This window comes from Abramis brama (genome assembly GCF_963993115.1).
Source record: "Abramis brama genome assembly, chromosome: 22".
In the NCBI taxonomy this organism is placed as follows: domain Eukaryota; kingdom Metazoa; phylum Chordata; class Actinopteri; order Cypriniformes; family Leuciscidae; genus Abramis; species Abramis brama.
In genome coordinates, this window is record NC_139984.1 from 24,015,357 (window position 1) to 24,303,714 (window position 288,358).

The 288,358-nt window shown below is 38.5% G+C and overlaps 1 protein-coding gene across 1 annotated transcript; it reads right to left on the reverse strand.

Moving 5' to 3' along the window:
* Positions 1-4,456: 4,456 nt before the first annotated feature.
* On the reverse strand, positions 4,457-205,386 carry plxna2 (plexin A2). Its single transcript, XM_084099294.1, has 32 exons — positions 205,001-205,386; positions 171,435-172,751; positions 165,976-166,158; positions 119,204-119,338; positions 87,776-87,876; positions 79,337-79,460; positions 77,405-77,558; positions 75,608-75,704; positions 71,587-71,701; positions 70,425-70,625; positions 69,709-69,805; positions 69,142-69,341; positions 60,423-60,574; positions 57,176-57,293; positions 53,808-53,944; positions 52,574-52,741; positions 50,092-50,185; positions 43,792-44,031; positions 43,514-43,654; positions 42,128-42,362; positions 39,401-39,543; positions 38,787-39,055; positions 29,608-29,674; positions 27,629-27,775; positions 27,190-27,349; positions 25,423-25,526; positions 17,485-17,584; positions 14,416-14,606; positions 13,852-14,021; positions 13,511-13,723; positions 13,196-13,346; positions 4,457-8,613 (listed from the first exon to the last, which is right to left on the reverse strand). Exons 2-32 carry the CDS (start codon positions 172,635-172,637, stop codon positions 8,518-8,520), a joined length of 5,706 nt encoding a protein of 1,901 aa, XP_083955420.1. The 5' UTR covers positions 172,638-172,751; positions 205,001-205,386; the 3' UTR covers positions 4,457-8,517.
* Positions 205,387-288,358: the final 82,972 nt, after the last annotated feature.

A 288,358-nucleotide genomic window follows, 5' to 3' on the forward strand; every position in this document is an offset into this window, starting at 1 on the left:
CAATCACCATTCCCTGAACACTCACAAGCTGAGTCGGCTGATAATGGAGGAACAGGATCAGTTCCTCTTGTCTCTCAGAGTGACCCAGAAATGTCTGAGGACCAGACAGGAGACCAGTCCATAGCCTCTGACTCTACACCTGTGATTAGCACTGACGTTAGTACAGCTGTTGCCAGCAACATGGATGGACAGACTGTCGTAACACAGACAGACAAAGCTAATGACATGAACAATGCTGACACAGTAGCTTCTGTTTCACAGTCTGAAAATCCTAGTACGTTCACACAGGTGAGGTCTAGATTTGGTCGCATTCTCAAGCCAGTTGACAGACTAATTCAAACTATGTCAAGGCAAGATATTGTTCACACACATCCGTCTATGCAGGCTATCTGCAGGTCAGTGTTTCAGGTTTTTCATGATCAGACTTAGAGTTGAGGTCATACACACGTTTGGTAACATTGGTTATATGGTCCAAGCTTTTCTGATGAGCTTTATGGAATTTTTTTTTTTTTTTTTTTTTTTTCTCTTTTCCTAGAGGCTTTAGTACGCAGTATAAATGGGTCTTGTGGGGTGTATAAGGCACCCTACTGCCAGTGGTTGGTTGGAGAGTTTGCGCACCTCTTCTTCCACTTCATCCTTATTGGATACCTTTGGGTTGGCTGTCCTGTAATTGGTGACCTTCTGTCTAGTGTTAGAAAGTAGTGTACTTTTTGCCTTTGGAAGTACTGTGTGGTTGCTGCTCAAATTTGGTGAAATTCAGGGGAGGTGGATGTAACAGAGTTAGAAATGTAAGTTAGTGTTAGTATGTGATTTTCACCGTGATTAAGCAGCTGTATTGAGTTTGGTGTTTTGGAGCCCCCCTTTGGAGAAATGGTGTACTGCAGCTCTGCTGTGTTTTGTCCTTGTGTAGTTGCCGTACCTGATCAGAAGCGGTATGCTTTACATCGGGTAGGTTGACTGTATAAAGCACTTCCCACTTTGTTTTAATGTTGTAACTGTAAAATGTTGTTTAAGTTGAAAACTTCGACATATCACCTGTGTTATATTACTTTACATGTATTGTTAAGATTTGGGTGCAATTCTAGCAACTTAGAGAAAGTTTATTAATGGTTTCATTATGACCACGAGTTCATACACACTGAGTCGTACGTGACTAGCTGCAAACTCTGCTAGCAACTTTCCATGTATTCAGTGCAATTCTTTTATTTTGTATGTGCAGATGCTGTTTAATGTACTCCAGTGCCTGAAGGCATGTTTTGTGTTCTGATTTTCCAAAGGTATGTTGCTCCATATGTTAAATGTGAATTAGTTACAGAATGAGGAAATATTTTCCTGTGTATTTTTCTTATGTTTATTTTATCCCTGTCTAGTATGCTAAAGGTTTATCCTTCTGTATGAATGTTTCTATTTGTAATAATTTACAACAGAAAATCAGAAGCGGTATGCTTTACATCGGATGCTGTTTAATGTACTCCAGTGCCTGAAGGCATGTTTTGTGTTCTGATTTTCCAAAGGAATAAATGTGAGAAAAGCCAGTTTTGGTCTCAGTCCCTTCACCGCCTGACCACCGTTACACTAGCTGCTGCAGCCCTGCAGGTAATGAAAAACAGAGCCAAACCACAGATCCCAATGTTCTCCAGCAACCCGTGTGAAGTCCCTGCTGAAAAACACTGCATAGATGCTAACCAGCATATGTTGTGTGGAGGTTGCTAGTTTTTTAGTATTTTATTTAGCATGGGCTGCTATGCTGCTGGGCTCCCCACCAGGCTTCTTAAAGGGACAGTTCACCCAGTTCCGTCATCAGGTGGATTACAGGTAATAATGTTGTAAATAATGTTTCGTTTCTTGCACAGAACGATCATTTTGTCACGGGTATTAATTTAGTTTTTTCCTGTATATGTTTTTTTGAATCTCAAAAGTTGGATGGCCTGAGGGTGAGTAAATTAACAGCAAATTTTTTTTTTTGGGTGAACTATCCCTTTAAGCGGACACTGCAACGGTCATGATATGACGTCACGCTCTGCAACATCCTTTTAATAAACATGAATTCAGCATATAACAAATAGTAATACATTCAAAATGTAAAAATCAACAATTTACTTACAGAGATATTTCACCGCTGGAAAGATGAATGTGTTTTTAAATTGGGTTATTTATGTAGTAGAAATGTGAAATTATTTCAGAAGTTGGTGCCTTCTAGACCAGTGGTTCCCAATTCCAGTCCTCGTGACCCACTGCTCTGCACATTTTGTATGTCTCCCTTATTTAACACACCTGAACCAGATCATCAGCTCATTAGGAGAGACTCCATGAACTGAACTGAGTGTGTCAGATAAGAGAGACATACAAAATGTGCAGAGCAGTGGGTCACGAGGACTGGAATTGGGAACCACTGTTCTAGACTGAGAAAAGCCAGAAAATGTATTTTTGGCTCATGTGGATGAAAGACAACAACTCCCAGAATGCACTTGCTTCGCTGCCCTACGAGGCCACTCCCAAGCCACGCCTACCGGTTACAGAGGGCAGTATCGGAAGAAATGATACAACTAGGCTACTAGTTGACTTGAAACTGAAAAGACGCCGTTTTATCGTGAGATCCCCCTATGGGCGGGTTGAAAACATGTGGAACTAGCTCCCACTACTGGCTGTAGTCTCTCGCTTCTGGCCAAAAAAGCATGACGATTTTTGCGTCATCTGAGGTTTTTTTCCAGACACACAATACAGAAATCTCTCGTCTCACGGGGACTTGAGGGAGGGAAGCACGGTCATTCGAAAATACTACGGGGTTTCTACTGATCAAAGCTTAATGCGAATCGTGAAGTATCCCTTTAACTTTACTGCAAAAAATATCATTATTTGAATTCAGCCAAGATTTTACATCGTGACATAGGCCTATACAATTTCTACTGGCGTTCACCTGGTCAGAGTTCACCAAACTTGAACTTTGGATGCAGTGAAATTCAAAACTTTTCGCATGAGATTGCCTTTTCGTTCTGACGCATTTTTCATGCGTATCAATGCAAGTCAATGGAACGAAAAGTGTAGTGTGACCTCACCTTTACCATTGTGTCATTCTAAATCAGTGTTGTTATTATTAACTATAGAACTATTAAAAATAGTTTTCGGTAATTGAAATAAAGCTGAAATTTAATAATATATAAATATTAGATGAAATTTTATTTTTGCTTATTTTAGTTAGTTGCCAAGACAAGTTTTTTTTTAACGTTTTGATTTAAATTTCTAAAACTGAATACCGAAATTTCTGAATACTAAAAATGACAAATACTGACATAGAAATGTATTCAAGCTATATAGAAATAAACAAAAACAAAAAATGACAAAAGCACAAAATTAGGTAAACTTAAACTAAAATTATAACTGAAAATTTAAAAATATAAAAACTAATTAAAAATATGAATAAATTCTATAATAGTATATAAGTTATACTAAAATAACACTGTTCCAAATACATGATTATCATTCTTCAATGGAACACACACATTTTTTTTTTTGCATACAATGGAAGCCCCAAAAATGATGCAAAAATACCATAAAGTATTAGAAAGTGGTGCTAAAAAGAAATTGGAGTGCTGTTTTTTTTGGTGTAATTAATGTATTTACTGTAGTGATATATAATAATAATAATATAATTTTTTTTTTTTTTTGACTTGTCAATTTAGATTTAGAAGTACATGTTTTTATGTTGATAAGCCACAGTTGCACACTTGTTTTTTGAATATCCTGCTTGAGCTTTATACGTTTTACCGGTGAACACCTAAACCAGTACTAACCAGGCATTTCACAATGGTGTTGTCAGCATCCCGATAGCACAAATACATTTCCCAGACATGTATTTGCAAAACATAATATATTTTCATTCCAGTGAATTTTGAACCACAATATGCCACTAAATCACTACATGTCAGATGTTACGATAACATTCAGCTGATGTTTATAATATGTCTTAAGGCACAGGGGTCACACCTCAGTGGTCAACAGTGCACTTATTTGGTGTTTAAAAACTGTGAATCAAGGTTACGGTGAATAAAGTAACAAAACACATTGCCTTAGGCTGTTTTTCGTGGTTTTCTTGCCCGAACTAGACATCTGTATTGATTAAAAACAGGCACATCTACCTCAGTCCCACTGGGGGCATTTTACACAGCCATCCAATCAGAAACCACCGGCCCATTACCATTGTAATGTCATTTGTCTGAGAGAAATGTCCAGCTAGGGATAATGGCTATGTGGAAAGACAAACTGCAGCGCCAGGCTGTTTAAGCTCCATTGGTTACCTTGTTACGCAGCGAGTCTGAGCGTGAGTGTTCATTGATGGCAGGGTTTAAATTGCATCCCTACATTAACCCCAACTAAGTGGGATGAATGTGAGGCTATTTTTCCCCTCGGGACTGACAGAAGTCATTCAGTTTGCTCAATGAGTTGAGTAGAACCACCATTTTTAACCAGTAAATTTTATTTATATATAACAACAGTACAAAGTGAATCCTTGGCTTGCAAAATAGGTGTGCTTCATATTTACAATAGGTACACAGTAATATAATATAACAAAACAAAAGCAATTAAAAAAACAAGACCGATTTTTTTCTTTTTAAATACTTTAACTCTCTTACAATTTTCACAACACTTAAAAACAACAAGAACAGACAACCATAAGTGTTATTATTATCATCATCATCATCATCATCATCATCGAGGTCATTATTATTTCTATGTACTATGTTACAGAACTCCAGTGTCTACAAAGAGAGATTCGTTTATAATTTTGCGTGACTGAAAATGGAAGGATGTTCACCTCTGAGGTGATCAAACTGACTACAAAAGCCTTTTTCGCACTCGTTTTTGTTTATGATCGGTAATATGAAGAGAATATGAACATTTCACTTGTTTGTAGCATGCTATTCCATCACAGAGCAAAACATGAGCTAAAAACAATAAAAGTGCACAAAATTGATTCCAAGACTGTCCATTCGTGCCGAATATAAAATGAACAGCAGTTGTGACCGCCACAGATGACTGCTAATATTTCAGAAAGCTGCCCAGTGCTGTCAAATTTTATTCTGCTCTGCAGAATAGCGCAATAAAATTATAATTAACATTTTTTTTTCAAGGGATCAAATGTCTTCTAATAAACATTAATAAGCGTTGAGGTACAGAAATCTCTCTCAACAAAGTGCAATTTCCTGTGCCACATCATTTCGAACAAAACCTTATGACCAGAATACATTTTGTTCTCTGCATTTTTTGCACAACCAGGAGAGTCGTCCCTCCTCAACTAACGTGGCAGCAAAACCAGAAGGTTCACAATAAAACTGAGCCGGATCCGCAAGGGCAGTGTGGCCGACGGAAGGTCTCTTGCCCTTATAGAGCTGGGATGGGCTCTGATGAACAGAAAACAGGGAAGACCGTGGATAACCAAAAGTAGGAAGCTTTGTCACTGACATGGCTTGCAAACTCACATATGTTGACTATACAGTGTGTGTTTGTTAGAGGAATGTGTGGTTGTTCAGGAAGAGTAGAATTATGCCATAACTTCAAGTAATATTCCACGTCTAAATGGAAAATCTGTCATAATTTAATGATATGACATTCATTCTTCCAGGGAACACATCAGGAGAGACTGTTAAAATCTAAACATTCTTAAATCAATTAATATTTACTTGAGAAGCAAAATAATGAGAAGTCTTCAAAAAACTTTTTTAATATTAAGTTAATGCTTAAAAATAGCTGCCAATGGGAAAAGACAAATAAACTTTTCTTTTTTAACTAAGAATTTGTGTATATATATATAAAATGTCTCAATTTAAGAATGTTTAGATGTTTGTTCTGGAAAACAAAGACACCGAAAAACACTTTCTGCGGTAAAGACTCTCCAAAATCATATAAAGCTTTCAAATTTCACAAAGGACACAAAAGCACTTTAAAAAGTTCATAAGATATGTCTTATGAAGTTATACAACAATTTTGTGTGAGAATTTTCTTTTCAGATCTTTTCAATGAATTAGTTGATTCAGTTCCCAAATCACACTTTCTCTTTAAAGACTGGTCTATTTCTTAACCACAGTCGTCTGACTTTAGAAGTCTAGCACACAAGACATACCGTATGGACCACTTGCATGATGCTTTTGTATCCTTCATAAAGCTTGCAAGAATCAATCACCATACGCAGCAAACGTACGTCAAAGATCAACCAAAATCTGCTTCAGAATTTCTCCTTTCGAGTTTTATGGAAGAAGGAAAGTCAAATAAGTTTTGAATGGACATGAAGGTGAGTAAACGTTGATAGAATCTGGGCGAACTATTCCTTTAACAGATTAATTCAATGTCTTTCATGCAGCTCTTCATTTGTAATCTCCTGCGCTGGATCCTATTTTTGATGTGTATTTTTTTTTATCTCCTGATCACACTGTGCACACGACTAGTTGAGATCAAAGGCGAGCTTCAAAGCAGCAGGAGGAATCTGAAGCTAAAGGGGTCTGTCTCTCTCTCCTTCTCATTCCTATGCTTCTCAAACACTCCGGCAGACACCACCCGGCAGCCGTCTGAGAGAGGGCATGCCTCTTCATCCCTTCTTCATCGTCGCAATGCCTCTCTTTATCTGATCGGTCTCAAACACAGCTAACAAAGACGTGGAGAACAATGACACGTCGCTGATTAAATCAACTAGAAACAACAGATTAAATGTTCTAAGGCCACAGGGGGAAAACAACAAGCGCCATTTCAGCCTATGTCTTCACATCCGATACTGCATTTTTACCGTATAAACCGAGCTGAGGAGAGGTTAGTTCTCTCCCTGATGCCTCCGTGAACCTAAGATGCCTCTGACCTGAACGACCTTGTCTGTTTTGGTTCGGATGATCTTCAAAAACAGCTCTACCTGCCATCATGCATTATAAATGAAAGCCATGTTGTCTTTTGTTCATGCGTTCTGTTGACATATTTTATGTCAGACGGAGGGATTAAAAGACCTAAAAAACAAAAGAGATTGGAAAGAACCCACTCCAGCTATCAAGATCCCAAAGTATTTTACAAATACTTCTTATATTTACAAATACCGTTCCAAGCTCATGGTCGTTTTCGTACCTGAATTTGCGAGTGGTGAGAATGAAACTTCTAAACCGGAGGGTTTTTTTTCTTTTTCTTTACAGTATACAGGGTCCGTTCCCTTAATAAAGCATCAACCGACAAGTGCGTAAATAAGTGATCTTTTGGCACTTAATCCCGACGGGTGTGTACAGAAAGGAAGTGACATGGTATATTACATCAACGGCGTTCATCTGAGTCATCCACAACTCACGTGACCTCTTGGCACTTGAACATAGGAGTAAATGGGAAAGGAGACGTTATTTTTTTTAATATGAGGTACTGTATAATGCATGCAGACTACACACACATTGGACCATACATAATAATTAATACTCTCTGGTAAGATTATCTCAAGCGAGTCCATTCGTTTGAAAGGGAAGGTGGGGTTTCTCCACGCGTGATTTGAGCTGAAGGTGCTACTCATCGCCGCTTTCGTATCTGAATCTATTATGGAGAAGGAGGTTCAGTTTATTAGGACGTCGTGCCGGAGAGATCAGCTCAACTGACTCCCTGTTTTAGAAAAGCAACAAAAATGCGAAGACAAAATAGAGTAACGTTTGTACATTCACATACGCTTACGTGTAGAAAACAGAACATATGCACACAGAGAGACCGCAGAGTGGAGTTCGTCCAGTTTGATACTGGGTTTGTTGTGGTCCTTTATCGTCAGTTGAAGAGAGTTAGGGACATGCTGGTTGAAATTTGGCCCCCTTTTTTGTTTCATTAGCTCCCAAACAATGCAGATGCCTCATGGTCTCTTAGGTCAGAGGGACTCAAAAGTTTGTACTAGCGTGTCGACATGCACACGTGTTGTTGGTAGCAGCCGCTGCTTTCCAAGGACAGAAAGACGCTTGAACTTTCGCCACACCAAGATGAGGAATTATACTAGCCGACTCAATGAAACAAACTCAAAAAGCACTCATGTATAAAAATAAAATTTGGAAGTAAAAGCCATCAACTGGAGGGTAATGGCGAGGCAGTAGATGTCCGTTTTCGGTCGAATCCTCCTCAAATGGTTTTTAGCAAGCACATCTTTTGAGAAAGAATCAGCGTCTCTTCAGATCCGACAAGTCTTGCATCTGTGCTAGGCACATCGAACCAGATGAACTGAAACAAAGCAAAGAAACAAAGCAACACCCCAGGAACTGCTCGTTCCACAAAAAAAACCTAAAAACAGAACTCCATAATTTCCACACCTGATGCCATCCTGAAGATGAAAGCCATGTGACTTGCTTTCATCAAATAGATGTCCATTGGTCTTAAAAGATGACCTCTTCACAAAATTGTAGAAAAAAAAGCACAAGCTATTGTTGATGTCGTGTCTCTAGCCAGAGTTGCTCTCTTTTGTGTGGAGAGGCTTTAGATGATGGTTTGACTGAGTCTTTCGTCCTTCGTTCCAGCTTTGTCATTCTCTCAGCTCTCCAGCGACATGGCGGCGATGAGCTGCTCCACTTTGTAGGCCAGTCGCTGTTTCTTTGCCGTCTCGTCCTGTTCCAGTGCAACAGTGATCTACCAAAAGAACAGAGGAAGGTGTTAATCACTCTGGGATTACGAAAGATGTCAGGTGAGCGGTCAGAGCTCTAAGGAACACATTTCAACGTAATGAAGGATGGAAAAATCGAAAAGTTTATAAAGCATGAATGTGATCCGAGGACAGAGGGGGAACGTGGCCACAAAACTGAATTCAGCATTTCATAAAAATAAAAATAAAAAAAATATATATATATATTATATATATATAATTTTTTTTTTTTTTTTTAAATATACAAATTATAAAAAAAAATGATATAATATTAAAAATGAATCTTATTTCAGAATATTTATATATTTTCACGAGTTCACATGTTAATGAAATCTGATGTAATATTAAAATGTGTATTTGGCTTGCTGTCCGGGGGGAGGGCTCCGAGCTCGGAATTCAGCCCAACCCCAGAGTACTCCCCACTATGAATGTATAGATCATAGGTATCTATGAGCAGACCCAGCCGAATGTGAGGTGATGGGGTGGTGGCGAGATGCTGAGAAATTTGTCATGAGACAGGAGGTAAGGGAAGGCTTTATTTATACTGGCTTCTTCTTGTGCTGATTGGATGATTACCTGAACATGCTCCTCCCGAACTTTGTTACATAAAACTTAATTTTTATATAATACAACACAATATAAAAATATATCTTATTTAATGTTTAGATATTAGGAGAGTCTCTTGGCAGATATAGGCTACACTGTCTAAACAAAGAGATTGACTATCAACACTTGCAAATTGACAGTGCGGACAGTCAAAGATACGGTTTGAAAAACAAATCAGAATTGGGTTTAATGTGAACAAAGCTTCCGTTCGCATCCATCCGCAACTAGAACATTAACCTGATCCAGGCAACCATTAAACACCAGACACTTTCTTCAGACGGAATACTCTGTATCTGCTCACTGTGAGATTCACTTGGAGAAATATTCAGTCTCTGAGAGAAGAATTGCCAGAGACTTAATTTCATGAATATTTCATTAAAAAGGAAAGTATAACTTGAGTCTGACCCAATCTGCAGAGTGCCATCTCTCATTTTCCATCTGTGTGTGTTTTTTGAAAACAGAGCAGTCAAAAACGTCGAGTCATGTTGAGAGGGGGCGGGCAGACGGGATCGACCCCTCTCTGTGCTCATGTCATAGTCTCTGACTGTGGTGTCAGAGGAACACGGCGGGAAATGGCACTGTGGCTGCAGTCTGCCACTCATTTGCACATCAAACAGTGAAAATAATGGGAAATTATATTGATATGGGCACTTCCAGCTAGCCAAGATGGGGCTTCATTAATGATATCTTTCAGATGCCTAAAATGGTGGACGTGAGCTCGCTGGAGGGTGCGTGAATGTGGGAATCTCCTCCTGTAGCTGCGAATGAATGATTGATTGTAAACAAAGTCTCTGAAACTCACATCAATCTACTAATGTCACGTAACTGACATGTTTATACTTAATTTTATTTCACTTTCACTTAAGGACTTAAACACTTAAAAAGTGTTTTAATTAATGATAACAGCCCTGCTGTCAAGGACAAAAAAGCACCATAAAAATGGTCTATACGACTTGCACTGAGGAACGGCTCAAAATCTTTAGCTGTAATCGAATAAAATATTCAAAATTGATATTTAGCAATATATAATAAAGCTCTTTAGAATGCCACCCATGCATATTCTCATTAAAATAATTTTTAAAGAAACTGTCCCCTGACTTCCCTAATAAGGTCCCCCGTGAATTTCCACCTAGTTTGATTATACAGAAGCATATTGGTTGTATTTAAAAGAGCAGCGCAAACATTCTGCAAAATGTATTTTGTATTCCACAGTTTGAAGTCATGCAGGTCGGGAACGACATGAGAGTGAATAAATAACGACGGAATTTTCATTTTTGTGTGAACTATCCCTTTAAATGCCTTGCTCAAAGGCACAATGTCACGAATCGCAAACAAATCTACAACCTTTTGGTTAAACTTTAGGATTTTTAATATACCACCTCATACAACATCCAAACTAAATTTGGTCCACCCTTGCTTGGATTTAGATTTCATCCCACCTTCAATAAGGAATTACATTAGTATCACTTCACCACACTGCGGCAAACAAACTTAGAAGAATTCATGCATGAAAGTCAAATTTTGAAGCCACCAACTAGATGTCCGTTTCATCTTCCATCAGCATCCAGTATTCCCAGGACACCTGCCATTGGAGCCAAGTTGGGCCCACACCTGCTCGGTTTGTCTCAGCGGCTGTGGCTACGGGACAGGTCAACACTTCTACAGGCGCTCCGAGCTTCCGTTCGAGGTGCACAGCGTGAGCATGTATTCGACGAGGAGCGCGTGCACTGAATTTTTCATGTATTTCAGCACAGCTGCAGGAGCACTCTCCACATCATTGTGTCTGATTCAGTCGCCTTCATTTTAAGGAGAGCGCATATCTCTCCCTCTCTCTGTCTAGCGCTCTCTTTCCCTCTCTCATCAGGTTAAGTGCTCCGGAGCGCTGACAGAGGTAATTATTTTCAGTTGTCCTATTCGCATTGTATAATGAATCTGAATTACTGCATGCAGGTACGGATTGTCCCGCCACACACATTTGGCTGGGTGAACAAAAGGATGTTCTCCTCTTAGCTTTGTGCTTGCTTTTTTCCTTTTCTTCATGGTTTACACTTGTCTCTCAACATGTTTTCCTTTACTTTTCAACTTCTATTATACAGGATATTGAATACAGTCTTTCTATCTTCATTCTATGCAAGTTAGTAAAGGCTTTAAATGGCCTCTGAAGACTTCTGCATTGATTTCATGTTTAACAGATAGCTAGACACTCAGGAGTCCCTAGTTAAAGGGTTAGTTCACCCAAAAATGAAACTTCTGTCATCATTTACTCACCCTCAAGTTGTTCCAAACCTGTATGACACAGTTGATGGGACCCATTGACTTCCATTATAGTATTTTCAGTCAATGGGGCCCATCAACAGTTTATTTAACCATATTCTTCAAAATATCTTCTGTTGTGTTCAGCAAAAGAAAAAAAAAAATCATAAAAATCATTAGTAAATGATGACAGATGTTTTTGGGTGAACTATCCCTTTAAAGAAAAAAAGATGAGACATGCAAAGAGCTGTATCAGAAAGAACTTAAAATAGAAGACAAGTAACTTGAATGGCAGAAAATAATAATAATAATGATATTATATATATATTAACATCTACAAGATAGATAATACAATATTTTAAAAGCAACAATTTATGTTCATGTATTTTATTAAATCATTTTATACTATACTGTATATAATAAATAGTATCTTATTATAATATTTAATCATATATAAACTTTAAATATATTTACTAAATATTACTTGTATATATTACTGTATATTTATTTATATAAATAGCTGTATATAAGCAGCATAATGTACAATCAGCCATCATTGTCATTCACACAAGTAGCTAAACCCAAAACTGACAGATATTGTTTTCTGCCCTTAAAAAAGCCAATAAAAAAAAAAAAGTATACCAATCAATCAAATCTAAATAATGTCAATCTTGACACCACTAAAATCTGTTACAGTTATTAAACTTAAATCCACTTTTAATCTACAAAGCAAACTCAAACTCTTCTAAGTACCGCCTATAATCTGCTCAAGAACCCTTGATGTACACGTATGCCTGGTTGGGAATCGCTGCTCTATTTGTAGAAAGACAGACCAAGTACATAAAAGAATGAAAAGGATACGCAAAAAAAAAAGAGACTACGGAGGAATGTGAGGACAAGAGAAAACAGACCTGCAACCAAAGAGCGATATTTACATGAGAGCGAGAGGAGAGGCTGTGTCTCCGGGCTCTTGGCGCTGTCCTAAATGCGGTGTAAAGTAAAGGTCAGACTAATGGGTCCCCTGAGTGGAGCTGCCATTACGGTTGGAACATCTCCATCGTGGGCCCTACTCTAGTGCTCTTTGTGTCAGAGTGGCTGTCAGTGATCTAGCTGTGTGTAATCTTCCTCATCAGAAGCCTATTCATTCTCGTTCCCTGTCTGTCCCCACACTGTGCATAAGTGTGTGTGTGTGAGACTCTGAAGCTTGCTGCCGCTGGCTTTAGAGACTGTTTAAAGATGACATCATTCTGTGAAACTTTTCCCCGAGCACCTCTTGTTCCAATGCATGTTATTCTATAAACAAGGCTGTATTGATCTGGAGGAAGTATTTATGGCTGACGAACTACACCAGTATAATATATATTAAGGTACAGACCTCAAATGATTATCTTTTGGCAACTAAATCGAGGTCTACTAACCAATCAATTGTATGCCACACTTTAGTAAAACACTGTAACTTGCTCCACTGAAACTTCGGACTGCTACGTCAAGAACCAGCGATCATCAAACAAAATAAATATTTTATAATTCACTTTTGTAGCTCTGTTCAGGCACTTTAGACAGTAGAGCAGTCGGTTTCAATACAGAGCAGATAGAATGAGTCAAGAAGTCAGTCTACATTGATATAAGGCAAGAAATCATTGAGGATGTTTTGAAAATGATGTTTGTTGGCATGTTTTAAGATGAATCCTGATGGCAGTTTCGCCTCACCTCTTCGCTGTACTTGCTAATGTAGGAGTAAATCTCGTTGAGGGCACTGAGCATGTTAAACTCATTGGAGTGAAGTCGTGCCTGTTCTGCCAAATACGCATTCATGTCCTGATCGGAGATGGCTGGCAGCCTGCTGATGTCAGCGTAGTACCTGTGGAGACAGCCAGGGGGCGATAGTCAATATCAAATCAATGTTGAGTGGGAACTTGTTTGTACTATTGAATTAACATTATATGAAGACAATGAGAATAATGGGGTCTAGTTTGTTACAAAAGTAATATGAAAAAGATAAGAACTGGAACTTTAATTTTTTACCTTTCTACCCAGTTCTTGTAATTGGGGATATCTTTAGCATAAAGCAGCTTATTAGAGGGCGAGTCTTTGCCCAATCTGTGTTCAGATGTGGAACACGAGTCCATGAAGGTTTGAGCCACCACAGACAGACACGCATCCGTGATGCTGCTCTTATGGATGTCAAAAACAAACTGGGGATTCTTGATCACATTCACCCAGAAGCGCAGAGGAAGGCTGTGAAGATAAACAAACAAAAATAGAAAGAGAATGTTACATTGCTTTGCCTTGCAGATACTGGGAAAAAACAACTTTCGTTTTTAGTTCTGAAGGTTAGGTTGTGTGTATGAGGGTTTTCCTCTCACCAGTTGCTTTTCCAGGTGTGGCGAACATCAGTGTCATGGATGCTGTGCTTGTCCGCTTGTTCATCCAGGAAGTCGAACATGTATTTGATAGCTAAAGGAAGTGCGCTGCCTCTGTGCACTGTACTGAAAAGAGTCTCGAACAGGTCATCCACGAATTTCTGCAGCGTACCCTAAAAGACAAAAGCAAGTGATCATTGAATATTAAAGGAGAGAGACCCAAGAGGAACCATATTGTACACTTTTGTAGAAATATACTTGTTTTGAACTTGAAGTCCACTTATACTGTCAGCATCAAAATCAGTTGTAATTTAGTTCTTCATGACCATTTGGCCTGGTAGATCATATATATACATATATAGATATATCATCAATCAGACACAGAGATGAAGTCATAATCGAGTATCATCATAGTGATTAAACTGACTTGAAACTACCTGTGCATTAAGCGGTTTTATTGCACACCTTCCAGCCAATCAGAATCAAGCATTCAGACAGATCATGGTTGATTTTGGCTGGTTGCTGGGAGTTAATTTAAAAAAAAATCACCACAAAATGTGAGGTTACCTTAGTAGCCAGCAGGCGGGTGAGGTAGATCTCAGATACCATCTTGCTGCCGCGGTCGCCCTCCTTTTGGTCTCCATGCTCATGGTTCTTCACCAGGTGCCACACTTTGACTCCGCTCTCTAGGTCCGGGGTGATCATAGGAGCACGAGAACGCAGGCTGTCCGGACTTCCGGTGTACCGGAATGTTGAGTCTGCGGTAACAGAGAGAGAGAGAGAGAGAGAGAGAGAGAGAGAGAGAGAGAGAGAGAGAGAGAGAGAGAGAGAGAGAGAGAGAGATAGAAAGAGGATTATGATCTTCTTACACCACCATTCCTCCACATTGTCATTCTTTGAATGAATAGAAAGAGCGTGGCCCTCTCACATTTCATGTACTCTGTCTAACCCTGTGTATCTCTTTCCTCCTCACTTTCTCTCTGTAGAAGATTCATCTCTGTATTCATTCAAGACCGAGAGAGATGAGTCGACGCTCTCTGGCCTCTTCAAAGGCTTCATAATTGGCTGGTCCTGATTCATTGTGCTGCACACACGCTTTAAACGTCTGCATCGCAGGACCTAATCAATGCATCTAAAGATTTCTAATGAGTTAAGCTCCCCGCTCATCCATCTCATCTCCTTTTCTTTTCCATCCTTGCGTGTTAAATAATCAGTCTCTTACTCACTTCTCCAATTAGATGTGTGGCTTTTTTTTCTTTTTTTTTTTCTTCAGTGGTTGAGTGCTCTCTTGGGAGGTCGGATCGGCTTCTCACAATGGTGGTATATTCTTTTGTGTCCTTTCAAAGTCTCTCTCTCTCTCTGTCCTCATCACCTGGCTTCAAAGGGCATGTGAAACAGCGAAGGAAGGCAAATAGCCTTGGCTATTTCGAGACAGAAGTGGAATTTTGAGCAGACCGGCGTCACAAGGGAGAATTCAGGAGAAATGGTGGTGTTAGCAGCAGGGGTGTACAGGAAGAAGAGGATTGTGGGTTCAATCCACCTAAAGCTACTGCAAACTTACAGTCCTTTTGGCTGTTGCCACAGTATTGACATTGAGAGATTACTACTAGATTATGTGAGTGTATACACTACTGAAAACTGGACTATCTTGACTTTAACAGCACTTTTAGTGTAGTCTGATTCACAAACAAATGATTCTTGTGATTTGGTTCTTTGAAAAAAAAAAGTGTGGAAGCCCATTTCACCATCATGCTTTGGTAAATCATAATTATGACATAAAAAGTTATGCAAAATGTCACAATTTTGAGCTACAAAGACATAATTATGAGATGGTAGTCATAAGTATGATGTCAAAATGAGATTAGAAAGTAATAATTGTGACAAAAAGTAAAAATTTTGTCATAGTTGTGACATTTTGTAAATTTCGACTTTAATTTTATAATTATATTTTTATGTCATAATTTCAACTTCTTGTGTAACATTTATTTCTTTATCTTATAATTGTGATAATGTGTAAATATACATAGTCACAAAATAGTTTTTTTAATGATAAAATAATATATATATATATATATATATATATATATAGTATGGTATTTATTGACCAGTTATTAACAAGTTTGAATTAATCAGAGGGATTAGTGAATTATGGGATGGATGCTTATATGATAAAATAAGTATATATATATATATATATATATATATATATATATACACACACATATACACACACACATATACATACACACATATACATACACACACATATCATGCAGTAAAAAACAAATATGGGAAGGGTGCTTGATCACATTCTAACATAAACTGTTGTGTGCATTATGTTGCATGTTTTTGATTTTTGCTACTCTCTTCCGCCAGTCAGAGGTGTGTGAGCAGTGTGTTGTTTTGGGCCAGGGTTGCTGGCATGCTAAATTGAGCCGAGCTGCTAAGTGTTGAGCATTAAATTGATATGAATCAATCAGCAGGTGCCTGTGCACAGCTGTGCCCGCTGTGCCATGGTGTGATTGATGGGCACCAGGCCTCCGTCAGAAGAGATAGCTGCTTTTTATGCACCACACACAAGAGAAGGTTGTAAAAACAGCCAAAAACTGTGCTGTGTTGTGCCATCTCATTCCCACTCGATGAGTTTCCTAAAATATACAACAAGCTTTTTGCAATGAAATATATCAAAGCGCCAAACGTAACCCTAAAAACTCTTAACTACCTAATTCAGGGGGAGGATACAAAAAGATTGAGGTTTGTTGGTTACCGGAGAGCATGGCTGAGAAATAAAGATAGCTTTATAGAATATTTCTCAGGTTGCTTGTTGCGTCTTTGGACGTTTGAAGTGTTCCCTGAACTTTAAATGTCATTATGTTTACAAGTGATAAGAGAAGATAATTACGCTCTTTCATTAAACTGCACAGATGCGAGAAACATCCTCAAGCTTTGATTAACAGAATTGTGTAATACGCTGATACAGGTCGTGTTTCATGTGGATCTAGTGAATTGAAGCCAGGTGAGATGTTTGTGTGCGCAGTTTGGCAGGGTTGCTAGGTGACAATGCACAAGGGGCTCCATTTCATCGCTGGCCCTGGTATTTGGCTGCGTGTCATTTGAGTTTTTTCGCCCGTGTGAAGTATCATCGGCGGTGCATAATTAGCAATCAGAGAGTGGCCTGCAGCTCAGTGTGATGGAAAATGAGAACGGGCCAGATGGGGAGCCCTGTGGCACTCCCTCAAAGCAACGCTATGGGGAAGGAGCTAATGTGTCCATTACGGGCGGCATCCAAACTCAGCGGAGAAATCAGCATTACTGAGCTTCATGTTAACTGCTAACACCTCTCTCTCTGACTTCCTCTTACCCTCCCTGGCATGCTCTCTCACTCTCATTCTCTGGTGCCCCGAAGGCTCCCTTGTGCATCCTGTGGGCTGCAAAGCAAAATGACTGCACGTGGCTCGTGCGCACAATAATCAGAGGCTTCATTTAAAGCCAGTCTTTAACCATGTATTTACCTCTATATTGTGAAACAGTGAATAAACTTCAAACTTCTAATTAGCTAAACTGATAATTACAGGCCTTTTCTCAATCACAGTGAATTGTGCAGCAGCATCATCATCATGAGACAAACATACTCACCATATCTACTGATAGAAGTCCGAGAGATGCTAGTTGTGGGAGGAATGTTGTAGGAGGACGTCTGCTTGGGCACCAAAGCAACCACACAACGGTCTGATACCTGTACAAGAAACACAACGTCCATGTCAAGCCTCTTTCCTTTTCCCTTAATTCTTATTTCACAGTGTTTGGTTTCACAGCCTTTTATTATCAAGTAATGTTCAAGATAGTGGAGCACAACTAATGCCGTTTTATTCTGCTTTTGAGGAGTTGATATTACTTCTGCAAAAATATATTTAATTCCGAAAAGATTCTCAGTACATGTTTATTGCTTTTCAAAAACGGTGTGAAATTGTTCAGTTTCTCTCCAGTGCTGAAATAAAGCGACGTTAAAGCGCTTCAAAAAGATCTGTTCTACTTATAAATATATAAGGGGTGTTCATGCTGTGTTCTCTGATCAAATGCGCATTAAAGCCTTTCTCAGGTAAAAGCAGAGTTTCGCCTCTTGTGCTTTGCTCAGAAAAAGGACTAGATTGATTAGACAAGAAACTAGGGCTGTCAAAATGGCTGAAAAGCTAAATTCAATTTTTTTTACTAGTATTTGAATTACATTCAAATTTAAAGGCATCATTTCAGCTAGCAGAAAAAAAGCGTAATATAAAAATAATAATAAAAAACTAAAATAACCTACACCATAAGTAACATGGCTTCAGAGGGATACATTCACACAGATGGAGAGAGAGACAGAGATAAACTAAAATGTAGAATGGAGGGTAATGATAAAAATAGAAACACAAAGACAGGTCAAAAGGAAGAGTTTGACAGGCTAGGGAATGTAGTGACTGAGTCATTTGGAGACGGGAAAGTAGAAAGGATGAGGAAAGATGAGGTCCGGGACTTTTATATATTGGGGTGAAACTCTTCATTTCTCTCTGTCTGCTCTGTGAGTGCTCGAGTTCCATCAGATCTTCTGTATTAATCTGAACTGTCAAGAGCTGCAGAGGAAATGAGGTCTACCCTCACATAGACAACTGACTCAACCTCAATTCAGCACAAGAAAGCAACTTCCTGAAAGCAAGCTGGCAAAATCCTGTCCGAATCTCACACTATCAGCTTTTGAGGTGCTTATCTTGGTCTCTACAGTACAAAACAACATTTTATTTAGTATATTTTTCTCACAAATGTGACTTTTTATCTCCTAATTGTGTGTTATAAAGTCAGAATTGTGAGATTTAAATGGTCTTTTTCCCTCCCTCAGAATTGGACTGTAGATTGTTTATATCTCACAATTCTGAGGGAAAAAAAGTCAGAATTGCAAGATGTAAACTCGCAATTGAGAGAAAAAAGTCAGAAAAAGTCATTAAAAAATTGCAATTATCTTTTAAATTGTTTTATTCTGTGGCGGACACAAGCTTCCAGTGGATTGCATTCGTTTAACAAAAGCTACTGAAAATAGGTCAACAACCTCCTCCATAAACCAAAGAAGGTCTTTCAGATACTACTGAACTAGGTCAAGATCCCCCGTCAACATAAAACATCAAATTTCGAGTCCATTTCATTTCAAAATCAACCTCTCTGTGCACCATAATGGAGACTTTAAGGACCTCCTGAGCTCCGCTGAAGGCTGAGGGTAGTTAGTCTTCACTCACCTCCCTACACTCTCACAGCTGATGATGGTGTTACTTTAGCCCCCCATACGCCCCCATAAGCTCCAGCCCTATTAGTGCGGGTTTGTCCTTGGCCAACCCTTACTGCAGAGCGGGCTAATAGCCTGACTGGAGAGACACTTGAAAGAGTCCAGGACTGTGGACGAATCACCTCAGAGAGGTGGCCGAGTAGGTTGACACTCACAGATGTCTTTTTCATGGCTCAATTTCTCCCTCCAGAGTTTCTGTTCTCCTGACCAGGAGTTGTGCAACTGGTATGGCTAGTAAGCATCAAATAATAGTCATTGTATATAAAAAAGAAATTATAAACACTATTTCAGGCATTTGGATTTGTAACATATTTTTGGCTCCACACCACCTAACCTCATGCACAATCTACTCTTCTTCTCTCACAGCGGGTCTCTGCGGTGTATGTGGTGGCCGTACGGAGCCTGAATGATGGAGGGGAGAAGCATTCGCCCTTGAGGGATAATCCTCAGCCAGGCAGGCGGGCCGCCGGTGGGTGTGAGAGTGATAAGGAGTGAGCTTTCCTCATGATAACGTTTGCATCAAGCAGACAGCTGACCCCTTTCCCTCATGTATCTCTGATCCCCCTGCCTTGCGCTCTATCTGATGGCGATCGGCAAGCTAACGCGCCTTTAACTCAGACGCTGCATCCAGGCGGTGGGGAAGGATGCGATGATGTGTCTGCCATTCTGACTCTTCTTTGAAATACGGCAGGCTCGGTCATGCTAGCACAAAGAGCATGAAACACCTTTGCCACATGATAAACACAGCAGAATGATGGGCGTTTAATAGGTGAAATGGATGAAAGCATCATAATACACATGATGAATGCATTGAGGGACATATAGGCATAGCATAAAGGAAAATCCAAGGGAATTTAACTCTAACAGTTAATATACACTATAATGTACATCTTCATTTTAGTCTAAAATAAAAGTGACGAGTGGTTATATAAACAGGGTTGTATGTCAGACTGTAAGTCCTTGAGCTTTGTCAGCACTCGAAAAGACAGCTTAACCCCCGGCAGTGATCTACGCCAAGCGCCTTATACAATAATATACAGAGATGTTTATCTATATTCTTTTAGAGCCAACAAAGCTTACTTACACTTATGAGCATCACAGGCTTGTGCTAAACGCACACACACAGAGCTGGCTTCAGTGACAGTGCAAAAAAATCTTATGCAATCCAGATTTTTAACATACAAATTATAACATTTTAAAATAAGGCAACAGTTATTCCTGAATCATTTCTGAAAGTCAATGAATCATTTAGTCAATAGATTTCAAAGCACCAATTCATTCACAAACAAAATATGTGACTGTCTTTATAAGTGAGTCATTGAATTATTCACTCAATTGATTTTTTTTTGTTGTTGAAAGAAATGAATACTTTTACTCAGAAAGGGTACATAACATTGATCAAAAGTGACAGTCAAGACATTTAAATTGTCTTGATTTAAAGGGGTGTAATAATGCCCTTTTCACAAGATGTAAAATAAGTCTTTGATGTCCCCAGAGTGTGTGTGTGAAGTTTTAGCTCAAAATACCCCAAAGATATTTTTATATAGCATGTTAAAATTGTCACTTTTTGAGGGTGAGCAAAAACGCACCGTTTTTGTGTCTGTTCCTTTAAATGCAAATGAGCTGCTGCTCCCGGCACAGAAGGCGGAGCTTCAAGAGCTTGTGTCCTTTTACCTCACACAGACATGCACTGGAAATTTCAACAACTTTTAGCATTTTATGTTCAAACTGAAGTCAGAAAGATGGAGAGACTCAAGAAGAAGTGACATGTCGACAACATTTCTGAATGGTTAGTTGGTGAACTTATGTAGCTTATGTGTCGTTATCTTCTAGTCATTGATTAGCATATTCCGTCTTGATAATCTATAAATCGTGTTCAGGGGGCGGGGTTTATGTAAATTCTAGGGTTGGTGATGTCACTAACCCTGGAGGAATGTCGTGTAGTCCTTACCAGCCGTTTGTTGTAGTCCTTAAATGATTTCTTTAAAAGAAAATATCTCCCTTTGCTTTGAACTTTGAGCGTTGTAACTTTGCAGATGTTGTTTATGCTCAAACAGCAACATTACACACTAACTAAAGTTAGAAAAGTGAAAGCATATTCAACCACCCCTTTAAACTTCAAATAAATTCTGTTTTTTTTAAACTATTTATCAAAGAATTCTGGATTTGTTTTTAAATAATTTATATTTTATTACTGTTTTAACAGCATCAATAAATGCTGATCAAATAAAAGCAGCCTTGGTGCTTGTGTGACGTTTCAGCTCAAAACACAGATCATTTGTTATACCATGCTGTAAATGATCCTTTTTGATTGGAAGCAAAAACATGATGTTTTCGTGTGTGTATCTTTAAATGCAAATGAGCTGCTGCTTCCTGCCCCCTGAATAGGGCTGTGTCTTTACAGCTCATGCTTCAGATAGATAAACATGGCAGACTGTGTACAGCTCACTCAGGGGTGGAGCTAAGCTAATAGGGCAGATTGCGTCACCAGTTGTGGGCGGGGCCTGTTTCACTGTGACGTCACAATAGATGCATTTCTGAATGGCTCGTTTTGAGACATAACATTTCTGATTTATGGGGAAAATAACAGAGTGGATCGATTTTTTACCATAATAGAGCGGATGTGTTCACACGCTGCAGACTCAAAATTAAGTGAATTTTGCACAATAGACCACCTTTAAGACCACTAATCCAGTTGAGACCGATGTAAACAGTTTTTTCAGCTGGGTTCCCTAAGAACAACTAGTTTAGTTTTTACACACACTCCTAGTCAAACGCCTCATTGCAATTATTGCTCTACCACTGTGACATTCCTGTGAGATACAGGTGATAATAATGCACATATTAACAGAGGCCTCTGCTTATTTGAATTATTAATGCCAATGTCTCTCATGCTGCTCCAACTATTTAAATTGGAAATTTGAAGAGTACAGTGGCCCGTCAGGGACACGCTGCCAGTCTCCTGTAATGTCATTCAGCCTACACAAGGTCAAGACACTCACTGATTTCAAGTAAAAGTGGATGAGTGAGAAAAAGAAGAAAGAGAGCGAGAGTGGGAGAAGAAGCAGAGCCTAAAGAAATACGTCAACGCTAGCATTCAGACTGATGGAAACTTTTTCATGGCTAGTGCTCTAATCAACCCTGTGCAATCAAAATGAGCAATCAGAAAAGAACATGGTGACCACAGGTTTATGAAGCCACAGCACCAAACGTTAGAAGGACACAGCTGCTGATTATACTGTCTGCTCTCTTAAAATATGCCCTTACTATTGAGGAACTCAACGAATGGCTGAGATTAGCATATCCGTAGTATTTCAGGAGAGGTGAAGGTGCCTGTGTGGAAAGCGTAGGAGTCCTGTATTTTAATGTGGTATTCTTTAAAGCTCCCTGCCTTCTGTTTTCTCTTCTCTTTCTCTAAACTCTCTATTTCATTGGTCCCTGTGGAAACAGTAAGAGTTAATATAGCAAATAGTTAGTATACAGCTCCCTAAGCAAAACATCTTGTGATTTACTTACACACTGGCACACAAAGTGATATAAATTGAATTGCTCAGATGTTGCTCTTTCATAGAGACTTATTAAAAGGTCTACATATGGTCACCATCTCATTACTGTGGTGAAATGGGAGATTTGCATCATAGATGTGCAGCTGACAAATCTGCAGCAACTGCATGATGCTGTCATGTCAATATGGACCAAAATCTCTGAGGAATGTTTCCAGTACTTTATTGAATTTATGCCACAAAGAAATAGGGCAGTTCCGAGGGTCATAGCAAGGTGAACCTAATAAAGCTAGTGATTATACTGTCTCCTCTCTTACAGTGCTATGCATAAGTTTAGACACCCATGCTAAAGTTGACTAAAAAGAGGAATAAAAAATCATCTTTTGGAAATTGAACTTAATTAGGAAAAATCCAACCTTTAAGGACACCAATTTTCTTTGTGAATGAATAATGTCGTAAATAAATAAATGTTCTTCCTTAAAATACAGGGTGCATAAGTCTGGACACCCCTATGTTAAATTCCCATAGAGGCAGGCAGATTTTTATTTTTAAAGGCCAGTTACTTCATGGATCCAGGATACTATGCATCCTGATAAAGTTCCCTTGGCCTTTGGAATTAAAATAGCCCCACATCATCACATAGCCTTCACCATACCTAGAGATTGGCATGATTTTATTTCAGTTAGCTGGTTTGATTTGCATTGCGAGATGATCTTATGGAAAGTACTCCATGCCAATCTCTAGGTATGGTGAAGGCTATGTGATGATGTGGGGCTATTTTAATTTTTATCAGGATACATAGTATCCTGGATACTAGCATGGGTGTCTAAACTTATGCATAGCACTGTAAAATAGACCTTACTCCACTCTATAGTGCAATACTTTACATTACTCTATATTACTCTACATATGTATAAATGATAATATGAGATCTTTCTAAAATTTTTAAAAAACAAAACAAAAATTGTTTCACTGTATTAAGAATAAAATATGGTTACCATGGTAAACTTTAAACTAAGGCAGTGTGGAACACTCTAGAAATGACACTTCCTTTTTTTCTGTTCTCTCTTAATTTCTACCTCATCATCCTCATATCTCACATTGTAACAGCACATATGATGAGCTTTTTCAGAAGTAATTATGAGAATATGTGTGCACTTGCCCTGTGGCAAGGACTCTGGACACTCTCTCTCTCTTTCTCTCTCTCTCTCTCTCTCTCTAACACTGTTATCAGGTACCTGCTCTGACGTGTGCTGTCTCTGTGGTGTCTGAAGTAAAGACAAGGTAAAGGCTGTAATTAATCCACTGAAGGTAAAGGACAACCTCTCTCTCTCTCTCTCTCTCTCTCTCTCTCTCTCTCTCACACACTCAAGCACTTTCACAGCCGCCACACTTAAAATTTTCAGTCGCAGAGCTCAATAATTGTCCTCTATTATACTGTCCTGTGTAGTGTGATTCAGAGAGAGATCAGCCGTCTGCCTCCCTGGAGCCGAACACTCACAGCGAGACATTTTGGAGCACTGGGAGATAAAGGAAATGTTTGTTTGCTTCAGCTTAATTGTTTCATGTCTGAGGAGTTAAATGGATATACAGAGGATTACTTTTGTAGCGCATTGTCCTTGTTGATACGTTTCTCTTAAATGTGCTCTAAGCGATGTTGGGTGACGTCACTAGACGTTCGAAGTATTGTCAAACAAAACGGAGGCTGGCTCGACCCTCCCTCCTCATCCTGTCCCCTCCTCCTCATCCCGTCCACTCCCCCTCCCTTCCGTGCTTCCTTCTAACAATATACTTCTTTGCTATTTGTTCACCGGAACGTCGTCTCTTTGGTCGTGTGTCGGCCATATCAAAATTCAAGAGAATATAATTCTAACGTTAGTCGTTGTCGTTGTCTAGGACATCTCTCCTCTAGCACGCGCACTAACCCCCCAACCCCCACCCCCAAATCATTCTTGTCGGTTATTGGCTGGAACACTGTTTGTTATGTTTCGTGGTCCAGGCTGGGCCAGTTTGTTTTTCTTGCCGTTTGTGGAGCCTGGGCTGTCTACAGAGACCGCGTTTTTTTTACAGTGTGTTCAGGGGACTGGCAACTAGCGCATAGTGAGGAGATGTTTGCTGTATGTGACAAAAAATGTTTCGGCCTAAAAAACGCGCAACATCGTTTAGAGCACCTTTAAATATTCCTGATGCTTTCAAGGTGCCATAATTTACCTCTATCATGATTAACCACTTTGCATATGAAATGAGTAACAATGACCTCACCAAGTTGTTTAACACTGATTAATGTATAAACATAAGCAGGAATATGCTACTATGCTCACCATTGTGACACCAACACCATGGCAATTGAAGGACCTGTTTATTTTGCAGTTTAGTTTCAATAAATTCAACTCCAAAAAGTGAGTGTTTTTATCTCACTTTCCAGTTAAAACTATCTGAACATCCATAAAACCAAATAAAATGAACTGAGAAAAATTCCAGACTATATATATATATATATATATTTTTTTTTTTTTTTTTGAAAACAGGTCGGAATATATCTTATGAAATTGGCTGATTAAAAATATTTTGCTCTTTTTACACTGGGGAGGGAGCTTTGTATCGAGAACGGATGAATATGTCTACATATTTTTACATCAAATTGTTTTTTTTATCAATAGAGCAAAGAAAGTCCATGATACGTTCCCTTTAATGTCTACTCACATAGACAGAAGAGGGCACCATGAGATTATATATGAGCGTGTGTGTCCTCTTTTGTACCTGATAGTGCATGAGAGTGTTGAGTCTCTTCCAATCATTTTCAATCTTAGTGGTGATGTCTTCATCCTGCAGGACCACTCGGGCCATTCGTCCCTGACGCCACTCTGAAAAATCAAACATTTGAAATTAAAACAGACACAGTGAACCTCCTCCAGCTCAAAGCAGATTGATTTGATTCAATGCATTGAATGTGTCTTTTCACATGGGTTAGAAATGTGTGTGTGCACACGCAGAGGGTATAATTAAATGCTAAAGAGAGAGCTGATAGGATATAGAGAGGCTCAGAGCGAGAGTGATCATTGATTTTCTCCTCTGTTGAATGGGGTTTATTAGTTTACGTGGTTGCCAAATGCACAGATGATGCCACACACACACACACACACACATACACACGCACACACGCACACACACACACACACACACACACGCACGCGCAAACGCACACACACACACACACACACACACACACACACACACACAAAAAAGCAATGCCAGTTCTGCAGCTACAGAGACAGAACATCATCATGGAGGAGATTGCTCTGGCCAAGGTGCTGGAAGGATGATTTGCACCGCTGACAGGGGGCTTTTGTGTGGCGTGTGTGTGTGAGATGGCCGTTTGTGTGCCAGAAATAAAATGTGGAGTCAGTCTGTCAATGCCGTCTGTCAGCTTTTACCTGGGTCACACATGCACCTGCTTGTGTATGTGCACAAATATTGTACATTTCCATCACTGTTTATACATTATAGCCAACATTAAATCAAAATTAGTTTACATTTCTGAAAAAATGTGAGGTCATTCTGTATTGAAATGTATCAACTACAGAAAAGTTCATTAATTCCTACCCTCGAATCTGAATGGCCAAGATCACTGATATTCAGTCCAAAGTGCTGAGAATTTTCAGTGACTCTTTCTGCAGGTACTGTTACACTAGCAATAGGTGATATGTGACTTTTACTGTCACATATCGTCATTGAATCATTCATTCAAATTATTCTTTCAAAAGCATAAATTTACTTAGGAACAAAACAAGTGATCGTCCTCATAATGCAAGTAGGTCATTATTTAAATCATTCACTCAAACAATTTTTTCAAAAGCACTGGTTCATTCAGGAATTAAAAAAGTGACTCTTTCTGAGTGAGTATCTGAATCGTTTAGCCAACTGATTCATTAAAAAACGCTGACACTGTTAGAGATAGTGTGGACTTAGTGTGTAAGTGTACTGCACTTTGGCATTTTTCAGACCTGGGACAGTCTTGCGCACTTCCTGTTGGGTCCACACACTCTCAAGTGGCCAAGACCCGAGGTGTGGGTAAATTAAATTATTCACTCAAACGATTTCTTCAAAAGCACCAATTCATTAAAGAATGTATCAGGTGACAGTCTTTATGAATGAATCATTCACTTAAAATATTAGTTCAAAAACACAGATTGCTTCAGGAATGAAGTAAGTGACTCTTTATGACTGAGTAATCATCCAGTCAACTCATTCCTTCAAAACACGGATAAATGAAGGAAAACAAGTGACAGTTTTTATGACAGTCTATGAAACAACGTATTCATTCACTCAACAATTCATTCAAAAACACAGATTTTTTTCAGCTGTGGTTTCACTCGGAAGTGTATTTTTGGTGCAACAAAAATAGACAAAGTGACTCAAAATATTTACTTAAAATAATATCTAAATGTAAGTTACTTTAAATTAAAATCTTAAATATGGAACTGTTGTATAAAAGCAAAATCAAACTCGCGAGGCAGTTTAACTCACCCAGGTCCATGTCCACAGCTTTGGGTCTCTGTGAATACGGCATGTTCTTATACACGGCATCCAGAATTTTTTCTTTGACCTGCGTGATGGTGTCGCAGTTCAGAACCTTGACCGGGATCTCTGGGCTGTTCTCATTCTCTGGGTTGACGCAGTTTAAGATCTGGAGGGGGAAAAAAGAGGATGAGGATGATAAGATGTTGGGCAGTGGTCGGTGAAACCGTAGGTGCAGAGCGGGGCTCTGGAAAAGGCCATTTCCTGGCCCGAGAAATCTAATTTCACACCCTCTGCAGGACCCCAATCTCAGCCTTAGCAGGGTATGAGAGACTAATGAACACTACCCTCCCTAGGCCAGACTGCCTGCTTTCATACACACATACAGTAACAGCACTGACCTTCATAAGAGTTTATTAGATACTATTTTTATTAGTGTGATGCTGACCAGCGTCTTGTAGTCGATCTGTTGCCGGATGAGTTTGTCTTCGCTGAGGGAGTATCGGGCCTCTCCGGTGATGGCGTCTATGGGACCTTTTTCCATCTGCTGTTTTATAGCACAGTACAGCATGAAGAGAGGCTCGCCTGCACACTCCTGTAGACACAGACACCAAACACACATTATTATTATTATTTATCACTACTGGAATCACACTGACTTGTCTAAGGTTTGTACTATGTCTGTAGTATATAGTATGTACACTACCGTTCAAAAGTTTGGTGTTTGTTTAAAAAAAAAAGATTTTAACACTTATATTCAGCAAATATGCACTACATTGATCAAAAGTGACAGCAAATACATTTACAGTGTTACAAAAGATTTATATTACAAATAAATTCTGTATGTTTTAAAAAACAATCCGCTTTTATTACTGTGATAACAATGACATTGAGCAATTTAGTTCATCCAAAAAATTCTAATTCTGTCATAATTTACTCACCTTCATTTTGTTCCTAACCTGTAAAATTTTCGGTCATCTTCGGAACACAAGTGAAGATATTTTTAATGAAATCTGAGAGATTTCTGTCCCTCCATTGACAGCTACGCAACTACCACTTTGACGCTTCAAAAAGTTCATAAAGAGATCGTAAAACGAATCCATATGAATCAAACGGTTTAGTCCAAATTTTCTGAAGACACTTGATCGCTTTATATGATGAACAAACTGAACTTAGGCTTTTATTCACATATAAACATTGATCAGCAAACATAAACAGAAGCCCAACCGTACTTGCTTGATGCACAAGAACAAACCTTTTGCAGAAGCTCAAACGTGCTGCGTAACACATGAGAAAGAACCTCATTGGTTCTTACAGAAGCTCAAATGTGCTGCGTAACACGAGAATGAACCTCATTGGTTCTTGCATGTCAAGCAAGCATGCTTGTACTTCCATTTACCACAACTGATGTGTGAGTTGATGAATGTTTATATGTGAATAAAAGCCTAAATTAAATCTGTTCATCATATAAAGCGATCGTGTCCCATCAGAAAAATTGGACTAACCACTCACTTTATATGGATTAGTTTTATGATCTCTATGAACTTTAATTCAAAGTGGTAGTTGCGTAGACTGTCAATGGAAAGACAGAAATTTCTCAGATTTCATAAAAAAAATATCTTCATTTGTGTTCTGAAGATGAACAAAAGACTTACGGGTTTGGAACGACATGAAGGTGAGTAAACGATGACAGAATTTACATTTTTGGGTGGTCTAACCCTTTAAGACATTTTACACACAATTAAAAAAGAGCTAAAAATAACTACATTATTATTGAAATTATATAATTTACAGAATTTTATATTTACATAATGAGGACATGTGGCCAATCTAATAAGGCCTTGTCACAACAATGTAGCAGACTGCTATTTTAAGTGTTTATTATTGCATAATGTTTACAGTTAGTATGCAGTATGTAGTGTATACTGCACAGTCACTTTTATCTATTTTGGACCAAAAAAGAAAAAAAAGAAAAGTCAAAAGCTTTCTTACAATCTGATTGGTTTTATGCAATTTCCAATTGACTTTATGTGAAGCAAATTTGTGTTTACATGTTCCCAGGTTACTAAAATAAGCCTTACTACTGCCTAACTACTCACTGGATTTTCCCCATTCATGGAAAGATATAAAAAGATATTTTAGTTCAAGGCACTTAGCAGCAGCAAGTAAACAGGATATCCTGAAGCACAACTGAATGCTAAACCTCTGAACAGTCTGACCATAAAGTGTACACACATTAATGTCTTTGATATTTCTCTTGACTGTTTGTAGAGACTCCAATTATTTGAATGATCTCCAACAAACATACAAACTCTAGTTGATCATGAGCCCGAATAAGCTGCAGAGTGAACCAGACCTCACGCTGAGAGTCAAAAGTCTGTCTCCATGAGACTAGTACTTATAGAGGAAGTCAAAGAGGCTAGTTACCTTCAGGAACTTATGAAGCAGGAAAGCAAACCAGTTGGTTAGCATCTTCTCAGCGACAGACTCCGTCCTGAAACACAAAAGTTGACACTTATCTCAAAGAATACCAGCACGTTTTCATTTTTCCTTTAATAACGGCTGCGTTTTGATAAGAGGAAAACAGAAAGTGAGAAAAACATTGCTAGCTTCCTTCCCTGTCAATCACTCCAGACTCTTTTTGGCCGTATATCAGTTTTTTTTTCTTCTTCTGACCACCCCCTGTCTCTTTCTTTCTTTTTTGTTGTTGCTTTGAGGCAGGAGACAGACACAAACCCACAAACGACAAACACACGACTCAAACGGGATTCTCTAGAGTTGTGGGCAATAATTTGGGAAGAGACAAAAAGGAAGAGCCGAGGGTTTGTTGAATACAGAGCAGGTGGAAAACTGAAGAGAGAGAGAGAGAGAGAGAGAGAGAGAGGGAAAGATAAGGCAGACAGAGGAAGAGAGAACAAACAGCACCCCGACGGGAGTGGTTAACGAGCATGAAAAATACATGAAAGGGTTATTCCCTCGTTCTGACGGCTGAGCGCGTCTGTGGAATACCAATATCTCTCTTTGCCTGCAAAACATTTCTTCTTTCACCCCAGAAAATACTTTCTGTCTCTATCTGGCTCGGGTGTTTGTGGCAGCGAGTATTATGTTCACTTATGGACATTACAAACACTCATAAGCATCACCGGACGATGTAATATCAGCTGCGTAATTGTGGCGGCGATGTCTGCGACGTTATGCGCTCACACTCCGTTGTGCCGCTGTGGAGCACACCGGCAATTTACTCAACAGCAGCGCCAGAAAATGACTCTCTTAATGCATGTGGAAATAACTATGATTACACCGCTGAGACAGCCCGCGAACACAGAGTGTGGGAGAGTGTATGTGTGTTAGGGCGTACGCACGTGTGTGCATTCTGTTCGAGGGGGGTCACGCTTCAGGGTCACACGTGAGAGCGAGCACTGATCAGTGAGACAAGATGACGGTGATAAACTGTAATCGCTGCATATTCATGTGACCAGATGACTTTAGACAGTGTTTGAAAGAAGTCTCTTATGCTCAGCTGCCTGTATTTGATCAAAAATAGCTAAAACAGTAATATTGTGAAATATTATTAATTGTTTATTTCATATATTTTCTCATTTATTTCCTGTGATGGCAAAGCTAAATTTTCAGCATCATTACTCCAGTCTACAGTGTCACATGATCCTTCAGAAATCATACTCAAGAAAGATACCTTTTGATGTTGAAAATAGTTGTAATAGTTTTTTGAAACCGTGATACATTTCTTTCAGGATACTTTGAACAAAGTAAAAAAAATAATAATAAAAAAACTTTTTGAAATAGAAATCTTTTGTAAAATTATAAATGTCACTTTTGATGAATAAGATGAATAAGCATTAATTAAAATTAAAATGTACTTACTAATGGCAAACTTTTGAACACTTGTGTATGATGTTACAAAAAAGGGAGTGATTAGTGTACCAGAGACAGTATAAAGAGGAAAAAATAAACCCCGCCCTCCTATTAAAAGAGCCAATCAGCTTACTGGTCTTTTTTCCTCTAGAATGCACATAAGAATTTGCTGGACATTTTTATTGCTCATTTATTGCTCTTTTGCAACTCAAAAGACTTTCTTATTTAAGTACTAAGTTTGTCTTGTATGTTTTCCCTAAAGTTCTTCAGAAGAAATAAAAGTAGAAATATATTAGACAATTGATGACATACTGTATGAGTGTATGCTATAAAGTTCCTGAGGAATCTGATGAGAAAAGCTCAAGTTCATATTGAGATTGATTTTTGATTACAGACTTTGCTATCTTGAAAAATCTGAGCACAGTGTGAGCTGTTATTGATATTTCTGAAACTGTAGCAGAAATACAAGAGTTTATGGGGTCTCCATTTGCTCTCTATGTAATGTCATTGCTTTATGAGATATTAATGAGACGCCACTTGCGATTCGTCTTCACCATGGGAAATGACAAAACTCTGCTGAAAAATCCAACTAAACTAGTTTAAAGACACATTCTTGTGTTAAAAAATATCTAGATGTATCGCAAAAGAAAGAAACTAAACTTGAAACATTGCCTTTAAAAAAAGCAAATACCACAAAACAATAGCAGCACATGACCATGAAAAATCTTATCTACATTTATCTAAATCATATGCACATAAACTAACCAACCATTTTAAAACAGTGCAGACGAAATGCAAACACGCATACTGCGTTTTCCCTAAAGATGGTCGCTGAGATAAACTACTGGTTGGTGGGGACCAATTTTGTCATTCTGTTAGCGTAACAGACAGATTTGGAGATTTTACACATTCAAGTGGACAGAAGCTACTAGAAAACAGTCATGATGGCCACTGAGTGGATGGACTGCTTTAAAAAAACAAGTTATTAGTGCACTGAGGGGTTTCGAGTTTGTATATTCAGAAGTTAAGAGTCCATTAACATAAAGATGATGTGATTTGCATTATTCTGCATTTGTTTTTTTTGTATTCACTCATCTAGGTTAATGCATTAGTGGATGATAAATGCTAATTTTACTGAAAGAACACATGGCTGTCGAATAACGAGGCCGCCAAATTATACTCATTTAATAATGGTGCATTTTAGTGAATAAGGTTTAGTGAATAAATCAATGGCAGTCTCATATACAGATGAAATGAGAGAGAATAGAGATGGGCAAGAAGGAGTGATGCAAGATGGAGTGAAATGAAGGAAAGTCGTCATGTTTGAGACGACTTGAGCGCCTGTCCGTGTGATTCTTCTAAAGGACGGAGCGTATTTGTGTGTTTTATTCAGCAGCGTGTGTGGCGGTCTATACAAAACACGGTTATGTTTATATATTCTCTTTTAAGCCTGTCAACTTGCCTTTGTATTCTACCTGTTTTTCTCTGGGTATGTGAGCTGAGGGACTTTGGATGCAGGAGCAAGAGGAACCTGTGTGTATTTGTGCATTGATGAGTGCATTCATATAATATGTGACACTCATTCAGTGAGTGTGTGTGTGTGTGTCAGTATGAGTGAGTTATGCGATCTGACACACACATACACTACAATGACAGTGCATTTGATGCTGGTTGCATCAGGTCTTGCAAGAATGTTTCCTGTCTTTTTCCTGTCTCAGTCAATCATGGATCAATGATAGATGATGAGGGAGTGGGAAAAACCCTACAAATACATCCTAAATAACCAGTTACTGAACTAAATTTACCCTTTCAAATTGCAGTATCCTTGTGAAACTAGTTTATTAGAGTCATTCGGTTTTGTGCTTCTCATAAACTTGTTTCACAAATGGCTGGAAATTGAGTTCTAACAAGCAAAATGAACGGGAAATTGGCCCGACATTTTCAAATGCACACAGGAATTGGGCACTCTCCTGGTGCACCGACATATTTCACATTGCAGGGGCTCAGAGTCAATATCTGGCTTCAAATATTTATTTCAGACCCCCATCATTGACAATTTGATGCTTTAAAGGAAATCTTTTGATACCAAATCACTATTTTCTTTCACCAGGAAGCACAAACTGGCTGCCTCCGACTGAGAGAATGAATAAACTGTTAATAGTAGCTATTTGAGCACCTAAATGAGTTTTTGCATTCTCTAAAACTTCATCACACCAGGCTTTTTTTTGTAATTCTGCCTCTGTCTGCTCATAAAAATGTACTTTCCCTCTTTCTTCAGCATTTTTTGATTTCTTTTTGCTTGCTTTCTTTTTTAACAGTTGCATTAATGAACATGAGGGTTTTATTAGCTATTAGTGTGTTTATGAGTTGTGTGTGTGTGTGTGTGTGTGTGTGTGTCTCAAGGGGGGTAAAGGAATGCTTCATTAAAGGGGTGACACAACACAATGTGTCTCACTAATAGTCCATTCCGAGTGGTTCTGGGTGCCTGCAAATCTCATTAGGTGAAAACATGTACACACACACAAACAGCAGCAAGAGAGAGCTGGAGGCGATGGAGCTGTTCCATTTTTAGCCACAGTCCTCCACAGAAATTAACATGAGGGAGAGAAAGACAAAAAAGAAAACTCAAAAGTTCAGTGAAGTACAGTAAGAGCTGTGGCCTAGTGTTTAGCACCGATCAACTGAGCCATGATGCTCATGTGGGTGACACAAAAATATACACTAACTCTGTAACACACCACAAACAGCTTCTGAACATTATATTAAAAACAAACAGGACACTTCAGACAAAGATCAAGGAAGAACTGAGGAATCATATTTAGAAAACAAAATGAAACAAAACAAAGTAAAACAAGACGAAACAAAATGAGACAAGACAGAACAAACAAACAAACAAACAAAACACAATGAGACAAAACAAAGTAAAACAAGGCGAAACAAAATGAGACAAGACAGAACAAACAAACGAAACACAATGAGATAAAACAAAACAGAACAGAGCTAAAAAACAAAACAACACAAAACAAAACCATGGACTCGAATCCCACATATCTTCTCTTTCTCCAATGCAATTTTCTGTCCTTTCTCTAATGTCTCTGTCAATGAAGAGTAGCAAAAAGCCAACAAAAATCTTTTTACACACTGCGCGACAGAGATTTGATTTATTGTGGCTTTCCCACTGAAATGATGAATCAGTCAGTGCTGAAAACAATCACATTCCCTGCTGATCCTCATGGAAACAGAAGCCCAGAACAAGCCCGAGTCTTGTAAGTGTCTCCATATCTTCCATAATCAAATAAAGATAAAAAATAATAATAATAGACAAGCAAATATTACTGCCATCTATGCTTTAGGCTATTTAAAATGAAACGTTCAGCCACTCTGATGACAGCAGAGACCAGACAGGCCCTTGTTATTTTTCACAGTCGGTTATCATTAAATGCAAGTGGGTCACTTTATGAAAATAAATTAGTCTCTCTGTTGATATTGTCTAATTCTTAAAAGATGTCTCATTTGCAAGCAACTGCCCTACAGGCATCTTTGACATTCATTATTTTCCTTAACACACATGAATATCCTTTGTTCCTACATCAAGAAAATTGCACACATAAAAGTAGTTCACTCGTTATGATTGTCAGCTCGAAGTCGACTACTTGTGGATCTTTGTTCTTTATTAAACCAGCAAAAGGGAGCGGGAGCTGTGGCCTAGCGGTTTGTGTTGTATGATACGTTGAGCCTTGGTGCCCATGTGGATGGAAAAAGCTTGTTATATATGCAGTACATATATATATATATGTATATCTACACACTGTACATATATAAGTATATGGAATTATGGGTAAAGATCAAAGGTCACAAATCATGTAAAAAGTGTTGAAACCCGTTGCCTTAAATTTATTAAGTAAATAAACTTACTGCTTAATTGAAAAAAATAAGTTATGTGAACTTGAGAATTCCACATTACTTAAATTTTTGGATTAAGCATGAAGTTTATTTACCTAATAATTTAAAGGCAACGGGTTTCCAAATTTTTTTGAAAAAAGTCAAATGATCACTTTTTACAGTGCATGGTCATCACATCCTGACTGGCAAAAAACGGCTTTTAAAAGACAAATTGGGCCATAATTATTCACTAAATTTATCTGTACAACATGAAATAAGACCGTCTGCTCTTCAGACGAACACCAGCGAACGCATCGCTCACTGAGGTGGGACAAGCTCCAGATGTATTCCATTATCTGAGAAATGTTAAGATGAGGAGCAGACACAGAAAGAGGTCACAAGAAGGGCAGGGTTTGTCCACACGGATCAATTGAAATCAAAATGCTTGAGATGGAGAGAAAATGAGAACGAGAGAGAGAGAGAGAGAGAGAGAGAGAGAGAGAGAGAGAGAGAGAGAGAAAGATGCCTTTTATTAAAGGAACAGAGAAGAAAATTAGTGAGATGGAGCCCAATCGATGTGGAGGGAGTGGAGGCCAGCAGTAGTCGAAGAAACAGCAGTGTTCGTTTAACCATAACACTGACAGGAGAGTGCGTGGCCAAAAGCGATAGTGGAAAAGGAAGGAAACAGTAAATAAATGAAAACACAAAAGAAAGAGACGGATTTGTAGGGTTTCTATAACAGCCTTCTTGTTTTCTAAATGCTTTGTGTAAAAGTGAAGACAAGAAGCTGCGAACGAGACCGAGAGGAGCATGATGAATCAATAATCTCCTAAATTCCAATAGAAAAAAAAAGGAAAAAGTGTCATCTAAAACCACGGGCCCCTGATCCCCATGGCCCAGCCTTGCCAGCGCGGCGGGATTAGTGTTTTGTGTTCCTAACGACAGCAGATAATGAGAGAGACGCGCCGTCTGTCACGTTAAATAACGGCGTAATCCACATTCCCCCCGCATCTATTTACTGTGACTATTAATGAGCTGAGTCACGTAACGAAACACCGAAAATCATTCAATACGAGCGAGAGAGCGCGAACGAGGAACGGCTGCGGTGTTTGTTTGGCCTGTCTGCTTTGAATATTCAAAGTGTGATGTATAGCTGATATAACGCCGCAGTCAGCAGGAACAAATCACCTCCAGCTACACTAAAACACACTCGGCCTCCATCAAGTGGAGCGTAATGAAATCAGCCGCGGACTGTGCTGTGTGTTAGCCCTCGGGCAACTCTTTGTTTAATCATTATTAGTCTAAATCTTCTAGTTGATACGCTGCTTTGGAAAGACTTTGAAAAACCTATACGAATTTAGAGGGAAAGCATAAAGGACAGCCGAGAGCGCGAGAGAGGAAAAAACAAGTGGATTTGAGCTGCTCATGAATGTTTTATGAGTACGCGGCACACAAATGAAAAGTGACACTGACAGTTGGGTCGTACTGAGAGACTGGAGGGAAGCAGACTAATGGATCATGAGTCAATATAGCTATAATGCTAGACTAAGATACCAGCGCAACACTTTCAGATCAGTTAGTAATTTACTTATTTACAGGTTTATGGGGTCTGAATATGTTGACATGATTTAAAGGGGCTCTATGTAACTTTTTAACCTTAACTGAACAGCTTCGGAGTCAGTGGAATGGTTATATTCCTTATTTCGGGTTGAATGGTGGTGGTTTCGCACCCCCCTGGTGCCTGAGAGCGGAAAAAACTCACTTGCAACTTTGGGCCGGCGGGTCGGCGTCAGGAAGTACCGCGTGATATCAGGTCTCGTGATGTAACGAATTGCTTGACGGCACTGCACACGTACACGCCCCCATTCAAGCACCGGCGGGCTAGCTATAAGCAAAGGGCAACGATAGATTGAGTTATGGCTGAGCCTGTAAAATAGAAGCAGAAAGCTAGGAAATCTTTGTCGGAGGACCAACGAAAGAGGAAACGGGAGACTAACCGAGCAAGAAGTCAGACTCGAGTAAATATCGGACCGGCTTTTTCAGAATGGTGAGAACTGAGAGAAACAGAAGCCTGCAAAACGGATGCTGACCTGGCTGCTGTTGCAAGTATCTTTGGAATAAACTGTGTTTAATATTTAAATTTCAAGTAATTGTGACCTCAGGATGTTTGCTATTGTCTGTAAAGGTTTTTATTATGATCGCTGTCTGTTACGGGCTTACAAGTACGCTAGATACTATAACTTTGATGTTAGCATTGTCATTAGCAAACACGTTTGATTTCTGTAGTTGTTTGTCCATTCCTCTGTCGGTTTTATTTGTGTAACTTACACTTTTATTTTATGTCACTAAGTCAACGCGTCTGATAATAGGCAATAAACATGGTGCACAATCATGATCGAGCCAGAATGTTTTCTTTGACAAGCAAAGGTAAACCGTCAATCTACCAGATGAACTTATAGACCTTGCTAATATAACTTTAGACAAATATTAGCCTCCGATGTATTTTTTTTTTTATGCTCATGCACATTTTTCCAAAAACAAACAAACACGAAAGCAGTAGTTCGCCTCGTTCATATCGTTCGTTCCCGGTAAAAATACTAGTATGCATGACAACACCATAAAAAAAAAATCGCCATCAGTTGGAAAGAAAATATTGCTTTACTTGCCTCGGTAGACATAACTGGGTTTGAAATAGCCTGTTCCTCTGCTCAGCTGGGTTGACAGCTGATCAGCTGGGTTGCTACTAGTGGCGAGGGGGGAGGGACAACAGTTCGTTTTTACGACAGAGTGTATGAAAGCATTTACTACCACTCAGACTTGCCTAGTGTGGCTTTAATGTAAAAAAAAAAAAAAAGTCTTATAATTTATATTGTTTTAGTTTTGGTTTCTTTAAAACCCACCTTCTAGAAAGCACAATCTGCTCTGATTGGTCAGCTGGCCTCAAGTCTGTTGTGATTGGTCTACCACTTAGACATGTGTCGGAAACGAAACGAATATATTTTTATTTATGTGATGTTATAACTGTGTCATTTCTCCATCAAAACACCGACCTGCATCGAACTGCATGATTCAGAAACCAGTTGCTAGAAAAATGGTGATAACACAAGAAAAGGTTGTGTTTTTACTGCTGAGAAATTGTTAAACATTTTTTTTTTTTAAATAGTGTTAAAAAAAGTCCATGTAATGATGTTTTGCTCTCACAGTGAAAAAAACTGCATTTCCTCAACATGGTGATAAACTCTTTCTGGTGTAACTGGTCCTACTCGGGGTCTCCGGCGTGGGAGGAGGGCACTCTAACAAGGACACTAAAGACCGTAGCCACTAGCATGTGTCTCTTGAGGCCAAGGGAATGAGGTTTACACACTCAGCTCTTACTAGCCTATGCCTGTTACACTAACCCCCCTAAACCTCACTCCCATTTGGGTCACAGCACCAAATGTAACCCATTCTACTCGACCCGCTTCGTGCGGGATTTGAACCTGGGTCTCCGGTGTGGACTGAAGCCGCTAGCGTCAGTCGCTAGCACACCTCTTGAGGCCAGGAGAGTGAGGTTTACACACGCTTACTGGCCTACGTCTGTTACACTGACCAATGTTTAAAAGCGAGCCAAACTAGCCAGCAGGTGGGCATTATGCAAAGTTTACATGGTGACATATACATGCCACAGAAAAAAATGTCAGGACTACAAACGAGGTGTTCAAAGCAGGTGTTTTTTGCTGGAGAGATTCACTCCCCTTGGGGTGGACTTTGATTGTTTACATGCACAAACAGCTATGACACAGGTAAAATCAAAAACTACAAAGTAATTGAAAAACTAACACTAAAAACAAAAAATGAAGTAAACAGCAAACCTCCTGAGTAGTAGTTTGGGGTGGTTCTTGCTCTCCAGGTTCTTGTCGATGAGGTCGGAGAGCAGGTGTTTGAGCACATCTGTGGCGTATTCCAGTCGACCTTGGAGAGCCGTCATTATGAGCGACGCCACATTGCCGCGGTCGCGCATGGAGAAGGAGCGCTGCATTTCCAGCGTACGGATGAATGTCAACAAAAACACCTTATTGTTTATCAGCTGGCCAAACAGCTTCAGAGCTTTTTCAACACATAGCTGTCCATTACCAGAGACCTGCAACACACAACAACATCTTTGTCAATGAACTAGACTGTCAATCAACTAAATTCCTTAAATACATCATTTATATAAAAAGATCACATGTAAACTACACCATGTCCTGATCAGAAATGACATTTTGACGGTGGATTGGTATGGACTTGAGCTTGGTACCCCCGCTCAAAGTGAAATCTCACTGGTCCAAAATACTGCCCCATATAACTGTTTATTAAACATCCAGTAAGATTGGCTATGATTGTGTCACATGGTACCGAAGCGTGCACCCATGTTGCACCTGGTTACATCTTGGACAACTTGTTAGAGAAAAGTGTTCATTAAATAAAGTAAACCGCAGCCCACCTCCAGCTCTCTGAGCACAGGATGGTCCTCGATGCCAGGGAATAGCACTCTCATGGCATATGTGCGGTAATCCAGATAGGGAATACCAGCCCGGTCCAGATCACTCGTCAACTCATTGATATCGGTCTGCAGTTCTGCAAAAGCTGAAAAACACACAGTAATTCACAGTTCAATGTCTAGGTCATTTTTAGCCACAAAATCTATTGAAACAAAATTTTATTTTGCTTAATGAAAATTAAGCCTATTTTTGGGATTGGGACATTTTTGTCATTATTAACATTCTTATCAACTTATTTTTACTGTAATACAAAAAAGTAAATGTAAAGTACATCATGGTAGTATTTGTTGTTATCTATGCTTTAATTTAATATGATAAGAACATTAAAATGTATGAACAATATATTTATTTATTTACAAATTACTATTATATGAAAATCACCACTAACATTAATTGGTTTATTAATTAATAAATATTATTATTATTAATACTAAAACATTATTAATATTATCACATACTATTTTACCCTCAAAATAAAAAGATCAGTAAGCATTACACAGTAATGAGAATTGAGCAAGGAAATTGTGGAAACACTTTACAATAAGGTTCTTTAGTTAACACTAGTTAATGTATTAACTAACATGAACTAACAATGAGCAATACATTTACAGTACAGTATTTAGTTTATAAAAATACAGCTGTTCAATGTTTGTTCATGTTAGTTGACAGTGCATTAACTAATGTTAACAAATACAACCTTTGATTTTAATAACGTATTAGTAAATGTTGAAGTTAATATTAACTAAGATTAATAAATGCTGGAGAAGTATTGATCATTCTTAGTTTATGTTAACTAAGGTAGTTAACTAATGAACCTTGTTGTAAGGGGTTACCAAAATTGTTTATAATTCGTAACAAAAAAAAAAAAATATATTTTTTAATTTTCTTAATGCAAAATATAATTTCTTATTTCTTCCTTTAAAAATTTTGGGTGACTTATGAACATTCCTTGAGTTTTGATTTTGAAGTCACACGCCACATAAAAGGTCCAAACGCATGCTGAAACCTGAACTTCTGTTCTAATCAACATCTCTGAAGACTTTGTTTTGTCCAGTTTGAGGTTTTTATGAAGTTCCTGAAGGTTGTTGCAGGCAGACGAAGAGAGCAAACCAAAATAACCTCTCAGCTTCTCTGTATTTATGGTGTTCACACTCACACAAACACACACACACGCACAGGGTAAATTGCAGGCTGCTGAAGTGCTTGTCCCCTGCTGGTGGAGACTGGAGGTGGGATGTCTTTAATTGGGTCTATTCTGACAGAACCTGGGGCAGCACTCTTCCCTGAGGGAGTTATCTATCTCTCTTTCTCTCTCCCCACACGTTTCCTTATTTCTCCTTTCTGGAACGTTCTTTCTGATTCACTCTATCGTATCCTCTCACCTGTCCTCCCTCTCTTCATCTTGGTCCGGCGTTCTCTCTCTATGCCTTTCTCTCCTTTTAAACTCACTCTTTTGCAGGCGTTCGTGGAGTGCAGGGCTCAATCTCCCTCTTTAATACTTCTGCATCTTATATTCCTTGCGACTCTAGAGTCAGTCAACACAAACTGCATCCTCTCAGCCCCGCTAACCATGGGTCAGGGACACTCTTTTGTCTGAATTGTGTGTAAGAAACTGTTTTATCTGTCATCCTCCTGGAACCCTCAGATGATGATGTGTTTTGCATCATTCTATGACTAAAGGTTTAATTGATGCTATCTGATTAATAAGAATATGACATGATTAATAAGAATATGACATGATGAAAAATCAAACACAAATGTCATGTGCTGTATTTCTTGAGTGTATATATTATATATATATACATATATATACATATATATATACATACATACATACATACACACATATACATACATTATATATATATATATATACACCTGTACACCTGGTATTAAGATGCATTTTGGTCAATCCGATCACAAGTGGACAGCACTAAATACAGGCGTAAACAGGGTCTGAAATGTTTTGAGCTTGTCCACTTTTGACCACTTCCAGTGGTAGTCGAAAACGCTCATGTGGTTAAATGTGTTCAAAGAACCACAAAAGACCGCCTACTCTCCTCCTACTGATCTAACATTGAGGGAAGTGCGCTATCCAGACAAGATTTAAAATGTGTCGGCTGAAGACCTAAGTTTGGTTTGAAGATGTAAAACTTACTAAGCAAAAGTTATCTCGCCAACACTGATTTCTAACACACACTCTGGGCTTGTGGCTATTAGAGAAGAAACGAAAGCTGATGCTTTCCATAAGTTTTTCCGTCATCTCCTTTAACGTTCATACTGTATGTAAATTGTGCAAACTTATTTCATCCATGAGATCGAAATATCTGAATAAAGCCCATACATTTACCCGCCCATAGACCTTCCCCTCGAAGAAATCAGGACAGAAGTGGTTGAAAGTGGACAAAAGAGACGGATTAAAACACCAGGTGTAAACGTCTACTTGTGATCCGATTGACCAAAACGCATCTTAATACCAGGTGTAAACAGGCCGTAAAAACATAAACAAGTGTCAGAAACTAATTGAAAAATTCAAATTACCTGACTCGCTAAATTATGTTTTATCCAGGACATGACAGTCCTGTTTTGGGGTCATAATGAAACAAAATCGGTTTCTCCCAAATAAACCCCAAAAATCAATAAAGCAACATAGTGAAAATCTTTCTCACCTTCTTTACACTCCAGCGCGACCCTGGACTCCAGGTTGTCCATTTGCATCTGGAGTCGCTTGAGTGTGAGGTCGTTCTCGCGGGATTTACGCTTGTAGGCAATAAGCACGAGGATGACGATGATGAGAAGCAGTCCGCCACCGGCAGCGATGCTGACAATGGCAGGAAGAGTCAGGAGGCTGTCAGAAAGAATGTTTACTGAACCGGGGGACACATGCAGACCACCGACCTGCACCTGAGAGAACAAACACACATATATACACATGAGAATCAGTTAAGAATAATCGCACACACAGATACACATATAAAGATGTGCACGCAGAGAGACAGAGTGTAAAAATATACCTTACCCACTCAACCCACAAAAATAGAGAAAAAACATACACATTGCTTTGAGTAAGTTTTGGGCAGCACTAACAGTAATTGGTTTTCTGTTCCTAGGGAACCTGGTGACAGCAACAAGACTGTGGCATTGCTGAAGGTCTGGCCTGCGTCTCCACCAGCGGTACAACAATAGTAAATAATGAGCATGAGGGCATTTAACACCCACCTCAACAGCACAGGTCTCAAATCTAGTAAACACGTGCTAAAGGGCTTTTCAAGCATGTTAAACACATGAAAACACATCAGGAATGGTTCACAGAAATCCAAATATATTTATTTATTTCAATCTGATCATAACTGCTGACTTGTTTTCTTTAACAAAAAAGGATCAGAAATTTGACATTATGGAAATAGAGATGGAAAAACTACTCACTATCTTCAAATATTTGGGTTGGATTTCAAATGTTTTTGAAAGAAGTCTCTTATGCTCACCAAGGCTGCATTTATTTGATCAAAAATAAAGTCAAAACTGTAATAGTGTGAAATATTATTATGATTCAAAATAACAGTTTTCTATTTTAATCTAGAATATTTTATAATGTAATTTATTCCTGTGATGGCCAAGCTGAATTTTCAGCATCGTTACTCCAGTCTTCAGTGTCACATGATCCTTCAATATGATGATTTGGTGCTCAAGAAACATTTCTTATTATGATCAATGTTGAAAAAACTAGTGTTGCTTTATGTGGAAACTGATGCATTTTATCTTGGATTATTTGATGAATAGAAAGTTCAAAATGACAGCATTTATTTGAAATAGAAATTGTTTGTAACATTATAAATGTATTTACTGTCTCTTTTAATCATTTTAATGCTTCTTCACTGAATAAAAGTACTTTTTATTTTGAATGATAGTGTAATTCACTATATGGGAAAGGTACTGAGACGTTTCCATTCATCAGAAATCAGATTTCAGGTTTCGATCTGGACTGAAAAACATTTCAGAAAAAAATAATAAAAAGATTTGAGCAGGATGTGTCCAACATACAGATGCATATTTACCATGATTTTGTACTGGCCGGTGAGATTAGGTGGCTCGCACAGCAGTTGAGACTCAGATACGGTGACAGAACATGGAGTCTCTCCTATCAGAACGGTGTAATTAAGCTTCACTCCAGAGGCCAAGGGAACCAGATTCTTACCCTGGTACACACACACACAGCACATGTGAAAGGTTAGTTACGTTTGAAAAGCTTACACTACTGAATATTTAAGTGTATATACACATATACTTTCAGTATACATTGCATACGCTTGGGTAGTGACAGTCTGATCTGTACCTTTAAAATGATAGGTGAGCCAGGTTTCTGTTCCAGTATGCCATTGGTGCTGAGAGGCTCAAAGTAAGGGTTGGGGTAGTACATGAAGTTAGTGTTGTTGTACACTAAAAGAGCCTGCACATTATTGAAGATGAAACCAAACTCGTCTGCGTGCTTGACTGAGTCCAAACCCGGCCTGTACTCGGCTGTCAGCGAGGGAGCGAAACAGCTCATAGTCGTGGTGTTCAGAATCTTACAGACCTGGAAATGAGAGAGAGACAGAGATAAATATGCTTTATTTTCATCACCAGTTTTTGAGAGTAATTGTTATTCATTGTTTCATCTCACTTCAGTTCTTTCCCATTAAGATCCCTTTGATACCATCTGTTTTCAAGTGTTTTACTGAACTGAAAAGACTGCAGATGCATTTCCTTTTGTTAGACAACAACGGAGCTGGAGAACAAAGGAAAGACTACCTTTTAAATTCAAAAATCAGAAACAAACTCAGAGAGAAAACATTAAAAGTGTAAATTACACTCTTTTGACCGAATCTCGCCACATCATGCGAGTGTTTGAACTTCATGAAAGAAATGAGCTGGCGTATCTACATGTCCAGGTCGCTCGAAAGACAAAGTTCTCATATTTTTGCTTAAAGAAAAAGCAGCATGTCTTAGAACCATTTGGATTTGTTGCATTGTGAAATGATTATTTTACAATTTTCCCATTATTATTAAAACTGCAAAGTACATCATAGTGATATTTGTTTTTAATTAACATTAATTTATGCTATTATGAAAAAAAAGTTTAAAAAATACTGTACAACAATTATGAGAATCTGAGAATCTAAAAATGAGTACAAGTAATAATAACAACAAAGTAATGAAAAATTGGAGGGAAATGTCATTTATTGGATGAAAATATTTAAATAATGCAACAAAAAAAAAGGTCCTTAAAAGGCTTAGTGTTCTGTAATTTCTTTTTGTATTATTTATTATGCTCTGCAAAATATTCTTTGGGGGACGTTTAAGGGACGTTTTTTGTCAGAAGTTTCACATTTCATGAGTTCGGAACTTGCAACACAAAGCAGCGCAGCTCAATGTATCGCTAACCGCGAGGCCTCAGATTCAATGTAATTTCATTGTTGAGCTGAAATGATGCAAACTGTAGCACTCTCATACCTCAAGTATGCAACAACCGTGATCTGTACTGCATAAACATCAGCAGTCACACTTGACGGACGCACTCTCAGACGCCGAGCCGTTCCCTCGGAGTAGCAGAGAGCAGCAATGACGCTCCAACAACAAAATTGATTGCTGTGAAACTCTGACTGTGCCGGGAGGTTTTCATCTCATTTCTTTCTTCTCTCCGACTCTCAGGGGAGAAACTTAATTAGAGCTAAATATCTTCAAAGCACGGCAGGACCGGCGAGCACTACATCTCCTCCTCGCATCTCGCCTCCTCGCAGCCAGAGCCGCAATCCATACTAACTCATTTTGACCACACAAACTTGATTTTCGTGAGATTGAGGGTGCATCTCATTCCATAGCTTTTGGTTCCTCATTCCTTTGCTCTTCCTCTTCACTCGGCCCTCGAGGAGTGTATAATAAGTGATATTTGTCAATTCTGAGATTGAAATGGTTTTCTTGTCAGTGATTATTGCTCTCTAGGCCAGTGCCATTACTAGTAAACACTATTACGAAAAAAGGCAGAATTCTCAGAACGAATTGACAGTCTGAGTAAAAAAAATAAGCTGCAAAATATAGCCTCTGGTTTTGGACATGAGGATTTCAGGATGGTTTGTCCCTCTGAAAGTGTATTTACATTTAAAATCTTTCTGAAACTCGAACCAGGGCTCGAACCTGCAACCTTCTGGTTCTAGTTTTCCTCAAATACAGCAAAATATCCAGCATCTATAAGGACTGACTTACTATGCTTACTTAAAGTCAGGGAAACTTGAAAAGAAAACATGCTTCCAAAATTACAACTTTCACAGCAGCTGACTGAACAGCGTGTAGGTTTGAACAACATTTGACGTCGCCTCCGTGAGCACGGGTCTCTTCTGTAGGCACTTCACATTACGCACCGTGTTTGCATGATAACAGAAGCTCTCTTGCAGCTCAGAGGGGCTGGATCTGGTTAAAAATGAATGGGATTCAATAACTCTAAAGTCACACTGTCATCAAAACCTGTAATCCCATTACACACTCCACAGCACCACACGTGAGGTAACCGAGAGGGCGCGCTGGAAATGCAGATCTAGTCAAACTGTTGAAAAACTGATTCTTACTGAGCTAAAGAGCAAGAGGCGAGAGTAGATGTATGTACAGTAGACTGAATGTAGATAAATGACAAAACACCTCTTCTAATATAAACATTATAAAATACTTTTTGATTAATTTTTTTTTTTTTATATTAAATATTATATTAATTATTATTAAATATTAATTATGTACAAAATGTATATATTATATGGGATGATATGGTTGAAGTTTGCAGGTTTGAGCCGCACAAGATCCATAACTATCATCATTGTGCCCTTGAGCAAGACACTTAAACCAGATTGCTTCAGGGATATTGTCGCTGTAGTAAGTGTTCTGTTACTCAGGATTAAAGTGAGCGCTAAATTATTACTTACTCCAGTGATGACAGCAGAGGACTGTTCCAGCAGTTCTCCAGTTCATACACCACTCCTACTAAACACTGAACCTGCAACCTTTGTGTTATTGAATTGAAAAGCCATTCTGAAGGTTGCTGCCCAGCTAAGCAGGACAAGATAAGGGTCTAATGCGATTGAACCGCGTGTGTGTGTGTGTGTGTGTGTTTCTCTGTCCTTCCGTGGCAGTGCCATGTCAGAGACAGATGCTGTGGGCACCACCAGACTGGCACAGCCTGGAAGAGCCTTTCACAGCCTCTGGACGCCATCTGTTTCAAACTGGCTTGACACACACTGGCTGTTGTCACATTTTGTCTTGCTGTACCAGTTTGTTTCTTCACTTCCGCCCACATCAAGATACCGGTTTTCCAACAGTGGGGGGGGTGTAGCTTTCCACATGGATGGATTTAATTAGCAGATTTTAATTGTATTTTAAATAACACCTGCTGTAAGCAGAAGGAAATGCAGATATTGAGTGGGTCAAAAGCAAATGTGTTTTTAGCTGTACTTCAGGACATGCACCAGACTAATAACATTTGAGTTGCTCTTCTGTCCTTCTATGACCAGGCTGCAGTAGCTGCAGGTATTTGGCTGTGGAAATAATTGGGATCCTTTTCTGTCTCACTGAAATAATTGGTTTCAGGTTCTTCCAAGAACTGACACATGACTCAGCACAAAGCACAGTTCTACCCGCCTAAACTAATGAATCCAAACATCTCTCTCCACTCATCTCTCTGTCTCTGGGACAAAGAGTTGCATAGAGATGGTGCTCCCTGGCTAAAATCTGTCTCGAGTTACTCGGGTCAGTGAAAACGGGTACTAATGCCTTAAAGGGATAGTTCAGCCAAAAACGAAAAGTCTGTCATCATTTACTCATCCTGATGTTGTTTCGAACCTCTCCGAGTTTCTTTTCCTCCGTGGAACATGAAAAAGATATCGTCAACTGTTTTTGTCCATACAATAAAAGTCATCGGAGTCCAAAAACAACTTCCATTGTATTCCACATTTTCATGTTGCACAGAAGAAAGTCGTACAGGTTTTGAACGATTGCTAAATAGAATATATATATGAAGAGTTCAGATGCAACAGCCTCTAAGTGCCATCTGAAATTTTCTTATAGAATGATAATTTTTATCAAGCTTGTATATTTAAGTTCAGTAATTTCACCTAAATGACAATTAATAGGTCATTTGCATTGCCATTTAAGTGAAATTACTGCATTTAAATATATGAGCTTGATAAAAATGATCATTCTAGAAGAAAATTTCAGATGGCACTTAGAGGCTTTTGCATCTGAACTCTTCATATATATATGAATATGAATTCATATATATATGAATATCTAATCCTTTAAACATTAACATTTCTTGCTCGATTGGAACACAAAAAGTGATGTACAGTATGAACAGCAAGATATCTTCTGAACCAGACACAGCGAACTGACATAGGAGAATAAAAAGTTTTATGGTAATGACTGCCCACCATTTCTGAATTATGCCCTTTGTTGTTTTAAGTACATGCGCATGTAACTATATAACGAAAAGAGAAAAAAATGAGATAGATGGAAATTAGAACAACTATAAGGATCTGCACGATTGTAGACAAACGCCCGTGGCTCTGTTAAATGCTAAGATGCTTTTATCATCCATAGTTCATGTTCTTCATGTTGGTTTTTTTGAGAGCGCGCTCTTATCCGAGGTATCTGGGGAGGTCTTTGACACTGATTGGTGGGAGCGTCTGATCGCTTAGTTTTAGAAGAAAAAAAACTGAAGTGCCTTTGTGATCGGCTCAGATAGCGGCGTGCAACGCTTTAGGAATCCGTCTCCAGACTTCATTACCGAATCTCTTCGCTGCTGCATGTGTCAAGCGATTTTTTTTTCTTCTACTCATCCTCGAGAGAAGACAAAGGTAGAAAAACTCATCTTTTAGCTATAATCAGGAAAATGATTAATGTCTCAATTGCGGGTTGGTGACAGGTACAGCAGGATGCACAAAGGCAATTGTCTGCCATTCGCTCGGCTTCTGAGAACCCCACCAGGTAACGGGAGGGGAGGAGAGGAGGAAGAGAAGCAATTTGGGGAGGAGGCAGATGACAGTTTGAAGGCTGCCTTGACGGGCGCTAGGCTTTGATTGCCAGACTCCGCGGCTGTTTTGTTCCCCATCTCCCTCTCCAAAAATACAGAGGAAAAAGGGGGATGAAGAAATACATAATCGTAAGCTCAACGGTTAATACAAATGCAGGGAATCAAAGCCAGGTTGGGTCTTTGGTGATGATGCCTGAAAGAAGGAAGCCAACCTTTCTCTGTCTACCTCTCTTTTTCTTGCTCTGTTGTAAAGAGTAAGAAAGAGAAAGAAAGAGAAAGACAGCACTAGCACCTGACAGATCAGACAGCGCCCACACAACATATTTCATGAGTCCCTTTAAGAACTCTTAGAGCTCTGGGCTCTGTGAAGCGTGGAGGAACGCAAGCTTCTGTCACTCCTCATTGCGCAGTCGGTGTCTCTTTTACTAAAAGTGACTTTCAGGAGAACTACCCGCACACGGGTACATCTGTACAGCTGGGGACTGAAGCGCAGTTATGCTGTTGGAAACAGGGGAAGGATGGCTATGGCAGTTTTGCTTTCACCTCACTGAAGTAAGAAATAATGTGTGATTAGTGCTGTTCTAAACACCTCCGCACTTGGAAAGATGCGTTTTACATAATCATCACATTGCTCATAGACATGCAAATGGGCAAAGACCAACATTGTATATATATAAAGTAAATAGGAAGTAATTGTTGATCTATCATATAGTACTGTACACTTAAAAAATAAATAAAAAGTCAAAGTCAAATAATACAATAGAAGATATGAGACGCCACTGGCTATCCCATCCTCATGTCTGACCAGGCTGAAAAATCCTATTATGTAAATTAAACTTGGACCCCCTGCAGTATAGAGCAAATTGAATTTGTACCAACTCCTTAGCCCTTGGGTCTTATTATTTTTGGGATATCTTTATGCTGACCAAGCCGATGGGTTTGCAGTTTATCTTTCTTTGAAACCCATTAAGCAATACAACCCTTTTTAACAGGCCACTATCCACCAATACTGCATTGGATGGTTTTATGCAGGACTCTACAAATAATGGCCAACAAAACCCAGTTCGACAAAGGTGGTATGAGCAGAGTAAAATGCTCAAATTAAATGCCTCATCCGTACCACTTTGCGCAGACTGAATAATTCAGCAGGGTACTTAGTCGAAATTACAGATACACAGCTTGAAAAAGAGGTCACGCAGAGGCTTGTGGGTAGGAGATATATGAGATTTCTGAAGCTGTGGCAGTGAGTCACGACGGATCTCGCCTCCGTGGGTCAACAGAAAAGACAGAAATTAGTCTAATGCATCACAAAAAAAGGCAGCGTGCAGATTGTGCGATCCTCTCTCCACTGAAAGTCACCGATAATTAACTCAAACCTGCAGACAAAGCATCCCACTTCCCAAGGTCACGCATCTCGGAGGTCGAACTGATCCGATTCGGTTTCATCGTGTCGGCCCTAGTGAGATATCAGCTCACAAGAGAGAGCCATTCTCCCACAAGCTCCTGAGCTCAGGTAACTAAGGTCATTTTAAAAGTGAGGGTGGATAATTGACGAACGACGATAACGCACACGAAGCTACTCACATTTACGGATTCCCGCCCGCCATACTTGATCCGAATCCTTGGCTCCTGTATGACATCCAAGTTCGTCCCGGTCACCACCAGAGGCGTGTGTCCGCTGAAAAACATACAAGAAGTCGTGATCGTGAATGGGGTGAAAACTTTGAAGTTCCATTTGATTTAAAACTTGTTTCTTTGTAATGTGGTGCTTAGAAGATAATAAGCTTTTGAGAAGGTTCTGATTAAAGATGCTTTTAACTGGCTTCAGTAGATTTAATCAAACGTACTAGACGTGTCTTTGAAAACACTAAAAGAACAGAAGCAGCAGTGATCCTGCTTAGCATTATGGGAATGTCCATAGCTTGATAAAGCACAACAAAAGAACTGAGCATCTGGGAGTGGAATGGGTGAGGAGCTCTTGCTCTAGGTGTTTCTGTTGTTTACTCTTGAGCACTTTATTAGCCAGGAGTCGCTCGTACGCTGTTCTGTTCACTGTGGGCGATGCCATGGAATGGGACACTCACCCACAGGCAAATCACATGAGAGATCCATTCAATATCTCAATTGTTTCTCCTATATAGCAATAGGATCAAATAAGAGAGACAGCAACAGTCAGAGATCTCATCAAATTATACCGGACCAAAAGATCGGAGCTATGCTAAATGCATTCATAACTCAGAAATTAAAATGATGTCATTATTTACACACATTTGTTGTTCCAAACCTGTCTTACTTGCCTTAAATGCCTTACTTTACTGAATTCTGTGGAACACAGGGGATATTTTGTAAAAATAAAAATCTTCTTTTTTTTGTACATACAATGGAAGTCATTGGGCTCCAATTTGGTTTGGTGCCCAACGTTCTTCAAAATATCTTCTGTGTAAATATCTATTGTGTACCACAGAAAAAGAAAAAGTCATACATGTTTAGAACGACATGAGGGTGAGTAAAGGAGGACATTTTTGGTTTACCTACCCCTTTAAGTCTCCTAAGCCATGAAAGAGCAACCTTTGAGCAATACAATGTTCCTATTTGTAGGCATGATTCTAAATGCTTATGTATCTGTGAGTTGGGTCTTGTGAGAGAGAGGCATTTTTTTTTTGCATTTCTAACTCCAGCTTGTAGTGAACCTGTATCTCAGCATCACTTATGTAGCACATTTGTGCTACTGTATATAATCATGTGCAGCACTTTGATATGAATATATTGAGGCTCTGTATAATCAGGCCAGTTGTGTACAGTGAAACACACAAAAATCACTTAAAGGGATAGTTCACCCAAAAAATTTAAATTCTGTCGTATTTTGAGAAATGCCTCAGTGTTTCTTTTGTCCATACAATGGAAGTTAGTGGGGTCATGTTTGGTTCCCAAAATTATTCAAAATATATTATATGTTCCGCGGATGAAAGAAAGTCATACAGTAGGTTTGGACACGACGGTGAGTAAATGATGACAGAATATTCATATTTGGATTAACTATCACTTTAAGATATAGTCATAATAACCACGCACTTTGCCTGAACTAAATTATAGCATGTTGTAAAAGCAAATCTGAGGGGTATGATATCACATTGAAAATCTGGGATTCAAAATGTAATTTAATTCTTGAAATAAACAAAGTTTTAGAACTTTGAGCATTTTAAACACAAAGAAGATTTGTGATTCATTTGTTTTAAAATGAAAAATAAATATTTTAGATTTTGCATTATTTCTAGGTCATTAAAGGGATAGTTCGCCCAAAAAAAAAGAAGATATTTTGAAAAATGTCGGTAACCAAACAGTTGATGGACCCCATTGACTTCCATAGTAGGAAAGAAAAATCAACTGTTTGGTTACCGACATTTTTCAAAATATCTTCTTTTGTGTTCAGCAGAAAAAAGAAATTCATACAGGTTTGAAACAACTTGAGGGTGAGTAAATGATGACAGAATTTTCATTTTTGGGCGAACTATCCCTTTAATCAAATAAGATCATGTGAACTTTTCACTCAATTGTTATGCTAATAATATAGTTCCTATTTAATTTAAATTAGAAAATATCAACAGACTTTTGGACCCCACTGTATTATATGCTGTTATTTAAAGTTATAGTCAGACATAAGATGCAAAGACAGACTGTGCAAAGATTTCGTGACTTCAGCAGCAGCAGCAGTAGCAGCATATTTATAGATCTCAGACGTGACTTAAAGCTTTACTTTTATAAAACTATCTTCATGATCACCCTGTCATGGTGTAAATATTATGAAAAAGATGAAAGGATCTATCTGGATGCAAGTCAGCCATTTATTCATTTTCATAACAAAGCAACAAGGCCTTGAACAAAGCTGCAGAACTGCATTCAGTGAATCAGATCAATTTCTTTCAGGAATGTGTCTGACATCCATTCAAAGAGTCTAAGAATCATCAGCCTCAAAAAGTCAAAAGTGTTTGCAAACAATGTTTGAAGGCCACACTATCCAATCTGAATAATCCAATACTTAAACAATGCATCATATATGTACTGTTACCTGGCAATGCTCCATTCCGGTTCAACGCGTTGAACGGTGGGGTCGTCTATATACTCAAAAGTCAGGCTCCCTGGGACCTGGGCGCGATCCAAACTCACGCTGATCTGAACCGGCCCTACTCCCGTCAGAGAAGGGGCGGAGTAACACACAATCTCCGTCATAGATCTTCTGTGGGCAAGAAAATACAAGCCAATCAGATTCTGACGAGATACTAAGAACAACACAAAGTCTTTACTTAATAACAGATGGCTAGACTTATTGTTCAGACACACTATATATGAATGGCTAGTGGGCGGCTCTCTGCTCTTTTTCAGTTGCAGTCTTTTCTTACAGCTCTCACTGAAAGTGCTACCTATGGAAAGTGAGCATTAGTCATTCTCTGCAGCGTATAAGAGAATGCTATGTTTTTACTTATGGCACCCTCGCACACAATCAGGAACACGTCATCCTTCCACAGGAACACAGAGGAAAATAGAAATCTGCAATTAGCCGCTATCGCATTAAAGTCGTCACTCTCATGCATCTTAAAGCACTACAATCAGTCTCATCTTTAAATTGAGATCCTGGAGTGAGACGAAAAGGAGGAGATATAGGAAGAAGTCTAGCGGGGGGTACGATATTTACATACAGAAGTATGCTAGCAAAATTAGAGCAACAGGAAGAGGAAAGGCAGATGAAAAAGAGGAAATCTAGAGGAACTTTAAGCATTTAATTGAATGAAGTTTGAGCAGGAAGTAATCCGAAACGCTCTCTGATGGATGTAAAAAGTTTGTAGAAAGTTAGGATCAGCAACTTTCTTCTGACATCAGTGTCCATGTTCACACTACTATATATACAGTTTTGGTCAAAAGTTTGGAAACATTACTTATTTTAATGTTTTAAAAGAAGTCTCTAATGCTCACCAAGGCTGCATTTATTTGATAAAAAAAAACACAGAAAAAAACAGTAATAATATGAAATATTATTACAATTTAAAATAATAGTTTTCTATTTTAATTTACTTTAAAATACAATGTATTTCTGTGATGCAAAGCAGAATTTACATCAGTCATTAGTCTTCAGTCACATGATCCTTCAGAAATCATTCTATAAGTTAGTTCATTTTTGTAATCGATTGACAGCACTAATATATGTACGTTATTTTATTTAATATATGTATTACTATATAATATAATTTTTTTATACTATGCATAACAGGATAAAAAAATAAAATAAAAATAAAATAAAATCATACTCATAAAACTCGCAGGTCTGGTTCCCAAAAAGCACAGTGACGCTGCTGCCTGCCCCCAGGTTCTCCCCCATTATGGTCACTTTAGTTCCCCCAGACTCGGGACCTCGACTGGGCGACAAACCCGTGACTGATGGCATCTGCAGACAGAAAGAGAAGACAGGTAGGAAACAAGGAAACAAGCTAGAGATAACAAGCTGTTACACATCTTACATGTACTTACTATAGTAATAACAGTAAATTATGCATAATTATAAGCAAGTGATCTTAAACCAAACCTAATCCTAACTGTAATTATATAGTGAGTACTTTTTGTTATCACTCAGTACTTATTTGTATAATTACACTGTAAGCACCTTAACATAAAGTGTAACCTTTCATTTCAATGTCTCTTATGCTCACCATGTTTGCACCTATTTGTTCAAAAATACAGTAAACACTGTAATATTGTGAAATATTATTGCCATTTAATATCATTACAAGTATTAACTTATTTCGAAGAAAAACTATAAATAAATACATAAAATGTACCGGCCATAAGTATTTTTTTACCTGCCATGAAACTGGCAGTAATGACACCAAAATTTTAGATACCAGTGAAAATTCACAATTCTCCATTGCCAATTTTGATACCACAGCTAAAACTACAAGCCTAATATAAATTGAAAACAGTATTGAAGACACTGCACACTTCACTGTATATATTAAATATCCTTATTAATTAATCCTTATTAAAGTTACAAACTTAATTCAGTCAAAGCAGTGAGTGGTTTTTTCATCATCCTTTGTTGTTTGATTAACATTAAAACAGACAGCAGGAGGAATTAGGCTGCTGTCACTTTAGGAGTGAATGCACAGATCTAATTTAGCTTACTGATACTGTACACATGCATTTACTTTCCCAATGTTTACTAGGATAATCGCAATTTTTTTGACAATTTTGTGTGAATTTGTCCGCTCAAGTGCAAGAAGACGTGAAACATAGCTCAGTATAGTATTTTTGTGGTGTCTGATGCGGGCTTTGGATGTGTGCGCACGCTAAACTTTTCACAAGGCGTGCGAGTGACGAAACGAGCTCCCTTTCAAGTCTTCTTGTCAAGGCTTAAACTTTAGTGAAGATGAAGCGCTGACCCGTCAACTGTCCCGAGCGTCGTTCACGTTTGTTCACATTTGTTCACGTTCATGCATTGCTAGAATTCATAAAAATGTTACTGGCCAACTTGCGAGTGACACGTTTATATAGTCGTCAATGCCGATTTTTACTCGCATGCATGCATGCAAACATACATAAATCTATTTAGTGCCGTTAGTGGTAAAGAAATGACACAGCCTAGTTTTCTGTATCAGCTGAACACAAGCATGTTTTGAATCTGAAACTGCATAGATGTGGGTGGCAGTTCCACAAAAGAGAGCTACGTTTGTAAATAACAACTGTCCTTCATGAGTCTCATTCGCCTCATTCGCTGCTGAGCTCACAAATAAAGAGCGACCGCTACAAAGAAATGTCATTTCCAGTCTTGTCTGAGCGATGCGAGCTCATGAAAAGCATGTCTGAGGATAAATAAAAGGCTTTTAAAATGTTGTACATAAACTCTCTAGTTCCCAGTTCTCTTCCTTTATTGTGCACAGGGACTGAACATAGCAGATGGAGAATCACAGAAACAGACAGCTCTGTGTCTTAAGAAAGCACATGAAATGGCTGGTGGCCGACTTCACACGTGCACGGACTAAGAAATGAATTAACACCAATTTCGGTCTCGCCTCTCATTGTTCTACAACCGGTGGGCCGCTCGGGGACTCCATGTTGTCCGACAACATTTGTCGGAGCGGTTGAGATAACACGCTGCTTTTATATTTGACTGCGATATGAAAGGCGTGCAAGAAAATCACACGCACACACACAAACAGGCATAAACACATACAGGAAGTGGCTGAAGCGCATATTGTAATATAAACAGCTCCCCTAATTAGCAGAGGCCGTTAATTGTGGCGGTATGGATAATTGTTTGCCTTGGTGTGCGTGTGAATGCTGCCGTTGATTATCTATTAACCCCAGGCCGGCGGTTGGGTGTTTGAGACAGGTGCGCAGGAGTTCCCACAGGTGCTCCACTGCGACGAGACAACATGGCAACCATCCTTCCTTTGATTCGCTTAATGGCTTTTATTGTCTCCACGTTCAATGTGCGCTCCCCGTGGTGTTTCGTGTTCATAATCACTCAATATTTTAATAACCGAAAACAAGTTCTATTATGCCGACGAGAGCTGCGCTTCTAAACGGAGGAAGCAGGGCTGCTATTTCACCAAATAATAATGACACACACAGCAGCAATCTGTAAATTAGCTAGTTTTTACAGCATATCTCAAGTCTTTTGTGCTTGATGAGTGCATTAGTTCAATAAACACGCTTTTCTTTTAATGTCTTGGCAAATACATGTGTAAATGATGTTATTATCCACTAATCCACAACATAATTTCAGAATCTACTGAAGATGCACAAAAATACTACTTTAAAAAGGACCAAATAGCACAATAAGCCAATAAAAATGCCATGCAAGCCATAAAAAGGTTAATTTATTGACCTTGTGGCTTTTAATGACTCTAAATTTGCATGGAGAGACAGTTCCAACACATTAATGGAGTGATTTCCTAGATAACTGCCTGGACAGATAGAAATATATAAATATAACATGCAAATATACTGCTTTTGTGCCAAAAACGTAGCAAACTAATAGACTTTTAGGACATGTTCTATTATAGTACCATGGTATTCTTCAAAGGAGTTTTGAAACTGGTGGTTGCGAGAGGGTGCATACAATTTAGGAACTTAAAAAACAAAGTAATTATGTGTAGTGCAATATTGTTTAACACATTTACTGAGTATTTGGCAATATTACCACTTCATTTTTTATTCTGCTTAAAAAAAGTAGAACTATGAGATTTATTGCAATTAAATCTATTGCAATGCTTTGTGAGGAAGAATATTAAGTATTATGAAAGCAAAATAAATGTTGTAAGATCAGAAACCAGCATATTTACTTCAAATGGAGGACTAATCAGAGATATAGATTTTTGTAAGGCCTCATGAATATGTGCAGAAGAAAGTCTTTGTTCCAAAAGCGTAGCTATTTGAACAGCTGAAGTACAGAATGTTGAGCTCTGAGTCACTTCCTCTGATTTGACATTTTCGCTGAATCGCTTCTGAGAACAAAGCAACCTCAGCAAGGTTCACCTGTCCAGATGCATAAAATCATGTGACCCATGAGTTCTCTTCAATGGACCAACTAACGCTCAGTTTAATAAAACCAAAACAAAGGCCGGTTTCACCACTACCTCACTGCATTATTTAGATGTAGCAGAGCTCAAGGTCTTACCACAAAGGAATAGAGCTGAGAAGAGCGGGTCTGGAGCTCCGGCTTACACTCCCCTACGCACAAATGGACTGGGCCGGGCTTACTGTCCGCAGGAGCTTCATCCATCTCACATACAATCCTGAGAAAGAACAAATATACAACGTTACATTACATTTTAATCTTGACTTGAATGAAAGCCACCTAAATGGATGGATATCACATATCACCCCCTCATAGCTTCTGTGCAAACGAATCCAGGTCCATCCAGTCCCTATGATTACAAAGCTTTAACGCTTCTGGACTTCATCCAGACTAAGGAACCAAAGCATTGGAAGTCATCTCCAGTCCTGCTGAGTGATCAGTATGCGACTCTCTCTCTCCCTCTCTCTCCATTGATTTCCTCTTGATCGCAATGTAATTTTTGCTTTGATTGCTTTAGCGCACACATTCCATTAGCCAAATTGACAAGACCGCTCTACGGGAGTGCCAATGCCAAGAACACACAACGCTTTTGTAGCATTAAAACCATAAGTTCCTGTAGTTTCTGCACTGCATTTGGGTGTTTCTGCTACTATTGGCACTTTTGGGAAATAAACTCTTAAAATACACTTTTCACAGTGAATTATTTCATTTATCCACTAACATAGTTGTCCACTAGTGGATATACATACATCACAGGAGAATTCTCACATTGTTGTACTTTTTTTTTTCTTCTGAAAGTGTCACAGTTCTACCACATCTTAAATTATATATTGTGTTTAATGGCACTCTGTGATAGAAATGATGGTCCCGGAGAGAACATTTTAAATTTTCTTAGGATAAAATGGCAGACTTGCAACTGTAAGACTAATTACATAGCTAGAATTTCATGTACATTAATAAACGTTTTTCACACGTTTTGCATAATTAGACAAAACCACAGCTTGGAAATGCCAAATATAAATTAAGAAGACATGTTTTAATAAAAAATATCAACCCCTGACATATAGAAGTGCCTGAAGTTGAAGAAACGCCTATATACGGCCTCCACATTGCAAGCCAGTGACGCACAGCACAAATCAATACAGCGTTATCATGCACTCTGATCAGGGAGCAGGTCGATGTTGCTACATCATACGTGCTGATCAGGTATCAGCTTTACGGACGGGTGGCAGGATCAAATGACAAAATAAAAACACACAGCCCATTGACTGGCCCTCAAATGAAGTAAATATGAAACCGACATGAGAATTCAAATCTGAGTTGAAAGTGCAGGGGCGCTGCAATCGATGTTTGGCTGATATCGAGTGTTCGCATCATTAGGGATGACTGTGGGAATGCATGCGGCGCAGGCTGCGTGATTGTGGGTGTGATGTGGCATCCTGCGGTGAGTCTGACAGGCTCGGCAGACAGCGTTCACAGCTGTTCACAGCACACATTATGTCCTCTCAATCACAACGAGCGGAGGACTTGCACTTCTAAGGCAATTAAAGTTTGGAAGCAAGTTTGGGTGCTCAATCATTGCTTCTGCGTAGAGCAAGTTTAGCTGTTGAGCTTCGGAAATTAGCTGATACATGCTGTAACTAAACCATATTGTGGACGAAAAAGCACCTTTGATAGCTATTCAAAATACGTACGCATGAGATAAAGCCATTATAGTCATTTGAGGCTCAGATGATATCCTGATCTCCCTACTATTTCCTATCCTCTTTTAATATCAAATGGCAAAAGATCTTAATGTTTACAACTTCAGTACAAAACATGACCAGAGAGAACTGTTGAATCAGATACGCGGCTTCTCGTTTCCGTCTGCGGGCTTGATTGGGTCCAGTGGCGCATTCTCCATTTCCTCATGACACCCCTTCGCCGCGCCATACAAATGAATCCACTCCCACTCGGCTCGGCTTCGTCCCGCTCGGATTAAACTGCTGTCAGAAGAGAGAAGGGCTGACAAATCTCCCTCCTACAGCCGGCAGCACGCCGTGCATTTCAATTACCACACGTTCCCCTCTCGCTCTGCCCGTCCTCGCCTCAGCGGCAGAGAGAGGCGCTGTGGACACACACTCCACCTGAGCGCAGACGCTGTGCGCTATTTATATCCCCTTACAATATGACGGCATACATGTTTGAAAGCCAAACGTTCAGAATTCCTGTCTACACTAAGGTCAGGGTGAGTTTTAATGCAACGTCGAATTGCATATTGTAAGCCGCTCATCCCAAATAAGGGGAGGGGCAACGTTAATAGCATACACAATGTTTTCCTCATGTTGTGCTGGGGAAGAGATAAACACCTGTGTTGCATTGGCAAACAGGGATCAAATCTATAAAGGTATGATGTTTTTTCTTGTTTATGGTGGGTTTGTTCTGCTGAGTTCCTTGCTGAGGCTGCCGTGCCGGGACATGGGCTGGATATTGTTACATGACGCGGGCAAATAGATTGGGATGGATAATTTGAAGTGTTGTGGTTTTACGAACTAAGTTTGGGAGCAGCCGTTGATTTCCAGAAACGCTGTATCCCACATCTGGTAGCGGGTAAGGAAGCCAGCAGTGATGCTAGTGGGTAGATATTACACATTTCACCATTTAACCCAATGTTGTTGTTTTTTTAATCAAATGGTTGACAAAAAAAGCTGAGTACAGACATTTTCTGCATGTCCTAGCAAAAACTACTGCTACAAATCATCACATTTTAGCACTTCTAGCCCATTCCCCCAGGAGGTATGATATTAGTGATACAATCCTGGATATTTACAGATAGGGTTAATGACAATCACAAGGGAAAACAACACAAACAGATGCTGAAGAATGGGACCTACTCCAGGCAGAGACCAAGCCAGGTCTGTTTGGACTCTAGTTACGGCCTGTTTCTGCTTCACAAGAAAATATAAATGTTTCAGATAGAAATGTTTTTCGTGTTGTTGTTAAAATGTTTCTGTCAGATAAGACAAACTCAATAGAGCATAAAAGAAATGGTCGTGACCATTGCCATGCCTTTCATACTTAGCCCTGATTGGTCGCTTAATGCTTGTGACATCAAAGCCATGTTCACTGGATCCTGTGTGTGTGTTTAATGGACTCATCCCGCTGTGCTTTAAAGTAAACTGGATGAAAACCCAAGGAGTTTTTCCCCCTCATGAAACAGCTTCTCGGTATGTGTAATGTAGGACATTATCTTTTCCAACTCCTGCTATTTTGAGAAAGATTAAAGATAAGCTAAAGCAGTTTTTTTCCCATTCTAATCTTTCACAGCATGAATTCATTGGAGTTTTACAGCTCCATCGTCACTCACTGTTCAGCGATGATGTAGCCGTTCTCCTGCGGGGTGCATTGGACTCCTGCTACTTGCACGTTGTTGACCATGTCTGGGAAGGACAGGCCCAGGTTCACACCACGGATGGTCACTCTGGTGCCCCCTTCTGGTGGTCCTGCCACTGGGGTTACCTGAAACAAGAGAGGTAGTAATTGATTCATTCAGTGAATGAATCAGTAAATCTAAAACTTTATTTATTTATACATATATTATACACTACCATTCAAAAATGTAGGATCGGTAAGATTTTTTAATGTTTTTGAAAATGCTCACCAAGCCTGCATTTATTGGATCAAAAGTACAGTAAAAACAGTAATATGGTAAAATATTATAATTTAAAATAACTGTTTTCTATTTATTGTATTTTAAAGTGTAATTTATTTCTGTGATGGCAAAGCTGAATTACACCAGTCTTCAGCATCACATGATCCTTCAGGAATCATTCTAATTAGCTTATTTGGTACACACAAAAAAACTTTCTTTTTATTATCAATGTTAAAAACAGTTTAAAAGAACAGAAATTGAAATCCTTTGTAACATTATAGATGTATTTACTGTCATTTTTATCAATTTAATGTGTTTATTTAAAATTTTTGGGTGAACTATTTAACTTATGTTAAAAATGTAACATTTGAAAAGTCTGACGACAGAAACATTGTCACATTATATATATATATATATATATAACACAGAGACATAAGAAAGTTAATACGGAACCAGCCTAAACTAGTTAAATGTCTCCAAATGAACCTTTTAAAAGGATTCCTTTTAATGATAATTGGTTCCTTTCATTGTGTTTCACTTTAATAGCACCGAATTAGATATCAGTAAAACTTCATTGTGGCAAATTCCTAACCTATTAATGTTGCATAGTACATTAAAAATTTCCAGTCAAGACTGCAGCAGATCTGCATGCTGTTGCCACAGGCAATAAATCTAACACAAGGCCATTTTAGCCCTCGGAGCAGCCCACCCTCTCATAAAATACAATATGGCCACTCAGCGTGACCTTGGCTCTGGGTGCCAAAAAGCCTTCTGTGCTGTTAAAGCCCAAGAGAAGCTCAGTCCTGGACCCTCTCCAGATCCAAATATCACTGAGAGAGAGAGGGAGAGGGCGACAGACAGACCAGAAAGCCACACGCACAGTAAAGCCACTGCATACACAATCAATAAACCATTTGTGTGCAGTCATGTGGAAGTAAAACTAACATGATCAAAGTAAGAGCATCTTCTAAGTGTGCCTGTTTACTGATCTGAGACCAGTGCGGTGCGGGGAGTGGACTAGATCCTGCAGTCGCTCTATGGGAGCAGTTTAGCTGGGAGTTTAGTGGACATTAATTGGTTAGGATGTAAATAAGTGTCACTAGTGAACCTAAAGCCCAGGACACACCAAGCCGACGTTCGGCAGTTTTTGTGCGTCGGCCGACTAAGTTAGTGTGTTCCGCACCGTCGGCTAAAATTGGTCCTTGTCTGCTTTTTTCCGGTCAATTTGATATGTTGAATCGGCGTCGGGCCGTCGGTGAAAGAGGGAACTCTGATTGGCTGTTCAGTTTAGTGAATGAGTCAGTGCACGAGAATAATAGCAAAACAGCGAGCAAAGAAGTCAAAACGGTACAGATAGAAGGCTGTTCTAATGTTACGTCATCTTACCCGAGTGTTCCTTGGTGAATATTTCAATATTAACATGAGTGGAATACAGAAAGTGTTTAGCAGGATTGATATTCAAAATGGTAAGCACACACTGCTTTGTTTATGGTTTGTGTATCTGCAGCCTCCAGGGTCGGTCTCCCTTTTTGAATGACGAATATAGATGAAAATAGAGAGTTGTCTCATTTACACGCAGGCGCAGAACGCGCATTCTAGCTGACAGTCGCCTGTAGTTCTCTCGGTGTGTTTAAGTGCAGCTTTTTCCCCCGACACAGGCGACGCGAGGCGACAACACAGTCGGCTTTCATCAGCGCTAGTTCTTTGCCGTCGGTTTGGTGTGTCCCGGGCTTTAGGGTGGAAGTATATGAATCTTTTATTGCTTCTTAGGAACACAGGACTGGAACAGACGGAAACATCCGTATACAAGGGCGGAATAAAAGAAAGAATGGAATGCTAAATATATTCATATCGGTCCGAGTCAGCATCAGACTGACTATCTAAGACAAACTAACAACAGAAAACTGTCTAAACTGTTGAAATAATGCATGAAATAGCATAACACATACTTTAAAAAAAGTCATTTGTACAGTATTTATGCACTGCAAAATATGACCATTTTCTTTATGCATGAAATATACAATGCAGCAAAGTTTGTACTCCATTCTAGTTAGTTTTTTTAATGTTTCAAATATAATGAAAACTAAAAATGAAGGTCGATATCACTTCTATTGTAGGCTATACTGCACATTTGGACAAACAGAAGCTTGAGTTTTCAAAATGCAAAAATAAAATATGTTAAAATAAAATACATGTGTATAATAAGGCGGCCATTTTGTGTTTATATTCATTATAAAATTATAATTTCATAATATTTTATAAAATGAATGAAATCATAGTAATGTAGTTGTATTAGGCCACTTTATTAGGTACACCTGTTCAACTGCTTGTTAACGCAAATATATAATTAGCCAATCACAGTGGCGTAGGTTTGATTTTGAAATTGGTGGGGACATCAATATAAATATATTTTAAGTTTTGATCGAAATTATTGCTAAGGATATATCAGTGTCACTGGATATTGGTAGGGACACGTCCCTAGCGTCCCTACTAAATTCTACGCCCCTGGCCAATCACATGGCAGCAACTGAGCATCAGAATGGGGAAGAAAGGTGATTTTAGTGACTTTGAACGTGGTATGGTTGTTGGTGCCAGACGGGCTGGTCTGAGTACTTCAGAAACTGCTGATATACTGGGATTTTCACACACAACCTTCTCTAGGGTTTACAAAGAATTGTCCAAAAAAAAAAAACAAGAAAATATCCAGAGAGCAGCAGTTCTGTGGGTGAAAATGCCTGGTTGATGAGGAGAATGACCAGACTGGTTTGAGCTGATAGAAAGGCAGCAGTTATTCAAATAACCTCTTATAACCGAGGTCTGGAAAAGCTTTGCCTGGTCTGATGTGTCTCGATATCTGCCACGACATTCAGATGGTAGACATGGTAAACAACATGAAAGCATGGCTCCATCCTGCCTTGTATCAAGGGTTCAGGCTGCTGCTGGTGTAATGGTGTGGGGAATATTTTCTTGGCACACTTTGGGCCCCTTAATACCAACTGAGCATCATTTAAACTCCACAGCCAACCTGAGTATTGTTGCTGACCATATCCATTGCTTTATGACCACAGTGTACCCATCTTCTGATGGCTAGGGATCCTGCTTCTAGCAGGATAACACTATCCTACAAATCTCAAATCATCACAAACTGGTTTCTTGAACATGACAATGAGTTCACTATACTCAAATGGCCTAAATCCAATAGAGCACCCTTGGGATGTGGTGAAATGGGAGATTCGCATCATGGATGCGCAGATGACAAATCTGCAGCAACTGTGTGATTGTATAATGTATATATGGACCAAAATCTCAGAGGAATGTTTCCAGCACCTTGATAAATCTATGCCACAAAGAATTAAGGCAGTTTCTGAAGGCAAAAGGAGGTCCAATTAACATTCACGTATTCTTTACGGATTATATAGATATATTCTTACAGAATCCACTTTCATCTGTAGATTAAATCTCATGTGATAATAGTCTGGGTGTCAGCTTCCAGCTTCACTCTGAGCGTGGTGCTGTTCTGACTGGCCATTACAGACATCAAATGGGCTTTAATGGGCATAAATATCTCTCGCATTGACTCACTACTTCAAAGTCTCGTCGGCCCACTCTGAGGTGAAAGCACTGCCTTGTTTGACCCAGCAGAAGGGGCTCCTATAAGAGATCCAGAGATACAATTTGCATCCAACTGCATTTTCACCCCCATCACAAGAGTGACTGTAAGATTTCCAGCCTCAGAATGAGAATATGGACCTTTTGAGAAGATCTTCAGAGTTCTCAGGAGTTGTTTGGCTTTGAGTTATACGGACACATGCACACAGATACACTCCCAGCCACGGGCCAGTGTCATGTCTTGAGAGTGTCTCGGGGACAAACAGGGAGTCTCTTCATTCTTAATGCATGCTTTTTAAAGCAGAAGCCCTGCCTGGATGCCCCTTACCCAACATGTCGTGATCTCCTCGCAGGTAAATATTGTGTGCTGCAGATGGTTTAGAATGGGTATTTCGCTAAGTAATGAAGAAATGCTAATGCTTAACACCAGCACGTTCAAGTCTAACCGGGAACGAATTTCCTGTCCTCGGAGGGTTTTCACGCACTCAATTGCTGCGTATAATTAGGAAGCTGTAATGAAAGTGTGCAGCAGGAGGACGAAAGGTGTGATTTGTTACCGGGATTGGAGTCTTTTCAGCTGATTCAAGCACGTCCCCAATTCACACTGAGATGCAATTTATGGGCTTGATAAAACTCAGCTTATGACTTGTTTCTTGCTGCATAAACTGCACACTAAACACTTTATTTGCTCTTAAATGTCCCGTGGTTGGCTGCGATAAAGACTGAAAGGGGGGAAAAAAGAAAAAAGGGCCTTGGTTTTGAACTTAGGCCAAGCAAGCGAGTGTTTAAGTATGGAAAGAAAGAAACAAGGGACTTGAAAGTGGTGCATCCAGTTTAAAATTGGAGTTTGTGGTTGAGTGATTCGAGCTGAATGCTCTTCTGTAAATAGACATGTGACTTTGTGAAAAAGGATGTGTCGTACTAGACAAGCGTTGTAGCTCTGATGGGAGAGAAGGTTCTATCAGGCTCAGTATAATTTATTCATGACGATTTTCACCGTGAACGGTCTCTCTCACTGTCAGTGTCGGGGTGTGTGTACCAGTGTGTATGTGTATTTAGGCCATTATTTCCTGAGGCTTTGGACCATGTTTTGAAACAAATTCATGGCTGGTTTCAACTGCATTTCTGAGTGCCCAGAGACTGACCAGGAGATCTTGAATACAAGTTTGTCTGTACAAAACCAACCAACCAAACAAACAAATAAACAAATAATTAAATTGTATAAAATTGTAAATAAACAATGTAAATATATATATATTATATATATAAAAAATACTAAAATTAAAATAATTTTAATGTAGTCTAATTTAAAATCTACACTGCCATACATTTATTTTACATTTATTTTACATCACAACATTTAAGAGGTGCATCAATTTTTGCTCAAGATCTTGTATTGACAATGCAAATGATTGATTATTATAAGATTTGTTTTATATATATATATATATATATATATATATATACACACAGACCCTTTCCAAAAAATTAGAATATCATGGAAAAGTTTATTTATTTCCATAATTCCATTCAAAACGTTAAACTTCCATAGATTATAGATTCAGGGCCCACAACTTAAACGATTTCAAGTATTTAGTTGTTTATTTGTACATAATTTGGGCTTCCAGCTCATAAAACCCACGAAAACAGGATTTCAAATTTTTTTAATATTACATGAAATTACACAGTAATTACACAGTGATACCATGGTCATTGAACCAGGTTTTGGTTCTTTTGGCAGTGTGGCAAAATGTCCTGGTAGACGGCTGCGTTGAGTGGACAGCACAGTGGACCAACACCAGCCGATGGACTTCAAGCATCATGGATTGTGTGCCTCTCCATTCTTCCTCCAGACTCTGGGACCTTGGTTTCCAAATGAGATGCAAAATTTGCTCTCATCAGAAAAGAGGACTTTGGTCCACTGTGCTTTATTAAATCCAGAGTCAACGCAGCCGTCTACCAGGACATTTTCAGAGCACTTCATGCTTCCTTCATTTTACAGCAGGATTTGCGCCGTCTAATAATCAATCAAAAGAACCAAAACCTGGTTAAATGACCACGGTATCACTGTGTAATTACTGTGTGATTTCATGTAATATTCTAATTTTTTGAAATCCTGTTTTCGTGGGTTTTATGAGCTGGAAGCCCAAATTATGTACAAATAAACAACTAAATACTTGAAATCGTTTAAGTTGTGGGCCCTGAATCTATAATCTATGGAAGTTTAACATTTTGAATGGAATTATGGAAATAAATAAACTTTTCCATGATATTCACATTTTTTGGAAAGGGTCTGTATATATATATATATATAACACATCTTATAATAATCAATCATTTGAAAACAAAACAGCAATACTGAAATAAAACTGCATTTAAAGCCCATAGTTCAACAAGTTTTTCATGGCTGATCCAAGATCAGTTCTGTGAAGCACGAACTGACACCAGTCTTTCCGTGACTGAGCTACTAAGCAGAAGCTCAGAGACCATCTGAAGCAAAGAGCAACGTCAAGACCAGCTTCAAGAGCCTGACTTTCCTCCACATTCATTTGATGCTGAACCCTCAGCTTTCACTGAGGACTTAAGCCTCATTAATATTAATAAGTCTTTAGAGGAGGGATAGAGTGCTGCTTAATAGAAGTGTTAATCATTTATGACTGTCATTTTCGTGTAGGCAGATCTCGCTAATGTCTATGTATTTGCACAAATCAGCTTACAAATGTCTACATTCAGACAAAAACAGGAAAAATAAGAACTAAATTAAGAACAAAAGACATTCACGGAAACGACTGATCTAGAGGACTTTTTTACATTTATGTGTTAGTGAGACTGAGAGAGGAGAAAATGGAAATGAACAACTTGGAGAGAACAGATTAAAAATGGATGAATTAAAAATATTCATACTAATTTGCTTTGAAGGAACTGCTCCACTGCATTGTAATGTGGTCTTGGCAAATGCATATGTTTAAAACACAAAATGCAGTGCTCTTTTTCCATTTGGGGTTTTCAACCTTTAATCAGGGATACTATGGTACATATTGTATAAAAGTGAATGCTGTATTATAAGCCTGGTCTGTATGAACACGCACATAGTACCATATTATTGTCTTCACATACTTTGTTATGATAGTTGCCTGGTCTGTATGAACACGCACATAGTACCATATTAATGTCTTCACATACTTTGTTATGATAGTTACATTGCAAAGCCATTAAAATAATCAATATGGATGTAGACAGTCATATAATTGTAGTACTAGTGCATTTTAATTATACTAGTAAATTATGAAGGAACAGCAATTAAACATTCATTCGATTAAACAAAAGCAGTGCTATTTAGCAAAAATAGATAAATTACCATGCTATCATTAATTAAATTACACGTCTTTTACTTAAAAGTATAACTTAAATTGTGCGACAAACCAAATACACACTGACATATTCATATTCACACCTCCATGAACAGAAACAAAGGCTACACTTACAATGCTATTTTATTAACACTTTCCATCAACAAAAACAGAGGCAATCCATCACATAGCTCTTAACCCTAATTTGCCCATTCATCCTAAATGAAAACAGACAACGGGAAGTCATAACCCTTACTTTTTAATTGGTTTGTGTGCACATGGGGCAACAGCTTGAGATATGCAGACTGCAAACAGCCACATGAATCAGTGAGTTCCATGAATCAGGTACTTTAAACACAGGGCACTGGTGCGTTACCTAAACTAATTAAACACCATGTCTTCCCTCAGTCTCCCAGCACACACACACACACACACACACACATCTCACAGTATGCCATCAACATTCTAACATTGTGTTAATTACAAGAAAACGTGAGATATTGGCAGCTAGAGTGAGTATGACTGACGATGAGAGTGACAGAGAAGCTGAGAGAGAGAGAGAGAGAGAGAGAGAGAGAGATATTACTCACGATACACACAGCTCACCTTTCTCTGAGAGTCTATGAATAGCAGCATCAATAAAGAGCTCAGTCAGACTACAGAGTAGAAATATGAGCTGACCGAGAATCTTCCACACAACTCTCTCTCTCTCTGTGTGTGTGTGTGTGTTGATTTTTCCAAGTTATGAATCATGCTGAAAACATATTTAAGATGTATACTTTCAGCTGAAAAGCATCCCCATTTAAAAAAAAGGTATAAATAAAATGTATATATTGACTACCATTCAAAAGTTTGGGGTCTGCAATATTTTTTTATGTTTTTGAAAGCTGTGCTCACCAAGGCTGCATTTATTTGATCAAAAATAGAGTAGAAAACAGTAATATTGTAAAATATGATTACAATTTAACAGCTTCTAATTTAATGCATTTATATATGATTATATCATTATTACTAATCAATGCTGATTTGCTGCCCAAGAAACATTTCGCACTATTATCAATATTGAAAACATTTGTGCTGCTAAATAGTTTGGTAAAAACAGTGATTCGTTGATGAATAGAAAGCTTAAAAGAACAGCATTTTTTTGTAATACAAATCTTTTGTAACATTATAAATGTCTTTACCAGCCCTTTTAATGCATCCTTGCTGAATAACAGAATCGTATTGACCACAAACCTTTCAACTGTAGTTTACAAATAGATGGTTATACCTCCCATTTCACAGTATTAAGCTTGAAAAACATAAATAGAGATCTGTGTGCATCATATATGTTAAGAAAAATATATGTAATTATGCTGTTCTTGTATGTCTGAGACACTTACGTATGGGATTTCTGCCATATGAGACTCAAATCAGATCATGTATGACAGAAAAACCGATTGTCCTTGACTCAAGTGAGTGTATATTTGACCCACCTCAGTGATTCGAGGGTTGGTGCACTTCACGTTGGTGCTGGCGAGGTGTAGCCAGCGGCTGGTGTAGGGGTTGGACATGGGACAGTGCTGGCGAAGGGTACAGCGGCCCTCCATGCTGCACCAGCCACACTGGAACTTTCTCTCAGCCTTCAAACACACGCCACAGCTGTCCCTCTGAGCGCCACACTTATACAGATTCACTGTGGGACAAGTGGAAATTAGTTTTTGAACGAACGCTGCACTATTCTACAATACACAACAATATGAGATTTAATTATAAGTTTTTATAAAGTTTTCAGGAGGGTTAGGTTGACCTATCTGACAGTTTAAGAGAGCTATCGATCATAAACATTTCAAGCTCAGCATAACCATATTGCTGAGCATGAGAAAAGTAGCTTCAGACTCTAATTTTTCCATAAACATGAAATGAATAATAATGAGTATGATCAATAACCTCAAACACTATTTAAGGCAGAACTATTCTGGCAGAATCAGACAGGTTACAGCATACTTACATGGAGTTTTGGCGCAAAAACGCATTCTTTTCATGGGTTATTTATGCATTACCTTTGATGTTCTCAGGATTGTCAATGATGAAATTTCCATTCCACACCACTGAGAAATCCACCGGCAGTTCGCTAATTCTCATCCCTTCATACAGATACTGCAGAGATGGAGAGATAGAAAGAAGTTACAACATTTTCCTGGCAGCGCAAACGCTGAGATAATGTAAAGTTTATGATTTTTTTAATCGGATTTTGTCTTTGCTGTGTCAATTATTGATTACAACATAGAGCCAAAAAGTGAACAAAAAACTGGCAGAGCGTGCAAGAGAGTCAAGCAAATAACATGAGAGAGAAAGAGAAAAAGAGAGATGGTTTGACTGTATTAGCGCTCTTATTGAGTTACTCCAGACTTGCATCATCAATCTGAGGAATAAGGAAGACTTTCAACACTCCTATTTTCTACAGCTTGGACAATGAGCTCCAACTGCCTTCATCTCTACTTATAGTGTGTGCGTGTTCATTTGAAAGAGAATGACAAAAAGTGTGAGAAAGGATGAGGTAAAAGGGTAAAATATACCTTGGCCACGTCTAATTCATGATCATGTTCGTTATAACATCACGAAGCAGGTAACCAGTGCTTAACCAGCTATAAACTGTGCTTTTCTGGATCTCAATCTAGCTTTATTTATAGCTCGGATGATATTAGTTACGTTTCATCATCATTGTGAGATATCTCATTGTGATTTTTCTTTCCCATGAGTACACATGCACACATACCGAGCTGTTCTGGCACTGTACGCTGGAGCTGTTGAATCTGAGCGCTGTGACTCTGTGACTGACTCCTTGTATGTGTAACACACACTCGTAGCCGCGCTGACCCGACTGGGGTTGGGGAAGGTTCCGGGCTTTCAGGGTGATGGGCTTCACCTCCCCTGCCGGGATCAGGATCTCCTCAGAGCGGACCAGTTGAGGACAGTCCTAAAGGAGTGAAGGGAACGAGAGGTGAACGGGTAGTCAAAACAAACTCATAAAATCCTAACCTAAGTGTACTCAGTAGAGAACAGATGAAGTGAAAGAGCCTTACAAAAAAAGTACAGTGCACATAGAAATTGTTACAATGTACACAACCCACACATGCTCCCCATGCTCACACACACACAGCCAAACCTCAGGTGCTCTTTAAAAGCTCTTTGAAGTGTTACTGTCTAAAAGCTGTGTGTGGAGATGCCATCCACTAGTATGTCAGCCAATGAGAGGTGTCCCTAGAGTCTCACAGGTGTCCCTAATACACACACACACACACACACACACACAGGGAAATGGGGACTTCTACTGTTTCGTAATAAAGCTAAACATAATTGTTGTGAAACCAGAAAAGGCCTGAAATATACTATATACTATAGCAGGGTAACTTCTAGGACAGTAATGTTCTCCCTAAAGTATAAGGTTAAAAACACACACAAAGATGCACAAATACATATGTACACAAACATACACTTACACACATGCAAGCCTGAACACACAAAAATGCAACACATACACACACCATGATTGATCATGCACCTTAAGGAGGTTTTGCCTGCGTGAGTGTGTGTTTATTTTGTGCATATGGCTGTGTGTGAATAAGTGGGAAGCCTGAGAGTGTGCTTTGAGAGAGAATATTCCGGATATCGACCGCTAATTGCTCGCTGTGAGAGGGTGAGCAAGTGTGTTTACCACCTGACAGGGTGTAATGTAGCACATTGATCAGCTGAACACCTGCAAATGCGTGCGCACACACACACACACAAGCACAGAGTCTCTAGCGAGGCGACCGTCGACTTCACACACACTTTTCAGCAGCTATTATTGGAGGCTCTTCCCCAGAGTTTTGTGATCCTGTAGATTTGCTACCGAGAGACTCTAACCTCATACACACAGTGTGTGTTAGTGAGCGTACCTCTGAGGCGTTGACGCGTCCCTCCTGGAAGGAGCAGCTGGAGGGATCGTGGGTGCAGAGGTTTCTGTACTTGCACCAGTGGCATCGGAAGGAACTGGTTACACAGGAAAGACACCTAAACAGATGGAAAGAGAGAGAGAGAGAGAATAAAGTATTATTACAACTCACTGATATCTCTGATTTATGATCCAAAGCCATTTTTTGAGGGCACTGTGGAAGTAGTCAGCATAAAATGTAGCTCTGGGTTTTAGATTAGCAATGGGGAGCAGGTTGTGCCTTTGAGACCAGAACTGCTGTGTCCTTGACCTTTGCGGCTTAATGCTGAATAAATTAAAAGTGTGCTGCGGAAATTTGCATGTGCCATTGGACAGCGTTGTGCCACTGAATCTCACATGTCCCACTGAATCTCACAGATGTAATGCAGCTCTGCAAAGGTTAGACTTCCGACATACAATTATCACTCTGGTACTGAGACATACAGACTTTATTAAGACATATAGTCGTACCGTGACGCATGATTTGCATTAGGACTGTATTGTCTGTGAGTGAGAAAGCGGACTGCCTGACTGAATGTAGAATGAGGTATCGTAAAGAAAAAGAGACAAAATTAATTCTAATTGCAATGCAATTATGCTGCTATACTAAGCATTGTAATAGTAATTGTGACAGTTTTCTTAAAATAGAAAATGAAACCTAGTCTAGAGGTTAAATGGACATTCAGAAGAGTACACATACAAGAAAATGGCTGTTTACACAAAGTTCAATGCGCCTAAACAAATGAACAGGATATCCATATGATATAGTGTTAACTGTAGCATAAAAGGCCAATTCATTTAAGGCCAAAATTGAGATAAACCAGGTTTGAGATCCCAGCATGACCTCAGCTCCTGTACGGCATCTCTATTTAGTTGTATAATCAGTATTACAACATGCAGCAGGCAAACCATGTGAGAATAGAGTCATACATTTCAAGCATGTGTGCATATGCATGTATCTGTGTGCGTCCCTGCAGCGGTTATATATTTATATGCAGATGAGCAAAGCTTAAAAGAAAAAAGAGAATCTATAGTACCAGCACGTTCCAATAAAACACTTACATCAGTCCCTCTAATTCAGAAGCAAAGCCCTTCTAGGGCGAGCGAGCCTTTTTTAGTCTATTTGCAATGGAACATGTCATGTATTTGATGTTGAGGAAACTTGGAGACGCTTCTAGGGTTATAAACCTCTACATCATTTTGGCGTCCAAGAGTTTGTTTTCTGCGTGCCAATTAAATTATGCAGAAGAGTGTATGCTACAATATTCATCAGAGCCGGCTCTTCATTGGGCTCAAGCGGGCCCACCCGATTGGACGTTGAGATTTTTATAGAAATCGAGAGCTAAAACCAATGTACCACGCTGTACTTAATCACTGTGTTGGGAACTCATGATAAATTAGAGCATTTTACAACATTTGAAGTGAAAGGAAGAGTGGGAGGAAATTTACAAAGGCTGAACGCATCAAACACTGAGCCAGGTTGAACACACAAGGAGGGGTCTGACTCTTTCTGTCTCAGACTACCCATAATCCCCTGTGCATTGGCACAGAGGACCAACGGCGCTCCGTGTGAGGTCTGCGTGTTCAGAGGGATTGGATACAGGGAGTTTGTTTGATTAGTTCCAGATCTGTCAGATGCTTGGGCGACATGGCTGTGAGAGAGCAAGGAAGTGAAGGGAACGGGGAGGGGGCGAGTCTTTCGCAGCCAGCCAATCAGCGCCCTCGGAAGCTACCTCTTCCTGAGCCTTTTAGAAAGCTTCCAGCAAACTGGGGGGCTCTGTGATCTCCTGCATCGAGCAGCATCTGTTCTCTGCAGAAGGCACGCTTATGAGATGTGGTTTAGAATACACACAAGAGGCTACGAGTAAACGCTAAAACACACATAAACATGCACGCGAGTGAAGTTCGGGAGCGTGGCGTGTACAAAGACACAAAGCGCGCTCAGACACAAGCGGTTGTTTATCAGCCAGCCTCCTGGAGAGACGAGATGCAGTCCAACTCTCTCCTCTCTGATCAGCCATCATAGCAGATGAAGTGGAATTGAACTGTGACAGACAGCGATGCCCCCAGCCGGAGCGTCAAACCCACAGCACACTTAGATTCAGCAATTCAGACATCTCAGCCTCGACACTTGAGAAATGTCAAGCAATCAGCCGGCATTTGCCATAATGGATGCTTTTTATAGCTGCACAATCCTCGCCAGTCACGGGAAAGTGCAGCCTGGGAGGGATGCGATGCTAGTGGCCTGCAAAAAGCGAATCGGAGAGTTTCGGACACACTGCGAGAATCTGGTGTCTTGATAAACTTTGAATATTATCAAAACGTCCCGTGGGCCTGAAACATTCACAGTTTTTCCATGTTGCATAACACTTTTGAAACATTCACAGCGTGCGTAGTGAGCTGGCTGAGCGCCATGACACAACGCTGATACTCTTCGACACAGGAAGTGAGAGAAATATCAGCAGGGCTGCGTATGTGGGTCGAATGCATCATGAAGATAAATATCACAGAAACCGGAGAGATGGATAGATGGAATGACACATCATATATCTCATGATGTATCTGGAAAAGAATTCAGATTGAGTCGTAACGCTGAGCAACATCCGCTAACCACTAGTTATGCAATCAAAAATATTAAAAGCCAATTCATTTAAAAAAAATAAATAAATAAAATAATAATTTTCAATAAAAAATGTAACTGTAACGCTGAGCAACATCCGCTAACCACTAGTTATGCAATCAAAAATATTAAAAGCCAATTCATTTAAAAAAAATAAAATAATCAAAATTAATTTTCAATAAAAAATGTAACTGGCTCTTCATCTGAAACAACTTTCCTTTTCTGCTGTTATCACTGACTGTGTGGGCTATAAGATAATGTTAACCATTAGCCAAATAGCTATTTAGGCACAGTTTTAACACACTTGAATTTCATGTTTTGTTTAAATATCAATCCTAAAATTCCTGAGTTTAAGTTAAGTTTAATTGAAAAACAACTACAGTATAAAACCGTTGAAACATGTGGTGTCAGTAAGATTCTTTTTATACTTTTACTCAGCAGGGATGCATTAAATTGATCAAAAGTCACAGTAAAGACGTTTATAAAGATTTTGATTTCCAATAAATTATGTTCTATCCATCAAAGAATCATAAACAAATGGTTTCCACCAAAATATTAAGCAGCACAGCTGTTGTGTCATTGACAATAATGTGAAATGTTTCTTTAGCAGCAAATCAGCATATTAGAATGAATTCTGAAGGATCATGTGACACTGAAGTAATGGCTGCTGAAAATTCAGCTTTGACATCACAGAATATATTACATTTTAAAATATATTCAAATAGAAAACAGTTATTTTAAATGGAATAATATTTCACAATATTACAGTTAGAAAATAATACTGTTTTTGATCAAATATCAAGCATAAGAGACAAAAAAAAACATTTCAAAGAACAAACTTTTGAATGGAAGTGTATAAAAAAAGAGCTATGAAATTAAAGGGATACTCCACTTTAAAATGAAAATTCTGCTCACAACCAGACAATTTTTGGTACCATTGACTTCCATAGTATATATTTTTCCTACTATGGAAGTCAATGGTACCAAAAACTGTCTGGTTACTGACATTCTTCTAAATATCTTCCTTTCTATTCAGCAGAAGAAAGAAATTCATACAGGTTTGAAACAACATTAGGGTGAGTATATGATGACAGAATTTTCATTTTAAAGTGGAGAATCCCTTTAAGAAATCATGAGAAATGTTTGAGGTCACATTGAGTTCTAAGACTACGAGATCTGTGCTTTTAGTAGAGACACGTGCAAGATTCCTGGTGTATTCATTTTCTTCAAAAGAAAAATCTCTGAAGAAGGATATTTGAGCCATTTTTGCTCCATTTAATCTATCCAGGAAAAACAATTAATGAGTACTCCAATGCAATTTTTCTTTTCTATGGAAATTAGTCAAATGAAGTGTGTGTATACTCACAGCTGGTGCACGCTGCAGTTGTAGAACTTCACCTCTGTGCTAATTAGCATCTGACCCGTTTCCTTCGAGTTCAGCCTGAGCTCGACACCGGACCAGTCTGAAAAGAGAGCAAGAGATGAGAACATTTCTGTCGCATTGCATTCTGTTGTGTTTGGTTTGCCACCCTTTTTTCAGCTTGCTTCATGCTCAAGCTGTCTTCTGATTAATACTTGGCATACCTCGCATGGTATTCTCACAGTCAAGCGGAGCCTCGAGCAGCTCTGCAGTGCGTGGCATCCAAGCCGATATGAGCATATTTGGCGTTTTTTTGTTTTTTTTGTGAAGACACGCTATTGTCATACCGAACACAGCTGAGCCCTGCTGTTAATGTGAAACAGGCCCGCGGGCGGCATCGTCGATGTAATGGAGGAGGAACGGCTGGCATCGCCACAGAACACCAGCCAGGCCAATCCTGTTTGGCAGGGTGGTGGCGTGGAGAATGCCGATCGGCGTGCACACCAAACGCTCGCGCTCGATAAGCGGCTAGCTCTTCATACTCAAATAAGCACAAGCTCCGTCCCAAACAGGCAGCAATTCAGATAGCACACAGCGTGGGGAAGTCAGCTGTGACCCGAAAGCACTCCTCTTCCCTCCTTCACACCTGTTTCCACGCTTCGTAACACGAATGAATGGACTGAAGGGTAAAAAGTTGGCATTTTGAAACATTTTTAGACTGTTTCCGGCGCATATGCCAACGGCAGTAACTGGCACGCAATTCCCAAATGCCTGACTGTCTTGTGCCTTGTAGCTATTGGAAATAAACTAGGAATTGAATTGGTCACACCCACGACTCTATGAGCAGGTATTTCCACACATGATCGATGCTCATAAGCTCCTATCGAGCCGGAATCAGTCAAGAGAAAGCAGCAAATGTGAGGCATCGGGGGATTAGATGACATTTACCTGAGGGAGCCCACTGATTGGATAACGCTCCCCCCAATAAGAGCATGGGGGTTGTGGGTAAACAAAGCTGTCATTTACTGTGGGCTGGGAGGAGATTATTGTGATTCAGATAATCACAACCAACTTCTGCCGCATATATGGCCATCTGCTTCTCAACAGAGGTTAGAATGGAAGCGCATGTAGGAATTTGTCCGTGGACAAATGTAAGTTTTAAAAGCAAACAAACAGAGTAATCTTGCTGTATAAGCGTTACTAACAAACTGAACACTTATCCGATACGTCTGTAGTGACATACAGTTACATCATGCAGTTTTCAGTGAAACTGGATCCTCTGATTTTGGTTTCCCACATTGCAAACTGATCCCTGATTATACTGCTAACCACAGATGACTCTAAACCCAATTGTTGAAAAGCGTTGGAGAAGAACTCCATCCCTGGAGCTATTATGGGTAGGGAGAGGGCAGAGGGCTCGTCACCTGTAATGGGTGTAAGTGTATCTGAGAGCACGCATGAAGCCCTGGGGCCGACCTGAGGTCGTTGTAGGCTCATTAGAGCCGCGGTTGCACGTGGCTAGTGGGGATCGATGGGGTGGCTTGAGTGTGAGAGCTGACGGCACCGCTGAAAGAAGCCCTCATTAGGAAGCAAGGCTGTTGGTACGCTAGAGAGGGTCTATTAATAGAGCATCTATACAAGAGAATAGAGATCACCTCTCTGAGGGGAACAGGTAGACGGATGGATAACGAAAAAACAGAAGAGATGTCAATTGGTAGGGAAGGTTGAGTGCATGGAGATGAGAGCAGGAGAAATCTATGGGGTATAAAATTTTAGTTTAAATAGTCTAGTTTGAATAAATACCTTGATCTGTGGGGATGATGGGAACATCTTTAGCAGCGGGAGATGTGCAGAGAATCTGATTCCCATCCACTCTGCCCTCAACCTCCGTCAGGTTCCCGAAGGAGCAGGTGATTCCAGCAGAAAGATCCGGAACATCTGTCACTTTCACCAGCAGCTAGACAGAGGAAAGAGATCATTTAGATTAGATCAGGAGTTTTCAAGCTGGAAAATAAAATAAAATAAAATAAAATAAAATAAAATAAAATAAAATAAAATAAAATAAAATAAAATAAAATAAAATAAAATAAAATAAAATAAAATAAAATAAAATAAAATAAAATAAAATAAATGTATTGCACTTATATAACTATTATTTTATATTTAAATAATAAATTACATAATTCATTATATAAACCGACTACATGTCTGAGCCAAGCCACAGCTCAACAGAAGAGATTCATTTCGGATCAAATAACCTCAGTCTCCTCATACGGGCAAAGTTCATTCTACGGCAGATGGTCTCACACAGCATAAACTCCAACCATCACCAGACTTAACCTTATAAAGACTCCTGCTCAAAGAGGGTTGAAACTGGGCATTTAACAATCCATCTATTATTCCTCTATCTTTGAACTAGATCTCCTGTATTTCACACGAATGCTCTTGCACATCTTCTCAAAGCACACATGGTCCTCTGAAGTCATTCTCTGGGGGACCGGTGACACATAGGATGAAGCTCACAGACTATAAATACACACATTTCACATGCCAGGAGGGAAGTGCAGGCTGGTCTTCTCACCACTGAAGAAGAGGACAATTATTACTGTGACATTTGTTAGGACTGCTCGGCTAACTTTTTGTTTTTACCATGCCGTTTTCAACAGTTCTAGCCGTCTTGCGGCTCTTTTGAGAGTATTGACGTTCGGCCCATCTCATTGCCTTCCTTCACCCTCTCTTTTAAAATTTCCCATCTCCAAATGGCATCCAATTACTTTTACTTTCCTTTCCTTTCACTCTTTAAGCCACAGCTACAGAATTGCTAATTAGTCATCTTGTTATTCGTTGCAGATACACAGACTGCACTCAAACATCGAGACAAAACATTGTTTGCGGTAAGCATGATCTGACCTTAACAACATTGACGAGGCGTGATTGGAGTCTCTATGTTTTGCCTTTGCTCCTTTCATTGCAGGTTAGCTTTTTGTCATTTCTCTTCGTGGCTGCTGATGTGCAGGGAGGGCTAATTGTTGCTAGTATTTCTAATAAAGGTAATTTGATTGTTTTTGTTGCTTTTCATGCTCCTCTAGCGCCCGTGCGGATGGGTTTGTTGTCATGGTGATGGTTTCCCTTCATTGTGCGACGCGCAGAGCAGCGGTGACCCTGTTGTCATGTTGTCGAGCGCTACGGCACGACAGAAACATCTAATTTAGAGCCGGACACCTCATTATCTTAATCAGGTAGCTGTGATACAGGGACTCTATCAATTATCTGGACATCACAATGTTTTTCCCTGGCTTCCTAGGAAAGTTTAACCAAGGTGAATACCTTCATACTTGCTTGTATGCCTGAGATGCCTGTACTTTTTTTGCGTGAATAAAAAGGTATCCATGAGGGTATAAAATAATGACAAAAAGCCCTGAATAGATATCTTTGTCTCCTTGAACGCAACTCCTACTCCGGCCCACATGCTTATTTGGCATCTCACCCACGCATATACCTTTCCCAAAGGCCTCTGTTCCCAGATATCTCACTCTCCGAGCCCTCCCACACAGACCACGCTTTCCAAACCCAAAACTGTTTATCTAGACATCGCACTAAAAATTAATTCATGCAAATTTTTCTCGCTAGAAGGAATGCATGCTCCTGTATTTCAGTCAATATCACCTCTAGGTTGTTAAGGTGTATATGTGTTCTCGTGAGTAAAGGTTATAAATGGTTTGTGAGGTGTCTCACCGGTACGCTGGGTTCAGACACAGCGATGCTGTCCGGGTACACGGTGGCTTTCACACACTGACTTAGTGTGGCGGCGAAACGGTACGGCTCGTTTGCCCGCTCACAACGATCCCTTTGAGAACACCTACATGAGAGAGAGAGAGAGAGAGAGAGAGAGAGAGAGAGAGAGAGAGAGAGAGAGAGAGAGAGAGAGCAGTAGTAAGTTGGGAATATTTTGACAAGCAAAAATATTTACATTTATAAATCTGCCAGACACTACAGTGCATTCAGAACAAGCATATTCATCAGCATGTGTGTTCCCAGAGAATCACTGAAAGCACCATACACATACCATACAAAATAAAGTTTTTTTATTGCCCTATATTGAATGCAAAGATCCCATCCATGGGATCTTTGCAATCTGTAAAAGGTTCTTTATAGTGGAAAAAGTGGTTATTTATAGTGGTTATAAATAGTGGTTATTTATATTATTAAAATGTTCATCATACTAAGAAAAACGTGGTTCTTTTAAGAAATGTTCACTGAAAAATTATTTGGGGAACAAAATATGGTTCTCCAATTGCATCATTGCGAAAATACCCTTTTGGAACTTTTTTTTTTTTTTAAGTAGGAAGATAACTCTTCTCTATCCACATTAAGTTCTGAGTAACACAAACAATAAACAACAAAAATATATATGTTTAAGGAATATCCAGTTGACAACTGAAATTCTGTTATCATTTACTCTCCTTCATGCCAAATAAAGACATGTTTATTTCTAGTACATTTACATGTACATGTACAAAGCACATTTAAAAAGAGCTGTACAATTACATAAAACAAACAGCTACAACTAATAATCACTCTGTCACTTTTTTTGTTTCATTTTCAAAGTAGCCTTTGGCTATATTCCAAGTCTTTTGAAGCTGAACAGTAAACAATGTGTAAAAAAAGGCAGAAATTGAAGTAATTTTTTGCTGAAAGGCTTCTCCTCTGCCAAAGTTCTCAAATCTCATTCAATTCAAGAATGATGACAAGAGAACTAATGACATTTGATACAATGAAGTTAAATCTGGTACAACGACATAGATGAGATTTCAGAACTATAAAGGAAAAAAAGATAATTCAAAAATATATATATTTTTTGCAGTTCGACAGTCCCAATTATGAAAAAGAGCACTCTGGACATTCTCCAATGTCTTCTTTTGTGTTCCTTTGGAATGACATGAGGTTGAGTAAAAGATCTGTAACTTCCATAACTTTCTTCTCAAATTTTCATTTCCAGGTAAACTACTTCTTTACAGTTCAAAAGCTTTGCTTTTAATGCTTTTGAAATAAGTCTCTTATGCTTACCAAGGTTGCAAGTAATATTGTGATTTTTATTTTATTTAAAATAACAATAAATAAAATAATAATTTATTCCTGTAAAAGCTGAATTTTCAGCACTTAACACTCGTCTTTAGCTTCACATGATCCTTCATAAATCATTCTAATATGCTAATTTGCTGCTCAAGAAACATTTCTGATTATCATTGATAATGCCATATAATGTTAAATTATCATCAATGTAGATAATGTTAAATAATGTTAAATTATTATCAATGCTGATAATGAGAAAACCGTAATACTTTTTTAAAGGATTATTTGATACTAAAATATATGGAAAGTTCAAATGAACAGCTTTCATTACTATCAATTTTGATCAATTTAATGCACCCTTGCCGCAAACCCCCCGGCTACATTCCACACAGGCTACATGAGCATCTGCTGCCTTCAGCTGCTGTCCTTGGTGCTGAACACTTCCATACCATCACTTTCCCTTGAAAGAGCAATCAGTAACATCCAATTCCAGATGTGTAAAGCTGTCTTTTTACTTGACCAAAGGCACTGATGGACAAGAAAATGCATTTTTTCTGCTAAATGACCATTTTGTTCATTTTTGTTGCATTTACACATACACTGGCTCACAAAAAGAAACTACTACAGTTGATTCATCCTACTGATATAAATCTTTTGCGAATCTGAAGGTTGTTATTTTTACTTTTCACACTGTATTCATTCAGCCTGTCACTTGCTTTTGACTCAGCCTCCGTCTCTCTTTGCTCCTCTATCTCTGACAAAGAGCGTGTAGGCTTGCAATTTGCCGTGTCTTTTTTAACATGCCTAATGCTCCGGGGGGGGGGGGGATGACACTTAATGTGCTTTCAGATGTCCGGGGCGGCTTGTGCATTCTTCGCTGTCTGAAAATGTGGGTGTGTGTTTGTCTGCACGAATGTGTGCATCTTTCAGAGCCGCCAAATCCAGGAGCCGGGTTTGATTTTGGAGGAGGAGGTAGGTGTACTCAGGATGCTGCGTTGCCATGGCACCAGGAGACGGCCATTATAATGTGTGTGTACAAGTAAGTGTGTATACTTAGTGGGCAAGCTCTTCTCTCTCTTTCATTAAATGAAGTGTGTGTCCCCTGTACATCTCTCTCTCTCTCCTCTCTCTCTCTCACACACATGCACATACAGTATGATTGTCAAGGTTTCTTGCACCAAAGGTTCATATTTATTTTTGCTTGTCCATTTTCCACCTTCTGCCTGTCCCTTAGAATTAAAGTTTTTTTTGCTACTGTACCTTTAATATGCAAATGAGCTCTGCTATGATTTGCTAAACTCTGCATGAGAAAACTACTGACATACTGCTGTTAATTATGAATAAACGTTGATATTTAAATGTAGCAGTGCTATGTGCGTGACAAGCTTTTGGATTTATGAATGACCTGTTTTCAGTGTGTGTAAGAGAGAGAGAGAGAGAGAGAGAGACAAAGGAAGGTAATGGTAGTGGTGGGTTAACCTTTGGGTTTTTCTCTACCGCCTGCTTTTAGCCCTGTGCACCAGACAGGCAATTACAGCGTCTTTTCTCCTCCTTACACACTCAACACACACACTCAGCCTTGACGAGAGAAGACAGGCGACAGGAGAAGATTTTCCCTTGTTTCTTTCCTGTCTTCTTACCAGCGTCTCCAAAACATCCCGCGAGGTGTGTGGCGAGACACCCGATTGAGCAAACCCTCTGAGGGAGGAGAAGAGGAGACGTTTTACAGAGGAATAAAAATCCCTCTTTTAAAATAAAGCTGAGAACAACGCTGTTGGAGTGACGTGAACTTCTCCCTGGGAAGACTTAGATGAGACAAAATGAGACAGAAGAAGAGAAGAGACAAGAAGAGATAAAGAAACGAGGCAAGAAGAGAAGAGAAGAGACAAAAGAAGAAGAGAAAAGACAAGAGAAAATTTGAGGCAAAAAGAAAAGTGTTAAGATGAGTAAATAAGACGAGACGTGAGAAGATAAGGAAAAGGATAAGAGACAAGAAGAGGAGATGAAGAAACAAGATTAAAAAAATGAATGAGTAGATTAGAAGAAAGGGAGATTTAAAAGATTCTAGACAAAAGTTGAGAAAAAAGGGTTGAGATCAGTAAAGATGAGAAGTGAAGAGAAGACAAAAAAAGAGAACAGTTGAAATGAGATGAGTATTGATGAGTAAAGAAGAGACATCACGAGCAGAGAAGAGACGAGACGAGAAAAGATGACACAATACAAGAGAAAAGATGAAAAAAGGGTTGAGATGAGTAAAGACAAGAAGTGACAAGACAAGACAAGACAAAAAGAGAACAGTTATAGATGAGTAAAGAAGAGACATCAAGAGAAGAGAAGACGCAAAGAGAAGAGAAGAGAAGAGAAGAGAAGAGAAGAGAAGAGAAGAGAAGAGAAGAGAAGAGAAGAGAAGAGAAGAGAAGAGAAGGAATGAGGCAAGACGAGTAGAGAGGCGAGATGAGACGAGAAGAGCCCTAAACCCAACATCAATTAAAACCAACCTCTCATCTCCATATTGCCCCAGTGCGTGTCCAACAGGTGAAATAATTCACTCATAAACAGCCGGTGAGTGTGAATCTGCTTCCATCCCTCCAGATCAATATGTAATTAGGAATTCATTTAGCTGAGCATCAATCCCATATAACCCAAACATACACCAACACCATCTCCAAGTCACCAAGTTCAATACTGAGAGCGAGGAGTAAACGTCTTGGCTCTGTAATGAGCAGCGTATGATTGCCATAACCATAATAACGCTGCTTGAATGTGCATTAAACCAACTATACGGCAGGGCACGCAATCCTTCTGAACGTGTGCAGATGTCGATGACGATTAATGGAGCCAGTGTTGTTGTAATGAGATGAGTTGTGTTATTGCTGATGGCCAAAGGATTTTCATGGACTGTGTTGTGACCGTTCTCCTCTATCTCAGTCTAAAGGTGAGACGGTGAAAGGTTAATTTGATTAATTCCATGACTTTTCCAGACATTTCTTCAGGTTCATTCGTCACATGGAAGGTCAGGTCACATGCACTGCATCGTGGGATACAACATCTCACACATTGTGCTCTGTGCTTTCAATGCATACAGAAAATTGACATACTGTGCACAGTATACAGTACATACAGCAGAAATAGTATAGTATGCTAGTCCAGCATATCAAGGATGGCCGTGCGTGTACATCAGAGAGAGAGAGAGAGAGAGAGAGAGAGAGAGAGAGAGAATGTTTCCCCACAGCACGGATCAAACGCTGACCCCTGCTGTGAAGATCGTCTCTCTCCTGGAACGCCAGCCACAGCCATGCAAACAAGACCCAAGCCGAGAGCTCACATATACACACTCATGTATTGCATAATGTTAAATACGCTTACATTCTGCCCTTAAACATTGATCAGTGCTAGGATTCCCCAGCTCCCTCTTTCTCCCTATAATGAGTTAAATCCTAAAAGCGATTATGGATCCGTAGGAATGATCTCCGCTGAGCAACTGTTGGATCACTGATATTAAAACAGCCTTTGACCTCAAAGGAGTTCAGCCAATCAGATCATCTCCAGGATTAGTGTTCTCCATGGTTCTCCAGATTAGTCCTCCTAAATGTGACTCTCGCTCCTCCTCTTTTTGGTCCCCTCCCAGTTTCAGGGTCCTGTACGCAGTCTAACTGGGCCATGAGAGACGCCTCTAAGTCTTAATGCCATTGCCAGATAAACCGATATCAGACAGATGCTGTTTGCCTTCATAGTCTAAACACCAGCAGAATTAGTGATTCCTCATATGCTCAAAAACTATTTTGCTTTCATTTTTTTCTCTTTTCAATCACATGGCGCACAGCAGCTGCTGATAATAGAGGGACTTGCACTAATTGCACTATTCTGAACTAAGGTATGAATACAGACCATCTCTCCTACTAGGAGAATAATGCTACTCTACAAAAATAGACTTTTTTACAGTAAAAAATGAAACATTCTTGAAACAATATTGAATGTACACAAGCAGCACAATAAACAAACAAACAACCGTTCAAAAGCTTGGGGATGAATATTTTCTCAGCAAAGATGCAGTAAACTGATCAAAAGTGACAGTAAAGACATTGATAATGTCACATAATATTCTTAAAAAAATGCTGCTCTTTTGAACTTTCTATTCATCAAAGAATCCTAAAAACAACAAAGACTGTTTCAACAAAGACTATTAAGCAGCACAACTGTTTTCAACATTGATAATAATAAGAAATATTTCTTGAGCAGCAAATCAGTATATGTGACCCTGGACCACAAAACCAGTCACATGGGTACATTTTTTGAAATTGAGATTTATACATAATCTGAAAACAAATAAATAAGCTCTCCATTGATGTATGGTTTGCTAGGATAGGACAATATTTGGCCGAGATATAACTATTTGAAAATCTGGAATCTGAGGGTGCAAAAAAATCGAAACATTGAGAAAATCACCTTTAAAGTTGTCCATTTATGTTCGCGATTTTGCTGCATCCACTCACAAAAAGAAATGTTTTATATATTTACGGTAGGAAATTTACAAAATATCTTCATGGAACATGATCTTTGCTTAATAACCGAATGATTTTTAGCATAAAAGAAAAATCGATAATTTTGACCCATACAATGTATTGTTGGCTATTGCCACAAATATACCCGTGTGACTTGTGACTGGTTTTGTGATCCAAGGTCACATATCAGAATGATTTCTGAAGGATCATGTGACACTGAAGACTGGAGTAATGATGCTGAAAATTCAGCTTTGCCATCACAGGATTAAATTACATTTTATATAAGATATACACAAATATATTCAAATAGTAAACCGTTATTTTACATATAATCTGCTCTGGTGCTTTAATAAACCCCGAAGCCAATGTGTTGATCCGTAGAAACTTAGATGTCCCATCAAGATTTCTTATCTAATCTCCAAAGACCCATATCGCACCTTTAAGAATCCCCCACACACACAAAAAATGCTTCTTGATTTAAAAAGGCATCTAATGATGAACCTGCGCTGCAGATAACTATTTGAAAACCTTTATTATAAAGTATGTGCAAAGGAGGAGAAAAACAGTGCAGTGGAGGAGAGGCTAAAAGACTAATGAAAGCATGGTAGTAGGTGTCAGCAATCTCTCTCTCTCTCTCTCTCTCTCTCTCTCTCTCTCTCTCTCTCTCTCTGTCTGCCGCTTTATCAGATGTGGAAGGACGGACTCCATAGGGGCTGTGAGGAGTGAGAAATGAGCAAATATGTGTGTGGAGCTGGAATTATAGCGAGCAGGAGAGAGAGATGTTAATTTCATTAAGAGAACACTGACTGTGAAAAAGCACTCGCTGTAGGGGAATACTGGCACATATGAAGAGAGAAAACGAGAGAATCGGAAATATACCGTGGTACTGAATGATTACCATACCAATACACCAAATTTGTTTCTCAACAAAAAAAAGCAACAAAAAATAGCAATCAAAGTATCCTATTTAAAATCTATTTATAATTATATATATATATATAAGTATAAGTATAAATATATATGAAAAACTATATTTAAATATTTTTATAATATTTATTTTAAAATATGTAATAAAATAACATGCTAAAAAAATAAAAAATAATAATATTTTAAATAATTTTAAAATAAATATTACAATTTTTTTAAGCATGGCATCATGACATGGGATATTTTAAAGGTTGATGACAATCAAATTTGCAAATGTTTTGACATATAAAAGCTCTTTGTACATACATTTGGATATGCCTGCCTCCAGAGCAAGACATCGACGAATAGTTTTACATCATCGCACAACAGGCAATATCGCAAAAAGAACCCATTATAATCACTGACGCTGTGTACACTGGATACAGTATATAGATGCGTGTTCAGTTTCTGACATACTCCACACATTTGATTCTGTCGATAACCGGACAAATAGAAGACGGAAAAGAACGTTCGCTTTGGTGCGTCCCGTTTAAACAGCTCATATGCTCATTTCTCTAGAGACTTCAGAAGGATACAAGCATCAGGAATAAGTGGATGGTTTATTTTTAAAGGCGTCATGGGTCGCGTCCGAGGATTGTATGTTTGTTTGGAGAATTTGACTGCAGATTGTTTTGTAAATGAGGCACAGTGTAATAGAGAGTTCGCAAAGAAATCTTTGTTGACAGATGGAGCAGCCGACTCTATTGGATCTGATAGCATCGCAAATCGTAAGTAAATTTTTTCATGTGTGTATATGACGGTTTTATATTTATAATGTTTTCAAAACACTCACATGCAACAGCGAGTGGGCATTGATACTGTTTCCTATGCAATGATGTTAGCCAATCGTAACAGTGGCCATGCCTTAAAGGAGTCGCCCCTTAAAAACTGATCATTTCAGACAGAGTTTTTTCCCCCCACATTTCTATTTTGTTTTAAAATCCAGGTCATGACCCCTTTAAAAGTAGTTAATTTCAAATAATACCAAGGTACAGTAGTGGCATGATACTTTCAGTAGTTTTTGCAAGTGAATTAATAAATACATAAGCTTGTCTGCACAACACAGCACGGTATGTTTGAGATTCGAATGGCGTCTGTATGACATGCAGCAGAAAGCCCCAGAGGACTGATGGAGGAATGTAATCCTGCCGTGCTGACGACACGCTGCGACGGAAAAAAAAACAGCCCCATGCTGAACGGAGAGGCACAAATACCGCTCGCTTCGCCAATTATTTGTCCCTGTCCTGTCGGGAGTCATGTAAATTACTTTAAGTGCACTTTCCCAAGGGAGGTACGCCCGCCATTACAGTAATGATGGCGGCGGAGGGTTTACACAACAGCACAAAACCACTAAAAGATGACAAACTCTGTGCTGTGCTGCAACATTCAATACAATATTTTAAAGCACGAATGCATCTGAGGATTCAGCATCGAGAGATATACACATCTGGATGCAGTTGCACTAGTCCACCACCAGAGGGCAAACAACCTCTGTGCCATATGAGAATGATCCCTGTGATCTTTCTTAGACTTTTCATTATATATTTCAAGAGTTATGGAGATTTTAGTCTTCAAATACACAAAAAGCATTGCTTTACCACTAACTGTGTGTCAATATAAAGAGGGAACTTACATGTTATGCAGCACACACCAGCCACAGTGAGGATCTCCTGAGCTCAGACACTCTCCACACGTGCCGTACTGCTCACACGACTCGATCGGCACCCGTGTGACCTAAACAACAAAGCAAATAAGGTTTTGAATGAAAGAATAAACAGAGCATATTCATTCAATTCAAGCTCTATCAGTCTGTTCGATGGATATATGATATTGAAGTAACATTTGAAGTCATCGATTCTCAACCCATTTTATTTTGAGACTATGATGGACATGGAAGAGGAAAGAAAAGTGAGGCAGGAAAGAGAAGAATCCAGATAAACGTGAACAGCAGGACACCATCACCACATTTACTCCCAGAGGAACATTTGGTTGCTCAGATGTTCATACCTCAGAAGACGCACTAGAGGTCTTAGTTACACAATTATGTATTAACATCTCTCAGATGTTTCTTCTATAAGTCTTTAGGAGCAATACAAATAGGCAAGTTCAATTATGTTGCCCAGATAATACGATCCTGGAAGAAAATGAGAAATATTCCAGTTCTTAAACAGATTAACAATCTTTGATTGCAGATTTTGCTATCATAGCAAATGTGAGAACATTTTAACCACAAGGTCTATTTCTTCCAAGCAGAAGACTTAAAATTGAGATATTAGTTCATTACTTCCTCAGGGTTTCTATTTGATCTCCATTTCATCTCCCTGCGATTGCGTTAGTTGGTAAAACCTGTACTGTGTGTGTGTGTGTGTGTTTATGCTAACAGAAACGGACAGAACAGAGGAAACAGGAAACAAACAGCTGTGCTACTGCCACTAAGAGGAATAACATCGACACACTGCTCTTCTGTGTCGCTATATGAACTATCAACTATATGAACACGAACACACAAATTCGTTTTTTTATATCTTTACGTAGACTTTCCATAGACAAAATGGTTTTTAGACTGTACAAACTGTATATTCTACCCCCTTACACTAACCCTATCCTAAACCTACCCATCACAGAAAACTTTCTGCATTTTTCAAAAAACATCACTTGGTATGATTTATAAGCTGTTTTCCTTGAAATTTTATACAAATTTTCTCATTTTACTATCTTTGTGGGGGCATTTGGCCTCTCAATATAAGTTAAACAAGAACACACACACACACACACACCTGCTCAAACATAAAGGAGGAAATATGTACATTAAGATCTATATACATAATGTTCAGTGTAACTGTGTAAACTGCTTGTAATTGATACATTTCACAACACAAATGTATTAACAGTAGCTATCTAAATGAGGATATTTATAGACTCTGTCTTTAAATAGAACTAATTATAATTACTATAGACTAACTCATACCCATACTGTTACGGGTGTGTGCAGTCAAGAAGTGTAAAAATGAAGATTCCGACACAAAGTTTACTTAATATATTATCCAACATGTAGTGATCCAAACAGGCAAGTTCATCAAGTACATCAAATATACACAGATGTAGGCATAACGGTCACGGGACAGGGAACTCAGGATACAACGTGACATATATACTTAAGATAACAAGGTGATAAACTAGACACAGCTGAACCAACTAATGACAGTAACCATAGAAACTAACGAGTGGCGGGAAATCTGAACAAAGTATGAAAACAAACTGAAAGTCCATGGAAACGATACTAAACTGAACTGAATGGTGACACATACCAAAATGCTAACCATAACAGAAATATTTCTGCACTTGCACAATAATAATAATATACCACTATGACAAAAAAATTATAATAATTAAAACAAACAAAAAAATTATTATTATGAATTGTTTTAAAAATAAAACATTAAAATCTAAAAACATTCCTTGAAACATTAAAAATAAAACAAACGTTTCACTCCTCAAAACCCAACAAGCAGCGTGTCTCTGACAAACATTTGCTCTCATACACACACGCCTAGACAATCAAACACATCCGCATTACCTCAGAGATGAGTGCTAACCAGATACACACTCACACATGTCCACTACAACAGACTCGAGCTTTGCTTTGCTTTGCCTGCTGACCCACAATGCCCCTCTCCACTCCACTCACACAGCCTTCTGCTGCCCACTTGGCATGCTGGGATAGCGTCGCTGTGATGACCGGGCCACAACTCTGTGATTTGTGCCTGTGCCTGTAATATCTCTTTTATCTATTGATGTATTTTCAGGGATTTGCTTTCATTGCCAGCGCAGTCTGTGATGTCCTCCCTTGTCACTGAGGGGATTTTTTTAGAGTGCACCTGCATCCTATTAACACACACAAACAGGACAGGAGAGTGTGAAATCATTGAGGATTTTGGGACGAACAGCATTTTTTCTTTCCATTTTGCTTAGCAACATATCTGACTGAAATGAATGGATGGTTTTATGTGGTCAGGTGTGGTGCAGAGGAATAACCAAACCAAAGCCTCATTTTATTTCACATTTTATTTAGACAAATGTAATACAAGAACAAAATTTGTTTGACGAATATGCCGGTTAATGTTCAGAATTTGGGCAGAGCATCAAGTTTTTTGACGGTTAGTCCTTGTGTTTTCTTTATTCTGACATTCGTGATGGGGTCAAAGGGTAGGATGAAGTGAGAGACAGTTTTAAGATGGATGAGTGGGCACACAGTGTGTGTTTAGTGAGAGGGGTGGAGAAACACGCAGGGTTCCCGCTGTGTGTGTGTGTGCGTGCTGTATGGCCGTGTTAAATGTCATTAATGTGTGAGCGGCGGGGTCTGAAGGGGGTGGCCATCCACCTGTCCCTGCGACACACAGCTCCACAACAAAGACACTCATTCAACCTCCCGCTACCAGCGTTGTTTTCACCGACACATGGCTGTGATCGCACACACACATGCACAGTTGTGTTTATACGTACATACGGTGTGACTTCATGGCAAAAACCGAGAGGTGTCCCACAAGGATCCGTCCTGTTCCCTTTTTCATTTTCACCCAGCTCCCCCTCCCTCATTTCTCTTTATTTTTCACTCACTCGTTGCCCCAGGACAAACAGGTGGTCAAAAGTAATGAGTCCAGCACATCAGCGCTGCCGCCCAGCCTGATGACAAACAAGCCCACCAGGGGCCCCGCTCACAAAGCAACAACGGCCATACAACGCTGGTTCAACATGGGCAATAAGTCTCAATGTTACACAACACTGACTTAGAGCTAGACCAACAATCCAACAACATTAGACTCACAGATACCAGATGATGCTGGCTTGATTTCAATGGTCACCAAATGCCTTTTCTTGAGTAACACTGAGATAGAAATTTTTTTTGTATTGTATGAAGAAAATGTCAGAAGTACAAACCCTCCACAATGCGATAGTGTTTTGAATAGCTGCCAGGGCAATGCTATGCAGTTGCTAAGGTGCTCTGAGTGGTTGCTAGGACATTTGGGGCTGGCAAAACCAGCAATGCAAGTTTGAGAGGTGGCACCCCGACAAATCTCGCGAGAATCATGACTTGCTTTACGGCACAACGTCACATACATCAACAACATATGAAGCAGCCTCTATGGAGACACTAGCACGCATTTCAGACGTGAATCATGGCAGAGTCAACGAAGAAAACGAAGAAAGCACGGTCGGAAGAGTGCAGAGACGGCTCTGCGTGAGTGGTATTTACGACAGTAACGTTAAATACAAGTACTCCACAGCGACTCTAGGGGTCGCTGTTTGAGAAAAACGGAAACTGCATATGTGCCTTTAACGTTATACCCCATTTAAACCCATACCCTAGAAATGGCATATCCAAACTAAAATAGATACAATTCATGAAGCCTCTGGACTGCAAGCGTAACTGTGGTCTCATTTGAATGAAGACACTAGGCAGTTTTTTTTATCAAGTCAGAAAAATTAAGAAAAATTATTATATAGGCTTACATGTGTTGTAAAGTTTTTTTTAGATAATAATTCATGAAACATTTTTTGCACAATTGAATGTATTATTTCTGTCTGTAGCACAAACAGACAAACAGACAAGAATGACAAGAATCCCAGCCCCAAATAAAAAATGTTTTGAATGTATAGACTAAAAAATAGATAATAAAAAAAAGAGAAATATACCTTTTTCAAAATATCTTCTTTTGTGTTCCACAGAAAAAAGAACAACATGTTTGGAACAACATGAGTAAATTATGACAGGATTTTCATTTTGTGAGCGAACTATCCCTGTAACCCTAGTATGAACAATAGTACTAGTGATGCTAACCACGTAAGGAAGATCTGCTGATGGAGGGATCAGAGAGGGGACAGCTGAACTGCAGGGTGACACAGCTGCCGCAGGTGTGCGTCCTCGCCTGCACACTTGGCAGGACCATGTCAAAGGAGAAGATGGAGACAGCGAGACTTTCAGACAGAAAGAGTGAGAGGGATAAAGGTGTTATGGGGGTTGCGGGCAGGCAACTGGAGCAGCTGTTGACCAGCACATGCTTTAGTCAGTCAACACAGCGGGAAGCACAATGAAGCCTGTTCTCCCACTGAGAGGAGCTTGTGATTGTGTGTGAATGTTTTCTCATTAAAACTCGAGTTTAACCACAGAACATAAAAACGTGGTTTACATTTGGATAGATTTTCACTTTGATTAGTTTGCAATAGAACAAAATATAAAGTAGTAAGCAAGATCATACGTTACAGTGAATTCACCACAGTAAAGGGATGTTGGTAGGCATGATGCAAGCATTGGCAACAACAAACTGATAAAAGGCAGCAATGTTCAAAAAATGATTACATTTATTAATATTAATAACTATTTTACTGTGGTGTTAAATAGTCTTTTAGCAAATCAGCTGTTTACAGCTATCAAGCAACATAAAGATCATTCTATTAAAGGTACTTATCGACATTAACTATTCAAGCTGCCTTTTCTTTCTTAGATTATTTTTTGGATGACTAAAAGGCGAGCAAGTTGACCTCTAACATGTGGTGGTGTTCGATTTATGCTTCAGTTTCTGGGTGTTTACTTGCAATTGACTTGTTGGCAAAATGCCTCAATGTAAATATTTGCAAACATTTGTACACAGTTTCTTTTGCAAACATTTGTACACTTAAAATTGCAAAATATTATGAAAATAATTATATATATGAGAAAATATGATGAGTTTATACAGCATTTAACTGATGTTTGTATCTGCACGTGTTGTAATTGTATTTTTTACTGATTAAATGTTAATATACGATGTTCAGACAGTATGCATTATAGAAGTTAAGATATGTAATGTAACCCTAATAAAGCTGTTGATGTGAAAAACAAAACTTTGTTTAATGATTTATAATTTTAATAATAAGTAAACAACAAAATATAAACTGGCAAGTTTGAGTTTATTCCATTTGCCTTTTAAGTTATCTTGACTTAAACATTTAAGTTAATTCAATGAGAAGACCACATTAGGTCAACTCAATGAATTGAGTTTAAATTTTCCCATTACTCAAATAAATTTACGCAACCACTTTCCTCAAATTATTTGAGTAGTCTCAGATTATTAGGGTTTACAGTGTATATTTGTTATTTTACCTCCAAAGTGGCACATGCAATCCAAAAAATGATGCCAAATGATGAGAACATTCTAAAAAATAAATAAAACTTTCAATGAAGTGGTCTTACAACCTTAAAACAAAATCCTCGAAAAAACATTCGAATGCACCACAAACGCCATTAATCTCCACTTGCACTTGTGAACTTAGAGTATTAATAACAGCCAATTGGCTTAAAAGACAACTGTAGTTAGATTAGTGAGGAATTCTGGGTTCAGCCCAAACTCATGGTAGGACAGGGTCCGCGCCAACTCCTAATTTCCTCTTGAGCTCGGTAATTCTTCCACAGCTTAAAATGCTTCCAGGATGCTATCTGCTAATCTATATCTGGCTAGAATACGATATTTTCCACTCGCTCTGAAGCTGGCCAAGAATCGCCTGGAGACAAGACATTTAGAAGAAAAGAAGACAGTTGGCACCGAATTCTCGTCTTATTCAAAAACAACACTCTTCCAAGTCAAGCTTGTAACCTCTAAAGAACCTCAGCTGCCGTAATCCAGACCCCAGACGTTATGATTACAACCCAATGGCTGATCTTAGACCTGTGTTTGGGATCTACAGTATGAGCTATTAGTTCATTAGTTCTCTTTTCCATAGTCCTCAGAACACCCTCAATGTCACATGCACCTGTCTGACGAATGGAGAGAGTGATGTAGAATGAAAAAGAGATGAAGGGTCTGAGGTAAATGATTAAGAGTAGAAACATGGAGAGAATAATGTAGAGAGGGGTTAGAAGCAGACTGAAAGTATATGAGGGTAAACTGAGGGTAAAGGAAATCCTGTTCTTGTGTAGCTAGACTTGATTATCAGCATACAGAACAGTCTGATCAACATTACAGCTTGTTCTGGCCGAGAACTGCTGATGGGCAGGAAAAAACTGTCGGAACAATATGCATAGTGACTTTTTTTTTTTTTTTTTGGCATGATGTTATAAGTTCCAGTGGATTTTGGATTAAAGACAGATCAAAAATGTCTTGCAACTTATATACAAAAGAGAAAGTGTTTAATGCTGTCGGGGCACGTCTGAAAAAATAAATATAATGGAAATCTATTTTACTGTATTTTTCACAAACGTAGCCTTGGTGAGCATAAGATAACATAAAAACATCTTACCAACCCCAAACTTTTAAACTGTAGTGTAAACATCTAATGACTAAAATGAAACTCTTGAATATCTCTCAATACAAAAGCCTCATTCCTGCAGCCTAGGATATGACTTAATCAAAATAAACACAGACTGATTAAAACCTATACACACTGACGACTCTTTTTTTTGTATCTCATAATTTTGTGTGCAGGACAGAACAGAAGGTCCATGAAGGGTGGCCTTTCCATCTGAGCTGAAACTAAGGAAATCCAGAAGCCTCTCATGTACAAATACTGTATCCAGATGTTCCCGTACAAACACATGCACACTCAAAAGGTTCATGAAATCCACATCTCGGTTGCCATAGAGACCAGTCCAGGCATTGACCCCCTACCCCTCTCCTGGAGTGAGCCGTAAACAGCTGGTACCTCTGGGACACGCTGCCACCTACACACATACACACATACACACACTCACACATTCATTTTTAATGTGAGATACTGAGCACTGCACCCACAGCAATGAGATCCATCGATCATGTCCCCTCTGACACACACACACAGTGAAATAAGCTCACTGACACATAAATCCATCGGCGCTCATGGAAAATCAGAGAAAACCAGCATGTTCATGTGTTTATGTGTGATTCATTATCCACCTACGCGCATAAATCATACATATTCCTTAAATACGCACAGGAAATTAACATAAACACTTTCATAATTAATTAAAGACCATGAAAAGCTTCAACGACGTTTTATTTTTGAAACAGGATATTTGAGCGAGACATATCATATCTGATTTGACAAAATTCTGTGGAGCAGGATGACATCATCAATGTTTTTCTCTGTATTATTAGAGGACTTGGAATGTGTAAATGTTTATTTTAAAAATACAATTCTGCGGGCAGAACCATTTTTTTAAATGAATTACAAAGATGCATTAAATTGATCAAAAGTGAGAGTAAAGACAATTAAAATGTTACAAAATATTTTTACTGCAAAATAAATGCTGCTATTTTGAAATTTCTATTCATCAAAGATTCCTGAAAAAAAATAAAATAAAAAATTCTGCAAACAAATAAATAATAATAGTAATAATAGTAGCACTGTTTTCAACATTGATAATAAATGTTTCTTGAGCAGTTTTTGTACTGTATTTTGGACCATACAAGACTTCTTTCAAAAACATAAAAAAGTCTTACATATGCTAAAAGAGAATTATATTAATTTTTATCAACATTTAGCGTTGCACTAGTATATAGCAAATGTAAAAGCTAACCAACATGTAATAAAAGCTATTAACTCAAATTCGGGGTCTTTTTACATTTAGACACTCAATTTACACAAAGTCAAGTCAAACACACACCTCAGTCTTAAGCACAAATTCTCTGGTGATGAATTCATGCTTGGCTAAGCTGAGGGCACCAACTGACTGACTCTTATCCGTCCTGCGCAATGTCTCTGTGGAGTCGAGCGGCCTAATCTGACCCTCTAATCCCAGGAGAGATACCAACCAACACACACATCTGCACAGATAAACACACAAATCAATGAAGAAAGATGGTTTTTACAGCCACATTGAGTACATGGAGGCTAACAGGGTCGTGCTAACCAGCCAAACCTGCCAGACACACAACGGCAGTCGCTTTCAGAAAGCCATACTGTATTATATATTCAGCAAACCCACTCGAACTGCAGCGCAATAAAACATTCACACGTGTGAAGTATAAGTTACTACACACACACATGCACAATTGCTTTGTTTGCACAACTCTTTCAGCCCTTTTCACTGACATCTCACTAACACTCACAAACGCATGTGTGTGTGTGTGTGTGTGTGGGTTGAAAACTCAATCAAAGCATTCTTGATTGCGCGAAGAGGCCTCTCAGCAAGACTCCAACGTTCTGTAGGAGAAAGATGGCATGATAGAGTGAGCGAGCGAGAGAGAGTAGATAAGTTCATCAAAGTACACGAAGACAATGGCTAAAGCAAGCATCACTAGTACCACTGCTCATTTTTAGTGTTGATGAATGAGAATGATACTGTACCTTAACTTGTATGGTTTATCAAAGAGATGTGTAGGCTACTATTACTTTTCTAAGTGATTGGACTTACAATTTTTAACCTGGCACACAATAAAACTGACAAAGAATTTTGAGAAAAGACTTGAGAACTGAACCCATAATGTTCGCATTGCTAGCAGTATACTCTACTAGCTAAGCTAATATACCAGCTAACTTTGTTAATAGAGGAATCTAAGTCATATCTAGGTACCAGAGCTTTTCTAAATAGAGTCCCATAGCGCCCACCCAGTTTTTCAGCAATCTTGGTTTCACAAGTTTTTTTTTCCCATATGGATTTTAAAGACTTTAAGTGTTAGAGTTAATTGAAAATCATACAAAAAGACAAGTACAAGACTGTGTATTTGATGGTAAATAATTACAATACCATGAAGCACTGCGAGTGACAATCTAATTAAAAACAATGGATAAATATAAAGCTAATAATTTTTAAAGATAAATATATTATATTTTTTTTTGGTGTGATTTGCTTGACGCAATTCTCATGATTAGTGGAGATTTTTTTGCATAATCATGGGTTATGTATTTTTTCATCAGGAATTCTGCTGTTGAACATGATTATTTTAAAAAAAATAAGTGAAAATAATGCAGGCTGATGGCTTCAACAATATTACAGTGAGGAAAATAAGTATTTGAACACCCTGCTATTTTGCAAGTTCTCCCACTTGGAAATCATGGAGGGGTCTGAAATTGTCATCGTAGGTTCATGTCCACTGTGAGAGACATAATCTAAAAAAAAAAATCCCGAAATCACAATATATGATTTTTTAACTACTTATTTGTATGATACAGCTGCAAATAAGTATTTGAACACCTGTCTATCAGATAGAATTCTGACCCTCAAAGACCTGTTAGTCTGCCTTTAAAATGTCCACCTCCACTCCATTTATTATCCTAAATTAGATGCACCTGTTTGAGGTCGTTAGCTGCATAAAGACACCTGTCCACCCCATACAATCAGTAAGAATCCAACTACTAACATGGCCAAGACCAAAGAGCTGTCCAAAGACACTAGAGACAAAATTGTAAACCTCCACAAGGCTGGAAAGGGCTACGGGGAAATTGCCAAGCAGCTTGGTGAAAAAAGGTCCACTGTTGGAGCAATCATTAGAAAATGGAAGAAGCTAAACATGACCGTCAATCTCCCTCGGACTGGGGCTCCATGCAAGATCTCACCTCGTGAGGTCTCAATGATCCTAAGAAAGGTGAGAAATCAGCCCAGAACTACACGGGAGGAGCTGGTCAATGACCTGAAAAGAGCTGGGACCACCGTTTCCAAGGTTACTGTTGGTAATACACTAAGACGTCATGGTTTGAAATCATGCATGGCACGGAAGGTTCCCCTGCTTAAACCAGCACATGTCAAGGCCCGTCTTAAGTTTGCCAATGACCATTTGGATGATCCAGAGGAGTCATGGGAGAAAGTCATGTGGTCAGATGAGACCAAAATAGAACTTTTTGGTCATAATTCCACTAAACGTGTTTGGAGGAAGAAGAATGATGAGTACCATCCCAAGAACACCATCCCTACTGTGAAGCATGGGGGTGGTAGCATCATGCTTTGGGGGTGTTTTTCTGCACATGGGACAGGGCGACTGCACTGTATTAAGGAGAGGATGACCGGGGCCATGTATTGCGAGATTTTGGGGAACAACCTCCTTCCCTCAGTTAGAGCATTGAAGATGGGTCGAGGCTGGGTCTTCCAACATGACAATGACCCGAAGCACACAGCCAGGATAACCAAGGAGTGGCTCTGTAAGAAGCATATCAAGGTTCTGGTGTGGCCTAGCCAGTCTCCAGACCTAAACCCAATAGAGAATCTTTGGAGGGAGCTCAAACTCCGTGTTTCTCAGCGACAGCCCAGAAACCTGACTGATCTAGAGAAGATCTGTGTGGAGGAGTGGGCCAAAATCCCTCCTGCAGTGTGTGCAAACCTGGTGAAAAACTACAGGAAACGTTTGACCTCTATAATTGCAAACAAAGGCTACTGTACCAAATATTAACATTGATTTTCTCAGGTGTTCAAATACTTATTTGCAGCTGTATCATACAAATAAATAGTTACAAAAATCATACATTGTGATTTCTGGATTTTTTTTTTAGATTATGTCTCTTACAGTGGACATGCACCTATGATGACAATTTCAGACCCCTCCATGATTTCTAAGTGGGAGAACTTGCAAAATAGCAGGGTGTTCAAATACTTATTTTCCTCACTGTATATACCATCAATTATCAACCTCACAGTGGGTCTGTCTTTAAAGATTTAGAAGTTATCGTTTAAAATCAAGCCTTCCATGGAGACAATGAATGGGATTTTTACTTTTAGAACCCGACTGTTGCACTCTATAGTGCTCTACCACCTAGCAATCACTCATAATGCCCTTAGCAGCATGCTAAGAATCCTTCAGATTAGCATAGCAATGCGCTAACAAGCAGCCAAAGCAATCTAGCATCATGGCTGCGAGTTCTGCGTGGACAGGCACTAACATTTTCATCAGAAAATGTAAGAAACATGTTTTATGGTTAAAATATAGACACAGCAGAATAGCACAACTGATTAGGAACTATATTAAAGGCAAAAGCGCAGCATGTGTGCTCATGAGTTGACCTTTGAAATCCCTCTCCACTCCGAACTTAAATGTCATATGGACTTTTTACTGTACGACAGAATAATACACATAAATCAAAATGAGATAACCTCACAGCTAGCTAGCTAACAATATTACAATGCAACAGTATTAGTCAGGGTTGCCAACCGTTCCGTATAATACGGAATCATCCCGTATTTGACACATAAAAGCCTTGTTCCGTATTGAACTGATACGGAACGTATTTTTGAGAATCAATTCAGTGCAAATCCATGACAGACACATGTCAGACTATTAACGAAGACATTTGTAGGCTATGATAAGAAAAAAACCCAGACGGTGCGGTAGATATTAATTTCTCCCCCTGTTTGTCTATGATCAGCGTAGCGTTTTCAGCATCTTGGAACATCATCAGAGAATGCCCTTTTAATTGGTCGTTTCAGTCATTGTGAGTCACGTAACGTAGCAACGATGACGACAAGTGACAACAGCGGGAAATGTAAAAATGACTACCTCCGAGCAGCCGGCGAAAAAGAAAAGAGCACAAAAATATACATACACGTGTTGTATTGCTTGAATGCAGTATTTGAGTGAAATATTTTATATTTTCTTTATTAGCTGTTTTTTATGTATTATTGTTTTGCACTGGAAAGAAAGTTAACTATAATGGAAGTGAAAAGAACATTCTAGAAGTCTAATTCTATTGAATATGTTCGCACAAGGCTACAGAAAACTGTTGTGTTTATTTTTCTTCAAATGCAGTCTAAGCCGATGAGTTTTGAATGTTATATGTTGTATTTGTTTAAGTTAAAAATAAAACGTATTATAAACTAAACAAATCCATGGTTCATTGTTGGCAAAATGATCATGATAGCCTTTATATTTCACATTTATGTGGTTCAGTCTTGTGCGTTATATTGATTAGGCCTACTTTGCTATTCTATAAAAATATAGGCCTAATAAGTTGTATTATAATGCTATAATGTATGAAATATATTTATCTAAATGTATCAATTAGTTTCCACAATATTCACCAGAAGTCATCATTTCAGGGGTTATTTTTCATAATTTTCTTCCATGGGGGCATGCCACCCAATCCCCCCCCACTCACTGTTCCTTATTTCCATTTCAGAAAGTTGGCAACCCTAGTATTAGTATTAGCTTAGCTTTAGACTATTTCCGGAGCACAGCGGATTTCAAAAAGCATTAGAGAGTTGTTAGCCAAAAATCAATGGTTATTTCTGAGTGATGCATCCTGTCTGATTGTGTTTTAGATGAAATGTGAAGGCTCTTAACCTCCGTGTTTGAACAGAGCTTTGAGCCTCCTCAGCGAACCGTTTCTTTCCCATCAGAGCTATTTGTGTAACGGATTTGGCCTGAACGTGTAGATTTAGCTCGACTGAAGCATCTCGACACTTTAGCACCATGGGGCTATGCAAGACTGCTAAAAAAAGCTTCTGCAAGCCTCTACCATGTTAAATCTCATTCAATGTACAGACACAACTTCTGTGAGGGACGTGTTCCTACTGTAAATGCACATCGGAAAGCTGACAGCGGGTCTCAGGGTGTAAAAATGCTAAAGGTTTAGCTGGTTAGCATTTAGCTTACTTCAGTCACAACTTGCAATTTACACAAAACAATTTATAAAAGACAAAACACTTTTATTAAACGGATAGTTCATCCAAAAATTAACATTCAGTCATAATTTATCCAACCATATGTTGTTGAAAACCTGTATGACTTCTGTCACAGTTTTTGTTTACGCAGTGAAAGTCAATGGGGTCAAAAACAACACTTTCATTGTATGAAAAAAAGAAGACACTTTTCAAACAACATCTTTTCATCCCACAGAAGAAAGTCACAGGTTTTTACAACATAAGAATGAGTAAATGATGACAATTTCATTTTGGGTTGAATTATCCCATTTGATGCATTTCATATTTTGTTAACAGCAGTTGTAAAAATTCAGATAGCACACAAAAAATTTACGCACTTTCAGTGAACTGGGGTAGAGTTTACGGGAAATGCATGCGGGCTTTAAAAGGGTTAGCGAGACAGACAGCGAGAGAGACAAAGGAGGAGTGAAATAATAGAGAGGTAGACTGGACCTGAGATACGGAGCTGGAAACTGCAGCCAGTCGATAGAGAGTGAGTACATCAATAATGTATGACTGAAATCCTCTCACCGGGGCTGGTGAGGAGAGGGGCCGCATGTGTGTGTGTGTGTGTGTGTTTGCCACATTATTCCTCCATGACTCGCACAGGCATATGTACAAAATCTCTGTCAGAGCTGACAAAATAGTGATCCACACCACCTCACCTGACAACAGTAGTATCCACATACTGTGACACTAATGAGAGGAAGGTGCACAGGCGGCCTACGTTTGCCTTTTCGTGGAGCGCAGCGCCCGGGCGCAGCTGTCGGGAGGGCCTGGAGCCCCCTCTGGGAGACGCCGGTAAAGCCCTGTAACCTGTCTGTCCGTCAGCCTGTCAATTAGCCCCTGACACCTCCTCTACAATGTGCCAGGCAGGAACAGGTCTTGAACTTTCTCTATGTAGGGGGCATAAGCTCATGGTCCTGGTCAAAACCCAACTGTCAGATAAGCTAACTGATGAGAGCTACAAATGTGATTACCCTACTCCATCTGCAACACCACATTCAGACACAGAACAATACTTTAGGAATCAAACACGTTATCTAATGTAGTCACCAGTAATTTCATTGATGTGATTCCCATTGATTGTGTAGAACAAAGATGGAGAGGTATTAATAAAACACAATAGTGGCTAGTATTAAATCCAGATCCCAGAGCAGCAGTACGGTGGTCTCTAAACTGATAATTCAGTTCGAACTGACAGCAGGCAGAAGCTGAGCTACTGTCTGAGGAGTGAATAATTCAGCTGTCAAAGCTCAGAGCAACAGGCTGAGGACCGTCTCCCTCTCACACACACACACACACACACACACACACACACGTTCAAGCAGTGGTGTATAGCAGCAGGGGAGATGATAGGGGACTTATTGATTTCAAGAAAGCAGCCAGACAGTGGGTCGCTCTGACCCGGGGCTGCATAATAATCCAGGTTTGATTATGTGAAATTAGAGAGTGTCATAGTGTGACTGCATGAGGGCTTCTTTTGTTAGCCGAAGACAAAAGACATCAAAATTCCACACTTGATTTCAGCACAAACTGTGTGTTGTGGTTTAAACCCCTTTCCATGGCTCTTTGTCTGCCAATCGCCCCCCCTCCGCATTTGTGGAACTCTCTAGCGTGTGTGTTTGTGTGTTGCATGCGTGTGTATATACAGATGGTGGGTTTGGATGCACCCCACTGCTCTCTTGGCTGCTCTGCAGGCGTATGCTCAGCGTGATCGGCTGGCCAGGTTTGGGGAGAAGGGGGGAAACACCATGATGGCTCAGGTGGCCCAGTCTGGTACCAGTCATATCATAAACAAGATTCTTCCATTCAGCCGCAAGCCCACTGCGGACCTGTGAAAAACCAATTTTGCAGACGCAACTGATGCCCCATGTTCCTATTCCCTTAACAGATCATGAGACGGTTATATGATAGAGACATGTCCCGATTTCTTTCCCTCCTCCAGAGGAGGTAGATGAGCTCTAGCAAAGGAACCCTAAAACACCACCGCAAGAAATAATGGGCCCTCACTTTGTAGAAAAACGTGAAAGAAAACACATGCGGTTCAATTCGCCTCATTTAATCCAGCCGCTCTGACAGTACCCTTCTGCGACGATGTCGAAGAGAAAGTCATGAAAATATTCCGGTAATGAGCCTTGGCTGTCTTTGGGTCTCATTTTGTACATCCAGCCAGCACAGTGAGAGGCAAATGTGGCTCATTTTTATTTGACTGGATGGATCTGCACCAATCACCTTAAGCTTCTGGCTTATAGCTAATACAAAACGTATTTCTTTACCTTATGGTTTTAGAACACGGTTTCCTTGTATTAGTTGCCTGCCATTTGCTATGCCTGTTCCATCAAAACAAACTTTAGAGACAAATTTCATTCAATTGTTTTGGGGCCCATCAAAAATGCCACTGAATATTCAAGATTTGGGGGAACCAAATGTAAAAATTATGTAAAAATGTTAATTAAAAAGCCCCAAATCACTTCATCTTTACTCAGTCCCTATTTTTACTATTACTATTTACAATTTTTTTATTCTTACTTTTCTCCAATAAATAATTAAATCACAAAAATTTTATAAGTAAAATAGTGCAAGATTTACTAACAGCTTGCGGCTGACCTTATTGCATATATATTTGTAGGAGTTTCCATTTCAGACGCGAAATGTATGCATATATGAATAAATCAATCAATTGAAATGTAACATTTTAATAATAAATAAAGGGTGTCCTTGTAATACTATACCTGCTGTAAACCAGCCGTGTGTCTGGTGCACACCAGCCACAAAAGTAATACTTCAATAACCTCAAAAATCCTTACAGGTCCAGGGCAATCTTCATTCAATCCTTTATGAAATTTCCTTCCCAACATTCATCACTGTCTCTGGCATCTATTGCCCACCAGTGTGCCTCTCGCTCCCCGTTGAGTTCTGTCAGCATTGTGCCAGCGCACCACTCGAGACTGACATCCATCACCCACTCGGCGTACGCTCGCTGCATTAGTATTATCACCCTGATGGTAATTCACGGTGCATCACACGCTCTGAACGGATATAATTGAAGACAGTGCTTCTGTCAATAACTTACACATCTATCTCTAGAGAGCAGGTCATGTAGCGGAGATGGGAAACCTGACGATGCGAAACCCGGCCTTATTAAGTGAGTCCAAGACCATATGAGTATTATTAACATATCAAAGGTTTGTACTGACATTAGAGTCTCAGAGTGTGTCCCTCAAGAGTAAATGACACAAACATGAAGCGTGCAAGATGCATCCATCAGTACGGCTACTAGTGCTGACAGCTCTCGCAAAATGATCTTCACAGGAGGACAGATGCGGAGCTGCTAGATTGATTCTTTTCACTGTTGGCCGGCAACGCGTTAGGACAGACATCAGAGCCGCTCTTCCGACACATGCTGTACCCCGAAAAGGCAGAACTTGCCACTACCGCTGAGTAACCCAGAAAAAACAATCACCTCACGCCGTGCAGGGTGTTTACAATTGCATCTGAGCCATTAGCAACCCAGACAAAGAGCATATGCAGCTCTGGCAGCGCCCGTGTTGGTGGGATGGCAAGCAGGGGTGGGCTTCACCCCGGTCTCGGCCAGGACCGGCAGCTAAACCTGCAGAGGTGCTCAGGAGGGGAAGCGCTCGATCTACAGGGGGTTTCATTAACAGCCTCTCGCCACAAAGCAAGAGGAGGAGTGCTGGGCCCACTGTGACATTCAGCAGGGATACATTGACAGGATCTGTCTGGAAGCACGCAGACACATTATGGGCTGGCACAGCCTGAGACTCCACTCAAATTTGGGCAGATGTAATCGATAAAAGAAGGACAGGGGTTTTGTTATTCCAGTATCTCCGAAGCCAAGGCTTTAAAAAGCTTGGACTCGATTAATGAGAAGTATCTCGGAATCGCTGCCAGACACCAGATCAAGCCAAATAAGGACGGAAATACAAAGAACCTGTTTTGAAAGACACATGGAAATGGTGAAGTCAATAGCCTCTGCAACATAACAAGTCCATTATTAGTTAGCCAAAATATTAACAAAGGTATTATCCTGATAGCCAACACATTTATTATCCTCACAAAGAGAAATTTAGCTACTTAGCAAAACAAAGAGGGATATATAGAAATCAGTCATAAATATATCTACCATCTTCTAAAATAATGTTGTTGTTGTAATTGATTGTAAGACAACAATTAGGGGCTGGTAATGTATTTGGTTTCATATTTTTGTCACAACATTGTAATATTATTTGGTTATGTCTTGGTTTAATTCAATCTGTAAATTAAGAAAGAAATTATAGAAAACTGAATATGTCATAAAGGGCGATTTTTGACCACTTCATAAGTTTGTTGGTAGTATTTCGTTTCGTATAATTGCTATCTTAATTTCAATCTATGTTTTGTTGATCACTTATTTTGGATTTAAATAAATAAGAAGAAAAACAAACAACGCCTGGTGGAATGAAGTGTGTAACCAAACACAAGCCTACTACCATGCTTCAGTGGCCTTGAGAAAAAGCCGAAACAAGTACATCTAACAACAAAATTTACTCTAAAAGCATTAACCAATGTTGTTGTGCCTTCAGGTTCCTTTACATTCCTCAAGACAAAGAAGCCCTGAAATACTGTATATAGAGAAAGATACGGTTGTTGTTTTCCACAACACCGACAGGGAACAAAGTAATTTCTTAGACATTTCTGCACGCTACAATCTGACAGAGAGAGAAAAAGACAGAGCGAGTCACACGGCACTGCCTTCGTCAATTAGACAGCTAGCGCTAATGATAATATGCTAGCAGAGTTTCTTGACAGAACCGAGCCTGATTACTTGAACTGGAAGTCACTTCTCCATGAGACTCCTTTTTTGTTTAATTAGGCTTGTAAATAATTATTACAATTAAAGCCTGCAATTAGGAGACTGAAGCGGCATTATTAGTGATGTGACGGATGTCAGGGAGACCTCTTGGTGTGGTGGGGCACGCACAAAAGCTACGGCATTATGCAGTCATGTGCTGACAGCTCGAATGACTGTTGATATGCTAGAACATTTTAATTGCAGATGTTATTATCTTGCTATCCTCACGACTGATCCCTGCGACAACAGCGCAGTTGCTTGAAAGTGTTCATTTCAGTGACTCTAGGAAAAATATCAAGTCAGATATTTCTCCTAAAAATCCTTTAGAGAAACAAACAGAACCAAATGATAGTATACATGATGTACTTCTGGGATATGATGAGTACAAAATTGAGAATTTGGTTTTAGAAGCATGGGAGATCTCTTTCTTGTCTTGCTTTAATTTCTAGGAAAATGTTATTGCTGAGAAGTTGCTATTTCAAAGATCTGGAGACTTGATTGTTCTTCTCAGAAATGCTTCATTTAAGTATCAGCTGTGTCTCAGACGCTTCTAAAACTTTGAAAAAATAGACACAAATGAGAAATGAGATTATTCTGAGATATAGATAGTTAAAACTGAGAATTTAGAGTGAGATGTGTCTCTTGCTTTAATCTCTGGGAAAATGCTCAAAAGTTAAAGCTCTGGAGATTACAATTCTCATAATTTAAGTATCAACTTTGCCTCAGATTATCATAAATGTCCTTAAGGGAAATAAAGATCAGATACAAATGAGAAATGAGATGATTCTGAGAAACAAGGAGTTAAAACTGAGAATTTAGTGTGACAACCATGCAATCTCTTTCTTGTCTTGCTTTAATCTCTAGGAAGAGTTTTTGCTCTGAAGTTTCAGAGCTCTGGAGACTTGAATTGTGATTCTAAGAAATGTTTCACTACTCTTTAGGTGTTTTAGGAGAAATATCTGAAACCAAGTTGATCCATTAACGTAACGTTTCTGAGAATCACAAAGTTTCCAGAGCTTTGATAGAAACACATCTGAGCGATGTAAGCATATATGTAGACACTTGATACTTCAATGAAACATTGCTAAGAAGAATCTGAGTAAGATAGGGATTTCCGATGCTTGTCAAAAACAAATTTCTCAGTTTTGACTTATAATACCTTAGAATGTCTTATGTTTCATTTGAGTCAGTTTTACTTCTCCTGAGGAGGTTTATCTGAGCCAAAGTTGATACATGAAACATATCTGAGAATGACAATTAAGTCTTGAACTGTGAAAGAGAAACCTCTGAGCAACAGAATGTTCCTATAGAGATAAAGAAGTATCTTATGTCTCATTATCTTCTGCCTCAGATGTTTCTCTTAACACACTTAAAACTGATACATTTGTTGCTTTAATCTCATTCGATCGATGAGGTTGCTCTTTCATAGATCATTTGAACTTTTCCAGCACTCTTTTTGGACGTTTTTCACAAAACAGCAGGGAACGTGTTTAGCCACTCATCACCGCTAATGCTTGTCAAGTCGTTTTACGCTATCGACATCTCTCATTGGGTGGTCCGACTCGAGATTGATGCACAACAGAAAAATTGCAAAGCCGAATGCACCCTCTTACCTCTGCCGCTCTCAACCACGGTTCTGCTTACTAGCTGCGCTATGCTGCGCCCCCACAGAGCCACCGCTCTCTTAACAAGGCATCCAACGGCCCCAAAACAAGCCACGCAAGCAGATCTCAAATATCCACCACCTCATTTGAGACTATTAAATCAACACCGCACTGAAAGCCCCTTAGAGGCTTGTGAGACAGCATCAAGCATTCAGCAGGTACAGACAGTGCCGATAGCGTCTGTCTCCACTCTTAACAACAACCAGCATGACACTGGCTTGTCTTCGTTCGCTGTACTAAATCTAGGACTAGCCTGATGGGTCAGAGGGCGACATGGGGTACAACCGGGCTGTTTACTAACAAAAACAAAGACATTTCACCTCAAGGTCCAAATTCTCAGCTGAACAAGAGCTAGTTCGCCGAGCAGCAGAGCAAATTATTTATTGACAGCGCAGCTTCCATTGAGGGTGGAAACACGGAGGGACGGAGGGCAAGAGAAAGCACCTTGAAGCCGATGCGTATTTTAATTAAACACTCGATTGGGGTCGACAAGAGTTTTGCTATCAAATAATGAGGTTAGGACTGGCCAATGGTTCTTGTGCACCAAACCTGATTAGTGCAAATCCTTGCTTAAGTCAATTAGCAATGCATGAATGCAAGAGGAGAGATGCATTTCATGTGATGGAGACTGCTCCACATTGAGGGTTCATTCTAGTCTTGAAGGAGTATCTGTAAGGGTGAATAGCAATGGTGACCATATACAATTGACCTTTAGGGTGACCCTGGCAGTTTGATACACAACACGGGGTCAGGCGCTGACCCGAAGACCGCAATATACGCGGCGTTCAGGCATAAAGCCACCTGGTGTCTGGAGAGAGTGTGAGATTGGAAACGGCTTTCACAGAATGAGTCGGCTAAATAGCTTCATCAATAACGCTGGACGCGGGACGTATCGACAGGGGCATTTATCCTGATCTGTCCCTCTGTCAATAGCAAGTGAAGCAGTCACGTTGACACTTAAACGTGCACCTTATCATTGGAATTGATTCCCCTACCTGTGCTTTCTATCGTGCAGTGACCCCCTAAAAATTATAACAGACAATATTATATCAATCAGTCCTGCCATTGTGTTAGCAAGATAGTATACTAGCAAGATTGAATTGCTAATCAAAAAGAATGATTGACAATAGCAAAATGCACATCACTGTTCATTTTATGGCCTGCAGATGTCAAGCAGTCCTAAAGCCCTCTGTGTGGCATCAATGATCTTTTACTATCATGCGTCACAGACTAGCATTGTCCAAGCCCTGGCGTTCATAAAAACACAAGCATGGTTTTCATGGCATGGATATTGCATCTGACCCCAAACCAAACAATATATATTACATTTGAACTAATATCTATATATCTATATATATTTATTTATATCTAAATAATCTGGTTTGCATTAGATATCGTGAGCTAACAATAAACAAAAGGATTTTTAAATAATTTTATTTCCAGTAATTTCATAAACTAGTGGTTTAGTAACAAGCAACAAAAAGGTTTAATTTGTTAGCATTAGCTAATGCATGAGATATCGTGAACTAACAATAAACAACAGGATTTTTACACCATTTATTAAGCTTGGCTAATGTTAATTTATAAATATAGTAGGCCAGGTTTATTTATATAGCAAATTTCATACACAATGGTTATTCAATTTTTGAAGTGAACAGTGAAATAATTTAATAAAAAATACAAAATAATCAAATAATCTATTTTTGTGCTGTTGTTTGTTGTTAATTCATATTTGTTAATGCATTAACATTTATTTATATAACTTGGCGATGTTATAATGTTTTAGTATGTTACATTTACCATTACTAAAACATGTTAATTTAAATAAATAATACAATTAATACCATTCTGATCAGAATAATAAATAATGTAAAAGTGCTGTTCATGATAGCTGTTGCCTTAACCTACTGTGATGTAAACAGATATATGCAATAATGGATACGCTGGACTGGTCCAATTTCTCATGAATACAATGGATCTCATTTCTCATTCTTTATGCTTAAAAAAAGAACATTTTCATTCTTCCCCGTCAATTACCATGGCAGCTACAGTTAATCTAAGTCTTTGTCCAGGGCAGCATGAATGACAGTGATTGGTGGATAGAGGGGAGAAAAGAGGTCGCTGGTCAAGACACACTCCTTGTTCCTATTTTTTAGCAAGAGCAGCTGCACTTTCACAGGGTGACCAGGGGTCAAGGCAATGCTAGGGGGCATCTGAGGCTGAGAAGGCACTTTTTTATTGGCAAATATGCTTGAACTTTGGGCACAATTCCTCAGTTTAGCTCATTGTTAGCTGAGCTAGTCAATAACGGAAAACGGCAAAACAGAATTCCAGGCACTGGGTCTTTTCCTGCGCATTGTGTATAAGAATCAGGAGCTGTGCGCACACACTTCTGTTAAGTGAATATTAATGCTGCTTTGTTCTCATTAATCACATCCTCTGCTCTGTTGATTTCCTGTTAGCCCTTTCATCATATATACCCCCATCCCCCTAACCATGCTACAGTCACCCAAACGCTGACATCCAGACACATGCGCACACATTTACAGAACGCCACACACACAGACACAGAGAAACCAGTGGCTGTCGGCCAACTCAATCTGCATGCAGGATGAGGGCCAGTTCAAACCAAACAAAGGCAAACAAGAGACTCCAAAGGCACCAGGCGTAAATCACAGGCTAGATATGGTTTCTTGAGGGCACTATCTGCGCAGACAGGATTTCACTTAGTTGACATTGGAATATTTGCATAAATGTAGGCTTTACAGCTATAGAAATGTTAATAAAATTGGGCGATACCTTTTTATATGCATGTATGTATGTATGTGTAGTTCAGTCATGAAACTCTAGAGGGCGCAGGCTGAGAGGTCCTTTACATGCAATCTACAAGCAATTACATCATTACCGCATGACACAAGCTGATTGGCCTCTGTTGATCCTGCAGCCAATGAGATTGCTCACTCAACATTCAAATAGTCTGGTTCATTGTTTGCTGTAAGCAAGTCATGCAGCTTGTTATTAGAGTTCCCCTGAAACCCTCTACCTCCCACAGCTCCACCTGTCTAGATTTACTACGGGATGTATCTATCTATTTATGCAGCAGCAGCATATCTTACATCTCACAGCAGCATGTCTGTGTATCTAGTAGCACTATACTAAGTTCATACTGCTGTCAGGGGCTGGGCTGTTCAAACCTATGGCCTCAGCATTATAAAATACATTATATATAAAAAATAATAATTGTGAGTCGTTTGCCACTAATGAGTTGTTAAAAGTTTTATTGTATGACTGATTAAACGGTAAAACGACAATCGGGCAACAAAACACTGACAATCTGACACTTATTTTATCCTAAAAAACTTAGAAGTTGGTGAAATACAGTACATTAAATTAAATTCTAAATAACTAAAATGTCACTAATGTATACAGTGGATTTTTTTTCACTGTATACACACTGTTTTTTCACTATATTCAAGCTACTTATAAATGTTACAAATTACACTATCCCTATTTGGAGAAATGTTACATTCAATCACAAATGCCTCCAATTGCAATGGCTCTAAATTTGGCTAGGTCAGCGCTGAACGTGGAGACAATCTTCAGCTAGATAATGGAAGAAGAGTGTTATTTTAGGAGCTGGATGGAAATGGACTGTAGAAGAGAGGAGAGTGCCTCTAAACAATCTTACTCCGGGTGAAAAATCCCATTTCCCTGCGTTTGATAACCACACAGTTCATTTCCTACACATTTCCCAGACAAAGGTAGTGCAGGCCCAGAGTGTCTCTCTGTGCGTGTGTGTGAGTGAGAGATCAAAACGGTAAATACATGCATATGACTCGAAGTACAGTATGTGTGTGCGCCAAAGGAGGTTAACGCTACGCAAAGACATAGAGCAAATAATCGGGTTCTTCAAGACGGGGAAAAAGGGAAGCCATGCATGGATTTTAAATTTCACAGCTGAGCACTTGGGAGAGAAATTGCCAGGGTGGAAATACGGAGGCTCCTTTATTTGGTTGATGATCTCGGTTACGTCGCTTTTATGAGCTGAGGGGGGGGAGGCGAGAGAAGGGTCCGAGGATAAGGAGAGCAGATCTTGGATTCCCAAGTTCAGCCTGAACGTTTTACGGCTATATGAATGACAGCAACATATGCAGAGAATCTGGTTTGGTTGTGAAAGTCAACACTTCATTCACAAGCTTCTCCACGTTAGTCACGGCATTGGAAATGTCACGCCACTCTTAATAGTGGGCGTGGGATGGACAACGTCAGATCAATCTCAAGTCGGGTTTCTAAGGCCAACTCACAAAATCAAACTACTGTGCAAAGCTTCAGAGGACGACACTGATGACTCATAATGCATGTTTAGAAAAGAGGCATTTGCCAACAGACATGTTCACATCTTATTACGTGCTTTTGAAGCTATGCTTTCATTGCTCTAAATGGATGCTTGGTGGGTTTTGACCTATGGCCCCAGCAATTAAATGAATAAATGATTCATTGTGAATCGTTCGCCACTAATGCGGTGGGAGTTAATAACAATTTTATTGTGCGACTGATTAAACGACCAATCAAAATAGTGACAATCTATTCTCAAGCCCTCTCCTGCCTGATTGAAAAATAATTGTCACACTGTTGTGCCATTTCAGTTATCTGCATCAGGTCTTTCAATTAAAGTTAGAGATAATGTGCTATATTCATAGATTTATAGTGAATAGAAATAGAAAATAGAAAGTGTTGTACAATCTCACCATATAAAAATCGTCCTCTTGGAATTATAAGGTTCTATCTGCGTTCTGAGCAGTTTTGAGATATTGAGCTTTAAAGTTTTTGCATTCCATTCGACTGTGTAGAAAGAAGCTTTTTATTTTCTAAATAAAAAGTTCCAAAATGTACACAACTTAAAAAACAACATCACATAATGTAAAGAAGTGGTCGCAGAATAAGAATATGTGAATAACTACATTTTGACAAAAATGTCAGATAGAACCTTATAATTCCAAGGGGACGAAATGTCTCTGTTTTTTGAGTTTTGTGTGCTGATATGCAAAAAGGCTAGTCAGACAAACCTGCAAGGGAATATTTCTTTCCTCCTCGCAGTTTGCATAAGGGATTGGTTTACACGCTTCGATGAGAGCGAGACCAGGGCCGTAGCGTTTGCTGGAGTTGGTTACATGTGTTGGATTTGCATATGGCAGCAGGTGTGGCTTTGCTTGTGCACAGGCCTCATTTGATTGTGAGGTCGTACAGATGACACATAAGCACTGTTCCAAAAACCAGAGAGCTCAGCTCAAACGTTCATCCAACACATCATATTTAAAAAAAATATGAATAAAAGGTAACATTTTTCCCAATATGTGTGTATATACTATATGCACATGGAATATTTATAGACATTTCAGATAGAATACATCCAATACACTATAATATAAAGTCCAGTCTATCTATCTATCTATCTATCTATCTATCTATCTATCTATCTATCTATCTATCTATCTATCTATCTATCTATCTATCTATCTATCTATCTATCTGTGTGTGTGTTTCTGTCTGTCTGTCTGTCTGTCTATCTATCTATCTATCTATCTATCTATCTATCTATGTGTGTTTGTGTGTGTGCGCTGTAGTGCGTGTAGATTAATTACAAATTGTAGTTTACTGATTCCAAATTACAAGACAAAAATCTTAGTTAGTAATGTAGTCCATTACACATTTAAGGTAACATAATCGGACTACTTTTTGATGACTTTTGACCTAACTCGTTTATCATATTGATTTGAATAGGATAATCTTGTACCATACTGATATAAAAATACAAAGAGAAAGAAAATATATTAGTAACCATAAAAATAAAAGTAAAATATAAAAGTAACTAATCTGATTATGAATATTTCAAAATGTAATGTAATCTCGATTAAGTAATCAGATTCTAAAAATTAAGTACTTTAATTAAATGATATGTAATCAGTTACTACCCAGCGTTTGTGTATGTGTGTAAATCCAATAATAACAATTACATACTGTACATACATATACACATATACTGTATATATATATATAAATAATTTTTTTGCCTATGTAGAGTGTACCAATTCTGTCACTATTCAGATTCAGGATGCCGTCTATGCAGCACACTAGGTTTTCAAACAGAGACTCCCACACACATGGCAGCAGTTTGCCAAAGAGGTGACAAATAAAGACTGTTTACAGTCAGTTAGAATGTAAAACCTAGATGAGATATTTTTGAAACAGTCTTTGACACACATTTAGCAAATGTGCATGACATCGCTAAGTCTCCATGTCTCTTTCAACGACTGCCTTTTTGTTTCCCTCGCTCGCCACTCTCTCCCCTCTGTCTCTGTAAAGCTGTTATCAGCTGAAACAGCTCTGACCTTTCATAGCTGTTAGCCTCTGGCTCTCTTCCCCAGCCAAACAGCCACAGCACTTTATCACAAGACTATGAATTACCACAGAAAGGACACCATCTCACCGCCTGCGTGATCTAAGACTGTAGCCCTTCATAGACACCGCCTGCTTCCAAGTCCTTCATAGACATTCTGTAAACACGTTTGACATAACCTGTATTTTTTGACTGCTCTGGTTGTGGACACAACCTGTCTGGAGCTCATTTGTCTTTCAGTTCCAATAACTACGGACCATTAACATGGTATTCGTACATATACACTGAGACAATGAGTCCTAAAGTCTATGCATGTGTGTATATACACACACATGTGGTGTGTGTTTGTGTGTGTGTGTATTTATTTTTATGTCAGTGTGAGGCAATCCGTTTCTAGACTATTTGTGTGCATGTGAGGGATGGCTATGCATTTGGAATGAGCTGTATTTATGAGTCTTTGAGAAATGCACAATATATGGCATCATAGAAAAGAATTATAGATGCCAAATGGGAATGGCGGTAGTGTGAAACGTTTGTGGGTAAAGATGAAGTGTCTGTGCGTGTGTGCATAAAGTAAAATTACATGCTGGTTTGAGCATGTTTGAATGCTAACCACAAATCCACTGCTGCCCATGGTGTCTGATGCATGCATGTAAATATCTATGATTATAATAAATCTATCTATCTATACCCACATATCCATGTGTACTGCATTCTTCACATTAATCACAAGCCTTATTAAACATAACCATTGTTTAGTCACAAAAAAGGGTGCAACTACATTTAAAACAACATAAAATAATATTCGCAACACATTTAAAGGGGACATATCATGCCAAATGCACTTTTTTAGCCCTTAAATGCATTTTGTTGTATATTTGGAGTGTTTAGAAGTACAGAAAATATGAAATTATTCTCTTCAGGTGCTTCGTTGATATCTTTATATTCTGTTTTGGTCATATTTTTCAACCTGTTCCGATTTTTCTGTTATCTATGACGTTTTTTGAACTATTACGTCACAGTATTTGCAGCGGAACTGCCAAATAAGGACATTGACTTCCGGCCCAACACTTCGAGCAATCCGCCATTTTTATTTATCGCTGCAATTTTGTAGTCCAAGCTAAAGGATGCAGAAGTTACGAGAGGGTAAGTTAAAATGTTCGGTTGTTGGATGTAGTAACCCACACGCTTCATTACACCGTCTAATGTAGATGAACTGCCGCGCTTGTTACAGGACGCATGTTTAACTGAAAGAACGAGCAGAGAGAGAGACCCGGTCGCGCGCGCGCTCACTCTCTCTCTTCAGAGCCAGGCGAAAGTGTAAACAAGACTTCACCGTCTCCAAACTAGACGCTGTCTTGCTCTCTCTCCCTCGCACATATTAATCAAAATAAATCGACACGGTGGTAAAAGGTCGGAAGACCAAAGTTTCATGTGTAAATACAGTACACACCATTGCGATACATCCATATGAAGACGTTGTTCTACAGGTTCGTCGTCTTCATTTTCATCTCGCTCCTGCTCCGACTCTGGCTCGAACATGTAAGGCTGGCTGGACAAGTCTTCCGTTGTTGACATTTTGTTAATAACGTGTGAATAAAAAGTTTCTGTGCCGCTAGATAATCGTATCTCTGCTATCAAACTACAAAAATGGCCGAACGGGGTGGAGTTGAACCGAGTGTGGGCGGGGTATGAAGTGTCTCAATTGTATTTAAAGAGACCGCACCAAAACGAGTTGCTCTCAGACGCACATCAGAAAAGGGGTAGAAAAGGGGCCTGTGGAGCTATAATAATGAGGAATTCAGACCCAAGCATTGCAGTTCCGCTTTATATAGACTACAAATGTATGATTTATATGTAAAAAGGAACAATTTAAAAGCATGATATGTCTCCTTTAAGTTTCATTATGTGGAAAATAATATAAGACAGGACTTGATTTTATCCATTACCAGATTGACTAGATCATGACAAAGTAAAAAATGCTTAATATTACTAAGCGATGCACAATATATCTGGACGATATCGATTCAACCAATTTTTTTTTCTTCCTTCCTTCCTTCCTTTTTTTTTTTTTTTTTTACCAGTATCAATTGTTTTCACCTGTTTGTACATTTTTGACATTTTTTTGCTGTCATTTACTGCCAACTTTGCCAGTAAACATAGACAGTATCCTACACATCCCCACAGAGCTGCAATAACTACTCTAGTTCAGCCATTTTGTGAAGTGTGAAGCGTGTGACTCCTCAAACAGCGGCGTGCTGGGGTGACGGGGGCCGTGCGGTCTTTAGCAACATTTTTTTGTTCCTCTCAGCCCAACAAGAGAACGTCTCACACCTGCATCCTGAATATTGACACAACTCACAGAAGATACGGCAGGCGTTATGAAGAGAAATACCTCCGAGAGCAATTCAACCCGAGTCAGACTGAAAGAACTCATTGAGCTCAGCGATGCCTCTCAATGTGGTCGTTTAATAAGCCGTAATATTGAATTAATCACCTGAAACACTTAAAACAGGACAAAAGTGGGTGAAGAAATGATGGAACGTGCTTATGGCTCTTTTATGATGGGATCGGTTTGAATTACTGCATGAAAGGGATGAATCTTATGAGGTTTCAGCGAACACGATTCCCTAAAGACTGTTCAGCGCTAGTGAAGAGATACACAGGAATTTATGTACACAGCCTAATCCCAAACAGCTACATTTGTTTTCCATAAGAGAACAGGGATTTTCAAACCTTTTGATGCCAAAGACCCCCAAATATGATGATCCCACTTCCAAAAATATAAATAAAAAAAGGCAGCTATAATTTGTCACCTATACAGACTCATTTACACTATGTGAGACAAATATAAGTCTCATCTTTAATAAAATAAAAACTGGAACCCCCCCCCCCCTGAGAAATAAAATAAAATAAAGAAGCAGTTGACTCGGATGATGGTTTATACAGTTTGCCACAACTGCCCAATCAGAAACAAGTATTTTAAAAAACTGCATAACAATTTACCATATTTTACTTATTTTGCTCTACTTTTTTAATTAAACTGAATTGAAAATAATGGAATTAATAAAAGAAAAAAGAAAAGAAAACAGTATAAATATATATAGAATAAAAAAAGTATATATATATATATATATATATATATATATATAAATTTGTTTAAAAAAGGATTGTAATTTGTTAAAAAAGGATTTCTTGATATGTATTTAATAAACAAAATTACACATCAACTTGGACAGCTTAAAAAAAAATCATTTTGTAAAATACTTTTACTTTTTCTTACATTTTTTTGGCCCCAGTTTGAAAACCCCTGAGAACTTGAAAACTAGTCATGAACAATATAAAATCAAAATAGACTCGTCCCTCAGTTTGTAAAACAAACCAAAATTACAATGGAAGTTTAAATGCATAAACATATATATTTGTGGTAATTGACAGAATACCATAGATGTTGTCAATAGAGTTTGAACTTGTATTTAACTCTAAATATTTTTAGCTTTACTGAAACCTTATCTCTAAAATTATAGCATGTTTTATTAACAACATTAGCAATATTAGCAAGAAAGAAAGAGAAAAAGCAGAAGATGCAAGGGCCCTGGACTCAAGCCACAAAGTTGATAAAATGCTGGGGTCACTTCTACGTGCTTGATAGGTGTGACAGGGTGTGTGTGTGTAGACACAAAGTGCTGACTCAACAAGTCTCCTTCTCTTTCTCCTTCCTCCCTTTTCCTCTCATCTGCTGCTATGCGTGATGCCCAGTGGGGCTGACCCAGCGGGCCGCCCGTGTACAGATATGATGTGAACCTGTCAGCCCGCTGTGCATTAAACCACCTTTCTCATTACCGCCACACCCGACCCCATCCCACTGCCCACGTGTATCCCAAGAGGAGATATCAACCCTCTACAACGGATGCTAAAAAAAGCCTGGAGACGCAAGCAACCGGCCTGGTCATCCATCTCTGAGCAGAGACAGTATTGTTTCCTTTCCTTCTCTTTAGAGACTGTTTCTCTCTTTTTCTTCCTTTCGTTCTCTTTATTTTATAGTCTGAAATAGGGTTGGGCGGTATGATGGTATATATTTGTCAAGGCAAGAATAATAACTCTGCTGCATTAAACTAGTTAAACTGATTTACTTTATAATTGTTGGTTATTTTACAACACCCTCAAACCACTGCTCAAATCATCCAATAGCATTTATAATGTTTCACCATCTTGAGACTCTTGATATATAATGTGAATCAACATTACTACATAAAAAAAATAATATATTTTTGGTTTTAAATTTCAGTAAAAATAAATATAGCCTATGGAAGACTAAATATTGCCTCAGAGTAAAAAAAAGAAAGAAGGTAATTGTTTAAATTAAGTTTAAAATAAGAAAAAAGTCGCATTGAGGAGAGATAAAATGTCAAATCATCTTAAATAAAGTCGCATTGTGAGATAAAAGCTGCAAAAAAAGGTGCAAACAACAAGAAATAATGTCATATTGTGAAAATAGTCACACTAAGGTATGTTTCCATCCACCTATTTTTATATCCATTTTGGGATATCGAAATGGAAAATACCAAGATGCAAATCAAATCTAAAATTGTGCATAAAAATGTGCTCAAGTAAGGTAGATATATTTTTTATCCAGTAAGAAGACATAACTAAGCACAAACTACGATGGAAACACATTTAGGATATAAATTCCCTCAAGTGCAAAACAAACAAAAAAGGTGGTGATTGGATAACTAATCAGTGGACCAATTTCAATGCACAGCATCTCAAATGTTTGTTTGATCATTCTGAAATGCCTGAGCCAAAGTCTGTCATCAGAATGATTTGGTTTAAAACCGTCTCACATGATTGCGTTCCCAAACACCAGCATCCGGACAGAAGATAACATGACAGGGTTTAATGTGTTTCGTCATTAATGATGTAGGAAAGAAGAGCCACTGTGGCTTCCATTTTTATTACAGGTGTTTTGTGCCAATTTCCCATGAAGTGACGATTTTTTCTCTCTCTTGAACACACGGGATGGAAACGCTGCTTTGTTCACAAATGGTTTATGCGATACTCCAATTTTGCGAATAAGTTCAAATCGCAACTTTGGATGGAAACATAGCTACTGTGAGATATAAAGTAGCAATTACAAGAATACAAGTTGCTATTGAGAAATAACTTCACAATTACCCTTTTTTGACTCAGAGGCCAAGTGTTTTCCATAATATCTTGATGTATAGGGTTACCGTGATATAAAATGACTCATACCGCCCACCTCTACTTTGCAATGCATCCCATGGGAAGTGTTGTGTGTATTGATATTATATGAGCAGGGTCTCTCTCTCTCTCTCTCTCTCTCTCTCTTCATTATGCTGTCAAGGGAGGGTGACCTTGTTCTCTCTCCATCTCTCCTCCTTCAGCTGTCCCTCCATCACTCTCTCCTTCACTGACACAGCTACTCTACCCTCTTCCCATTTCTCTCTTTCATTAATGGATGCTGTCACGTTCTCTCCATCCTACAGCTGTTATGAATGGAAGAAAGAAGCAGAGAGGGGAGAGAATATACATGTATATATTCAGACCTGTCTCTCCGACATGACGTAGATGAAGCTGTTGTCCAGAGAAAAGGCCATGTCTCTGAGAACAGGGCTTCCATCTTTGATCACCGGCAGAGTTTCATACTGCACGCCACCTTGAGGAGGACCGTCAACCCGAATCTAAGACAAAAAGAAGAAAATGTGTCATCATGAGCAGAAATTGACCGCTTGTCTTACATTTTCAGCATCTAAAGATTCGGCTTACAAGATTTTACAAAAAAACCCCAAACATTTCAAGGCAAAACTGCAATTAGTGTGTGTTACTTTTCATATTATGTATGTATGTATATATATATATATATATATATATATATATACACAGTATATATATAATGTCAAATATAATATATATTATGAAATGTAATAAATGATTGCAATATATAATACAATTGTATAGTATTATTCAATTGTTCTCTCTCTATATAATTGTATTGCTTATAATTATTCTAAAGAGGACAAGAACAATTTAATAATATTATATAATTGTATTATATATTGTAATAATTTATTATATTTCATAATGTATATTGTATTTTACATTACACACACATACACACACACACATACATACACATATATATATATATATATATATATATATATATATATATACACACAATATTTTGTAAAAGAAATAATATAAAGAATAATAATCTATTATTTATTTATTTATATACACATTATATTACATACAATAATATTAAAAATTATAGATAGATAGATATATTTTATATAATATTACAATTATACAATATTTTATTAGCTATACAAAATATATTAGTACATTTATTTTGAGTAAAATAAAATACAAATATTTATAGAATATTTCATCTTTTCTACAATATATTTTAATTAAATAGATTAAAGCGGTTTTGATCAGGTCAAAAAACAATAAAATCAAATGAAATATGAATTGACGTAACAGGTCTCCTCCTCCCACTGCATTCACCCGCCCCAAAAGACAATTGAAAGCCCAGGACACATTACGGCTGTCCTGCATGGAGTTTGATCGGGGTTAGTCCAAGGTCATGTGTCTGTCTAGTACTGCTTTACAATAGAGCAGACGAGGAGGCTGAGGACGACCCCAACAAAGACTCATTCAACAAAACCAATCAAAGGCTACGGTTATGATAAATCTATAACCAAAACAGTTGTCATTCTCTGCAGTCTTTCTCAACACAATTCTGGCCAAGAGTAGAAAAAAAAAGAAAAAAGAAAATCATGTCCACGCTACACTAAAGCCCTGTTCAAGCATTAGTCCACTCCAGTGAATGTAAAAACCATCTGTGAGCGGCAGACTCCCAATCCACTAAACTGACATTTACAGCACACAACGGTAAATGTGTTCATACATAAAACATGTCAGCCAGTCAACAAGACCCGCCTCCTTTTGCTCGGCCGAGCATGACCCTGATACGACCTGGTGCGCACCGCAGGGACCTTATGTCATGGAGAACTGTGTGTCCAGTAGTCCGCGGAGGGCACTTTGAAGAACATACTTCATTTGCAGTCAGGAAGTGGGTCTGGCATTCTGGTTGTAGAAGTAAATGTTGTGTTCACTGGTCCGACGGGGGACTATAAAGCAATCAGACATGGACACCGCAGTAGGTTCTGTGGATGTAACTGTAAAAGTGATGGGAGGCATGCAGCTTTAATGGACTAGTATATCTTGGTGGATAGAAAGACTAACCCCTAATGTATACTTCACACACTTTGTTATGATGCTTGCATTGAAAAGCCATTCAAATGATCTATATAATGTATGTAATTGGAAGTCCAGACGATCCCTGCTCTAAAGTGGCAGCCTACATGTACAATTACTTCAGCTACACTGACCCAGAATGCATTTGGAAATGGATTTAATCTCTTTTCAAACTATCCTTGTTCTATTTTTACTTTTCCCCCCCGACGACTGATCTGTCAGTCACCTGGCTTGAGTTTAGTTCTGTCATCATTGTTCTCTCTGCCTAAGGTTTGTCTTCTCCTTACAACCTTCTGAAACATTTGCTCATTACTTTTTCATTATTGGCACATTCTTTTCTCTCTCTCCCTCGTTCCCATATGCACATTATAGATGGCTGCCGTCCCTTTGGCTCCAGTGTAAGTGCAGCTGTCTTTCTCAGAGCCCACGCAGAACTACTCCCGACAATCACATATCATTCTGTGTGTTGTGTTGAGTGCGTGTGCACACTGTCACCTACTTTAAATAAAGATGAGCATTTTACATGTGCTTGTATAATAGATTTTCATGTCAATCAGCACCGATAATCATGACAATCTTTTCACTTATATATGCATGCTATACTGTCTCTTTCTGTTTCAAATAGTCATTTTGCATGTTCATTTATAGGCTTCTATATACAAGTGGCTCTTTGTGTATATTGCTCTATGTGTATTTGCATGTGTGTTTGTATTTTGTATTTGTATGAGGGACTTCTGAGACCGTCGGTCCCTTCCAGCTGCACGTTCTTGCCAAGAGGATGCTTTTGATGTGAGAATGTAAGCGTGCAACAACAAAAGTGCTTGAAGAGAAACCAGAAACAAATTCTCTTGCTGTTTAACATGATAACAAACTGCAAAACAGTCTTTTCCACACTGTACATGTGCGCTTTATACGTAGATATGTGCACCCACATCTGAAACAACCTTTAGGGTACCTGGTTCTGAATGCATCCCATCAGATTATTCACGTTAGCTAACTCTTCTGGAACTAGAAACGTACTGAATACAAATCAAAAGATTTTGAATGCTCACATCCACATAACCCTCCCACCACTAGAGGGATACTCGACTCTGTTTACATCTAAAAGTCTTTATTAAAGCACAACTCAATCTTTCTTTAAAGCGATTACATGACAGAGTAGACGTAAGGGAAGAACCGTAAGAGGGTAATTTAATTCCAACACAAAGCACTGAAACATAAACCTGCTCAAAGAAATTCAGCAACAATATTTACTCTCTTGTCTATTTTTAGCCATAACCTCTAAACCACATTAAGCATGAATGATAAAAGCAGAAAAAGTACCAGAAAAAAAACCTGTATGTGTTTCCCATTTGTATTTCTCTCTTTTTTTTGTTGCAATAAAAGGCAAAGCACGGACCTCAAGAATATTGTTTCCAAACGCTGCGGGACTCGTGCACAATGGATGTTCTTGTTTAAATATGTGTGTGCATGGGAGCGCAAGGGAGTCAGAGACAGAACTCAGACTGACAGAGCAATCTGTCCCGTGGCCTCTCTCAGCTCTTCCGTAATCCATTTTAAATGTGTAGGCTCACGCAGTATGTCGAGACACACAGACAGAGAGAGAGAGAGAGAGAGAGATTCCTCAAAATTGTCTGCTCTCACAGGTCAAATGTCAGTGCTTATCCAGTAAGGAAGGGGGTAACGCTAACTGAAAGGGTTAACTGTCAAAATAAGGCCAACCTGACCCTCAACGTCTCCCAGATTCGACTAGTAACAGACAGAAGGATTCAAACACAATAGCTCTGTTCTATAACTTAGTGAGCTTCCTTGCTATCAACTGCCCATCAATTTCTATACATCATTAATTAATTATTCCTTTACCATAGTTAATGAGGATGGATGGATGGATGGATGGATGGATGGATGGATGGATGGATGGATGGATGGTTGGTTGGTTGGTTGGTTGGTTGGTTGGTTGGTTGGATGGATGGATGGATGGATGGATTTATACGGATAGACAGAACGATACAGACAGACAGACAGACAGACAGACAGATAGATAGATAGATAGATAGATAGATAGATAGATAGATAGATAGATAGAATGATACATACAGACATACAGAAAGATAGATAGATAGATAGATAGATAGATAGATAGATAGATAGATAGATAGATAGATACGGATAGACAGATAGATAGATAGATAGATAGATAGATAGATAGATAGATAGAACGATACATACAGACATACAGAAAGATAGATAGATAGATAGATAGATAGATAGATAGATAGATAGATAGATAGATAGATACGGATAGACAGACAGACAGACAGACAGACAGATAGATAGATAGATAGATAGATAGATAGATAGATAGATAGATAGATAGATAGATAGATACGGATAGACAGACAGACAGACAGACAGATAGATAGATAGATAGATAGATAGATAGATAGATAGATAGATAGATAGATAGATACGGATAGACAGACAGACAGACAGACAGACAGACAGACAGACAGACAGATAGATAGATAGATAGATAGATAGATAGATAGATAGATAGATAGATAGATAGATACGGATAGACAGAACGATACAGACAGACAGACAGACAGACAGATAGATAGATAGATAGATAGATAGATAGATAGATAGATAGATAGATAGATAGATAGATAGATAGAAAGATAGATAGATAGATAGATAGATTTCTCGTATAGGGTGAGATGTGGAGCGATATTTCAGGTCCGTTGGACGCAGCAGTATTTCTCTCTCTCTCTCTCTCTCTCTCTCTCTCTCTCTGCTCTTGGAGAGATTTTTCTGAGCCCCAGTCCGCCTGGATAACACATCTAATCCATCACCTGTGTCAGCTTGAAGAATTCTGGTGTCAGCAAGCCCTCTCTCCCTTTCTCTCTCTGTCTTCTGACGGTTTCTATCAGTGGAAAACAGGCTCTTTTGTTCTCGCTGCTGTAGTACAACACTATCTCCCATAATGCATGTGTTACAGCAACAGACTGCTAGGGCCGTGTGTCACTTTCCATCCAGATGCATTTGAGCACTTAAGCAGATCTCAACCTCTCAGGGACAGAGAGAGAAAGCGAGAGAACGGGAGAGATTGGACCGTTTCATTCTGACAATGACGTTTAGCTATTTGCATGACTCAAAATTAATTTTACCACACCTGGACATCAATAAAAATTAGCACCAATGAAAATGCATATTTGCTAAGTAAATAAAATATATGTCTTGTTTTCCAGTAAAAATATCATTAAAACTCCAATTTATTTGAAAAGCGAAACTCCGTAAGATACTGAAACAAATACAAAAACAAAAGCCAATTTGTACTTCCACTTGGCGATTTGCATGTGTTCATTTTGGACCCTCACAATAAATTTCTGAGATCTGGTTGTGTTAAGTTGAACTAAGGGAACATTGGAGAAAGTTTCATTAGTCTGTTATTTCATAGTCTATGTGAAGTTCATTATGCAAATAACACCATAACATTATAAACTAAATATATGCACTCATGTGATACGCTATACTGAACATATGCATAGTAAGCACATAATCATAATATCTTATTAAACCTAGACGTTGCTTTATAGTGTGTGAATATTTCTTTAACATTCTTTAATGAGTTTTCACTGTTGCTAACCAACTTCCTAAGTCCCATTACTTTTGTCACTAACTTCTAACTTTTCATTTCATTAAAAGTTTAAGAAGCAGTCATTAAAAAGTGCATAAAGTTAACCACGATTCTAAACATGGATAGTCAGGTCATTATATACAGTATAGAGTATACATTCTCAACTCTGCCAGCCTTTAAATATAATATATAATTCCTACCAATATTTGAACGGCTGAGTGTGAACTAGTTAAGTATGATCCTGAAAGTAAGCCACACAATCCATAAACAACAAACATAGTGTGTCAAAGACCGTAAAGCCTAAAAATGTATAGTGTGACAGAGGGAAAATCCCCCAGCAGTGATCTGGTCATAAACATAACTAGGCCAGTTTTAATCACATTACTTTTTGCCAGATGAAGCAAAAGTACCTGAAGCGCTTTAAATACTCTGAACATCATGTCAGACCTAAACTTCCTAAGTATTTCACAGCTTTGATATTACCTGACCTAAGTTCAAAACCCACACAACTTGGAGTCAGCTTTTTTCTTGCTGGTTACAGAAACCAGATCTGAATAATGAGTGGCTGTGGTAAAACATGATCAAAAATATCCTTAATTATCCAAAAATGCCAACACACAGACTCGCAGCTACGGCCAGCCGGCTATATTTAGAGCAGTTTTAAAACGACAGAACCACCGCCAGACTGGTGGAGTGTGTCCAAGTGAGCTCATTGAAAATGAGTTTGAGGTAAAACTAATGTTGAACTAGTGGTTATATGGTGTTTTTCTGCACTTAATTGGCCCGAACTGTTCTGCATTAAGATTTATTATGCAGTTGAGTTCCACGCTGAGGTTTCCTCTCTCTCACAGAGTTTCGTAGATGGTATGTTGGACCTTTTGTAGTTCAGAAAGCAGCTCCTAAATTCAGAGACCATACAAGATTAAAGAGAATCAACAATGAGACAAAGATGAGCTTGGAACAAGACAAATAGTGTTTAGAATTTTTGCTCCAGCCTCTATTATGGATTTTTACCATAATCTCATGGCTTTATCCATGTTTACTGGACCTGTGGAGAACCTAGTTCAACCTACGGTACGGTAAGGGAACAAATGTAGTGTTCTGCTCTGGAGAGCTGGCAGAGTGTTTACTATACGATTGCGTGTCCCATTAATTGTGTGCGGAGGAGAAACAATGTAAATTATACGGCCCCTCTTGTTTGCATCGCTTCAGCGAGTATCAAAGCAGCATAAAAAGTGCATGTTAAAATAAACTACAGACAAATTACGATGCGCCATTAAAAACCAAGAATCTATTGAGACTCAACATTGATTGTCAACATAATATACCTTTCTTTTAAAGTCAAAGGATGTATAAATATTTGAAAGTTAGCCAATTACGAAGATCATCTGAGAATGTGCCACTTCTAAGGAAGCTTGTTTCCTCCACCGAAAAAGAAATAAAAAAGGAAGAAAAAAAGAGTTCTCACAATTCTGACATTTCTTCTCACAATTGCGAGTTTACATCTTTTTTACATTGACTTTTTTTTCCCTCAGAATTGCGTTTCAAGTCAGAATTGTGTGATATAAAGTCGCAATTGTGAGTTATAAAGTCAGGATTGTGTGATATAAAGTCGCAATTGCATATAAAGTCAGAATTGCATGATATAAAGTCATAATTGTGAGTTATAAAGTCAGAATTGCGTGATATAATGGCAATTGCGGATTATAAAGTCAGAATTGCATGATATAGTTGCAATTGTGAGTTAAGTCAGAATTGTGAGATATAAACTTGCAACTGCAAGAAAAAAGTATTTTGTTTCCTCAGACTTTATAACTCACAATTGTGAGTATATATCTCGCAATTCTGAGAAAAAAGTCAGAATTGTGAGATAAAAAGTCGCAATTATCTTTTAAATTATTTTATTTAGTGCCGAAAGCAAGCTTCCATACACTTCAGACTTTAAAAAAAATTTAATAAAAAGATTCTATACATGTACATATACATGCACACAACAACTTTAAGAGAAGCCTTAAGCACCAAATTCAGAACCTATCAAATGAGTTGCAGACACAGTGGGGGTCCAGTAAGAAAAGGAAGTCAAATCTCAGTAGGGTGTTCGGGATAAGAACTGATCAGAGAAACCAAAACCACCCTAAGCGACAACACGATTATTAGAGGTAGCTGAGCGGCTCAGAGCCACTGTTGTAAATTTAATATCTATAGGTGCACAATTAACTCACACACTATCAAAGCAACTTCAAAAACATTTGTTGTAACGCCAAATCATGAGCATGAGCATAATGCGTCTCTCTGTCTCGCTTTCTACCCATTTAAGTGCTTACAGTGGATGATGGAGTGAATAAAATCTAAAGTTGCTGGGTGAAAGGAAAACAGGGAAAGGGAAAGCAATCCAAAGCAGTTCAAATTTCAGAACAACCCTATTGTGTTGCAAGTTAGCAGGCTGTAATTTGACATAAAAGGAACAGAGTACAGTGAAACCGAACATGTACAGTGAATGCTAATTTTTTAATAATAATAATAGTAATAATAATAATAATAATAATGGAATGCATGTCACGCTGATGACCGCTTGCGGAAACTGAGACGGCTCACATATTCATTCCGAATAAAACCATCATTTATCCTCCTGGTAGTCTCGACTTTAAATGACACGACCAGAACAATGGTCTGATAGCCTCTTCCTGTCTAAGTGGGCAGATCTTGGCCAGAATAAGCTACAATGAGGACGAGACTTTACGCCACAAATCAAAAGTCTGGCTAGGTAAGACTATCCTCCTAGTAATTAAACATTTCCGCTTCTAGAGGGCAGAAATGCAACTTGTTAGATGACGTTTGTTGCTTTATCAACTTCATACGTTATTCTTAGAGCACCCACTATTACTTACACTGCTACACCTTATTAGCCAGAAAATATCATGCAGATCTTATTTACTCAGTGTAATTAATCTTTTCCTTTTGATTCTACACAAATGCAGTTCAGAGTCTTGGGAGAAACGTTATTTTATTATTTGTTCTTTGATAAGGTCAATCTCTCTCTCTCTCTCTCTCTCTCTCTCTCTCTCTCTCAACACAATACAACTATAAGCAGGGTTCTCATCTGTTCTTCCTTTTCTTTCTCATGTGTGGTTCACAATGGCCATCTATTTGTCTCTCTCGGCACCTCCAGATGATTACAGATGCCCTGATTGCTGTTAAATCCCCAGACTGGAGTTTTTATTTATTTATTATTTATTATCAAAAGCAAATAAATTATACTCTAAAGAAAAAAAACAATTTTTGTATGCTTTTTGTTTGTATGCTTTTGAGAAAAGAAAAGAAAAGAAAAGAAAAGAAAAGAAAAGAAAAGAAAAGAAAAGAAAAGAAAAGAAAAGAAAAGAAAAAGGAAAATCATGGACCAGAGCAAGTCAGATTCTGCTTCTATCAAGCAACTGAAATAAATACACCAATTTTTTATTTTTTATTTTATTTTACTTTAGCAAAAGCAAACAAATCATACAGTAATGTAAAAAAGTAAAAATGCATGTGCTAAGAAAGGAAAGAAAAGAAAAGTAAAATGAAACCAGCAATTGACTAAACCTATGTTTAATTAATTATACAGGACCATATAAGAATCAAGTATTCTAGAAAGCTGCATAATAATTTACCATATTTTACTTATTTTGCACTGCTTTGGTAGATTAATTAAACTGATTTCAAAATAATTCAACCGAGAGAGAGAGAGATGGCGGGAGAACGAGAGAGCTGTGATGATGATAAATCAAATTCTGGTCCACCTGCGAGGCAATTATATAAAGGTTTCTGATTAAAGCTCACACTAATCACTCGCCAGTGCAATTCTACATCTATACACAGACATGATAGAGAAATAGAAAGAAAGCGTGTAAAGAAAGCAGAACAGAGGAAATCAGGAAAAGAGGAATGAGGAACAAAGTGTTGAGAGAGGAAGAGCAGCTTTGTTTTTGCTGGAGGCAGTATATGAAGGGTATGTGTGTGTAAAAGTGTGTGTGTGACACACTCTTATCAGATGACCTGTTCTGCTTTCCCTAAGGACCTGCTGTAGCTTATCTGGACCCTCACACCTCAAATACACTGTTTTCATTCAAAGCAATATCTGCTTTCTACTGTCCAACCAGGACTGACCACTCGTTCGATGGCCCTCCTGGGCGCAGAGAGCGATAAGGGTCACGTGACCCGCTGTAGTTGGCGATGAGGGCCATGTGACCTGCTGAGCATGCTTCTTTTCACGGCCGTAGCAAAGCAGGACACAACTCTAATGCCCAGGATCGGACGCCACCATCACAGTAACCACGGCAACCGCCCCCCCCTGGGGGCGCTGGGGGTATTACAGCGGTAAGCCCTAACACTGACCCGCTCAGAGAATACGTGCACACAACCTCTCAAATGATGTACAAAAGCATCCGTTCTCATTTTGAGCAATGTACATGAACAGGTTTGCGGTCTCGTGAGATGTGTGCTAATTGATCACACATGCACGTATGACAGCTTTACACAACATATGTGCATAAACACATGGACATATGTCTGACACACTTTCAGGAAAAAAAAAAATATATATATATATAAAGTTTGGGTGTGGGCATTTTGGTAGAGGAACACTGGACTAATCTATTTATATTACGTTGTGTTAAATTATGTTTTTTCAAAATCAAATATTCAGTCAGTTGTTTGAATGCAATCCATGGATGTTGCTGCATCGTTTTTCAGCGGCAGGGCAAAAAAAAAAAAAATACAATTTACCTAAGTGTAGAATGTGATGCGATAGGGAGAAAAAATAGCAGGGAGAAAAAAAACGTTTTTTTTATTGAGTTTTTTTAATTATTTTTTTTCAGGCTGCAGACAATAGCATATTCAGATTCACAAACAAATGACTCTTATGAGCCAATTCTATTTAGTAAAAACACACCGCTGCCAGTGTAGTCAGATTATGAACTGCTTCTTTTCAGTGAAAAATAAATAAAATAATAAAATAAACATAAAACAAAATAGAAAATAAATAAAATAAAATTCCCTCCCGCCAAAATAATACAAATTTGTTGATACTAAAAACATCATTATTATGCAAAAATAAAAATCAATAAAATAAAACATCCCCAAAAAATAGCCTAACTAATTGTTGATACTAAATATGACAATAAATATTAAGAAAAACGTAATTAAAATATTAAAGCAAAAACAGTTGAATCAGTTGAATATATACGAATATGAATATATATATATATATATATATATATATATATATATATATAAATAAAACACTCACAACCAAACATTGACGATACCGGACACTGAACAGAAATAACTCAAGGCTTAAATACACAGGGAACGTAATCAAGAAGAATATAACAGGTGTGTGGAAACAATTTAACAGCCAGGGAAACAGGAAGGGAACAGTGAAAACAAAACCAAAGCAGACTACACGTCACACTAGTCTACTGATCTATAAAGCATATACACACACTTACGCAATCAAAAGCACACAAACAAACTTAAAGAATCATTGATATTTTTGCTAGCGGGAGAGACCACATCAAATTGATAGTGCACACACACATACACACACCTCATTCCCCTTTAGCAGATCAATAATTGAACAAAACCTGGAGGTCTTGTTACAAAGACAAGATCACCACTAAATCAACCTCTATGCATTGTGGGTAAAGAGGAGGGGGCACAACAGCAGAGCTCTCCTCTCTCATGGGTGACTGCGACTATAAATTCAGTTGAGGTCATTGGCTTCCTGCTGTCTTCAGTGTACACCACCTTCACCCCCTAAATGACATGCTGCCGTGCCCTCGTTTACAGAAGACACACATGCATGGGGGGCTGGAGTAGCAGTGGACAACTATACAACCATGCCGGCTCTAAGCACTCCCCAGTTGCAGCAAATCACACTGACAGACCCATAGGGAGGTGGAAAGCAGACGTGTGTTATCGTCTCTGCTGTTCGATATATTATAAGAACAAAGGTGCAGCGAGGGCTGGAGGGGGATTTGAGGCTTGCCTACTACAAATGACCCTCCCTAAGAAACACAGGAAAGCACATATAAATTCCCACTTATTACGGTTTCTTTCGGCAACTCTAAGGTTGTTCTGCAAAAGAAATGGATCTAAAGAAAGGGTGAGAGGTGAAATGGGAAGGAAATGCCTGAGCTATGACTGTTAAGCGCTTAGGCCAGAAACACATTACCGTTCCAAAGTTTGGGGTCTGTACGATTCTTTAAATGTTTTTCAAAGAAGTCTCTTATGCTCACCAAGGCTGCATTTATTTGATCAAAAATACAGTGAAACAGCAATATTGTGAAATATTATTACAATTTCCTATTTGAAAATATTTGAAAATGTTATTTATTCCTGTGATGGCAAAGCTGAATTTTCAGCATCATTACTCCAGTCTTCAGTGTCACATGATCCTTCAGAAATCATTCTAATAAGATTTCTTCTTATGATCAAAGCGGAAAACAATTGTGCCACTTAATATTTTTGTGGAAACCATGACCATTTTCAGGATTATGTGATGAATATCAAAAGAACAGCTCTTATTTGAAATTGAAATCTCTTGTAACATTATAAATGTCTTCACAGTCACTTTTCAGATCTATTTAATGTGTCCTTGCTCAATAAATTTGACCCCAAACACTGAATGGTATTGAAATAGAAATCTCTTGTAACATTATAAATGTATTCACAGTCACTTTTCAGATCTATTTAATGTGTCCTTGCTCAATAAATTTGATCCCAAACATTGAATGGTATTGTACATACTTTCTACTTTAGCACTTTCTACTGTGATGGTAATAAACTTCAGTACTCCCTAGTTGTGTTGTTATTCAGGTAGCTAGCTAGCTATAGCTAACTTTAGCTTTCTTTAACCTTCTCAGCAAAATGTGCTTAGCCACAATAGTAGTTCACCTAAAAGACAGGAAAATCCGTTTTTGTTTATACTAACATTAATCCGTTAACACTGAAAGTTTGTGCTAATGCCTGCTTTAGTGTCCCTTATACTTTTAGCTTGCATGGCTAAATGCTTTTGTGTTCATGTGTTTACGTTGAGTATATTTCAGAACTTATATACACATCTAACAAATATTTGAGTATGCTACATATTTTTTAGCAACAAATCTCAAATGAAAACATCACTTTCTATACATTTGAGGTAAAATATGAACTTGGGCTAAAAAGAGGTCAAAACGTCGGTGTTTAACGTATCTCAGGTAAATGTGTTTGACTGATCTCACTAGGATAGACCGCCTAACAAAAAAAAAAAAGGGATAGACATATGCACAGTGTGTGCGTAAAAGGGGAAGATCAGAAGAAATAAAGGGAAACAGAATCTAATAGATTGAAGGAGACCAGCATTGACATCGTGGGAAGAGAGCAATGGTGACAGCAAGAAAGAGAGCGAAAGAAAGGAGAAGAAAACAAGTAGACAGTAAAGGGCATCAACACAAATGTTCGGCACGAAAATTTGGTCAAATTTTTCTTATTCGATTTATCTGTTCAGAATGTGTAAAAAAAAGACAGGCTGAATGAACATGCAAAATCACTCTGTCAGTTGGATACACTGGGAAATCCCACGTCTCTGGCCATGTGACCAAAAGGCTGAATCATATTGGTTGGCCAGCTTTATTTGCAGTGAAATGGAAACCATACTATACTGTTAACTCCGGTAACACTTTACAATAAGGTTTCATTTGTTAAAATTAGTTCACTTCATTAGTTAACATGAACAAACAACGATCAACACTTCTATAGCATTTATTAATCTAAAGTTTACTAATACATTTTTTAGATCAAAAGTATCTGTTAACATTAGGTAATGCACTGTGAACTAACATGAACATTTTAATTAACTAACATTCACAAAGGTTAATAAATGCTCAAAGAATACATAGCTCGTTGTAGGTTCACGTAAGTTAGTTCATGCATTAACTAATGTTAACAAATGAGGCATTATTGTAAAGTGTTAATGAAACTCTGCATTGACAGCATGAGAATGTTTATGTCGGTCTGAACTGATGCATTAACAGCTGTTCATTCAAAATAAAATGCTTATTGCTCAGATTTTCCATCTCGATGTGGTTACACTAGGAAGCAGGCTAATGCAATTGCCAAATATGCACATTTTTCTCATTTAAATGATACAAAAACGCAGTACGTCAACAGTTACCCATCTCTAAACGCAATGTAAAAACAGTGGCTGGTCACTTGTAAGCCAGTCAGACAGTATGTTTCTGTCCAATTAGGCACTTCTTTGCCGCAATAAACTGCAAAATATACCAGACTTCATGGCGATAGTCAAAAATGTTATTTTCAACATGATCTTATATCAGGATCATTTTTCAGCAGCCACATGTTTTGAGCCTTGGTTTAGTTATAATGTATGCAAATCTAACCTTTCCTTCGCTCATCTGGCTCTGTGTCCTACGTGCTCCAACACACACTAGCCTGTAAGACACTGTATGTAGGCCAGTACCATTAATGCCATTACTGCCGGTCAGTGCCCAACCACTGTGTGTGTGTGTCTGTGTCTAATTTGAGTGTGCTAACTGTTCGCGGAAACATGAAATGATAACGTTCATCTACAAGGAGGACACTAACAATGGTAAGAGGAAAGTTGCACTACAGACAATTGAGGTAAAGGGCCTCGGGTGAGTGTGTGTATGTGTGTGTGTGTGTGACCCCCCCCCCCAAATGTCCATTGCTTAGGCCCTAGGGCGTGCTCAGAGAGCCTCATTATGGAAAAGAATGACAGCTTGCTGTCCAATGTGGGTCAAATGTGAATCAAATTATTTCAAATGCTGACAGTCCATTCAGGTACAGCTGTTTAATGCTATAAACTCAAACTTAATGTTCTAGCCGAAGAGCATGCACACATATTAGACTATCTGTTTAAAATGGGATGTCTAGCATGTGTCATATCCTCCAATTATGGTTTATTACCAGGAGTGAGAGTTGAAGAGCAGGTCTTACGCTAGGGGTTGGGTTGATTTGTCCAGACTGGCACTGAGAAGCAACTGGATGTCTGTGTCTGGCTGTCCATCTCAGCGTTGCATTACCTGCACCATAAAGCATTTCCTCACTCGAAACTGCCTTTGTGAGGTAACGTCTGGCTCTGGCAGCCGGATAGACACCGTGTCCACGACTGAGCGAATAGCAAATCAAACACAGTTGCTGTTGATTTAATGCACTCTATTGTTTTGGTGAGAAGCAGACGTTGGCTATAATGAGATGGAAAGCGAATATTTTGCTTTTTGTGTCAGCTGTTCGAGCCTTGGTGAGCTGGACCGCGTCTGGGTGTCGCTAAATAACAGGTTCTGATTTAAAGCAGAAATCAGATTTTTTAATAATTTTTTTATAATGTTGTTTGAAAGAGATGGCCAGGAAAGGATAGACTATTAGTCTCCATCTGTCTTGTTTTGCAGTCTATCTGCACAAAATTTGAAGTGATTTTTTAATTGCTCAAACGTTGCTCTTTTATAGCTCAGGAGACTTTGAGTTCTCAGTAACTGTGCATTTTATTTAATTATCAACTATTTATCAGATGTTTCTGTTTCTTAAGGAGAAATTTAAAAAAAGACACATATGAGATGATTGTTCACATTCAATACAGTAAAAAAGAAATTATTGCTTTCTAGTAAAAAACAAAAAACAAAATTATGTTTTTATATTATTAATTTCTTTTTTAAAACATAAATGGGGTAATAAAACTTAATTCAAGATCAATTCTCTGAATAGTCTCTCCATTGACGTGCATTGGAGATTAATATTTGGTAAATAAAGTGGTGAATTATGTTTTTGGGGTTTTTTTCCCCACAAACAAGCACTCGGGTCACTTCATAAAATTCAGGTTAAACCACTGGAGTCACATGGATTACTTTAATGATGTCTTTACTGCCTTTCTGGGGCTTGAAAGTAGTTGCAGGGACAGAAAGCTCTCAGATTTCATCAAAAATATCTTCATTTGTGTTCCAAAGATGTACGAAAGTCTTACAGGTTTGGAACGACATGAGGGTGAGTAATTAATGATTAATGAGTTTTTGGGTGAACTATCCCTTTAAGGATGTTTAGATATTTTTACTAAAAATAATTGTAAAAATACAATAAAATTTAGCACAACCAGATGATTTGGTCTTAGAATAATTTGATGAAAAATGTTTGATCGCATATTAAAATCTGAGCTGTCTGTGACAATGAGAAACTTCTGAAACTGAGAAGAACAAACAACATTTCCATTTAATCTCTCTATTTAAATGGAAACAATTGAAATACTTTAGAGATCTGTCGTTTTTTCTACTCTGAGAACAGGTAGAGTAATGTTCCCATTCTTTATTTGGAAGACCAAAGAGCCAAAAATGAAAGAACACACCAAATGCCTTCCGTCGCTTATTCATTCCCCCCTTTTATCCTTTCACCACAGACTCCGTCCAGTCGGCTCTGTGTTTGTCCAGTTTCAGGCCAGAAACACTCGGGTTTCCTGTTGGTCAATTTCAGTAACAGAACTCGCATGCTTTCTAAAAATGTCTGTCCCTTTCTCTTCCTTTCTCACATTTGGTAGTTAGAATGTGAAGAAATTGGTCTTAACACCTCGACTATTTAGTCGACAAAAACGATTCTAGTATTTTCAAATGTTCCTTCCCTTTCTCTCAGTCGAGGGCTTGTTTATGACAGAGAAAGAAAAAAAAATTCTTACATTTTATTTTAAACTTGCAGGGGAAGAATGTTATTGCTGCAGTCTAATCCTTAAATCTGCTTTATACTCAAACATATGGGTTGATGATGTAACTCTTGTTTTTGCTTTACAATATTAAATATGCATTTGCCTATACATTTGGCTATAAAACGTATAACCTTAAAATATCTATCATTTCTATGATTTTAGACACTGTTATTTGTCATTGTCAAAATATACATTAAAAAAACGACGTTAACAACATTTTACTGTAAAAGCACATGCATTCCATTGTTAAATACAGAATTTCATTGTAAATGATGAGGTCATTCATACTTTCTATTTCCAAAAACCATAATATTTACAATACTTTACAGAAAATTTTAGCACTGCCTTGATAAACCTATGATTTTCACCATATATGGCAAATTACTTAATAGGTTTTTACGGTACCTTTACTACATTCTTTTTCCATTCAAATGACTAACATTTTGGACGCTGGACACAAACAGTCTACTCATCTTTCCTTTTGTCTCTCTCTCAGCCTTTCCCGCAATTTATGGTTGGCTGGACCCCCACCTTTTGTGTGAATAAATAAAGTCTGAATAATGGGCTCCATATGTAAGAGGCATTGAAAACAGCCTCTGTCTTAGTGGGGATACACAAAACTATGCTTTGATGAGGTAAATGAGCTTGTGTTTGGGAGAGTCAGAAACAGTAAAATATGTGTGTATGTGAACAAACTGTCCCGAGGGCTCTCAAACAGGAAGTGTTGATGCTTCTCTGTGGAACAGAGGGTTCAAAAGGAGGCGTGAAGACCAACAAAAGCATAAAACACGTTGTGTATTTGTGTGTGAGTGTGTCATTTGACCTCAGTCTTGTGCCTGAACTATGGGGTGTCTTAGGGGTGGGGGGTGGGGGGGGGGTGGATGTGGGTGGATGGATGTGGGACCATTTCAGTATGTTGTTTTTGTTACATTATATTTAAAACAAATACTGTGACTCCTTAGATGGTAATGGACATGCTTTAGACATGCACAAAAATGTCAAATTCCAGAGGCCTGCTTAGCGAGCCCTGTATTTAACCGCCTAGCAGTTTTGTTTTTTAGTTAGCAGTGGTACATGACGCTGGCGAGTTTCTTGTTGACTTCATATGGTGTTCATGAAGATCTGGAATTAAAGGGCCTGTTGCTAAAGCATGTAGAGCGTTATGATACACACAGACCAGACACTCATGTGCGCAGGCAGCCGCGTGGAAAGACAGACATCTCCTCTGGCGTCAAGCTTTGTCTCCTGTCCCTTTCCATTTTTCTCTTTTTCTCGCTTTCTGTCCTTTCCTTTCTTTCGTCTGACTTGTTGTCATTGAGTTCTGAGCTATATATATATATAATTAAATTATTTAAAAATTGGATATGGTGTGGATATACTTTGTCTCATCATATAAACATCCAGTCAGTGAGTCAAATATGCATTTGGTAACCGTTCTGGGGTTTCCCGTACAACGATGTAACTCACTGCTTAACTACCATAGTACGATGTATTGTTGAAGAAATCAACTAGCTAGTCACAACTGTTTCCTGAAAGTGTATTGTCGTAAATTGGTCGTTCAACTACGTTGGTTAATGATGTCACACATGTGGTGGGGTAATAACTTATTTTAATGAATCTAGATGCTAGATGTTTTGCTATAAATTACAGACATGGCATCTGAGGACTATTTCTCATTTTCTCAGTTATTTTGCTTTATTTCTAGATTCAATCATAGGCTCGTTCTTACATACTAGAGCATGTTCGCACATGCGCAATCTTCAAAAAATTTGCTTCTCTTGACAAACTATGACATTTGTATGTATTCTAAATAAAAGATACAGACTGTACTGAATGTTGGCTTGCTTATTTTGCTCAAGATATGGATTTATTGAGTCCACGTCATGCAAACAAGAAACTATGCTTCGAACCACAGGTCGAGAGCTGTCGTTCCAACCACACAACTTTGCGATGCTGTTTGCGAACGTTCGTTAGAACTATGGTTTGGGGAAACACAGACTCGTTGAACTATGCTGATAACGATGGAACTTTTGACCATAGTTGGCTAACGATGCTTTTGGGAAAGGCACCCCTGATTGATTCGAAAACTTTTTCATCAATACCATAAACGAATGAACAAAACAAACTGGCACAATTACTTTCATTATAGTAGAAAGTGCTAAATAAAGCTGATAATACTATATTCTTAATAGTAGCCGTTATCAGTCCTGTACCCATAGACACTGAAGGAGATACGGTTCCCCCAGTTATGAATCAATAAGTGGCAATCGATACGGACCAATATTGGTCTTTTCAAAGAATAATTTAGGAAGTTTTACATTTTGTCTATACCAATATTAAATATTTGGTTATATACTTGGCTGAAAATAAAATATTACAATAAATGAACATGGGGTGAATGATGTGTACAACTGACCATGTTGCAAATGACTATGGGCACAGACTCCATGTGGTCCTGCTCATGACGTTAAACATTAAAGATGGAATCAAACGATCCCCCGCATCCATCAAATGAGCAGCTTGTCACTTTCTTGGTGCTCAGTGGCACTCATCCCAGGTAGAGGAAGTCACGCTTCATGGGCCTGCACTTCCTCTCACCCTCAGCCGTGATTCGGGGGCCTGACCCCGGACAGACGCCCTCCCATGCGTAGCCCCCTACAGAGACGGTGGGAGGGGGTAAAACTGTGATCTAGGGAGAGTGACAGGACTGCAGCATAATTCAATAACACTAATCCCCAATGAATGGACAAAGAGGCTTGAAAAAAGGGGGGCGGATGAACTGAGCATACCCCGACAGACACCGGAGGCACGGGGATGCCTGGGGAACGGGTGCAGCTGACACATGCCTAAAAGGAGGGGTAAAGGGGGGGTCTGCTGTGTCCCCAATCGTGCAGAGAAGGATGGGGGGGTCGGGGGGGAGGGGTAGTTTGGGGGTCCAGCTGGCTCACAGTCAGCCTAGTAAATCATTGCCCATGACTGCCGAGCTTGTCTTCACGAGTGTGTATCCATCTAGTTGTGTGTGCAAGGCATTCATATCAATCGATCCTCACTTGAACTGATCAATCACCTGTCCTCCAACTCGCAGTGACTCATTGACCTTTGACCAGAGTGCCGGAACCAATATCATTATTGCCTATTCCTACGTCTCTTCCTACTTCCTGGATACCCACGTTTTCTCTACAAGGTTTGTATGGAAATGAACATATGCTATATGTGCGCACACACACAGCTGACCAACCCTCTCAGTTCCTGTTTTGTTCATTTTGACTGATGCGAGATCAAAACAACGGACGGTTTCTGCAGCCATTAAATCGGTCGGTCACACAAACATGGGTTGCAAACGTTCTGGCTTCGCGTGACTGCTCAGTGATTAATCAGAGCGGACCGTCTGACCGCTCAATCTAATCTGCACACAAATACACACACAAAATCAACATATGCCACAAACAAATGATTCACCTGTGAGCCATGACCGAAATAAGTGATGATGGGCCATTGAAAATTGAAATTAAATAAGCATTCAATTTAATCATCACAAGTCAATTATTTCACTGTGTGTAAAACTTTTCCTTGCATCACTAATTAAGTACTTTCAAATAACTGTAACGAGGACAAAAAAAAATCAGAACGCTTGCAACACATGTCAACCAATCAGAGGAAAATTTCAATAATCTCTGTGGTAAAAATACAACTAACTAAAAGTCTATGATGAGAGCTAATAAGCTCATGGTAATATGACATGGTAGATACAGACACATCAGACAATCTCTCTGTCTCTCCGCTTCAGCCTAGAGAAAACAAAATGAATTTATCAGACTTCATCCACAGACAAGCTCCCCGGGGCTTCTACTCACACGGCTGACATGTTTTTGTGTGGAGTGTGTGTGTGTGTGTGTCATCGTTTCCTGCAGTATTTTGTCCTAAATAAAACATACTTACTATTTTGTAACATATTTTGCAATTTTCATATAATATTCAGCCAGTAAGTGAGTCAGATCTTAGTTCATTTACCTCGCTGACTGATTCACAAAACTTCTTTTTGTTTGTTAGTAATTTTAAATGATTATTTTAACAGAACAGGCTCATAAGAGTCATTTATCTGTGAATCTGACGAGTCTTTTCCCCATATTTGAATCCCGGTCACATTCCATTCAGACTGCAAACTCAAAACTCAAAAAATCTTTAAAATTAAATATTTATTTAAATTTGTTTAAATGTATTATTATTTATTATAAGTTTTAAAAAAAAATAGATTCCTTTTGGTGTTGTACAGATTCAAAACAGCAGTACAGAAAAAACTGGTGTGTACATGTGTTCTCGCAAAAATAAATAAAAAATAAATAGACAACCGCAAATGTTTTCAGCATCCTGTACAATGTAAACTCAACAAAGAGTGAATCCACTCTAAGCCACATCCACACTATGAGACTATGCCGTCTTTACTGTTCAAATAAAATTGTGAAAGGGTAGACAATCCATAATTAATACGCCACAAAAATTTACACAGTGGACAGCAAAAGCTGTTATTAGCAATGGAGACTGGAAGACTATTCAGTGCCATTGCGGCTTTACTCAGAAACAACGTGCCAGTGTGAGGTATGAGCAAAACACTTAATACAATCAGCTTTGGAGAGATCAACAACATCTTGAACAGGGTTTTAACACAGCGTACTGTAAAATCAATCCAACCCGACTGCTGAACAAACTACTGTTTTCTTGTTCACATCACTAAAATATACTTCCTCACTAGCCTAAGTGTTATGCATACGAGGACAGGAAAGAAAACCACATTTTAGAGGGCCGACAGCTGCACAATTTCAATGGCAGCTCCTTTGGCTTCAGTAACGGTTGCGAAGTTGATATTGTATATGAGAGAGAGAGTCATGGTTCCTCTCGTGGACCCTGCCGCCGGCCAAACCTTACATACTTAAGCCATGAGAGAACTTCCTCTGCCAGGAGAGAGTAACAGAGAGGGAGGAAACAAAGAGAGATGGTTTATAAAAAACAGTGCTTTACCACATAATTACAGTTGCTAGAACAATCCCATCCAGGAGGCCGTCTGACAGCTCTTTAGCTGAGCAAGCACTTTTTTCATGACCTTAGAATACATTCATGATGAAAACCAACAAGCTTTCACAACATTTAGGCGGCATTTACAATGTCAACCAATTCAGAATTAGATAGATGTTGCATGCATGTAAATACAAAACATGAAATTTGCATCAGATTTGATTGATACCTGGTCATTAAACCTTATTTAAACACTTGATAAGAGCAATTTTCATCTTAATTCATAATCTTTTGTCATTGTTACATGACAGATAGGCTAGACCTCTTCTGAAACCATCACTTGGTTAGTGAGTTCACAAAGATATGTGCACTCTAATCATGGAGGAAGTAAACACAAGTGATAAGAGTGAGAAATATATCTGTTTTAATGTAAATTAAACACTAATACTTTAAATAGTGTTAATATATACATACATATACACATATATATAAAATATAGTACTTGCAGCTCTACTACAACCACTTACTAATGTGCAACTACTATAAAAAACACTTACATGTCCCAGAGTAAAAACAGATGGATATATATTTCAAGTTATAAAAACAGATAACTTGCACATAAAAAAATATCAGATCTGTTCATTGCAAGTGTACATGTAGCCTTAATGCTGTTTCTACTGAAGTCTGTGTTTCACTAAAGCCTAATAATACAGCACAAGTTTCAGAACAAGGTCATTTCAGGGACTCGTGAATCAAGCGAGCACTTTTAACACATTCTCTTTGAGAGAACGCAGCCGTACACGATTTCTCAGCCTAATCTCTGAGGCATGTCTGACTGATGCTTGAGCAGTCAGGCCTATTGCTTTAACACCAACAGCAGTCCAAATCACTGCAGATGTTGACTTTGAGGGCTATGATGTTCCGTAAGTAATCTCTTTCCTGTGAGAACCAGTAAGTCTGTCTGCATCTTGTTAAAAGACAAAAAAAACACGCTTGGGTACACAAATCTTTGTGAGTCATGGTTACGTGCACATACAAAGACCTGACTGTCAAGAAGTCTACTTGTTACCTGCACCATGAACAAACAGGTAAAGCCGTGGCATAGCCTCTGAGTCTGTCCTGATGGAAACCTGCGGTAATGAGTCAGTCTGGAGGCTTATGGTGGAGCTGGGAAAGGAAGCAGAACCCTGACCTCAAAAAGCCAGAAACAATACAGTAGATCTTAAGTTGGCCAGTAAGAGAAAAGTTGGCCAAATCACAAATAAGCGGGCAGAAAGACATTTTGCCAGCCTAAATAACGGCTGCATCCTAGTTGTTGAGAAAAGTTGAGTTGAGTTGTCTAGGCTTTCCCACCTCTTCAAACATTCCCAGAATAATTGGCGCTTGTCGAAACATGGCCAGACTGTGCTTTTAAGGCTTTATCAATCAAAGAAGCAGATCTAGAAGTGAATAGACTGACAGGCATGTGGAGGCAATGCACAGCTATGCTTTCTAAACAAACACCCTCATGACTGTTACAACAGCTAAGCACATGTCAATCAAAAAGACAATTTCAAAAGATCTACTGCCTCTTCTAAAAAGTGTTCAATATATGTATTTATGCATGTATGTATGTATGCATGTATGTATGCATGTATGTATGTATGTATGTATGTATGTATGTATGTGTGTGTGTGTGTGTGTGTGTGTGTGTGTAACAAAAGGATTAAAATGGATTTAAGGGAATAAATAAATAAAAGAGGTTCTAGGTGTAATTTATGAAGTAATCAATTTAAACTATTTGTAAATAATATTTTATTTTAAAATGTGCACACATTCACTCGTATCCATATGTCTAATATGGCAACGTTTCTCATCTTATCGCATATTTTCAATTTAAAATTACGAAATTTTATAAAAAGTTTAGTAGTTCGCATCACTAGATAGTCTATTACTGTCGGTCATGGAACATTTATATTGTAAAACAGTCTAATATTTACATCTACTTACATGTTTCAACTCTTCTTGTGTTGTGACAGTGACAGTCAGACAGTAAGACCCGCCTTCTTTGATTTGATTGGCCATCTCGATCATTTTGACATTGACGAGCGGTGTTAAACCGTTGAGGCAGAGCAGCCTAAAAAAAATGATCAGCCTAAAGATTTTTCTTTTAAAACTTTTTGTCGTCCTAAAAACAAACAGCTTTACTAATTCTACACTAAATGATACATTAAGACAAATAAAATGAGAAAATATGAATTATATTATTTTCCAAAATATAATCTGGGCTGAGATTATAATAATTTATTATAATGTATGGCCGCAGCAGATATAATATCATTACAATATATTATATTATATTAATTTTGCAACAGCTATGCTTTCTAAACAAAACATCATCCTCATGACTGGTTCAACCACTAAGCACACATCAGTCAGGAAGGGAGTTAAAGAGATTTGCTGTGATGTGTCTCTGAAACAGTGTGCAATGCTCATAACCGTGCCTGAATTGATGTCTTAATTAGACCTTGACTGTTTGCCTCTCCTTTTTAATGAAGAGCAACAAAATGTCAGGTGCCTGAAGAGGAGACCTCTTTGCCTTTTTTCCTCCCTCTCTCCATCTGCAAATCAACAGCCTCTTAACGGAGAAGAAAATAAATAACCAATATTGTTATAATGAAACTGTAAGCACAAAGCCATTCAATTGAAGTATGGAATCAAAATGTAATTACCTGAGAAAGAATTGCATGAAAAAAAATAAAAAACTTCCGTAGAGGGAGGTCTGTGGGGACAATGAGACCAAGCGCAGGCCTGAGAATGCTGTCTGGCGATAGAATTGAATAGTGGAAGCTGAAAAAGTGAGCTTGAGAAATACTTACTCGACAATCCTGAAGTTACAAAAAGCACTTCTATTGTTCTGAGTGGTGGGAGCCAAAAAAAGAACAAAATGGGAAGGATAAAATTGCACTCTGTACAATATGAAATTCCCTTATGGATAGATGGATGGATGGATTCGCACTTCTTTTAGTCTAAATCAGGCTAATTAGCCCATTAATGAGGTGGCAAATGTCAAGCCCTGCTGGCTAGCCGGGTTATGAGGACAGTGCTGGAGGCCATTTTAGGATAGAAAACTCAGCATTTTCCATTTCAGCCTGTCGAGGGATTCGCAAAGAAACCCAGGCTGCATGCAACTGAAATACTTAGCTACATTTCAACACAACACTCACGGAAAACAACCAGAAACAAATGGAAGGCAAAGTCTTTTTGTAGTTGTAGAACATGTAATGAGTAAAGAGGTTTTTTGGCTCCTCTCCACTAAAGACTTGAATATGTTTAACTAGCTGAATTAGAACTCTAACGCCAGAGTATCTGCTCTCATTTTACCAAGAAACATTCATTTGTATTGGATTTTTAGCTTGGAATAACAGGATACCTTACCAGCACTTCTACAATACCCATCAAGGATCATCTAACACATCTAAAAGGATGAGTTTCCCATTTAAAAAGTCATAACTTGGATACAGTTTCATGCCTTTGTTATAAAGGAAGCTTAGCTATAGCAAACATCATTTGGCCTTGACACGAGAACACAAACGCCATGAATCCAAATAAATCCAAGCAAGTAAGTTCAGTTCTTAAGTACTTAAGGGCCCAAGAGACTGACAGAGAGTTTGACACTGGAACCTCGGCTTATTTGCACATTACAGGCCCTTTCAGGAGTTGTTGTTTTCCCGTGGCTAATCTGAAGGCCAGCAGGTTTCCTTCAGCTGTTCTGGGGGTTTCGAGGGGTCCAGTGACAGCTCGTACCTTCACCTTTACAGTCACCCTAACCCGATTTGACATCCAATCCTGACTCTGCTTTTCTCATTGGATTAGGCTCCCGCCAAGTTCAGACAAATAAACTTTCCACAACTTCAAAATATTGCTTTGCAGACCCCATCTTTTCATGGGGTCTGGCTGTCGTCCACATGGTCCCCCCTCGTGGCTTACATTTAGAAGCGGAGCTGTATAATGTGACAGCCCGGAGAACCATCAGTTGCAAAGTTGAAGCCTGTAGTGGCAACAGTATGCTAATATTCCAAAGTGTACAGAAGAACAGTTGGGGAGAAAAAAAAAATCAACAGGGCAGTCGGACAAAGAGACAGCAAGGCAAAGTACAGGAAAGATGTGTAATAAAAGGACCACAGAACTCGGCGGGTAGCCTCGGGTCGCTGGGACACCACGGCACAAAACACACACACACACACACACACATACACACACACACGGTTGAAAAGAAAGATGCTTCAGGCATCAGGTTCATTCAATATTCTCTCCATTTGGAAATATTCAAAAAGAATAGCAAAATCCTTAACAACAAAATTTAGTAGATTTTATTCCAGTCATTTTTTATTAAATTTAATGCAAAAAACTGTCTGCAAAAAAAAAAAAAAAGTTTAAAATAAAGTTTACATATTCAATTTCATGAAATCTACAAATCTACAATCTATGTTCTCTCGTACATCATACTGTACCTTTCAGTAAGATCTTTTTTTGAAAGAAATTAATAGATTTGCCACCACAGAATTCACATATTAAAATAAAAGTTATGTCACAGTATTAATGTTTTATTGGGTTTTTTTTTTCTTTTCTTTTTTTCAAATGAATACAGCCTTGGTGAACATAAAATACTTTTTTTTTTTTTACAAAAAACAAAACTATTTTTACAAACCTCAAACTTTTGAATGGAAAACATGTCATCTTATATTTATTTAATAAAAAGCATCTAATTTTAATGATGTTCTGACAGTTTTATTGAAAAAAAAAAGTTAAAAAAAAAATCTGAGCTTGTTTGGTTGGTATGGAAGTGTATAAATGCATAAATAATTGTATTATTTTGTTTTTATTATTATTTTTTATTTTTTTGGAAATCAAACCATAGTATGTCTGTGTCATCAAAGCTAATAAATACATTTATATTTTAATACATAAATAAAAGTGAAAAGATCTGAAGGAGCAGGGGGAGGGGGTTGTTATCGAACTTGGGTTTGGTAGCAATTGAAACGAATGTGAAGCATTTATTTGTCCTGTTGGTAAGTTGTGCTTATCTAAGGTTTTCTCCATTTCAGATGGGGCTCAGGACAAATCAAAAGGGCTAAGCTCAGTACAAGCAGCTTATCCAAATGCAGCCTAACCAGGGATTTGTGCTGTTTCATTCAAACAAGATTTATGCTTTTCACTGGCAATTATTACACACTCATCGCAGAAGTTGAAGCAAATCAGTCTGTGACTTAGTCGGACAGATGTACACGTGCCATCCCATGTGCAGGAAAAAAAAAAAGACAGAATCGGATTAAAGACCATCAGCTATCAATCAAATAACTGAGCAAACATGACTGCTGAAAAGCATGATTGTGCATTTCAACATTTTCTTCTGCATTCTGATGCCATAAATCATTGAGAAATTATTTGATCTGCTTTTACACTGCCTGTGATGCTGACTCTATAGTGCAAAACCAAAACCTCAGTAGAAATACAACAGCATTTAGCACTGAGGGTAATGTAATCTCTTTCAGGTCAAGTGCATTGTGGGACTTGCAGTCCCTGTACATCTGGATCAGGAAAATGGCTTAATGAAGGTCCTAATGTGCTGAAAGTTGTACTTTATGAAGAGTATGAACACATGTAGGACTGGAGGATTATCATAAAGGGTTAGTTCCCTCAAAAATGTAAATTGAAAAGTAAAATGAGAAGATATTCGGAAGTATGTTTTAACTGGTTTGGAACGACATGAGTAAATGGTGAATTGGATGAACTATCCCTTTAAAAAACACTCTCAAAACAAGAATCCAAGAAAAATATACTGTGTGAGGAACAGGATAGAAAACAGACTATTCAAGACTCTTAAAAAAAAGTTAATAGACCCGTTAGGCAAAAAGCTGCTGCGTTTACTGTCAATTTTATGGTTTCTTTATTAGGTCTTTTTGTCGAATCAGTTGTTTTGTTCTCAAATATAGTGAACCCATCTCTGTTTAGCTGTCTGTGGCTTGTGTGGAGGATGTTGAACAAGAGCAAAGCAGAAATATTTACAAATGCATCCCATAATGATCTCGAGCACCATTTCAGGGTAAAAGAGCGAAAGAGAACAAGAAAAAGAAAAAGAAAGAGAGAGAGAGAGAACAAGAGAAAACAGATAGGCATGGAGCAGAGAAAATGACTAAATACCTCAGTTCATCCTTTAAAACCCACACGGTCTACTTTAAATCTGATATGAGATGGCAGTACTCGTGCAAAATCCAAATCCCTTTTAAAGCCGAGTAGAAAGAGCATGCTGGAAATACAGGAGAGAGAGAGAGAGAGAGAGGGAAGTAAAAACAGAGACAGACAACAGATGTCTGCAGAGAGAGTAAATATATTGTTTTCCTTCTCTGACAGTCGATGATGATTCTTTTATGGGGGAAGTCATTGTGGTCTGAAAGGAGAAACAATTTCCTCTCCATCTCACAAGGCAACAATAGCAGCCAGTATAACCACTACTGCTGAAGACATGCTGCCATTGTTGGTTACATGATCCCAGAGTTCTGCATTTTTTTCTTCTTTTAGATGTTATTGTTGGGCCTGGACCTTTTTCATGGGCCCTTGCTTATAAAATAACTGTCTGCGACCAACAGACTATGTTCTATAAACTTTCCATAAGCTTGGATAAAGGTACAAAATTCTAACACAGTAGAAAAAAAGTCCCTATATTTTTATTATCTATTTTTATATTTATGAAAACTATCAGTGAGCCAAAAAAAAATTTATAGTTATATATATATAGTTTGGAAACATACTTTTTTTTAATGTTTTTGAAAAAAGTATCTTATGCTCATCAAGCCTGCATTTATTTGTTTAAAAATACAGACAAATATTATTACAATTTAAAATATTGGTTTTCTAACAAAACAAACTTTAAAATATAATTTATTTCTGTGACGCAAAGCTGAATTTTCAGTATCATTATTCCAGTCTTCAGTGTCACATGATCCTTCAGAAATCATTCTGATATGCTGATTTATTGTCAATGCTGGGAACAGTTGTGTTGCAACCTGTGACACTTTTTTTCAGGATTCTTTGACGAATAAAAAGTTAAAAAAGAACAGCATTTATTTAAAATAGAAATCGTTTGTAACAATATACACTGCCATTCAAAAGTTTGGGCTCAGTAATTTTTTCTCTTTCTTTTTTTGAAAGAAATGACTACTTTTATTCAGCAAGGATGTGAAATTGAAATTGATAAAAAGTGATAGTAAAGACATGTAATGTTAGAAAAGATTTCAATTTTGAATAAATGCTGTCCTTTTAAACTTTTATTTCACCAATGAATCCTGAAAAAAGTATTACAGGTTCCCAAAAAATATTAAGCAGCACAACTGTTTTTTATATTCAGACATATTCATAAACATAATGAAAATAAAAAAAATATTATTTAATATACTACCATTTATTTATTATTTATTATACTACATTATATTTACTTCTCTAGTTCTTTCTTTCAATCGTTTGGCCCACCATTAAATAAATAAATCCTGAATAAATAAATGCAAATCTTGAATAAGTAAATAAATAAATAAATACATTTTTAGTAAAATGAACAAAGAAACAAAATCAATCAATCAATATCACTAAATCAATCACTCAATCAATCAATCTTTGACGTCACATTTATTTATTCAGCATGTATTTATTTAAAAAAAATTATATTATATATTTGCATATAATATTTTCCTTTGTTTGGCCCACCATTGGTATAATACCAATAATATAATAATGGATATTAAATTAATTAATTCTCGTCTTGGACCACAGGTGATGTTTATTAAATGTTTTATAAAATGATGAGAGAGTTGAATCTCACAACATCTTATGTACCAAGAGCCCTCAACCATCATTGGATTACCTACATAAAGAGAGAAAGAGAAGGTGGGGGAGAAGAAAGAAAGAGAAAGTCAGCATTTGAGTGCTTGAAACCTGATCTTGTGCAACACAGTTCATCTTATCTCTGTCACGCCGCTCAGTGTGACCCTGTCTAAAGCAGACAGCGCTCTGGAGAGAGAGTAGCCCAAACATCAGACAGATCTCATTACACGGGGGCAACCCGGGAAGCCAAGACTGTCACCCGATCCACCGCACACCTCTCACACTCAGCGTCAAAACACTGCATACCTGCGGGGGAGGAGAAGACGGCAACATTTCTGCCACCAGTTCCACAATCTACACAATGCTGATTTGTTAGAACTGCATAATGAAAGTGGTTCAAGTGTAGCTGAATTGTGTTCGATGCTCATTGACTCTGTGGGGGAAACTGCAAAGAGAAAACATCTCTAAAAGCCTTCACGAAAGATCAGGGAGATATCGGGGGCCGGTGCGGCTTCATTGACGCCCAGGGAGCGTATAGACAGTGACTGGACTGATGATGGAGTGTTCCCCGTGTTTACTCAGCCTGAGGGGCAGCTGTTTACCAACTCCCTATGAGGGCGACGGGAAAAACAAACTACGGGTCAGGGTCCAAATCTACACACTCTTACCCTACACACACAAACGCACACAGCCCGTGGGTCTGGACCCCCTGCCGGACCAGCAGCTGCTTTGAGCTGAGCCAAACTGTGTGTGCCAAACACACCAACAACACCGATCCAACAATCTTTGCATACATGTACAAAAGTGCCAAGGTGTTACTATGTTTACCATGATAATAGTATGGCATTCTTTGATATGCCATGAAATATGCTTTTTGGGATATGTGACCTGGTACCATGCTATTCTTTAAAGTATGTTGGAATGCTATGATTGTTTGGACAAGGTACCATGATGGTACTATGATAATACCATGGTATTCTTTAAAGTACCAACGAATGCGATGGATTTTTTTGACATCAACCATGGTAATACCAAGATTTTGGGGATATAGTATTCTTTAAAGTACCTTAGAATACCATTGTTTTCCCAAAAGTTTGGGATTGGTAAGATTTTTTATGTTTTTGAAAGAATTCTCTCATGCTCACCAAGACTGCATTTATTTGGTCAAAAATACAGTAAAATATAATACTTTAAAATGTAAATTAATTCCTGTGAAATCAAAGCTACATTTTCAGCATTATTATTCCAGACTTCAGTGTCACACGATCCTTCAGAAATCATTCTAATATGCTGGTTTGGTGCTCAATAAACATTTCTTATTATTCATGTTAAAAACAGTTATGCTGATTAATATTTCTGTGGAAATATTAAAATAATATTTAATATTTAAAATAATATTTGGTCAGGATTCTTTAATGACTAGGAAGTTCAAAAGAACAGCATTTATTTGAAACACAAATCTTTTGTAACATTATAAATGTCTTTACTGTCAATTTAATGCATCCCTGCTGAATAAAAGTATTACTGTACATTTAACATAAATGTAATGGTACCAGTGTCGTGATTTTTTCTTCTTGCAACACTGCTGTACCATGGTAACACTAATGCTATTTTTTTACAATGGTATTTAAGTAATTTGGAGTGCCAAGTACATAGTAATATGCTTTTTGACATGGTATCACAGTAATAATACATGGTATCACGGTAATACTATGGTATTTTCTGAAGCACATGAACATAGTATTCAATCCGTACTACATCATGCATTTAAAGCACCAAGGTATTACCATGTGACACTATCCCTGAACCATTGCACTACCACTGTACTTTTCTATAAGAGAAACAGGCCCAGTTTCAAATCCACTGGACCACAAAAACAAGCAACATATCTTCTGTTTATGCTCTGAATGCACACGGTCTGCGCTCGACTGTGACCGCATGGCTGCCCTTGTATGGCCTCTTGAGAAGGCGCTGTGATGGCGTTGCGCCGGCGGTGATTATTGCTTAATGGATGACATCAGTGCCAGCAATGTTAGCCATGTTAGTGTAGAAAATGTCTCCAAAACCACCAAGACTTGCATTGGGATTGGACATTAACCTCACATGCCACTCCGTATTACATATTACAGACCACACTCACAAATATATACCACAGACCTACCTGAGTTGTAACCCTGTGCTTGGCATTTCCTTTCTCTCTCTCTGATTGTGTAATGGGATTACATGGCCCTGACCTTGCTCTGTGCACTAGCACTTCTGTCACCTTCTGGACTGACTCCCCGGCAAAACATAATGAAAAAGCCTGAAGCCGGCAGTGCCGAGAAAGAGCTACACACACGGGATTGTGAATGAGAACCACAGAGCAAAAGACCTCATCTGTGCTCTGCTGCCTATAGTGGAAAACTCTCAGTACTCTAGGTTAGCCTGAACATGAGCGAAAGGATGTTTATTGTTGTACCGTAAAGTCAACATGAAACGGCAACCCCTTTTGCTTCTGTAATATATTGGAAAAAAAGATTGGACCTGATTTTATCCAACAGATTTGATTGGATCTTTAAAAGTGGGTTTTTGACCCTTATGTGGAGGATGAAGATCAAATTTGTCCAAATGTTCAACAAATATGTTTGTTCAGAAGGTCAACAAAATAATAATAACGGAAACCATTATTATTATTATTATTTCGGTGACACTATACAGTAAGGTTCAATTCATTAACAAGCAACTATAAACAAGTAAATAAATATTTTTTTAATAAATAAATAAGTTTATACAATATTTATACAACTTAAATGCTAAGCAAGTTAAAGTTAAACAATTAATAAAAATAAACAAAAAAATAAATAAATGTGAATTTACAACTATTATTAACTCAGGGCTAGGGATGCACTGAAATGAAAATTCTCGGTAGAAAGTTCTGGATGCACTTTGCCGAAAACCGAAATAATTATTCATTTCTTATTTTAAATATCTTTCGTATAATTGTATTATTATGACTTTTTCAGCAATTATATAAAATAAAAAAAATTATCTTAATTTCTACAACCTAAATGTTAAGTTAAATCAATTATTATGAAAAAAAGTTTTAAAAAATCAACTTCAATACTTAGGAAATAAATAAATAGAAACTTTGTTATTATGTATTACTATATGTAGAAATTAACATTAACCAAAACAAATAAATGCTGTAAAAAATATTGTTCATGATACCTCATGCATTAACTAATGTTAATATTTTGAATCTGATTATAAAATGTTATTTCTTGTTTTGTTTTATTAATTAATTAAATTCTTCGGAATAATGTGCACGGATAAATTGTGCATAGTCATATCAGAAACATGTATTAGGAAAATGTTCACGTTTCCATGTTGACTTTAAGATCCAAGGTATCCTGAGTAAATAAAACAGCAGTTATTAAGTAGCGAAGCAAGGCATTATTGAGGAATTTGCAGGCAAGTAAGCATTTCCTTTTTCTGCTAGTCTAAATGACTGGAAGTGCATTTGGGATGCATGAACGAGGGGAGGCTGTCAGTTCGTATTAGGCACATGTAAGTGTGACGTCACAGGGAAGTCTGCCACGAGCCAGCCGGCTGTGATCCATGCCAAGACGGAATGAAAGGTGGGCCCGGAAAAGGGGTGAAGGCCCGGTAATGACTTGGTGAAGGAGACATTATTACCTGACGTTTGAAACATTATCGCACGCTATTAGATAAGTATCAGAATTCATTAGAGATGATGGTGTCTGAATGCTGTCTCGGTGATAAAGGTGATACAGACGGAGAAAAAGGTGGACAGGCCAAGAGAAGACAGGAAATTACCAATAACATTCTGATAGCAGATAAAAAAAAAAAAAACTAGAACACCATAGATATCTCTTAGAACACGTATATTCCATGTACAGGGCAGATGGGGCTGCTAAACTAAGCCAAGACATGTTAGTTCCTTGTAGAAGCTTCAAGAAAGTGTTAATGATCTACAATAAAGTTCTCAGTAGAACACATCTCTACACTGGCGCTATAAACTCTTTTGACGCTAATAATGGCACGGGCGAACACAATACACCTTGTCAGCTGAAATGAGTTCTTAAGTGAGACGTGCAAGATCCAAAGCTGCTTCGATTGTAGAGTAGACATGGTTCAAACAAGATGAACGTTTTTGAAAGTGTTATTTAAAGTGACGGAAAGAAAAAGGAGGGAAAATGCTCTCACAAGCACAAAAAAAAACAAAAAAAAAAACAACATCATTCAGGCTTTCAGCCAGAGAGCCTCACTTGAAAGCTACCTGATAAAGCCAGCTCTTCAGAGACGCAACGGCATCAACAAATCACAGCGCAACACAAACGACTGACGACGGGTGCTTTTGCATTCCACTCAAGGGAAGCATGTCTCTTTATGTTATTTGGAAATGTTTATGCATATTCAAACATGTGGCATAATTGTTTACGAGACTGAAGGTACAGTCGCATTAGGGACATTTCTGTGAAATGTATAAAGCTTTGCTCACAAAACCATGCAAATTTCTGTATGACCATCTTGAACCATTCAGAACAATTGTTTGCAATTCAGAACAATTCAAATTAGTTGTCTGTTTTTTGTGTCACTAATGAGCCTCAATGAACACAAGTGTGAATGAGATTTGAGAGCTACGGTGAAAGGTATTTTCTCTGGATAGTGGTTTCAATTTCAATCTTTTCCTCACAAAGAGCTATCGAATGGTTCAGAAGACTTTGAATAGACCACATGAGTCATATGGACTAAATTTATGATGCTTTTTTTTGTCATTTTGGAGCTTGAAAAGTTCCATTCACTTCTTTTCAATGGAGAGTGAGCAGCCAGGATATTATGCAAAGCATCTTCATTTGTGTTTTACCGAATAAAGAAAGTCAAATGGGTTTAAAAAGACATGAAGATGAGCAAATCATTTTTGGGGTCAACTATCCCTTTAACAACAGTTATCCACAAATTAATAGTTCCTATTTTTTCAACAACGTAATGGGTCGGGCGAACTACAACTAGGGCCCATGGTGTACAACAATGTTTGCTGTAGTGAAAGCCAAGCAGGTTTTAATTGGTTTAAAGTGCACTCCAGCTATCCAGACATGCACACGCAGGACAATTTGAGGTTTTCCCATCTCTAGGCTTAGCTTTTATCTAATTTCCCCTCCGCTCTAAGAGACTACACTAATGAATTGGGTAATCACAGATATCTGGCCCATTCAAGTGCTTTGTAAAGTAAATCAATATGGTCTGGCGACCAGCCAGTTGTCCACTCTGACGGACAGTAGAAATCTATTTGTGGAACCGTGGCCAAAAAAAATGCTTTTACTCTCTCTCTGGATCACATTATCTATCCCTGTGCCATCCCCCTTTATTGTAACGGCCTCATTCCCTTCCACGCTAAAGGTGGGTTATAATTGTATGTAAGAATCTTATAGAATTTCTTTTCATTTCCACTGTAGCAGATCAAAAAGGCCAACACGATTGGTAGGAATTTCTATGAATTTCAAATGCTTTCCCTGCAGTGATTATGTGAGCCGGGCACTCCGGTTGAATATCGATGTGCTGATGACTAGCCGCGCTATGCTAATGCTCTGGGCTTCTACCAGACCGCAGCGAGCAGCGAACAGCCAATAGCGAACATCACAGCCCTGCTAATATGAAATAGATGTTTCTGTGTCATTACAGAGGTTTTCCTTTTCCAAACAAACTGGAACAAGGTCCCGCGAGGACATCTGTTAGCAATGAGTTTGCCGCGCAACTCTAATCTTTTGAACGCTTAAGCGGAAGATTTTGAGTCGGGAGCACAGATCTTCTTATGTGGTTCACCAGTCCTGATCATACTGTCAAATGTTAGTGGAAACCACGACCCAAATTGCTAGTTCACACAATTACATTTAGACCTCAAGTGCCAGAGAGAAAGACTGGATTACAGTGACTTAGACACTCTGTATTCAATTAAATAAACACACTGAAAGAACATGCAGTACACTACAGCTGAAGTGACATATTATTGAAAAGGAGGTGTGAACATTATCCGATGTTAACCGCAGGACATATCACTGTCAAATGCAACCAGAGACGCAATCTGCATTCGATGAAAAGGTGTCAGTTTCACTTCAGGAACTCGCAGTGGATACCTAGCCAACAAAAGCAGTTATTTTCAGTCCAATTTGCCGTACTTATATTCACATTTATACATTTGGCAGACATTATTGTGACTCACATTGCATTCAAGCTGTATATGTTTTACAATGCATGCATTTCCTCAGAATTGAACCCATGCGCTCTGTTTTAGCAGCTTTTACTTTTAACAGTCACATTTTATAGATAATTTAAGATCATTTAGGCTTAATTTAAGAGAACAGTATGTCAGAGTGGTTAGCATACATGTTCTGTCATGTTGAGTTCTGGTGCTCATGTGGGCGATGCAGGTTCGAGTCTGTTTTTTGTTATTCATAGTGATATATGTACTTGAGTTTTGAGTGTCCAGCAAAATAGCGTTTACCACTTGAACAAGAAAAGCTAACAGAACCATTCTGTTGTGCAAGGGGTTATGGGTAATGGTCCAAAAATCACTCATAGATGCACTTTGGAAAAAATAAAACACAGCAAGAACCATCATCCAGGCACCTTTGGCTTACTAATTATCAGTTTACTATGATTTGAGATGCACTAAGTCCAATCTTAATTATCTAATTATACTATTTAGGAAAGAAAGCATGGGAATAGGTAAACGAAGTCCAAAAAAAAAGGATATTCGATTCCACACACATTCTTTCAAATTGTCCTCCTCTTATAGGCGATCTCAGGAAACAGAGTTTATAAAATTGACCACATCTTGAATTTAGACAAGAGGGAAATAAAATGGCAAGAACTGTGGATGCAGGCCTCTGGTGAGGACTAACACTAATCACAAGGTTAATTCACCCACCACATGACGTTAAGACCAATTACGGCCGACAGTCAAAAGGGTAATGTACCGCTCCCCTGAAAAACGATATGAAGAATATTAAATGAAGAGGCAGAAATGTATATATTAATAAAGTAGAAGGGTTGGAATAAACAGATGCAGTGCACATGGTATCCTGAGAGAGCGCATTAGCATCAATTACCTAATCAACTCTCCTGATCTTAACGCAATCAGTCTAGAAAATGAGACGATGGCTATGTTCAGAATAGCATACAACCTCTGTGAAACTCAAAATAAAGATTTTGCAGAATGTGCTGGTCACTCTTTCCATGCAGTTATACTGATAGTTTTCTCTTCCAGTGAGCTAAACTCAAGAATCAAATCAGTCTGATTCTTGAATAAATCATTCAAAACAGTTTTGTGAACTGCATCAACTGATTCATTGCAAAGATTTGACTCAAAAGAATGAGTCAATTACAAATTGGACAATGCCACTTTAATGAATGTTCCAGTCGAGATTTTTAGTGAATAGCTCAGTTTTGGTCGGTTTCTAGCTCAAAGCTTTTAAGACGACTTGGAATAGTCAGAAGAACTATTTTTTATAGCTTTATGTACTTTTCTTGGCTTGAACATCTCATTTATTGTAATTCAATGGGAAAAAAAGCAACTAGTACAATTCATTAAAACTTCCCACTTGCACTGTACGAAAGAAAGTCATTTGGGTTTGAAACAGCATGAGGGTGAGTAAATGATGACATAATTTCATTTTTGGCAAAAATGTTACTTTAATAGAGCGTCCACAGAGATTTAAAACGCCTCTACAGCACAAAGTACAAAAACATGGTTTGAAAACAAATTTAAAGCAGTGGCAAAGAGAGCGAATGGAGAAACAAAGAACAGAGAGACTACAAAAAAAGCGATAATTCACAGAGAGAAAAAAAGCAGAATCTCACGAAATAAAGCGCTAGGGAGAGAAACGAAAGATGGCTAGGAAGAAAAGGAGAGTGAAAGAAAGGAGAGAGAGTGTGTGTGTGTGTGTCAGTAATGAGATCACTGCAGGGTGGGCTGTCTAATGGTAATGTAAAGGACTAGCTAGAAAGACAGTGTGAGAGACGAAAAAAGAGAGAAGACGAAGGACGTGCTTACAGAGGCACAAAAAGCGAAAGGAAGACAGCTGGCCGGTACTCAGCTCTCACACACATAAGGCTCGGACACACGACTGTACGCGGACAGAAGGCCGACTGAAGACCGTGCCAAGAAGATAAGTGGAAGAGGTCTGGGGGCAGGAGTGTGTGTGTGTGTGTCTTTGTGTGGAAGTGTGTTTGATGAGTGAAAGAAACAGCAGGGTCCTTCTATCACTCAGCCTTTGGCTCTTTAGCTGCGCTTCAGTCCTGAGCCAGCCCAGGAAAGCTTGAGATCCCTCCTAAAGAACTGTGAGGCTTGCTCTGAATAGCAGAATGAAGTCACTTGCTCTCTTTTTGTCTCTGCTGCTTCAATTGGAGAGGTCAACCAGGGGTCACGGCACCAAAAATGTCACACTGAATCTAAAAATGGTCAAAGAGCACAGCTAACCAAAACACAGCGTTATAAAGTTTAGTAGCACAGACATCAAGTATCACTATTATTAAGATCTGAGACTATAAATTACAGGATTCTTAACATTCAAATACAAGAATAATACAAAAAGGTTATTCTACCATTGCGATATTTGAAATCACCAACCTTGTTGGTCTATAAAGGGATCGCATCAACTCGAAGAACTGGGTTCTTCCTTGTCTAATCCAAGTACAGGCTCTTTGGAAAATCAGGGCAAGCCGATCTTCAATATGTGTTCTCGCAGCTCCTAATTTCAACAGCCAATCAGAGTCTCCCACTATTGGCAGGAGGCAAATTGAAGTTGAATTGCCCAGTGTACAGTAACATGATTAGGAAGATTGCTCGCAATCTCGCTGAGAGTTAGCAAGGTGGCACTGAGGGTGCAACACCATCTGCAATCACAGCAGACAATAATGATTACTGTAATCTATCAAGAAGCATCTGCTGATAAAACTGCTTTCACGACTACAAAATGTCTGAAAATAGTGGTTTAAAATGTGATATTACTGAAACTTTTTGCAAACAGGCTACAAAAGAGGGTCTAAAAGTCTTTAAAAAAGACTCAATTAATACTATACATAAATAAACATTTAATTACTAATTATTGAAAATATTTTGTAATATATGGGAATAATAGTCATTGTATGTCACACTGTGTCATATTTGTCTAAAGTCACTACAGTGATATGAGACAGATGGAAATAGACAAAGCATTCAATTTACAGGCAGATTGATGCTAATTCAACATGGCATTGAAGGAGGAGTGAGAAATTGTTATGATGATTGAAACGCATGTTCTATTGTCTTGCTCATTTGTGTTCAATGTAATTGAAGCTTCCTTACAACACTGAAACCAAGAGGAACATTTAAACAAATGTATCTCGTAGCTGTTTGTATCTGGCAGCAGATACTGTATTGTCCTCAATGGCTGATTTTCTTTTCTTTCTTTTTTTCAACTAAAATACTCTGGAGCCAGAAAATCAAGGATAACAACACACCACACTAAATATGAAATTAAAAGAAGAAAAGCTAGGCTTTTACAAAAAGCATCCAATTCAAGTAATTATGAAACAGCAGGAGAAAAGTATAACCTCAGCCTACGACATTGCAGATACACCAATTTGTGTTGCAGCACAACAGCAGAATTTGTTGTAGTGTTGCAGAATGTCGAGAAAATGCCACCAGTATGAAAACCAATGTGCCGGATGACCCCTTGACCTTGAAAAAACAAATTAACACATAACTGCCGGGCAAGTTTTGCTTAGCGGAGCAAACTCTAGTGAGCGTTTTTGCCGCTGACAGGCTGTTTCTAAATGACTCATTAAGTTTCTGCTAAAGTAAAAATGATCTCTACCCATCTCTCTAAGGAGAGTGTGGTATAGACATCTGGAGAGAGGAAAGACTCTAAAAACGATTATGTAAATATATGAAATCAACATCAGAGTTCTGTGCATGGTTTTAAGCCAATTTGTGTTAAGATGTGGTCAAATGAACGAAATATTAGTGAAATTTCATGGGCAAAAAAGGTCTTTTGTCAAATGTTAGTAGTGTAGAGTATACACAGCTTACACAGAAGTCACCTTCAAACCAAGCAGCTTTCTTTAGGTTTACGTGACAAATCCGTGTGACCAAATGCAAAAATCTGCGTTGGGAAATCTTTTGCTCTAAGGTGAAATTCCCGATCGTTAATTATCGAAAGATTTTTAGCTTTGAAAAAGTGTAACATGTCAACATAGCAAAGAAAACTGTGTCAAGCCATTTCATGGGATCTTTAAAAATGCATACCGCTACATTTCAGTGAGAATGCTAGTTTTGTGTGTATTCTCATGAGGCGGACATGGTTTTATTCTGAAGTAGCTACAGAAGTGCTGGAAAGCATGTTACATGTTAAAGCTTTTCTTCTCCCCTTCACCATTTCCATCTCTCTTTCCTGCTGTGTTCCCCAGACAATAATGCACGTCTTCAGCCATGGCTCATTACGGACCAAATCAAAAGAACGACACGGTAGAATCAGGAAGCTACAGGCTGGGACAGATAAACACGTTAAAGGGATAGTTCACCCAAAAATGAAAATTTGAACCCTAACCAAACAGTTGTGGGGAACCATTGACTTCCATATAGAAAAAAAATACACACAACTGTTTGGTTACAAATATTTTGATGCTCAGACATTTCTTCAAAATGTCTTCGTGGTCAGCAGAACAAATAAATTCATACAGGTTTGGAACATGATGACCATTTTCATTTTTGAGTGAACTATCCCTTTAAAGCCACCAACCCAGATGTTCCCCAGCACATCAAAGATTTTAGCAACTAGCACATCAGACAGCACCTTAGACCACTAGGGATGCGAAGAACAAAATAAAGGTGATTCTGGGATAGAACCAATCGAGGTTAAGCTAACTAGCAGACACAGCTGCATGCTTAGTCCACTAAACTGCAGTTTCTTTCATGTGCCGCAGTCAGCTGCAGATCACGGCTGCGTCCCTGCTCCAGTCCCGAACACATCCACCATGTCAGCGATGATGTCAGTGTCAAGGAGATTGGGATGGGTGCCCAGAAACTCACTTAACCAGTTCAATGAGACATTTGTCCAATTAGGGTCTCAATTGGCTGCCAGAAGGAAGACACCTGAACCGTTCTTCCAAGCCCTGTCGGAACACAGTCCAAACTAAATGCTGATTAGCTAACGAAGCAAGATGACAGGAATCGGTTTGGTCATGCGTGCCCAATGCGCTGTTTGTGGTTCAGATGTTAATGCCACCATAATCAACATATAAAAACAGTGTTGGGGAGAAGCTACCTAAAATTAGCCATGCTAATAACTACGTTTCTGGTTGCACTTTATTTTACAGAATATGTTACCTAAAGTATTGGGTAATATAACCTAACTACATGGGTTAAGGTTAGGTTTAGGGGTAGGTTCAGGGTTAGTACCTAGTTATTACTCAGTTATTGCAATTAGTATAATAAGTACATAGTATGTACACGGCGAACAGGACTGTAAAATAAAGTTCTACCACATTTCTCATGGAGAATGATAGTGCAGCTGTTTTCAAAATGGTATAGTCAGCTAGTTTCTCCAACAACTAGCAACGTAGCATGATATGACGCTACATTACTGGTTTTTATATTGTTGATGAAGCTTGTAGTCACACAAATAATGGAAATAATCAAACGTACTCTTCTAAATTGTCCTTGCTCACTCAATTGTAGAGTTCAGAAGTCTGATTCATGTTACTAAATCAGTGAACATGTTTGATCATGTAAAATGAATAACCAATTCCCTAAGCAACAATTTATTTTCTTTTTTTTTGTAGCAAAATACACTAGCATTGAAAAGAATACACTAAAAATACACTAGGGTCAGAACGATTTAAAAAAATAAATTATTAGATACATTTTTAATACATATTGGTGAGCAAAAGAAAATGGTATGTTACATGTTCAACACCTCATCTATCACTTATAAATTTTAGTGCTGTCAAATCAATTATTCGCAATTAATTGCATCCAACAGAAAGCTTATTCATAAGTGTGTGTGTGTGTGTGTACAAATTTTTATGTTAGATGTGATTAATCGCGATTAATCGATTTGACAGCACAACTTTTTTTTTTTTTTTTTTTTTTAGTTTTCTTTTTTTAAGCTTATTATACTTTAATGCTGCCACTCTGATTAAGATCTTTATTAAGTTACAAATAATCATATAATCTGATATTTGGTTAAATACTTAGCTTAACTTAAATTTATTTAGCTATATTCGCTATATTTTTAAAGAGCAGCGTGACTGTTGTTTATCTACTTTAATTTATGAGTAGCTTGTGGCTTGGAAAACTAAGTTTCAAAGTAGCTTTCCCAACACTACATAATGCAGACATAGAATCCTTTCCCTTTGGGGATTTTTGCATGAGTGGAATTACCATGTAGGTCATGCAAACTACTCCTCATATCACAGTACTTATTATACCACCAATTAGAAAAGAAGGATGTCTAATGGGGGCGCGTATAATTAGCCCAGGTGCTCTTTTCAATTGACTTTTTTTTTAGTAAACCTGAGTCACACCGTTTCCTTCAGTCCCACAGTTCACGATGCCTGCGCTCTGATTGGATTAATGTAGTTCAGATGGTGTGACCATCTCAAATCAGCACTAATCTCCCAGTGGGATAACTTTAAAGATCTAATTTTAGCATGCGGTCTTTTCCTCTCAAACAATATCAAAGAGAAAAGCAACCCTCTGGGGCTGATCGCTCCTAACGTATTCCCCCTCCTCTCAGGAAGACCGCACTCTCCCCTGAGATTTGCACTTAAAACACAATATAAACTTTACTTCACGCCCTATAATTAATCTGACGCAATTCTGCTAACAGAGGCTGATATTTTCAATAGCAAAATATGAATATCATATATGCATTCAAATAAGATGTATACACAGTAATATTAATTAAAATGTTAAGTAAGTATTATAATTGTAGAACTGCATGTGTGAATATAAATTCACACGCTTACTAAAATCAGATGCTATCATGACCTCTAAGTAAAATGGCTGAATGGGACGTTGAATGCCACTGATTTTCATTCTGCTGTCCTTGCCACCCTTATCTGCCAAAATCCCGCTGAGGTGAACAGTATCCCTGCTCTGCCACCCATCAGCTCAGAGGGCACTGCCACCGGTGTAAGGTCGGGCGCCTATAACACACACAATGCTGTTACATTTTCTGACAGTAAAAAGAAGAACAGCACAATATAGCAGTGACCATATAAGAAAATGCTCGGGCTTATTTTTTTTACTAACAGAAAAGTACAATGGAAATACTATGGTATAGTGATGGCATCAGAAAGTAATATCAAGTACTGGGATACTATACTTAAATATACACTATAGGTTATATGAGAGGAATCAGTTTGGTCATGCGTGCCCATTCCATTTGTGGTTAAGAGTTAATGCCACCATATAGGTTAAATTAATATTCATATATCATGGTACATCTAACATTTTTTATAAATAATAAATAAAAATAAAGGTAATAATAATCATAATTCCATGATATCCCAAAAAACTAAAAATACTTCTTAATTTCTACTTTAAATAATTTTGATGCTCAGTTTCACTTCAAGCTGTTTCACTAAAAGTTTAAATGGTTAGTTCACCCAAAAATTAAAATTCTGTCATTAATTACTCACCCTCATGTCGTTCCAAACCCGTGAGACCTTCGTTCATCTTCGGAACACAAATTAAGATATTTTTGATGAAATCCGAGAGCTTTCTGATCCCTCCATAAACAGCAACGTCACTGCAACTTTAAAGGCCCAGAAACGTAGTAAAAACATTGTTAAAATAGTCCATGTGAAGAGAACCCGGAAGCGCTGTACTGTGTTTACTACGTGAATAGTGTAGGAGATCTGACACAGAAGAGAAGAAATTGTTGAATAAAGTCGTCATTTTTGTTTATTTGTTTTAGCACAAAAAGTATTCTCGTCGCTTCATAACATTACAATTGAACCACTGTAGTCACATGGACTATTTTATTTACTATCGATTTCTTTACTATCTTTTTGGGCCTTGAAAGTTGCAATGACATTGCTATGTTGTCTATGGAGGGATCAGAAAGCTCTCGGATTTCATCAAAAATATCTTAAGTTGTGTTCATCTTAAGATGAACGTCTTATGGGTTTGGAACGACATGAGGGCGAGTAAATAATGACAGCATTTTCCTTTTTGGGTGAACTAACCCTTTTGAGATAAATAGTTACAATATCCAATTTTTCACTACCTAAACCAATGGGACAACATTTCAGAAAAGGATTGTAAAAATGACTAATGCTAGAACTGTAACCTACAGTCGCTTGCTGAAATGAGGACAATATCACTGTGGGTCAGCACAGGGTCTGCTTTCATTAATTCATTCAAAGGGTTTTTTCCTCAACTTGTGTGTCCGGCTACTAGTCCAGCTACAAGAGCCAATGCTGAAAGAGTCCCAGTATCTGCTTTACCAGGATACAGAGAGAGAGAATGATGAGAGAGAGGAAAGAGTACAGCAGGGGACTCTGTCGATTGAATGGGGAATTGGTGTATGTGTGTGAGAGTCAGAGAGAGAGAGCAAGAGGCAGGGAGAGAAAGAAAAAGAGAGTGGTGGGTTTGCTCTTTGGGAAAGGAGCCAATCCAATTACAGGCAGCAGTGCAAGCCCGGTTTCTTCAGCTGAGCTAAATTTCACATTTCATCAGTCTCTTCCCTTCTCTTGCTGCCACTGTGCTACGCTTTCCCCCTCTTTCTCTCATTCCCTCCCCCTCCTCTTGCAGGTGGAGGGCAGGAATAGGCAGATCATGCAACCGACTCCATTCTTCAAAGGACGAGGCACAACCACTCACCCCTGTGCAACAATATATCACCTACAGAGCATCAAAATCCTGTCGGTCTATAGGTTAACATCAACATGAGAGCAACTAGGGCCATGCCATATAGCTAAAAATGAAAATTATATTTTGAAAATTGTAAAATTAAAAAATAACATTATTTACAAAAATATACATATTCAAATGAGTAAAATAACATTTTATTTGAATGAATTGAGCTAACAAGCTCCAATGCCAGTTTTGCTTCTGAAGCTAAAAATCATAGGTGCTATTAAAACTTTCATAGAAAAATCATAAAAATAAATCATAGGTGCTATTAAAACGTCTTAATTTCATACTGGTGAATCTGGAGACATTAGGAATCGTCATGGCCAAATAAAAAGCATATTCAAATAATCACATTATCCGTGATGCTGCTTAATTTTAGATGACTAGCAAACTCATAGAGAATATACGGTGAATATTATTAAATAGTTCATAGCTGGAACACAGCCAGACAGCTTGAGTTGCACAGTGAGGCAAAGGCTCATGGAGAAAAATCTCAAAAATACCAGCTTCCTGAGCTCTCTGGACTCGTTTGTGTATTCTCCAAGAGACACAGTTTTTGGGGCTGCGATAGCTCTCTAACCTCTCCAAAACACACAAGCTCTCATAAGACTGTCTCATCCTCTTCCTGCGACACTGTTACGCCCAGTGCAGATGTGACCGAATCCTCAGGGTTTGCAGAGACTATTGCAAGATTCTCAGCGTTTCCATCTAGGGTAATACCTCCCTAATCCCACCATATATGTACGTCTCATTTTCCTCTCTGGCCACTAGGGCGGCGACGATACACACCGGCTGAGATTCAACAAAGAGCTTGAGGCTATACAAACATGCCGCGGCAGCACTTCTAAGAGCACAGCGCTGTCGGCCTAATTTGATTGTACCAACCGAGAGGAGAAAAAAAAATAACATTAATTAATAAGCCACTAAAACAAGAGGATTACAGAAAGCGAATGCCTCCGATGCCACTTCCTGATTGCGGTGCTGATTCAATTATAAATTAATTAATCAAGGCGCAAAACACAATTTGGACGTTGCTGTGCTACCGGCATGAAACAAACACTCGGTTTGACTCTTTGACATTGTCCGTTCTCCCTGGCGTCTGGGAAGGCAGCTGTTATTTGTGTGTGTTTGTAGGGGGGCAGGTGGGAATGAGGGACAAACCCAGCGTTTGTAGAGCAGGTCTCTCTCTGTCTTCATCTCTTTGGTGTCTCCTTCAGCTGCTGTGGGGTGAGGACAGGAGGTGGGCATGCCTGTTCCTGCTCGTCTAACAGGGCCTAACCTGTCACTCAACATTGTCGTGTCCCAAAGGAGGTATGAGTCCCAATAGCAGCTGACAGACCCCTAGTCATCTTCATAATTGCGAATTGAAGGTAGTCTCATCTTGTTACCAACCACAGCAGTTCCATTAGCCACATGCTAACATGTCAACACTTACTAAACTGCCAGCTCAATAAAGGGCAAACATTTTGAACCACACAGATAGATCTGTGGTCAACATGAAATCTAAATATTTCAGTGCATGTTTACTGTATATTAGTGTTGCAATTTTTAAACTAAAACCATTAAAAATTATTTTCAGTAATTAAAATAAAGCTGAAATTAAAGCTAAATATTAAAAGAAAATGTACAAAAAACTAGCCACCAGGGCAGGACCCAGAGAGCTAAATTTCCCCCTAGGGCCATTTTCCTGGTTGTATTCACACCCAAAACTCTGAAGTAACTTGCATGTCCTGCCACTCTGGTTTTTGTGTGGGACTTTTATTCTGATGCCACAAAGAATGCCTGAGCACACAGCGCTCCCATTCTCCGTCTTCATAAGTTTACGGTTTGTTTAACAGTCCTGTCTAATACGTTATTAGATAGAACTGTTATACAAAGAAAGTAACAGTATACGAAAAGTGTTTGCTGTGTGGTTGATGACAGGTGTTTCCACATTTGGAGTCTTTGGCCAATCAACGTACACTTACGTCACTACTAGTTCCTATTGTGCTGGGTTAGACCCGACTCTGAAGTAGGAGCTAATTTAGTTCCCCCAAAAGGCATTCCTAGAACTAAAATCATTCCCAGTTCCTGCGGTGTGAACACAGCAAAAAGCGAGTGCTTTATTTCAGCCAGTAGTTATAGTTACTATGAAAACGTTCCTCAGGTACAAAAGCCTCTTTAGAGTGGAAATAAACATATCAAATTAGATAAAAAAGTTATTTAGTTATTGTTTTATGCATATGTTGTACTTTAGGAAACACAGCCTAGTTAGCACAGTAATTTAACGGCAGCTAACACCGCCGTTAAATACTCAAATCAAATGTGTAAGAGAATGGCGTTCATGTTGACTTTGATAGAAGTTGAGTGATGGTTTCTTGTCTACTACACTACTATTACCAACCAAAAGATATGTTTAACACATTATCTTCATGCTCTTTATTTGAAAGCTATTATAATTAAGCATCTGATAACCTTATACTCTCAACGGCATTTGGTGCTTGTGTCTAACATCCTTTCCTTGGGTTTGGCTGAAAAGACATTCTATAAAAATTTATAGACTTGGGAGGTAGACAGGAACCCCTGAGGTCACTTTAAGCTGCCCATTATGGACGAGAAAGTGAACAGAACCAGAAGAATCCTACAAAAAGGTATTAAATATTTAGGCAAAAAAGTTTCTGGTTCCCTCTTTTCCATCTATACTTTTAAATGAGGCCAGTAGAGCAGTTCAAAGTGGTGCTCCTCCAGAAGACATCATTAATAACTAACGTGACACTGTTTGCGAACAAAACCGTTTGCTTGTATCTTAGGTTACAGATCTAGAACTTTTCCATTTAACTCAAACATTTCCAACTCGTCTCAGCTTTCATAGCCACAACATTCAGTCCACCGCTGAGTTAAAACTCCAGCACTCAAGACTCACCTTTTTCAGTCGTCCACTCTTGGTGCCAACAAAAGCCACACAGTAGCCATTATAGACGTAGGAGGTCACCGAGGTCATGCGGTCCCGGCTTTCCGTATAAAGCGTGTGTCCGGTCACCAGCTGAGAGCCGCCGAGGGGCTGGTTGATGTCCAAACCGCAGAAGGAGTCATCAATAGGGACAGGCTACAGGAGGAGAAAGGTCAACCGAGAGTCAGCAGTTTGCTTGGAATCAAAAAGTCAAGGTCGGTTTGGTTGTTTATACAGGCATCAGTAGGAGGGTGAAAAGGTTGCACTGATTTTACATACAGAGAAGCACAAATCACATAAACCGACCCAGCGTCATCAGTTTGTTTGTTGTCAAGTGAAGGTAAGAAATGGATCCGGCAACACTAAAGGTTGATTTTAGTACAAAAAAATGAATCAAAAAGAATTGAAAAAAAAATTACGGATCATTACAAACTCTATTACACCGAAATACTGAATGAAATATTATACTGTCATAATTTTTTTTTATTTTTTACTCTCCACATGCTGAAAAAATAAGAATGTAGATATTCATGATAAAGGGAAAATAATTGTAATATTATTATTATTAAATAATTAAGAGCAATTTCTAGCAAGTACTTAAATATATATACTACCACTTAAAAGTATTTTTTTTTTTCAACAAGGAACCATTAAATGAAAGTGACAACATATCTAAATGCACAAAATTTTAACAGCACAACCATTTTTTTTAAATGTTAATGAGAATTCTTGAGCACCAAATCAACATATTAGAATGATTTCTGAAGGATCATGTGACAATAAAAGCCTGGAGTAATGATGCTGAAAATTCAGCTTTGCCATCACAGATTTAAAATAACCATTTTCTACTTCAATATATTTATATTCAATATAATTAAACTTAACATTTAAAAAATCTTGCTGACCCCAAACTTTTGAATGATTGTCTTCAAAACATGTGTTTCCAGGCATGGAAATTACATTTTTAGAAAACATTCCTTGACATTTCAGGATTTTCAGTGTAATCACACTATAAACTGATGATATTAACTGATTTGGGTTTGCAGTGAAGGCCAGAGAATACTGACTCTTGTTCAGTTTCTAAAGGGAAACAGTAACTGAACCATTGAGTGTGGTTTCCCAAGCCAGCCGCTTGGTTTTCTGTTCAGCTGGGCAGACATGTTCCCGCTCTGCTCTGGTGAGTCCTGCCGAGCTTCTAGACTGCCTCATTACCCTGTGCTATGAGAATAGTGTAGCTCACCCCAGCTGGGGACGAAAGCACATTCACACACACTTACACACTCCACCTGCAGAAAGCAACACCTATACAGACGAGACTGGGGCGGAAACCACAAGCACACAGTCCCTAATTCTGATTTAAATTATCTAGTCAGGGACAGGGTGTTTCTATAACTTCTATAGTGCATAATAGTTCTATAATAGTTTTTTACCAAATTTTAACTTTTGTTCCATTATTATTATTATTATTTACAACCATGATGTAGAAGAGCCTAACCCTGGTTGAAAGACATACACTGTAAACTTGTCCCTCAAATCAGATTAGTTGATCGGAATGTTGTTCCAGGATCAACAATCATCCTGTTCACCTGTTCACTGTATGTGTGTGTGTGTGTGTGTGTGTGTGTGTAAAATGCTAGCTATTAGTCTTACCAAGGAAAAAACAAAAATATTTTGCCATTCTATTCCAAAAAAAGTAAATTCCTCCCATGTCTTTTCCAATACAGAATGCTGCTTAACACAATAGCTAATTTGAAATCAAAGGTGTGTCCACAGGTCCTAAAAGGGCCAAAAGAAACACCCATATTTTTCCTTCGCTCGATCTCTATTGATGTCCCCTTGCACCTTCTCCTCTCTCTCAGACACACGCATACACACCAACTTAAACTAAAGAGATTGAAGCTTGTAAACATTTACAATCTAATGGGAGGGTCTATGGCCCATTTTTCATGTCACATGCAGCATGGGCCACTATCAATCCCCATTTGGGTTGGGGCGGCGAGTTACAACACTCGGCGGCATTTCGATTCAGGTCATCGGAGTTTGTGACTGACACTGGCCTCAAAGTGCCATGTAGAGTAAGAGGGATGGATACTGTGTGCTCGGTCATGATGCTGAACGCAGCACTGCTCGTCCCCAACACTCCACAGCCCTTTAATATCAGCCTGGTCGACTACAGGCTCACGCTATAAAATCTTTACTGCCTCCCAGCCCTTCACAAGCTGGGGGACGGCAATAAAGCAGGGATGTAAATGCCTCGTACTCTGCAGATATTGTTCCAGCCCTTCTTCATCGTGTTTTCTTTTATTTTCAAATCTAAAAATAGATGCCTAGATCTGTTCTTCAAAAAACAGTTGGCATTTGACTACATGATTTAAATTTGTATGCCAAGTCCTTTTTTAAAGAAAGTCAGTCCACTCTGTGTTCATCTTGGTAATGCCCTCAGGCAGCTATGTTCTAGTCTTGCAAGTCCTATGCTAATGTACAGCAAAGGATTAATTCTACATCTTATATACTTCAAAGGGAAAAAACACATTTCCAAAACTGTTTGGCAATCGAACATTTCAAAAACATCAAAATCTGGCATCGAAATGGTACCATAAATTGCTACTTTAGCTCAAATTAATGTAATTATTAAAAAATGTAGCAACCCAGTAGCAAAATGTACGTTTCTAAATTCATAAAATTTAACAATCAGTCAATATGATAATTCATTTTTATTGGATGATAAATTATATAAATCTGGAGTGGACAGTACCAGGACTAGTACTTCAAAGTCTATGAGCTCACACATATTAAATGGCACAGCAAACTCGCCACCCTTTTGATGCCACCAAACTTTTTTACCCCCATTTCAGAAGTAGGAAAATATTTTTAGAATGAAATAGTACTCCTCATACATTTTTGTTTGTTATTCAAGCTCAACTTACCTAAAAAAAAAATATATATATATAAATAAAATGCACATAGATTTCCATGATTTCCAAGCACCTCTACTGACAGAGTGTGAGCTTTTGAACATTCAGTGTCAAGTTTTGCCTCTCTTGTGCTCTCTGATATGAAACCTATCTAAAATCCTAAAAATCTAAAATCTAAAATGCATGATATTCACATGCCAACCTTCATGCTCATCACTGGAACCCCTTTCCCATGACTACTGTTTCGGGTAGGGGGTTATTGTTCCATACACAAATCAGGACAAGGTTCGTTCCTTTGGAAGCCACCTGATCAATAGAGTGTCCTTAGATCACTGCTCAAACTGGCACAGCGATAGGCTTGATCAGGCAGCTTGATGAAACGTAACACCGGCTGAATGAGTGAATAGCATCAAAGGGCTGGATGTGAAGCAGCGAGCAGGTTGGCCAGGCAGGAAGACAGTTGCAAGCTGGGCTCTGTGATAAATCTTTCATTTGGTCTTCTTGGCTTATGACTTCTCTTCTTCCTCCTCTCGCCCTCTGTTTCTTAGTTTCACTTTCTCTGTGATTCAGCAGAGACACTGGAGCTGAAGAATCCAACCCGAAAGGCTGCACAGAGGCCATGTTTCCAGTGATCAAAAATAGCCTAAAATAACTGAAAGGAAATTAAATAAAAACATAACAGTAGGGGAGTTCTAGCAGTATGTTTAGGTAAAATGAGCTTGGATAGCAAACGAAAAAAATCTAAGGAGTATTATTTCACTGTAAAAATATTTTCATACTCCTACTGGTCTTGAAAAGGGAGTAAAAAAAGCTTGGTGGCAGCAAGAGGGTGGTTAGTTTTGGCATTTGATTAGTATGGGTTCAAAGGCTTCACTATTCAAATTGTTAAAGATCAACCTGCATAATACCATAGATTTATTGAACAGTATTGAGTTTTAGAGTACATATTATCCTCATGTTTTTATATCCAAGTCCTCCTCCTCAGTCAATCCTGACACATTCCTCTAGGATCAGGAGAGAAGACGCAGGAGGTTTCTATTGCAATTTTTTAAATGAGGCCTAGAAAAACATGGAGGAGGGCAGGCTGACATCATAAGCCATTGACGGACCCCCTGGGGTCAGATGGGGGATCCTCTAGGGTCCTTAATGGGACCAGAGTGGAGTCGGGTACTATGAAGACCACCCTGCTCAGACACTCAATAATGTTTTCCTCTGAGTGACAATCACCTCTGACATCATGCTAATGGTGAATTTACTGAAGCTAATAAAGGATACCCTGGAGGAAACCACGTATCAGTGGTTTGTCATTAAGACTCTACTTAAACTTCATGCACACATATGCTAAAGAACCAGTGAGAGCAATAAAAACATACACATATTCATTTATGTATTTATGCAAACATCAACGCACCACTTGTCAATGTGGTCACTTGTAAATATGCATATGCACAGAGAACTAATAGTGCTTCTAATTCAATTTGTTTACATCAGAGGTAAAAAAGCAGAGACTCAAAGGAGTGTGGTCTTTTGGGAGCAAGACTAGTAAAGAACAAAGAAAACAAAAGATGATTACCTTGAATAATAAAGGTGCATGCAACAATGCATTCATTGTTAGTTCATGACACCTAACGCATTAACCAATGTTAACTGATTCAATGTTATCAAAAAGTGGTACAAAAATACCAAAACTACAAAAAAATGCATTAATAAAAATATAATAATAATTATAACTAGTTGGATGCATGCAATGCATAACTAATCACCCTAATCACTATAGTTAACCATAGTGACCTATAAATATTTAATTTGCTTCAATTTGGAGAATATTATCACGTTGACATGACTCCTATGTGTATCAAACTTTAATGTAGCCATTTAGACTACCAACACTAAACAATTAGACATAATTACAGATGGATGAAGAATATTTAGAAAATTTACAATTACCGAAACAGTTGAAAGGATTAGTCTAGAATTCCTTTCATGGGATTTGTTGGGGTGTACATTCACGCTTAGACCAACCCTGACCATGCCTGTCATTCAATCATGTAGGTTGCAGGGGTCAACAGGATTGCTTGGATAGTATACTATTACACTCTTAAGAATGAAATATGGATATGTTAGAACAACAACCAGCTACGTAAACATTATGATGCAGATCCTATTCTCATTCCAAAGAAAACATAAACTTAGTAACAATTCCCCATCTGACTGTTTTGATCTACTGTGGTTTCTAGTAAGCAGAAGCAGGCATGGGAACTATCCGTATCTGAGAGGGCAAAAATGTATATTGCGCTAAGAGAACAGCATTCAAAGGCAGAGAGCTCTAAATAAAGCTCTTAAATAAACCATGCAAACAACAAGTTCAATTAAAGTAGTACAATTTGGAAAGAACGTCCATGATTAAGGTTTCAGATACTACATCTAAAGTAATGCTTTATGTACAAAAGCTGGTTTAGCAAGCTAATTAGCAAGCTAGTTGCTATTGCTAGTAATACAAAAAAAAAATAAACTTACCGCTTTGGTACAAGGTACATCCTTTCCCAAAAGCCAGTTGAGCTCTAAGTTTCCCTCTCCCTGATAGCAGGATTGCATACGCTCCTTGATCCGTGCATTGATGTCCCGGATGCTGAAGACGCAGAGGGCCGAGTCATCAGGTGGATGGTGGTACTGTTTTTGACCTTTGGAAAATACAGCAAAGAGCACATCATCCTGAGCGCTAATGTTAAGGGACGCTGCAAGCACTCGCCCAGGCTTGCCCAGGTAGGCCGCCTGCAGAAGACGGTACTCAACCCTGTTTCGGACACAACCGATAGGCAACGACACATAGGAGTGGAATTTGTGGTCATCTTTGCAGAGTCGGACGATTCGAGAGGTGTAAAACAGGTCGTTTGAGGGCCCGCTGGAAGACATGCTGTTCTCAGGTGTTTCTGGTTGCACAGTCAGAAAGTAGACAAAATTCCCACTGGCAAAGCCATAGATGTAGTAAATGTCGAAATGAGACACCAAAGCCAGTGTGTCGGAGGGAATCTTGATGAGCGATGAAACAAAGTCAGTGTGTAGCTCGTAGTCCAGCATTGCCGAAGATTCCGGGTCACGAGGAAGTTTCCGGCTGGAGATGGTCGGAAAGTAATCTTGTTTCCCATCCACAGCGGTACCAATGAAGAGTGTCCCATCCTTGCCCTGCGAAGGCACAATGACTCCATACATGGTGCCAGTCTGGTTGACACTGGAAAGGTAGTGCTCCTTTTTGTGAGAGGGCTCCACCAAGATGAAGAGGTCGTCCAACCGTAGCAGTTTGCAGACACCTTGGTAGAGGCTTCCGCAGGCAAGTAGTCGATTTTGAGAGTAGTCAATGAGCAAGAGTTTGTTGATGTTGTTGGTAGAAACCAGTGGTTCATTGCAAGGCTGAACAATTAGTGGAGGGTAGCAGGCCTTGTTGTCATCTTCCGGACCAGTGTCGTGGGATACTAGGAGTGTTAAATTGCCCGATAACTTGTAGACTCGGTTGACAGCACCAATGTAGATTGCTCCTGTCATCTTGTGAACTGTCAGGTGGTTGAAGGCCCATTCTCGTCGCTCAGGGTGAAATGTTGTAAAGGACTGTTCACAGCACACTACAGGCAATATTAAGAATAACAACCAGCACTTAAAGGACAATGTGGAACCCTGTCTAGGGCTTTGTTTCAAAGTCCTCTGTGAATCCCGCTGTCCCTCCATGGTCCGAGGGACCCGTCAGGTTAGAAAATGAAGAGTTTAAAGAAGTATCAGAAGTCCTCGTAGTCTGAAGGATAACTTTGTGGTCCGGTGCTTTACCAGGGTCTTCACATTTTTCTGAAAGAGAGAAAGCGAGAGTGATGAGGACATAAATCAGCATCAAAACATCTAGACTCACATATAATCCAAAAGCTAACAGACAATGGAAATTGCACCCCATTAAAATGAACCAAGGCCCTCTGCCTCCATTGGAGGACTGTCTACTAACCCAAGAGGAGGGGGCAGCTTCTCTAATAGACAATGGCAGGAAAGGTTTATCTTCACATTCCAAAGGAGTTGTCGGGCAGGATTACAGAATGCAGGAAGGTGAAGCACATCGAAGCAACAGAAATTAGCATGACATGAATTGCGCTGCTTGCCATTTCTCTGAGACAGCAGTTTCTAAGAATGGAACTCAGTCAAAGGTCTCTAGAGTAGTGCCTGTTTTGTCAATTACAAGATCTAACATCAAAAAAAGAAAGAATCTAAGCAAAAGCATGTCTGAATAGGTCTGACAAATGGTTTTAAAATTATTATTCTTTTAGTTTTGGAGCCATTTCTTTTTTTTCCCTAATATTTTTTTGAGTAATGTATTTATGTCAGGAAAAGTATGCTTAAAAGCTTTTCTTTATGACAAATACTAACATTACACTCTCATTTCTTGACGCATGCTTCTTCCTTATTATCTACCCTTCCAAACTTATTTTGTCACTCTCACAGTGAGAAAAGTACATTGTGGAAAAGGCAATTTATGTAATAGCAGTTTGCAAAGACCAGTAGAGCGACATCTCCCCCATACGATAAATCAAAAGGGGGGTCTGCTTTCTTCTGAATTTATCCCAGGGAGTTAATTATCCAATCCACTGCATGAGGGAGGCCTGGATCTTATTACTACAACAAAGTGTGAACAAATTGGGTGCCGGTTCCATGCACCCTGTTTTTACTATCTGCTCTGTGAGGGGGCTGTTTAACAGGATCTGAATCCATTAATTATGCTTTCCAATTCTGTTCGTGTTTTTCTCTCTTTCCTTTTTTGTATCCCTTTGACACCATTAAGTCCTGGAGGGATTAATCATTGGCACCAGAGCAATCATCCCTAAACGAATAAGGCAGCCATTAGAGATATACAATCTACAATGTCCGAACACATTCAACATATTTCTGCTCATATTTTTTCCCCCTTGTTTGATTTGCATACATTATCAGTGCTACAGTAGGTGGTACGAGAGGGCTAACAAGTGTAGACAATGCCTGCACATCAGAGAATCACATATGATTAAGCAAAGCAGCCCGACAATTGTAATTAGCTCAGACATGTTGTTTAAGCTTTGCTAGTGTGCAAGAACATGTCAAGAAATAGAAGCTATTGTTTATCGCTTTGTGAATTGCATGTAGAGGCTAAAGGGACAAAGTGATCAAAGCTAAATTACCTGTGCAGAATTATAAACAGGACTTTGCTAACATATATCAAAGTGCTAATATCCTAGTTTAGCTGTCCTCTTTATCATAAACATGCGCGAGCTCAGTTCTGAGGTGCAGTATATTAGCATGGCTATAAAGGGAGTTGTAAAACCCAGTCCTAGGGTTGATTTTGTCCTTCACGCTGCTCTTTTGTGGGACTTCGCACATGCTGGAGGTGCAAAGCACGTTCCCCTGGAGGTGGCATCTGCTGAACAAGCAATTTTCTGCAGCCTTCTGGCTTTTAGGCCTCACCTTCAGGAGTGCAATCATCTCTTCTCTTCTCTCCAACCGCAAACCATCACTGAATTTATCTTGTATGATTTTGCTCGAGTAACTACCACCACTCCTCTCTTTTTTTCCTTTTCCCTAACCCTTTTTTCCCCAGTTCCCTGCTGGTTTAGAGCGAGTGGCTTCTCTCTTTTTATGTCGTAGCGACAGCTGCACTGAAGAGGGGACCGAATGGTGTAAATAACGACTGTTCAAAGTTTAGCAGCAGTGCTGTCAGGAACAGAAGCAATAGGGGCTTTGTTTATTATGCTTTGTGTTTTTCCCTCTCTTTTCTGCGACGCTTGACAGGACTCTGCTTATTATGCAGCCTGGCCAAAGAATTGAATAGATGCGACTGATTCGCCTCTTAGCTTCCTTTTATTGTTTGAAGTCAGTCTTTTACACTTGGCTCTCGGAAGAGATTACCATGTCAATGTTTGCACCTGTGAATCATTGGTTCGTCACACCAGAGCCTATAGAGATAATGGTGCGATTTAGGTAGGTTTGTCAGAACAGGCATCTGTATTGTGGAGACAACAGCACAGGCATTTTGGCAAGAGCTTTATTTCACCATGACAGTGATTCACAACCATACAGTGCACAAATGGAAAGGTAACAGTTACCTCATTAGCATATCCATTATGACCTCACAACCACAAGAGACTATGCTTTTATTCAAATGTCCTGCCTCTGTCTCTGGTTTGATTTGTGGTGGAGTTGCACCTGCGCCAGTAAGTCACATAAAAAGACAGTTTGTGCGCTCTGGGAATATCATTTGAATAATTTAATAATTAAAATAAAAAAGTAATAATAAAAATTGTGTGTGTATATATATACTTTGGATTGAAAGCACTTGCTTTATAACGAAGACACCATCACTAGTACCACTGAGCCCCTGACTGTTATTTCAGTTCCATCTGACTGAGCATCAGTACATGGCTCCACTGAGTGTCATTTTATCATGTGAAAATCCATCCCTGGGTTATAATCCGCTCATCACATTTACATTAAACTGACCTCCGGGATACAATGCTGTTCAGATGGGATCCAAATTTAGCACTACTAATCTCTTGTGAACCATGGCGAATTCAAGCCTATGCTTCTAAAAGATTCCTCGGTTGAAATGTGCACAAGCACAGAGCAGATTTTTTCAGGCCACATTGGTATCTTTTACACTGTGGTATCTGACTGAATAAAGCTCCAAAAAATGGGGGCATGGAAATGTTCTAGCTTGTTATATCCGAATGCATGGCCTTGGATTTCATTGTGGGGCTAAATGTGAGTGTGCAGACTGAACGAACAGGAAAACCACTGCATTCCAGTGAGTGCTGAGGCTGTGATTATTGTACAGGAAAACTGTTGTTTTCCTTAATGAACAGTGAGGCAAAACAAACCACACCACATGTTAGTGCTGCATAAACCCATAGCGGCCTTGTGACTAACTTCGGTTCGCTCATCTATAGAATATGTTGCTAACGTAATGATCAGATTCCTGGCAGTGACACTGCGGTAGCTACCAAATCTCTAGAATTATGAGCCCTACTTTATATTAGCATTGGCATAGGGACATTAGAATTGGTTTAGGGTTGAAAGAGTAATGCTATGTTGTGATTCATCACAGACTCTACCCACAATTCAAAGCACAGGCGAACCGTTTCAATGGACAGAAGGGTAATTTTAAACTCCAAGGGCTGATAGAGAGCCCGGCTCAAGGGTTGAAGCTATGGATACGAGAGCAGAGGGAGCACACCACATCCCCCCCACCCCGTGTACCATTACATATTTTTCCTCCTTTTATAAGCTACTTAACAATAGAACCAAAGTTGTTTGATCTTTTAAATTCATATTTACAGCTATTGTACGGCTTCAGATAAAGAACCTAAACCACAATCCCGTTATGGCGGAAAATCCTATTAATTATTGTGGAATGAAAAAAAAAAATGACACTTTGGAATTTCATGCCTGGGATTAATCCGTCATTCCTAATAACAACTAATCTTTGAGCATGTAATCTAAATGGTTAAATAAATACCAATATTTATACCGTCACAGAAAAGAAAGTTAAGCAGACGAAAAATCAAGCAGCAAGGAAGAAGAAAACAAAGTTTGAGAAGTTGTTGCCTTTGAAAGGCCGATCGCTTGGCAGCGAAGAGTCTTATCTCTGTTGCCATTTTTTTTAGCAGGTTAAAAATAGAAAGTCTAATTTTCCTTGAGGGAAGCAGCACTTTGTGAGAGTGCGTCTAAAAAACGATTAGTAGGAGAGGTTAGTCCATTAGTCTTTATTTCTTCCCTGACATTCTCTGGTGGTGATAATGAGAGGCTTTGTGAGAGCAGGGTGTCGTGGCAGTGTAGTGATATTTATAATTTCTTTTGTCTCTGCGGGAGCTCCGGCTGCGCCAGTAATGGCTGCTTCTCTCTCCGTGCCAGCTCCCACTGCCGAGCGCATCCATTCCCCATAGGGAAATGACACAGTGTGAAGTAGGGACGGATTACACTCTCACTGACCACATGGCTTCCTGTTGGTCTTATTTTGCCTACTCAGGGACTACTGAACTCTTCTTTCAGGGAACTATTGGGTGGGAGCTGGAAAAACGACTTTGAGTGTGCAAAATTACGTATTTGCTATTTACTTTTCCTCAAACCAAAATGGATCCCATTTATCATCTTAATACACATTACCATTCTTATTGTTAATGATTTTTTTGGTGCACGTTATTATGAAGAAGAAAATTTTTGTTTTCTTAATGTTTCCTCCAAATGTAATAAAATACTCCGCCTCTGAAACGACTTTCCTTTTCAGCTGATGTCACCAAGACCTCTTATTTTTCAACCCCTCCCCTTCAACTGCCTGTCAAATTAATAAATGTATAAATTAAATGTATAAAATGTAAATATGAATACATCAGAGATTAAAAGTGGGAAAAGTTTTTTTTTTTTTTTTTCATTCCTGTCTAAATAGAAAAAAAAATCATATTAAGAAGGTAAAACAGATTGTGAATGCTGTATAATGACTTTAGGAGCTAAGGTCTTAAACTGATGATGTCAAGTTTATCTGGCCAATCAGACACCTACTTATTACTATCAGCTCAAAAATTAGAGGAAGCTTGTCTTAGTCTAACTGGTCATTACTTATAAAAAACAAAAAAACAATTTTAAGAGAGGATTTTCATCAGAATGCCCATTAGTACGCTGTGTATTCATAATGCAAATGTCAAAACCACTAAAAGGCACAGTCCTAATTATTACAGCTCTAGCAATGAACTTTTGTACTGTGCGGTGAGTTACACAATGTGCATGCATTCGATCCTCAGGCAGCGTTTTAAAGACCAGTCTCTCTCTCACCACGACACTGAGTGATACAGTCTGACTGAAGCATATCAAAGTCTATTAAATCCCTCACACATTGTGATTTCCCAAAGAAAAAGCCATGTCAACATGACATCAGAATTAGCAGCCGTCAGCAGGCGTTCTTATCCCCGAATGCAAACAAGGGGGTGCGGATCTAATCTCTGCCTTTCACCCGCAACCTGCTGCGACATCACTGCATCCTCCACACTTAGACTCTGTGAACATAAACTCTCTCTTTCACTCCTGACACAGTCCCGCAACTCCGCTGAGGGGAGATTATAATATTATTAATGTTATTCTAATGAATTTTGTTCACCCTCCCACAGTCGCCACCTCCTTGGCAAACAAACACGCGCAGACGTGCACACAAAAATAAGCTTTTTCAAAATCACGCACTGCTTTACACACACTCGAACAGTGTCTCGGACTCGCACCTATTACCACAACCGACAATCTGCTTACGGATTTATACACACACACAAACAAACTGGAAGTACTTCTCATCAGAGCTGTCTGTCAAGCTTGGCACAGGTTACTATTAGTGCTTATTTCCATAAATCTGAATTGTAAAGGGCGGCAGTGGGAGACGGGGAGCCCTCGGAAAGACACGAGACACAAACGGAAAATGTCACCAGAGGCCACAGGATTCAGATCTACCTCCCTCGGCTCTGCGGTTTTGAATTTAATTAAGCGCTTTGATTGACGCAACGCGCATTTATCAATCTGGAAGCCCAGAATATGCTTTCCAGTCTGCAAGTTTTGAAAGTCAACATTACGGCGGAGTTGCACATGAAAGAGCAGTGAAATCTGATGCTGTCTGTTCAGCATTTTCTTTTGTCAGCTCAATTGTTTCAATCAAAAGTTGTTTATTTGCATGACGGTTGAAGGGAGTTTTTGAAAATAGTAGGCAAAAGATTTATTCAAGATGCGACACCAGATCCTAAAAAAAATCCACAAAAAAGAAAAAGAAATTTGCCCCACATTAATCAGTTTTGCCCTAACCAGCCAAGAATGCAACAAGTAAAAAAAAAAGTAAAAAAAAAAAAAAACATTAAATAATAACATCAAAAATAAATTATGTAAAATGTAAAAAAAAAAAAATATATATATAAATGTCATTTTTAAAATCCTTTAACTTAACTTTTATGGAGTTTGTGTCATCATTGCTGATTGCACATCACATTGTATTAATATTGAACAAAGCATCATTGTGCTTTAGTATTGTATTAACTACTGTAAAGCTACGCTACTGCATTCTTGTAGCTCAAACAGTACAGCATGGTGCTAACCAGTGTTAATTTCGTTGACGAATAACTTTCATGATAGTTGTCGTCAACAAAAATTTTTCACTGACAAAGACAAGACCATTTGTAAACCGTGTGGAGTGATAATCTCCGGGAAAACACGACAAAATTTAAAATACATTACAGGGCTCGACAAGTTGAGTCGACAAGACAATGTTTTGCCAATTTAAACAATAAAACAATTTTAAAGTATTCAAGCGCGAGAAGAGAACTCACTTCAGGAGGGTTTATGTGCACACACATATAAAGCACTCACACAGAAAGCCGCCTCTCTGACGGTGTACGAGTACTAAATTGAGTTCTCTTTTGCATCTTAGTGTGCTTGAAAGGACAAATACACACAAAAATACATCAAACCATAATTGGTTATGTCTTAAGTGAAAGTAAACAGTTGGGAGAAAACTAAAACTAAAATAATTTAGATCAGGGGTCCCCAACCCCCGGGCCGCGGACCGGTACCGGTCCGTGGGACATTTGGTACCGGGCCGCACAGAAATAATAAATAACTTACCGTATTTTCCGGACTATAAGTCGCTCTGGAGTATAAGTCGCATCAGTCAAAAAATGCGCCATGAAGAAGAAAAAACATATATAGCCTAAGTCGCACTGGACTATAAGTCGCATTTATTTCGAAATTTATTTCACAAAAAAAAAAAAAACAATGTTACAGACGGGACAGTTCTCCGTTACGGACGCTCTGAAAGCGGCACTAAAAGACTGCATTAAAGGCATTAAAACTTTCACAGAGACCTCAAACAGAAAGCACAAAGCCTGTCTTTACATTTAATTTCATTTTGTATTAATTGTATCTTAATTTTAATCAATGTTTCATCAACCAATTGTCTGGATTTAATAAATAAGAAGTAAATATATTAAAAAATAGATAATCAAGATACGGAGGCGCCGGCGCGTGAGCTGGAGCTGGTCTCATAAATTAACCGAAACTCAGTGTATAAGGTAGCCTACTTGCCTCACAGACCTGAGACATATATAGAAAGCTTGAAATGTCTACTTTTAAACAGAACAATTCAAAACGAAAGAAAACAGACTGCTCTCTGCTTATGTAATCCGTATGAAGTGTGCATTTCTCTCTGGCGCGTTCACTACATGCGAAGATCGCGAGTCAGCATCGTCAACTTCAACTTTCCATCCGACACTGACATAACAAAAACTGGTTTATTAGTAAACAATTAAAATGTCTCCTGCTATATTTTACATATTCATAATCATTATTTTTGCCGGTTCGTTGTGACAGCTTTTAGGTGCTTTATTGGCAGCGCCACCCTTACATGTTACATGAACGCATCAGCACCGAAAACATGGAGATTTTTTTCTTTTGGGGGGCATTTTGTTTGTGTTCAGGCTTTCTCAGTTGTCTTTAGGCGCGATGTTACGAGGGCGCTGCTAATAAAGTTGCGAGTAGGCCTACACATTGGATTCACGTTTATTATTATATTTAAAAAATACCCCAGTTTTTATGCCGGTCGTATAATTTTATTTTGTTGTATTTATCCGCCACACCTTAAAGGCCGGTCCGTGAAAATATTGTCTGATATTAAACCGGTCCGTGGCGCAAAAAAGGTCGGGGACCGCTGATTTAGATGACTAAAATATGACTAAAACATGTCATACACATATAATAATGTATGAACTGATAAAATGTATACCTTCAATGCGATGCAAGTCACTTTGGATAAATGTCTCTGCCAAATGCATAAACGTAAACATAAATAAATGTCAAAACATTGGTCTCTGGTCTGTCCAACATAATCTCTAATCTTCACAAATATATTTGCCCTGAAATTCTTTTGATCGCTCTGATCAGAATCTCTCTATCCAACTGTTACTTGACTTTTCTCATCTCTCTCTCTCAAGTTCCACGGTCAAGTCCCGGGTGTTAGAGTAGAGTGAGTGCAGTATTTGGTGTCCTAAAGCAGAAAGGAGGATGAGAGATTTGCCGGGTGCTGGATTACATAAACAGCAGCGCTCCCAGCTGTGAGAAGGGAGTGTTAAGCTCTCTCAGGCCCACATCCTAACACCCCAGACTGGGGTCAGTGTTAAACCAAAGCCTCACACAGCCAAAAGTCAGACACTGATTTAGCCAATGAGATAAATCACATCTCAGCCCACAGCCAATGGTGAAACAGAACCGCTATCTAATAATCAGCCCGAATCATTCTCAAACGCCACTGAAGCTGGCTGCTTAACTCAAATGCACCCTTATTTATCTCCTATTTAGAAAACACAATGGAATCTGATCAAATCCTCAGAACAGACTCAAAGCACGACTTTAACCTTCATGTGGATTATCCGGACTGTAATGCCACGGAGTGGATTTCTCCCAAAGGACTTCCTCGGCTTTGGATCAGTGTATAAATGTGTGTGTTTGTGTGTGTGTGTACGGGTTTTGGCTAGCAGGGAGAAGGGGCCGTGTGAGGCTCTGGCACCCAAGAGAGAGGGAGAGGCAGCAAAGACCCAGCTATTCATTACTCCAGCTGGGCAACAACCCGTTACAACAGCAGTCACAACTCCAAAAGCTGGCACCCAACACATAGACTATTATCTGGGGCAGATTTGCACAGCCTGGCACAGAGAACTGAAAAAATAAAGTCAGTGAGATAGAGAAAGAGGATGATGCGAGGAAGATTTACAATGTTTGTGAAAAAAGACGGCATAAACAGACAGCGGCGTTATGGATACCAGCGAACTGCATAATATTACTTCAATCTGCCGCTGTGATGTTTGGCTCTCAAATCCGATGCATTACATAAGATATTCAGGGAAATGAGAGGGCACCTGTCAGAATAATCCACTCCATTCTGCTCCCACTGTTTCAAATAAGAGCTTGCCAACGGGATCCAGTGTGCCAATCACACAGTGCCTGTATGCACAGCCACTCAGAGCTACCACCTGGCTACTCCACACACAGCGGGAGGCACAGCTAGCGCTGCCGAGATTTAACACACTCATCCCACAGCGACGGCTGAGCGTCAGGGGCGCCATAAACAGAAAATGACACTCTTGTGTGTGTGTGCGCAATTCTAGTGAATGTGAACATTAGTTTAGTGTAGACAGTTTCCGGTAAGCAGCGGTCAACTGATGCCAGTAATATCAATATCTGGAATGGCTAATAAAAAATAGAATGATCAAATATTTAAGAGATAATGTGTGGTCATCACTACAAAATAAACCCAGATAGGGTGGTCTTTTATCACTCTGAAATGATTTCTTTTGCAATAACAACTGGGCAAGTTGAAATTTTTATTTCATTATAGGAGAATAGACTGTGGAGTGATACAAAAGACATGAAATTAGCACAGCTATTATTTGAATAATATATTGCAGGGAGGCATGTAATAAATAATAACAACAATAACAATTGTAAACTGTACCAACCTTACTGTTTGTCCACTCCAGCCTGGTTTTAAACAAAAGTTGTGTCCCATGACACACTATGTACTTATGCACAATGTACTCAGCCACGCAGTGTATGAATTTTATAATGTTACGTTGTCATTCAACATTGGTTGATAGCCTCTCCCCCTCCGCTACATGATTGAAACTGTGACAAAGTGTTTAATGTGCACTTTTTCTTTTCATACTATTTATACCATAAAATGGTATACATATACGTATATATACACGTGAATTGGGATGCATTTAAAGACTTTAGATATGCAAAGACTGTGCACTCTTATTACTATGAATGGGAGAAAATGCAAGTCCCGCCTTCTAAATAAAAGAGGCAATCGCCAATTGGTCATTGCATCAATGCAGCTGCCGTTAAAAGCTCCAGTTGCTAAAGAAACAGTCAGTGTTCTGAGACGCACACTTATGGGCTGGTTCACACAGAATGTGTTTTTGCTTTGAAAAACGCAAGACGTGGGCAGTGGAATGGGGAAAAACCGCAAGGTCTCGAAAAGCGTCTTTTAAAAGTTTAACTTTTAACGCCGTGTCAAACGCCAGCGTCTTTTAGAACACAGTGTCATGCGTGAGATGCTGCAAAAGACGTAAGATGTGAGCGCAACGGTAAAACACGTCCGTCTAGTGCATGTTTACATTGAAAAATAGTGGAAAAGAAGTGCAGTGGAATGGAAAAACTCGTTCTGTTCATGAGCTTTGGCTGGTCCAGCCTGAAAAATGCATTTTTCTGTTATGACCTGAGTGTTTAGAAACAAACGTTATGGAGACATTTGTTGTCAGATTTCATTGGTGATTCAAACATAAAATGTAATTGTAAGCTTAGTGAACAGCTTTGGAGAATTTGATGTTTCCCTATTCAAAGAGATATGAGCTGCACTTGAATGACTGAAATAGCTTCCCGAGGCGCTTGAAAGATGTCCGCCGAGTGAAATGACTTGCCTTAAGGGGACTTTGTTTCAAATCAGCTTCTGTTCAAATCACAACCTTGCAATCGAAGAATCAACATCTCTAAACATATTCAACACAGGAACAAGAAGAGGTTCCAGTTACTTCAATAACAGGTAGGCTGCATGTAGACCAGTGTTTCTACCCTCTCTGCTTCACTCACTATTGTCTAATCAATCAGATGCCAATCCAATTAATGTAGCTGCTGTTCAGCAGAGCATTCTATAAAGGCCGGTAGTAAAGGGGGCCACAATGTTCCAGGTTAATCTGTGACAGCGGAGTTGAAATATACTCTTTTATAATCCTGTTTGTGATAACTCACTGCCACGTAGCTTCACAAACAATAGGGACAGAAGATAGCCTTAAAAACATAATTCAGAAATATTACTCCTGCAGTCTATGCAAAAACCTCAATGTACTTCCTGACCACTAATACATGCATGAGGCCATTAACTACAGAAGTTTATAGTACAGACAGGGACAGATTTGCAGCAGTTGATGTATTTTACACTATCATTGTTGTCGAGCACTTGAATAAATCATGTAAATGCTGCTGAAATAACTGCTTTGGTGTCATAAATCTGTCTGTTAATTATAGTGTTATGGGGCCGTTACTGTGTATTGCTTTCCGTGCTCAGGCATGGCATGTTGGGAAGCCACATTGAAATGCTTTACTGTCTACAGAGTGAATGACAACTGTATGCAGTGTCACTGCAGTCTGTACAGGCCGGATCATCCGTCACGCTCTCCCCAGGCGTATAGGACATCCTCTCCGTTGACTATATACTGTCACTGAGCAGCATTTATTAATAAACAGAGGCCTGGGGGGGGGGTATCCAGGGGATATCAGTTGATTTATCACAGAGGAAGCACAGGCATGGAGATACCAATGAACCCCATGATAGTCAATTCTTACCCCGGCTCAATAAGTCAGGCACGGACTTTAAATCACGCATGTCAATTTACGAACCACTGAGTGGGTCATTGGAAGGTCTTATATTACAAAAAACGAGGTTGTGAACAATGCAATGCATGGCTTGATGGGTGAATCTAATTAAAAACATGTCCAGGCCATATTTTAACCCAAAATCAAATGGAAAAAAAAGATCTTGTTACTGTATATTAGTGTTGTCAAAAGACCCGGTACTTCGGTACCAAGTCGGTACTAAAAAAATGTAAACGTCACGGTACCAAGTTTTCTTAAGTACCAGTGGTACCGAGGACCCGTTCAATCCCGGTTCCTTGATGCGCACGCATGCACTGAGCGCGTGCAGTTGCGCGTCTTCTTTATTAAGCGCTGAGACATGGCGACTGGCGGTGCTGCTGATGTGGTGGCTGTAAATCCACTTGTTGATAAGAAAGGAGGAAAGAGACACATATGGAAATATTTTGGATTAGGCTAATGTCACGTTGCCATAAGTGGCCGTTCACATAGCGTGTTTTTTGCGCGTGCAGATTCGTTATTCCAAATGTAGGCGCGCGGCAAGCGCGCTCATAATAGAAGCGATGCAGCGTGCTCGTTTTTCCAGGCGCGCCTATGTTCATGGTTGCATAGCAACGACAGACGCCACGGGAGAGCAAGCGCTTGTGGAAAGGAGAAACTTGTCGATCTCCAAATGCAACGTTACATGAGGAGAGTAAAGATGGAAAGCTTTTAAAGATTAGTTCCATATAAATTCACGGATAATTTGTTGTTTTGTCGTTAGTGAAAATCAATATTGACCTTGTAGGCTATTTGAAAAAGGATCCTCATATAAAAACAATACTAAAATTCAGAGTAAGTTCATTCGCATTCGGAGATCGACTATTTTTGAAGCGGTGCGAACTGCACTCTCCATGATGACGAGGAAGTATCAGCAAAGAATTTATTGATTTCTAGCCCTTTGGTACCGAAATTGGTACAGAGAACCGTGGATTTTCACTGGTATTGGTACCGAATACTGAAATTTTGGTACCGTGACAACACTACTGTATATATATATATATATATATATATATATATATATATATATATACAAAAAATATATGAAAATATTGATGAAAAATGAAAATGACCATGTTTTCTTGAGATTGGCCCATAAATGTGTTTATAACAATGATGGCTGAGGGAGAAAGATCTTATCAAAATGCATTAAATCTCGCTTTTCCTGTGCCTAAGATTGCTAAACACAGCACTCAGGGGTGCAAGATTAAAAATAAATGTGATCAAGCTGAAAGATTGCAGCCTCAAAATATATTTCTATAGGCGATGTTTGAACTTATGCCCATTCAGTTCTTATTTGTTCACATTTACATGCAATTAAAAGTTTCAGCATGACAATTACATATGTGAAACAGGCATAAAATACATCATAAACACATTGCTGAGCTATTCGTCGTATTCAGGGCTCATATATTGTTCAGATCTAAGGTATTATTAGCCCCGCATAGAGAGCAAGTGTAATACAGGGTCACATCAGAAGAGTCCAGTTGCTTTTGTTTTAATTATTTATCCACTTATATGGATTTAATACTCTAGTCTTTTCCAGGCCCCTCTCCACATGCTTACTGTGTTGTTAAGAAAAGAAGCTGCTGTGATTTAAGAGCCGATCTTTCCCAGAGCTCATAGAGTGAGTTAACACCAATGCAATCAAACATAAGTGAAAACCCTCTTGCGCCGCGAGCTACAATAAGTACGTAACATTGAGGCAGAAAGATTGAGAGGCTTTGCAATGAGTGGGCAGATACCTTTTCCCTCCGCCATCTCATCCACTTTACCTTGATACACACCGAATAAGTGTTAAATGCATCCCAGATTCTATTTCTCTCCTTTATGGTTACCATCCAGCACTCAGACACCTTAAAATCTCATTTAGCACATACAGGAACCATTTCTTCAGTCTATTACATTAGACAGGGCCTGAGCTTCTCCAAAGTACTATTTCTCTCTCTCAGTCGTCCTCTTGTACTCTTCCAACAAACACAGTTTTCAAAACAAAGGCCATGATTTCATCAGGGGTGATAAAAACCGAGCGAATCAAGTCGGCAGCTTGTTACTTAGCTTAATATCTGACTGCATTGAGGCAATAAGGAAATGGAGCTGCCTGTATTAGCTACTGAAGACTTACGGGCCCCTTACAGAAGCACTGAGAGTGTCTGGTGAGGCTTTATCTTTCTAAATATATCTCCTTTTCCTCTTGCCCTTCAGACAGACATCCTTTTCGTAGAGTACACCATGAAGCCCAGTTTGACGTGATCGTTTTAAGTTGGCTGCAGAGACAGACACGCTGCTGCTCCGAATGAATTCATTCAGACGACAGGCAGATGACTGGGATGCCAAACTTCACATGGGTATGAATAAATGAAAGCAATTAGTGAACTGGTTAAGTACCACATGGCGACATAAGTAGGTCAAATGCTACCGGATTGGAAGAAAAATGCAGTGTCTGCGCAAACATCAGGTCATATATGGATCTTACTTGTTCCATTTAGTGGCTATTGTTATTTTCACACAGGTGGGTTTTCACATATTGCGGAAAAACAGGATTTTAAAATGGATGCATACTCAAAGATACCTTCTCAGTCCACCAAGACCCTTAATAGAAACTAAGCTTTAAAAACTCATCATTTATAAATCGCATGGTGTTAAGGTCATTAACATGACCGTTCATATTTATATAATCAATACTGATGCAGTATTAAGCTACTTGTTACTCATTTCACATTTAAAGGTATGTAAATAAATACACTTAAACAAAGATAAATGCAAATAAAGTCTTAAGGTACAGTAGCAAAATAGGAAAAAGTAGGAAATGATCTATCGATGCACTAACCGATATAGTTGTTCAGCTGATCATGTGATCCAAACATGGCGAGCCCCATTGGGCGACCAGCTACATGTAGAATAAAACAGCTTTTATCAGGTTGCTGATGTAAAGGCTGACTCTTTTAACTTGAGAATAATCTAGACACCACTAGACACATCAAGCAGTTTTATAATCAACAACATAATCTAAATGAAAATATTTGTTTGAAAAAACACATTTTGATAATGTTGTTCGGCTGGCCATGCGATCTAAACATGGCAGCCTCCACGAGGAGACCCGCTCCATGTAGAATAAAACAGTTTTTATTAGGACTGGACTTTTACTTATATTAAAATACTTAAAAAAAATATTTGATTTATATATCAAATTTATATATATATTTAAATAAAGTAAAAAAACTGGTAAATAGGGCTGGTTCCGTTATGCATTACTGAGGCGTTCAAAATATATCTGCAAGTTACAAGTGAATATCCAAATCAAATTCTAGTATGTGACAGCTTCATAGCTGGCGAGGCAAGAGGTGGTCTGCAGCCAATAGCACAAGGAGCACGAAGGAGCAGCCTGTCCATCTTCCCTGCCTGAGAGAAAGTGAAAGGTCAGTAATATTTTGAGCACTTGGAAGTGCCAACTTATTCACCCTGAACCCTGACAACCATGCTATCTAGCCAACGGAAATGCTGAGTCACTGCGCTGAGTTCAACGCCCAGAGGAAGGAGTGTGAAGTGGAAAAAAACAGGTCTGCTTCCTGTGGGCCAAACACCTTGCAAGCTCTGGCATCACGTGACCCTAGATCCTTGATGAGGTCAGTTCCTTTTGCACAGACTACCAGCCAGATCCATTTAATTGTGTAGAGTTTCAAGACAAATTAATAATTAATATAATAGACTGCATAAAAAAATAGGCCACTAAATCACAAAAAAGACAAATTTAAGAATTTTCAAGAAAAAATACAGATCAAGTCAGAATCCTTTCTGCGTTTTTGGTGTGCTCATTGAATCACAGAACTGATATTCCATTCTTCACAAACGTGAAACTGAAAATCGAGCTGTAGAAGAGCTGTGGAGAGGAGTGAATGTCACACTGACCTACAACAACGGATGAAAAATCTTGTGTCACGATACTGAACACCGAAGCACTTTTTCCACTGGGGCATGAATCTAGCACACCAGGGCAGGTGTGAGGGATCAGGCCTTATAACAAATGCACCATATGAAACATGAATAGGCATGCCACTGAGCAATGGAAGAGAGGAAGCCAGATACCAAGAAAGTGCAAAGAGAGACAGAGATGCTAAAATAGTAAACTTTGATTTAATGCCCTTGACTTCAAAGACATTGCCCATCAAGTGCCAAAAAGGAGTTGCTAGCTTACATCTCATTTGCTCTCTCTCATCCTTTATTAGCAATTCCTCAATTCCACAAGCATTCTATGCGAATCTACGCATTTATTCACAAATGTGAAGAATCTCGGGACTAGCAATATATTATAATAGATTCAAGGATGAAACTATCACGTTAAACATGACGTCTGTGTTGATAAATTAAACTCAATGCATTATTGAAATTGATTTCTTGACATTGTAATGCTATTTTTTCTGCAATTGTTATTGTAAAACAAATATATATATATATATATATATATATATATATATATATATTTGTTTTACAATAACAATTGCAGAAAAAATAGCATTACAATGTCAAGAAATCAATTTCTTGATTTCTAAAGGATTATTAGGTGTTCCTAATAATCCTTTAGGTGAGTATATATATATATATATATATATATATATATATACTCACCTAAAGGATTATTAGGAACACCATACTAATACTGTGTTTGACCCCCTTTCGCCTTCAGAACTGCCTTAATTCTACGTGGCATTGATTCAACAAGGTGCTGAAAGCATTCTTTAGAAATGTTGGCCCATATTGATAGGATAGCATCTTGCAGTTGATGGAGATTTGTGGGATGCACATCCAGGGCACGAAGCTCCCGTTCCACCACATCCCAAAGATGCTCTTTTGGGTTGAGATCTGGTGACTGTGGGGGTCATTTTAGTACAGTGAACTCATTGTCATGTTCAAGAAACCAATTTGAAATGATTCGAGCTTTGTGACATGGTGCATTATCCTGCTGGAAGTAGCCATCAGAGGATGGGTACATGGTGGTCATAAAGGGATGGACATGGTCAGAAACAATGCTCAGGTAGGCCGTGGCATTTAAACGATGCCCAATTGGCACTAAGGGGCCTAAAGTGTGCCAAGAAAACATCCCCCACACCATTATACCACCACCACCAGCCTGCACAGTGGTAACAAGGCATGATGGATCCATGTTCTCATTCTGTTTACGCCAAATTCTGACTCTACCATCTGAATGTCTCAACAGAAATCGAGACTCATCAGACCAGGCAACATTTTTCCAGTCTTCAACTGTCCAATTTTGGTGAGCTCGTGCAAATTGTAGCCTCATTTTCCTATTTGTAGTGGAGATGAGTGGTACCCGGTGGGGTCTTCTGCTGTTGTAGCCCATCCACCTCAAGGTTGTGCGTGTTGTGGCTTCACAAATGTTTTGCTGCATACCTCGGTTGTAACGAGTGGTTATTTCAGTCAAAGTTGCTCTTCTATCAGCTTGAATCAGTCGGCCCATTCTCCTCTGACCTCTAGCATCAACAAGGCATTTTCGCCCACAGGACTGCCGCATTACTGAATGTTTTTCCCTTTTCACACCATTCTTTGTAAATCCTAGAAATGGTTGTGCGTGAAAATCCCAGTAACTGAGCAGATTGTGAAATACTCAGACCGGCCCGTCTGGCACCAACAACCATGCCACGCTCAAAATTGCTTAAATCACCTTTCTTTCCCATTCTGACATTCAGTTTGGAGTTCAGGAGATTGTCTTGACCAGGACCACACCACTAAATGCATTGAAGCAACTGCCATGTGATTGGTTGATTAGATTAATGAGAAATTGAACAGGTGTTCCTAATAATCCTTTAGGTGAGTGTATATACATATATATATATATATATACATATATATATATATGTGTGTGTGTGTGTGTGTGTGTGTGTGTGTGTGTGTGTGTGTGTGTGTGTATGTATGTGTGTGTGTGTGTGTGTGTTTTTGTTTTGTTTTCATTTTATAGGTATGTATATATGAAGAGTTCAGATGCAAAAGCCTCTAAGTGCCATCTGAAATTTTCTTCTAGAATGATCATTTTATCAAGCTCATATATTTAAGTTCAATAATTTCACTTAAATGGCAATGAAGATTACCTAATAATTGTCATTTAAGTGAAATTACTTAACTTAAATATACGAGCTTTATAAAAAGATCATTCTAGAAGAAAATTTCAGATGGCACTTAGAGGCTTTTGCATCTGAACTCTTCATATATATGTAGGAATAACCCCACCATAGCCCTCAATGAATGAACATATGTTAATGAAACATACATTCAGACAGCATCACATGCCCATACACAGGCATACATCAGAAGAGCCGGAATTGAAATTCAGAGCAGGGAGTTACTAGACCCAGTCCCACATGTGAACAGAATAGTAATAGAAGAATACCACTGACTAAGTAGACCATATGCAACACACACAGATCCTTTGGGACTACCATTGAGGTGTGAGTCTCAGGGTCATGCTGTTTGTAAGCAGTTAAGGCACCATTTTTGGACAATCCTCATTGGTCATGGTCTCAAACCTGAATGGCTACAGCCATCTAAAAGGCTTCTTTCGCTCATCTGCGCCTCTGACTCTTTCCCTCTCTGAGTAGATTCGGAACAGATGAAAGGGTGTTTTTTTCTCCTCTCAAATGCAACAGACGCTCCTTGGGCATTAAGTTTGATCAAAGACTAATCTGTGTGTGAATGATGATTCAAATTAGCATCTGTTTCAGCTGGGCAAGAGGGAGCGGCTGAACCCAAAGCTATTTGAGGAAATATGAGGAAAGGAGAGAGAAAGAAATACAGAAAGAGATGGAAATAGGGAAAGAAGGAAAAGATCTGACACTAAATGGGATCAGAAACATTCACAAATATGTAATGATGATGTGCCAATCCTGTCAATCAAGCCAAGTTCAAACAGAGATCTATCTATCTATCTATCTATCTATCTATCTATCTATCTATCTATCTATCTATCTATCTATCTATCTATCTATCTCAAACAAGGCTTTGCCAAGCCAACATTCATTATTTTTTGGTTACAAAGTACAGTTACAGGAATTCATTTTAATTCAACAAACTTCATGTTTGCTACCTCAATTCAAAGTGGAACTTAAAGCATTCTTAACTCAATTCCAAATGGAATTCTCAGTGCTTGTTCTGAAAGGACTTCTTCCTCCAGACCACTGTCAGCAGACGGCTAAAAGATCCAACCAGGAACTATAACAAGTTTCTTAAAGGTGAACTAAGTAACTTTTTTATCTTAACCGAACAGCTTCGGAGTCATTGGAATGGTTATATGACTGTTTTCGGGTTGAATGGTGGTCTTCTCGCACCCCTCGATCGCCTGTGAGCGGAAAAACCGCACTTGCAACTTTGGGTCGGCGGGCCGCCGGCCGCAGCATCAGGAAGTATTGCGTGATATCAGGTCTTGCGATGTAACGAATTGCTTTACGGCACTGCACACATACACTATCTAAACATTTATATGCTAGCCTTCTGTGTATCATACATACCTCAGTGGACATGGCTCCGTACGTTCGCCGGCTTCTTTGAAAACAAATGCACATGACCAGCGGGAGAAGATGGGAGGGGGGCAAGTCGTCAACGAGTTTTGACGACAGTGTTGTCAAATATCTATTCCGAAGCTGTAAGGGAGCTCTATAGAGAAACCCGCGAGCAAAAAGCGAGAAAACAGCGAAGAAATCGGCAAAGCTGCATAATGCTGCTTTAATGGAGAGACAAGAGACTCACTGACTGGAGAAAATCTATGGATAATTTGTGAGTCATTAGTAAAGGCAGCAATAGAGCAAGAACTTCACCCATTTAATCTGGCTTTTGATGTGCAGTAGAGGATGGAGGTTGAAAGGTGCATGACGTTTTAAACTACTTTAGGCAAAACAAAACAGGTCAATGTTAGAGCATGAGCAATGCATTCAACTGCATTAGTTAGGGAGGGTAGGACGTAAAATTGCTGATCCTTGCTTTTTTATTCCAGGTGTTGACAAATACTTTGGGTGGAGAATCGGAAATGCCTGTTACTGCAAGAACATACTTGAGTTTCTGACTAAGAGTTTCTCCAGAGAGGGTGACTTATCTTGCCTGACCTTAGCATGGCAGCATGCCAGCCATCCTCGGAGACCGGCATGTGAAACAGTAAGCCATTTTTCCATCCTGTGAGAACGGTCACACCAATGCCCTGCCCCGTCCGTCATACTTCCCCTGAGCAAGACTAATATAATGCCCACTTCCTTTTTGCTCCCTTCCTCTTCCTGTCTGACTCACTTTCGCCAGGAACAATCAGAGAGGTCTTATTCACATTCCTTCTTCCTTGTTTCCCGTTTCGAGCCATATTCCGTACTGCCTGTGGATGCTGTCAGTCACTGACTGATAAAAACATTGACTGAAACTAGAACCCAGTAAACTAGGGTTTTTATTTAACACCACATGACCAAGGGACCAACCACAAAGTCCTTACGATGAAGCACTGATTCAGAGGAAGATCTCCCACTCTGTACTGAGAAAGTGCGCAAGAAAGTGCAAAACCAATCAAAACTTTTAGCAGGTGAAAAATGAATGTCATCGCAGGTGAACAACAAAAGTGTGGGAGAAGGATATGAATGTGGAGCGACGTGTTGAAGACACAAGGGGATTGATAGGCTGTGACCCACAACATGTCGGACAGAGTACAGCACCTCTGAGCTTACCATGATTTCTATATTCATTTAATTCATCCACTTATCACAGCGTGCAGCAGCAATGATGGACACAATCATGATCTGTAGTCACCACTAGATTTCCTTTAGCCACCGTTAGAACATCAAGGAGATTGAGGTTGATAGCAGGTCACGGTATACTGATGGGGCCCCCAGACGGAGTTACTGGGACAATTTGTGCAATATCCTTAGGTGTTTCTGAAAGGATCGTATCTAATTGAAGATCTGTTGTTCTGAGAGAGAGTAAAGCAGAGTAGCCATATGATTTGAAGCGTATTGACTCGGTGTGGAGAGCCTGAGGCCAGTTGGCTAGACAGAAGCACAAATTCCAAGAAAAACCCAGTCAAGGCCGCACACTTGGACACCTTGGGCTTCGTTTTACTGATCCAACATCAATGGAAAGACAGTAAGAGAAGCTTTCATCCCAAGAAGGATAGGCAAAAAAATGCAGGAGGACAGGTGTGTGTGTCCATGATAATGAATGCAGACACATTGGCCATCTGCCAAAGTCCTGCAAAGATCATTAGGTGATGCAACAACCCATATAAGACTTGGCAGGAGAGGGCATTCTTATATCAACACCACAATACCCATGTACACAGACACGCGTAACCCCACCCAACAACACATACACACATATGCTTGCTTGCAGCCACAAACATTTCTTTCCTCCACCACACTAAGCAAACAAAAGAAGGAACAGAGGAACGAGGGAGGGACAATGTTTAGGAGGGGTGGAAAGCTGTCTGCTACAAGCTGTTAATTGTCAGGCAGAAACTAAATGAGTAAACAAACAAACAATATAAAGCTAGTTAATTTTTAATTCAGGCTCCATACCGGTTTACGGCATACTTCCTTTCGACAAAATTCTTCAACAGAGCCTTTAATTGACAGATTCATTCTGATGCATAATAATGACAGGCAGAGATAATGAAATATTTATCGCCTCCAGGAACAGAAGCTCTGGCTTTTTCGAGTCTGTTACATAACTGGAGTATTTCCAAAACAGTTGATATGGGGCCAAAGCAATGAGCATATGAGGTGGGTGGTTGAGCTCAGTTCACCTCTGAACTCTTGCCCGTGGCGATGAGTGCCGTCTTCAACTCAGCTGGGGGTTATAAACTTCATCTCGAATGTTTTCGCAAGCATCTAAGATGCCTCGGGTTACTGCCGAAAACTCACTAAACAATTCAACCTAAAAGCTTCCAAAACGCTTGTGGTAATGAGAATGTTTCTGAAAAGTTATATATTTTCAGAGTTCATCGGGCTGTTTATCTAAAAAGATTAAGGAAACTTTGATTCCTCATACAATGACCTCATACGAAAATGTAAGTCTTATATTTGAACTGAATTCAAATCAGCATAAGCAAAAGCAATATTATTCATATTTGAATGCAAGGAAGTAGATCTAAAATGAATTGAGTCACTCTCATTTTTCTTTAGTTTTCAATTTTCCCAACTCTGGCATCTGCCCATCAAAAACACGAAACACCTCATCAACCCCCTAGCAACCACACAGAACACCCTAGCAACTCCTAATGCCATAGCAATCAATAACAATACTACAGCAACCATCTAGGAACATCCTAGCAATCACTAAGTCAACATTGAAGATGCAGTAAGCGAATTCTAATGAACACTGTTGACATTTGAAATCGAGACCCAAACACACACACCCCCTACCCAAAAGAAACACACCCCTCCCGTCATTGCTCCGCCCTCAAAATAACGAACATGCTATGCAACACAGGCAACGACTAACAGCTGTCTCATCAGCTCGTGCAATTATGGATGATTTAGCTGATTACACTACAACAACAGCATATCTTGGTTCTGTGAAACAGCAAAACCAATGCTACTCATGTATTGCACAAAAACAAAGCAACTTCTGGTTGCTGATTTCAAATTCCAACAGTGTTTTACAGTAATCACTTACTACACCTTTAAATGGCACTCTCAAACCATTTTACTCCTTTAACACATGTACTGTAACATGACATAACCATGTTACACAAACAATGAGAGAAAAAAAGAGCAGGATTCGTTTATATAATTATTAGGAATTGTTTGGTTTGTGAAAAATGGGCATTCCAAACCTGAGTAGTGAATACACAATGAAAATTACAAAATTTTACAGTAAAAGACATGATACAGAAATCATGTTTGTTAGTTAACTTTAAATTACTGATAGTATTTTTTCTTTAATATTATTTAAAATTAAAATACTATCAAATTTATGGAAGTACAAACTATGAATTATTATATAATTTACTGTGAAACACTGTAAAAGTACATTCCCAAAAGTCACTGCATGGCACATTTATATAAATTATTATTTCTTCTCATTTTTGTTATCAGTAATGCACATTGGGATTTTTTGTGTTACATTTAATGTTCATTCTATACTTTAGCATCATGTGCATTAACCTGATAGTATTTTGTCTTTGTCTGTATGATCCAGTGCTTCGTCTCTGTACAAGTTTTGAACAAGTAGGGATATTACAAATTCTATCACTTAATAAAATAGTTAGAAGTTGTAAAATATGCAGGTACCAATATGAATTCCTGTAATACCAGAATCATTGTCCATGTATATTTTACGGTGAATTTCTGGCAACCACAGCTGCCTGTCTTTTTTTATTTTTTATTATTTAAACAGGATATATTTTCAGAGGCAGAGCAAGTTGTATATATATATATATATATATATATATATATATATATATATATATATATATATATATATATATATATATATATATATATGATGTGCACAGTAAGACCAGAAAAGGATATTAAGAAAGTAAATGGGGTCATTTTAGTTCATGCTGACTTCAAAGTTGAGGAAGGCCCCAGGAAATAGGCAACAGCAAGATAACCTGTGCTTACAGAAGTCCTGAAATGAACCGTTCATAAAAGCTGGTCTCAGATCAGTGCAAGAGCACAGCGCTGAGTAAACACCCAGCTGACACCATTACATCACAGTGACAGTGTCACAGATTCCATGCTTTCACTTCTTGTGTGGCAGGCATTAAACAGCATTAACCCATAATCCTAAACTGCTACAGATGCAGGCTTGAGCCACTATTCATTCACAGCAGAGAACCTGCCCAAACCCCCCTTCCGTTATCCTTAGCTCTCACTCGCTCCATCCCTCCCCAACCCCCATCGGCAGACAGTAGCTTCAGAGCAGTCATATTTAATCAACATCTCGGTGGACAACACAGGGATCTGCAGTCCTCTGTTGAGACTCTCTGTGCTGTCACACTTGGGATAATTGTCTTAGATACCCTAATTCGACAGTCACTCCCCTTAAATGCTCAAGAAAAGAAGCGTGGTTGACCTACATTGCTGTTCATCTGTGAATTATACATGATGTCATCATTTGATTATTTATTTCCTGTGGTGCAATTCACGAGACAAACACTTACGTTCGTAATTGTGAAATTCAAATGTGGAAAGCTGAAGGGAAATGTTGATGTTGAGGTTTGACACCACAGGAATCATGCTATGACATCTCTGTTGTACGCTAGTAGGCCATTAAGATACGGATTCTGTTAGAAAACATGCGGTTTTCTACAAGAATTTTATGTACGACACAAACAAACAAATGAATCATTTGATTGGAGCGCTGAGAAGCTGAGAAAGGAAAACAGTGATTGTTCATTGTTATCATGATTCCGGACAGATTTGTACATGCTCAAACAATCGTGCTCCCCCCCAAAGGTCAGATTTGTGGTCTAATCAATTGCTAGCACACCCAATGACCTTGATGTTTTGAAATGACTCGATATTTCCCAGTTTCATTGTGACTATCGCCTTTGAAGGACAAGCAATCAAACAAAAAGATACCTTGGAAAGCTAACATGTACTGTATGAATCCAGCTAACATATTAAATGCACAATTGCCAGAATCTAAAATTGTAAAATAATTAAAAACAACTATATACATTTTAAATAATAAGAAATATGATTATATAACACAAATAATAAAATATACTATCCTAGTATAGCCTAACTATAACTTAAATATAAAAATATAAGAGTAGTATATGTAAAGCTCAGTATGCATAATTTTTTTTTTAAAAACAATTCACAAAAAAACCCACAAGAACAATCAAAAGTTGAGGAGCAAGTGGAACTTATGTGGAAATCTGCAGAAACTAGCAAGAACTCAAGGAACCTTTGTTTGAATTCAATGTGGCTGCTACCCAAGCCCAAGTAAAGATTTCAAACAGAATGCTGAGCATAAGGGAGAACTTCTCAGTCCAGAATACTTTTCCCACTCTGAGTCGCTCCTTCAGTATGACCTTCTGTTCTCATTCTAAGTATGGATACTTCTTGTTTTCAAAGGAGTGTGTCCAATGCTCCTGGCACCAGCCAGGCCTTCTGTGAATGTGCTTGCACAAACCAGTGTCTATCATGGGTACACAAAGATGGCATGTGTCATTTTATTTTTTTTACTTTGGAAGTTGAGAGTTTCATCAACTTTCATCATCACTTTCAGTTTGTTTTGCCCTGTGCTATGGAAAGTGTTTATCTTTTTGAGTTTCCCTCTCTCTTGTTCCCTGTCTCTCTCCCGAGGAGCCCTGTTTGCTATCAGGCTCAGGAATGAATTTGGGAGGCTTATCGGAGCTCTTTTCCCAGCTGAGGCGGAGAGGATGTGTTAAGGCGTCTGCCTCCTGACAGGAAAGAGGAGCTATCTCTCCTGATAAGGCTATGGCTGACTTGAGAATTGTAACAAAGCAGGCAGCATGGATGCAGGTGGGTACACGTCAGTGTACGTGCATAAGCCTGCAGCCAAAAATCCAAGCCAGGTAAAAGGAGGTTAAAAGCAATTATATTCCCACAACAAAGGAATTATTTCCACCAGTGCACCACTGAGAAGGTGGTCGAGGTGTAATCTGAATGCACTCTGTTCTTGAATCAAGCATAATTTTTTTTAAAAAAATCAGAATGAAAGTCAATTTAACACTCAAATGACAACTTTAGACTAAATTACAAAACCAAGGACTACAGCCTCTTGTCAATAGGGGACGGTGTGCAAGCCCACAGCACATAAACCCTGGGTATTCCCATTCCTTTCTTTGGTAGAAAATTAAAACAAAAATGTATCAGCATTTTTTTTTTTTTTTGTCCATACAATAAAATAAATTGGTTTGGACCCTTTGACTTTCATTCTATACAAATATGATTCCACAGGAAAAAAGTATGGAACGATGCAAGGGTGAATAAATGATGACAGAATTTTGGGTACACTAAAAAAAAAAATATATATATATATATATATATATATATATATATATATATAATTAGATAGCAGTTCATAGTCATTTAACAGACTTTTAACAGTCTGTTAAATGACAATGAAAAGGATTCACTGTACGGTAATTACACGGACAGTGACCATTCCAATAAACAAGACAAGAAAGCAATTATTCCAACACTGATAGGATGGATTTCGAAGCTTAATTACACAAATTATGGATTGTAAAAAAATCCCAACTTGTTTATAACATCATTCTTTTAGCCTAGCATGTCTGCAGTGGAATCTCTAGTAAGGGTTTAGCAAACACAACATAAGGGGTTGTGGTTAAGGGAGGGAAATCATTAGCGGTGTGGGAAGGCACAAAGGCTTGCACCAGCATACCATCCCTCCTTTTAGACGTTGTGTAGAAAAACAGCATTAGCATTTTCGAGGTTTAACATACTGATTTGATGTTACCGTACAATCAGGCTACAATTCACTGACAAACAAAAAGAAGCACTAGAGTCCATAGATTACTGTTATCGTTGAAATGGGCGGTCTTTACATGCTGTGAAATATGGCATGCATGTGGCGGGAAGGATTATATACACGGAAGAATTATAGAGTCTTAGAGAATCACCACAAAGAATGAGCCACGAACGTGCAAGGAACCTGTTGTGCGTAAGCCGCTAATGTGTTCCGTGCAGAAGACAGATTGAGGCATTGAAGAATGGCTGTCCTATAGAAGTGTGTCATGAAGGCAATTCCATTAACATCTTAATAAAAGCAGCCCGGGCCCAAGAGAGCCTGGAGGCTCTGACTAACGCTTTCAGTCAATGGCTTGGGATGAAAAAGTAACAGAGGGCCGCACAGTGCAGGAACTTCGTGGCAGCATTTTCCTGGGACCGTTACTCTTCCCAAAGGACCGGCCTCCAAGTTTGTATGCTTCCCATCATGGTCTACTTGCTCCATTCCCTTTGCCGTTTTCATTTACTGTCCTTCCTCCCATCTGCTGGATTGAAGATCTAAACAAAAGCTTTTGTTTTCCACAAGTTCAACAAGCGGCAGCTGCAGGGGGAGAGAAGGAGAAGGGGAGTGCTGGGTTTAACTGGAGAACTATGTCCTCTTATGACTGGCCACATGGCAACATGTGTCTTTCTCTCTTGATCACTCTCTTTCCCACTCCACACACACAAACTCTGTCTATTATATGTCCTCCTCAATACTTTCTTTTTGGCCAAAGTCTCAAGAGGCAAAACTCCATCATGAAAACCAGACGAAACTAAGCACAGACATCCAGAAGCCTCAGCCTACCCAAACTGAACCATCAGTAGCATCTTGCCATAAAACCGCCCTCACCATTTTACCCTCAAAAAGATTACTCACTGAACAGCATGCATCATCGGCCCCCTCAAAAAAAAATAGCAGAAAGTTTGTATTGGAGAAATGGGTGGTGATTGATTTTTGTCTTCTGTGTTTTGAGTTGCTCATACAAAAGCAGCACAATTTCAAATAGGCTAAGACAAAAATGGTCTCAACAAGCTACTGAGAGCAATACCAGCTCTTCAGATGATCAAAGTGCAAAAAGTCAAGAGTACAAAAAGTGACATAAGCTTCTGCAAATCAAATCCATTTTTTTAGGACTGTTGGGACAAAAGCAAAACATTCTTCAAAATATCTTCTTTCGTGTTCCACAGAAGCAACAAAGACATGCAGGTTTGGAATGACAAGGAGGATGAATAAATCATTTTGGGGTGAAAACACCCCTTTTGCGTATGTATTGAACATAGAAAACTGATCTTACAGAGAACATGTTTCAATTCTTAATAAAATGTTGAATAAAACGGCGATTGTTCTCAGAATGACCGGCACCTGCATGTGATTGACTCTTACCCACACTCTAGAGCAGTAAAAGGCGTCAACACCCACAATTCTCTGTGACCAATCTGGACACTGGCACCTTCCAAGCGAGAGTCTGTCCACCAACTGTTCAAGGGTAATTAGCTGCAGCAGAAAACACAGGCCTAATTACAGTGTAGCCGAACGCCGGGTCACAGTATCAACCCCATGCCTAATCCACCAATGCTGAAGACAAATTATCACGCCAGGTTGTTTACACCTGATGTACAGAGATAGACAGAGAAGCCACTCAGGCAGCTGAAACTATTGGGTAGACAAGTCCATATCATTATCTATGTACAGTGAATTTGCATCCTACTTCTAAATGTCACAGGGCAATTGCAATCGCCACCACATCTGGCTCTACTTTGCTACACTTGGATGCATGCACGCGTTCACCTACAAACACACAGAGACGCTTTACGCAAGTGGAAAGGGTCAAAAGTGATGGCGATCTTTGTTGTGACAGTTGGTCGGTAGAGAGCCCTAGATAAACAGCCAAGCGGCAACGCTGCAAAGAGAATGCGAGATCAATGCGTTAAAGCAAACAAACATTGGATATACACACTATTACATGAGACTAGCATAGAGGAAGCAGATGAACTCTATTGACAAGGGCCCATCCTGCAGGGCATGAGCATGCAAGACTATGTCTGTGTGCACGAGCGGTGGGGGGACGGTGGAAAGCCTTGCACTGCAAACGCAGCCCCCTGAATGCAGTTGTACTGTTCACTCATTAAGAAATAGGTCAAGGATTCCGCCTGCATGCATCGCAACTTGTCAAAATCTCTTAAGCTAAACAGGGGCAAGCCCGTTTGCCACCATGAGAGAAGAGAAGAGGGGCTTCTCTGGAGGTGTAGTGCACGCTGGTGACACAGCATGCAACTAAAACGAGCATGGTATTATTTATGACCGACCAACCTCAAATGCCCCTCTGCTTGTGTTTAAACCGCTCTGTAACCCTGAGTAATTTCGGACATCGTGGTTTGTTGCCGCAATGTATTTATCAATAGGTGGCGCTATGGAACTATGTGGGCCTACTCAAAGTTTGCTGGAGGGATTGGTTGCAATTGACCCTTCGCAGGGAGCTTGATTGACAGGTGATCTGACCAATCATACTTCGCCATCCGCCATTTTGTCCGACAAAGCAGTCAGGAGAGTTAGTAGATTAACATAGGAGGATTTGAACTTGAAAAACGGAGTGTACTGACGCCTTTCTGTGGTTAAAACAACATTCCTTTTTGTGTTTGTTCATGTTTATTTGAGGCTATAAATTAACTAGAAGGAAGAGATGATCGGTTCACGAGCAGCTTTAACTGATGCTCTACAGCGATCTGTCACGGCACATTAAAGAGCAACAAAACGGTATTTATTGTTAAAATTTCTTTTTAAAAATGACCAAATTTGAAAGGTGAGACTTTGTTTAATATGTTTAATATCAAACGTAACCGAAAAGTAACCTGCTCTGTCCTGTCTGTCAGCGTGTTGTCAGTCTCCTCTCTACTCCGCGATGTATTTTTCACTGCATGAGAACATGGTGTGGCATGAGAACGGCGTAGCTTGTCGGACATAGCGACAGTAACTAAGGGGGGCGGGTCTTTGCGAACGGTCAATTACCCATCACAGAATTAATCCCAGTGTTCAGTCAAAGCCACAGAGAATGATGAGCTCTTCTGCAAACATTAGATGCCTGGTGGACAATGGGAGAGATGAGTGATGAGATAGCACATACTTTAGGATCTTTACATTGCCGTTTTCACAGCTGCAGAATCTCCTCGGAAAGTACTGATAAGGTAATCTTGCTGACCTCAAAAATCCGAGCCAAGAAGATACAAGCACACATCCAAATTGGTCCCTAAACTAACACACTCGAGCAAGGCATTTAACTGGGGCAAGCAGGATAAGCACTCAGCATGGGTCTCTTGTGGCCACCCCATTGAGATTCGACCCTCAGCTTCCCCTCAAACGTATACATCTATCTGAGAGCCAACGGCTAAAGACAGAGGAACAAACCTCCTTTAAGCACATAATACCCTCCAATTACCCTTCAAGAAACGCTTAATGCACCTGACTGACATAGTCAAATCAATAGCATGCAACCCAATGTAAGAAAGCTAGAGGCTTTTTGACAATCAGAATGAACATGCAAATCCAACTTAGGAAGCTCACGCTGGGAGGAAAGGCAAAGACAGTTCTTGATTCACTTTGCAATTCCGATTAAACCCCATGAAGCCACCGTGGTAAGGGAAAGGAGGAAGCAGGTAAAGTTGATGGGTGTGCGCCCAGTGGAGACTTGTCCTCTCGGCTTTGTGTAGTTAACCTTATTGATTAAAGAGCCTGTGATCTGGAGATGCTCTACAGCCTTCCCTGTCTCTGAGTGCCTTATCAAAGAGAACAAACTACAAAGCCATGCAGCGACCAGAACACAATACAGCATGTAATCATACTCTGCTCATCTAAAAGCATTAAGTGTCATTTGCTAAGGTTTGACTCCCTTATCTAAATGTTTAAAACATTGGTGTACGGGACACTATGTGGGAGGCCCCAGTATGAGCCAATTAAAGTATGGTATACCAACAGAGAGTTTTTTTTTTAAATCTGCACAGTCAGCATGCATTGTACAATACCATTTCAGCATGTAACTACAATAAAAGCGGGAAATACTACTGCAAGCTTGATTATTAATTACCATTATCAATTCACTTTGTATAGCATACCAAATAACAACGCATGCTGATTAACATGACAGAGCAACACCTTATGTAAAAATAAAAAAAAATTGTAAATGACTAAATTGGTCAAAATTACATAATTTGGGCATGACCTCACCACTTGGAAGCAGGACCCCAAGGCTTACAAAATGCCACTGGATTTAATGTGGAATGTAGACTGAAATTCAAAGATATGTTGACTTATAAAAGGATTCTGTATGACTGAAAGGATTATAAAACAAAAGCTGAGCTACTTAAAACATCAAATATGAAACGTATAAACTTTTAAACTACCATAAATGCATAGCCATGGAAAATAATTATCATCGTTGTTCTCTTTGTAGGTGTCTCGTGTCAAATTTTCAGGACAAACAGACAAATAAGTGTAATTTGAAGAAAATTAAAAGGTTATATTGCATTAATTCCAGCTGCATTGTATAAGCTTCCTCAGCTTTGATAGCAGCGACTGAATTTGACTAGCTCTTTAAAGCTGAATTTCTGTCAGTAATATTTTGTATAGTTATCAAACCACAGGTATAACCACCATAGTTATGTAAAATATCTGAACGATCTAGCCAATTACATTTTTAATGTGTTGTTCATGACCGTATGGTCGACTCACCGTCCGATATTGATCTTATCGGAACGCGTTCAAGCAACCTACTGTTGCTATGGTTACCTCCTCAGGCGACCGCGATTTCACTGAGCGTTTATTTAGCACACTGACGAACTTGTAACCTAACTTTTGCGGTTACTGAAAGGTTTGAAAACCCCGTTGAAACAGAAAAAGACATACTTTCAAGACTTCTATTGCTTCATCTCAAATTAAATATGGATCGAATTCTCCTCGAAACTGTGATCATTTAGACGTTCTCCACTAGCAATGCGCTCTTTCAGTTCTTGAATGAGCCGTTCTCACCCTGCCGTCTCGGGTCAAACCGCTGTTTCGGAGATAAAAACGATGATGTGAAGAGGTCACGCTCGAGATGAATTCACCTCATCTTCCTCACAGAAAGCGCCGTTTGATTGTGTTAGTCAGACACCGATTAATATCATCCCTGTCCTTCATAGCAGATGCCAGTGATTCTCATGCAAATGCTGGCCGATTTTCTACTTAAAGAAACATTTATTTTCTTTAGAGCCGATGTCAGAGCCGCGAGTTGAGGGAAATTAAGATTTGTGAGTGCATCTGCTAGTAGTCCAGATGAACGGAACGGAGTTTTAGGTGAGAAGAGCTGAATTATGAGCACTCGGTAACAATCTGTTTCACATTTTGAACGTCTATCAACTTCTTTGACAGGCAGCGTCCCACAAAACTGAGTAGGCTATGCGACTGTGTTAGTCATGTCTATTTAAATGGACATCGAGGAAGATTCCGTAGGCTACAGGAGTAGGCTACAGATAAGATCGCAAGGAGAGCGCAAAGTGAAGGGTAGAGGTTTAAATGATCGTAAATTAAATCAATAAAATAAGGTTGATGAATTATGAGCGCGCATATGCATGAGGAAGATTGATGACCAACATTTAAATTTGCGTGTTTTTCGCAAACATTGTAGTTTTATCTCTGATTTTGATCTCATGTGTGGGAAAAATACAATTAAAATTCAACAAAATTCAATTATAGACACACAATATCATTAACTTCTCTTATGCGGGGAAAATAGGCTACAATTCAAATTCAGCAAAATTCAATAAACACACAATCATTATCGTTAGCGGCTTGCATATTAAGTTCAAAGTTGAAACGTGACCGTGAGGATAAGGTTTGTTTTATTGAGATTTCCAGCATCAGCAGCAAACGTTTCCACATAGACTAATGCAAAACCACCAAATTAATTCCCATTATCCTAATTATATTGCTCAACTTCTTTGCGATGTATGAGCATTTTACCATGAATGATCTGTTTTCTCTACGCTTTCCTCTAACACGCTGCACGGAACGCATTAGTATTCCTGGCCACATCTCCCAGGAAAAGCATTTCTGGGCTTGAATGAATTCATGAAGCACGTTTGTCCACTCACCTACAATCCAGAAGAAAGCTGAGGATGCTATCTAATGTTCAGTCAAAAGATGCCTCTGCGTTCAGCTCAGTTTTGACAGATAGATCCACATCCGAATGAATGCCGAAGCTTCAAAGGTATAGCACCTTCAACAAATTTCTCACAATTCCTCGAAGATTTCTTGCATGCAAGATGATGAATGAACGGTCGCCGCGCGGCGTCAGGTAACGTTAGGCTAACTGATCTATGCAGCAAAATGCAACGCTTTATCTGTCGATGCCGGGAGGATGGTCATTCACAAGCGCATATGCCAAGTGCACGGCACATTCCCCCAGTCCTCTGACACTGATAGCGGCTTGACATCACGCCTTTCATCAGCAGCTCTCCGTTAGATCGTCATGCGCGCGCTCATTGCTCTCCTATGAAGGTTTTACGCGAGACTGGCACAGGAACCGAAGCCCAGCAGCGTTACAGTAGCAGCGCGTTTAAACCCAGCCCCCTGTGCTAGCACTCACTTACGACCGGCTCTATTTGCATGTCGCATGTTTTAACTGTTTCATTCTCTCAAAGATGGTCATTTTACAAATGCACAACTGAGGTGATTAGAAATGTGCATTTGCATATTTAGATTTAATAACAATATCTAATCTCGCCGTATTGGCTACAGTGCGCTGTTATAGCCTAGTCCTAGTGCAATATGTCTCAAGGCTATATTGTCTGTAGTCATGGGGTTATCTATCTATTTAACTGCAGCTTCCTTAATGGGATTAATTATTTGTTAAAATCAAAATATCTGTTTACAATAAACTGAGCATTTGTGTGCAATCACTTTTTTTTTGCAAGGCATAAAACGTACAAAAACTGTGGCACAATCACTTTGTTCAAAAATAACGTGATTCACTAAATATGATCTAGACTGTAAGCATTTTCAAAAACAGCATGGATGAAGATCTTGGGATATGATGTTTTATGAAGTCCATGCCTTTGACCTCATGTGAGAATACAGAAAAATTCAGCATTTCTTTTAGCAGTTAATTAAAGGTTCCCTCACAATATGTTAAATCTATTTACAAGTACATTTGTTTTTAATTGTCTCTTATTTTATAAGCAGCTGCAAGTGTGAGGGAAGTGCTAGCCCAGTATAATTTTGCTAGACAGTGCCATCTTTGGACAGAAGATTGCAATTACCCCATCTACATCTAGTCAACAGGGGTTTAGTCAAGATATAATTTCATTTTGATTAGAACTTATTATTATGGGTATTATATTATGGGTCCATAAACTATTATTACTTCTCAAAATAGCTAAAAATGTATTAACATTGAGAATTAAATATTTATTTTAAGATACATGACTACTAAATATTGTATTGTTTATATAGGAAAAAATCAATAAATAATATATAAAATTATATTATATACTAAACAATACTAAACAATACAATATAATATTTAATAAATCTGAGTAACATTTAAAGTAAACCCATTAATTTCTTATGAAAAAAAACTTAATTATAGAAATTTACAAACAACTATCCCTCTCCATCTTCGAGAAAAAACATTGAAGTAATAACCTTTGATAGTATAGCCTTTTGTTTTGCACAGAAAGGGAGAGAATGAATATTGCCATGCTTAAATTATTGTTACATGGATACATTTGTTCAGTCATACCATAATCATGTCTGTCCTTTATTTATCTGGCTTATTCCTGTAATAAAAAAAAAACTGTCTTTGTTTCGACAGAAACCTATCATCACAAATATAAAGAGTGCATCGTCACAATCACAAATCACTGCTAGCTATTCTTGTCTATGCCGATGTTCGTTTCAGATACAGTGTGTATGTGGAGATCTAGCTAGGCACTTGATTCTGTGAGCCAGATTTTACTTCATAATGATCTGTGCTGCTGCTTTCCGTAACCTGCATCTATATATAATCACAGGAGTTGTCCTTTTGCATTTCCTTCCAGAGGAATTAAAGGCTAAAACTTGTGTTTCATCTAAAATGAAATATTTTCCAGCATCACAGAGCCATATAACCCTAACAAATGATATTTGGCTGTCAGAGAGGATTAGTGGGCCATTAATAGTCTCTTTCTATAGTAAACGAGATATTGCATCATCAATTCCTTTTTACAGACTACATCAATCTTTTCATCATTCTTTTTAGTTTATGGAGAAAAAAAAAAAAAAAAATCTCACATCTGACGGCAGGGAAAAGTTGCTGGAGGTAATAGAATAACCACAGCCAGACAGGCTGCAGGATTTTGTCACATCTCCCAACTGCACATCTGTCGCCGAATCTTTTAAAGTGGCATTCTACAATCGATAGTTTGATCGGTTAGCTCAAACAGAAATGGATTACACATTGGCCTGTCTTCTACATCTTTGTACTTTAAAAGGGGACATTGCAGGAGCACTTATTCCATGATCCATCAATAATTTAGAGTGGGAAAAGAACCGGTGGCAGCCATCAAAAATATTGCGAAACTGCCAGAGGAGAAGAGCGCATCTACCAAGTCTTGTGTATAGCCTACTAAAAGCTGTGTGTACTCTTAAGAGAAGCAGGGTCAATATCTGGAGGGCGTCCATATTGAAGTTCCACTACACTAACTCTCAAATGCATCTTAGTCATCCACTGGTAATCAAATATAGTTTTTTTTTTTCAATATATGATTCACTGGTCATTATACAAGTAGTATGTTTAAATAAAGGGAAATTCAATTTGAATCGCAAAGTTAAAGCACAATCCAGTTAGACTGAGCCGAACACTCATCTGCATAAAATGAGAAAACCATTGTTTTATCTATAAGTCATTACTAGTGACTTAATGTTTTGTAGAAAGTGTCCACACAAATCTCTTATTAAAGAGCATTGTGTAGTGCACAATACTTAGCCATGGTAGTCATGGGTGATGCAGGTTCGTATTCGTTTTTTTGCAGTGAGAAGAACCATTCCCCAAAGAAACTTTTACTTAAGTTCATAAAATAACTTTTTTTTCTTAGTGTGAAGAGCATTTTAATAATCTAAAGAACCTTTTTTCCACTTTCTTCATGGAACCATTGATGCCAATTAACAACCTTTATTTTTAAGAGTATGTGTCATGTCCTCTCTTTGCATAATCTCCTGCATTCTCTTATCCTGTCTTATTAAAAGGTATAAATAAACAAACAATTTTTAATTGTGTTTTATGGGTCTGTAAACATGCAGGAGTATCAGACTAGATTCTCTCGCATTCCTGGGGCTGCAGTTACTCAAGTTGATGAAAAGGTAACATTTGACTTTGGCCATTTGAAGTCAGCTGACAGATGTGTGTGAATGGAGAGTGCAGCTGTGTAGCGGAGAACACATGTCCCGTGTTAAAACCACTGCGCGGCTTGACTCAAGGTTGAGCTCAAGTGCCAGCCTTGGAACGAATGCTATAATTGGTACAATCCATGAAACATTATCCCTGCCTGACCTTGGCCGTGGTCATACAATCTGAGCCTAATTACTGATGATTGCTGGACTCCGAGGGGCAGTGAACGCGCCCGAATCGGGTCCAACTTCCAGATGGTGAAAAAGTCAAATGGATCTGAAATATTTCAGAAGACTCAATTAAAACATGTCAAATATGTTTAATGGAAATCATTAGGTTAACGGCAAGTGGAAGTACTTAAAAGTATGTTTATAATTAATGTCAATTTTCATTTCATCTGATGAAATACAACAAAAGTGCATATATATTTCCAGGTTAAATGTTTTAAATAGTGTTTGCATGCAATTCATACGTTTAAAAAAATTGGGGTCAATAAGATTTCTCTTTTTTTAAGAATTGTGTACTTTTAATTCAGTAATGATGCAATAAACTAATCTTGATCTTTGAAATTCTATTTCAAATAAATGTTCTTTTAAAATCCTGGAAAAGCTATCCTGTTTTCACTAAAATATATATATATATAGCCTATATATAAAAAAAAAAACAACAACAACATTTCAACACTGATAATAATAAATGTTTCTTGAGCACTAAATCAGCATATTAGAATGATTTCTGACTTAGGACTGAAAATTCAGATTTGCCAAAACAGGAATAAATTAAATTAAAATAGAAAATAATATGTAATAATACTTTACAATATTACTGTATTTCTGATCAAAATAAAAGCAGCCTTGGTGAGCATAAGTCTTCTTTCAAAAACATTTAAAATATACATTTCTAAACTTCCAAACTGTAGTAAAAATAATGCAAGCATGCAAACTTTTATGCTCCATATTCAAATCTTCCCCGCAAAACCTCCTTCAAACTGCTCCACTTGTGTATTTGTGTATTGATGGATGAGATGTTGGTATCTAAAGGCTGCTCCTCTACAACAGTGTCCACAGAACCCTCCTTCTATCCTCCCTCTCCTCTTTATCCTCTCTGGCCATGTAATCCTATGCGGTGGATGCAAATCGATTGGCCCGTAACTCACACACACCTCTGCCGTCATGGGTCTCCATTAAACCCCTGGGATTCTGCCATGTGAGACTTTGTATATGTACGGGCACACGGCCTCACTCCAGCTGCCCGACTCTACGTGCTTAACACCGCAACGAACAGGCAAACAAAAGTGTGAGTCATTGCTCACTCTGCTGACAGCTTTCCTGCGTCTCGCCAGCCGTCCGCCGTGGAGAAACCTGACAGACAGCTTCAACACCACCGAAAACAAGCCTCCCTCCACCTTAATGTCAGTCTGTACCACGTATTTGCAATCAAAATGCAATAGTGTTCATTTTGAGGCCAAGGTGAAGGGACTAATTGCAGGAATTAGACGGGCGTAAAGCGTCTGCCGTAATGTTTATCCATCAGAAACTATGTGGTGAGACAAGGAAGGGAAAATTGCATTGTATTATGGAAAGGTGCAATTGTTCGGCATGCGCTGAGCCGATTTCGATTTGTCGGGTGATCAGCTCAGTGAGCGAGTCAGACGCAGGGGCGATGAGCGTAATGCAGGGCGATGGCCCGCTGCAAGACCGCCGCTCATCCGTTTGCGGATCAAAGTGCTCACATGCCGTAATTTTGTAGCGAGCTGAAAGGTTTCAAAGGGGCTTTAGCTTTGACGCTCCATGGCGTCTCATCTCGCCTCTTCTCTTTTGCCGTCTGAAAGCGTCACAAGGGCAAGTGTGACTCCGTCGGCTCAGCGGGAGCCCCATTCCACCTCTCCCCTCAGCCGTGGAACTCAGCTCACACAACACACACCAGCCATAACAACAGCTGATTCTTACAGACACACAGAGGAGGAGTACTCTAGAACATTCCCTGAATCTGTGATTATGACTGTGTGCTATTGATGCGAAAAGTAGTGCTGAATTTCTGCCCTCTTTTGGAGTGAACACGCACTTTGTCGACTCACTTCAGGAGACAGAGCATTTTTACCTGCATGACATAACAGAGAGTTCAACTGAAACTAACACGGATTTAGGACATTCTTACAAAATGAAGCAATATAAGCCACTAGAAGATGTGCGTTACAGCAAACCATGTTGGATTGCGTTTAGAAGATGTGGTAAAACTAAAGCACATTCGATTTACTTTGCTTTTATTACACAAAGGTGCCAACAGCAGTGAAGTGAAATTAATGAAGGATAAACAATAATTTTTATAAAACAATATGGTTTCACTTAATTTGATGGTCCCTTTAACACGTTCTGTTGACTATAAGTAACGCTGCACCTACATGTCTACTAACTCTCATTAGAGTGTTAGTTAAGTATTAGTAGACTGGTAGGGTTAGGGTTAGATTAAGTTGACATGTAGTTGCAAAATTACTTATAGTCAGTAGAGTGTCTGTTGGAGGACCATCACAATAAAGTGTTTGCAGATATTAAGCAGACAGTCTACTTATACTCCAATTAAAGTTAGTTGACAAATTGTTGCAAAGTTACTTATAGTCAACAGCATGTTCAAAAGGGACCATCAAAATAAAGTGTTACCAACAATATTTTTTTAAATTAATACAGAATGTTTGCATCAGTGTATGTTTATATAGTAATTTTACACTGGTTACAAAAACAGCTTGTCCAATCAGAATGAATTGAAACTAGAGTAATTATTAGCCTCAATAGACGAGTTAAAATAATATATAAAATTATAAAAAACACACACACACACACACACACACACACACACACACACACACACACACACACACATAGTTGTTCAAAGGTTTGAGGTCAGTTCTATTTTTTTAAAGAAATGAATACTTTTATTTAGTAAGTATGCATTAAATTAATTAAATGACAGAAAAGACATTTATAATGTTACAAAATATTTCAATTTTAAAAAAAATGCTGTTCTTTTGAACTTTCTAATTATCACAGAATCCTGAAAAAATAACGCATTGCCATTTCCGCAGAAATATTAAGCAGCACAAATTTGACACTGATAATAAGAATAAATATTTATTGAAGACAAAATCAGCATATTAGTGCATAAGTAATAATTACCAACCCCAAACTTTAGAACGCTAGTGTATCTATCCATATCTGTAAAAAGGAATAGTTCACTTCAGTCATTTAAAATCATCATTTACTCACCCTCATGTTGTTCCTCGTAAACTAGTATGACAAGAATTTATTTTGTGCATTCGTGCTCCCAAGTATTTCAGCTTGGCTCATCCAATATTGGTCAAACAGGAACTAATGGACTTCACTGTGACTTATTTCAGATTGTTCAGTCTGTTCCTTGCACAAACCTATTGAAATTCTAAAGACACACATCATATAGACTATTTTTATAGTGCTTTTATGATGCCATTTCAGTATTTTTGCCTTTACTCACACTTACAACATGCCTTTGTTGTATGGAAAACAGCACTGTGAAAATGTCTTCTGATTTTTGCCTTTTGTGTTGCATGGAAGAAATTAGCCTAAGTCATGCGTGGTTTGGAACGAGATGAGAGTAAATGACAGAAATTTTCATTTTGGGGTGAAGTATTCCTTTAAAGATCTTTAATTCTGGATCTCATTGTGTCTGTGTGGCACTGGGTTTCTCGATTACACTGTCTCTTTTCACAGAGAAGGCAACTGGTGTATGCCATGTCCTAACACATGCACACACAGACTATGATCAGTGTGTGTGGCAAAGTGGCTGGAGCAGAACCTCTGCTCACTGAATGGATCATCTTTGTGTAGCGACAGTTGCTTTTTTGGTAGCATGCATGCATGCATGGACACACACAGGCCTGTCAGAGCAGTCAGTGGCTGTAGACTGACACACATTTACTACCAACCTCCCCACACACAAACACACACAAGTGTCTGTCCCCCTCTAATGGCCTACTCAAGGAGGAAACCTGTAGGTAGCCTCCTGACAGTCTGTAGAGAAGAATGAAGGTTTGATGATTCTCAGTTTGACTTTTTTCACTTGTTTAAAAGAAAAGTATGTTGAAATGTAATTTAAATTTGTCATCATTTACTCATCCTCATGTTGGTTCAAACTGTATGACTTTCTTCAGCAGAACACAAAAGAATACATTTTAAAGAATGAGGTGCATGAACAATGTCTCCACCAGGGGTTCAGGGTGGATTTCAGCACTGGCGTGTAACACAGTCACTCCCGCTAGCCACTCTGGCAGATTGATATTTATATTCAATTAAATAGAGCGGCTCTGTTCACAGTAAATGCTGCTCCACATGAACTCAGTCTCTGCATGTGCGGTTTGTTTGGGTTTCCAATAACATGCATTTGGGATGCGCTTTGTGTTTCAGAGCAAAGTGTTGCACTGTTATCCTTTACATGCGTGGAGCGTGTCTCAGCAGCTCACAAACTCCACCTCTGCATTTGCTGAGTTTGGGTTGCTTACAACGTTCATCTGGGAACACAAAGTGCACCATTTCACAAGATGTGTAACGTAAATCATTTATAAACCTACGCCAACACAGGAGAATACCTCAATATATTGATGTTCTTTGCAAAATTTCAAAATAAAAGTTTAAACCCTCGCTCTGAATTTGCATGTTTTGGTGTCCACCTATTTCTATTGTAAAGAAGAGGCAAAATTAAGATTAAGTGGACATTTGAATTAAATGTTCTTTGGCCAATATTAAACAAGGATTTGATCATGCTGTAAAAAGTGTAACAACAACAACAACAACAACTATAACATTGCATTATAAAAAAATGCCGTTGGTGCCCTCTGCCGGCATTTGTTATAATGTAATGTACATAAGTTGATTATGTTTATATTATGTACATTACATTATGCATTTTAACAGCATTTTTTCAATAAAACTAAATGATTACTTGCTTTTGATACTTTATTTGAACCGATTCTTATTGCCTCGTTATGTGTTTAAGTCCATTACCAAATTTTTTTTTTATCAGATTACTCGATTAATCGTCAAAATAATCATCTGATTACTCGATTACCAAAATAATCGTTAGTGACAGCACTAGATAAATCAAAACATTTCAAAATGCACCTGCATTGTTTTGCATTTTGCTGTAAGGGAAAATTTCTTAATCCATGTTTTGTTCATTATAGAAACATGAATTTCATTTTAAATCAGCTGGACAATCAAAACCAAGGTGAATCCAACAAGTTTGATCTAACTGTAAAATCTATTGAAAAGACTGTACTTCTATCCTTTACAAACCCATTTTAAATCACACATGAAATAAAATATGATGTGCATCCTGACTAAATTCTTGATTGTTTAAAGAACAGAGATTACAAGGATTGTTCACCCAAAAGTTAGGCTAACATTCATTGTTTTCTGTTCTAAACCATGACTTTCTTTCTTCTGAGGAACACAAAAGAAGATATGTTGAAGATAGTTGGGAACCAAACAACATTGGAGCGCACTACCTTCCATTGTATGCACAAAAAATGCTGAGACATTTCTCTTTTATGTTCCACAGAGGGAAGAAATAAGGAAGTCATATGGTCTTGGAACAACATCTGTAAATTCTTTGTCTTTGTGTGTGTGTGTGTGTGTGTGTGTGTGTGTGTGTGTGTGTGTGTGTGTGTGTGTGTGTGTGTGAACTAACCCTTTAAGAGGTGGGAAGAGTTCACAGCCTCCTGGTCACTTCTGTTAGAAAAGGACACTGTAAAAAAAATAAAAAAAAAGTTACTGCCTTAAATTTTTAAATACAATCAACTTGGATGTTTAAGTAATTTCAACTGAAATTACATTAAACTGACTTAAAGTGCCCCTATTATGGATTTTTGAAAATTGCCTTTCATGTAGTGTGTAACATAGCTCTAAGTGAATGAAAACAGTGCAAAATTAGTGTGTGTATCGTATATAAAGTTATTTTTTTTAAAGTAAGAGTCGACTCAAAGTCAATGAAATGAATCATTTTTCAAACGAGTCATAAGCCGTTTCGTTGTGACATAAAGACGAAACATTAGCATATTGCCCATAAAACTTGAACCCCCTCAAACCGACACACGCGCTGTATGCGGTAGACCAATCACAACAGACTGAGCTGTCTGGCCAATCAGAGCAGAGCAGCTCGCGGAAAGGAGGGATTTAGAGAGATTGATTCATCTGACGAATCATTTGAGAATCATTAAAATGTGGTGATGTGCAAATGTATATTATGAGAAAATTAAAATAGTATAATAGGGTCACTTAAAAAAAATAAAAAAGTTGAATCTTCAGAGCTCGAAATTAACTTTTTTACTTGGTAGCACCGGTGCTCCCAACTTCAAAAAGTTAGGAGCACCAGCAAATTTGACGTTTAGCTCTGCCAGAAGAGCGGAACGTCCGCCAGCATCCTGGCAATTAAAAGCCTTAATAATCGAACCTGATGAACGTGATTTGTTTGCCTGGTTACGTAATGAATGAATGAATCTGATGAAGTTTGATTGGTTACGTAACGTTGGATAGACTGATGGTCCGGCCAATGCGTATCAGCGCACAAAAGGTACACACTGTGCAATAATTTGCGAACGTTTTGTAGAGAAATTAAAACAGGTCGCACCACAACCATTATTTGCACTCGCACAAATGCTCCCAAATATATTTTTAGGTCGCAGAGATGGTTGCAATTTCAAGCCTTGATCTATATAGCTTACAATTTTTTTATTTATTAATAAGCAATGTAAAAACATATGTTGTCATAACTTAATGATCATATGATTTTTAGTGAATGGAAGAAATAATTGTACATGTATTTGCAACTATTTTTGTGCAAACTCTTCCTTTAAAAGGATCCTCAGTGATCTATCTGTTTTGAAGAAAGTCTACCCAACCTCCATTCTGCAATTGTCAGGGGCCCGTCTGAACCGTTCTCCTGCTTCATCATTTCATCACCTCTAACTTATTTCCATGGCTAAATCATGGTCTTTCTTTACCCATCTGATCAGGAATAACAGACCCTCACGCTCGACAGCAAACAAACATCATGAAAAAGCTTCGACGTGATGCCCTCTGGGGACCTTCGGTTACTTCAGAAAACAAAATGCATTTTTCCATCTATGTTCTGTTCTCACAGAAAAGACAAAAACAAGAGACTCTGTAATTGCCAGCAGCGTGTGAGTTTGCGTGTGTGTACATCACGGCACACATCGCACTGAAGTGTTTATTATTGTTTTTGCCCTTCCTTGAAGGCGTCTGACTGACAGAGGGCGGAGGGAACTCACTGCAGCGCCGCGTTCTCGCACATCCAGTGCGTGGGAGAGAGTGGCAGGCCTCGTCAGCTAGCGGTGCTAGCAGAAACAACGGAGAGACTGAACCACACAGATGGCCGAGCCTTCAACACAACGCTGCCATCCGTATCACATAAACATCATCCACACTCCTACCAGAGAAGATCATGATGGAAAAAAACAATTAAGCGTGCCACTTTCGCAGCAGAGTCATTTACACATTTCAGCGTTCGCAAGGACTCATTATCGCAAATATTCCTAGGGCTCCAGACAAAAATAAAACATTTAGGAAATGACTTTTTTAGCTGACAAATTACAGGATCGCTCAAAGATGATTGCTCAGAAGTGCTACAGTTTATGGAGTACATGGTTCTTTCTTTAGCTTTTAACAAGTCACAGTTACTGTATGTGCTGTGATAAAGAGGCCTTCAAGTAGCTTTAATTACTTAGTCAAACGAACTAGGCAGTAACTAGACTAACATAAGTCTCATAAACCTAAAATATGTCAGAGTAACATAACAGTTGCCGGTTCATTTCAGATCACCCATTACTGAAAAAAGACTTAGTAGTATATTGAGGGAGTCAGTTGTGAACATGAGTAACAGCTCGATTCACTAACAGAGTCTGATTCAAAAAGTTCTAACTTACTGATTTATTAAAAAGAACTGGTTTAAAATAGTCATTTTTCATGACTCTTGCTGTGTTCATAGTTTTGTGCATTAAATAGTATGACACAGGACGAAACCACATAAGGACACACACAAAGATTTCAAATTATTGTCATGCACACACATTTTTTTTTTTTGTTGCATTTGCAACCATTTTAGTCGAAGTCTACAAAGCTTGCAATGACACATGCCTGCATACAGAGTCATATATTCAAAGATATGATCTCTAAAGACAATAGATATACTTGCCTCACAGAGTCTGATATACACGCAACACAAGCGCTTGCAAAAATTACACGCACGATAAATTGGCCTCCATTTTAATAAGATGCTTATCAGAACGAGAGTCTCTGGGAAATGACTATGTGTTTTCCTGGCTCTCTCATTGTCGCAGATCTTGACAATGTATTTGATTTTAATTAGACGTATTTCCACACCCTGCTACGCCAAACGCCTCTCAGTGTAGCGGCGTCAACCGTAGCGGGCGGAAACAGGCATGGGCACGTCCCAACGATTCTGCACGGCTCCGGCCAAATCAAACGCATGGCTATTAAGCAGAACCACACTGCTTAATAGGGTAATCTCCTGTTGATTTTGTCATTATGTCCCCCACAATCAGTAACGAGGCGTAGTGTGCATACTAATAAACTACTTTGCATATTAGCGAGGAGTTTTGAATTTGTGCCAAGTAAAAATACATTTCTCCATAAAAAGAACTTCACGTCAATGACACACAAGTTACATCTGAAACATCTCTACAAGTCACCTCTTGACTGGTACTTTTTCTGCTAAGTCACTTAAAAGCATCTGCCAACAACATGAATGTAAATGTACATGACACAGGCCTTCCTCAACAAACATTGCCATCTTGTTGTTTTGCCTGGGGTTCAGTTGCTGATTTCCATTTCCCAGATGGACTGACTGAAGAACAAAATTTGTTTTCTTGGAAGCTCAGAAGAAAGAAAAAAACATACAGAGCTTGTAGAGAAAGAAACATATCTCTGCTCTTAAGTATAAAGCAGGAAATTCAGCAACATTTTTTAACTTTTGTCATCCCTTATCCTCATTTTGTCCAAAACCTTACACTACAGTTCAAAATGGGGCAAAATTAAGTGTTTAATGTTTTTTAAAGAAGTATCCAAGGCAGTTATCTTTACTGCGCCTTTTGTCAGTTTAATGTGTTCTTACTGAATGCAAGTATCCATTTCTTTCTTTCTTTCTTTCTTTCAAAAAAAAACAAAAAATTCTTACATATTGTACACAACACACTGCTGTGAACAAGTAAGACATGCTGCTTCTGTACAATATAGCATACACAAATTATCTGTAGCAGATCTATACAGGTGGAGCTGGGGAAGTTGAGGGGTTTCTGAAAGTGCACTGCACTGCTACAGCAAATGCTGACCAAGTATTTGAAGGTTGAGCAGCGAGCTCATTGGCTACTGATACAGCAGGAACCAATCAGCAGTGCCCTATAGTGAATGATTTGATTGCAAGCAGATCGAGTTAAGGAGCTTTTAGCCTGCGCCATCTAGAGTTCACAGAACTTTGTTTTTCCTCTATTATTACTTAGATTAGATTAACTAAGTGAGTGTTAGATGAAAGCAAATGTAATCTTTAAAAACACATGCAATAAACAGTTAAATGTAATCTACTGCAAAACCAATGAATGAATATTCATTTTATACTATTTTTAATTAAATTAGACAATATATTACAATTCGGCTAGAATCATCCCAACACACAAATTATATAGACATTTTATGGTTAGAAACAGTTAATGCATACAGTACAACACATTAAGTTATGCTGCTCATGTGGGCAACAAGTTCAAATCTATTCTCCCTATCTTTTCCTGTCATTTCCAAACATTTACTATCAATAAAGTGGCTAAAAAACCTTGACAGGTTATATTTCAGCTTTTCTCCATCAAATAATGATTGTCAGATTTTAATTAAGCATGTCAATGTTTGCAGTGCCCTCCACAACCCAAGTGACACTGAGCTCAATTAATCTTAAATAATTCCATCTCTTATGAGCAGTCAAAGGACACCAGAAACGCCCCATCACAAATTCATCCCATTACCTCTTCGTTAAACCCCCAAAAATGCCAACAGACATGAATTACTCATTTCATCTGGCTAATATCCCCCACCAAGGGATGCGGAACGCACAAAGGACGAGACAATTGCGTTCAGCATTACGTGTCACTGCTCTCCATCGCCAAGGGAACAGATGGAGTGATGCTGAGAACGAGAGTGAGACTGATGAAGGTTTACTCGCTCACGCCGTCTCCCAAGACAGGGATTTAGACCTCTCGTCCGCCCGTCCCGAAAACACCACAGACAGCTGCTGATACTTTAATCCCACCTGGCCTTTCACTCCCAACCAGGACCAAAGCCTATGCAGATAGGGGGATGTGAATGGAGGATGGGGGGATAAAGAAAGGAAGGATGGTAGGGATCAGAACGAGACAGAATCATTAGAGGCGGCCTCATCCGTCACGGTGCCAGAGAGGTAGATGATAAGGACATGGGTCACGGTTAAACATGTGACAAGAAGAATGTCAGAGGGCCTTGCAGCAATCCAGACAGCAAAGAAATGGAATGGAAATGTGGCAAATTGTGACCTCATGGCAAGAAGATGGGATTTAGTTAAAAATACAAATATTTTTATTATTACTGGTACTTCTGATCAAAAATTGGCATCAATTACTCGACCTCAATTACTCACCCTCACATCATTCCAAAGCTCTAAGACTTTCCTTTCATCTTCAAATCACAAATTAAGATATTTTAATGACATTTTTGAGATTTCTGCCCCTCCATTGACTGTCCAAGCAAATACCACTTAGTCGATTCAAAAAGTTCATAAATAGATCATAAAACTAATCCATATGAATCAAGCGGTTTAGTCAAAAATTTTCTGAAAAGACTCGATCTCTTTATATTATGAACAGATTGAATTTAGGCTTTTATTCATATATAAACACTAATCAGCAAATCAATAAACAGAAACTCAACCGTGCTTGCTTGATGCATGAGAACAAACCTCATTGGTTCTTGCGGAAGCTCAAATGTGCTGCGTAACACGAGAATGAACCTCATTGGTTCTCGCATGTCAAGCAACCATGCTTGAGCTTCCGTTCACCATATCTGATGAGTGCGTTGATTAATGTTTAGCTATATGTGAATAAAAGCCTATATTAAATCTGTTCATCATATAAAGCAATCGTGTCTCTTCAGAAAATGTGGACTAATACGCTTAATTCATATGGATTCATATATGATCTCTTTATGAACTTTTTGAAGCATAATGGCAACACACAGGGCGAAAAGTCTAATACACCCTGTCTACGATGTTCTAAAAATGAATGATTCATGCATCAAAATAAACAGAATAATGAACAAACTTCTGGTCACATCTGAAGCAAAATATATTATAAGGAGTTTGTTGACTAATGATCTGAAGAGGTGGTGACATAATAGATGTAATAGATAATAGATAATAATAGATAATTCATAGTTTTCAGTCATGTGACAGTCGTCTCAATGGCCAAAAGTGTCCCAATCCACCTGAATTTAACCTAGGCTATTATTTTCTTGTTGATAGTAGTGAAGTTAAATTCTCTTCCACATGTGAGAACCATTTAAACATAAAATAAAACTAAAACACAAATTTATACAGGATTAAAAACACCACAAAAAAATATTGAGGACGACCACATGCCACTGATGTGTGTTTCTGCAACGTTTGTCCTCCTCTGGGACTCTCTTTAAAACTCTTCATGCAGCACATTTAAATTTAAATTAGATCCATTCCAAGTTTCATTTTTAACCATGCATTATTTAAAATAAAATCATTCCAAAGCACCACTAATGTTTCCTGTAGGATGGCTTTCTGGACTGTCATTATCTATAAAAACAACATTAAAAATGTACGCCACGCCTTAGGACTAGCTCCCACATCTTTCTTATCCTGACCATAAGAGAGCAAATACAATTTAACACTTTATCATCAGCAAGTTCTCATGAGCCTTAGGGAAAACTGTTTCTTGATCTGCTGTTTCCTCAATGATAACAGCATTAATGCTAAGATCACACTATGTAAGCTTGATTTCAGTTGACAAATAGTAGTCTTAAGGGCTCATAAATGTGTTTAACACATAATAAAGACTTCTGAGGTGACAAATATTGAATAGACAAAGCACTAAGAAAAAGACAAGAAAGCAAGCAAATAAAACAGCTACAGTAGATCCAAAAGAACTGGCTATCATTTCTGATCACTCAGGCTTTGCTGAAGCCCTGTACGTCATAAAATACCACTAAAATATCACCCCAAAGCCTTGTGATGTCCAGAGACAAGCCCTAGATGGTTTTGATGGCTCCTCTCACCCATCAAAGCCTTTTAAGCACCTACAACGTCAGCACTACTCCGTACACTTCTAACATGCCCTGCACCTCGCAGGTCGCTGTGGTCACAGGATATGTCAGGTAAGATGTATTTAAAACTCAGAAGTGAAGTCTTTTCCAAAGCAAACACTACAGTCTACAGAAAGTTTGGATTTGGAGGTTTCTCAGAGCAGGACTGACTGGTATTCTCTCCACTTGTGGGAGAACTGTGAATATGTGTGTCACAAAATAACTGCACTGTTATATCTGCCTACCTCAGTGTTTCCTTTCTGAACCTCAACAGTCTTGTATAACAGAAACAAAATAGGCGATCTATATGAGTATAGAGAAATGTCATAAATGTAAACATTAAATATGGACATTATAGGAATGTTCAAGGTTAAATTATATGGTAAGATGTAAATTATTAAAGACATTCTATTCAATTAATTCACTTTCTAGGGGTGGGCGGTATGACCAAAATTCTGTTTCACGGTATGACTAATTTTATTTCACGGTAACGATATATTTCACGATATAGTTATTATATGTAGTTATTCTCGAAAAATCGACAAAAAGGGCTTTGTATAATAAATAAACCCAAATACTTTAGAAATGAAAAGTACTTCACTTTGTTTGAATTTTCTTTTTCTTTTATTTGGTAAATTATTTCTTTGGTAAACTATTTTTTATAGCTAAATATAATAAACAAAACACTCTCATCAACTTTTAGATGAACTGCCCCCAACTGGTTGATATTAAATACAACTCATAGCAATTCAACTTTAAATAAAGTGTTTCTGAATAATTTTTCAATCTCATGTTATTGCTTTACTTCATCAATCAGTTTATAATATCTGAATATTTTATATTGAACTATTCTATTCATAATAAATTAGCTTGGTTGGTTATTTTTGCGATATCTGGCAACCCGTCACCTAAAGCTTTTCAAGAGAGGTTCAGAAGTGTCAAGTTCATCAAGTTCAGAATAACTCGCGCTGCATATTTAGTAATTTTGCCTCAGATACAGGATTATACATTTGCTTTAACAAGCAGGTTGTTCATTACCACGGCAACCGCTCGCGTGTCATGCTGAATGCGAGTTTCGTGTTTAAAAAGTAACTATACATAAAGAGACAGAAAGATGCAGATAACTATACATTATTTAAGGTTATTTCTATCCCTTACGATATTGACATATGAACTGTTGTTGTCAAGTAAGCTTCATGCTTTCCCCGTTGCGATCGTGCACTCCTCTAAACTGTATACGGGTGCTGCACTGCTCTAGTTGACTGCTGCGCCTTTCCCCCGAAAATATCACGTTAACAACAACCCTTTAGAAAACGTAATTCCTTTGTGGATCCTCTTGATCTGCTTTCTCCATGTTTCTTTGACAAATCTCAGTGTCTCATGCATGCGAGTTAACCACGCCCACTTATTTACATGTCGCGGTATCACGGAATAAAAAAATCTGTTATGGTTGACATTTTCTACCGTGGTAACGATATATACCGTCATACCGCCCAGCCCTATCACTTTCTTTAACGCACCTGGAAGGTTAATCGGAAAGATCACTGATCAATAATAAATAATACAGTATACACTGATGAGCCAAAACATTATGACCAGTCACAGGTGAAGCGAATATCATTGATCATCTCCTAGAACAAGGCCACATATTAAAGGGATACTTCAGGATTTAGCATTAAGCTTTGTATTAGTAGAAAACCTGTAGTATTTTCGAATTACCATGCTTTCCACCCTCATATCCCCCTGAGACGAGAGATTTATGTATTTTTTGTCTGGAAAAAATCCTCCGATGATCGTCATTTTGCGTCATCGGAGGATTTTCTGGCCAGAGGCTAAAGACTACAGCCAGTAGATGGCGTTGTTCCGCATGTTTTCAGCCCGCCCATAGAGGGTGGGATCTCACTCACAGAATGTACACAGTGTCAGCCGTCTTTCTTTGGAAGCTAAGCTAGCAGGCTCTTGTTCTGTGGAGAAAGCTGAGTAGTAGGAGAAAGCTGAGTAAGTACGGGTTACCATCCTCCTTTCCCCAGACTTGTCCGGCGGGCGAGATCGTTCAAAATGTACGGGATTCGGCTTTTGCTTTCTGCAGTCGCCATTCATTGTTTACATGCACACCTTTTGTTTCAATCTAGCTGAATTCATTCCGATTGGTGAATCTGAATGTAGTGTTTACATGAACGCTAAACAAGTGATCGGTTGATGTGCGTTTTACCATTGCTAAAAAAATTCCTGCTCCTCCGAGAGATGCGAGACCCAGCGCGTCTCAGTAATGACGCCACCGGCCTCGCGCCGTTCTCCCACGGCCCTCAGCCTCGTCCTGCTCACCACAGTAAACATAATGAATGAATGGCGACTGTAGAACGCAAAAGCCGAATCCCAGACATTTTGGGCGATCTGTAAATCCCTGGCAAACTCATCACGTAGGCTGCTAGCCTTGTTGTTTTCAACTCCGCACTCTTACCGGTAGGCGTGGCCTCCTAAGGCAGCGAAGCAAGTGCATTCTGGGAGTTGTTGTCTTTCATCCACATAAGCCAAAAATACATTTTCTGGCTTTTCTCAGTCTAGAAAGCTCCAAATTCAAAAATTTCTTCACATTTCTTCTACTTAAATGACCTATTTTAAATACATATTCATCTTCCCAGAGGTGAAGTATCCCTTTAAGGTCTGGGTAGGTTTGATAGTAAGCAAACAATCAGTTCTGAATCAACGTGTAGATATAGAAGAAATGGGCAGGAATCAAGATCTGAGTGACTTTGAGCCAAAATTGTTATGGCAAGGCGACTGGGTAAGAGTATCTCTGAAACAGCAAGGCTTGTGGGTTGCGCATGGTCAGCAGTGGTGAGAATTTACCAACAGTGGTCCGAGGAAAGACAAACCACAAACTGGCGTCAGGGTGTTGGACGCCCAATGCTCACTGATGCACGAGGACAACGAAGGCCAACCCGTTTGGTCCGAGCCAACATAAGGTCTACTGTGGCGCACAAGTCATACAAAATTTTAATGATCACCCTGGGTCCGGCCTTTCATGTGGACATAAATTTCACACATGCCACCTACCTAAACATTGTTGCAGACCAGGTACACCCCTTCATGACAATGGTGTTTCCTGGTGGAAATGGCCTCTTTCAGCAGGATAATGCACTCTGCCACACTGTACACATTGTTCAGGAATGGTTTGTGGAACATGATGAAGAGTTGGAGATGTTGCCCTGGCCTCCAAATTCCCCAGATCTCAAACCAATTGAGCATCTGTGGATGTGCTGGACCAGCAAGTTTAATCCACGGCTGCTCCAACCTACAGGACTTGAAGGATCTGCTGCTAATGTCTTGATGTCAGATCCCACAGGACACCTTCAGGGGTCTTGTAGAGTTCATGCCTCGGCAGGTCGGGCTGCTGGGGCGGGCAGTTTTGGCAGCACGTGGAGGACCAACTGCATATTAGGCAGGTGGTCATAAAGTTTTAGCTTCTTGGTGGCTTCCTTAAAAAAGAAGAAATGTGCTATTCATATTTTGTACATTTAAATCATTCATTCTTTTTTTCTTTTTTAGAAAATTGTATGTTACTGAAGATATAAAAGTTTAATATGACAACTGTTCTTGGTTATAATGTTAATGTAGCCTACCTGTGGATGGATTTATTTGTTTATGGAAACTGATAGAATATACTGTTCAAAAGTTTACTTTGGAGTCAGCAAGTTTTTACATTTTTGTATTGTTTCTAAAAGATGTCTCTTAATGTTTTTAACAAAATATGTTTTTAACATCTAGGCCTAAAACATGTTTGTTTTTTGTTTTGTTTTTTTAGCAGCCATTACTCTTCAGTGTCATTTTCATTTTCTTATTGCTGTTGCCTATTTTGATACTGGTCTACATATACTTTGGTATTTAAAATGCAGTCCATAGCCTATATAAAGGGCATGAATATCAAAGTGGGAATGAATGAGTGAGTGAGTGAGTGAATGAATGAATGAATGAATGAAATTAATGAAATTAATGAAATTAATGAATGAATTCCTTTTATTTTTTTATAGAAAACCAGAGCATCAATCTAGAGATCTAATGCATGTAGATGTGTGAGGGTGAGCATTACAAAACAGTGAGAGAGGAGAAAGGGAAAGTTATGAATCCCCTGTAACATTGCATTGTAGAGTAACATTCATCTCTTCTCATTGAACTCAGAGCATCTGGCAGTGTGAGAAATGGACCAGAGGCACCAAAACCTAAATCATCTGCACCTGTGTGATCACCATTACTGCAGAGAGATCTGAAAGCGCTAATGACCTACACCAAAGACATATTACATCAGACAAGCTTCTCTGAGCCTTAGCTATATTCAACCCAATCTCACAGGAAAATGTAACTATTTTACAAGGTGGCAATTTCGTATGATGTGAATTACACGAAAATGTGTTTTTTAAAAAGTAAGCCTGAAGGCCCGCCCCTAAACCTAACTGCCACTGCGATATAAGCAGATCATACAAATTTAATTGTACAAATTCATTTGAATTTGCCACCAATTTGACAAAAGATACAAATTGTAATTACGCATTGCCATGAGATTCAGTTGATAATGATATCATTTAAATATATATTCTAATTGTTTTTTATTTTTAACACAAATAAATACAACTAAATCACCATTTACAAGACAAAATTGCTTGAATTTGCCCCAATACTGTGGTAAATCCTTCATCTCATGCATAAAAACACCCCTTATCCAACATAAAAACATCCAGAAGGGAGGCCTGCTAAATAACAACACTACCAACCATTCAAAACAACAATCCAGCAACACTAACATTATGATCTTCACATTTGCCCAACCATTACAGATTTATTGGCCATTGCTGTTCTAACACTGTTTCAGTCCTATTCCCAAGACCCTAGTCAAGTTCTATTTCTACAGAATGTGTGTCCCATCTGAACCTGGTTCAACTTCACTGACCTGTTAAACATTTATGGAGCTGTCAGGCTCAAATGTGGCAAACTAGAGGAAAGCCAGGCTCAGCTGGGTGAAGAGGAGGACATATTTCTGACAGTTATCAACTTACAGCCATTAACAGGAAACAGGAGAAAATGGCCTTTAATTGGCCAGTTAATTGCAGCATAAATCTGAGTGGTGAGAGGCCCAATCAGATGGAAATTGTATCCTCTGATGGTGCTCCTCAGCTGGGTTGGCATAGCCAGCAGTTATCTGCAGATGGACATCAACTGGACCAAACACACAATCAAAATGACAACTGAAACAACAGAGGCTAACATCCATAATACCATAACAACTTTGCCATTAGATAGGCCTAGGCACAAAAACATAAGAATATACCAATAAACATGCACATACACAGAACACTCATTCATCACAGTTCATTATGACTACAGCAAGCATCAATATTACTATAAATTATTGCTGCTGAAAAATGGTCGTGTTTTGGTCTGTATTAATCGGTCGCACCGGGAAAAACATTTGGAGTTCTATAGACTGTCAAAAGTTAAAGAGTGCAAAAAACTGAGGAAAGAAGGTGTTTGTGGTTGAGAGAGGCACAGCATCAGTTCATCAACCACATGTGTAAATGAAGCATTGACTATGGCTTAAATGTTGACGTAAAGTAGTTCACTATGGCTGTGTCAGTCCAAATTCGAATATTTTTGTATACGATTGGAATCTGATCTAAAATGATGTCCACACTGTGTATCGCAACTGTTCAGATCGATTTGAGTGTCCATGCAGCTGTTTCGTTTTCCGGAATATCTGCATTGGTTTCTATGGCAATGACATTAAGTTGATAGAGGGGTTTGCATTAGCAATAGAGATGTTGTCTTATTTAAATTTTACACCATGGAAATGCATCTTGAGCCTGCTTAAGAACTGTAGGAGGCTGGTATGCACAGTTTTTTTTCCGCGCTCTTGTCTCCGCCAGTTTAAAAATTCAAAAATAATAATTTTCTGCTCGTCCGGCACTTTGCAACAACACAGCCTTGTTTCGGCAGTGACTTTCAGCATGTTTCCTATAACAACGTCTGATGTTCACATTTTACGTGGCGTGAGAAAGTCACATAAACCACGCGAAATCCGATCAGAGCATTCAGACTGAAGCGGATTTCCTGAATAGGATTTCAAACCACATATGGATGTGGCTTGAAACGGATTTCATGTGATTTTTTTTGCTGTTCACGTTAGCTAATTCTGATCAGATTTCAATCGGATATGAACAAAAATTGGATTTGGACTGACAAGCCACCTTTCCACTACACACGACATTCGGACACGACTGTCGGAATTCGCCCCCTAGTGGCAGTCGCACGGAACTTTCATTACGATCGTACACGCCAACATGGGAGAGAAGTTGATTCTCGCAGTCTCCGAATACCCCATTCTGTATGATATTACTCTCGAATCATACAGAAACGTCAGCAGAAAAAATTAAGCTTGGAAGAGAGTTAGCGAGATTGTCGGTCTGCCAGGTGGGTTTTGATTGCCAAATGTGCAGAATGAATGCAAATCTTTGTCCCGCCTATTACCATCTAGCCTAGTATTTCAATGCAGTTGTATTATTCCACGTGGTTTACATACTGTAACAATGAACAATGCTATCAGTTTTTAAAATTTTGTTTAATTTAAAAAGTAAAGTTATGCTCATATGCTACTGTGATATGAACTAGCAGTATGAAATTAGTCTGAAATTTAAAAAAATAGCAGTATTAACTAGCAGTATGAAATTAGTAGTGTTGGGTGTAGGCTAATGCATTAATAATTAACTAAAATTAAAATAATGGATCACTCTTCATGTTTTTGTAATTTGATTAGTTACTTATGATGTAACAGTTATGTGAGTTAAGTTTACAGTTATGTAATTGTTTTTAACTTAACAGTGGATGAGTGCAGGAAAAAGTGGAGGGATCTCCGTGATGTTTATGTCAGGGAAAGGAGAGAGGAGAAGAAAAGAAAAAGCGGAGCCCTTGGCGTTACTATCACATTATGTCTTTCCTCTTACCATTTATCTCTTCTCGGCCCACATCTGGGAACATGGAAGTGGAGATAGGAGAAGGGAGAAGAAATGAGGAAGATTGTGCAGAAGCAATGGCAGAGGAAATACATGTGCAAGAAAAGCAGGTAGGACAGGACACAACAGAAATAAGAGTAGAGATCAGTGCAGAAGAGAGTAGGATGGACTGTCTGGGAGAGGACATGACTGTAGAGGAGGAGAGCAGAAAAAGACTTTGCCCAGCCACGACAACGCCGGACAATCGTTGAAGCCATACAAACTTCCAACTCTCCTGCCCCTGCTGGATCAGAAGATCCTGATATGCAGTTTCTGCAGAGTTTGCTGCCAGCCCTAAAGAGACTTGAGCCTAAATGCAGGGAACTCACCAAGCTGAAAATCCACCAGCTAATTTTTGAGGCTGAGTTTAACTGTGAGTTTTGAAGATCTCTCTTTAATTTTTTTTTTAAATAAAATGTGAATAATGGTGCTAAAGTTATCTCTCCTTTTCCTGCAGAAATTTTCAACTGGACCTCCTATCTGGCTGGACCTCTTTACACACACACACAAACACATACACATACATACAGTACACACACACACGTTATTATGTTCTGATGTTCACTGACAGACACACACACACACACACACACACACGTTATTATTTTCTGACATGTTCACTGACACACACACACACACACACACAGTACACACACGTTATTATTTTCTGACATGTTCACTGACACACACACACACACACACACACACGTTATTATGTTCTGACATGTTTACTGACACACACACACACACACATACAGTACACACACACACGTTATTATGTTCTGATATGTTCTCTGACACACACACACACACACGCTATTATGTTCTGACATGTTCACTGACTAATTGTTCTTTAATAAAGATTTTCAGTACTCATTTACTTGAACTTGTGTTAATTGCTACCATGCATTGTTGTTTTAGCAACCAGTACCAAGATAAATTTGCTTTAAATATGATTGTCATATAAATTATTAAATTCTCTATTTAGTATAATTTAAATAGGTTTAACAGCTTTAGCATGAACATAAATAAGAGACCATACACACTGAACTGGAAAAAAGCCTTTTGTGAAACTGTGGTGGCCCTTAAAAGGGTCTTTGGTCTGCTGGAAGGACTTTTACACCAGATGCTGCCATGGAACCTCACCATGTACAGAGGAAAAGTAAGATGCGTAGGTTTCCCTCACATGGGCGGCCTCCCTCAAGGAATTGTTAGCACCTTGACGGGCGATGTCTTGCATGCTGCTGTTTGTTACCTCCATTGGTGCAGAGGGGTTAGTGGTTTTGCTTCTCCGCAGGAGATTGTGGAGGACACATGTCGCTTTTACACATGCTTCGACATTTTGAGGGTGCTGACCCATGACCCTGTGGTACATCCTGAACCTAGATGCAAGAATGCCAAATGCATTTTACACAACTAGCCTGGCCCGGGACAGACGGTAATTGAAAATGCGTTGGTATCTTTGCAGGTTCTTTCCTGGATAGGGCCGCAGGAGATGGCGACGAAGTGGGAAAGCTTCGTCCGCAACAAAAGCATGAGGAAGTGGGCCTAGATGTTCAGCACCTGGTAGATGGGTATCTGGCGGGATTTTCAGGGTGCCGGCTTCAAGGGCCCTGCCAAAAGCAGAGTCTCTCAAGGTTCCACCATCGCTTCCACGGCCATAAGCACCCACATTTATCACCCTAAAGCAGTAGTTGGCATCAACTACTGCAAGTAATACGATGGAATAGGTTCCTTTATAATTGTAGAAATGGGAGCCTGAGTTTGGTGGAGCTTGGATGACCACATGCTTACCATCAATGGCCCCTAAACAATTAGGGAAATTCCAGCGCACATTAAAGTCCTGGGCGATTGTCTGCCAATCTTCTTCTTGTGGCACTGGCATGTACTGATGCACCAGACCCTCCCAGATAGCCTTTGCCACATCAGGGACAATGGTGGACACTGTAGACCAGCCCACTCGGAAGCGGTAGGACAGTGAGTGGTATGAGTCTCCAGTGGCTAGGTATCTGAAAATATAAGACATAAGATAAGTTGGTGGTAAACATTTATATTTTAAAAATGCAGGTAATGCTATAAATAATATTGCTTGAGAATAAATTATATTTACAAATAATACATAATTATAAATTACAATTATATATATTTTTTTTAAATCATCGCTGTCAAACTATGCAGGTTTGGTTTCGTTGCGTGGTACAGTAGGTAAATATCCACATAATCCAGCGCATTATGTTCTATATTCCGAAATATCACGTTAACATGTGTGAGTGAGAACGCGATCCAAACAACTCAGGGCGTCAGTGAACTCACGGAAAAGAATCGATTCAAAAGAGTTTATTAATTTGAAATGGATATTGATTCGCAAGTTCTGCTTCTACAAATAGCGGATAAATGGCATAGGCCTACTCAGCCATTTTTTTTCCAAACTTTTTTACATGAATCATTTGCCAATAAACTTAAAGTGGCGTGGAATATTTAGAAATAAATATTTCTGCTGTTTTTCCCGACCCGCTGGCTGTCTTATTTGACTTTTAGTTTTTGTAGTCCTATTATAAGTTTTGCTGACCATAAAACGTTTGTACGTTCGGTTTTTGAAGTCAGGTTCTCGCAAACTAGACCATTATGCGCTAGATTAACAACAGCATACTTTTTTTTTTATCACATGGATGGATATTACAAAAGTAGGCCTACGGAGATTACAAAAGATTTTTTATTTTTTCAAATCTTAAGTTCCCTCGCAAAAGATAGCCTATTTGCGTTCCCTTGCAAAGATATTTGCGTTCCCACGCAAAACTGCTGTGAGCTCGGAAAGACACTTCCTGTTTAATGTCCCGCAGGCAGTGCTTCAGAGCTCCAGACGTTAATGGAACGTTTCATAGTTGATTTTGTTTCATAAATAATAATTAAAAAAAAGCATTTTAAGTAGTATAACCAGCAGGAGAGCAGTGATGTGTGAACTGAATTTGGTGACAGTAGCCTAGTGTATCACAGTGAAGCTATTGAATATGGTTAATAAAATGTGCAGAAGGGTTTGGGATTTGCACTTTGCATACGGTCCCTTATTCGGACTTGTCTCTCAATCGGCTGACACATTTATAATATAAAGCTCGTTTTGAGGAAAACTGGGTTCGTTGTCTAGGTTACTAACTAACTGTGATTGTAAATAGGTGTATTTTGTGTTTTAATAACGTTTAGCTCACGAATATTGATCTGGGAACTTCGAATAGCCTATGCGAATATTGACCGCATTTCTTTATATTTGAGTCCAAGTTCAAAACGCTCCATTAACGTCCGGAGCTCTGAAGCACTGCCAGCGGGACATTTAACAGGAAGTGTTTGTCCGAGCTCACAACAGGTTTTGCGTGGGAACGCAAAGTTTCTCGGAGGAACGCAAACGTTTTGCGAGGGAACGCAAAATATTAAATAAATAAATAAAATCCTCCCATTCTAATTTTTTTCACCCCACGTCCCTTTAGGGGCTCCGTACTTAAGGTGTGACCAGTGGGTGTGACTCAGTGTCATGCCAGGCAGACTAAACAACTAAAACCATAAAAAATTTTTTTTAAAAATTGTTACTTGAAATCAAATAGGCATATATAAAAAAACCTTAAGCTTATTTTATTTCAACTAATTGCCAAGGCAATATTTCTTATTTTCATATAGTTTAACTTGCTACTAAAATAACTAAAACTGAAAAAAGACAAAAAAACAAATAAAACTACAGACACACACACACAAACACACACACACACACACACACACACACACACACATATATATATATATATATATATATATGAACCAGAATATGAAACCCAGGTGGGCTGTTAGCAACACCCTGGCAACCACTCAAAACACTGCAGAAGCAGCAAATGAACTGAATTTGCACCAAAGCAGTGAATTTTGCAAAGGCAAGCACCAATTACAAAAGTTGTTACAAAAGCTCATATCCCTCTGTGATTGCACTATGCAAAAATCTGTGTTGGACACAGCTGGCCTGGCTTGGTTTATTTTCGAAGTAATAATAAAAACGCTCAGCATTACTAAATATCCATTAGCAAGGCCTTACACTTGCAACCCCACCTCCATTAAGTGGAAAGTCACTCAGCCTGGTTAACAAGATTGTATGGGCAATTACTCTAAAAGTGAGGAGTTTGCGCTTTTCAAACACACCAACCAATCCTGTTTAGGTATAGAGGGGGTTCTAATTCAGTTACAACCGACCGGCTCGGTAAACAGTGACACTGATCTTTCCTGATCCGCCCCCTAAAAATAAAATAAAAACCCTGTGGCCAGTGCCTCGAGGGAAAGCATGGAAGAGAGAACCCATCTAATGTAAATATGGAGACAAACACCTCCCCATCCCATCACTCATGCATTTTCAACAGCTGACATTTCGCTGACATTTCAGGCCCGGGATAAACTAAACAAAATGGTTGCCACACACCACGTTAAATGCTGGAAAAGACTAAACCGTGGCAGTATGTACGGGTGTGTTCCTCTTATATGTCTCTGTCTTTTCAGTTGAGTATATAAACAGCGAACACCTGGAAATGTCAGATTTTCCGCTTTCGAAGGCAACTGGATAAATGGAAGACATTCATTGCGTTTTGCTCTCTGGGGGCTGCATATTTAGAGCCTGATGACTTGTTTTGTGCGTCAGTTTGATCAAAGACACCACGAGTTAAAACATTAGGACATTGTTTATGTAAATTCAGCATGGAATAAAACTTTATTTCTGTGCTGGAATGATTTTATGTCCCAGCGGGAGTGCTTTATGCATGTTTGCTCACTGCTTCTCCATTGCTGTCCTTTGTCGATTCAGTTTGCATTAAAGCAAATTCAAGAGTATTAAAGTAAATGCGTTGTCTAACCTAGGCTTTATTTATGTGGTTTATTGTGTTAGGCTTCACAGTAAAGGTTTAAGAAGCTTTCTGAGACTCAAAACAGCTCTGCAGATGTACTTCCCGTCTTGGAGAGCAAATCTGTGTGTGAATGTGTTTCGGTCTGTACCCTGCAGATTTGACACATTTATTTATTTGTCCTGGTCTGTGACTGTCATTTTGGCGACACCAGCACCTCTAAAGCTAATGTGGTGTGAAACTAAATCCCATAATTATCCCCCCCCCCCTCTTTTTTTGCCATTAAACCAATTATAGTATTACCTCCTCAGGGGTCTGCTAATGGGGGTGAGCAGCCAGAACCCCGAATCTGCGGTTGGGGTTTCACAACATGATCCTGCACAGGACACAAGGGACTCTAATACACACACATACAAACGGAATGCAATCCAAAGAAGAAAAAAAAACGTCCAAGGGCCCAGACTGTCATTTAACATTAATTTTCACCTTTCACCTTCACATATTGTCAAAATAACTGCAAATGGACAGCACCAGGCCATTTCAGAACACTAATTATTAACACAGGAAATAGAAATGTGTCATGAGAGGAATCTAAAATTAACACGAGACATATCTAGTGACTGGAATGGGGAGGGGCGTAATGGCTGCTGAAAATTCAGCTTTGCTGTCACAGGAATAAAATACATTTTAAAATATAATATTACTATTTTACTGTAATTTTTTTCAAATAAATGCAGCCTTGGTGATAAGAGACTTTAAACAAAAACATTGACTATGAATGTAGTTCATCTTGCTATTTTCAGCCTGAGCCCGCACAGGTTTTTTAAAATTTTTTTTTATTTTTTTATTCTGGAATACTTAAAGCAGGAAGTACATTCTGCAAATGTGGACACATGGTCCGCTGTGACCCCCATTTTACAACCAATGTGATTTTCTCACCACGCATTTTTCTCTCCACCTGACAGAAAATGTTAGACATGTAAGATCTCAGAAGCACTTGCGCCCTTGAACAAGTGAAAAGAAAAACTCCCGGTTTGGTTCATGAGACACAACTCATGCTTGGTGGCGAAAGCTTAAAGCATTCTGTGTGGTCCAGTGCCCTTGAGTCTCCATGTCTTGGTTTCTTGAAGCTGTCTGGCAGCACGTTTGGTGGGTTAAAAGCCCACCTGTGTTTCAAAGAACTAAAGAATTTCTCAGTTTGCCATCTTCTTTCTTGGCCTAAAAAGCTCTATGCTACATTAAATATAAAATAATAAATAAATAATATACTAATATTATAAAATAAATATAATAAATAAATACTGGGTGGGTGGGTGGGTGGGTGTGCGTGTGCGTGCGTGTCTGTCTGTCTGTCTGTCTTTCTATCTATCTATACTGTATAAAAATACAAACACACTGTTATATCATAACATTATACTGCTTTGATGCTGACTTAAAATCATTGTAATGATGAGAACCACAATTCAGAATAATCAGAATATACACATTTGCATTTATACAGTGTTTATGCAGAACCTGATTTTCATTTTCAACATTTTTGATATGTTGACATTGAGACACAGTGAGACATATATATATATAGTTTAAATATGGAAAATATCAAAAGGTGAAAACATCCCAGTTCTTGCATGGCCAGCATACTCACCGGACATGTCACCCATTAAGCATGTTTGGGATGCTCTGGATCGGCGTATACAACAGCGAGTTCAGCTCATGAAAAATGTTGCGTTTATAATTTTTTTCAGTGTATATATATATATATATATATATATATGTATATATATATATATATATATTGCAGAAGTTCCTTTTAAACAACCATTTAAAAAAATCTGAAAATGACACACCCACATTGCATGCAATTCAGAAACCGTTTTAGAGAGAAAAAAAATAGTGGAAAAGAAAAGAAATAAGAGAGAAAAATAAAAAATAACATTCACTTTTCTCTCTCTCTTTTTTTTCCTCTCTCAATTTTCCTTTCTCCAGCTATCACATAGAGTGATTGAACTGAATACTGTGGTACAGCGAATGTGTACGAGGCAGAGAAAAGATGCAGTGCAGGCATGTGGAGGGTCCTGGGGTCTAAAGGGCACACCAAGGAGAAGTGTGCCGCCTGGCAGAGCTAATAAGCGCCCGCTCTGGCCAAAGTCTTCTGAAAGGCTCATTTAACCCTGCTCCAGCCTCCGGAGAACGGCAATTTGATTTGCTCGCTGGGTAATGTACTAGAGAAGCCCTTAATGAAATTTGCGGGCGCGCGTCAGAGAAAAAGGAGGGGAGAGATGGAAGGACGGAGTGCGACGAGCCAACGGAAATGACTATTTTGCACTGAAAACCCAGAGAAGAATGGGGGTATTCAATTTAGGCGACTGGGTCTGGAGCATCTGGGGGCCTATGAGAAGAATACTGCAATGGAGGTCTAACAAAAGGCAACACTCTTGGCCTTTATCTGGCCAGGCAGAAGGAGTTTGTTAGTGGCTCCATTATAAAGTGAATGGTGGACATACTGCCAGGCCCTAATTGAATCCCCTCCACCGGTGACTCATCTTCTGACCTGCTTTCATTGTTAGGGTACAGGTCCCATCATTTCCTCCAGCACACCATGTACTTAATAACCTGATAAAGCCTGTGCTCTGCTTTTCACGGGGACAGATAGAGACGGCGAGATCTGCTAAAGAGTGAAAATGTGGTGGGATGAAAAAAAACAGAAGGAGACAAGAGAAATAAGGGGAGAGTGTGGCTGTCATTTGCAGACTCCAAGAAGACGGACAAGGGTAAGTTGACAGATGTTCCGGATGAGACAGAGACAGTCAGAAAGTGAGATAAAGAGAGATAGGAATATAATAAGTGAGAGAGAACAAGTCTTTCAAAGTTATCTGGAATATGGACCAATTTTATGATGCTTTTATGGTGGGGTGACAGCCACTTCATATTGGGCATTCTGCTAAAATTCTACTTTTGTGTTCCACAGAAGAAATAATGGCATATAGGTTTGAAAACAGCAAAGGTGAGTAAATGATGGCTGAATTTTCATTTTATAGGAGAACTGGCCCTTTAAACCAGGCATGAAGACCTCTTGAAACTTTAAGAATTAATTATTCACATATGATGGCCTTTCTGCCTGTTAGATTAAGAATGTGTGTGTGTGTTTTAGCATACATAAGCTCAAGCTATGGAGTCGACAGGGTAGACTCTGGCTCAACCTTCAACTGAGTCAAGGTCACACTCCCTAGCACAGCTGGTGTGGGAGGAAGACATTTGCCTCTGGAATTAATGGTATGAATCAAGGTCACATGCGTGCTGATTGTGCTGCTTACGGCAGGCAGAAATTGTCCAAATAAAAAAATAACTTGCATGCAGATTTGCATATGTTTCATATTATAATAAACGTAAGAAAACAAATTGAAATACAAAGTTCTGTCATGAAACTCTAGATGGCGCAGGCTAATAGGTCCTTAACTGAACCTGCTTGCAATCACATCATTCTCTGTCGGGCACAGCTGATTGGTTCCTGCTGTATCAGAAGCCAATGAGCTCGCTGCTCAACCTTCAAATACTTGGACAGTATTTTCTGTAGCAGTGCAGCGTGCTTTTAGAAACCCCCCACCTTCCCCAGCTCCACCTGTATAGATATACTGTGGGTCATTCATGTATGCTATTTTGTACAGCATCAGCGTCTCTTACTTGCTCATAGCAGCGTGTCATGTATGTATTGGAAGAAGAAAGTACAGTATTTGCTCTGCAGCAGCAATAACCAGCAGCAGCAGTGTAGCAGATCTATTCCGCCAAATTCAACATTGTCATACCCATTACCATGCCAAACACTCTAAAAAGGTTGTCATGTCAGAAGTATACTTCTACAATTTAGATTAGGCAGAATATGAGATGTATGAGTGAGAGACAGAAAGGCTCGGAAACACATGCAATTACCTTCTTAACCCTCAGAGAGTCCTCGGTCACTTCTGACCGAAACATTTTCTGTTTTGAATTTTTAAAAATCACAGCTTCATCGGAAGGTTATGATACTTGGTGACTTTTATGGCATTAGGTATGTGAATATAAAAAAAAAATTGAGGTCATGATCCAAGCATGCTAAGTGGTCGTAAAAAAAATAGTCACACTCAGTGTCTTCGGTCAGAAATGACCGACCCATAGGAAATGAATGGGAAATTTACAAAAACACAAAAATTCTCTGAATTTTTGTCTGTACAATCTACAAATCGGCCACGATTCTAAAAAAAAGTACACCGCAGTAAAGGGGTGACACTCTACAACATCAAGAGTGCAAAAAATTCACACCCACCCACACACACACACATACAAACACACTTTTATACACATACACACCAATAAATTCAGATTACAAAAAATCTGTTTTGAATTTTTAAAAATCACAGCTTCATCGGAATGTTACGAAACTTGGTGACTTTTCTGGCATTAGGTATCAAAAATGACCCCCATAGGAAATGAATGGGAAATTGACAAAAACACAAACATTCTCTACAAATCGGCCACGATGCAGAAAAAAAGTGCTCAGCAATGAAGGGGTGAAACTCTAAAACATCAAGAGTGAAAAACATAACATAATTAATAATTATAACTAATATATATTTATATATATATAATTAATATAATAATTATTAAAATTATTAAAATAATAATTAATAAAATGTTATAAACCTTGGCAAAAAGTATTATTTGAGAATTTCTAAAAAAATACATTCAATCCACATCTTAAAAGTAAGTAATTTGGTCCAAAAACAACTAGAATTCACAAGCATCTCCATTTAGAGCTATACAGGCATCTAGTGGCAAACCCATGCAATAACATGATTTATTTCATTTTATGTTTAATAAATTGATTGATTTATTTTTATTTAATTTTTTTTCTGAAAGCCTAGTCTCTATTTTAACCGAAAATACTGTATAAAAAATAAAAATTGAAAAAAAAAAAAAAAAAAAAATTAATCATTATTTTCAATGGCAAAAAATGGACTATAAATAATGCATAAATATTAATAAGTTCAATCAAATTGTCTCAAAATACTAAATTAAAAAGAATAAATATTATAGAACAAAAATAAATTGCATTGGTTTTTACTGGGATGGAGGAAGTTTCAGTTTTAGGTGTCCGGTCACTTCTGACCGGGAAGGCACTGAGTGTGACTGCTAAACGAAGACTCTCTGAGGAAGGGATTGGTCACCTAAAATGACATGAACCTTTTGATAGTGATTTTGATAGCATTCCCCTTAATTTAAAGTCCGCGTGAACCGGAAGTTGCAAACGACTTTTCTCCAGTGTTGTGACGTATTTCCCAGTGAAAAGGAATATCGAACAGAGGGCAGGGTTTTACTCTAGCGCTCCTCCTCTCCATCTCTCGCTCATAACAGACTAACGGTTTGAGGGGAGTGGTTAAGCGTTTCCCAACCCAAGTCCTCAAACCTACATCATCAGGGAAGGTCCTCCAATGCAGAGGGGAGGGGCATTTTCAGATTTTGATTAAAGATTACGAAGCCAAAAATTTTTTTTTGTGTGGATTGACTTGCATGGATGAATTGTTCACCACAAAACGATCAATTTAGGCAAACAAGTAAATATGGTCAATTCTGATTTCATGTGGACTTTAAACCTTAAAACGTTCATTTTTCAGAATTTTCAAAATGGCCAGTTTTTTTTTATGTTTTGAAAACTTTTTTTTTTATTTTTTTTTTTTTAAGCAAACGTTAAGGGAACTTTTAATTTAATAATTTTGCAAACATTACGGGAACTTTATTTTTAAATGTTTTCGGAACGTTCTAAAACAACTAACATTTAAACAACGTTAGACAAACTAAAATGTTTCAGAAAAAGTAGTTCCATAAACGATGTATAAACGTTGTGCTAATGTTTTGAAAACATGTTTAAAGAACAGATAACTCTGAACGAATGTTCTATTAATGCTCCCTGAAGAAAGTTTGTTCATAACTTTGAGAGCAACAAAGTTCTAAGAATGTTCCCTATTTGCTGGGAAGATCTGTAAATGATGACTGAATTTTTTCTTAAATAAACTATTCCCTTAACATTATTAATTTAGCCTGTCAGCTCACTGCTTTGAGAAATTATGTGAATGCCATGTGAACATGCTCCCTACCTCACAGAAATCTCAGTTTCTCTCTCAATTACAGACCCTGACGATCACTAAAGACCAAGAATATGAGATGTGAAGGGTAGGCTATCCTGCTCTAACACGCTTATCATTAACACAAAGGTGAGAGAAAAAAAGAGTGGCACTGCCACAAGGATATCATCCAAACTCAGTTGGCAGTGTGTTTCAACATCTAAACACGCCAGGGCAACATTATCACACACTCACACACACCAAAAGTAAACTTTCAGTTTCACCCCACATAAGGGCACACAAAGGAATGTGTAGTCTTCATGACAGTTCTAGACTTTGACACACTGCCTCCTTGAGGTGAATTTAATGAAGAAATATTTATTTCAAATATATATATATATATATATATATATAATTTCAGAAATATCATTGTAAATTGTTTTAGGAATTTGAATCTGAATGCTGAAGATCGCAGATAAATATAGAGAGATACAGACAGAGAGAAAAAGAAAGACTTCTCAGAGATTGCACTGAGAGTCAGACAGCACTGATATAATCAGTTCTGAAAATAACCACAGAAAGCAAAAACAGTGAAAAAGAAAGAGGTTTACTATGCTGAGACTAATATAAACTGCCAGTGTATGCATTCATCCCTTTCATAGCCATTTTTATTTGCCTCCATTGGGTATCTTTTATATTTACTGGACTCGGAGTATATTTCAAGGTAGCACAGCTGAATTGTTTAACAGTAGCCTATATCTAGCCTCGGTTTTAAGAGAAATGTTGTTTCTCAAAACGAATCATCCATTAACCATTCAACTCTGTGGGGAAACATTGAAGTCTTTGATTGGATGTGCTGTGTATCATCCATGCGACTGAATAAGCAAGGCCACGTCCTTCTTACGAAGACAAATACCAACTAATCAGCTTCATTCAGAGTTAAAATTGGAAGGCGATGGCGTAGAATAAACCTCCAACTACACTAGAACCCATAGAATAGGCAAAATGATGCATCCGATTCATTGAACACAAAACGTACATAATGTGTGTATGAGATATACAAATATATTTATTAGACTGAGCAAAATGGTGGAGGAAAAAAATCAGTTTGTAACTAACAGAGGGGGAAAAAATCACATATACCAGACCATTGCCTTTTTAGCCTAAAATAAAATTATGAGAACTATGAGTTTACCATGGAGAGAAAGAAATGCAGAGAGAGCAGAGAAAGAGAAAAGAAAATGCAGAGAAATAGTGATTGCATATGTGGTTGCTTACTTCCCATGTAAAAAAAGATGGCCCATTTTATGGCCCATTTTATTGTCCACTATGTGGAAACCTGAAAGGGATATGCCGTCATTTTGTCGTAATTTACTATCTAAATCTGGACCCCACTGACTTTCATTGTATGGAAAAAAAAAATTTCTTTAAAATATCTTCATGTTTCACATGATTTTGGTCCATATTGACATGATAGCTTTGCTGCAGATTTGTCGTCTGCACATCCATGATGCAAATCTCCCGTTCCACCATGGCACAATCCAAAGGTGCTCTATTGGATTGAGATCTGGTGACTCTGGAGGCCATTTAAGTGTATAGTGAACTCATTGTCATGTTCAAGAAACCAGTTTGTGATGATTTGAGCTTTGTGATATGGCGCTCTATCCTGCTGGTAGTAGATATCAGAAGATGGGTACACTGTGGTCATAAAGCAATGGACATGGTCAGCAACAATAGTAGGCTGTGGAGTTTAAATGATGCTCAATTGGTACTAAGGGGCCAAAAGTGTGCCAAGAAAATATTTCCCACACCATTACACCACCAGCAGCCTGAACTATTGATACAAGGCAGGATGGATCCATGCTTTTACCTGTTTTCCATTGACATTATCATTCCTAATTTTAGAGATCAACCACTTCCCTGATGGACAATCACATGACATTAAACTCTTGACGTCTATTAATTCTAGTTGAGATGCACAACAAAGACTAGAGTTAATAACTCATCATGGTCTCAATGAATAGTCTATTAGCAAAGACACTGCCTTTGTTTCGTCAAGACAAGTTATGCTTCATTTTTGCTGCAGGGGAGTTTTTAATGGCCCTTAATTTAAGGGACAGTCTCACTTGTGACCTCAATCTTACGATAGAGATGCAAGGCGCTCAGGATAAAAAAAACTCCATAATGCCATAATGCACCCTAATGTGCGCTTTTGTCGTGGTGCAGGCGATGCTCAAAGCATGCAAACTACCCACAGGAGCACGGAACAATGTGTGTGAGAAAATGACTTTAATTGCAGCATATGCCTCTGACGTGACAGATAAATTAGCCACTGTCAGCATGCTGAGTTGAGAAGCCTTCCTTTTTCAGTTCTGCTGCATGCCAAACGCTTTCCTTTTTGGCACTTTACGTACGTGGAAAATCTAGTCCACGTCATGCGTGGCGAGAAAGCATAGGTGTCAGCTGAAACCATAAGCCTTTTCATTTCAGATGGGCGTGTTTTTCTCCCTTTTGACGAATGTTCAAGGCTAAAAGTTACGTATTTGGAGAGATTCATGCTTATGTGATGTTTAACCGTGCCTTTCTGGAGAACGCACATCCCAGCTTTCACTCAAAGACACAATGACGTCTGGAAATGGCTTGATTCTTCTTTTGTTTTCTGCACAAGCAGATGGCCATAAATATGTATATGTGACTCACTCTCAAACAGCTGGGTTCAAACAGTCTTCACACAGCCAAGGAGGAAATAAACAAAACAAAGGATCCCCATCTTTTGCCAGCCATTTTGAAAAAGGCGCAGCTGGGTTCTGTGCTGGTTATGGCACCTTTGGATCTCGTGGAGGTGCCTAAAGAGCCAAGGCCGTTCCTATTGTTTTATATGCATGAAAATTTGAGAGGCCAAAAAAGGCCTCTGCGTTCTGTGAAATAATCAGTCACGGTTAACACCGTAGTAGACTTCTGTAAGGTCAATTTATATAGTTATATATAAGGATGAACTATAGCCATAAACGGTTTTGTCTGTTTTAGAGATTAACATTTCTGGCTGTGAACGAAAACATTTAAAAAAAAAAAAAAATCGAAAATACTGATACACCAATTATGATTTTTTTATAAGCAAATTGGTCAATTCCAATACCGTTTGCCTATTTTCTTTCTTTAAGCACTTTTTTTTGGGGTTTATTTGCTCTATAACAGGCAAACTTTGGGTTCTTAGTTTAGGGCACTTATACAGAGGTAAGCAAATGCCATTGAAACTTTTCTGAGGACAGTTTCAGTCAGTTCTCTGACTTTGGGAAATTATTGCAATGCAGTTTGTGTGCAAGCCCAAAATAGAGATTAGCCAAAATAAAACTAAAATCCGGTTTCTGATTTATGGCCAGTGGACTGGTGCATATCAAAATGATACAAGAAAAAAAATGCAAAACAAGTCACAAAATAATCCAAAGTCACAGCAAAACCTTTGCAACACACAGACAGTGGTGTTTCATTTCTAAATGATTTAGCGTTTTTGGTTGAATGAATGATTCAATGGCTCATTTACATTTATTAATTTAGGAGATGCTCTAATCCAAAGTGATTTAACACATATAAAGACAGTAGGTGTGTTTGACTTGAAGCGGCATTGCGTAGACTGATCTGTGTATGACATTAAAGTACCACAAAAGCGATTAGATAGCAAACGGCTCTGAATGCTTTCGAATTGCTCTCACGTTATTTTAATGTCATACACTGATCGGTCTGCACAGTGCCGTTTCATGACGATTACACTTCGCTAAAGAATGAATCATTGTTTTTTAATGAATCGGTTGAATGAACGATAATTCACTTATTAAGACTAGTTACTACTGGTGGAAGGATGTAACCTGCAGAAAGAGTCACTCAATCAACTCATACATAGCTTTATTCAAATAAAGCTAGGATAGAATAAAATATTTTAACATCGATTAAAATTACACAAACAATAAGGTTGCGAGAGTCTCAGTTTCCAAATAATGTGTGGCTTGGGCCATTGTAACCAGCGTATCTGCTGAATGCCCGGGTACGTAAATATGCTAATAAACCATGGCAAACCCAAAATAGAGCTGATTGATGAGTCTAGCAATTAAGACAGCACTCCACCAAAGACCCTTACTTTTCCTGCTCTTTTGGAAAACGCTTCACAGTGGGAACGGTCCCTGTAAGCGCCATTAGGATTGTGCGCCTGGCTCTTCTTAATGGGTCTTGCGGTAATTATGGGATGTCAGGAGCAGGTAGTGTGTAATCACTTTCAACTGATTGAAAAAAGAGGATTTGCATTTGCACAAGTGTCAGAGTGAGGAAAGGCTGATGCGCTTGTAATTCTGACAAGAAGTTCAGTCATATTAAATTTGTTGTCCGGTACATTGAAAAATTCTCTGCTTATCATACATGTAAGCGTTGCCGAATGCTATGTCACTTTCCCAGCATGAGAAACACAAAAATAATATTTGTTTCTTTGTTTGCCACGTCTAAACTGTTTAAAATCCATCTGAAATTATATCACTTGTCTTAGTCCATCTTACTGTTCAAGTAGATTTTATGCTATAATGTAGTCTTAAAAGTTGACAAAAATAACATTTAGCATATATTCATACTGAATTTATTTACTTCTGGCAAAAAGGAACAAAAAATATGAATGACTTTTATGACACATATGCTTTCTAAAAGATAATTATTATCATTAGCAATAGAAAGCAGCAAATCATGTAAATGGCTAATGGACATGTGCCACTCCAGCTTTTTGTTTCGCTACGAAATACGTCAACACAGCAATTTTATGGAACTTTTAACATTACCTTTGTTGCTAATGTTGTTTTCATGCCCCTAAGGAGACATGTAGGCGCTTAGACATGATATCAGAAGTACACATGTATTATCTCGTCAATATCAAGGGTAGTTCAGCGATCCATGGTTAATTTTTTGCCAACTTTTGCCATGAATAAACGTGATGAATGCATGTAATTTGTAAAGCTAATGGATCAACTTTTTCTAAGCCTGCAGAAATCCAAATGAAATAGATGGGGAGATATTTAAGCGATGAGATGAGGATTAATATAGAATGGGATTATTTAGGGAATTAATGCAGAGGTGCTAGACTAATCACGGAAATCTGAATTTCTAATGAATTCGAGCATCAGCATGATGCAGGTGCTAATCAGCCTCATTCAGAATGACTCTTGTAACTATACATTTCTCTGAACCTAGCTAATCAGAAAATGTACAACAAAAATGCACAAATACTGTCTTGAAAATTCATTTCTATTCACACTAGAGAAGACAGTTACGAAACAGGCTGACATGCATAATTCAACAACATACACAAATCAACCGAATAAAATTCTTTTCAGATGTACTTAAGTGAATAAAATCCATTGCATACAAATTTGCAAAGGATATAGTTTTTTCCTATTTTCCTATTGAAATGTCCAGAGTGCACATCATTCATTGTTGTTGACCTGCATGCATATGCTCAGTGCAGCTCTATTTATATTGTAAAGGCTTACTTTGAGTGCTGTGTATGTACAGTCACACCACAACACATTTAAAGTCGTAAGGCCATTTCATTGCAGCTCCTGCATGAGGTCAGCAGCAGCAGTGTAGCAATGGCAGTAGAATATGAGCTCAGATAAAGGTCACAAGATCATGTTTCCAGAGAGTGTAAAGACTTCTGCTGTCTGATTGCTGAGCATGAGGTCAGGACATGATACTATGAATTTGTTATGAAGTCATTGGGATTATTTTACATTGCTCAGAGAGGAAAATGGAAAGCGGTGCCAAATTTGATTGTAATTGAAGCTTGTTTAATGATAGAGAGACTAATGTTGAGCTGCTGTACTTTTATCCCTTTAGATAAAAGTAGCTCATGCTCATTCTAAAACTGTGAATTGGAATGACAGGAAGAGGGATTTTCTGATAAACATCAACACAGGCAATGCATTCTAGGAAATTAAGTGTTCTTTCACCCTGATCTATCTATCTATCTATCTATCTATCTATCTATCTATCTATCTGTCCGTCCGTCCGTCCGTCCGTCCGTCCGTCTTTCTAAAACATATTAAAAACTTTCAAAAAAGGCATTGTCTAAACAAACTTTATTATTTACATACCGGTAATTCATTATTTACTGTGTCAATTCATTTTAATTATACTTCCTTACATTTAAATTAAGTGCAATTCTGAATGCTGTTTGCTACCTGTATATTCATAAATTCATATTGAATTCAGTTCTTAAAATAAAAATAAAAAATGCAAATCACACTTCTGTTGTTTTTGCAGTAATAAAAAATATATATATATATAGATGTTTCCTATTCAGTCTGTATCATGTTAATTGTGTACTAATTGCTAAGCCTATACAATTCATGGTCAGTTTCTTAAAATGTCAATGTCTGGTTTCAGAGACATTTGTGTTATTAGAACAATTGTGATTGTAGATCTGTAATTTTCTGTCTGGTGTATGTAGTGTATGGTTGGTTGCAGCAGACTGAACGGGGGTGTTATATGATTGGTTGGGGGGGTGGTGAATAACGTATGTCATTTGCGGTGGCTGGTCTCTCCCGGCGACAGCTCCATCTCTGCATTAGCCCCATGCTGAGAGCTGCAGCGGTGACACCAGGAGTCTATTACTGATGAGGAGAAAGCCATGAGGACCCAGAGAGAAACTGGCAGGAGAGCAAGAAAGAGCGCAAAGGAGGACTCTCACACTGAATATTTTAAAGGCTTTATCGGAGGGAAACAGAATATTCACTCATACCCTAATGGCCTCTGGGGAGCATGTCAACAGGAGGCATGTGCATTGGGGGAAACCCCCCCCCCCCCCCCCCCCCAACCCCCAGAATACTCTTGTTTACCTCCAGGTGAAGGATTGTGAGGATTTACACATGAATTAGTACAGTATGATCATGTATTAATCAGGAAAATTGCCTTGTGCATGAAGAACAATGCCTTTTAGATTTCAGAGATAAAGTGGTTTTTATTTTCAATTTGAATGGGTGTTCAAAATCATGTTTTCCCCCTTTTTTTCCCCTCACTGTTTAGCCAGATAAAAAAAACAAAAAAAAAACATACTTGTTTTTTCTACCATCTGCCATGTGATGTTAAAAACAGCACTGTTCCAAGAACCTAGCAAGCTGCCTCATTCTGCTTACAGGCCCAGTTGGTGAATGTGATTTCACCAAGTGCAACATGTTCCTGGATTAACATCTTTGTTGATCATTGAACAACATTCCAATCAACCAGACAAGTTTACAGTTTATGTCAAGTTTAAGCTTATAATCAGGGTTATAAATACTGTGTTTCGTGTAAACGAATTAATGTCTACCAGTTTGTCGTACTTATATTCATTGTTTATCATTTTCAGTAAAGTGAGTACATTTGAAACAATCTGTAACAGACAAAGCTATAGTGATACGTGGTAAAAACATCAGTGTTACTTGTGTGTTTCAGTACATCAGTGCACTCATACTTGTGTGTTTCGACACTACTGTCAGATCCAATATAATCGGCACTGCCTCATCTTTTATTTTCAGTTTCTCTGAAAAGCCAATAAACGAATCTGCAGTAAAATTAAGCAAAAAAAAAAAAGAAAAGATCATTGTCTTACTGATGCGATCTGACTGAACTCGCGCTATACGTCATACTGAGACAAAATCCGAAACTAGTCATTTTCGCAGCTTGGTTTCAATAAAAGCTGGACTAACGATGAAGTTTTGAGTTCTGAAACGTACATAATATTTTTTATAGTTAAATGACCTCTTATATGTCAAAAGATCAATGAAAAATGTATGTCTCAATTTATGACCTATTTAAACCTTCTGACCAGGCTTCACATACACTAAAAAAAAAAGAAGAAAAAAAAGAAAGAAAGAATATAACAACAATCTTTATCATCAAAGTTGACAACCTCTAATGAAATTATGTTCAACCAACAAACTACAATGAGTTACAGGAACATAATAAACAATTTTTTAAGTTGATTGGTCCAATTGAGTGGTAACCCTGGAACCAATTAATCCTATCTATTCTTATCTACATTATTATTTCAACATAACTCATCAAAATAACGTGTGGAACTTAAAAAGGTTTAATCAAATCAATAATTTAACCATGCATTTATTTAAGTTGTGGTAATAGGTTCCCACATTTCTTTTTAGGAGATGCCTTACAGTGCTGCCTCCATATGGCAACTCACTAGTTTTTGGAGCTAATATGTGACTAAACTAAAAAGACAGAAGGAAAGGGGGATCACAGGAAGACAGTGGGGAGGAAAATGGAAGGAGACAAGGGAAGGGAAGAAAAGGCATTTTTAATTAAGAGAGCATGAAAAATTGCCTTCATGTCAGTCTTCATTCTTCACTGAATCTCTAAAATCAAGCCTGCCACGCATCTTGAACATAATTAAAAACAGATTGGAGCATGCTGCAATCTGTCATTTTCAGCAGTCTGAGGTGATTTGCAGATATTTGTGAGCAATTGACAACATGTAACAACTGTAATCAGTTTATTATTCCCTGCATCGGTGTATTAAACACCTTCTTCTCCCCTGCACCTGCAGTGCTTTGTAAAATTCACCTTTAATGGTGGGAATCTTTAGATACGTCCTGTGTAACGTAAGTAAAGACATAATTGAAGCTCCAGGCTCTGTCTTTGGTCTTACAGTGTAAAGTTTTCCAGTGTGCTTTGGAGAAAAAAAGACCTTGAAACTCATAAAATCAATCCCAACTGACATCGGGAGAGGAAATGGAGTCTTGCGATGTCACACTTTGATTGCTATCTGCAGAGAGCCGCGCTCCTTCCCAGGACTGATCGATAGCGATCTATAAAATAAAAGAGCATTCAAATGCACTTACATGCTCCTTCACCAAGACAAATAAAGTGCGGAGAAAGGGAAGTATTCTAAAACTTCAGCATTCACTGATGAATATATGACATTGCATGCTGTTTTTAATTTAAATTTAAAATGTTGTTTTCCTGCTCATATTTCTGTATTATAAGATCAGAAATGAGCTATGAAGCAATTTCTATTTCTTATAAAGCATGCCATTCTAGCTATGGGTGTATAATGTCTTCAATAAGTCTAAACACAATAAACATGAACGACTATTTCTCTGTTTTGTTTTTAATTCATTTTATTTATGTATTATTATTAATATTGTTTGTATTATTTCTGATCTATATACATTTTTAACGCAGCGTATCACTGTTTCTGAATTAATTTTTAAATGCACAAATTGTTCTAGTTCACTTCCATGACTCACTTCCATTCACATCACATGCTTCTTTAGAACCAATGGCATTCGAGTGTGGTTTGTGAAGGTGCATTTTATAATGAAAGAATACTTCCTTCACTAAATTAGTCAGGAGTCTGAATGAAGGAAATTTAATTTCATTTAAATAAAAAATTATGTAGCCCCGCACCTTTTAGCACTCATTGTGTTCTGTCTCCCGGTTTGTATTTCCACAGCATGAAGTTAAGATCTTATGGATTTATGAATGAATCATTTAAAATGACATCCGTATCAAACATTACAATGTCCTTGATAACTTTCGTTCACTAAGTAAATCCACTTCACCAGCTAATTACTCTTAGACAGAGATGCCATAGGAATATACAGAGCTACCGAAAGAAAGGAATTTCAAACACAAAATTCTAAAGATTCCTGCACGATTGTTTCTCAGGCGTATAACATCTTATAAACCTGGTGCCACCTATTGGCGCAAGTAATGGTGTAACCTGCAGCAAGGGTCACTCCATGAATTGGTTAATAAGTTTGAACAAATCATTTTGGTGAACAGATTCAAAAGCCTTGAGTCACAGAGATTAATCAAAAGCCACTATAAGGGCCGGTTCACACAGAACGTGCTTTTACTAAAACGCGAGACGCAGGTCAGTGAAAGGAAAAAAGCGAAAACGCAAGGTCTAGAGACGTGTTTTTTAAAGTTGAACTTCTTTTAACTTGAGCGCAGCGCAATTTTAGAATGCCGTGTCATGTGCGAGATGCTGCAAAAGATGAGAGACGCGTGAGGAGTGCCAACGGTTAAAGACATCCGTCTAGTGCATTTACATTGAAAACACTTGCACAGGAATGGAAAAACGCGTTCTGTGTTAACGGCCCCTTTAAAGACACATTTAAAGCCAGATTCCTTCACAATCTTTAATTAAAAACATTCATTTCCCTTCTTCTTCGCTTCCACATCTCTTCTCTGATGCACAAACACAAACAAGTCCTCTCTTACATTTTGTTCTTGTTTGAGAAGTTGTTTTACTCTGATTGATATGTGTCGCATAGGGAAGAAAAGACAATCAATTTCCATGTCATGCCAACATTAACAACAAATTACATTTTCAGAAATAAAAATAGTATTTTAAAGACATTTTGTTTTTCTTTATTGAAGGCTGGTGACAATAAACTGGTGACACATGGTCAGTCTTTAACCTTGACAAAAAATTATTTGAACCCCAGAGAGATGGAGAAATACACAGAGACATGGAAGTTAAACGCTTTCACTGCATGCAGACCCAGAAAGACAAGGTCAAAAAGGCAGGGACTCATCTAACACAGTCATTCTTTCAAACACCAATGAGTAGAGCTCAGTGGAGCATGGCAGAAGGACAAGGGGCTTCCGTCTTTGAAAACATACAGTTGTGAAGAAACCCACTAACTGTCCTCCACAGAAGCTGAGATGAAACGAGGCGGAGGGGAAGTTTACTGCCAGCAAAGTTAATGAGAGACGAGAGAGAAGATAGAGGAAAGTGTTGTCATAATAGTGCTGGTCTGGGACAGTAATGTATTTTTTAAAGAAATGAATACTTTTATTCATCAAGGATACATTGATTAAAAGTGACAGTAAAGACATTCTTTTTAAAAGACTTCTTTTTATTCATGACTTCCTATTCATGAAAGAAGCCTGAAAGAAAAATGAAATCAGTTTCCACAAAAAAATAAATAAATAAATAAGCAGCTGTTTTCAACATTGAAAATACTATGAAATATTTCTTGAGCACAAAATTAGCATATTAGAATAATTACTGAAGGATGCTGAAAATTCAGCTTTGTCATCACACGAATAAATTACATTTAAAAATATATTAAAATTATTTCACAATATTACTGTTTTTTTTGGGGGGGTTTGTTTTTTCCTTGGTGACTTAAGAGACATCTTTCAAAAACATTAAAAAAATCAAAATTTCTGAATGGTACACAAAATATATTATGTAATTTATACTATATATATATATATATAAAAAAAAAATCCCTGACTTCCTGTCACGTGTTTAGAGTGTGTTTGATTCATGTTTGTATTTCAGTTCCAGTTTTTGCTGTAAGTTTGTATATCGTTTAAAGGTCCTTGCACACCGAAATTCTCGTCCGAAATTTTCGCACGTTAAAAAATAAATACGACCTCACGCTGTGTCAATCACGTTTACACACTGCCTCCGAAACTTTTGCGGATCGGGTTCGATTTTCTGCGTTTTTCGCATCGTGGTCTTCTTTCAGCTAGCAAATCATCAAACTGAGCCACAAACATCCTGAAGTAAACTTTGAATCGCTCTGGATAATCCCGCATCTCCTTGATAAGGAGGTGGAACTCTCCTTCCTCTCTACACAATCTCAGGATTGAATGGACCCAATATTTCCTCTTTCTTTTTCTCTTTTAATAATAATAATTATTATTATTATTATTGAGGACATTACAGAGGACAGAAAGATCATCCTCACTGCTTGAAGACTCCATTTTGTATTGTTTTGGTTTTTTTTGGATGAATTATACACATCGGACTCAGTGTGCAAGGTTTCTCTGCGTGACGTATTTTTAGGATGATGAATACGAAAAAATGCATACGAAAATTTCGGACTTTTAGTTCTCGTCCATTCCATACCTGTTACTATGGTTACTGATTTGATTTGAGTTTTAGTTCAGGTGTGTCTAGTTAATCATCTCATTAGATTCTTTGTTTGCCCTGTGTGTTTATATAAGCCCTGTGTTTTGTTCTGTTCAGTGTCTGTTATTGTCGCGTTTTCCCGGTTCTGTTTATTCATAGTCAAGAGTGTTTTGTTTCTAGTTCCTAGTTCCTTTCTAGTTTCTAGAGTCCAAAATTCATGTCCGATATTTTCGCACGTTAAAAAATAATTACGACCTCACGTTATGTCAATCATGCTTACACACTGCCTCCGAAACTTTCGTCCATCATAAAAAAATTTGGACCGGGTTCGATTTTGTGTGTTTTTCGTATCCGTAGCAAGCATTTTGAATGGTGTTTTGACAATTCAGAGCCACTGAATCACGAATACGAAAAAATGCATACGTAAATTTCTGACTCAGTGTGCAGGACCTTTACTGCTGCACTTGGATCCTGTTTCTACTTACCCTGCAACTGTCGGTGACACTTCCATCTTCTCTCTGACCCAATTAAACAGTCAGTTTTTCTCGCTACTGTGCCTTTAACAACACTTATTCCCTTTTTTCAATAAGACCAGAAAACTTTATTTAGAAATTAAACGTGGACCATTTTGATTACATGTTGTTTTAAAAGGACAAGAAAATTAGAGAGAAGAAAATGAGAGAAATAAAGAGTACGAGAGCTAGATGAGAAAAAGAAGCACTGATATCAGGCATGTTTGCAGAGGTGTGTAATGGCTGTCAATCAGCTGCCTGCTGACTGTGCTGAGCAGAGCGCGAGCTGACTATACTGTGTGTGTGTGTGTGTATGTGTGTACAGTCACAGTGTGTCTGTCACTCCATCACTACCCTCAACAGTACAGGCTGTGAATGTGCTCTGTGGCACTGAGTTGTACTGTACCTAACTAGTTCTATATGCAACAGACTCACCATTTCAATTTATTTTAAATCATATTCTTGTTGCTTATTGCACTTTGAGCTGTGGCACTTATTTGGATATTATGGGTTATCATCAGTGGCGTATATATCGCATATCCGCAGGGAAGGTACAGATAATGTCTTAGCAACGGCTCCACCATAACAAGATGTACAGTGAGACATTTAAGATTATTTACAAAAGATACAAAAGGTTATTTATAGAAGTCATTATTTTACAAATAAGTGAAATCGAATTTCTAAAATATTTAGATACAAATATATTTCTGTTACTGTAGGCTACATTGCGTAATGCGCATCTATTTTGACATGCCATATTTTTGTCCCGCATTTGTATGTCACTTCCTAAACTTTGCAGCGTGTTATTGGTCGTTCCTTAGCAGCATGAAAAACAAATCTTTTATTCAATGGATTACAAAGCCTCGAAAGCACGCAAAGACCGCTCAATTTATAATCACTAAAAAGCAGTTCATCGCGATCTCACATAGTTCCGTTATAATCAGTGAAGCTGCTGCACAATGAATCTATTTATTTACTTATTTTTTATTTTGTTTTGTGATTTTTGCCTTTATTGTGATAGGATAGTATAGAGTGGACAGGAAGCGAGGTGGGAGAGACGGGATCGGGAAAGGTCCACGAGCTGGGATTCGAACTTGGGTCACCCGAAGCACAACGGCACCATGTCAGCACACTGCCCATGAGGCTATCGGTGCCGACACACAATGAATCTCTAACTTACATTGTGTCTACACTTTCTTTGTTATTGAGAGGATTTGCAAGTGTACAGAACTCAGCATTGAACAAAAACATTCTAACTTAAACAACTCTGATTGGCCATGGCGTTGTAGAGAATAACAGATATGATCAGCTGAATAAAAGATATGATGAGTCCAACTGGTTAGCCACTGGTTAGCATCCAACTTGCTTCATTTCCACAGTCCTCTATGATAAAAATGGCATAAAAAGCGTTATACCTCAAACTGCCATACATAAAGTCAATATAGTGGATGGACAGACAGTAAGCGACAGAATGGCAAAGTTCAGTGGTGATTCAGGAACACCTGGTGGGTTTTTGTTTTTCCTTGAAATTCAGTCTCTTAGAATGTCTCGCACAGCATTTCCTCTAATGCAAAAGTCCCTCGGTGAGAGATTAGGAGAAGATTAATCACAACGCATGCCTTCATCAGCAGTTTTCCAGGACAAACAAAGGTTACGAGGTAAGTCATTTGGGTTTTTTTTCACCAGCTAGTGTTTGTTTTAAGTTTCTAATAGAAATGTTATCCATTGTACTGTATAAATCCAAAACTGAGGCTTTGTTGTTTTTTAGGCTATTAGCTTTGAGGCTATTTCAGTGCTAGTTCTCCTTAAAGATGAGATATGCATTGAGCAAAAGTACAGCGAGTTTGAGTCTGAGCCTCTCTCTACACATACAATTTTTTATGTAATACAATCTCTAACAATGAAAATATCCTCTTGCACAATATCTGCAACTGAAAAATAGCATGATATTGCCAGGCTGTGATGTAAAATGAAAGCCTATTGATTTTTGTTTTTTAGAGGATAATGATTTCAATTCCATTTGTCAAACCATTTCATGTCCGACTTTAAATCATAGGCTCTTTTTAAACCCGGTACAACATTATAAAAGAAAAACAAGAAGTTCGTTAAAAATTAAGGTCCATTTAGACAATAATGAAGTACTAAAAACGGAAAGGTTTTTAGACTAAAAATGCTGCATTATTCATGCCAGGCTAGTAGTTGGCGATGTCTTTATAAATAATCACTGGTGTCACTGTTTTCACAAATTTGTGTTTTTGTAGTATACATTGATATGATAATGGTATCGTTTTCAAAAACGTGCACTTTGAAACCCCCCAAAACACAGCTTGTCATGTAAATGAACGGCCAAAGCGCATAAAAAGTTTTTAGTTAAAAACGTTGTCGTGTAAACTAATAAAAATGACAAAATAAAACTAAAATCTGAAAATATAAAAATAAAAGCTAATTTAAAATATTAATAAACACCAAGAAATTATACAAATAATACTAAAATAAGCCAGGCTGTTGTAAAGTATGTAGTGGAATTTAGTCAAAGCCTCCAGACTTGGTTTATCTATAATTCAAGATGGTGGTCAAGCCTGTTGGAACTGAACCAGTCATTAATTTTAACTATTCAGACTGCACTCTACCAGACAGAACAGGAAGTACAGAAATGTGTCCAGTCACCCAAATTCAGACGGCCTTTTCACACTGTACCCCCACCTAAAGAACATGCCCTTCAGTTCTTCCCAGAGAGCCAGAGGAAGTGGGGCAAGCACTGAGAGATGGAGGAAATGAAGACTGCAAACGAGTCCAACGACACAAACTCCTTTGTGTTACCTTTAATAGCCTTCTCTGAATAGCCTGCAAAAAAGGCAACAGTCGGTGTGACCTCGTCTCTGCCCCTCTGCCCTACGGCCAACAACTAATAGAACAACAGCAAGAGCGTGAGATGTAAAACACAGAAGGAAAGATGCCGTTCAGGCCTCTGGGCGACACTTTCTTCCTCCATCAGGAGTAGTGACCTGAGGAAGATGAGGACGAAGAGAATGAAAGCATGACAAAAGTGGAAGAAAAAGAGCAGCCAGGGGAAGTCATGATCCAGGCCAATGAGGCCAGCACTTTGTGTTGGTAAGTGCTGTGGTTTTGCACTGTATTGTGGGAATAATGGTCCTTAGTCTGGAAACGCACACAAGGAAGAGTAAAAAACAGACGTAGGCTACATGAGCAGTAAACCACAGAAAACACACACACACACTCACTCAAGACAAGAGCTGCAGTCTAACCTAAGAGCGGGTGAAGCCATTTGTAACTTGAATATGCGAGGCTTCCGTTGTCATTCGCTTCCAGTTACTTTACCTGTACAAAAACAGTCCGTTATGCTGTTTTGATATTGCAAACTAGTATTTGTTATCATTATTTTAATTAATTAATGTAATCATAAACTGGTTTGTAACACATATAGTGTTACCATTTACAATGCATAAATACAACGAACTTAATGGTCCTAAAAGGTTTTATTTCCACAAATGTCTTAATACTATCTTTTGATTCATTTTGTGTTATCCAGGCACTTTTGGCATGCTATTTTCAACGTGCTGTGATTTAGGATGCACTAAACCTAATCTCACACACTGTTTAGGATGAAAAGGATAATAATGCAGACTAGGATGCAGCCAAGGATTCGATGGCCAGACTTATTGATATCAACAAAATGATGCAAAGAAATGCTTATTACTATTCTCACTATCGGCTATTATAATTAATCTCAGAAAATGAGGGTCTGTTTATATCATTCACAGTGCCTTATTAGACATGATCACATAATATCACAAACAGAACACATTTTGTTTTTCCATAATTGTGATTCCATAGTCTGCAAGATCAGGAGATGAGAGAGAAAGTGCAAAACCCTATTAACATATGGTTTCCATCTAACACTGCTTATTTCAGGAAGTTCATTAGAATGTGTGGTGCCAAAAAAAGCAGAACACTATGTCCTGAAAGTTTTAGAAGGTTTGAGTCACATAGCTGCATTTCTCCCTAATGCTCTGAAAAACTATATATATATATATATATATATATATATATATATATATATATATATATATATATATATAATGCTGGCCTCATTGGCTTGGATCATATATATATGTAGTCACATAGTAAGAAAGATGTAGTCTGGTGATTTCTTTCAGTGACCTGTGCTCTGTTTACAGTCTACCTTAGATTTGCATGATTAGATTTCTGAGTACCACATGTTTGTGCCCTCAACTCCACAGAGTACCAGTAAACACTGAGATTAGATTGTCCCACTTTTATAAACCATTCAAGGTCTTCTGCCAATTGAATTTGTGGCATTCTGCTGGATAGTGAGTCCAAGCCCAGACAGCAGCTGATGTAAGATTATCTTCTCTCCAATCATTATTAAACAAGCCTCTGCTTTCAGTCGGGTCAGTCAGGTCAGTGAATCCATTCAAGTCTGTGCATTTTGTTGAAAAAAAAAAAAAATATACAATTATAGAAACTATGTTATGAGATCAGATAATGAGTATACTGCAATATTGAAACTCTATTTGGTATAAGAGTTTGTCTGTTATGCTAAAAACAAAGTTGTTAAATCAATAAAAAATCTGTTCAAAGATTGTAGGTCAGCCTCTTGAGAAGCTTTATGATTCAGCTTATTATAACAATTTGCGAAGGCTGGCTAATAATATGGTTTCTAACCCTATTCATATCCGAATTACTACCATTAAAGCGGAGGTACAGAGTTCCAAGATTCAACAAAGTGAGGCTGAAACACTCTTTTGTGCCTCAGGCTATCTTAGCATTGAACTAAAACTTAATCAGAAATTAAGAGTATTGTGAAGGTGTTGTAGTTGTATAAGTGCAGTACTGAATGTATGATGTGGGAGGTTTAAGTGTATGTCGATGTTTAATGTATGTTGGTTGTTGTAAACATAGACACTGTTAAGCAAGAAAAATTTCAGACTTGACTGACAATAAGTATTGAACAACTTATTCAGCCAGAACTACACTACAAAACTACACTTTTCACTTTTTTTTTTTTTTTGCTTAATGGATGGATATGTGTTGCTGTATGCATTAATCTACAATGCAATATGAGCAATATCACACTCGTAGTAGTGCGATACTGCTCTATATTCGCACAGCTGTAATTCGGCTGTAAGTAATCACAGCCGTGCTGATAAACAGCCATATCCATATAATACGCTATATCCATATAATGTAAAATACATACTGATGTCTATGGAAGCGGCAAATTTAAATATAATTTGACAACCTGTTTTATTGATATCCAATATTCTACACACTGCGTAGGTATAAAGTTTACTCTTATCTTATAGAATACAAAATTAATAGTGCCTCATAGTTGTCATCTTTTGGTGAATTTCTTAGCTAAAATACGTCACACAGTCTAGGCGATTCATGCAGAACCATCGTTTTTTTTTCACATGCAAGTGGTTGCTGTCAACCTTGGCTACATCCGAAATCGCATACTCAGTAGTATTTGTAACAACAGTATTGTTTGTAAAATTTTAGTGGGTTTGTTCCTCCACCAGACCTCTCAGCCAATCAGATTCGAGGACCAGAATTAACTGCTGAATATACTATTATCATTTTTATATACACAAAATTGTTGCATATTTAATCAATTAATCATTTATTCATTAATAAACAGATTAAACATTTGCATTTATATATATATGTATACAATATAGATACACACAATGTAAAAATCAATCAATAAGTTATGACAACATATGTTTTTGCATTGCTTTAATAATAAGTTAAGCAATTTTCTACTTTTTTTTATAAGTTTTACAAGTCAACTCATTTTTTAAGTCAGTTTAATGTAATTTAAGTTGAAATGACTTAAACAAGTTGATTGTACTTAAAAATACAATTTTTACAGTATATATATATATATATATATATAACTCTTCTGATTATTCTTTTCACTCCTCTATCAGAAATCTTGCGAGGAGCACTGGTCGAGGCAAATTTATGGTGAAATTATTATCTTTCCACTTCCGTATTATGGCCCCAAAAGTGCTCACTGGACCATTCAGAAGCTTAGAATGGCGCCTATAACCAATGCCATCATTATGTTTTGCAACAATTAGGTTGCGAAGGTCTTGAGACAGCTCTTTGCTTTTACCCATCATGAGATGTGTCTTGTGCGACACCTTGGCAATGAGACCTTTTTGTAGGCCATCATTTGGGACTGAACCAGCTGTTATTAATTTCCACTGACAGGGGGCTGGATTGCTTTTTAATTACTGTAAGTTTTCAGAAGTTGTCTTGGCTTTCAATGCCTTTTTGCGCCTCCCTTTCTTCATGTGTTCAATACTTTTTCCCTGTGTCATTTCACATTATTACACATAACTTAATTTCTGAACTTATTTTTGTTTGTTTCTTTGTATGTATGGCTTACTTGGGTTGTTACCAACATCTGGTGAAAATTTCATGTCAATAGCACCTTTGGAAATATATTTACTGAGAAAAATGATGAAGTGTTCAATACTTATTTTCCCCGCTGTATATATATATATATATATATATATATATATATAAAACGTGTGTGTATATATGAATATGAAACAATTATAAATATGCAATAATAGTAATATTTTTTTATATATTTATTCAATACATTAATAATACATGTAAATGCACACAACAAAACATGCCATAAATAAGTGGTTAAAGATTATGATTAAAGTATTATAAATAATATATATATATATATATATATATATATATAGCATTTGTGTAACTGTTTATATGGCAATGAACTCATGTGACCGGGCTGTCTGTGACTATGTTTCTTAATTAGCGTTTCCTCTCTTCTGGCCTTTACTGGTATTACCAAGTACCAGAGTGTGACAGTCACAGCTGTAACTGTAGAATTAAGCTTATGTGTGTGTGTGAACGGAGAAGCTGACACCCTCCAGCTCTCATCCGCTCTGATTAATGATTCTGGTCAGGTAGCGGACGTTGCCATTCACACCAATTAAGACGTTAGTTCATGGCTCCCTGCTTATACACAAACATTCTGCTGGCCTCTTTTTTTCTCTCTCTCTTTCTCACATGTCACATCTACACACTTCTAATTTATATTTATTATAGATTTCCAGACTAAATATCTTCCTATTGTCTTTCTCTTACTTAAAAGGACATTTTCTATTTCAACACACTCTCACTATATAGAGTCTGAAGTTATGCTTTGTTTAATGAATGAATATTTGAATTTGAATGGAATGTATTTTATTTAAATCCCTGACTCTGAATAACATACTTTGGAATTTCGGCAAATCTGAGCACAGTTTAAGCTAAGCTAAGGAGATACATGTGAGATTATTGTGGCCTTTTTGTCAGGGAACAAATCTGAGAAGCAGGAAGCTAAAGCAAAACTGAGATACTTTCTTATCAACTATACTGAGTCTTTCAGTTTTTAGTTATGTCTATCTCTTTATCATGACACCTTTCTTGCACATAAAGGCATACATTCTGTCACATTTAATTCATTAATCAACAATGAACAATAAAAGCGCACAGAAGTACTGTGCTCAGAAAAGACGGCTTAATTATAGTTGAGATGAACCTGCACGTTTAACAAGGACCCATAAACACTGATTAGCAGTGACCCTGCAGACGCTACATGGGTCATTTACAAGCGGGGTTAAAGACTTAATGATGCTACTGAAATGGCTGAATATAATTAAAGGAGATGAAAAGGAATTCAAATGAGGTCCTGTAAGAATAAATATATCAGAAGGTATAATTCACCTCTATGTTTAAGCCAATAATACAAATTAAGCAGCAACAAAGTGCTTCTTTAATGTTAGAAATAGAATCATAAAATGGAAAAGAAAAAAGAATAAAATACAATTAAAATTCAATATTAATTTACTACATGGCCAAGATGCAAACAGTTTTTTTGTGGTTTTTGCCTTTATTGTGATAGGATAGTATAGAGTGGACAGGAAGCGAGGTGGGAGAGAGAGACGGGGGACAGGATCGGGAAAGACCGAGCCGGGATTTGAACTCGGGTCACCCGAAGCGCAGCGGCGCTATATGTCGGCGCCATGAGGCTATCGGTGCCGACATAGACATAGTTTTTGATATTATAATTAAATGTTAAAATATATTATTATAATTCAAGGTGTAATTAAATTTATATATAACATCAACTTTATTTTCCATCTGGGATTTATCGTTTAGTTATGCCTTTCAGAACATGGAGGTTATGCATACAATGAGTTTGGACATGTCTCGATGTCTTCCAACCTTCAGGAAGGCAGCAACTTCAAGTTTCGTACTCAGCCAAAGTCAAACTTCACTAGTTAAAACAGAAAACTACACAGCTACACATACTAAAGCGTACCATCATAAATGAGTCACAATAATGAAGCAGAGTGGCTGTGAACTTATAAACGGTCACTGACAGAGCTGCAGAGACTCGAGTCATTCACACTAACGATTCGAGCTACGGAAACGACAGCTAATCATGGCCAGCGATTAGTGTTTTATATGCGCGTGTCAGGGGTGGAGAGGAGACTTACGCCTCTGCTCTTCTGCTCTCGATGTCGCCTCATCGCTGCCTTCACCTCCTGTTAGCAGGCCTGTCAGTCAACTCGACAGGCTATCTCTCATCAAGTCGCTTTGCATGATTGCCATCGCAAGTGTGTGCAGGACTTCGTACCTCCCTGAAGTGTGTGTGTGCCTGTGTGCGTGCCTGGGGTGGCAGACCTCATCTGTCACCTGCTCCGGTCTCATGATCGGGCCCGACAGATGCGCTCAACGACACATCGGTGGGCGCCCTCCTCTTTACACGCATGTTTGCATGGATGAGTGTGTTTAGATTAGACAACAAGCAGACACGTAGGTGCATCGAGCTAGACTTCTCAGATTGGATTAATTTACGAAAGGTGAAAGCGCATGCAGAATGAAGCCACTGCTCTCCTTTATCTAGACCTGAAATAAACAAACAATGAAGAGTAGAGAAGTAGAAGTAAATGTAAGAAGTCTCTTCATTGAAACAGTAAAGGCTCTTGAAATGTGACTATGTGACTAAGAAAAATGGTTCTAAAAGTGCTATAGGACCTTAATGGTGTTATAAATAACCTTTTCAATAATATTTATTTTCATTAATATTAGTATATTAGTATCTTCATATTATTAATATTACTATTATTATACTATTTTAAAAAAAAATAAATTATTTATTAATATTGTTTTTTAGCCGTGTATCTGCCTGATCTTATATCGTGTTGCCTCTATTTTTGTTTTACATTTTTTTAAAAACAGCATGTTGTGTCAATTAGGTAGGCTACTTTTATTTTTTATTGTCATGGCAGATTGTAGCAAAAATGACAGTGTTCTTACAACAGAGGTTAGCAGAATACATTAATAAATAACAATTGACATTGAACACGATATAGATGCAATGAAGACAGAGTTCCAGTGAAATATCTTCACAATCCCCTATGATGTCTTTACGTCCTTCATTATGTGTGTATTCTGAGTGGCAGTTTCTCTCTGTTATGCATCTGACAGCATCTGAAATACACCATTGAGTTTAGAGTTACATTGTGTCTCTTCCATTTGATTATGTAAAAACAATTATGTTAAAGAAGGCCAAAATTAGTAAAGATTTACAGTATGAGCCCTTTACCATGTTAAAAGGAAAAAGTGATATAAAGTCATGGTATAGCTTTAATGTTTTTTTGTGACTGGGTGTGTTTAGGGATAAAGTCATAATAAAAAAATAAAAAAATCAAACAATATGGATCATAAAATTCCATATACTTTGTGGAGAAGAGAAGATGAGTATCCTATAACTGAACAGAGCTGCTCACACTTACATGTTCTGTTAAACTAAAAAGAGAAAAAGACATGATTGTTAGGAAATTATTGTTAAAATTTTTAAATAATAAGTTATAATTTATAGACATTTTAAGAAAGAAATCATTTACCTGTTGACAGTCTGTGTAGTTGTAGCAGCTCCAGAAAATCAGTAATGAGGTGGCTTTGACAGTTACAGATTTGAAAAACATAAAAGCGGGAATATAGAACCCTAAACTCTAACACAAAGAACCATTTCAGCATATAAAGGGTTCTTCATGACAATACGGTGCTAAATAGAACTGTTACTATGTGTAAAGAACCTTTAAATAACCATTTTTTTAGAGTGTACATATAATAAAGATAAAAATGCATAGTGCTGTCAAATCGAATAATCACGATTAATCTCATCTAACATAAACGTTTGTGTGCGTGTGTTTGTGTATACACACACACATGCACACACACACACACACACACACACACACACACACACACACACACACTCACACACACACACACAGGTGAAGTAAACATCAGAGATGCTTTGCCACAAGCTGCAACTACTGTATAGGAACTACACTAACTATGGTGATGCATATCTTCTTCCAAGATCGTATTCCTTGGAACATCCACGTTGTTGGAACCCTTCCGCATTGTTAGCAGGGATCTCAGGTGTTTCGCCCCTTAACCTGAACACCTCGCCTGAGTGGGGCAGTGAAGACTGACTAGCCTTCACCTGCAGAATGGTTCCAACTGTGGGCTCTCTTCAGCCATAGCCATCTTGATCTGGACTCGGCTGCTGCAGCTATGTCCCTGGTGGCTTTCTTCAGCTGTTTAGACTCCAGACCCAGCCTCTGGAGGAAGTAGCGCACCGATTTTGCTGGGAACCCGTGGCAGCAGACTTCAATGGGGTGGCTGGTTGCATGCCACCCCTTTAAAACAGCTTCGTCGACCAGGTCTTGGTACTTGGCTTTTTTCAGTTGGTGGGACGTGGCTAGCCTCTCTTCCCAGGGCACCGTGAGCTCAGCAACTATGATGATTTTCATGCTCCTGGATAGCAGGACCATATCTGGTCGGAGGGAGGTCAAGATAGAGGGTGGGTTCTTGGCCTCCGTGCCGGTCTTATGAGCCTTGTCTCCTTCCCTCACGAAGGTAATGGCTTTGAGTGGATGAGCCTGCTTGTTATTGTCTTTGACTCGCTGCTGTTCCACCCACTTGGCAATTTCCGTGAGGACCTTGTCATGCCTCCATCTGTACCGCCCTTCTGCCAATGCCTTTGGACAACCGGTCAGGATGTGGTTCAGTGTATAGGAGGCTGCTCCACATTGGTTGCAAGATGGGTCTTCCTCTCCACCCCAGATCTCAATATTTCTTGGTGTTGGCAGCAGGTCAGTCACCGAGCGCAGAAGGAAGCGCAACATCCCATGGTCGGTCTGCCACAGTTCCTTCCACGGCAGCGATCACTCCACACATATATATTATACTGTATACTGTATTTACAAACCTTTTGATCGATTTATCGATTTGACAGCTCTAAAAAGCATAGTAACATACTCAAAAATAATGTTTAAAAAGTCAACAACCCAGAACACCATATAAACATACTAGCAACCACTCTTAACACCCTAGGAACTACTTAGCAACATGCTAAAATCACTCCTAACAACTTAATCTCATAGCACCGCCCTGGCAACCATATAGAACACCCTGCATAACAACATTCTAAAAACCAGAACACCTTAGCAACCAACCAGAACATCATAGAAACATACTAAAAAACACTTAGAACACCTTGGCAACCACATAACATCACCCTGGCAACCATTTTGAAAAAAAATAAAAATCACTCAGAAAACCTTCGTAATTTCATAGCAACGCCCTGCAACCACATAGAACACGCAGCATAACAACATGCTAAAACCCAGAACACCTAAGCCATCACCTAGAATGCCATTGACACATGAAAATCATTTAAAATAACTTAGCAACCACATTGCAACATCCTGGCAACCAGCCAGAACACCCTAGCAACCACAGAGAAAAAACACTCAGAACACCTTAGCAATGCCCTGGCAGCCACTTAGAATATAAAAATAATATACAAATAAAATGATTTAAAAAGGTTTAGAACTGACACAGCTTTAGCTTTTTTTAAACTGAGAAGCCTTGAAATTTTATTGAAGATATGAATTCTTCATGAAGTGAAATTAAGACTGAACAGAACATATTGTAATGTAACTGAATGTCTTGACGTAAAGTTTAACATATTTTTTTTTCTTTTTTTTTTTGTGGTTTTATACTAGACTCAGAAGTATCAATGAAATGCAAATGTATTCAAGAACCGGAACGGTTTTCTCCCAACGGAGACCGTCCCACCGTTAAATGGACCATCACAGTGGAAATGTGATGACTGAAAGGTTTTATTACTATTTTTTTATTGCTGACATTTTTCAGAAAATGTAATATTAAAGTCAAGAGTGAATCAGCATCAATCATACCTTTACTTTCCTTTTTTTTTTCTCCGGCACATCCTGCTATTTCTCCATCTTCCTCTCTCATACACAGAGGAGTCTGGCAGTGTCTCCTCTGACTGGAGAGAGTACCAGACCGATTTCACTTGATTAATCACCAGTATGTGGCCTTGTGGAGTAAAAGAGAGAGAAAAGTCAGGGGAAGGTGAGAAATGAAGATGTTTGATGGACTAGACCCTACTGCTTTATTTCAGATGCACTGAGTTGATGTTTCTGCCCCTGTTTGGCACTTGTTTCCACATGTAAAATACAAGCACAAGCTTATTAAAAGATTAAGAAATGCCCATTGTTCATATTTTTAATCAGGTAAAAAAAAAAAAAAACACAAAAAAAAAACACTTTGCTTTTAGAAGGATTTAGGTGTGCAGGTTCACCTCAAACATGTGTTGGATTGGAGGGTGAAGCCCTGGGGGGCCCTGGTAAAAAATAAAAAATTCTGCCATGGCAAGATTAAAAATAAAAAACTGCTGGCTCAAATCTTTCAAAGCTGCCATAGCAGCCAAACCAGTGGAACGATATTGTCATGTTTGTAAATTAGCGCATGAATACAGAAATGCATGGGAGTAATCCTCTAATCTTGTTCATTTTAGAGCACTGCGAGGAACTGAGTTTGCCGTTGCCCACCACTGCGGATTACTGGAGCTCATTAAACACACAGATGAATTATTGAAATGGTCCAGGGGCCTTTTGCTTCCATCCAAATTGAAGACAAAGGGGACTGGGAAATGAATGCTTTATCAGGGCCGGACAGCACTCCCACATGCTGCAACCCCTGGGCACGACATCGGTGTGATCGACCCCTCCAAAGCTCCAAGATTAAATGGTTTATTGACTGTTGGAGGGGCATCAAAGCAAATGGGCTCGCATATGAACTCACCTTCAAATGTTGCTGCCACTGTCCTAGTCTGCATGCTATTGATGGGAGGTCCCGTATTTGTTTGTGGCTTTGTGGATTTGAAATTTGGGTTTGTAGGATTTAAAAAAAAGGATTTTCTGATTAGTTACTGCCAAAGGATGCTAGACTTGAACATATAACTTAGCTGTCCTTTTTTCTCAGCAACCACATAGCAACACCCTGCCAACCTCCCAGAGTAACATGCTAAAATCCACTTACAACACATTAGCAACCAAACAGCAACACCCACGCAATGCATAGCAACATGCTAAATTGCACAGAGAACACCTTAACAACCACATAGCAACACCCTTGCAACCACACAGAGCACCATAGCAACCGCATAAACATGTTAAAATCCACTCAGAACTAATTAAAAACCACATACCACGCCCTGCAATTTTTCATACTCACTATCTTCCAATAATGAACGAAAACCACATAAAAACTTTTTATCTGTAATTGTATTAGTGCTGTCAAATCGTTTAAAGGTGCAGTGTGTGATTTTTAGCGGCATCTAGTGGTGAGATTTGCGAATTGCAAACAGCTAGTCACTCACTGCCTATCCTTCAAATTGCAAACTCGAATGAGAAGCTACGGTGGCCGACGTAGGATCGGAAGATGTCGTTGTCTGAGTCAGCAGAGAGTAGCAAGTCAAGCAATGAGGTTTCTTTATATCATATTTTATATTAAATTATATTTACTTAATTATTCAGTAAAACCATATGTTATTGCGATTGTTATTTTTACTTGTTCATCGTTGTGTTAGTCTTTTATTCACTGACTTTACCATAGCCTGTTTCCATGCTAGTTAGTATAAGATAAGAGCTATGGATAAGAGCATCAAAGCAGCTAGGTAAGGGGAAATATCTAACGTTACGATGTCCGAGTCGTCGTTCAGACAGCATGTTTTTCTCCACGTTTGCAGAGTCAGGGACAACCTGAGTATTCTGCTGCGTCTTTTTCTGCTGCTTCTCATTCAAGTTAGCGCTGTTTGTTCGCAGTCGGCTACGGTAGAAACATGACGTCACAATATGTCGACCTTCATAGAAGGGGGTGCCTGCGGTTATGTAGATATAAATGACTCATTCTAAGGTAATACAAACATAACGGTTCATTAAGTAAGGTCTTTATACACCACTGAAAACATAGTTATGGATCTTATATTGCATTTCTGTCAATAGATCCTCAGAAATATCACACATTGCACCTTTAATCACATCTAATATATAAGTTTGTGTGTGTATATATATATATATATATATATATATGATTCTGCATAGCAACATGCTAAATCCACTCAGAACCACTTAGAAACCACATAGCAACACCCTAGCAACTGGATATCAACATTCTAAATTCCACTCAGAACACCATAGCAATCACATAGCATAGGATTTGAAATTTAAGAACTTTAGCAACAGCATTGATTTGAAATTTAGGAAACTACTGATGAACAGTTCATGGTAATAAGCACTAGATTTGAATATCAGTACCTTCAGTAGTTGTGTCTTTCTCTGTGTTAGTGCAAAGCAGTTCTGTAGGCATGAGGTAAAGGGCAGAGTCTGATTGAGCTGAAGCAAAGGCAAAGGCCAAGCCAGCTAAAGAGTGAATGGAATATTGGCTTTTCCAAATCACTGGTATTAATTTGTGGAGTTAAAGTCCTCTTCACTTTATAAGAGGCCAGACACTTTCAATAATTTTGAAAGGAGCCAGGGGTATTCATGCTCAGAGCGACTGGATTTTCACTTACTGTTTATCTGGTACCTGCACCTGGGGGCTGCCGTCCCACCACCCTCTCCTTCTAAGGTACATTCAAGCCCTTGTCAACATTCCTGGCCCACATTGCCTGTGACATTAAATTAAATAGGTTATTGACTGACCAATAAGTTGGCAATGAGTCTGCTTGAATTCACGCTCATTGCTTCGCTGACCCAACAGGATCCAGGTCACCGCACAAGAAATCAAAGTATAATGGAAGTTGATCACTGGAAGTACTTCCATGTACACGTATTATTTGTCTTTAATTTGTATTGATGGTAATCACATTGTTCTTGATGGATAGCCAGTGGCAGGTAGAACAACAACTGCGAAAAACAGTCCCTCTTGCACAGTCTGGATTTACAGCAATTTACAGTGATTCTCTCCTTTCATTATATTTACATTCTTGGTGCTTTTTTTACACAATGCAAATGTCTTACAATAATGAATGCAAACTATTTAAAAAAGTTGGGAATATGTGACTGCTGGGACAGCTGGGATATACAGTACTGTGCAAAATTCTTAGGCATGTTAGTATTTTCACAAAAAAGAAAAAAGGTTTTAAGGCAGTTATTTATATCTTATAGGTACATTTCTTCAAGCGTCTTGGAGATGTTGCCACAGTTTTTCTGGATTTATTTTATTTCAGTTTTTTTCTGAATTATTACAATTAATGGCAAAAGGAATGTTTGGAAATGTAAACTGATATTTCTGACACACAGCAAAAGACTGAAATAACTGGCTAAAAAAAACAAACATTTTTTTTGTTGTGAAAATGCTAAGGCTTGTACACAACACTGTATATATACATACATACATATAGTACACTGCCATTATTTACTCACCCTTATGTCATTCCAAAACTTACTTTCTTCTGTGGAACACAAATACATTTAATTTTTTTTATAGCTCCATACAATGTAAGGCAATGGGGTCCAATGTTGCTTGGAATGACATGAGGGTGAGTAAACATAACATAATTACATTTTTTGGGTGAACTAACCCCACAATGAACATCAAATTTGTTAATTTAATTCAAAATCTCATATAAAATGAATGTCAAGGCACCAACAGATTTTTTAGTTCTTACCATTTTAGTTTTAGTTTGATTTTTAGTTTTGTTATACCAAAATCCTTAATTACTAAGACATTTTAATCACATTTTTGCAACCTTACATGTAGTTTTATATGATACTGAATATGATGTGAACAATGCTTTACAAGTCATCTTGTAAAACAAAGATACTACTCTTCACACATATACCTCAATAACAGTGGCAACAAATGTAAAAAGCAGAGTTTAGCACAAAAAAAAAGAAAAATATATATTCTATAAAAGTAATGTAATATGTAAAAAATATATGTAATGTAAAATTGCTGTCATCATCTACTCAACCTCATGTCATTCCAAACCTTTCTTTCTTCTGTGCAACACAAAATAAGTTTTAAGAGTGTGTCTTGATTTTATTCATGTTTGACCTGAAAAATTATGAACTCTTCAAAATGATGGAAAGTATAAAGTAACAGGCTTGCTATATTCTTCCCATTAAATAGGGTGCTATAATTTGAGCCCCCTTCCACCTATCCCATAATGCACACTCTGCACCTTAACAGTGTTGATGTGAAACTACAGCACCTCCATGATCAATTGCACCTGCAGGGTGATGCAAGTCAGCTGAAGCAGGACTTCCTCTCTGGTCCTCATGCTGAATCTCCCGTTGTGGGGGGAAGAGCGGAGTACAAAAGAAAGGTTTTTCTGCTGTGAAATGTGTGAATAAAACACTCAGTGTGGCAAGTAGTAGAGAAATAAATAAATAAATAAATAAACAAATAAATGCTTAAGTCACCAAACACCAGGGAGTTGTGATTGATGTGATACCACCTGCCATGATTTAAGGTATGCTGAGACACCAGAGACGATGACAATAAATCTCTTTGTGTAGTTCCATCGAACAGAAGTGTAAGGGGAATCCAGTGGGCAACAGAGGCTCTGCAGACATCATTATTCTGAGAACCTGCTACAATGATCCAAACTAAAGTCATATGTCAATAAGTATATGTCAGTGGATGATGCTAACCAAAACTTAGATCACCACTCATGCTAAATCTTGCTTATTTTAAATAGACATACATTAGTTTAACTTAAAATAATAGTCAGTATGGTTTGTAAGATTAAAAATATATATATTTATGCTTTTATTCTGAAGGATGCATTAACGACAGTAAAGACATTTATCAATTGTATTTTAAACTTTCTATTCATGAATTATGAAAAAAATGTATCGTGGTTTTCACAAAAAAGTAGCGCAACTTTTTTCAACACTGATAAATGTTTCTTGAGCAGCAAATAAGCATATTAGAATGATTTCTGAAGGATCATGTGACACTGAAGATTGGAGTAATGATGCTGAATATTCAGCTTTGCTTTCACAGGAATAAATTACATTTGCAAGTATATTAAAATAGAAAACATTTACTGTAAATTGTAATAATATTTCAAAATATTACTGTTTTTACTGTATTTGTATTAAAAAAATGCAGCCAAAGACACTAAAAGAAAAATTACAGACCCTAACGTTTTGAACAATAGTTTATATAAATTATCCTCTGAAATTGTTATATTTTTGATTAATATGATATGTATTACAGTACCACCCGATCTCACGGGAAAACGTACAAATTCTACGAGGTGGCTAATTCGTACGAATTCATACGACCTCACTCGTACGAATTAGTACGAAATCGTAAAATCGTACATATTTTACGAATTGCCCAATTCGTATGAATTCATACGAATGACCTACCCCTGACCCCGCCCCTAAACCTACCCATCACGTGGGTTTAGACAAATCGTACAAACTCGTACGAGTGAGGTCGTACGAATTCGTACGAATTAGCCATCTTTTTATCATTCGTACAAATTCGTACGAATTGGTCGTGAGATAGTGTTGTACAGTATTAAACTACTATTGAAACATACTCAAATGTTGTTAATATCAATAAAATAAACACTGATCAGTATTAATTTAATAAATGAAGAAAATAAATCAGATTTTTCCACAAAAGTATAAGTATACAGTATAGGCCTATGTATATTTATTAATCTAATAAAGATAATTAATTTAATGAAGATAAAGAGTAGGACTGAAATCATATGACCAATTTTACCTTTGCAGAGAGCTGGACAACATAAAGATCATGTCTTATAAGGAACGTGAGCATGTATTCAGTTTTGGGATACACTGAAGGTCACTTCTGCTTCCTCCAACTTTGATTCTCTTTATTTTTCAATCCCTCCATTTCGTTCAACCTTCAAACAAACAATGTTCAGCCTGAGAGCGGCGAGCAGCAGCCAATGGCTTTCTGAATGTTTTTAGTGTTCTTCTTTCGGCGGCGGTTTTGTATTTGCCTTTAATTTGTATCGATCTCTCTCACAGGCTTCCATTTTACTGATGTCAAAGGGCTGAGAGAGCATTACAATATACAATGTTTTCTCTCCTCTCTTATCGGGCGGGAAATGAAAAGCAAATGGCACCTTTGTGCCGGGACGTGCGGCCACCTGGACAGACAGGGCTTTGAAGCGAAGGCCGAAATTGAAAAGGTCATGAGTTCAGCTCCCTGGACAATGAGCGTCTCCTTCCTCCTCTGCCCGAGCCCGTGAGGAGATTAAATGCATCAACGAGATAAGCCACGGAATCAGCCGCCATGGTTTACGGTGGCAGCCTGATCGGAAGAGGCAGAAGCGCTGGCCATTGCCAAAAATACTGACACAAGGCTTGGGACGGACCGAATCACTCACCACTGACCTTGGAATGATCTTTGTCCACCAGACACTTTTGTCTCTTGTTTTGAGGGAGGCAGTCCTGCAGCAGACAAAACAAATCAATAGCAGAGGAACAAAAGGATAAGTCAATTTGATTAGCCACAATATGATAACAGACTTCACTGTCCAATGAACTAGCTTTCTCCTTTCGCCTTGTATAGCCAAAGGAACAAACTAGATTTATAGAGGTTATATCTTAACATTGGAATATGAAAACGACGAACTGATGGAAGTGGTTCGAATTCTGGACAAAGCACATGAGAAGGGTCCAGAGTCATTTTCCTTGCCTGTTTAAAATTAATTTTGTTAAAAATAGACTGAAGATGGGGGTAAACCCCTAGACCAACCACCTTCACTGCCGTATGCACAAAGCGGTTCATCTGAGATCTAGGAGTAACAGTCAAATTACCGAACCAGGCCGCTATAACATACAGTAAGATGGATTCAATAAAACAGCAACATGACCCTCTGAGCAACTCCAAAAAGTCTGAGCCTCTGTAAAAAGTATTTTTTTTTTGTTGCATCTTTCAACACAGATTATCCACATGCACCTCCCATTAAAGATCACCATCAATAAGCAAACCTAAGTATTTGTACGAAGCAACCTGTCTAATGGGCTCGTTGTTAATCATGATAGATGAGTGGATGCCTACTAAATTGGAATCAAAAATCTTTTTTTTTCTAACATTAATTACAAGACTGTGTTCTTTACTCCATGTAACAAAGTTAGCAATCTATGTAGTATAATGTTGAATTATGTGTATTCTTAAATTAATGTCCTTATCCTTGTACAGAAGACCAAGAATGGCAGTATCATCTGAGAATTTCACAACAATATTCCCAAGATGGTGACTCCTATATTCATTGGTGTACAGTGTAAATAAGAGTGGTGAACATACACACCCCTGGGGGACACAAATACTAATGGACCTACACTCAGAAAGAGTATGCTTGACTCTAACTTGCTGAGTCCTACCAGTAAGAAATGTATGGAACTATTTAATGCTATATGGATTAACAGCCATACTATTTAGTTTGGAGAGCATAAGGTGCGGCTGCACAGTATTAAAAGCAGAGCTCAGGTCAAGAAGTAAGAATAGCATCATCATACTCCTATTGGTTTGATAAGCAAACTGATCAAGATGGTCCTTAACCTCTTCCTTAAGCTCCCACACCATGATCCTTTCTAAACACTTTTGGAACTGGTATAATAATAGATTTTTTCCAAATATCTAGAATAATATGTAAATCAATAGACCTCTGAAAAATGTCCACCCATGCAGGAGCTAATTCCTCTGCAAAGGTTTTCAAAATAAAAGCAGAAAGTCCATCTGGCCCAGTTGCCTTGTTAATGTCAAGAGCTTTGAAAACCTTAACAACATCAGTCAAACTCATTTGTGGTTTAGATACAGAATCATCAATCCTAAAAGCCCCCAGTATACAGTCATAAGAATTGACATCGAATCTACAGTAAAAATCATTAATCTCATTTACCAGTGTCTCCTCATTTACAGTACAGCATGCATACTTATCCTTTTAGGTATCATATTAGTTATACACCTCACCTTAGACCACAACTTTCTTGGATTTTTACTCAGATCACTATCAATGAAATCTCTGTAATTCTCTTATTTTATGAGTCCCATTGTTTAAAAGCCAAGTGTTTCTGATTTATACACTCTTTAACCTCCTTGGTGATATAAAACTTGTAATTTGAAAAATACTTTACCTGTTAAACTGGAATCACAGAATCTACATAGAATTTGACATACGCAGACCTGATTTCATTATGCCTGTAAATATCTGGATCAAACAGCACCTCCCAGCCAGTACAGAGAAAACAGAGAAAAAGCAGGAGCCAGTTGGAAAGCTACTCTGGGTTTAAAGTAGCGCAGTGAGTAAAATAACTGACACTACAAACAGTATAGTAGTTGAGCGACAGATCAATTCTTCCAAATTATGCCATATATCCAAGTGAAACGGATTATCAAAACAGACAAAAATGTAGGGTGGGGACTTAATTCCATCCGCTGGTTATTGAAAAAGAAAAACGGCTGCTGCAACAGCATTAACCTCTTATCTGCAAGCCAAATTCCATCTCATATCTGATTAATAGTTGACATTTTAAATATTCATGAGAAAACAAAATAGTTGGAGCAGTGTTATTCATAAGCGATCAAATTCCACAACCGCCAAGTTGTGAAGCTTGTCCCTGGGTTTTCAATTACGTCTTTTGAAAAGGATTTTAATATATTTCCCAGAAATGAAGGAGATGTCCACCTGTGTACAGAACCTGGAAAAGCTTCAATCATACAGGTTATTATTTATTAAAGACTCTGTCTGTTTAAACTCCCACATGATATCAACCTTCATTATTGACCTCATCCCTTTACACACACAAACACACACACACATTTTGTGCTGTGCAGGGCAGACAAATCCAGACTCGCGCTACCAGACAGACCTGCACAGATGGAAAAACCAGGCACACAAAACCTTCTCGCCCTGCGAGGGGCAGATGAATCCACACACACGATATGAAACATGCACAACCACCTCAGGAGAGATGCCTGTGTTTAAACCCAAAGCGATGGCTGGAAAGTGAAAGAGGAGGAACATGAAAAAGAGAAAACAAATCCCTCTGCATTTAGATCCCTCACAAAAGATTTTTTTTTTAAATTCAACCCCCGTCGAGTCCCATACCGGCCTGTGCCGATGGGTCTGTCAATCGTAGAGTCCTCTGCCCCTTTTCTGCCCCCCTGATTCTGGAATTAGGCAGTTCAGACGGGCTGCCTCGAAGGCCTGCAGAAGGCGGCCCAGCGCTCCTGAGGTTTCAAAGCGGCCAGCCAGTCGCTGTCAGGGGGAGACGTGGGTGTGCGGTGAGGAGATAACCTGCTCTGGACGGGCTCTCCCTGGCCCCTCTGACAGGCTTATTAACGGGAACCTGCTGAGGGAGAGCTCTCTATCACCAGAAGAGATCTAAAGGAAGGGGAGAGAGTGAAAAAAAAAACAACCTTATCACTGGGACACCAGGGATTAGAGTCTGGTCTCCTCTGATAAATTAATTATTCCCTCTTATCTGTCACTCTCCAAGGCTGTCAGACGAAGCTACCTAAAAGCCAAAGCAACAGAGCTCAGGTAGAGGTGCGGATGATGGAAGGACATATGTAGAATGCATCTGAGTGACCTTTTAAACACACTAGCGTTTTATACACTTGTCATTTCTGATGCTGCACTGGCGCTATGATTTGGCGAGATCTGTATAGGTGTTTGGACTACACTGTGATCTCAAGGCCAAATGAGAGTCTCCAAGAACACAAAGGCTGTGTCTGAAATTTGAAAAAGGATTGCAGTTCCTTAAAGCAACACTAAGGAACATTTTTTACCTTAAAATAATGTTTCCAAAATCATATCAGTGGTTCATCAAGTCGTAACAGGGTGAAAGGCACTTCTGGATTCGCTTTGCAGCCCTATATCTGCTATAACCACACTATGCAAGTTTGCCAAACCGGGTCGCGTTTTCTTCGAATGAGACATAAGAAAACTACAAATTTGACTTGCTTTACGTCAAGCGTTACAATAGTCATTATTTAGTTTTTCTTTGTTTCTGATGTCGCAATACATCATACTTTCATAAAATCATGCAACATACTCTACCTTGTCTGTGGACATCATTCATTCCAAAGCCGGTGCTGGATAAACAGCGAGCGTGCGTGCGACAGTAGGCTGCGGGCGGCGAAATTATTTACGACAGCGGTAATGGACAATTCCACTTCCAACCTGTAGGGCGACCAAAGAGGAAAAGTTCCTTAGAGTTGCTTTAATGGTTCCATTAAAGCTATGGTCTACGATTTCAAAGATTGTTCATTATTAATAACCTCGTTTAGATGCTGGTTATGGTTCTACAGTACAATCCTAACAATATGAAGAGAAAAAAGAATGAAAAAAATCCATTCACTCTATTGGGTGTACAGCTGCAGAGAAGTTGACCAATGTAAGCTGTCCGGCCGGACAGCTTACATTGGTCAACTGCTCTCATCCAATCCCCCGCTCCACTTGAAACTCCACGTGGCGCTCGCGTCTCCACCCCACCGCACCCCACCCCGCCCCCCTCCTGCGACATGAAATTTCGCGGGCAAGCAGCTGACAGTCTATGGTAGCTAGCAAAGTAGCATCAGCTCAGCAGTGGAGATTTGGGACTGAAAACCGACGCTGACACGGCTGACTTTTTGTTGAGCAGGTAAGCATTTATTTATACTTTTATGGTGTGAGGTGTTACATAAATAGCTTTTTATCAGTCTGACAACATGCTCATGCTGCCGGTCGGCATTGGAATGTTAGCCGTTTAGCATCGCCTATCACGGGTCAAAGTAATTATATTTCTTGAAGTGCTTGAATATATTTCAGTAGGCCTAGCGGGTTTCTGTTCGAGCCGATCGGAATTTGAACAAGATGCGCTGTTTACTACCGGTGATCACAGCTTGACTGAGTGACGTTGTTCAGGTCGTTTCCCGGTGGGAGGGATCAGGTAGCACAGAGGGGAGGGGTGTGTGTGTGGAGGGGCGGGATGAGTTTTTTAAAACTTCCCAACCGTCTCAGGCTTTCTCGACCGATTTTCAACATCGTAGACTACAGCTTTAACAATCATTTTAGTATTTGTAAGAAATAAACATTTGAAATAAATAAATAAATAACCATTTTTTAAGTCTTTTTAGCCACAGCTTAAATGCAATCCAAAAACTATATTTAACTATTTTTTTATAAATATATATATTTTTTTATAAAGTACTACGGTTACACTTTATTTCGATAGTCCACTATAGACATTCTACTAACTATAAGTAACTTTTCAACTACATGTCAACTAACTCTCATTAGAGTATTAGTAGGCTGTAGTAGACTGTCAGTAGACTGTTGGGTTAGGGTTAGGTGTTAAGCCGCTTGTCCCATTGCGTCTCGATTTCTAACGCGACGCCAAAGCCCATTCATTTCCTATGGAACTACGTCAGGCAGCAAAAACGCCCCCGCAAAGCATGATGGGTCGCGTCGATTTGGTCAACAGCGGTCTGAATAATTGATCTGTCTAGTGTATACTGCAGGAGTTTAAACGTGATATAATTGAAGATGTTTATGTTATTGCCGTTCGACGCTGGTGCGTTGTATTGATAATGCTTCTAACCCGAGTTAGCAATGTATCTGTATAGCTGTAGGAGCAAGACGCTCATATCCTGGCTCTTGAACAGAGTTTGGCTTGCTGTTTGTCTATGTACACGCTTCGAAAGCAAACACGTAGAGAGAACAGTATAGTTAGGGTTAGGAAAATAAGTTGACTTGTAGTTGCCATTAGCAAATATTAAGCAGACAGTCTACTAATCCTCTAACGACAGTTAGTTGACATGTAGCTGGCAAAGTTACTTATAGTTAGTATAATGTCTAAAGTGGACTATCGAAATAAAGTGTAACCAATACAACTGACAAAAATCATAAGTTGCATAATCTTTAACTACACATTGTCATATGAACAACCAGTCAGTCACTACATTGATTTCTATACTGTAAGAACTAGAAGTCTCACAGAGTCTCATTGGAGTCATTCGAGAATCAGACTACACTGATTGTGTTTATGTGTTTGATTCTCTAAAAAGAACCCATTCAAAACAATCAATCACTGTGAATCTACGGAGCCCCTAAAGGGACATGGTGAAGAAAAAAATTATGAGATTGGAGGAAATGTTATATGTCAATCCTTTTGCATTCTCTCGCAAATGACTTGCGTTTTCCCGAGAAAAAGAACACAAAGTTTCTCGGGAATATGCAAAACTTTTGTGAGTGAACGCAAAGTTTCTCGATCGGAACACAAAGGTTTTCGCGCAAACGCAAAGTTTCTCGGGGAAAGCAAAAGTTTTGCGAGGGAATGCACAGTTTCTCAGTAGAACAGAAAACTTTTGTGAGAGAATGCAAAAGCAGTAAAATATATTTTTACTTCCCATCTAATTTTTTTTTCAATCACCATGTCCCTTTAGGGCCTCCATAGGAATCAGACTACGCTGGATGCTCTGCAAGTTTTTGATTCACTAAGAAGAACCGGCTCAAGATAGCCTGGGTGCCAGCCCGAACCCTGCCCACAATATTTTTTTGGTCGGGAAGTTCGGTCTGGACTCGATCCGTTGAGGAGTAATTATGCTCGGCTCCCAGAAGGCCGAGCCAATCAAATTGCCGGCAGGGCGGGCTTTAATCGATGATGGACAGATGAGCAACGGTAACGTAATCATCCACGTCATCAAAGAGCGCTTGGGTTGAATTAGTTTACAACAGAGATGCATAGACAGTAAAAGAAAAGATGACTGCCTCTGGAAAATTTAGATTTCACACTTATAAATAAGTCAGATAGAATAAATGCATATTTGGGGTGCTGTCCGAGGAGAGGGCGGGCTCGGTATTCGGCCCGAACCCAGGGTACTCCCCCCGTATTCCAGGATGTGGAAGAACAAGCCGAGAGTGATAGGGGGGATGCTGAAAACTGTCAAGGAATGTTAGGTGAGTTGACAGAGTGAATAAATATATGCTTCCTCTCATGCTGATAAGGTAGGCATGGCAATCATTTGATGACAAGTTGATTGGACTGATTATTTGAACGTGCTTTTCCCGAACTTTGTTTACGAAACATCATGTGTAGATTCCGCCATCGCGTCTGTTAACAGAGAACCGCGATCAAGGCATTTGTCGATCGGAAACATGAATGAAAAACATACGTCACTTACTCCGTTGCTCTGATTGGTTGTAGGTCTATCCAATTGAGTGCAGAGGCATTTTCTTTGCTGGTTCAGTTTAAACACGCCCCGTAATCAAAGCTCAGTGGAGCAGTATCAGACTCACATTCTGGCTAGAATCTGAGTATGACGACGTCAGGCTAGGCTCAAGAGTCATTTGTTCAGGAATCGGACTACAATGGTTGTGCTGCATGTTTTTGATTCACTAAAAGAACAGGCTGAAAAAAATGTCTTCTGTCCTATAATCGAACTACACTGGTTTCGCTTTCACGCTGTTGATTCAGTAATGGTGTTATGACAGCAGAGCAGAAATCTCTGTGTAGCATTTTAGTTTTAATTTTCTGTCCACATGGATGGTAGAACCATTAACGGAACATCATTCATTTCAGTATTTTTTTTTTAATGGAACTGGTTCTGAATAAAAAAAATCCATATTTACAGAGATAGATTTTGGTTTGGTTATCTCAAAAACTGGCTTAAATTTGTTTTATATCGTAACATCATGGTTTTATGGTCTGGTTCTCAATAAAAAAAAATCCAAATTTACAGAGATATATTTTGGTTTGGTTATCTCAAAAACTGGCTTAAATTTGTTTCATATCGTAACATCATGGTTTTATGGTCTTGTAAGCCTGAAACTAATTTCCTTGGGTGTTTTCATTCAAAACACTGCCCAGTAAGTCTTCGACTGCCTTAAATTTCAGACACAGCCAGACTTTACTCACATTTCACCAAGCCCACAGGAAGTAACTGTTTCAGGAAACTCATTTCAGATTGTTCACAATGCTGCTGAATATTCTAGATGTTTGGTGCAAGCATTTTCATCTGAGAAGTCTGAACCTGGCAGTAAACAAGCACAACAGGAGGTAAAAAAATAATTCAAATGGCCTCACTCCAATGACGACTCAATCACAAAAAGCCAGAAATGTTCATATGATCCCCGGAGCTTTGCCAGTGAATGCTGAGCGGGAGGCTGCGAGCCATTCACTCCCGCGAACAATAACTCTTCAGATAGAGCCAAGATAGCCCTCTGTTTAACTGTCACAAACGGCAATTTGAATTATTAAACAGACCCTTTCATATGGGCAATTAATTGTGTGCTATTGACTATTGAAATGACTGAAGATAATGTTCCCAGTTGGATTGTACTAAAAGAATCAAACCCCAGAGATCCCGTCAACATAATTGCAAAAATTGCAGTGTATTTTACAATATAAGACTTATTTTCCATCATTATGTTGTTTTCATGCGTTGTATAATGCAGCTTTTCTTAATTACCAATTTTCCAGGATATTTCAAAATCCAATGTGGAATGTTTTTTTCTTTCTTTTTTCCATCAAAGCAAAATAAAAAGGTAATTAAAATAAAAAATGGTGGACATGTCTTATTTATTGAGGTCGATATACAAATTACCTGGGGTTCTAGACACTTGTAATTGCACCCTGAAAAAAATGTCCAAGTTAGAACACAGTACAACTTTTAAAAAAATCAAAGTGCACAATATTTAGGAAAATAGATATTACAATGAAAACCACAACATTTTAAAGGGATAATTCATCCAAAAATGACAACTGCATAATCATTTATTCACCCTCATGTCATTCCAAACCTGTATGACTTTCTCTCTTCTGCGGAACACAAAAGAAGATCATTTTGAAGAATTTTAACTGTTTTTGTCCATACAATGAAAGTCAATGGGGTTCAAAACAACAATGCCCTATTGACTTCCATTGTATTGACTTTTTTTTTTTTTTTTTTATAATATCTCTTTTGTCAATTTTGGGACAACTATCCATTTAGAAACATTTTTCAAGACAACAGAGCAAAATGGACTCATTTAAGATTCATTGCACATGCATATTGCAAGATCATGACCCTTGGCACTTGCTAATGAATATGTCAATATCCAGAAAAGAAGTCTATTTGCATCAAAAGCAAGCAGCAATTCCTATGTGGACACTTTGGTCGCTCAGATGTGAGTTTAAATGTTGATGAGCAGTTAGAGGTCTTATGTGGAACCAGATCTTGTTCCTATTCCCCCCCAATTCCCAGCCCATCGCTGAAGCATTTGGCTCTGGAACATCTGAAGGATGGCAGGAGAGAAAAGATGCCACATTGGACCTGCTGTAGAGGGAAGCATGAGGTGAATACTAATGCTCCTCATGTTTTATTAACCCTCTATCCATCCAGTCTCATTCTAGATGCTCATGAAACAAAAATCATCAATCCCAGCGGTGTAATGAGAGGGAGATGCCGATCAGGGCCGGAGGGAAGGGGGCTGTCGGAGTTGGGGTCGGGTGTTTGGGAAAACTAATATTTGACAGTGTTCCTCTGAGATGCTGTTATTAAAATGCTCAGCTGGAGGGAGGGTGCGGGAGCGTTGCGCTGTCACCGTGCCAACTCTGAATCTGTTTGAGGCTGTTTGTTTGATACCCCTTCACTTTGCATGTTTTTGAGAGGAGGAAGCATCGCTGCTCATCACCTGCCATGGTTTGTGAAGAGCTACGACACTCAAAGTAAAAGACATCAAGCCGCATAAGCACTGACATCGTAAAGCGTGCTTTTGTGGTGGAGAAAACGCAAGGTCAATGTTCAAACAATGAGAGCACTTTTCCTTTTGCATCTTCCTCATGTTGTTATGCCTTCAGTGTCAGAACATCGGTCCATTCTTTCATTACACCTCTTCAAAGCTTCCTGACAAATACTATTCCTCTACTTCACCAGTGTTTCACAACCTTTAGGCTATTGTCTTACATATCAGGAAGAATCAAGTACCCCTTCATCGACAAATCATGGCATATTGGATATCATTTAGCATCAACAGCAATATTGTTCAAGTAACTAAAACAACAAAATATGGTACTGAATACTGTACACATGGCTTGACATGAACTTTTATTGCTCACCAGCCACTGTGGCTAGTGGTTTTCCAAAGTTACTAGCCACTCAGCATTTTCACTGGCCACAATTTTGACATCGATACCCATGGGGAAAAACTGACATATTATCTCATAATTTGGCAGCAGGTATATTAGGCTTTAAGACCTGACACACCAAGCCATTACACTGTTACACATGCGTATTCTTTCTCAACTGTTTACTTTCACTTAAAACTGACTGTGTTTACGTAAATACTCACCGACATTATTTTGTATGTATTTGACTGTTTAAGCTCAATAAGCAGCAAAAAAGACCTAGTTTTAGCACTGAGAGGCTTTTATCTGTGCGCACTTTGGATGTGAGAACAAAATCTGTGGGAATGAGTAAAATGATATGCAATCCCACGCCAAAACTCAAGCTGTATAACACCAACAATATTCATCCGGAGCAAATGAAACGAGTGAGTGAGTTTGTGTGTCACTTGCTGTCGGAGAGATGAGAGAGAGAAAGCGCAGCTGGTATCATGTATCTATTCTGCGGAAAATGAGTACTGAAGCTTGTATTGAAGAGTTTCAGATATTTCAGTATCGTATATGTATCGAAAAATTTATATTTTTAACAGCACCACATTGCACTTAGTTTATAATTTCAGATGCCTTTTTAAAAGACTATAATTGAAAAATGTATATATTACATATAAAATTCAACCCGCCAAAGTAGCTAGTAGAAGTGACTGCGTTACACGCCACAGCTGAAATTCACCCGCGGGTCGGCAGGTGTTAATGTCAAGCCCTGACTGTACAAATTAAAATATAAAAAAATGCACATATTAATTAGCCAGTGAATAGAGATGATTAATATTCAGAAAAAATTTGATCTTTAACCTCAGGAGGTCAAACTAACAGAAACAGCTTTATTTTCTATTCAATTTTTAAAGGGATCGTAATTATCTATTTTGCCATTTTTGTTTTTAGCAATTAACATAAAAAACATACTAAATAGACAAAATAAAAAACAACCTGTCACTTTGTAGCTGCAATTATTATAGTACATTAAGGCACCAGAATATGTTTTGTAGTTATTATTAATAAACTTATTTCCCATATATTAAAAATAAACTATTGGTAAATTAGTTACATGTTAAATGTTGGGCACAGATTAAAATTAAGTACAATTATTATTTAAAATTATTCAAATTAATTATAAAATATAATTTAATATAATTAATTATAAAATAATTTACAGCAATAATTGAATATCAGTGCAGTAGTAAAATGACAACATTTTCGTGTATAATTCTGAAGTTTGATACAGTCAAGAATGTCAAGACCTCTTATGGAACAGGCCAAAAATCACCATTTAAACTAAGGAACAAGCTACTTTTCATGCTAAGTCAATTTAATTTAAATGATGGATTATAGTTTATCTAACATATTTAATAGTTCTGAGAGCAAAAACTCTTTTGCCTTTAAGGATTAGTGCCTTAAGAAAAACTTAATTGGAGACCAAAATGCTTTCAAGTGGAATGTGGATGTCAAAAAAACTTGCACACATTACAAACATTTTGTTGTTTTATTTACAAAGAAACTAAAATATCTGATATCTACCACAATATGATATTCATACTGTTCAAACAGGTTGCCAATGCAACAATCGATGACCAGCATCCCATTTTGATGTCACTTGCTTTTCTATTTTGGTGGCATCTTGCAGAGAAGCCCCGCCTATCATGAAATCTAATTGGTCTGAAATGCAATATATATATATAAAATAGTTTTTTAAAGGCTGTCAGCTCTCATACCACTTCTGTTTTCAATGTGAACAGACAAATAACTTTCTAAATCATTAGAAACGTGTCACATCATGCCCTATTAGTTTTCATTTTGCCATTGTAATCACGACTTGTGATTATGACATGACTACAGTGGCTCCCTGCTCAGTCAGTGTAAAAAGACTGAAATAAACAAGGGACATGAATTTGGCACCCAGGGATGCTGTTTATTCTTACATAAAACAATTGTAACTCTCCCACATCATTACGGTTACATTTTATGACACTTTTAAAACCTTTTAAAAAACATAATTGTGTAGGTCGGAAACACAATCTTGTAACGTGTTGCTTCATTAGTATTACCAGATCAGTAAATAGAATCAGTGACATTTACCAAGAAAGCTAGACACTGTGTTTTTTAAACTTGTTTAGCTGATATTCGTTAATCTCCCCCTTTTCTCCCTAACAGCTGTGAAACTGCTTACACAGATTTATTCCCACCTTAATGACTTTTTAGTGCCTACCTCACCACACTCATAAATGCTCAAGGTGTTCTTTGCGAGGAAACATTTTGACATAGTTCTCCTTGGTCCCCCCCCTTAAATCTGCAGATGCGATCCACCCCGGTGTGAGGTTTGACACAGCACGGATAAGGTTCCCACCCCCCACTGCACAGCCTGGCCAAGGAGAGGCACGATTTAAATAAATTTAATGAGTGCTGGAATCCATTAATGTCAGGGACCTGACCTGGGCCAGATGGAGGTCTGGGCATTAGGAGCTCTATTACATTTAACAAGTCCTGAACCACTAGCTGGAAAGGCCACGTCTGGCAGAGCAGCGAGACACATGAAGAAGAGAGTTGAGTATGGAAGATGGCCTTCTTGCCAAAATGCTTCTAAAGGTCAGGGTGATGCGCGTATTGAAGCGCTGTTCCATGTTAACTAAAGTCTCTGGCAGAAACATCCACTGGCTCATTTGATTCTATGGGCTGCACAGGGGCTCTGTTCTAAAGTGAGCCGGCTACTGCCTAGTCAGTTACCCTCTAAGGCAACATCCTAAGAGTCATGCAGCTTCATAAATGAATGCTTCGGAATGCAATTTTTTTCAACAGAGTATGACTTTAGCATGTGGCTAAGCTAATGGCATAGTAAATGATCAATTTAAAGCAGGGTTCACCAATCTCGGTCCTGGAGGGCCGCTGTCCTGCAGAGTTTAGCTCCAACCCCAATTAAACACACCTGAACCAGCTAATCAAGGTCTCACTAGGCATACTAGAAACTTTTAAACAGGTGTGTTGGAGCTGGTTGGAGCTAAACTCTGCAGGACAGCGGCCCTCCAGGACCGAGATTGGTGAACCCTGATTTAAAGCTTTTTTTTTTTTCTGATGCTTCTCAGTACTAAATGACATAAAACCTATATTTATATTCAACATTTCTTGGATTTTTCCACTGACCTGATTAATACTGGGACTGCCTTCTCCTCAAAGGATACAATACCGCCTAATAACTCTTTCCCCGCCAGTGTGTTTTTTTTTTTTTTTTTTGCCAGACACTGCCAGCATTTTTGATCATTTGATCATCATGGGCGCCCAGAATATTTTGTTGTATGAATATCTGAACATGCAAATATTATTATATTGCTTCATGCATTCCTTTTTTATCAATACTGGAATGTGGGTAAGTTTCATAAAAAAATCAAAATCTTGAACAAAAAGCTGAGAAAATTTTAGTTTTTTCAAAAACTACAATGTGCATAAGCAATGCTTTTATCGCTTGTTTCAGCTCTTTTTTTGCCTGTGTTTTTGATCTGGAGATTCTCTATTGTTTCATTAGTTGCGTAATAGCGTAATAGACCCACCGTCTAACAGTGAAAACAACGGAAAGCCAGAAAATGATGTGATCCAATGGCAGGGAAGCGTTCCATGTGTCATACCAAAGACTTTATATACAGAAAGACGGAGCACTCGTATTATGGGAGAAAGTGCAAAGCACAAAGCTCTGCTTTAGCTTGGTCCAGCCTGAAAAATGCAGTTTTTTGTCATGATTCGAGCATTTAGAAATAAGACATATGAGACAGTTGTTGTCAAATTTCATTGGTGATTTCAAATATGAAATTTAATCGTAAGCTTGGCGAACATTTTTGGAGAATTTGATGTTTCCCCATTCAAAGAGATTGGAGCTGCACTTGCATGCCGGAGAGGAGTTTCAAAGATGGCCGCCGAGTGAAATTACTTGTCTTAAAGGGACTTTGGTCATATTCATAAATGAAAGAAAATTCCGTCAATGGCGGTGAAAGAGTTAAAAGGCAACATCCTTAAAGACGTGAACATTCTGTCGTCATGTACATCATTATATAAAATCCAGGCTTAACAGCATTAAACTAGCCTTAAAGGTAGCGACAGCGCAGGACAGTTTAAGCTGGAACAGTCTGCAGATGTAATCCATTGCTGTTGGCTAGCAGCAAACTAGCTTTTATACTCATCAGCTGTCCCCTATAATTGAATAAGAAATCGTCCATATATCAATACAAAATTATGCCCCACTTTCCAATCAGACTGCCAGTATTCGGGAACAGACGAAAAAAAAAAGGATATGCACTCATGGGAAAAGGACAAGCCACCTTCCTCTGATATATTCTGGGAGAGGACTGAGACTCACTCCACACTGAGGAATAGGTCAAAGGGTCTAAACTACACGGTGAATAATTTAAGATTCTATTAACATTTAAATTTGACATTGATTTGACATGGCGGTGCTGGAGAGAAGTGACGGGGAGCATGGAGGTGGCGAGCGAGAGGATGTGCTATGCTAATTGTGCAGATGGCTGCTTATGTTGAATGCCATATTGCACCGTGGAGCCAAAGAATAACTGGACTTGTTTGAGGATTCAGCGGGTCTACTGTTACGGTTGTGTGTTCAACAACAGGCACTTTTTTGTTTATATCCTGTTGATTTGTCAACTTTTTTCGTTGTGTTCCATGACAGTCAAGAAAACAATATTAAAAAATAAATTATATATATATATATATATATTTTATAGAGATTTCTCCATTTATTTACATATATATATATATATATATATATATATATATATATATATAAATGTAAATAAATGGAGAATATATATGAAATTATTTTAATATATTTAAAAATATATTATTATATATTAAAACCCATGATTATCTATCAATTTTGACGCTAATAAAGTTTTTTTCAAAAGATATTTCCAATTAAACTGCACTTTTGTCAAATTCTGAAAAAAGTGTGAAAATACTATTCAATTGTCTGTATTCAGGATACACAAAATGATAGCTGTGAAAATAGCCTTAGCCAGACAAAGGACTCTATTATTTTATTCCAAAAAATTTTAAAATGTCATTTTTCAGTACTGTAATTTCCACCACATAATGCAGTGTAATTTTCTGAAGTCCATATAGGGCCAAAAGTTTCCATAGCTAAAGAAGGTCACCGTGATTGTGCCAAGTAAGACATGTTCCTGGATCAACATATTTTGTTGATCCTGGAACAACATTCCTGTCTGAAAATGTAGTCCAAACCATATCCCTACCCCTAAACCTAACCCTACCCATAACTTATTCTTAAAATCTGTAAATAACACTGATGTAGAAGAAACTAACCCTGGTTGAAAGCCTAAACTTGACATAAACGGTAAACTTGTCCCTCAAATCTAATTGGTTGATTGGAATGTTGACCCAGGATCAACAAAGATGTTGATTCAGGGGCATGTTGTACTTGTTAAAATCACATTCACCAGCTAAGGAAACACCCATAGCTGAAAGAATCTGTCATTTTTATATGAACACCCCAAAACAACATCACAAAACAAAACAAAGCCCACCTAAGTCTATCAAATGACAGACCAAGGGGGATCAGTCTCTTCTCTACCAATTCACTCCGCCTCTTGTTACCTGGTCTGTGCAGTGCTGACACTAACCTTTAGGATCCTGACAGGTGGGCCGACCCCCTGCCAAATAAAGAGGGTTATCCTGTTGGGGAGAGCAGGGTTCATGGATCAATTGCCCCTGGGCATTCACTGACCAACAGGATGTCAAAGATAAGAAGTGCAGAGCGGGGCTCCCGGTCAACCTTTGCGCATCCATCCACAGCTGTGTCAGAGCCTTTAATCACAGGACCCGCTGCAGCACAGGGGTCACTCACCTACAGGGGTGAAAAGTTCATGTCAGATGCTGGAGATATTTAGCATGGCCATATTGTTGTTTTAGTGCCTGAGACGGTTACTGTGAATATATATACGTATATATATATTTTATATTTTTAGTCTCACTATTAGCTAACTATTGAATACGACTTTACATTTAGATTTATGTTTAGTACATATATTTACATTTACATGTAAATATGTCTGTGTATACATGTATAAATATTAGATTAGATATTGATTTCTGAGGGATCATGTGATACTGAAGACTGGAGTAATGGAGTAAATTCAGCTATGCCATATTCAAATAGAAAACATTTATTTTAAATAGTAATAATATATTACTTTTTTACTGTATTTTTTTTTTTACTGTAAATCTGAATTATTCCAAACTTTTGATAACATAACATAACATAACATAACATATAACATATAACATAACATAACATAACATATAACATATAACATATAACATAACATAACATATAACATAACACATTTTTGCAACCAGTAAACATACACTCTAAAAACTGCTGGGTTGTGTTAACCCAATTTTGGGTCAAATATGGTCTCACCCAACGTTGGGTTAAAAAATGCAATTTAAAAATGGACAAATTGCATTTTGGACAAAATCAAAAATGGACAAAAATGCAATTTAAAAATGGACAAATTGCATTGGTTACATTAAAAATGTAAACCAACGGCTGGGTTTGTCCATTTTTAAATTGAATTTTTAACCCAACGTTGGGTGAGACCATATTTGACCCAAAATTGGGTTAACACAACCCAGCAGTTTTTAGAGTGTATAATTTATTCATCACTTATATGCATGTCATGTAACTTGCGACTAGGCTAGACGTACAAAAATAACCCAGACACTCAAAAAAGTAGACCTAGAAGTAGAAGCTATTACCGAAAAGCTCAACTGACGGAAACTACGAAGTGAAAATGTCTTGCTAGCGGTCATGTCAACAGCGAGCTGCTCTGCCCAGCTGTCTACCCTCTTCAGGGTGGAAAAGTTTGAGTTAAGCCCCAGTTCTGTTCAAACTCAGAGGACACACTGCAGGCGGAGGCTTACACACACACACAGACACACAGAACCACAGACACACACACACACAAACACACGCAGCTAATGCCAGGTGGCATCCTGCTACTTCAGCATTGCCCGGAGACACACATGAGCAGGTGGCATTTAATGTCTGAGCACAGGAAAGAGCAGGAGAACCTTGCAGGGGTGAGAAAGAAAAGGAGAAATGTAAGCAAAAGGCCACTGGAACTATGTTCAATAACATTTTTATTTTTTCTACCTGCTTGACTCCTTATTGTGATGCTAGCAATTTAATTTCAAATTATCTTTGCATGTTCACACATCAAAATATTTCTATTTCTATTACATTTAAATACTTCTATAGTAAAAATTGTTTTATTATGCAATAAAAATATGAATGTTTGCACATACATTTTTTTGTAGAAATGTTTTTATGTTTTAGGTAGTGTTTCTCACTTCTCACAAAGACTGATGCCCAACAAACGCTAACGTAAGAAGTAAATACCTAAATCACAATCACACAATGCTTAACTAATATAGCACAGATTGACATCCAATCATGCAATATTATTATTTCTCATTGTGCATTTTGTGAATGAGATCCATAATTTCCTCTGTCTGCATGCAGCCTTATCACACAAATTAAAATCTGATCATGGATGTGGAAGTCTTTGATGTCAAAGAGCTGAATATAACCTACGCTGATATAATCTAAAGGCCATTTTTCCACTCTGATGACCATTTGAGCACTATACCTCTATTGTCATCCGTGAATAAATTACTAGAGTCAATCTATTGTCCCTCCCTCCATTGAACAGAAACAGATTTAGACCACTCTGCTCTGCATGGACAATGACAAGACATGGAGAAATAAATGGGCCTCACCCTCAATTGATGTATTAATACCATTTAACTAAAAAATGCAGCCTTGTTTGTTTTCCTCGAGCGAACTGCATAAAGCTGGACATAGAAATTAACCAAAAAGTATCCTTACCATCAGTGTTTTGCAGGTGCTTCGCCTTTAACTGGATCAAATCAAGTGTTTCTTGTGAAATACAAAGGAGACTGAGATGATGTTTAGCAACAAAGATCAACAATAAATGAACTGTGTGATCTAATAGACTAATAGGATATGACATCCACTGCTTATGGAAGAGAAACTCATTTCTTTCGCAGACAGTGGGAAACAATGAAAGTAACAGGATTCTATATTTCATAATAGTGTTTGTAAACACCATTTTTGATGTCCATTTCTTCCTGAAAGGCACCATGAATCCTGGGAACTAGGTTGTGGTCAACCATCAATAATTCAGGCATACTGCATGTACACAGAAAGGTGACAGCTTTACTCTGGGAAAGAAGAACTGCCGGCTTACATTACAGATTGGATGTCAAATAGTTTTGAAATCGTAGGAGGTCAGGAGATCCTGTAGAAGAGCTGTCAGTTCCTAAAGTTTAGTCTTGAAACTGTGCTGGCAGAAGCAGTGGATCGTTGATCATGAAACTCTTAAGTTGAAGTGTTATGAAAATCTATACTGTACATAAAATAAATTGTATTAACTGGACATGCTGTCTGGATTGAGAGAGAGTTTTGGCGTTTAAATGTACTAGACACTGGAGTGAAGGGTGGCTGTCCCTGCCAAGATGAATAGCCATCCATTTATTTGATTAACCATTGAAGTGTATTCACAGCACTGAGCTGTGCAGCATACTAAAATAAAGAAAACAAAGAGCCAATTGCAG

What these genes read in the sequence shown, in the direction of transcription:
- plxna2 (XM_084099294.1), bottom strand. Translation starts at nt 172,637, where the DNA reads ATGGAGGGACAGCGGGATTCACAGAGGACTTTGAAACAAAGCCCTAGA. An exon ending in TACAGTGCCAGAACAGCTCG is followed by an intron (nt 69,806 to 70,424) that starts GTATGTGTGCAT and finishes CCATCTCTGCAG; the next exon opens with TATCTGTATGAAGGGATGAG. An exon ending in CCGGCCAGTACAAAATCATG is followed by an intron (nt 42,363 to 43,513) that starts GTAAATATGCAT and finishes TTGTTCTCTCAG; the next exon opens with GTGCAGGTCGGTGGTCTGCA.